Below are 288358 nucleotides of genomic sequence, written 5' to 3'. Positions count from 1 at the left end.
CTGCATTAACTTACATTTTTGTACACTTCGAGCTAGCTTCATTCATCACAACTCGAAATTTTGTCTAAGTCATCTTGTATCCTCCTTCAGTCACTCATTGACGATACCTTCCTGTACACCACAGCATCATCAGCAATATCTAGGAATCTGTTCCGAATGCGTGTAATTTCGTTAACAGCCTTGAGTGGGTCTCTGTATCAAATGCTTTTCGGAAATCTAGAAGTATGACATCAGGCTGTTCCCTTCACCCATAGTTCGCAGGATACAGTGCAAGAGAGGGGCAAGCTGAGTTTCGCACTAGCAATGCTTTTTAAAATCATGCTGATTCGTGGACACAAGTTTCACGCTCTTAAGGAAATTAACTTGTATTATATTCGAACTGAGAACATGTTCAAGAATTCTGCAGCAGACCAATGTTAGGAATATTGGTCTGCAGTTCTGCGGGTCTATTCTTTAACAATTCTTATACAGAGAAGTCACTTGTACTTTTTTCCACTGGCTTGTGATTTGCACTGGGTGAGAGATTCTCGATAATTGCAAGCTAAGTAAGGCGCCAATGCTATGGAGTACTCTTTGTAAAACTGAATTTGGATTCCACCCGGTCCTGGCGACTTACTTGCTTTCAACTCTTTCAGTTGTTTCTCTGCGCTTGGGACCCTTATTACTAGTCCGCCGCACAGGAGTCTGTACTGTGGTCGAACGACGGCATTTTGTACCTCGTCATCGATGATATCTGCTAGCAAATCGACTGGAGCACCAGAGTTGCGCTCTACATAGTACTGACTTGGAATTTGCTCTGGCATACTTTTGCGCCGCAGAAAGATGCACTGGGCGAAAGCAAATTTTTTACAGTTTTCTCCAACCACTGCCTAGCCACGGCACGGCAAGACAGGCTCGAGCCCAGACGCAGGACGGCCGACACTACAATATCGTAACACGCAACAGAGACCATTGCCAAAGGAATGGACTGCCAATTCAGCAAGGTAACATCACTGCGAAGGGAACATAACGTCTTGCTGCCAGCGCCTCAAGGCGCTGTGACTACACATAAATCTGCTCACATTGCAAAAAAGCATGAGGCTGAAGGGCTGAAAGCCACTGTTGGGACGCTCGGTGGAGACCGCTGTCGAACGAAAACGAGGCCAAATTTTGTCATCCTTCCCATAGGCGAAGTAAGCCAGCATTGAAGCACGACCTTTGATGTGCCTTCTACCTTTCGCCATATGCCTACTACCTGCGAGAGTGCACCAGCCTGGTCCACCAGACGTATCTGCTGTGAGGTGCCAATTTCTCATCTGCTGATGTGAAGACTTGGAGCCTTCTACCAGCGGCTCCCTGAGGCCGAGTTAATGGTGCTCGATGCACTGTAACCCTGTCGCTGTAGTAGAAAGGCGTCCTCTGGTGAAGAAGAAACACCGGAATTCTGCGCTACCATCACCGTCCCTTGGAGGGCTGGTGCAAGCTGATGGGGCCCCAGCTTGGCAGCTCGCCGAGTGTCGGATAGTCAAAAGCGTCGTCGAGCTGACGGGTGTCGATGCCACTGGAGCAACGCCTGCAGCCAACTGGGTGTGTTGCCCTGGAGGGCTCCTCTCTGCTGTGTGTGCTGCCCTGACATTAAGACGGCCTCGACAGACATGTGTTCTTCTCGGCGCGCTGCTTCCGCAGCCTTCCTCGCTGCTGCCGCGAGGAAGACTGTTCAGCTGTTTCTTTAGTGACCACGGTGCCAGACAGGTGCTCGCCACTGGACTCCATGCTTGGTCATTCTGAATTTGCAAGGGTCACAGCTAACCAAACCTTTAACCACTAAATTCCCATATTTAGTATAAATGGTAGGCGCTGAGTTCGTGGAAATTCAGATAAAAAGCTTTTTGTGCCTTGGCGTGTGCAACTGGGTCGGTTGTAAGAAATTTCATATGCAGGCTTGTGTTGCTTTCTCACCTTTCTGGCCCTATAAAATCTGTCTTTAGCATTAGAAACCAAATAGAAAAATTTTTGTTAAATCAAGCTAGCCAAATTTTCCCTACTTTTGTCATTTATTGCATACCACAGTCGTCTTATTGGATATTTCGAGTTTTAACACTCGAATGTTGGCCATAATTTAATGTCTTGGAGATAGCGTACGGGCCAAATTTCTGTCTCCAGCTTCTATCTACTTTTGGTAACACAGAAAAAATCGACTTAATAACGCACCATTAAGAAATTATCCGAATGGAACGGAAATCGGTAGATGTGATGTACATGTACAGACAAACAACTGAGGTTTTGCTCAAGAGAATGTTTGACAAACTCAGTTCGAAGCACGACTCAAGACAATTCCACTCCAGCAAACGAGGTTCCAGGTCGCAAGATGCCCCGGTGGGCAGTGGAATACCAACCTGACTGTCGTCCGCCATACGGCCAGACAACTAGGAGTGATGGGCTGGTGTGATATTTCATTGCATACGAGCACCGCTTTAGTTATCATCCGCGGCACCCTTACGGCACAGCAGTACGTCGGCGATATCCTATTCCCAGTTTTGTTACCCTAAACGGTAGATTGTCCTGGGTTTACATTTCAGCAAGATCTCTCCTGCTCACGACGAGAGTATCTAATGCTTGTCTTCTTGCTTGCCTACCATTGCCAGCAAAATTGCCGGGTCTCTCAGCAATTTGGAGCAATGCAGGTAGCGCCCTCCAACAGTTCGGTATTTTGACTATCTAACGCGTGAATTGGGCAGTATCAAAAACTCTGTCACACAATGGCAAGGACGGAGGTAGACCAACGCATTGCAGACTTCCCCAATTTGTGAAGCCCTTTCTTTTGAAAATATCATCCAGTTTTTCTGAAATTGTAATAACTTTTTATCTGTACATGTACATCACTGATCCGTGGCTGCCTCGTATTATGCTTTGCATCAAAACCTTGGTTGCTATTCAGTGATTGGTCTCGCGCAGTTATCGCGATTATGCTGCTATCCTCTCTTTCCACGAGTCGCAGCAGCAGCGAGTATCGATATTCGCACCCTTGTACTCTCTTTGGACTCACGCTTACAGTTTCCGGCTGTGCCGTGTGCGGATAATTGGTTGGGGACGTGGAGCAGCGAGGAAGTCTCTTTGGCGCGTGTCTGGCCGGGCCCACTGGTGGCGTCCATGCACGGTCGGAGTGCGAGGGGCTGTTCCGATTGTTACGAGGTCCGTGCCTCACCGATCACGGACACGAAATTTCAGTCTTTACTTAATCTACCAGCCAACTCCAACTGTTCACATTGTGTCATTTGAATTTCTTTGTGAGCTGCTGGGACATTCCCACGAGCGACAATGTTTGTTTTCGAGTTGGCGTAATTCTAGCCGCCCTCCTGTGGAGTTTACATTAATTTGATTTTTTTGAGTTGAAGTGCACCAGCGGAATCTTCTGCCTTGTGGCCGTTAACGTTCCGGTTACCTTCTCTGGCCGTTGACGTAAATTTAGGTTATGTATTTTCCTCGTCGCGTTGTGGCTGTCCAGCGCAGTGAGTAGTTTGACAGCTGAATGTGTAATTCGTTGTGGGCTCCGATACCTTCTGCGTTGTTCCATTGAACTCCCTGTTGTGTGCTGGTCGGGTGGAGTGCGAGTTATCCTGTTGCTTGGTCCGTTGACTGTCTGTCGGTTGGGTTGCCGTCAGATTGAGAATTTGTTGGGCCGGCTGCCTGTCTCATCTAAGCGAGCGGTAGTTTTTGAATTCCAGGCCGACCCTTGGAAACTTCTGAGCGCCGTTTGATGTGCTGCCTTTCCTTATTTGTCCTTATTGTCTGTTTTTGTATGGCTTCTAGCCAATTTTAAATTAAAGTTGTTTTGCCCTTAGAGCCTTCAGCCTAAGTTAGAGAAATGTTTTAAGATAAAGCCTTCAGCCTTTTGAATTCAAATTCCTGGTTTGACCCTTAAGTTATCGGCCTTCAGCCGATTTTAAATTAAAGTGGTTTGCCCTTGAGGCGTGAGATTGAATGGCGCATTTAGGAGGGAATTAAGTTCTAAAATTAATTATGGGCTTGCTCTGTTTTTGATATTTTCTTTACTCTTGTAATGTTTTTCAAATGAATAAAGTATTATGTTTGAGTGCAAGTGACAGCCACTCATTTCAGCCCCTTTCCACAAATTAAACTATCTGTCCTGTCCTGCGGGTATAGCAGGGGATCACAATCACAACTTCCGTCCCATTTGTATAACTGCTTCGTGATGCTTCTTTATTTTTTTCTCTTAGAGTGTTTAACGTTCATTTAACCCAAGACATAGAATGTTTCTAAACGATCCGCATAAAGATCTAGTACCTAATCAGTTCACCAATTAGGTTATGAACAGAACAGAAATCTATGTCCGGAGGCAAGTCGTTTCCATTTTATAGCAACAAACATGTAAATAATCTATTAAGCCTCCCACTTCTGCTGTCCGGAAGCGAAAATTTGGCAATCACTGTGGGGTACATGGGACGCCGATATGGTGTTGAATGCTCCATGTTTCGCTCCATCTTATAACTGGGAATTGTTGCCGCACCAGTCATTTATTTGCGTAGAAATTACCGTGAGATACAGTGAAATTATGTTGTTGTCCCACTCTAGCGGGAAGGAAATGGAACATGTAGGATGGAAACGTTTTATCTAGTCATCACTTACCGAAGCACCAAATGTTGCTCCTATTCCAGCTGAGTTTTGGAGTGTGGATCGATAGCAGTTTATTCTGCAGTCACTCCATACATTATTCTTGACACTAACATCAACTAATTAAGAGAACTGCCCCAAATTTCCCAACAGTACTGTTACGCATCAAGAAATTAAAGTTATAGGAGAGAGAAATTTTCAAAGTATGAAAAAATGGCATTGCTTACTTAGGCAGCCGCTATATGGAAACATTTCGACACAGTTTGTCTGTCACTGGAATGTGGCTCAAAATGGCTCTGAGCACTATGGGACGTAACATCTGAGGTCAACGGTCCCCTAGAACTTAGAACTACTTAAACCTAACTAACCTAAGGACATCACACAATACCCAGTCATCACGAGGCAGAGAAAATCCCTGGAATGTGGCATCGACACTTCTGTGCAACTTGAGCCAGCCACCGGGTTCAGAAGATTCTTCGTCTGCTTGTTAAGCCGCCGGCAGCCGCTGAAGATACGGGAATGAGTTGTAAACAGGGAAATAAATGAAATAATATTCCATTTCGTTTTATCGTCTCTAGCGGCGCCTCACAGCTTCGTCGGTCTTCAACCAGGCAAAACAGTAGCGGTTTCCATACCGGAAGTGGGCAACCTTTAAAGTACTTTCATTGTCTTCTTCATTTCACTTCGTCCTTCTTCCCATCCTATCCTCTTCCCCTTTCGTCCTTCCTGGCGGGAAAAAAAGCCTTCCCGGCGGGAAAAAAAGCTACCAACTTGTCCTACACATACGAAAGTAGCTTCCAACAATGGTATTTGTCTGAATTTTCGCAAAATTCCTGCTTTTACGGAAAATTTCCGTAATTAAAGCAGTGCTCCGAGTTAAAATTTGGGACAGGTTACTCATACCTAGATTTATAGATCACGGAACTATGTTCAAATGTTGGTGGATGAATTTTTCTGAACATGGATATATTCGATGGTTTAACAATTACAGGCTTCTCATCACTTCTACTTATTCGAATGTCTGAGGAAAATCTTATCTTCAAGATCGCGAGAGAGAAATTGAACGAGTAGGTTAATCAGAATACCCGGAAGGAAGAGGTCAAGATGATTTCCAAAAGAGAAAGTGACTGATGAAAAGGCGATACTTATTGCAGAGGACATGATGCCATAATTGATAGTAGAGCAAAGTGCTTTTAGACAATTTCCAGCAGGTCTTTCGTTCAATAACTGCTACCAACTACTTATCTGTTGCTGTCCCAAAACCAGTTTAATATCTAAAGGTAGTTTGCTGGGGTACACGGAGTGCATCCGTTTTACGTAAGCGGATAGATGTTATCATAATGGGCATGAACACCAAAATCATAGATGAAATTCGTGACTACAGAGAAGAAAATCATCTAAACTCACTCAACAGACGCAAGTGAGCAACATTTGCACTGGGTATACATGGACCCCTGATTGCCAGCCTTGGTTGGACATCAAGAACTGAAAGTTAATAATGACGGTAATAATAATAATAATAATAATAATAATAGTGATAATCGTAGAAAGAAAACTAATCGTGGATTCACACAATGTTTTTGGAAAAAATGTATACATTGTAACTGAGTCACAGTGCTTCATTTCTTCTTTAGAAAGTTGCAGTGCATTAGCTTATGAGATATGGCGGACGGAATCAATGACATTCGGCCTGGAAGAGGGAAGATGTCGGAATATGCTTTGTAAGGGTTTTTCACGCTTGTGTAGGCACATCTCGAATTTCCAATCTTCGTCTCATTAACAAAAAACCCAAAGAAATTAAATACGAATACACACCGAGCAGGTCTAATACAGTTCAGAGACAGAGGTTTCACACGTATTTAGCTGAATAATGGCCGATTGTGAGCAAAGGAAGGTCATCTAGCTACAAAATTAAGTTAAAACCCTACTCACAGATGTCCAAAGTTGGCTATAATTATTATATAGCCACAGAGCTTGGTGGATATTCTAGTGCGTTAATGTGGAACCGGAATACCCTGGAAAAACAATTAGTTCCAGTCTTAGCCACCAGATGCAAATCACGCGCTGTGTATGCAAGAAAGCGATACAAAAATGTTGCGGTATGCAATGGATTAAGAAATGGACGGGGATAGAATTGTTCAAAGAAGTGAGAAACGCACAATATTGACTTAATTATTCCGCAGGACGGCGGTTCAAATCCTCATCTGGCAATCCAGATTTAGGTTTACCGTGATTTCCCTTAATCGTTCCAGATAATGCCGGGATACTTCCTTTGAAAGGACATTTCCTTTCCCATCCTTGACAGCATCCGAGCTATACTGACCTCGATGTCGACGGGACGTTAAACCCAATTTTTCTTGCTTCCTTCTTTCATTTTGTTCAGTATGAGCACCGGAGGCGTTGACGAGATGTTGAGTCCGTAAAACGACGTGATCTTGTTCCGGCGGAACATGAGCAACGTGTTCCTATACACCGAACTTCAGATCAGTTCGCGCCCCTGGTAAACGCGTTCTTTTGGATATCCCCCCAGAGCCAAAAGTCACGTGGATTCGTATCAAGTGGTCTTGTATCCATCCAACTGGAAAACCCTAGGAGATAATACGTTCGTGGAATGTTACATTAAGCAGATCCATCACGAGGGGGGGGGGGGGGGGGCGACATAAGGTGTGGCCCCAATTAGCACAAAACCAGTGGTTTCCACACGGCTGCGTTCCTCCGCCGCAGGAATTACTTGCTGTACAAGGAGAGTGTAAAGGGTTAAGAAGGCTTAAGTTTTCTGTAAGAAACGCCATGGCTATTGAGAAGAAAGTCTGTGCTCTGCTGATAACGCTGTTTTATAAGAACCGCATCATCAGCCATTCCCATGGCAATTGTTGATGAAGTTGCTGTAACTATAGCCGACCGTGAATCACATACCTCTAATTCCACAGCCATTACTCGAGCGGTGTTACTGTAATTGTCTCCGTCCTGGTCAACAATTCAGAAAATATTGCGGCGTATTTTACACTTGTATCCATACAAGATTCAGATTGTTCACCACATGAAGACCGAAGATAGGCTAGAATGCCACGAGTTTGCCCTTAGTTACTAGACATGCATGGATATGGATGACATGTGGCTGGGGAATATTCTTTGGACAGACGAGGCACAGTGCTGCGAATACACAGAACAGTCGTATATGAACTTCAACACTGCCTTATGTTTTGCAGGAACGTCCACTGCACTCAGCTCAAGTGACTGTGTGTTGTGGTTTCACAAGTTCCTTCATTCTCTGTGCGTTTTCCTTCGAGGAGATGATACCTTGCGGGCCTGTGAGATGTACAGTGACAGCTGCACATTATAAACATATTGTGCAGCACACGATTCCGGCTTTGAAAGAACACAAACGTGTCCACACCACTATTTTCATGCAAGATGGGGAATCATCACATGTCGCTTGCCAATTGAAATATTTGTTTCGACCAACTTTCGGTAACGACCTCATCGTCTGTAGGCAATTTCTAGATTTGTGACATCTGGTTGCAGAGATATCTGATAGATCGTGTCTATCAGGGATGTATCCAATCTTCCTGATCCGAAGGATATCATACGATCGTTCTGATTGCACAGGACAGGCAGCGAGCAGTTGTCGAATATGCGGTGTTACGGATGTAGCATGTTGCGGAATCGGGATACCATGTTGAACATATGTTGTAGCTTATGACCATATCCTCATAAGCGTGCCAGAATCGCCGTTATCATGTTTTTGATTGCTCATCCCCTTTCCATGAAATCGCACCAAATTATCACTACTTATAGCGCCATGTGTTCAACTTGTGGCAGAAAATCGAGCTACAATTTTCGGGATACTCTTCGAGCGCACCGTTTATTGAGCATACCTACGACGTTTCAGCGTCCTGCGATGCATGCGTCCCCCACTAAAGCACTCGGAACACAGACTTTTCATTATAACCACCAGGTATGCGTCTGGTTTTTCTATTACTACAGTTCAATGTGGCTGTATTTGTGTTTATTGTTCTACATCTTATTTCTATAATTTTAAGAAATTCATGTTTCATCAGTATATTTGCTGTATTTTGTGTCGATTGCATGTGTACGTTAAAGCGAATAAATTATTTTTAGTAATCACGTGAAAAGTGCTTCTATTCAGTGTGTTTGTTTGTAATGTAGCGAATGTTAGTTGTAGAGTTTACTTGCCATTATTTTTAATTCCGTTGAGACCGGCCCTTTAAGAACACTGTGTAGAGCTCTACTCTCTAGCCTGTAGGAAATCCTCACCCAGCGACAGATATGGTCCAATAATCAATAAGCTCATGTCGAATTCCTTCTGGAAGTCAAGGAAGACGGCATGAGCTGTACTAGCTGTAGACAAAACAGAGGTCCCGTGAGGCGGTGGCGGTGTCCTCTCGGGCGTCACTGGCAGAGACATGGACTACGGAAGCCGAAAAACACTCGGAACTGGAATAGGTGCTGAATACTCGAATAGCTTCGCCACTCGGCAGCTGTGGTGCGGCTGCACGCCTGAAGACTTTTAGTTAGGCAAAACAGCGCGGCACCAGTACACAGCGGGAAGACCGGCCTGTGTGACACGGGACGCCACTGGATCAGAAACGACGCTGAGTGAGTGCTGCGGACATGGCCGAAGTAGAATATATGTTCCCTCGCGGGAGAAGTGGTTTTCATATTCCTGCGTAAAATAACAACACTACAAATTTTAAATCTGCTTGCCGTGGGAACATTCTATTTGTCAATGGTATACTCAATTACAACGAGGAGCCGCCACTACTCTGTTGCCGGTGGCTGTGGATGAGCGGTTCTAGGCGCTTCACTCCGGAACCGCGCTGCTGCTACGGTCACAGGTTCGAATCCTACCTCGGGCTTGGATATGTGTGATGTCCTTATGTTAGTTAGTTTTAAGTAGTTCTAAGTCTAGGGGACTGATGATCTCAAATGTTAAGTCCCAAAGTGCTCAGAGCACTTGCACCATTTGCTCTGTTTTGAAATGCTCTCTTGAGATAAAACATTGCGACCACCCCCTTAATAGCGTGTTAGCCCACTTTTCGAAAGCAATGCAGCAGCGATTCAGCGTGGTACTACAAGTCGAAGCTAGGTTTCCAATGGGAAGTGGTACCAGATGTCTAGCACAGATCACACAATTGCCATAATCATCTGGTTGATAGGAGTGGAGTTTATCGCCAAAAGTAACCCTAGTGTAATTACATAGGCTTCCGCGGCCACAATCAGTTGAAGTAAAAGTTCTCTGAGGATGGTGCGGGTCACAATGTAAAAAAAATTATACTGAAGAACCAATTTTCCGTGTATATTTGTTTGCCGGGAGTAGACAACATTCCATTCGAACTACTGACAGCCTTGGGAGAGCCAGTCCTGACAAAACTCTACCATCTGGTGAGCAAAATGTATGGGACAGGCGAAATACCCTCAGACTTCAAGAACAATATAATAATTCCAATCCCAAAGAAAGCAGGTGTTGACAGATGTGAAATTACCGAACTATCAGTTTAATAAGTCATGGTTGCAAAGTGCTACCACGAATTCTTTACAGACGAATGGAAAAACTGGTAGAAGCCGACCTCGGGGGAGATAAGTTTGGATTCCGTAGAAATATTGGAACTCGTGAGGCGATACAGACCCCACGACTTATCTTAGAAGCTAGATTAAGAAAAAGTAAAGCTACGTGTCTAGCATTTGTAGACTTAGAGAAAGCTCTTCACAATGTTGACTGGAATAGTCTCTTTCAAATTCTGAAGGTGGCAGGGGTAAAATACGGGGAGCGAAAGGCTATTTACAACTTGTACAGAAACGAGATGGCAGTTATAAGACTCGAGGGACATGGAAGGGAAGCAGTGGTTGGGAAGGGAGTAAGACTGGGTTGTAGCCTCTCCCCGATGTTATTCAATCTGTATATTGAGCAAGCAGTAAAGGAAACAAAAGAAAAATTCGGAGTAGGTATTAAAATCTATGGAGAACTTTGCGGTTCGCCAATGACATTGTAATTCTGTCAGAGACAGCAGAGGACTTGGAAGAGCAGTTGAACGGAATGGAAAGTGTCTTGAAAGGAGGATATGAGATGAACATCAACAAAAGCAAAACGAAGATAATGGAATGTAGTCGAATTAAGTCGGGTGATGCTGAGGGTTTTAGATTAGGAAATGAGACACTTAAAGTAGTAAAGGAGTTTTGCTGTTTGGGGAGCAAAATAATTGGCGATGGTCGAAGTAGAGAGGATATAAAATGTAGACTGGCAATTGCAAGGAAAGAGTTTCTGAAGAAGAGAAATATATTAACATCGAATATGGATTTAAGTGTCAGGAAGTCGTTTCTGAAAGTATTTGTATGGAGTGTAGCCATGCATGGAAGTGAAACATGGACAATAAATAGTCTGGACAAGAAGAGAACAGAATCTTTCGAAATGTGGTGCTACAGAAGAATGCTGAAAATTAGATAGGTGGGTCACGTAAAAAATGAGGAGGTACTGAATAGAATTGTGGAGAAGAGAAATTTGTGGCACAACTTGACTAGAAGGAGAGATCGGTTTGTAGGACATGTTCTGTGGCATCAAGGGATCACCAATTTAGTATTGAAGGGTAAAAATCGTGGAGGGAGACTAAGCAGATTCAGAAGGATGTAGGCTGCAGTACGTACTGGGAGATGAAGCAGCTTGCACAGGATAGAGTATCATGGAAAGCTGCATCAAACCAGTCTTAGGACTGAAGGCCACAACAACAGCAACAAAGTCTAGGGGACTGATGACCTCAGATGTTGAGTCCCATAGTGCTTAGAGCCATTTTTTGATTCGGTACCGTACCCAGAAAACTTCTGTCCGAAGTATGACCCATTGAGTTCAAATCAAGTGAAATACAAGGCTAAGACATCAGCTAAAGTTCACTATCAGACACCAGAAAACAGCATACCACGATTCTAACGTTGTGACGCTATCGTGCTGGATGAGCCCCTGTCGTCGGAATTAAGAGATGCAAGTGTTCCGCAAGAATTTTCACGTAGTCTATAGCTGCCATAGTACCTTTTATGACAAGTCTAATGGAAGCCCAGATGAATAATCCCAACTCCTCTCCCACTTAATACCATCCGCACTGTTCTATATTCATGGCAGACTCCATGTTTCGTTCAGCCTTCTCCTAAATGACAGCGTATACCAGACACGACTATCGACCTTTTTGTAACAAGGAATATCATTCACGTTTTCACTCTTTCGCGGTCCAATGTGGATGGTCCTGTACCCACTGCGGTCCTAATTGAAGATGTTGTTTTGTTCACAAGTGGACACGCAGAGCTCCTCTGGAGCAGTGTCCATGTTCAATGTTCAACAATGTCCCCTGAATTGTGCGCTTCGAATACCCATATGGAACCACCACCATTGTACGGTGTTATCAAATGTGCAGTAGATCACCACCGATCCCGCTTTGCAAAGCGAGCATGGCTCCGAATTACAGGTCCTGTGATGAGGCGTGCACGTCCAGTACTTTGTCGCCTGCTCCGGGTGTCACAGTCCTTCAATCACTGTCAGTAGACTCTCAAGACAGTTTCGCAGCTGATCGAGCCAAGATCTCAGGCCATAACAATCTGCCGTTTATAAAAGTCACTTACGTCAGTGGATTCTCCATTTGAGACCTATATCGTCTGTGTTCAGTTTATATGCCGTCATAATTGGATCACGCGCCGGAAATGACACCAGTCGACGTTAATTTTCGCGCTAAGCGCTGTTCATAATGTTCTGGCCCGTCATTACTTTTACAATTATTTATTGAACATTAAATATTACAAAAAATAATTTAAATATTAACGTTGGCCAGGCTTTTTACTCAGTATCAGGACTAACAGAACTATGTAGGTTTATAATCACAAATTACGTTAACAATAATAAGCTCACGAGAGGCTGCGCTTGAGCATCGGCATAACTTATTGATTTAATGGGCGAAGCCGGCTGGACCTGCAGACTGTCATAGCATATCCCCATTTATTCAGATACTTAGTTTACGATTTGCACATTGGATGAAAACGAAAAAGGCCTCGAAGATGAATAGTGGGTGCCGGCTTAGCAAACTCACTAAGTAATAGATGCAGGGATTATCTAGCTACAGATGTAGTAGAAAAATCCAGTAAGTGCCCTATTTTATTTACTTTAATAAACACACACATAGAAGACCGTATATACAGAAAATATACGTTCGAAAACCATCAATATCCGTGGGAAAATATTAAGTTATCTGGATCATGCTTTAGAAACTTGTGACTGGTAGGCAAGCTACTGGGAGTACGAAGCGAGAAACATTGTCTCCAGGAATCACTCTCGAATCCATATTCACCGATTTACAGAAGTTATAGCATTGACCATTCTGTGATAGGAGGACGCTACGTAGGCATGCAGAGCAGTTATTGGCATGAAAATGGCACTGTAATAAGCAATCACGTAGAATAATATGCACGAGGATTGATTAAGCCGAAGTCCATTCAAAAATTACCCAAAAAAAGAAAATCGTAATGTCGTAGTAAAAAAATTAAATGTCACTGTGACGACACTAAAATCAAACGGTGCCTGGTCTAAACTACATTTTTTCCACTTTTGGTTCAAGTTAACTACCGTGATGAAACATTAATTACCCTGCCTATGTGTGGACCTTACCACGACAACATAAAGAGTGACGGGAAACTTTGCTTCTCTCTTCTTAGAGCGCCCTCACAAAAGTAAGAAGCGTTCATAAACTAACAACGATCAGTGAGGAACTTGATGTATGATTACCCTATGACAAGAGAGTAGTGTGCCTTTGGTAGTCCCAGTTCCTGTAAATTTGAAATAAATTAAGAAGAAGTGCAAAAGGAGAAGTGCGTCTAAACTGCAAAGAGTCAGATGAGGCGCTGAGCTGCCACTACTTTATGTACTTGAGAGGCGACTGACTTTGCAAAACCCTCTGCCGAGATCAAAACCAAGACGACCGACCTACCACAACTTTTATTAATTTAGTAAAATTAAAATTATTCATAGATACTCGTAGTAGAAGCGACAACAAACTGCGTGGGATGGGGTGGGATAAGAGTGACAGCTACTTCCCAAATCTCAATTGGTTCTGTTGTTTCTGATTTAGTTTCCTTCGCAATTAGATAGAATCAGCTGGCAGAATTAATCTTAAAAAAGGCAGAAATTAAACTGCAGTGAATGAGTAGATCGGAACACTGGCAGACGTATTTCATTATCTGGAACATCAGAGAAACACTGTGCGCGTCAAAGCATTTATTTCCTTAGCTTTGGTGGAATGAATTGCTATGAGGATGACGAGTATGGGCCTACATCATTCTTTACTTTTTATCACTCAACACATAATCTCAGTTTTACTCTCTATTTCAACTACGCAAATTTCTGGTAGGTGAGTGAAATTGGTAATATAAGAGAATTGTACCAGGATGTAACAGTCATTCCTCGATTCTTTTAACGAGTCCAGTACCAGTGTCCTCAGTAGTTTATCCGCTCATTCTTATAACTACATAATGTAACTTCATTTGTACGTTGAACCACGCATCTCTAATTCTGGTGTTGCACGACTTAGAAGATAAAAAGTGCAAAACCATACCGGAAAGTAAAACTCATTCATTTCTTGATTTTACGATGCTGTAAGATCAATTCATTCATCCCCTCAATCACACATCAAGCTTCGTAGCATTTCCTTGTTGCAATAAAAAGTCATCTTACATAAATAATGGAAAGATAATCGCAAGTAATACTAGAAATTATCATCGTACCAGCCCATCTGAGAAAATTTGCCAAAATATAGTTTTGCTGCGGAAAATAGCATAGTACAAAAAAACATTAAAGTATACAAGAGAAATGTTTCTTACAAAGTATGTTCGTACAGTAGTTACAAGTAAGATTTAGTCATTCTCTGAACTGTACGTAAATTATTAAACAGTCAAATTATACAAATATAATTATTCATGAACTTTACAAATATCACTAGTCAAACGTGATATTACTTACAGACATTTAGAATCCTGTTACTCAGATATCAATATGAATTACAGTAACAAACGTTTGAATGAATGGAATTCCAATTAATCTCATACCAATCATAGATGAAGGGTAATTAAAGACAACATTATTGAAAAAGATGGAGAGAAAATGTTGTTACAAATGTATATCTCAAATTTAAATTGGTAATGTTGTACTTAGTCTGTTCCTGTCATAGAAACACGCAAAGAAAATTATAATCGTAACACAGATGAAAACTCTTAGATTACAAGGAAAATAAAAAAAAATCATAACAATGGTCTACATAATCGTTTTCTATGTCCCTTTCTGTCTGTATAAGAAAACTTCACAGTACTTCGCAACAGTATGTTCATACGAGGAATTTGTGCCACGAGGTCCTGTCCTGGCGGCGTACAAACGGTAGGTCAGATCATGATGACAGTCATTGTTGAAAGATTTTTGGGAATCTGGATCAGGAGTAATTGTCTGTTTTGTTGTGGTGACACCAGTACAGAGCTATTAAAGTCTGTGTATTGTTGAGACGAAAGTTGCTTCCACAACTGTCTGAGCAGTAAAATAAGTTCAAAATACATATTTGAAGAAGATTTTCGCTGATGGTCCAGTATCTATACTGTTCATTGTGCAGCACTAAGGCTCTGTGGGACATACTGGCATTGTATAGAATTGGTTCATTTATTCATTAAGACACTTATTTGCTTTGGGTTACGGTGGGATGTGTATGGCTACTGCTCTCGGTACGGTGTAAGTCTCTTATGTCTCAAGTGACGCACTAAGTCTGTCAGTAGGGGCGCTTGTGGACAGGTAGACGCTAGCCGATTGTAAGCAACACGTGGCGGAGAGATGCACAGAACTGCTGGCCAGCCTTTAATGAGGCAATGATCAGTCGTTAGTCGAACACAAGGGATCCAGAGCTTCTGCAAATAATAAATGTACGTATTGTAGTTTTGGATAGAATACAAAATATCCTAAGAAGCTAAGTGTACACGAAAAAGGACTAACACTCTATTTTATATTCATTTGTGACTCATCAGTCTTCTGACTGATCTGATGCTGCCCGCCACGAATTCATCTTCTGTGCATCTTCTTCATCTCAAACAGGTAGTTACAACGGTGTACTCAGGTATTTGTTGGATGTATTCAATCTCGGTCTTCCTGTCTACTATTAACCATCTACAGCTCCCTCTAGTGCTATGGAGCTTGTTGATTGATACCTCAACAAATTTCCTGTTATCCTACCACTTTTCTTGTCTGTATTCTCCGTATATTCCTTTCTTCACAGATTCTGCGATGAACCTCCTCCTACCTTGTCTTATCAGTCCACCCAATCTTCAAAATTCTTTTGTAGAACCTTATCTCACATGCTTCGAATCTTTGCTGTTTCAGTTTTTCCACAGTCCATGATTCACAAATATACAACGCTGTGTTCCAATCGCTAATTCTAAGAAATTTCCTCCTCACATTAAGGCCTACGTTTCATACCAGTCGACTTCTCTTGGCCAGGAATGCCCTTTTTATGTACTCTTTGCCACGTCATTGGTTATTTCACTACCAAGGTAGCAGAGTTCTTTGATTTCCTCTATTCTGTGATCAGTTATTAGGATGTTAAGTTTTTCGTAATTGTGATATCTGCTACTTTCGGATATCTGCGGTTTATGCTCAATTTGTATTCTGTAATTATTAGACTTCATATCATTAAACAGTTCCTGTTATTCATCTTCACTTTCACTGAAGACACCAATGTCATCACCAATCCATATCACTGATATCTTCTAACCCTAAATTCTAATCCTACTTTAGAACCTTTCTCTTCTTCCCCTCATTGCTTCTTCGATGTACAAACTGAATAATAAGGGCGAAAGTCTTCATCCCTTTCTTACATCATTTTAACACCAACGGTTCGGTCTTGGTCTTCCAGACTTATTGTTCCTTCTTGGTTCTCGTACAGATTGTTTATTATCCGTCATCCCTACAGTTTACACTTATTTTTCCCAGAATTTCGGACGTTCGGCACTATTTTAAACTGTCGAATGCTTTTTCTATTTGGAACAGTCGTATGTACGTGTCTAGAGTTCTCTTCATTCTTGCTTTCACCATCAAGCGCAATGTTACGACTGGCTCCGGTGTCTTTACTTTTCCTAAAGGCATATTCATCATCATGAAACAGATCCTTAGTTTTCTTTTCCATCCGTCTGACTGCAACTTGTATGCATGAGCTGTTAAGCTGATTGTGTGATAGTTCTCGCACTTACCTGCCCTAGCTATCTCTTAAATTGTGTGGATGCAAGTCTCACAGATTCCACACGGGAAACTGAATAGGCTTTTGGTCTCCACGTCGCCCAAGGTTTTAGAAAATCTAATGAAACGTTATCGATCCCTTAGGCACTAATCTATCTTAAGTCTTCTCAAACCCTTTTACAATCTAATACTGGATCTCACATCTCTTGCAAATGCACTCTAACATCTCCTGCCGGCCGGCCGAAGTGGCCGTGCGGTTAAAGGCGCTGCAGTCTGGAACCGCAAGACCGCTACGGTCGCAGGTTCGAATCCTGCCTCGGGCATGGATGTTTGTGATGTCCTTAGGTTAGTTAGGTTTAACTAGTTCTAAGTTCTAGGGGACTAATAACCTCAGCAGTTGAGTCCCATAGTGCTCAGAGCCATTTGAACCATCTCCTGCTATCACGTCATCAGACAATTCTTCACACTCACAGAGGCCTTCAGTGTACTCTTTCCATGTATCCACTCTCTCCTCAGCGGTTAACAATGGAATTCCCATTGCACTCGTAATGTTGTCATCCTTCATTTTAATTCGACGAAATGCTGTTTTGACTTTTCTTTATGCTGTGTCAGTCCTTGTACGACCACTATTTTTTCGATTTCTTCACGATCTTCCTGCAGGCCATTTCGCCCAGGCTTTCCTGTACTTGCTATAGATTTCATTCCTGATTTATAGTGCTATATTACTGTTTTCCCTGATAACTTCTGCACTTCCTTCTATCATCGACCAATTGAAATATTGGTCCTGTTACCCAAGGTTTCTGTATAGTTACCTATGTTAGTCTTTCCAACTTCTTTGATTGCTCTGTTCAGAGATGCCCACTCCTCTTTAACTGAACTGCCTACTCTAGCATTGTTTATCGCAGTATCGACGTCCTTAGCGAACTTCAAATATGTCTCTATCTTATTCAGTACTTCAATGTCCTCCTTCCTTGCACACTGATCCTTACGTAGGATTCTCTTAAACTTCGGTCCGCTTCTCCTCATTACTAATTGTGTTAAGAGTCTGTACATGTTCCTGTGTACATGCAATCCAGCTGGAACCATTCCGTGTCTCCAGGCCTTTTCCACGCATATCTCCTCCTCTTGTGATTCTTGAACAGATTATCCGTTACTATTAGCTGAAAATTATTTCAAAGTTCAATTAGTATTCTTCTACCTCAGTGCTACTTCCAAGTCAATTTCCTTCGTTCTTCTAATCTCTCTATTCCTGCTACGCCTTCCTGTACAACCCCATATCAATCACCCTAGATGATCAGATTTTCAGATGCTGTTATGTCCTGAATTACTCATTCAGTATCCTCATATACACAGTCCACTCACATAACGTGAACACCGCCTATGTTCGACGTCATAGTGCAATAATCACTCACAGATAGCGGGTGGTAGCACAATCAGTGAAGGCTATACAAAGTGTGTGAAGGGGACGCGGAAAACTGTGCAGTCGTTGTCGTAATGTAGAAACGTAGTGGTTTAACACATGTCCAGAAGAGCATGGTCATTAGCTTTAGTTTCAAGGATGGAAGCACTTCCGAAACGGCTAAGTTTTTAAATTATTGACGTGCCGCCATGGTTAAAGTAGACTGTGCATCATGAAATGTCGCTGTCCATAACCAGCGCCGAGAAAATCTTGTGCACCACAGGCCGTAGATTACAGGACTGAATGACAGTTGCCGGGACGCATACAGGCCTATGTATGGGCAACTGTTGAGCAACTGACCACCCAAATGAATTAAAGAGCTACCAGCAGTGTCACCTCAACGACCTTTCAGCGAATGTTGCTGTGTACTGGCCTCTGCAGCAGGTGCCATGTTCATGTGAGTGGCGGCAGGTTGCTTTTCAGATGAATCCCATGTCATGCTTCATGGCCGTTGGCGTGTTTGGTTCTGTAACAATCGACAGAAGGTTCCAGGCCGAAGGAGAGAGGGTTAGGGTCTGGGGATGTTTTGTGGAATTCCCTGGGTGATATCTTTCTGGAAGGCAGAATGGTTCAGAAAGGTTCAGCAGAAGAACGCCTTTGTCCTTGGGAACCATATCTATCCCTATACGGAGTCTGTTCTTTCCTTAGCACCATGGCATCTTCCAGCAGGACAATGAAATGTGTCACGAGCTCACAGTGTACGTGTGTGGCTCAAAGAGAAGCAGGATAAGTTTACCGTACTGCCGCAGCCACCAAACTGCCCAGATTACAGCATAATCGAAAACCTGTGGGACCACCTCGATTGGGTAGTTCGCGTCATGGATCCTCAACCGAGAACCCTAGCGGAATTGGCCACATCACTGGAGTTGGCATGGCTCCACATCTCTGTCAGTACCTTCTGGAACCTCAGTGACTCTCTTCCTGCACTTTCACGCTCAAAAAGGTTTTAGTATAGCTCTTGGCAGGTGGTCATATTAATGTGACTGGACTGCGTAATTTCCTTTCTCTCACTCTCCGCCCATAACGATCCTTAGTCCCTTTATACCATTTTCCGCTGCTGTAAATATTATTTTATATTCATCAAACTGGATACCCTTTCCACTCCATTTGACTGATCCACACTCTATCAATCCTGAGCCTTAGTATTTTCCTTTCCAGATTTTCTAGCTTCTATAACATGTTCAAACTTCTTACATTCCTCGCATCGCCTCGTAGGATATCACTCTTTTGTTCGTTGTTGTATCTCTTTCTCATTGTAACCTAGACCTTCGCAGTCACCTCCTGGAGATCCACATGGACAATAAATCTGGAGTCTTTGGCCAATGGAGAGGTCGTCTTGACACCTTTTTATTTACAGGCAACGTGCCCTTTGTGTACACGTTATGTGTCATTAATGCAGTATTTTCATTTGTTTGCTACATTCTCATGCCACTCCTCTTTGCTGACTCACCCGCCTTTCAGAGGTCGTATTCCGCCCTAAAAGAGGACAAAAATGGGGTTTCAACCCCTATCCGCTCCTCCGCCTTCTTTGAGAAGGTCGTTGCTGGAACGGCGGTGCCATCTTACGCCGAATGGCTTCAGCTGTCTTTGCTGATGATTTTTATTCAAAATTTAAGGAGTTTCTCATTTCAAATCCAAGACTCAGGACGTTTTAATTACTAGTCAAAAACACCACCCGTGTTTACTATTATCACGAGAATGAATAATCTTCTCACGAAATCCTCGCTTTTTCAACTGTGCAAATCTTTACTATGAACCTCATCACAAAATATATTAAATCTGTTATACTTCTGTTACGAAGGAATATGCTTATTGACTACGGCATTAACTGAACTAAGGGAATCTACTGAACTGAATATTGGATCAGTATAGACACAAAAGAAATCGTACAACCCAACAGAAAGTTTATCATACTCTCTCCACCAGTTATGAATCTCCAACACTTTAAAGTTAAGCAAAAGTCACAAGTTTGTGACCAATATTTTCTTTGAGTTTTCGCCTTATATCCTTCTAGAACTATACAAAATGTACCTTCTCATCCCTTTCCGTGTCCTTCCGTGATATAACTGAAGCGTTTTCTCTTACCTTCCTGAGCTGACATGTTTGATGGATCCTTCCTTAGACAGTCAACATTGTCCTTCAAACTGTTTTAATGATAAGCAGACGTGGAGGTAGCTTAAACAAGAAAACCTAAATGTTACCCTAGTAACATTTACCTTTGCTAAAATTTAAGGCCGAAGACAAGTTCTGTTTGCTCGTAGGTGTCTAAAATCTTTTGTTCTTTGGTGCAGGATTTCTCTTCTCTTCATTTCATGAGAAGTACTCGGCTTCATCACCGTTTACTCATTCTGAGTTTTTTTTTAAATTAAAGAAGTCAGCTCATAAGTTACGGGGTCCATCACTTCACATTAATACTTTTTCTTCACTTCAACAAAAGCCACTTATCACCTTATCAAAGTTGCCATGTGTATCTTGGACACTGACTATAAATCTTTAATCACGCAGAAACTCATTCCACTTCACCGCCTGAAAGAAAATTCACCGAACACAACGCAGATGCAGACAAACTCATTTTCTATCTACAAATCCACCACTACAACCCAAGGGAAAGAAGAGAATATGGTGGGCACAATTCCGAATGTTTTCATAGAACATTTGTGCGTTCTGGGAGGGATGCCTGTGGGGACTTAGCTTGGCGACATCGTTTTATTCCTTGTTTCAGCAAGTTTATTATTTTTTCATGTGGCGTACCCGTCAATGTATGAGAGTACAGGTCTGAAAATCTGAATTAACCAAAGCCTGTTTTATTCCTCAGCGTTTTACCAGTTAATTCACATAGTCTTAAGTTATTTTTTATTTAAAAATGCTTTTTAATCCATTTTACTCTACATTGTAGATTATCGTAACCAAATTGAGTGATCTTTATTCAAAGCTTTAAATTTGTTAATTTTACGAAACCTTACAAGCCAATTATTCAACATTGAAGTTAAATTTCTTGCCGAGATACGTGGATCCATGGAAGCAAACCAGTGTGCGCTATTTTAAACTTTAATTACTATTTTATTGATATGTTCAACGTGGATTGTTTCCTTTTACCTATTTATTTATTATATTGGAAGATAGTTGGTATTGCCAGTGTTTCCGGCAGTTTGGATATCATTGCGAATGTTTGGGGCTTAAGACTCACCAAAACTATTGCCCTGGTTGTAACGTAAAATTGTTGTATATAGTTCAATGAATTTCCTTCTGAATGGTATAGTATTGCTAGCTGCTGCAGGAACTTGGCGGCGGGTCGCAGAGAGCGCCGAATTCCTGTTGGGTGCATCACTCGCCTATTATAAAAGCTTTGGCTAATCCTCTCAGCAAATTATGTTTTAATTGTATGTCTCTTTGCGGTTATTTGTGTTTTAATTCAATTAAAGCAGTCCTGGCCTGAGTAAATAACTTTTTCTTTCATGTGAATGCTATTTATTTGGTCGCATGGCTCATCCACTCCCAGCTGCTCGCTCACTTGTTTTCATTTAGGTAACTGCTTACTCCTTCACTACGTACACCAAGCTAACATGAATTTCGGAGTGACAAACAATAATTCTAATTCAGCTTCATGCACTTTCAATTGAACTCGGTACTCACTTCAGTGAAAAGCTGCTAGCGTCTTTCCACACCAAGACATGCCATTTTTTCTCGGCACCACAAATTTATTTTTACCACGAAGGTACCTTCCACTCAAAATCAATCCTCCATCGATACCACATGTCACACAAATGATTGATGCTACTGGCTGGTAATAGTCCCAGATAAAATCAAGTACTTAGCTGTTGCCACGGACTTTGTGGTTAGAGACAACGTCATCTGAATGGTCACCTCTGTTCTAAAAAATTATTATTGATCATCTTGTGGTGTAGCAGCTCTTGTTATGTCCGCGCTTACTATGAAAACAGGACGAGGAATTCCGCCTTATGCAAGACATCGTAACAATTTCATTTTACCCAGACATGTTTCAGCACTTTTTGTGCTGTCCTCAGTATGTTATTTTATTTTCTTACTTACATGAAGCTGATGGGTATTTATGTTGATAGCTGGTCTGCTACACAATCAACAACTTGCCGCGGCTTTGGTGTTGTAGTGTTTTCTCATATGTTTTGGCGAGGTGAATACATTTATTTGCCGGCTGGGGTGGCCGAGCGGTTCTAGGCGCTACAGTCTGAAACCGCCCGACCGCTACGGTTGCAGGTTTGAATCCTGCCTCGGGCATGGATGTATGTGATGTCCTTAGGTTAGTTAGGTTTAAATAGTTCTAAGTTCTAGGGGACTAATGACCTCAGAAGTTAAGTCCCATAGTGCTCAGAGCCATTTGAACCAATACATTGATTTATGTGACTTATGGTCGTTTGACAACGCACTTTCCACGAAATTTCAAACGTTTCAACCCCCGAATGTCCTAATCCGAAAACCAAGTATCTGATGTACGCTATTCCCTTATAATTAGTGAGATATCTGGAGGAAAATAAAGCGAAAATCTGTTTCACCAATCATTAATAATACTTACGACAGGCGAATTATCTCAAATTTCAAGAATAGTGTAGTAATTCCAATTCTAAAGATGGAAAATGCTAACAAATCCGAATATTACTAACTCAGCATTTATCTAGTCATGGTTGCAAATTTCTGACCCGCAAGACAGTAATCATCTTGCGGCGTAAAAGACAGAGCAAAGAAAGATGAAGTTACTTTTAGGGCATTTGTCGTTCTAGAGAGAACTTTCGACAATGTTGACTGTACTTCACTGAAGTTTTGAAGACAGTAGGTGTAAGACACAGGATGTATGACACTATTTATAGCTTTTACCATAACCAGGCTGCAATGATAAGAGTCGAGGGCCACGAAAGAAAGCGGTAGTTGAGAAGGCAGTGAGGCAGGGTTGGAGCCTATCCTGAGCAAGCACGAAACTCAAGAAATTTGAGAGGAAATTATGTATACATAAAAAAAATAAAAAGGTTTGTTGTTGTCAGTGATATCGTAACTATGCCATGTAATCTAATTAAACAAGGTGATGCTGAGGGGATCAGATTAAAACATCAGACACTAAAATTAGTGGGAAAATTTTGCTATTTGGCCAAAGTACCGAGTGCATGAAGTGCATGAAAAGCATTTTCGAATAAGAGAAATTTATTAACACGGAATACAAATTTACGTTTTGTTTGGTGTATGGCAGTGTACAGAAGTGAAACGTGGACGATAAACAGTTACAACAAGAAAGACATTTTTTGCACAGTTTGTGTAAGAGGAAGGATCGTTCGATAGGGCATATCCTTAGACATCAAGAAATGTAGATATTTATATGTTGTAGGACCACAACAATACAGATATTAAACGTTTTGTGTCTTTCGGTAGTGGATCGTTGTGCGAATCGAGTCGCTGTTATGTACAACAATTTGCGGGCAGCTTCACTTGTTGACAATGGTTGCTGCATGATCGTTCGAGATAGTATGCCAGCATGAGGGCGTATGCAAGCAGAATTTTGCTGAGAAAGAGGTATCCATTTATTTAAAATGACTCTCCCACTCACATACACAAATACTCATTCTCTCTCTCTCTCTCTCTTCCCCCCCCCTCTCTCTCTCTCGCACACAGACACACACACACACACACACACACACACACACACACTCACAGGCACGCACAAAAAAACGCATTCTGTAAATCATATTAGTCGAGTAAAACTTTCCTTGAGGATATAATAAAGACTTCGCTCGTGCTTGGTGTGCAGGATATCTCTACACAGTGACAGAGTTCGGACACAAAGTAGCGCTGAGCTCGGGGCAATCAGGAGGGGACGGGTTCTGAGGGGCGAGACGTCCAGCCAAGTTTGCGGGCTGCCAGCGGCGGCTTATACGGCCATTAGGCGGTTCCTCATTGTTAGGGCCGTACATTAGCAGAGTCCACCCTCTGACCACAAGTTGGCCCTCGCGTCCGGCCGCAAATGACGTTACGCCGAATTTGGAGCACTTAGACCAGTGGCTGAGGCGACAGCGCAGCCGCGGCCGCCCTCGCGTGTTCCGGTCATTACGCAGACGCTGTGCGCTGTCGTCTTGCCGGAACGTCGGCTAACTGACAAACTTCACGTGGCTTTGCGTCCAGTTAAACGGCGACTTACGTGAGAGATTTATCCCGTTTTCTGTTTCTCAACTGTATAATACTTGCTAATGATACAAACACCTGCACTACACAAGTCACATTACGCTTTGTGACAGACGTTAAGTTTCGTATTGCAGTGTTTTACTCCCTCCCCTGTTCTATTTGTGAATGGCGCTTGGCTATGACAGTCAAATACCACTGAATTACTCGTCATGCTCACGAGGCTCATGCGCCAAGAGCTAATATGAGGGGCATTCAGTAAGTAACGTCACACATTTTTTCTGAAAGCAGACTGGTTTTATTCAGGATGCCAATACACCATATAATTCCCCATTCTTTTGGCTAAAATTCCTATCTTTTAACATAAGCTCTGTTCAATGCAACGGCCTTATATCTCCACAATGGGACGGCCTACATGTCCACATGGAACCGCTCTACTGAGCGACGTCGGAGTCAATGTCTTGCTGCACCAATAACGTCCCCATCATCCACGTACCGCTTCCTGCAGAATGCATACCTCACTGCGGCAAATAGACGGAAGGGGGAAGGTGTGAGACTGTAGGTGGAAGAATAGTCCATTGTAGTTCCATGAGCTCCTCTAGGGTGTGCAGGAATGACTGAGAGCTTGTATTGTCATGGAGAAGTTTCTTCGTTGCTCTTGACGGGCATCTGTTAGGAGTCTTTGATTACACCAAGTGGTAGACGAGTGTGTCAGCACTAACAACAGTGACGTCCAGTTGTGCAGCAAGGTGTCCGATTGTTACCCATCGATCACCTCGAATGAGAGTGTCTGCACGTTCCGAGTTTGTAGGAGTCACAGCCGTGCGCGGCCGGTCGCGGAAGATCGGACAGGTTTGAGCGACCTTTCAGCGATGATGACAGACGAGGCGCCTTTGTTAGTGCCGTGTCTCCCACAGACATTCTGCGGGCACCCATGAATATTGCGCTGCCCTTGTTTCTCGTCAAATGAGCTCAATGACAGCGCTCTGCCTCGAACACACCTTCACTACAGTCGCCATTTTGAAGGCTACTTCACGACACTATAGGGGCTGAAACGAAAATATTCCACGATGTTCCACAACAAATTATGAATTATTTCAACAGAAATTGTCCAAGAAAGCAAAGTGTTGCGTTACTTATTGAACGCTCCTCGTATGTTGCCCTACTCTTATGGGGACGTATAGTCAGTCTTCCGACCTGTGCCCGTGGTCTAGGGGTAGCGTCTTTGATTTTTAATCAAAACGTCTTCGGTTCCGGGTTCAATCCCCGCCACTGCCTAAAATTTGATAAATAATCAGCATAAGAAGTCAGCCTCATTCTGCCAACGGCCTTGTCAAAGAGGGCGGAGGAGCGGATAGAGGTTCAGGGCACTCTCTTGTCCTAGGGGTGGGAAATTGCCCCTAAAGGCGGAAGAATCAGCAATGATCAACGACATGAGGATGCAGAAGGCAATGGAAACCACTCATAAAGACACGTAACGTGTATCCACAAGACATGTGGCCTGTAATTGAAGAAGTGTCATGATGATCTCTCCACTGGCAAAAGATTCCGGAATAGTCCCACATTCGGATCTACGGGAGGGGACTGCAGAGGGGTAGGTTACCATGAGAAAAAGATTGAATAATATAACGTTCTACGAGTCGGGGAGTGGAATGTCAGAAGCTAGAACGTGGTGGGGAAACTAGAAAATCTGAAAAGGGAAATGCAAAGGCTCAATCTAGATATAGTAGGGGTCAGTGAAGTGAAGTGGAGGGAAGACACGGATTTCTGGTCAGATGAGTATCAGGTAATGTCAACAGCAGCAGAAAATTGTATAACAGGTGTAGCATTCGTTATGAATAGGAAGGTAGGGCAGAGGGTGTATTACTGTAAACAGTTCAGTGACCGGGTTGTTCTAATCAGAATCGACAGCAGACCAACACCGACAACGATAGTTCAGGTATACATGCCGACGTCGCAAGCTGAAGATGAACTGATAGAGAAAGTGTATGAGGATATTGAAATGGTAATGCAGTATGTAAAGTGGGACGAAAATGTAATAGTCATGGGCGACTGGAATGCAGTTGTAGGGGAAGGAGTAGAAGAAAAGGTTACAGGAGAATATGGGCTTGGGACAAGGAATGAAAAAGGAGAAAGACAGTTCTGTAACAAGTTTCAGCTAGTAATAGCGAATACCCAGTTCAAGAATCACAAGAGGAGGAGGTGTACTTCGAAAAGACCGGGAGATACGGGAAGATATCAATTAGATTACATTATGGTCAGACAGAGATTCTGAAATCAGATACTGGACTGTAGGGCGTGCCCAGGAGCACATACAGACTCAGATCACAATATAGTAGTGATGAAGAGCAGGCTGAAGTTCAAGACATTAGTTAGGAAGAATCAATACGCAAAGAAGTGGGATACGGAAGTACTAAGGAATGACGATATACGTTTGAAGTTCTCTAACGCTATCGATGCAGCAATAAGGAATAGCGCAGTAGGCAGTACAGTTGAATAGGAATGGACATCTCTAAAAAAGGCCATCACAGAAGTTGGGGAGGAAAACATAGGTACAAAGAAGGTAGCAGCGAAGAAACCATGGGTAACAGAAAAAATACTTCAGTTGATTGATGAAAGGAGGAAGTACTAAAATGTTCCGGGAAAATCAGGAATACAGAAGTACAAGTCGCTGAGGAATGAAATAAATAGGAAGTGCAGGGAAGCTAAGAAGAAATGGCTGCAGGAAAATTGTGAAGACATCGAAATAGATATGATTGTCGGAAGGACAGACTCAGCATACAGGAAAGTCAAAACAACCTTTGGTGACATTAAAAGCAACGGTGGTAACATTAAGAGTGCAACGGGAAATCCACTGTTAAATGCAGAGGAGAGAGCAGATAGGTGGAAAGAATACATTGAAAGCCTCTATGAGAGTGAAGATTTGTCTGATGTGATAGCAGAAGAAACAGGAATCGATTTAGAAGAAATATTGGACCAAGTATTAGAATCGGAATTTAAAAGAGCTTTGGAGGACTTACGGTCAAATAAGGCAGAAGGGATAGATAACATTCCATCAGAATTTCTAAAATCATTGGGGGAAGTGGCAACAAAACGACTATTCACGTTGGTTTGTAGAATATATGAGTCTGGCGAGATACCATCTGACTTTCGGAAAAGCATCATCCACACAATTCCGAAGACGGCAAGAGCTGACAAGTGCGAGAATTATCGCACAATCAGCTTAAAAGCTCATGCATCGAAGCTGCTTACAACAATAATATACAGAAGAATGGAAAAGAAAATTGAGAATGCGCTAGGTGACGATCAGTTCTGCTTTAGGAAAAGTAAAGGGACAAGTGAGGCAATTCTGACGTTACGGCTAATAATGGAAGCAAGGCTAAAGAAAAATCAAGACACTTTCATAGAATTTGTAGACCTGGAAAAAGCGTTCGACAGTATAAAATGGTGCAAGCTGTTAGAGATTCTGGAAAAAGTAGGGGTAAGCTATAGGGGGAGACGGGTCATATACAATATGTACAACAAAAAATGGCTCTGAGCACTATGGGACTTAACAGCTATGGTCATCAGTCCCCTAGAACTTAGAACTACTTAAACCTAACTAACCTAAGGACAGCACACAACACCCAATATGTACAACAACCAAGAGGGAATAGTAAGAGTGGACGATCAGGAACGAAGTGCTCGTATTAAGAAGGGTGTAAGACAAGGCTGTAGCCTTTCGCACCTACTCTTCAATCTGTACATCGAGGAAGCAATGATGGAAATAAAAGAAAGGTCCAGGAGTGGAATTAAAATACAAGGTGAAAGGATATCAACGATACGATTCGCTGATGACATTGCTATCCTGAGTGAAAGTGAAGAAGAATTAAATGATCTGCTGAACGGAATGAACAATCTAATGAGTACACACTATGGTTTGAGAGTAAATCGGAGAAAGTCGAAGGTAATGAGAAGTAGTAGAAATGAGAACAGCGAGAAACTTAACTTCATAGTTGATGGTCACGAAGTCAATGAAGTTAAGGAATTCTGCTACCTAGGCAGTAAAATAACCAATGACGGACGGAGCAAGGAGGACATCAAAAGCAGACTCGCAATGGAAAAAAAAGGAATTTCTGGCCAAGAGATGTCTGCTAATATCAAATACCGGCCTTAATTTGAGGAAGAAATTTCTGAGGATGTACGTCTGGAGTACAGCATTGTATGGTAGTGAAACATGGTCTGTGGGAAAACTGGAACAGAAGAGAATCGAAGCATTTGAGATGTGGTGCTATAGACGAATGTTGAAAATTAGGTGGACTGATAAGGTAAGGAATGAGGAGGTTCTACGCAGAATCTGAGAGGAAAGGAATATGTGGGAAACACTTATAAGGAGAAGGGACAGGATGATAGGACATCTGCTAAGACATGAGGGAATGACTTCCATGGTACTAGGGGGAGCTGTACATGGCAAAAACTGTAGAGGGAGACAGAGATTGGAATACGTCAAGCAAATAATTGAGGACGTAGGTTGCAAGTGCTGCTCTGAGATGAAGAGGTTAGCACAGGAAAGGAATTCGTGGCGGGCCGCATCAAACCAGTCAGTAGACTGATGACCAAAAAAAAAAAAAAAAAAGACCTGTCTCAGTCTACGTCATGTGCCCAAAAAATACGAAGAACGATCAAACATCCTGCTTATTAACTTCGTAAGAACATCTTCAGACCCAACACGTAAATATGAATATATGCTGATGGGCCGCAACACTGAAGATCTGCTTTGTGTTGGTCCACCTTTGAAAAGTAACACAGCAACGATTCTGCGTAACATGGACTCCATAAGTCCTTGGTAGGTTTTGGAAGACTTTTGGCAACTAAGTCACGCTGTTCCTGTAAATTATATGCCAGTGACTTTGGGGCTTGGAGTTGTCGCTCGATTAGTGTCCCAAGCGTCGACAGGGAAGAAATGTGGGATCGAGTAATAGAATCAGAATAAAACAACATTGGGCGACTTGAGATCAAATAAGGCAGAAGGGATGAGTAAATTTCTAAAACTGTGGCTGGAAGGGGCAATAAAACAAATATTCACGTTGCTGAGTAGAGTGTATGGGTCTGACGAGGTACCATCAGGTTTTCGAAAAAAAAACGGCATCTACACGATTCAGAAGACTGTAAGAGCCCATAAGTGGGAGAATCATCTCACAATCAGCTTAACAGTTCTAGCACTTGTAACGGAACTGAAATGATGGTGGGCTGACAGTAATTTGGAGCCCGCACGTCGGAAACGGGCGCGCTGGTGTGAGACTGCCAGGGAGTGCACCCTGATGCCATCTATTGGCGAAACTGGGAATTAGCGCTGCCTGTCAGACAATGCACTAAGCTCTCGGAGTCAAATGTATTCTTTTTCTTGGTAATTATAAGCTATTACTGTATGATTTAATGTTATAAAGCGCTAGTATTAAATTATTAAGACTGGTATGAACTCCAGGGTAATAAATATAAATATTCTTAAATACTAAATGATTTCGGTGAAAAGGTGGTAGGGGAACGCCCCCACTCTTGGTGATACGAGCGTAGCTAGAGATAGCTGGAGACACAGGGACTGAACAATGGAATGGCCTGGGGAGGGTTGACGTGATCGGACGTGCATAACTGTGCTCACGCAATAGTGATTGTGCAACCGCGAAGAGGCGAATATCGTCGCCGTTTGTGGAGTAGAACGCGACGAATGGTTGTCGAAGCCGTCTCTATGCCACTGGGGCTGATTGTAAGAGTTCCTGCGCCCAGATTTTATGGCGGACGTGCAGTAGCTTATACGAGTGCTACAGCTCGTAGTTCCAGCCGCCATTAAGGGCATGAGGCGTGAAGAGCAGCGTTAGCCACATGCATCTCACCACCAGCACCGACACGTCTACCCAAGGCAAGACTGCTTGCAATTGTTAAGTCGAACTTTGTATACATGTAAAAGGAGAATACCAGTTATCTTTTATTCAAGTGCAGAGGACATAATATAGTAATGAGTAAAATTACAAGGCATGTTGTTCATTGTAAAGTGTAGTAACCTCAAACATAGTGTAGTGAAATCAGACTGAGGCCACCATTGCCTCTTTCATTTACAATTCTTTTGGTTGTAGAATACTTTAGCGTATAAGAATGTTGAAAAGAGCAATGGTCACACCAGAATCAGTCGCCTATTTATAGTTACTTAAATTTTTCTGAGTAACCTTTCAAGTAAAGTCACTTAACTAATTCTATATCAATTGTCCAAAGAGTACTATCTAAAATCATTAAATAACTTGAAGGATAGAATTTTGTTAACCTAAGTTGCATAAATTGTCTTGGTGGTAATCACCAAGCCAACTCACAGAAATTGAGAGAGTATTTGCTTTGTAGAATCACCTAGAATGATCAGAAAGAGTAATATTCAGAATTAAGTTTAAATTCAACTCAAGCCGTTTCACTTTGAAACGAGCCAAAAAACTGATTTATTCTTTTGCTCCTTCAGAGCTGGCGACCGTAGTTATAAGTATTTTCAGGAGGATTCGACAGTAAGTCTCCTGCTCTCGTCGTGCTGATAGGATTATCCACTGCTGCTAGCAGTGGTGATTGGATACATAAGCTCACTACCAAGTTAAGTGGGTCAGGTAGGCAGTGTTACCGTGTGAACTGTAGGGCACTGTAGGCCATGGATCGAACCCGTTCAATCATCACAGCTCTTTGAGAAATAGTCCGGTGAGGAGTGTACTAATCCAATAGGTAAATACTGGCGAGTAATGGTCAAAAATGTATACGCAAGTGAATTTAGCAAGGTCCATGTAGCACCTAGTTAATGTGGTGCAATGGCGAGGGTAGGAGTGGAGTAAAAGTGAGCTGAGCTTGCGGCAGCTGTGCTGTCTTCAAAGATTAATAACGTGAATTCACTACTAACTCTTACCATTAGGGCTGAGCTATTTATGGTTAAAATACGTAGCAGTAAGCGCAAAGGCGTGACAGCTACAAGTCCGTATTGGCTTTATACATACAGAAGTAGGAAGCGGGTCATTCCGTCAGTGGAGGGGTTAAAACAACCAAGTCAGTTGAGAACATACCCCATTTACTGATGGAAAGATTCGGCGGTTCGGTCGCATGTGGCGACCGTGACAGGACTTACCAAATTTGTAGAATAATGGCTGCAATAAAAGTGTTTTATATAAACTTGTAGTTTCAAGAAAATTTTAAATTTAAAATTCTGTTGTAGACAAATATACCACAATTGGTAAGTTCAAGACGACAACCTGCAAAGCAGCAAAAGAAAGTCCTATAGTAGGAGTTAAACAAGTAATACTTGGTTTAATAAACTTTTCTATTAGGCACGAAATACAGCAGCATAAGATGGAGTCGAATAGTAACAAGCAAGACGAAAACATTACAAGGTCAGACCCAGAATTAGGGACCATAGATACTGTTGTAGGGTTTTAAAATCTTATAGATGTATCCACACCCACAAGACAGGAGGAACGGGAAGTGAAACCAAAGGTAGTGAAAAGTGAACCCAATGTATCTGTGGATGCAAGTCACAAGGGAGAGGATATGGAATTAACAAGTTTGTTAAATAGGATGATGGCGCAAATTCGAGAAGGGAATGCTAGTTTGAAAGCAGAAATGGCTAGTCATATATCCCAATTGGAGGAAAACCTATCTGGTAAAATAAAAGCCAATTTAGATATTTTGAATACGCAAAGCCAACGTATCACAGAGGTAAACAAATCAGTAAATAGCATTAGGGCTGAAATAACAAATGTTCAGAGAGAAGTCACAGAAATAGAGAAAAGATTTGATACCGAAATTCAGAGAACAGAGAAATCAGTGGAACCTTTGGTTAGTGAAAAATTAGAACCGATAATTGAAAGTAAATTACAGGTGATAGTACCAGTTGTAAAGAAAGAGATTGTTAAAGAAACGGCAGCTGATATTGAAACACTGCGCAATACCATGTTGAGTTTTGATGCATGTGTGCAGGAGCAGGAAAATACACTGCGTAATGAGATAAAATTGTTAAGTCAGCAAGTTGAGAATCAGACGTTTCTTAACTGTAGTGGTATCCCATTGGTAATGCAAAAATCGGAAATACTGAGTAGGGAGGAAAAATACGATCCTCAAAAGAAACAAGGTGGATGGCATCCAATGGATTTTATAAAAAATTGTGAACGTGTCTTACCAACAGACATGCCGGATAAAGAAAAAATTAATTTAGTAATAGACGCTTTAGCAGGTCATGCTAAACGTTGGGGATTGAATTTGGATATCGACAATTTGATGTTTACAGACTTCAAAGAACAGTTCCTTGAGAAATTCTGGAGCACACAACAGAGAGATAGATTGTGGAGAGAATTCGTTGTCGCCAGAATGCCAGAACATGGGCGTGGGCTCATGAAAGAATACTGTGAAGGATGGTTCAAGCGTTTGGAGTATCTTAAAGATCGTAGATCAGAATCGGAGATAGTGTGGGAGTTGTGGAAAAAGCTACCTGACGATTCAAAGCGTTATGTAGGAGGCACTCATCGAACATTCGATGAATTTTTAGAAAAAATCGAGAATGAAGATAGGTGGCGTGAAACTAGATAGTTTAGAGGTTTCAGAAATCAGAATGGAATAGTAAAAGGTGGTAGGAATGAACCGCAAATTAACATGATGAGAGGAAGAGGTCGAGGAGGTAACTCTCAGCGAGGGAGAGGACACTATCAGGGAAACGGGATGCATTATCAAAAACAGGAAAACTAAATACCGCGCTGGTCAAGGGCCTAGCGCGCGCGGAAAGAAAGAAATGTCCCAAATAAAGGGAAGATCGGAGTAGTCAGTACTATAGTAGGATAGTGCGTCGTTCGCCTGAAGAGCAGTTACATAAACGAAACTTTGCGATGTATAATGCAGGGATACAAACAGAGGAGAGAGAGCAGGGAGGAATTATTAAGGGAAATGAAGTAGGAAAAGAATATCGGTCGGATGTGAAGGCTCACGTGAATGAAATAAGTACAATTCGAGGTCAGAGTGACGAATTGATGATGGAAGAGTCAGAGAAGGCGTTGTTTGTCGGTAGGGATGGCAACTGTGCAGAGAGGCAGGGGCAAGGTAGGAGTGATGTGACTTATGGTAAAAGGTTCGTACGAATAGTCGACGAATCGCATCGAGAAGTAATTAAAGAGGGAAGGGTGGATAAGAAAAAGGGGCATAGTGCAGAGACGCATGCCGATTCAGAAATTACCTCGTATGCAGAATATGTACATCAGCTCAAAAGCCAGCCAGCACAATTAGAAAGATCTTCCACTCAAGTGATTAATTTGGACCCGAATATGACAGTGTTAGAGAGCCATACCAATTATGATGTGTACCTAGTGACAGCAAGAGTACATGACTGTGATGAAGATTCTTTTAAAGAAATTAGAGAAAGTGTATCTAACCAAGAGAAAGAGTGTTGTGATCCCTGTAGTACTGAAGCAAATGAGTTGAGTGAGACTGGAATTCCATTAGTAGGGTAAAATAATGCAAGTAAGAGTGACGAATGCACTATCCAACAAAGGGAAAGTAGAGAAATGGATTATAATTTGCGAGAACTATTTGAATCCGAAGAAGGTCATATTTCTAAGGAGGAGGAATTATCGTCAGAATCATCAGAAAGCATCCAGGGAGAAAAAGAAGTAGAGGAAGTTTCCAAGCACGCAACCGAGAGTTCAGGCATGACAGATTCGAATGAGAACGAGATGGCATTAAAGAGCCTAGACGAAGGACTACTGGAAAAAGTGGTGAAAGAATTTAGGATGAAAAGGAGAAAGAAACCTCCAGATGGAATGGTCAGTATAAAAACCGGAAAAATAATATGGCAAGACTTGGCGGTGGAAAAGGATTTATTATGGAAAGATAAAGAAAGTATGAAAGAGGACAATAGGATCAAACAATCCTGCCCATTAATGTATGTGGGTACGATTTATATGTATTGTTGGATACGGGTGCTCAAATAAGTGCTATTTCGCACGCATTTTTTGAGATGATCAAAGAGCAACGAGGAGTAGTCATGATGCCAGTAACAGGTGTTAATGTGATAGGGGCGACAGGGAAATGTAGTAAACCTGTTAAACATCAAGTGATGATGGAATTTAAGATAAAAAACAAGCTATTTTCGAATGCATTTTTAGTAGTTCCAGAGCTCAGTGCCGAGATCATTTTAGGCATTGACTGGTTAATAAAACAGAAAGTAATTATAGATTGTGACAAAGGGATAATAGTTTGTAAAGTTGATAGTGAGGTATTAGAAATACCATTTGAATCATCTAGAGTAATGGAAGAGAACCAGATGAGATGGGTAGAATTTAGAGACGATCATGGTTCAGGAATAGGTCAAAAATTCGATTGGTTTCTGGTGAGGCAGATAGTTGAAGATGGAAATAAGAAGACACTCCTTCGAAATGTAGTGGATAAAACGGAAGGACTATCTGATGCCCAAAGGGAGGATCTATGGCAAATTCTGAAAGAAAATCAGGAGGTATTTTCGGACAAATTGGAACGAGTGATAAATTAAGAGTACTGCATGGAGGTAGAGAAGCATGAACCTTTCTTTAAACCACCATATAATGTACCCTTGTCTAAGAAAGAGGCAGTTCAAGAAGAAATAGATAAAATGGTTTCATGTGGGGTCTTTGAACGGAGTTCTAGCCCATATAATAACCCACTGGTGATAGTAGGTAAGAAGGATGGAAGTGTACAAATAGTGATAGATGCTCGTACTCTGAATAAAGTAGTGAAGAGGGAGTTGGATCGTCCAGAGAACATAGATAATTTATTGCAGAAGTTTAATGGTGTAAAGTACATGACTAGTTTAGACCTAACTGCAGGATACTGGCAAGTCCCATTAAGTGAGGAGTCTAGGAAGTACACGGCATTTTTATTCAATGGCAAATGCTACCATTTCACAGTGGTACCATTTGGCCTAAATACTTCTGTTTCAGTGTTCATTCCGGCTGTAGACAAAATTTTTGGGAGTGAACTTAGTTCGCTAATCACGGTTTATGTAGATGATTTGTTAATTGCTACAAGGACATGGGAAGAGCACATGGAGTTATGCGACAGGGTGTTCAAAGCTTTAATTAAAGGACGAATGACCCTGAACCTGAAAAAATGCGAGTTTGTGAAGAAAGAAATAAAGTTTTTAGGTCACATAGTAACACCAGAGGGAATTGAAAAGGATCCCGATAAAGTCAAAGCAATAAGAAATTGTCTGGCTCCCAAGAATAAAAAACAACTGAAGTCGTTTATAGGACTTTGTTCCTTTTATCGTAAGTATGTGGATGATCAGGTGTTCAATAGCCCACATCTGAACAACCTACTTAAGAAGAACAATGTGTATATATGGACTGAGGAATGTGAAACAGCATTCAACCGGCTAAAAGACAATTTGGCTAAAAACATAAAGTTATGGCACCCTGACCTGTGTGAACCATCCCACATGGCAACAGATAGTTCCGATTATGGATTGGGAGTATCCATATATCAGGAGGTAATGATAGATGGGGAAAAACTCATAGACAAATATCATTTGCCAGTAGAACCATGTCTAAGTACGGAAGAAACTATACGGTTTCAGAGAAGGAGGCTTTAGCTATAGTATGGGGTTTTAGGAAATTTCAACTTTTCTTATGGGGACATAAGACTGTGGTCCATACAGACCACAAGGCTTTAATATTTTTGAAGGACTGCAGATTGTCACATAACAGGTTGACCAGATGGGCGCTGTTTTTACAACAATTTGATATAGAGATCAAGTATGTTAAACGGAAAGAACATGCAGTACCAGATGCTTTGTCGAGATTACCGGAAGGATGTGAGACACTAGAAAGTGTAAAGAATAGGGAAGATGTTTTTGAGGTGAATTACTTCAAAAAAGCGGAAGGAAGAGAAAAAATTAGGGAAATATGTCGGAATATGCGAAGATATCAAAGTGATGATGATGCACTCAAGTCGGTAAAGGTCAAGTTTGACAATCCGGACGCAACTAACATAAGGGCTTCATATAAAATACATAAAGGTGTACTGTATCTTCAAAGATTAAATAGTCTGGGGAAGTGGAGAGTATGTTGGCCGGAACAACACACTGAAGTGCTGATAGATTATGTTCACTTGGCATATGGCCATTGTGGTGCACGGAAGTGTACCGATAAGTTGGATGAATGCATTACCTTTAACAACATGGCACGAAGGGTAGCACAGAGGATAAGATCTTGTGATCTATGCCAAAAGGCGAAAGTAACAAATGCAACTAATCAACGGCCCATGCAATCAATAAAACCTGATGAAGTATTAGAAATAGTAGCAGTAGATATCTTTGGACCATTACCAAAAACCATGGGGGGTTTTGTGTACATATTTGTAGCAGTTGAACTTTTATCAAAGTATATAAAGCTATATCCCTTGAGAAAAGCTACTGCCAGAGCTGTGTATGATAAATGGTGTGTGATTATTTTGTGAAAGTAGGGAAGCCAAAGAGAATACTATCAGATAATGGTGTTCAGTTTTGCTCAAAAATGTGGAAGGATGGGATAACTGAGAAACAGGTAGAAGTGGTACATATCTCAGCTTATCACCCATCAAGCAATCCGGCAGAAAGATATATGCGTGAGATAGGTCGGTTATTTAGGACGTACTGCCATAGCAACCACAAGAAGTGGGGCATGTATGTGAGTGAATTCGAAGAAATCATGAATTCATTAACAAACGAGAGCACTGGATTTACTCCAGAAGAAATCCTGAAAAAGACGAGAAGTAAAAGTCTAGTAGAAGACCTACTAGAATTCCCAGATAGAGTTGAATTAGATTATGATTGTAAAGAGAACTTAGTAAAAGACAAGATGAGAAAACAAGCAGATGCGAGAATTCGTCGTCATGACGAAAAAGTAAGGAATCCTAAATTCAAAATAGGTGATCTCGTTCTTGTAAAAACACATGAAAAGTCATGTGAAATTAATAACGAGATCAGCAAATTTAAATATATATATAATGGACCATTTAACATAGTGTCCATACCCAATGTGAATGGTTATTATTTAGAGTACCCATTAACAGGCAAACGCCTGGGAGTAAGAAACATAGTGGATCTCAAAAGGTATGAACCACGAATTCTACCAGATTGAAAATAAATATATAAATAAATATTAAAGTAAACCAATATGTAAATAGTTTTGTTTCTTTTGTTCTATGTGAAAGGTAAACATTCACTAAAATATGTTGCAGTATTCTAATGAAACTTCTAGTTTAAGTAGAGACTAAACAGACTGGGAAAGACTGAGCTACTAAGAGGTAGAAAAGTGAGGAGGTAAAGTGAAAAGCACGGGCTATAAAGTAATAGGCGCATAACGTGTGTTTTACTTGCCTGAGATAAAAGAAGTGTATTTAAAATTTTTGTAAAAAAAAAAAAGATGTTTAAAGTGTACTGTGTTTAGAAGTAAGAAAATTGTAAAGAATATATGTAACTCATTTATGTAATGTTTAGCAGGAAAGATAGAAAGAATTGGTGTTTAATTTTAAATAAGTAATATAAGTACCAAGGTGTATCAGTAAGAAAGGGAAAACCCTTGGTAAAAAGCTTAACGAAAATTTCAGATTCATTATAGGAGAGACTTCTTATTGAATTATCACCGTTAGATACTTCAATAAGAAATGGGGCATGTGTAACGGAACTGAAATGATGGTGGGCTGACAGTAATTTGGAGCCCGCACGTTGGAAACGGGCGCGCTGGTGTGAGACTGCCAGGGAGTGCACCCTGATGCCATCTATTGGCGAAACTGGGAATTAGCGCTGCCTGTCAGACAATGCACTAAGCTCTCGGAGTCAAATGTATTCTTTTTCTTGGTAATTATAAGCTATTACTGTATGATTTAATGTTATAAAGCGCTAGTATTAAATTATTATGACTGGTATGAACTCCAGGGTAATAAATATAAATATTCTTAAATACTAAATGATTTCGGTGAAAAGGTGGTAGGGGAACGCCCCCACTCTTGGTGATACGAGCGTAGCTAGAGGTAGCTGGAGACACAGGGACTGAACAATGGAATGGCCTGGGGAGGGTTGACGTGATCGGACGTGCATAACTGTGCTCACGCAAAAGTGATTGTGCAACCGCGAAGAGGCGAATATCGTCGCCGTTTGTGGAGTAGAACGCAACGAATGGTTGTCGAAGCCGTCTCTATGCCACTGGGGCTGATTGTAAGAGTTCCTGCGCCCAGATTTTATGGCGGACGTGCAGTAGCTTATACGAGTGCTACAGCTCGTAGTTCCAGCCGCCATTAAGGGCATGAGGCGTGAAGAGCAGCATTAGCCACATGCATCTCACCACCAGCACCGACACGTCTACCCAAGGCAAGACTGCTTGCAATTGTTAAGTCGAACTTTGTATACATGTAAAAGGAGAATACCAGTTATCTTTTATTCAAGTGCAGAGAACAGAAATAGTAATGAGTAAAATTACGAGGCATGTTGTTCATTGTAAAGTGTAGTAACCTCAAACATAGTGTAGTGAAATCAGACTGAGGCCACCATTGCCTCTTTCATTTACAATTCTTTTGGTTGTAGAATACTTTAGCGTATAAGAATGTTGAAAAGAGCAATGGTCACACCAGAATCAGTCGCCTATTTATAGTTACTTAAATTTTTCTGAGTAACCTTTCAAGTAAAGTCACTTAACTAATTCTATATCAATTGTCCAAAGAGTACTATCCAAAATCATTAAATAACTTGAAGGATAGAATTTTGTTAACCTAAGTTGCATAAATTGTCTTGGTGGTAATCACCAAGCCAACTCACAGAAATTGAGAGAGTATTTGCTTTGTAGAATCACCTAGAATGATCAGAAAGAGGAATATTCAGAATTAAGTTTAAATTCAACTCAAGCCGTTTCACTTTGAAACGAGCCAAAAAACTGATTTATTCTTTTGCTCCTTCAGAGCTGGCGACCGTAGTTATAAGTATTTTCAGGAGGATTCGACGGTAAGTCTCCTGCTCTCGTCGTGCTGATAGGATTATCCACTGCTGCTAGCAGTGGTGATTGGATACATAAGCTCACTACCAAGTTAAGTGGGTCAGGTAGGCAGTGTTACCGTGTGAACTGTAGGGCACTGTAGGCCGTGGATCGAACCCGTTCAATCATCACAGCTCTTTGAGAAATAGTCCGGTTAGGAGTGTACTAATCCAATAGGTAAATACTGGCGAGTAACGGTCAAAAATGTATACGCAAGTGAATTTAGCAAGGTCCATGTAGCACCTAGTTAATGTGGTGCAATGGCGAGGGTAGGAGTGGAGTAAAAGTGAGCTGAGCTTGTGGCAGCTGTGCTGTCTTCAAAGATTAATAACGTGAATTCACTACTAACTCTTACCATTAGGGCTGAGCTATTTATGGTTAAAATACGTAGCAGTAAGCGCAAAGGCGTGACAGCTACAAGTCCGTATTGGCTTTATACATACGGAAGTAGGAAGCGGGTCATTCCGTCAGTGGAGGGGTTAAAACAATCGAGTCAGTTGAGAACATACCCCATTTACTGATGGAAAGATTCGGCGGTTCGGTCGCACACTCAAGTCGCTGACAGTAATAGTATATGCAGAAGAAAGAAAAAGAAAATTGAGGATATGTTAGATGACTATCAGTTTGGCTTTGGGGAAGATGACGGTACCAGAGAGGCAGTTCTGACGATGCGGTTGACAATGGAAGCAATAGTGAAGAAAAATCAAGACATGTTCATTGGATTTGTGGACCTGCAAAAAGCGTTCGACAATATAAAATGGAGGAAATTGTTCGAAATTCAGAGAAAAATAGGGGTAAGCTATAGGGAAAGTGCGTAATACAGAATATGTAGATGAAGGAGGAGGGAAAAATAAAAGTGAAAGACCACGAAATAAGTGTTCGGATTTAAAAGTGTGTAAGGCAGGGATGTAGCCTTTCTCCCCTGCTGTACAACCTATACATCGAAGAGGCAATGAGGGGAATAAAAGAAAGGTTCAGTTGTGGGATTAAAAATAAAGGGGGAAAGATATCAGTGTGAAGATTCGCTGATGACATTGCTATCCTCAGTGAAAGTGAAGAAGAATTACAGGATCCGTTGAATGGAATGAACAGTTTAATGTGCACGGACGAAGTTAAGGAATTCTGGTATCTAGGCAGCAAAACAAAGCATGACGGACACCGCAAGGAGGGCACAAAAAGCAGAGTAGCACTTGCTAAAAGAATAATCCTGGCCGAGATAAATCTGCTAGTATCAAAGATAGGTCTCAATCTGTATGGTAGTGAAACACGAATTGTATGAAAACCGGTACAGAAGAAAATCGAAGAATCTCAGATTTGGTACTACAGAAGGACACTGAGTGGACTTACGATGTAAGGTATGGGGAGGTTTCCCGTAGAGTCGGTGAGCCGGCCGGTGTGGCCGTGCGGTTAAAGGCGCTTCAGTCTGGAACCGCGTGACCGCTACGGTCGCAGGTTCGAATCCTGCCTCGGGCATGGATGTGTGTGATGTCCTTAGGTTAGTTAGGTTTAATTAGTTCTAAGTTCTCGGCGACTGATGACCTCAGAAGTTAAGTCGCATAGTGCTCAGAGCCCCCCAGAGTCGGTGAGGAAAATAATAGGTGGAAAATACTATCAAGAAGAAAGGAAGGGATAGTAGGACATCTGTTAAGAGATCAGGGAATAAGTTCCATAGAACTAGAAGGAGCTGAGAGGGACTGGAATACATCTACCAAATAACTGAGGACACCAAAGTAGTTTACTGTTATGCTCCTCAAACCATTACGGCACGATTCTACTGTGCTAGAAGATGCCGTCGGGGAAGACATCAGTTATGAAGGAATGCGGAAGACCCACTACAGTACTCATGTCCTAATATTCAGGTGTCCACTTTTGGCGCGGTGCTCTCGTTTAAGACCACAGGTCTCATGTAAGGCCTACCTCCACGGCACCATGAGTGTTTCGAGCAGCAGAATATAACTGGACAAGAAACTACGGGAGCAGACGTCAAGTGGATGGCGACTCTGTCACTGCACTGAAAGAAGTGTAGCTGCCTGAAGACGTCATAAAATAAAAGCCTGTCAAAAGTATAAGCAAGTAAAATAATGTGACATGTATAGAGGGAAACCTAAATTAAATGGAAAGAAATGAGATTAGTAAACAATTTATAGACAAAAGAGACTAAAAGTTAGTAGGTATACGACGAAAGAAATTAAAATTCGTAGAGAAGTTAGAGAAGGCCGTTGTCTTTGCCCTTCTCTGTGTAACATCCATTTAGACAATTCAGTCATAAGAATCATACAGCAATGGCGGAATTGTTATTTGAATGGGCTCGTCCGACTTCATTCTCCATCCTTCCCTAATTAGGTGGGACCGGTGACCTTTCTCTTTGGTCCCCTCCCCACAAACCAACCAACCAACGAAGGAAGCGTACGACAATAGGAGACAGGATAATGGAACAGATAAGATTTGCTGGTAAGAGTGGTATTACTAACAAGATAGGTGTTTCAGCTGTATGAGTTGCGGCCGGGTGAAACGTACTTTCTGGGGTAGTTAAGTGTCACTGATTGCAGTGGCGGTAGGCCCTTCTTGAGTTACTGCCTAGGTTTCGAAGTATAAAGGTACACTACTGGCCATTAAAATTGCTACACCACGAAGAGGACGTGCTACAGACGCGAAATTTAACCGAAAGGAAGAAGATGCTGTGATATGCCAATGCTTTTCAGAGCTTTCACACATGGTTGGCACCGATGGCGACACCCGCAACGTGCTCACATGAGGAAAGTTTCCAGCCGATTTCTCATACACAAACAGCAGTTCACCGGCGTTACCTGGTGAAACGTTGTTGTGATGCCTCGTGTAAGGAGGAGAAATTCGTACCATCACGTTTCTGACTTTGATGAAAGTCCGATTGTAGCCTATCGCGATCTCGGTTTATCGTATCGCGACATTGCTGCTCGCGTTGGTCGAGATCCAGCGACTGTTAGCAGAATATGGAATCGGTGGGTTCAGGAGGGTAATACGGAACGCCGTGCTGGATCCCAAAGGCCTCGTATCACTAGCAGTCGAGATGGCAGGCATCTTATCCGCATGGCTGTAGCGGATTGTGCAGCCACGTCTCGATCCCTGGTCAAGAGACGGGGACGTTTGCAAGACAACAACCATCCGCACGAACCGTTCGACGACGTTCGCAGGAGCATAGACTATGAGCTCGGACGCCGTGGCTGTGTTTGCCCTTGACGCTGCATCACTCACAGGAGCGCCTGCGATGGTGTACTCAACGATGAACCTGGGTGCACGAATGGCAAAACGTCATTTTTTCGAATGAATCCAAGTTCAGTTTATAGCATCATGTTGGTCGCATCCTTCTTTGGCGACATTGCGGTGAACGCACATTGGAAGCGTGTATTCGTCATCGCCATACTGGCTTATCACCCGGCGTGATGGTATGGGGTGCCATTGGTTACACGTCTCGGTCACCTCTTGTTCACACTGACGCCACTTTGAACAGTGGACGTTACATTTCATATGTGTTACGACCCGTGGCTCTAGCCTTCATTCGATCCCTGCGAAACCCTACATTTCAGCAGGATAATGCACGACCGCATGTTGCAGGTCCTGTACGGTCCTTTCTGGATACAGAAAATGTTCGACTGCTGCCTTGGCCAGCTCGTTCTCCAGATCTCTCACCAATTGAAAACATGTGGTCAATGGCGGTCGAGCAACTGGCTCGTCACAATACGCCAGTCACTACTCTAGATGAACTGTGGTATCGTGTTGAAGCTGCATGGGCAGCTGTACCTGTACACGCCATCCAAGCTCTGTTTTACTCAGCGCCCAGGCCTATCAAGGCCGTTCTTACGGCCAGAGGTGGTTGTTCTAGGTACTGATTTCTCAGGATCTATGTAATGTAATGTAATCACATGTCAGTTCTAGTATAATATATTTGTGGAATGAATACCCCTTTATCATCTGCATTTCTTCTTGGTATACCAATATCAATGGCCAGTAGTGTATATGAGTTGTGAACTGTATATTCTTGTTGCGCCCGACTACATCACTACAGTGGTGCGTGCTGTATGGTGCTGTTAGGTGAGACCTTTACGGTACGTTCGTTCAGGCAGTGCCCACTGCTGTTCTCTCGCAGAAGAAGCTAACCATAGTGCACTAGTGCGGTATTTACATATCTTAGATTATTCTTGCTTCGTGCCTGTTATACATTCAGGTATGTTTAATGTATAACAGCGATGTACTTATGACCGCACTGTTGGCACATTTATTCTTCTGGTTAATGGTTTTCACTGTAATAGTGTAATCTTGTTTTTCAGCCAACATGCAATACATCAATCCAATTATGACACGGACGTTTTACTAAGTGTGGGACAGTCAACTGTGTATCGTAATCTGATAGAAGGTGGAACTAACGACCTTACTTTATGAAAACAATATTTGAAATTAAGAACTGTAAGGTATTTGGAGAAATAACTTGAATGAAGGATACATTGGATGTCAATGAGAATGTCGTTGAAGAAAATGTGTTTGTGGGTCTGTTGCAATTGCGAATGGTGGAAAGTTAGTTAGGAAATATAGGACAGCACCTTGCAGTACGGATTCTTCTCAATGAAAATCAGTTAGAATAATTAATGAATCCAGGACAAATGTTTTTAAGACAAGTATACAAGAGGAGACCTGGGATGAAATTTCTAATGACACAAATGCTTACATAAAGTTTTATCTGTTCCTTGATAAATCCCTATCATTATCTGGGAATAGCTTCCCACATAAGATAATCGCAAAAGACAGTAAACGGCCGTGAGAAAAACCATGGATCACCGCAGGGAAATTTATCTGTTGGCAAGAAGAAGTAGAGATCCCACAGCAGTTCTACATTATAATAACAACACAAAATCACTAAGAAAAATTGCCTCCAAAATTGAGGTGCGTCTTACACTCGAAATTAATACAAAAATGTCCAGCGTTTGATTTAAAATTCCCTCCAGTCTTAAAATAATACCCATACATTCGATGCCGCGGGAAACCTATCCCTATCTGGCAACACTGGGTTTAACTGGCAGCACCAGTGTACCGATGCGACGAACGTGAATTGCGGCCATTCATAACCATGTTAACACTGTCTCCCTCCTGCACTGCCATCACTAACCCAGAACACCGTCTGGCCTATGATATGTCACTGCAGTCTACAATGTCAGTAAATCTGAATTGAAAGTGATTTGCGTTAATTACCGGTTTCGTTAGCAGCCGGTTTCATATTGGAAAGAAATGAAAGGTATTCATATGATGCAGTCTGTAAACTGATAGTATATGCAGACGAACGTGCAGACAGAGGAGCTGAAAGGCATTTCGACTCTCCACCAATAGAAAAAAGCATTCGCTATTGGCGGTCTAATAAACAAGAACTGAACAATATGAGGAAGTCTAAATGTGCAATTTGAGGACTGAATGCAAAATGGCCGTAGCTAGAAGACGACGTATTGAAATTGATTCAAGAACACCGTCAAAATAGCATTGTAATTAACAGAAAAAATATTCAAATAAGCTACCACTACAGTGGAACTTAACAGACTTTAAGGGTGGAGCTGGTTGGTGCGACAGATATATGAAGCATGCGAACCAAAACCAAAATGCCTCAGAAAATGACACAAGAGTATGAAGAGAAAATATTGTCTTTCCACCGCTTTATTGTTCAACACTGAAAGCAAAATATATGTAACTCAGCCAAATAGTGAATATGGACGACACTCTTCTGACATTTGATGTACTCAGTAACAAGATTGTTGCCATGAAAGGTACTAAAACTGTAGCTATAAAAACAAATGGACAAGAGAAAAATTGCACAATTTTGTTGTGCTTTCACGTTGCGCTGACGGTACTAAACTTAATGTAATGATCATTCTCAAGCGCAAAACAATGCCAAAACCTTCTGAAATCCCGCCAGTTGTTGTTGTTCAAATACACTCCTGAAAATTGAAATAAGAACACCGTGAATTCATTGTCCCAGGAAGGGGAAACTTTATTGACACATTCCTGGGGTCAGATACATCACATGATCACACTGACAGAAAAACAGGCACATAGACACAGGCAACAGAACATGCACAATGTCGGCACTAGTACAGTGATATCCACCTTTCGCAGCAATGCAGGCTGCTATTCTCCCATGGAGACGATCGTAGAGATGCTGGATGTAGTCCTGTGGAACGGCTTGCCATGCCATTTCCACCTGGCGCCTCAGTTGGACCAGCGTTCGTGCTGGGCGTGCAGACCGCGTGAGACGACGCTTCATCCAGTCCCAAACATGCTCAATGGGGGACAGATCCGGAGATCTTGCTGGCCAGGGTAGTTGACTTACACCTTCTAGAGCACGTTGGGTGGCACGGGATACATGCGGACGTGCATTGTCCTGTTGGAACAGCAAGTTCCCTTGCCGGTCTAGGAATGGTAGAACGATGGGTTCGATGACGGTTTGGATGTACCGTGCACTATTCAGTGTCCCCTCGACGATCACCAGTGGTGTACGGCCAGTGTAGGAGATCGCTCCCCACACCATGATGCCGGGTGTTGGCCCTGTGTGCCTCGGTCGTATGCAGTCCTGATTGTGGCGCTCACCTGCACGGCGCCAAACACGCATGCGACCATCGTTGGCACCTAGGCAGAAGCGACTCTCATCGCTGAAGACGACACGTCTCCATTCGTCCCTCCATTCACGCCTGTCGCGACACCACTGGAGGCGGGCTGCACGATGTTGGGGCGTGAGCGGAAGACGGCCTAACGGTGTGCGGGACCGTAGCCCAGCTTCATGGAGACGGTTGCGAATGGTCCTCGCCGATACCCCAGGAGCAACAGTGTCCCTAATTTGCTGGGAAGTGGCGGTGCGGTCCCCTACGGCACTGCGTAGGATCCTACGGCCTTGGCGTGCATCTGTGCGTCGCTGCGGTCCGGTCCCATATCGACGGGCACGTGCACCTTCCGCCGACCACTGGCGACAACATCGATGTACTGTGGAGACCTCACGCCCCACGTGTTGAGCAATTCGACGGTACGTCCACCCGGCCTCCCGCATGCCCACTATACGCCCTCGCTCAAAGTCCGTCAACTGCACATACGGTTCACGTCCACGCTGTCGCGGCATGCTACCAGTGTTAAAGACTGCGATGGAGCTCCGTATGCCACGGCAAACTGGCTGACACTGACGGCGGCGGTGCACAAATGCTGCACAGCTAGCACCGCGGTTCCTGGTGTGTCCGCTGTGCCGTGGGTGTGATCATTGCTTGTACAGCCCTCTCGCAGTGTCCGGAGCAAGTATGGTGGGTCTGACACACCGGTGTCAATGTGTTCTTTTTTCCATTTCCAGGAGTGTATATGACAAGGACGGGATGGACGAGCCTGGTATGAAATTATCGATTAACAGAGTGTGGGAGTGAAGGGAAGGTGCTTTGTTGAAGGAGTGATCTCTTCTTATGCTAGATCATTCTAGTAGTCATTTGAAAAGTTCTGTGAAATAGGAATTGGGAGAGGGAAGTACAGAGCATGCTGTTATTCTTTGATGTCTCGATAAATTAAGCATTTAAACTGTATAAGAGAAAGGACTGGAAGAAATCGATGCTGGATGAAAGCTAACGTGAATTCTAGCCGAAAGGAGCTTTAAAACGACGTACAATCAAACAAGTGTGTCAGTGGATTAACGGTTGTAATCTGGAGGAAGAGAAGACAGTATCGTTAAATCTTTCAAGAACTGCAGCATAAGTAACGCTCTCGATGACAGTGAAATTCATCTTATATATTAAGAGGAGAACGATGACATCGAACAGGAAGAAGAAGAAGAGGGTTCAGATGACGATTCTCAGTAGCTTTAAAGTTCAGTTCAGCTTTATAAACTAAGAATTTTTTTAGTATGGCTTTGAATTAATAATAAAAACGGCAAAAATGTTACATTTTAAAGTACTTAAAAATTAAAACACGTCTTATTGTCCTTAGCGTCTTATAGTCCATGCAATATAGTAAATGTGAAGAAAACTACGATAGCGGTCCCCATAGTGCAATAAAAGGAGACAAAATTGGAAATTTCTGATTAATTACTGGAACAACTAAATACTTTGTAAGTAGGCTGTTTAGGATTTTGTATTTGTAACGCCACGTAGCGCTCTGTATGAAAATCACTGGCTGTGTTGTGTGCAGTCTGTGAGTGGTTAGCATTGTTGTAATAGTCGCTATAGTAGTGTTGGGCAGCTGGCTGTTAACAGCGCGTAGCGTTGCGCAGTTGGAGGTGAGCCGCCAGCAATGGTGGATGTGGGGAGAGAAATGCCGGAGTTTTGAGAGCGGAAGATCTGGACGTGTGTCCATCAGAGACAGTAAATTTGTAAGACTGGATGTGATGAACTGATATATATATATATATATATATATATATATATATATATATATATATATATATATATATATATAATGACTTTTGAACACTATTAAGGTAAATACATTGTTTGTTCTTTATCAAAATCTTTCATTTGCTAACAATGCCTATCAGTAGTTAGTGACTTCAGTAGTTAGAATCTTTTATTTACCTGGCAGTATTGGCGCTCGCTGTATTGCAGTAGTTTGAGTAACGAGGATTTTTGTGAGGTAAGTCATTCATGAAAAGTATGGGTTATTGTCAGTCAGGGCCATTCTTTTGTAGGGATTTTTGAAAGTCAGATTGCGTTACGCTAAAAATATTGTGTGTCAGTTTAGTGTTGATCAGAATAAGTAAAAAGAGTAATGTCCGAGGACGTTCAGTTTTGCTCAGCTGTTTGAAAATCAAATAACGTAAGAGGTTTATCCGTAAGAAGCTTTTGAGACATTCTCCTGGAGAAGAATAGAATGTGTGGAAATTAGAATCGAAATAAGGCTAAAGAGTGTGTTACACAGGATGGCTCCGTAAAAAAGTAATGAAAGTAAGAGGAGGAAGATGGCTAGCACAGTGGTCGAGCAGAGAATACAGTAGAAGGAATGAGGAGTGTCATTGTGGTCTAGGGATAGTGCCTTAGACCAGCAAAAATATCCTGTGTCATGGTTTGATACCCTGCAAAAGGTCACCGACGAAGTGAAGAAATACTGCTCTCTGCTATAGTGAGGGGAAAATTAAGGGTGATGGACGAAGCAGGGAAGATATTAAGATGCTGAATCTCACAGGCAAAGAAGGTAATCCTGGGCAAAAACCGTCTACCAATCTGAAGAAATGCCATAATTTGAGGAGTACATGTGCACGTTTGGGGCTCAGCATTATGCGGTAGTGAGCCATTGACCTTGAGCAAACAGGAAGAGAAGAAAATCCAAATGTATGGTATTAGAGATATAGAAATATGTTGAGAGCAAGATGGACTAATAGGACAAGAAGTGAGGTGGTCTAGGCATAGTGTCTTAGACCAGCAAAAATGTACTGTGTCACGGTTTGAAACCCTGCAAAAGGTCACAGATGAAGTGAAAAAATACTGCTCCCTGCTATAGTGAAAGGAAAATTAAGTGTGATGGACGAAGCAAGGAAGATATAAGACGCAGAATCTCACAGGCAAAGAAGGTAATCCTGGCCAAAAACAGTCTACCAATGTGAACAACTGCCTTTTAAAAAGTATATGTATAGCAGTGCACGTTTGGCGCTCAGAATTATGTGGTAATGAGCCATTGACCTTGAGCAAACAGAAAGAGAAGAGAATCCAAGCCTATGATACTTGAGATTTATAAATATGTTAAGAGTAAGATGGACTAATAAGTCAAGAAATGAGGTGGTTGTTCACTGAATCGTCCACGAGAAGAACTCGTGGTAATCGTTGACAAGAAGAACGGACAGTATGAAAAGACGTTAAGGTAACACTCTCTGGTACTCGAGGGAGCTGTAGAACTGTAATAACTTCGGGGAAGACTGGGATTAGAGTATATCCAACAAGTGATGGAGGCCGCTGTGTGCTGGAGCTAATCTAAAATGATGAGGTTGCCACACGAAAAGAAGTTGTGGCGCGCCGCGCCAGACTAATCAAAGGACTGATAAAAGAAAGAGAAATAAATGGAATAGTGGCTGGGAAGATCAGTTCGACTGCTCCGTATTAATGTTTAAGCTCCATGCAGTCTGTGCCGTTTTTTCCTATAATCACAGCTTTCTCAATAATGAGGTGTTGCTGTACGCAAGGGTGAGCGTACGTGATGCATCGGCGCTGGAAAAGAGTAGAGCATTTCGTTTGATGCCGTGCACCACTTTAAGGATAGCGCGGCTTGTTTAATCAGTGCAGCTGCTACAGCGATTGGCCGGTGAAAGACGCGCCTGCGGAGGCGGGGGCGGCGTCTGCGTGTCCGGCGGTGGTCCTCCCCCTCAACCCCACCCCCTCCTCCCCTTCACAGCAACCATTGCTCTCTGTCTTATTTCCCCAGACACTGCCCTCTTTCAGTGCCCTCGCCGCGGCTGTGATCTCGCAGCCGCGCGCTGTCACTAGGGACACGGGAGCAAAAACAGATTTCCAATTAAACGTCAAAGGCGGCGGCGCCGTCGGTAATTAAAGTAGGATCGGTACGCCGGAATTTCATCATCCCTGGCTGAGCCGGCGTGGCCGCGCGCCACCCCGCCACTCCTCTGACGCGCCATTCACGGCGGCGCTCTGCTGACGTCACCGCCCGCCTTACTTCATAAGCGATATGATATTTCGCACGTGGCGTCCGCTCTCGAGGAGATGCATTTAGCTGCTCCGTTTTCGAGCAGTCCTACTATTCTGCGAACGCGACACTCGATGCAGTAACATCTCGTTACACATTTTTCATACAAATCACATAAATCCTCCGCACACGCCTCCGACAGCGCTCTGTATAAGATGTGAGTACGGGTTTTAAAAATACAATCCTTCTAATGAGAATAAGTAAATGGAAACATTTGGAATAAATCGTCGTTTGAAACAACTTTCATATACAAAGAGCCCTTGCAATGAAGAAGAGAGTAATTAATGATCAAATCAACATAAGGAGTACCTCATTAAGGGGGGGGGGGGGGGTAGGACGCCAAACGGGCCGACTTGTAGCAGGAGAGGCACCACAGATTTTCTTCTGTCTATACTTTCAGTGGGCAGTGGGAAAGAGATATAAACGGATTGAGTGCCAAATAGGAGAAACAAAGTTAGAACAGGTGGACGGTTTCAAGTACTTAGAATGCATATTCTCACAGGATGGCAACATAGTGAAAGAACTGCAAGCGAGGTGTAGCAAAGCTTATGCAGTGAGCGCTCAGCTACGATCTACTAAGTTATCTGTGCACCGTTCAATCTTTCGACCAACTTTGTTGTATGGGAGCGAAAGCTGAGTGGATTCAGGTTACCTTATCAATAAGGTTGAGGTTACTGATATGAAAGTAGCTAGGATGATTGCAGGTATTAGTAGATGGGAACAATGGCAGGAGGGTGTCTACAATGAGGAAATCAAAGAAAAACTAGGAATGAACTCTATTGATGTAGCAGTCAGCGAGAACAGGCTGAGATGGTGGGGGCATGTTACACGCATGGGAGAAGCAGGGTTACCCAAGAGACTCATGGGTTCAGCAGTAGAGGGTAGGAGGAATCGGGGTAGGCCAAGGGGAAGGTACCTGGATTCGGTTCAAAATGGTTCAAATGGCTCTGAGCACTATGGGACATAACATCGGTGGTCATCAGTCCCCTAGAACTTAGAACTACTTAAACCTAACTAACCTAAGGACATCACATACATCCATGCCCGAGGCAGGATTCGAACCTGCGACCGTAGCGGTCTTGCGGTTCCAGACTGCAGCGCCTTCAACCGCACGGCCACTTCGGCCGGCAATTAAATAGATTATAGAGTTTGAGACACCTGTAAGTATGGTTTGTCTGCTGTGCAAAATTCATCGAACAGTCTCTCTTACTTATGAAGAAAAGTGTACCTATAGCAACAAATGCAGCCAATAGTAAGCGAAAAAAATGATGAAATTTCACACGTAAAAAAATTATTTTGTTATGTTTTTAACTCCCGCTTCTATGAGTGTGAATCCTGAATCCTTCCTGGTCATGCTGACAAAGTTTTATGAATTTACTGTTAAAAGTATAGACAGTGGAAATTAAAATGTCCTGTGGTGCCTCTCCTGCTCCAAGTCGGCCTGTTTGACGTCCTACCCCCCCCCCCTCCCCCTTAATCATGTTAGCCACTAAAACAACAGCACACAGAAATGTGAAACATAACCAGACTAAATAATTGATGAATTTTCATTCCCTCCCCTGTCTCTCAGTCTGTCTTTATTACACTCTCTCTTACACACACACACACACACACACACACACACACACACACACACACACACACACATATACACACACACACAAACACGCAACTAACTATCCGTTCACACAGAGAACAACTCATTTACACATAACAAAATACATCCTAACATACAAAACAAATGAAAAACCACATGCACAACGTAAACAAAACACGAAAGACAGAAACACAACGGTAGTTGGCAGCACTACACACTGTAAACACACACAGGTTGATCGCACAATGAGAAGTTCAAGGAAAATTTTGTAATAACTTCGGAAATTGGACAGCTCGACAATGAGGAACGAATGAATACATCTGCAGGACCACACAGGTAGACTAACAACACTGGAAATCGTAAGGAACACCAAACGATAATTTAACCTCACGAAACTTGTGCTATAAAAGTTGTCTCTAATCTGAAAAACAACAACAAGTAATTAGGAAACGTAGCATAGCAACATATTTCCAAATAATTCATAATTTGTTGTATATATGAAAACAAACATGTATTACAGGCTATTAAACATGCTTCATTAATAAAAGAAGCGAAACGCTTAGGGCAAAAACAACTTGGCGTTCTTTTAGTTGCATAGACTGAAATACCTTCACGTTCATATAGTAGACATCAGCTTCGATTAACCATCCGGCACCCTTCATCATGAGAATGGAAAATTTGGGTAACTGTACGCAGTGGATAATCGTACGGATTCAGTATTTGACGGTCGCGGTAAACTTAACGACGATGCTGAGGCTGTTGCCCTCTATATTCAAAAGCAGACACACAAGCGAGAACAAGAGAATGTTAGTAGAGATTCGTGTTTGTTAAACGATCTGTTCGCGAAGCATACAAAAAGTACCACCGTCACACCTTAGCAAAAGATCTGGCAAAGAACACTAGAAACGTCTGGTAGTATGTAAAATCGCTAAGCGGACGTAAGGCTTCCATTCAGTCCCATGTTGACCAGTGTGGTGTGGCACTTGAAGATAGCAAAACGAAAGCCGAAGTTTTAAATTTTACATTCAAGAAATCTTTCATGCAGGAGGGCCTTACAGACATACCGTCATTTGACCATCGTACAGGCTCCCTTATGAACGACGTAGAAATATGCGAACCTGACGTAGAGACGCAACTGAAAATTTTGAAAACAAATAAATCACTAGGTCAGGATGGAAACCCAATTCGATTTTACAAAGAGTACTCTACGGAATTGGCCACTTACCTAGCTTGCATTTATCGTGAATCTCTCGCCCAATACCAAGTCCCAAGCGACTGGAAAAAAGCACTGGTGCCTACAGTGTATAAGAAAGGTAAAAGAACGGACCCGGAAAGTTACAGACCAAGATTCGTAACTTCTGTTTGCTGCAGAATCCTTGAACATACTCTCAGTTCAAATATAATAAACTCCCCTGGGGCTAAGAAGCTTATGTCCACAAATCAGCATGGTTTTAGAGACCATCGCTCGTGCGAAATTCAGCTTGCACTTTTTTCACATGATGTACTGAGAACTGTGGATGAACGGCAACAGGCGGATTCCACGTTTCTGTATTTCCGGAAAGCGTATGACACTGTGCCCCACTGCAGGCTTTTAACGGAGGTACGAGCATATGGAATAAGTTCACAGATAAGTGAGTGGCTTGAAGACTTCTTAAATAATAGAACTCAGTATGTTGTCCTCGATGGCGACTGTTCATCAGAGACAATGGTACCGTCAGGAGTGCCCCAGGGAAGTGTGATAGGTGGGCTGATTTGGCGGAAAATGTCTGCAGCAGTCGGCGGCTATTTGCTAATGATGCTGTGGTGTACGGTAAGGTGTGGAAGATGAGTGACTGGAGGAAAATACGACTTAGACAAAACTTCCAGTTGGTGTGGCGATTGGGAGATAGCCCCAAATGTGGAAAAATCTAAGTTAATGCCGATGAGTAGCAAGAACAAACCTGTTCAAATGTGTGTGAAATCTTATGGGACTTTACTGCTAAGGTCATCAGTCCCTAAGCTTACACACTACTTAACCTAAATTATCCTAAAGACAAACGCACACAACCATGCCCGAGCGAGGACTCGTACCTCCGCCGGGACCAGCGAACAAACTTGTAATGTTAGGATACAGCATTTCTAGTGTCCAGCTTGACACAGTCAAGTCGTTTAAATATCTGGGAGTAACGTTGCAAAGGGATATGAGGTGGAACGAGCGTGTGAAAACTGTGATAGGACCTCGTTTATTGAAAGAATTTTACGAAAGAGCAGTTCACCTGTATGAGACCGCATATAGGACGGGGTTGCGATCCGTTGTTGAGTACTGCTCCAGTGTTTGGGATCATTACCAGGTCGGATTCAAAAAAGTCATCGAAGAAATTAACGGGAGTGCTGCTAGATTTGTCACCGGTACGTTAAAACAAAGCGTAAGTATTATGGAGATGCTTCGGGAACCCAATGGGAATCCCTGGAGGGAAGGTGGCATTCCTTTCAGGAAATTATATTGAGAAAATTTTGTGAACCGGCGTTTGAAACTGATTGCCAAACGATTCTACTGCCGCCAAAATACATCGCGAGTATAGACGATGGAGATAAGGTACGAGAAAATAGGGATCATGCGGAAACAGATAGTCGTTTTCCCCTCGCTCTATTTGCGAATGAAGAGGAGGGAAAATGACAAGTAGCCGTACAAGGTACCCACTGCTACTCACTTTGCGGTATAGGTGTAGATGTGCGGTATAGGTGTAGATGTAGACGTAGATGCGAGTAGTTGTGTAATGCAGGGGTCAACGTCTTGTCCGTATAAGCCATTGGCTGTTTGGAGCTATCGTTTTTCCTGTGCACCAAAACCGCATTGATGCCATAGGCAGATGGGTCAGTCGCCAGAATCGGCGAAATTAAAAAAGCGAAACACCTACAGCCATCGTTACGATGTCCTTTGTAGTATGGCTACTAGCTTCGGTGTTTCAATGCATCATCTTCAGGCCTTAGCTGGTGCTAAAGGAGTTAACACCATCCGTATTCACGATGCATCAGTGGTCGACATCTACAACTGGTTTACTCAGACTATCTGAAAACTCGATGTTGGCTCTTCAGCCATCAACTATCAACTATGAGTTGATAGTTGATGATTGTGCAGCTGAAGGGTGCATTTTTATCCTTGTTATTTTAGTGTTACTACGTGCAAAAGCATAGAGGGCAATGACTAAAATGGGAAATCTAGAAGCTCCCATTCTCTATGATCTTATATTAAAATATTTAAAAACATTCGCCAGACCGTAAGACGCGAACTGTTTTGAACTAATAAGTTATCTCCATGAACTTGGTTCTTTAGTACAGAAATAATAATGACCTAAAAGCGATGAACAATATGCCGAACACTTTGAATTACCAGTATCTCTTTACTACGGTAATATGTTTTGAAACCAAGAGATTTCCTGGTCAGCTCTTTCCTTACTGCAAAAATAGCCCGCTAACGAAAAAATATGAAATTTAGAAAAGATGATTGCGATTGTGTTACCGCATATGACCGTACACGTAACTGCACTGGGGCCCGAACCGCACTATAGCCCTGCGTTCCGTGTGGACAGCGTTGGGATGAGTGATTGCTGTAGCCTGTTGTGGAGTTGTGCACCACTGCGGGCTATGGCGGGGACGGAGCCTCTCCGTCATTTCTAGGTCCCTAGTTCATTCCAATACAATACACAATGTTCGATGTGGTGACCACAAAGATCCGTACACACATTTTACCAATGAATGATAGCGTTCTTTCAACGTGATGCAGTGCGGCTTCCTCCAATTCGGGTGCACGACGTCTCCTTGGAGCACCACAGTCATGCCTGCTAAGGTGAAGGTACCCCTTTCTCGAAGCGGTTGCGTAAATGTGGCGAAAAGGGTATGCGATGGAGTCGAAAGTTGTGGATAACGATCTTGATGAAGGCGACGAGCAGTTCTTCTGTTACAGTGAGCTTCACCGTACAGAAGGATCATGTAGGTGTACTCTGCAAACGTTTATTCAACCAAGTTGCTCTAACACTCAAAGCCACGTGAATGAGGCTCAAACCAGGCCAAAGACGTAGGACAGATGACAAATAACATCAGCTAATCCGAAATAAGTACTCCCCCACCCTGGCCACCCTGTTAAGTACTTATCTCCGGACATGGGTTGCAGTTAGAAATATTGTCTACTCAGTCCCTTCTACAAGTCCTAGGAGCCAGTAAGGGTAATTTCAGAGCACCCTGTGTAGTTCCAGACACTGCATATCTTATTACTTCGAGGTGGGGGACCATGATACACATTGTTTGATCACCGAATTACAAACGACGAATTTAATCAGCACTGAAGAGTCAAAATATTGCCACCACTCATAAAATAATGCGTTGCGACCGCCAGCACAACTGCGTTGTGCTTCATCTTTGGAGCGCACTACAGCACCGAGTCTGTAAGGCAAGGGGTTTGACAAGTCCTTAGTAGGCTTCTGGAGGAACTTGGTACCAGGTGTCCCCGCACAGACCACGCACGTTTCACAAATTACAGGCCAGTGGTTTGTGGGAGAGGAGTTTGCTCTCTATAGGATACTGAATTTGTTAAAGACGTTCAGACCAGATGAATTTGGTGGCATGAGTGAGCAAGCCCCCGAGCTCAACGTTATTTGATGATGCGTGGACGCCACAGACCATGTCGTCTGCTCGCTGTTTCATCGTCTTTCAGTCACTCTGGATAGGTGGTCACGACAATAATACTCGAACAGACGAGCAGATTATCCGTTTCCTAGACTCATGCTTCCATGCGGTGCACCGTAACAACCCATCCATTGACGAACGCACCTGCGTGGTGAATTTCCTCATTTACAGCTCGTATCGCCGTTACAGTAATTCCCCATTTGTCTCCATCCTGTTAATGCTAGTAACTATGAACTCTAAAATCCGTATCTTAATACCTAAGAGCACTTCTACATCTTCGAAACCGCGAAAAAAATTTCTTCTATTTCAAGTTGTTTTCTTTCCGAATTTCGAGAGGTAATAGTATGCACCAAAACAAGAAATAAAATGTTCGGCAGACGCGTGTATCGAAATGCATATCTTCGTTACTGTGAAAGACACGACGGAACAAATGTCCACAGCTCTTAAGGTATGCTTTTCAGCTCCAATGTTTTCTTGTTTCGGTGAACACTACCTCCTCCAAATACATTGGAAAGCAAATAGCTTGTAGTAGAAGACATTTGTTTCCCGTGATCGAAAACGAAGGAGTGCTCGTACTTCTTCAGGTATGCGTTTGAGAACACATGTTTACTAGGTTTTTTTGATTCGAATGATTGTTTCAGTCATATCCATGAATATTTTTCTTGCACGTCACGTGCGCGCAACGTTGTCAGGCGGCACAAAATCTTGAGGTAGGCAGTGGTTGTACCGTTTCGACTTTCCGATCTGTATTTCCCCTCTGTTATTAAACACCACCCTTTTTCTCTCGAAACCAAATAGTTCGGCTCTAATAGTTTTACTTAAATCAGTTTCTGTTTTTCTTCATGGGTTTCAGTTACCGTGTTCTGCACTGCTTCTGTCACTTGAATTCTTTTTCGTGATCTGTTTTGAAATCCTCTGTTATGTATGGTCTCATGGTCTCTCTCTCCCCTCTCCACCTCCCTCCTCCCACTTCACCGTCTGTCTCTCTCTCTCTCTCTCTCTCTCTCTCACACACACACACACACGCACACACATACACATACACATACACACACACACGCACGCACGCACACACGCCCACATACACATTCACACACACGACACACTCAAACTACAATCCTATGTTTGTGGTACTGGATATCATTGACCATATTCGCGACTACCAATTTCCCTTTGCCGTTGCTACACGGTAGTCTCTGCCAATTACAGTACGGTCGTTACGGCACCAGTCTGACGCTGACAGTCCATCGATGCAATTGTTGCCGTAGCCAATTTGGCTGCAGTCCCAGCGCGAGGCTCGCGAATGGCTCTGCTGCCACGTGCTCCGTGCCGAGCAGCGCAGTAGGGGGCCTGTCGTGTTTCCCTAGGCTACAGCGCTTCCCAACGTATTTTATCCTTAAAACGCTTAAATGTGCTCCACCTGTTGCAGAAGCCCACATTTCCCCTCAAAACCATTGGAGGTACATCATTTAAACTATGTACATATACACGATCTGTCAAAGAAATGCCCGCATCTCGTGGTCGTGCGGTAGCGTTCTCGCTTCCCACGCCCGGGTTCCCGGGTTCGATTCCCGGCGGGGTCAGGGATTTTCTCTGCCTCGTGATGGCTGGGTGTTGTGTGCTGTCCTTAGGTTAGGTTAGGTTTAATTAGTTCTAAGTTCTAGGCGACTGATGACCTCAGCAGTTGAGTCGCATAGTGCTCAGAGCCATTTGAACCATTTTTGTCAAAGAAGTAGCCCATTGGTGTGTGGGTGAGGGTGAAAACAAACTGACTTTTTGATATGCCATTGAGGAGGGTAGGATGACAGGGACCGAGAGAGGAGGAAGGAAGAGATGGTTAGGGAGATGTGGGACAAGAAAACGGACGGAAAGAGTGGAAGGTGGGGGGGGGGGGGGGAGAACAGGAACAGGGAGGAAGGGAGGAGGAAGATGTGACTGAGAGACAGAGAAGTGGGGAAGGAGGAGGTGGACAGACAGGAGGGAAGGGGAAGATGGACGAAGAGAGGCGGAGGTTGGGATGGAAAGAAGCAAGGCGGAGGAAAGGAGGATGTAGGAACCAAGAGCGGAGGTGTAATAGGCAGGTGGAAAGCCAGGAGGTTGTGAGGTGGAAAGTGGAAAGACGATGATGAGAAGTGAGGGACACGTGAAAATGTTCGAAAGGACCTTTTGGTGTTCGTTTCTCGTACGTAGGTGAACTGGAATCCTTTAAAAGTATGAAACGCAATTTGTCTGCTATTTCAGTTGCTCATTGTGTCAATCAAGTCACGAGAATGAGTGAATATATTTGTTTATTTGTTTAGGGATCAATGATCATGCAACACTGCTCAATACCATAGTCTAATTTAACATCCTTTTTGGGGTAGCAACGCAAATTAGCGGAGAATAAGATATACATACATATGCAACACACACGGTGAAACAGAACTCCACCGAGAAACTTTCCGAGGTTTTACGGGAATATATTCTGAATATTTTTCGTATAAGAGATCCACTGTCTCCGGTGGCTCATTGCAGAACAATAACGTAATTACAGTTTATTCGGTTTCTTACCGCAATCACACTTGTGTCTATGAAAATAACGTCACAGCAGGGAAAATACCTTCACAGCAATGGTGTGGGGTGCAGTATGCAACCACAGAGTAATGCAACAAACTAAGTATTTTCATGTGGTTGCCTTCGCTTCGGGAACTGTTCGGTATTGCGTCGTCGTGTCGCTCTCCGTACTGTATTCATTGAATCCACAAGCCAGATGTTCATCGACTAACTCTTCGTCAGAAAACCTATCCGTACTGCCGTGTATCGGTGTTAACGTATAACGAACGTTGCAGAAAAAAACGAACCTTTCACAAAGTCGAGCAGTAACGAATGCACCACCTGATGCCAAACTGATTGTCATCTAAAAGTTCCCCAATTTTCTTTTCCATTCTTTTGTATATTATTCTGGCAACATCTTGGTTGAAGGCTTGTTAAGCTGATCGTGCGAAATCCTCGTACTTGTCGGCTCTTGCTATCTTTGGAAGTGTGTGGTAGATGTTTTCTCTGAAAGTCTGTTGTTATACCTCAAGTCTCATAGATTCTACACAATAAAGTGAGCAGAAGTTTTGTAGCGGCTTTCCCCACAGATTTTAGAAATTCCGATGGAACGTTATCTATTCTTTCTACCTTATTTGATCATAAGTCGTCCAATGCCCTTTTAATTTCTGATTATAACAGAGGATACCCTGTCTTTGCCCTGTCGACTCCTGTTTCTTCTATCACGTCATCACACAAGTCCTCCCCCACATAGACGCCTTCTATGTAGTGTTAGCACCTAACCCCTCTCTCATCTGCTTTTAACAAAGTAATTCTCGTTGCACTCTTAATGTTACCGACCTGCCTTTTAATTTCGCCAGTTATTTTGGTCTTTCTCTGTGATTAGTTAATCCCTCCGCACAATCAATTCTATTTCGATTTCTGAAAATTTTTCATGCACCCACCTTAACTTCGCTGCACTTCCTGTTTACTTCATTCCTAAGTGACTCGTATTTTTCTATTCCTGAATTTCTCAAAATATGTCATATACAAAGAAGGTATGTGTGTCCAATAACAACGCGCGATAGAATGACGAGACGGAAGAGTGAGAGCACTAAATACAACCTTATAAACTGGGACATTCGTATTATCCTAGATACGAATGTGCCTCTTCATCAGCAAAACTCATTACAGGCAGCCGACCATGTAACAAATAGGCAGTTCGCACTCAGTCGAATAATTTGGCCAACTACCTTTGCACAAACGCTTGTGGCTACAAATGCTACATGCAGGACACTGGGCTACATCATAACTATAGCAGGCTATATGGAGATACGGACGACTGCTTTAAGTATGTCATGATTGATACTTTAACTGGAGTTACAGGAACCGTCTCTCACCGTCGCACAGCGGGCTAGAATCCCGGAAACCTCGTGAAAATTTCAAAATCTCCTAAAGGATGGCCAAGAAATGAGGATAATGGGATTTCAGAACATTTTGATAACGATTTTTGCATTCAAATTTAAACATTCAAATGGCGTAACCAGTTTGGGGATAATAATATGGAAAAATTAATGAAGTGGGCAAAAAATGTTTTCGAAGAACATTTATCGCAAAACTGCTTCTATTGCTGTGTTAATTACAGAATATATGTATTAGTAACAAAAATTGAAAGTTTTACAAACCTTCTTTGGCCTGTGCCTTTTGTTATTCTTCTTCATTCCTTCTTCATCTTCGTTGTAATCTTTTTCAGCTTGTACCAAGAGGGCAACAGCTTCCAACAACACAGTCTTCACTTTCCTCGGAGACTGTTTCCGCAAAGGAGAAATTTAGGGATCGGTTGCTGCCAGGAATCTTCGGAACACACTTTCTCTATGTTTTTCACGAGAGAAAACTTTCGAGCAAAGCTTAGGCAATATTGCCTATTGACTTGTTTGACGATACTTCTGCATCATCCCACACCTGACCTACTGGTACAATTGTGGTAATTACAATGTTATTTTCTAATAGTTTGTTAGCAATGCGTCGAAAAAACAATTGTATACTTACGTGTGCTTATATGTTTTATTCTTATTTTAGTAAAATATTCAATTCTTTCCTCTTTGTGTGGAAAATGGTATTTTGTAACTTTAGTTTAAAAAATGGCTCAAAGACAGAGTACAGCTAGTGCTCGATTTTAAGACTTAAGGACGGAATGAAATAGAAAAGGGAATGTCTTGAAAACTAAGACTCATCTCTTTTTATTCGCGTTTTAAAATTTCCTTTCTTGCGTTCCGGTAAGAAATTGATTAACAAAAACCATTTGTTAATTAATAATTAAATAATGATATAAGTGTTTGTCATTAAGTGGGTACCTCATCAAATAGCGTCCATTTACAAAAAATTCGTCTGATTTCGCTGAACAAAGGTGTTTCATCTGAAAGACGCGGTGCTTTTCCAGCCCTGCTCGTTCGGCACCCGGTTCACAAATGAATGCTGCCTTGGACCTGAAATTCAACCTTCAGAAGAAACAGCTGGCCGTCTCTAAGAGCGGGATTCAACTATACAACATTACTCTGACCAATCAAATGAAACTTCTTAACTTCGGACTTTTTTATTTATGGTCACTTTTACGGTACTCTCGCCCACTGTGCTTCGCATTTAACGTCCGCCTGTTTCGTCAAATGTGCTTGGAAATGGTAATAACGCCCTAAACATATCGTGATTGACGGAATATTAAAGGGGCATTAAACGGCTGAAGTGGCGTCAGAATTTAATAATGTATGATACATACCAGGTTCTTCATAGATTGACATACCACATCCTTTGCCCTATTACATCTTTCCAATACATCCGAAATTCCAATTTCTACTTACAGGTAGCAGGAGCCCACATCCTACCTAGGGGTTGGACAAATACACGCCGAGAAAAGCACGCTTGAACATAAACGCAGATGTTAGCCAAACATGCGGGCTGCGCTGTTGTATTTGACCGTGAACGCCACCTCTGCAGTGCCCTAGATATGTCGCAAATCGTGGTTACAACAGTGCTCTGTGTAGTGTGAGCATTATGCCGGCGCTCAGTGAATCCTAATGTGGGCAAACTGTTGACGCTTGTGTGGTGGGTGCTCCTGTAACCAAGGTGGCCGAAGCGTTTCTTATTTCAAGCAGTACCGTTTCGAAGATTTATACCTGATACAAGAAAGGCAGAAAAATATCGATAAGTAGGGAACTGCAGGATTAGCTGGAACTTCAAAACCACTCATTAGTGATGCATATGCTTGTAAGAGGAAAACGGGCGTCTAAGCCATGAAACGCAGGCTACGGAGCACTATCATTTGATCGGATTTTTTTCACACTGTTTACAGCTTCTGGCCGAGTTTCCTTCCTAATAATAAAAAATGAGAAGTAGCAGAAGTGAGACCAGCGAGAAACTTAAAATTAAGGTCAGTGATCACGAAACAGATGACGTTAAGGAATTTTGCTACCTGGTCAGCAAAATAACCCAAAACGGTGGGAACAAGGAAGACATAAAAAGCAGATTAGCACTGGCAAAAAGGGCATTCCTGGAGAAGAGACATCTACTAGCATCAAAATAGACCTTAATTTTACGAAGAAATTTATGAGAATGTACGCAACGTAGTGAAACATGGACTCAGGGAAAATCGGAACAAAAGAGAATCGAAGTATTTGAGGTGTGGTGTTACTGAATAATGTTGAAAATTATATGGACTGATAAGGTATGCAACGAGGAGGTCCTCCGAAGAGTCTGCGAGGAAAGGAATATATAGAAAACGCTGTTAAGAAGGAAGAACAGGAGGGTAGGACAACTGTTAAGACGTCATGGAATAACTTCCATTGTACTAGAGGAAGCTGTAAAGAGTAAAAATTGTAGAGGAACACACATATTGATACACATCCAGCAATTAATTGAGGATGTGGGTTGTAAGAGGTACTCCCATATGAAAAGGTTGGCATAGGAGAGGAATTCACGGCTGGTAGCATCAAACCAGTCAGAAGACTGATGTCAAAAAAACAAAAGTCATGTTATTCCATGGACCTCGATTCTACTCTTCAAGGCGCATTACTGCCAAGGATTATGTGACCATTTTTGATGATGAGGTCCGTCCCATGGTACACTGTTTGTACACCAATGTCAGTCCTGTGTTCCAAGACTAAAGGGCCCTCTCCACACAGCTGGCAGCGTCCTGAGCCGGTTTTGGGAGCACGTGGATGAACTGTAGCACGTAAGAATATCCCCTGGCCACCATAATCATTAGATTTCAACAAAATTGAGCTTTTGTAGTATGCTTTAGTGAGAAGGGTGCGTGATCGCTATCCATCTCCATATTCTTAATTGAACTCTCCAAAAGTTTGGAGAAAGAATGGTATAAGATTCCCTTGAAAACAATTTTAGTGATGCCGATGTGTTGTAGTTTTCATGTTTCTGTATCTTTGTCCACTCGCTGTGTCTTGCTCATATTAATCAGAATACAAATAATATCACAGCCATCCTGACAAACGTCATTATCTTCCTTGTACAGTCTTATATGTACTTTGTAATTTGCACACCCCAGTGGCTGAAGAGCGCCAATCAGGCTGCTGCCAGTCCGTCTCTGTTAGGTGAAATGTAAATAACTGTTAAAAATTGTGGTTTAAAAAAGTCCTATGTTAGTCAAGATTCCAAGTACGATCTTTTGTTGGTAACTAGTTTCTGCTAAATAAATTAGCCATCTTCAAATCATAAAAAAAATTCTTTTGTGTATATCAAAAATTGGCGGGACACATCGTAATACATTTGCTTAAGCTGCGTTGCTTACTATACAACCCATATTTACGATGTTGTGTGTCATGTGTGATAACGGAATGAAACGTTCTCTATGTGTGCATAGTGAGAATATGAATGACATATTATGGTATTTTAAAGACATAGCATCAGAATAAAATATTGAAAGTATTAGTCCTTACCTTGTGAGCAACTATTTAAAGTGGTAGGTTCATTAACTGAGGTTTCTATTGAGTTTTGTTTTTGCAATTTGTATTTATTCTTATAATGATTTAAATACACTGAAGAGCCAAAGAAACTGGTACACCTGCCTAATATTGTGTAGCTTGCGAGCTGGCAGAAGTGTCGCAACACGAAGTGGCATGGACTCGACTAAAATCTGAAGTAGTGCTGGATGGAACTGACACCATGAATCCTCCAGGGCTGTCCATGAATGCTTAAGAGTACGAACGGATGGAGATCTCTTCTGAACAGCACGTTGCAAGGCATCCCAGATATTCTCAATAATGTTCATGTCTGGGGAGTTTGGTGACCATCGGAAGTGTTTAAACTCAGAAGAGTGTTCCTGGAGCCACTCTGTAGTAATTCTGGACTTGTGGGGTGTCGCATTGTCCTGCTGGAATTGCCCAAGTCCGTCGGAATGCACAATGGACATGAATGGATACAGGTTATCAGACAGGATGCTTACGTATGTGTCACGTGTCAGAGTCATCTCTAGACGTATCAGGAGTCCCATATCACTCCAACTGCGCACACCCCACACCATTACAGAGCCCCACACCATTACAGAGCCTTCACTGACTTCAACAGTCCCTTCTGACATCCAGGGTCCATCGATTTACGAGGTTGTCTTCATACCCGTACACGTCTATCCGCTCGATACAATTTGGAAAAAGAGACTCGTCCGACCAGGGATCTGGTTTCTAGTCATCAGCAGTCCAATGGTGGTGTTGACAGGTCCAGGCCAGGCATAATGCTTTGTGTCGTGCAGTCATCAAGGGTACACGTGCGGACCTTCGGCTCCGAAAGCCCACATCGATGATGTTTCGTTGAATGGTTCGCACGATGACACTTGTTGATGGCCCAGCACTGAAATCTGCAGCAATTTGCAGAACGGTTGCACCTCTGTCACTTTTAACGATTCTCTGCAGTTGTCGTTCGTCCGTTCTTGCAGGAGCTTTCTCAGGCAGCAGCGAAATCGGAGATTTGATGTTTTATCGGATTACCGGAGTACTGGAAAGTCCCCACTTCACCGCCACCTCTGAAATGCTGCCACCAGCCGGGGTGGCCGAGCGGTTCTAGGTGCTACAGTCTGGAACCACGCGACCGATACGGTTGCGGGTTCGAATTCTGCCCCGGGCATGGATGTGTGTGATGTCCTTTGGTTGGTTAGGTTTAAGTAGTTTTAAGTTCTAGGGGACTGATGACCTTAGAAGTTAGGTCCCATAGTGCTCATAGCCATTTGAACGTTTTTTTTTTTTTTTTAGGTGCTGCCCCATTAGTCGTGCGCCGACTATAACAGCCACTGTAGCAGCAGTAACCGATCTGACAGCAGCACCAGACACTTGTTATCCTATATAGGTGTTGCTTACCGCAGTGCCGTAGTCTGACTGTTTTCATATCTTTGTATTTGAATGCGCTTGCCTACGCCAGTTTCTTAGGAGCTTCATTGTATAGTTACATACTATTTTGGAATGGATTGAAAAATCAGGCAAACAGTTGCAAATAAAGGTTTGTTATCCTTTTACCATGATTTCTAAAAACACCCTCTTCAGAGTTATTGGTCTTATTACATCACATGATGCCACAATAGGTTAGATGAAGCAGAGTGGCTCTTGTCATAAACGAAATTGATCTAATCTGTGGCATCAGGTAATACAATAACGCCAATACTTCCGAAGAAGATATTTTTACAAATATCGAAACCATTGTCAAGGGATAACAAACCTCTATTTGCAACTGGTTGGCTGATTTTTCAATTTATTCTGAATTTCATAGTTGCTGTTTCGCAGCCATGTTTAAGATTTTTAGATATTGTTTTGGTACTGATTATTTTTCTTTTAGTACAATTTTTTTAGTTTTTGGTGGAAGATCGCGCGGGTGAAGCCTGCGCCTTGAGCCGTCTTAAGGACTGGGGACGCTTGTGTGCCTGCAGAGCGGCCGCTGGTGCGACAGCGTGAGCTTTTAGGTGTGCAGCAGCGAAAGAGTAAACATCACTGGGGAAGATGGGAGGTCGCAAGTGGCCTCTCGGCGAGCAGCACCAAGGTGTTGACGTCATCGACTGTGCTGACGGCAGCTAACGATCGTTTTCTTGGGGTCGATACTGACCAGAGTGAGGAGACTTTCATAGGCAAGTGCACTTGTGAATCTTCTGGCTCCACACAATTTTGAACGTCGCGTGTGTGATCCATGACATCTCCTATTCCTTCACCCAGCGCATAATCACTGGCATCACCAATAGATGTGTGGTTCTGTGTTCTGCCAACCTGCGGGCTGTGTGTAGGGGAAAGTACTTTTGCGTCTCATTACAACTCGGGGGATAGTGTTGTGGTCGTGGCTGGTTGAATACGTAATTTATAGCTTGTGTGCACGAAAGCAGCCACTGACGGGTGCAAGTCAATGTGTGGAGCTTTTCTAAAAAAAAAAAAAAGTGGCTCTGAGCACTATGGGACTTAACTTCTGAGGTCATCAGTCCCCTAGAAATTAGAACTGCTTAAACCTAACTAACCTAAGGATATCACACACATCCATGCCCGAAGCAGGATTCGAACCTGCGACCATAGCTGTATCGCGGTTCCAGACTGTAGCGCCTAGAACCGCTCGGCCACTCCGACCCGCGAACTTTTGTCGTATTGAACTCAAGGAGCGATGATAGATGTGAATAGTTCTACTGCATTTGAAAACTGGACATACATTGTTTACATGGCACGACTCCCCCATGACTCGTTCCTTGACAGTGACAACATTTGTGACTTACAGTGGGGCGGTTGTATTTGTATTGTACCTCGTCACCGTGCCCTCCCGCCGCTTAACCGTGTTCGTTTTGTTCTCGAAACACGGCATAAAGTGTCGATTGATAGTGGTATGAGTCGCCGGCCTGTGTGGCCCCTGCGGTTCTAGGCTCTTCAGTCTGGAACCACTTGACCGCTACGGTCGCAGGTTCGAATCCTGCCTCGGGCATGGATGCGTGTGACGTTCTTAGGTTAGTTAGGTTTAAGTAGTTCTAAGTTCTAGGGGACTGATGACCTCAGATGTTGAGTCCCATAGTGCTCAGAGCCATTTGAACCAGTTTTTGGTATGAGTCTGAGGTGTTGTCCAGATAACACGAGGGATATTTCATAAATCATGCGCACTATTTCTTTTACTTACACGTTTGTTTTCTTCATTATCTCTTCACAGCCCCTAAATATAGTTTCCCTTCTTCTGTATGACAGAATCCCAACATCTCGGAAGTCCTGTTACTCCAACCAGGATAACACTTCCCTTCATCTGTAGGATGCCTCGGGTTTCGTTGGTTAAAGCTCTTCCGGAGAAAGATGGCGACTCCACGCATAGGCTTTTTCAAATTCGGCAGCAAGTCGAAGTCCGGTGGACTCATGCTCGGACTGCAGGTGGGAGCGGTAACACTTCCCATCGGCACTCACGCAGATTTTTGATAGCAACATTGCCGATATGCTGGCGAGCATTGTCATGTAGAATGAGTGGCCCAGCCTCGGTCAGCTGAGGTCGGGTTTCGTGCATTTTTCTGCCCCGGTTTCACATGAAGTTGCGATGAATCACTGCTGTGAAGTTGGAGCTTGACCAGCGTTTGGGCTTTTGCGTTTGAAACTTGGACTCGCTATAGTAAACTGCTTTTTACTTCAAAATTTTGCCATGCACCTTAAATGCCCCTCAAGTAATAACTGAAGCCGGAGCTTGACCAGCATCTGGACCAGTGGTCTGAACCTTGTATTGATTTATGAGTATTGTAAATTTTGAAACTGTGTCTTGTGTAATGTTATAAGTGACTTTTGGCTTCGCAATTTTTTTATGAATATGTTACTAGTAGATTTTAGGTTAAGAGGGTGGCTACATCGTGGAAAAGTTGTGTGTATAATTGGAGCTGGGTTGACACGCTCTTGGACTAGGAATTTTTATTATTTCTGAAGTAAAGATGATCTTAAATTGTGTATGTGTCTCCCAGTCCGGCACCGCCGGTCCCCAATGACCAGTTCAGCTACACTTTTGTTGCAGAGTATAGTTCAGGGTTGGTGGGACGTGTGTACAGTGCAATTAGAAAAACTGTGTTTTCTGAATTCTCGAAAATTTTTTATTTTTACATTTGAGATGTAGTTACGAAATAAATCTCGGGTGAACAGCCTGATGCATAGGACACAATATTTCGGCAATCGACCACATTGCCATCATCAGGTGCGCTGATGTACTGGCCGTCAGTGGACCGGCGCCAGGTATATATAGGACAATCCCCCTCCGGCTCCTCCCTCAGGCGCTTCCTATGAGTCGGTGCGGTCCGCGGTCCGCGGCCCGCGTCCGTTCTCCCGCCGTCTGGGTGCTGCGTCCTAGATCTTCTCGTTCAGGAGGTTCTGCCGGCACCGCTCTCGTTTTCTTCCCTCCTCCCCCGAAGTCGGTATACTCTGGGAAATATCCTTTATGTTCTTAATCTTGGTGATCGCGTGTTCCCACGCCTTGACTTTGGTTTGGTCGTAATCCTTGCTGTGGAGTTCCGACAGGCAATGCTCAACGATTGACGACTTACTGGACTTTTGCAATCTACTGTGCCGTTTATGTTCTCGGCATCGGTCCTCAATGGTACGAATGGTCTGACCTATGTATACACTCCCGCGTTGGCAAGGTATCTGATAAACCCGTGATTTACGTAGACCAAAGTTGTCCTTGACACTACCAAGAAGGCTCTTGGTTTTGCTTGGAGGACGGAAGATGGTTTTCACTTGGTGTTTACGTAAAATGCATCCAATTTTTCCGGATAAGGCCCCACAAAGCGGAATAATAGCCAAGGCCGCCTCCTCCAGATCTTCAGCCTCAGTTTCCGCCGGTGCTGCAGGTGTGGGATGTAGAGCCTTCCGAATTTGCCCTTCCTTGTAACCGTTCCTCCGAGACACGGTCATCAGATGGTCCAATTCTTGTTAGAGGCTGTGCCTGTCGGAGATGGTGTGAGCTCTGTGTACAAGAGTTTTAAGCACGCCATTCTTTTGTGCCGGGTGGTGGCAGCTATCCGCATGTAGGTACAAATCGGTGTGCGTCTTCTTCCTATACACGCCGTGGCCCAAAGTGCCGTCAGCTTGTCTTCTAATCAAAACATCTAGGAAAGGGAGCATCCCATCCGTTTCGATCTCCATGGTGAACTTAATATTCTCGTGTCTGGAATTGAGATGTGTGAGGAAGTCTGCCAGTTTATCTCTTCCATGTGGCCAGATAGCGAAGGTATCATCCACATATCTAAAGAAACAGATGGCTTTTAGATGAGCTGATTCGAGAGCTTCCTCCTCGAAATGTTCCATTTATATATTTGCGACAACGGGTGAGAGTGGACTCCCCTTGGCTACTCCTTCTGTCTGCTCATAGTATTCACCGCCAAATAAGAAGTAAGTTGATGTCAGAACATGTCTGAAAAGTTTGGTGGTCTCTCCGTCAAATTTCTGGCTGATGATTTCGAAGGATTCTCGTAACTGAACTTACCCGAGATTTCGTCATAAAATAAGCCTTGAGAAGTTGCAGAATCACTTTTGAGATTTAGTAATTTTGGTGGGTTTACACATTCTTGTAGACACTACATGGACTCTTTCAGTTGTTGGATGGCAGCGGGGAAGGTGCCCTGAATCACGGAGATGAAGCAAGGGTGAACTCCATCATAAACTTGAGACTAGAGGATGTGAGGCAGCTGGGAGCAAAGGCAAGTTGTGTGAGTGTGTGTGGGATGGGGGTGGGGGGCAGCAGCCTGTGCTGTAATGGTGGTAACCCTCAGTACAGACGTAGCAAGTAGCTTCCCCTCCAGCAACGGAAGTGACTTAGCTAAACAGTGACGATGTATCTATGGCAGTTTTTGAATGATTAGAGAATCAAGTAGACTAGTTGGTGGGTAGGATGCGGTAACTGAACACCAAGACGGCGGCATTGGTCTGCAGGGAGTTGCAAGAACGAATAAACGAGTCCTTAGGGCTGGTGCAAGAGATGAACAATGTAATTCATACAACAGATAACGGGTACGGGAGCATGATAACCTTGTCCTCACATGCAAGAGCTAGCGAACGTGTTAGGCGGTATTTGGGGGATGGGTTTTTGAAATGTTTTCAAAATACCCAAAAGTTTGACAGGCCTGTTGCGGGAAGCCGGAGGGTTGTCAGTCACATCTGTGCAGAGGGTTAAAAGAGAGCACTAGATTTTTCATCTGGAACTGCAAAATCGACGTGAAATACTGAAATAGGCGGTGAGCCCTATGCTGCCTGGTCGGCTAGAACAGTTGATGAGACAGGCTATGCGTAGTGGAGTTCCATTTGTTGATTTTAGGCATTCTGTCGGTTGGAATACCTTATCGGCGTTTACACGCCGAAGGTTGATTGAGGGAATTTTAGGATGCACGGTGGAGGTGAATTATTTGAGCCGGCCGGGGTGGCCGAGCGGTTCTACGCGCTACCGTCTGGAACCGCGCGACCGATACGGTCGCAGGTTCGAATCCTGCATCGGGCATGGATGTGTGTGATGTCCTTAGGTTAGTTACGTTTATGTAGTTCTAAGTTCTAGGGGACTGATGACTCAGAAGTTAAGTCCCATAGTGCTCAGAGCCATTTGAGCCATATACTTGCTACGACTTCAGAAAAGCATAGCGTGTCTCTCACAATGCACTTGAGGAGAATGTTTGATTCGGTTATTATACATGGCAGACAAAGATGTCGTGAACGTATGTTGTGTAATAAGGAATACAGCTTAAAAAGACTGTGACGATGTGTCCCGCCAGTTGTGAGGTGCACTAAAGGAAAGTTTTTATATGATCTGAAGCTGACTAAAAAATTTACGCGAAACAATGTGTCATAAGATAAATATATTTATGATCTTGACTGATAAAAGATTCTTTACTCGGTAACTTTCAATAAACACAGATCGCTTAGCTCCAGTTTGACTGTGTCAGAACAGAAAAAAAGTCATAATTTTGGGGTTTCCTCTTTTCAGAAAACTATGTTCACGAAATGAACACTATCTTCCACCATTTTTCATTTATTTGTAAATGTGTTGTTTCTAACGAGTCTCTCAAAGTTCCGTTCACAGGGTGCCCAATTACATGCACGATTTATAGTGTTTCTGCTGGATCAAATGTCAGAAAAATATATTCATTTGCGATTAATACGGTAATTACATACAAAGCTGCTTTGTTAGAAAGTCAGTTATGCAGAACACGCTTTCTAAATTATTTCCTGCTCCACCAAAAACTTGTGTTACAGTTCAATTACATATGGCACCTTTTACCATACCCGTCTATGGTTTTATGTTCTATGATGTTCCGTTAATTTCATTGCGGCCTTTCCGGTGCTCCACGTTTAGCGTAATTAATTAAAATCTGGTCAGTTGTCGCGCAAACAGAACTGGAATCGTTTTGTGACGAGTACTGGGGCTGTTAGCGGCGGGCTGTGCCGTGTTACTGCTGCCGGAAGCTCTGCGGTGACGTGTGGGGCTAGTTCCGCGTTCTGCCGGCAGGTGTCCCGTCACGCGACATAACGCTGCGGGAATTACGGCGGTCGTGTTGTCACGTACTCGGCACACGCGTGACAACATTACGTTAGCGGCCGGTCCCGTAGCTGCCCGTACAAAAGCGACCCACACGCAGCTAGGGCGCTGACTAAGCGGCTTCACGACCACGCTGCTTACGCGTACTGATTTGTTCATTTCACACCGAGTGACGAACAAATGACAGCTACCACACGGAAAACTTAGATTTTACATCTCTGGTTACTGTAAAAAGAGAGATGTGTAGGTGGGGATCACTTTCTTTCGGAAATACCATAAAGTTTAAACTGCTTTCAAACATTATAACTGAAGCCGTTAGCTGTCTCACTGAATCTGTTTTTCTTATGATTGCTCTGCTTAATGCAGACCACTTGCTTCTCAAAATCAACACCGAGGCACACTTGAGCAGACCTGCATAGAGTGCGGAAGCTGTGCGGTGCTAGGACAAACTGTTTTATATTTTTCAGTGGGATTTAAAAATATTTAGATGAGTTTGTAAGAGAGAAACGTGTTAAGTTTGAAATTTATTTCAGTGTATTTTCACCTGATCATAACTGAAACAGGGTAGTGTTCTACCAACCTACTAATAATACATCTACATGTTTAATTGCTATTGTCTTAAAAATAAAATAAAGAAGCAAGCAAAGTAATTTCATAAGATTTTTGTGAGATTTTTCTTTCATTACTAGCTTTATACCTCAGGCTTAAACCTTGTATGTGTGTTTCACATACATTGCTTACATCTCCTGCATGATCCTCTCGTTGTCCATATTCTCCTCTCATCGTCTTTCTTTCCATCTCCTTCTCCCGCCCCTCTGTCTCTGTATTCTCCTCTCCAAACTCCCTCCATCTCCTCCCCCTCTGTCCACCTACTCCTCACACCTCGTTCTGGCCATCGCCTCCTCCCCCCACTATCCACTTCCTCCTTCCTCCTCTCGCTGCTCAGCAATACCTATTTGCGTAAATATCACCTGAAACACATTTTGGTGCTACCCACACAGCATGTCAGTCATGCAGGGCAGCCTAGATGTAAGGTATTAACTAACTTTTTCACTCCCTTCCAATGTCTTACTGATTGGACCAACAAGAAAGCGAGTTAATATTGCATTGTCGCCCATTACTGAGCTACATTTAAAATTTCAAATCTCTGGCTCATCAGAAACTTAGTTTAAAATCAACTGAAAGACTTGTACCTAACAGACAAATGAACAGGAAAACAACCTGTTGAAATTTTTTTAAAAAGCTAAGCAAACACCCAAGTGGTCTGATGTCAGTGCATCTTTGTACACATACACATGTTTGCTACAACGTTTGTGTCATCAACCACCAATGGTCAGAGACTAACAGTAGCCAGGCTAGGGGAATACTATCCCATAAGGAGGCTCCTATTAGCACGACAACACAAACACTGGCGTTTGGAACGGTGCAGTTACCAGAAAGCATGGACTGCTGATGGAAGGAGTCACATTCTTTTCACTGATGGAGTGCAGTTCTGCACTTGCCTGGATGACGACCACCAACAAAATGGCTGTGACCTCGTGAGAGGTCCCATTATTTCTGTGTTTTGGAGGGCACATCAGTGTTATTCCTGATATTATTATGCAGGGAGGCATCGTTTATGATTTGAAATCATGGCTGATAGTAATTAACGAAAACGATGGCACAGCAGTATGTCATGAACCTTTTGGAACCTCCTGTCTTACCTCTCACGTGACTGTATGGTGGTGACATTTTCCAACAGGATATTGCTCATTGACATATTATATAAGGGTCTACGCACTGAGTGATGTCGAGGTTCTCCTATGGCTCCAAGAGGTCAACAGTGTCCCAGTAACAGAAACCAAGAATATCGAGGAACAGATACTATAGTTGTGGGTGGCTGACACACTGGTAATCATAAACAATACTGTTCCTTAAGTACTAAGGAGAAGAATCAATGCGTTTATCTAACTTACGCTATTCCCTAGAGTGTTCTATAGGAGAGTGGGTTGATGTCACATATCTCACCTTTTATAGTGTGATGGGGGTTTACTCGAGAGATGGACGAAATTGCTATATTATCCTACCTAACATCAGACCGGGACTTCTTTGTTTAAAACGAAAGCTACCACAGCTGTGTTCATACTACTGTAAATAACAATAAAACTGTTACATCTCCATTGGCAACCGATTGTGGTGCTTACTCCCTCATAAGGAGTTGCTTCTTCTTAGAGTGCATTTTCGTATCAGCTTTCGAAAATATTCATGTCGATTTTTCTTCGCTCTACTTCCTTGTCAGACATACCTGCATCTGCCAAAACTGATACTGCTACTAATAATGATAAACACGACGGATGTGGGAAGTGTCATTGAAGGTAAATTTCCATTTTCTGTGCGTCTTCCTCCGTCACAGCTATTACACGCCAATTACAGCTGACACTCGTGCGATTGGAGAAATGGTCTAAGACCACGAGCTTTAAATTCTCTTTGGAGAAGACCATTTGAGTAGATTTTAACCGTTCCCATTCTCTTTTTAATCTCCCTGTTTTAAAACTAGGAGACACTGTTCTCCCCTTTATGGAAAAAGTGAAATATCTCGGGCTTATTTTTGATGAGAAGCTCACATGGTTGCCACACTTAAAGGATCTAAAGGTCCGCTGTTTCAAGGCTTTAAACGTCCTTAGATGCGTCAGTCATAGATCCTGGGGCGCTGACAGGGCACGTCTGCTCCAACTTTATAAGGCCTTTGTGCGACCTCGACTGGAATACGGTTGTCAAGCTTATGGCTCCGCAAGACCTTCCTACCTCAAAATGTTGGATGTGATTCACCATGAGCGTATTAGGCTTTCAACGGGGGCTTATCGCACGTGTCCGGTTGCTAGTCTGTGTGTCGAGGCGGGAGAGCCTCCGCTGTCCTTTCGGCGTCTTCTCCTCGTGGTACGGCACGCGTACAGGACCAAGTCCACTCCTCTTTCATTGGCGTCCGACACTTTTTCCCAGCCGGCACTGGCACGTCTCTTCCGCCACCGTCCGGCGACAACAAAGCCGTTTGGCATCCGTGCAAAGGAGAGTCTCGAGTCGGTACACCTGGAGGGCATTAAGGTCCTCCACCAGGGATGGAGTAGGGGGTCTCCCTGGCGACTACAAAGGCCAAGATTACTTCTTGATCTGGCTGCTTACAGGAAGTATTGTACCCCGGACCACCTTTTTAAAATTAAACTTACTGAGATTTTAGGACGCCATTCCGATTTTACTACTGTTTACACGGATGGTTCTAAACAGGGGGATTTTATGAGCTGCTCTGCTGTGTTTCCCGATACTGTCCATCGGATAGGGCTCCCAGAGCAGTTCTCAGTTTACTATGCAGAACTGTTTGCCATTCTGCAAGCATTAGAGCATATGCGCCGACATCGTGGCACGAAATTCATCATCTGCTCCGATTCCCAAAGTGCTCTACACGCTCTTCAACAAATGTACCCAGCAGATCGGATGGTGCAAGAGGTGCAGGACGCACTCCTGCTCTTGCAACAGCAGGGTAAGGATGTGATTTTCTGCTGGGTTCCAAGGCACATAGGGATTCCTGGAAATGAACTTGCAGATGCGGCTGCCAAGGAGGCTTGCTCCATCCCACCTCCTGCTCGCTGTTCCGTCCCCCTGCAGGCCATTATGTCTTTCGTGACTCGGAAGGTCATGCGTTGGTGGGAGGCTCAGTGGCTGGACGTGAGGGATAATAAGTTGCGAGCGGTGAAGGATTCTGTCCGACCGTGGCTCACCTCCTTCCGACAACGACGCGCTGAGGAAGTAGCCCTTACACGGCTTAGAATAGGACATTGTCCTTTGACACATGGTTTTCTGTTACGTCGTGAGGAGCCACCAACGTGTCAGACATGTGGGACACAGTTGTCGATACGGCATATTTTAACTGAATGTGTTTTATATGCAGGTTTGAGGGAAGATTTCAGTTTCCCACCAGACCTATCCTCTCTTTTAACTAATAATGAGGCGAGTGTCACTAGAGTTTTACGTTTTTGTGTGATGTCTGGCCTTCTTCCCAAAATATTGGGATTGAAGTCTTAATGTGCTGTCCAGTGGTTTGGTCACCCATTATTTGTAAGTGGTCACTCAGCCACCGTTACTTATTTTTCCCTGTTTGTACTGCTATTTTATTTTTAGTTTTATCTCCCTGTTTTGATGTGCTGTGTCCAATCTTGCAATTTGAACAATACCACTTCTCTCACGATTCGGCTCTGAATTGAACTTTTGGGAACGGGCGCTGGTAACCTCGCTGTTGTGCGCCCTAAAACACTAATCATCATCATCATCATCATCATCTTGAGGGTAAATTTGTTTCTGACTTAAAAAAAGAAAATTGTAGAATCGATTAACTTTCTAGGAGACAGAACAGCAGTCTCCAGACTTCGTTCCAGGTGGCTTATAAGCAGCTTGAGTGGTGTATCTGCACTAACGATGCCTTCCTAGGACACCAGAATAGTGCAGAAGGAAGTAGTTATATCATTTTAAAGTTTGTCTGTATAGTGATTAAAGTCGGATACTTTCGGGGTGGTAGTATATCTGATGCTGAACAAATAAATTCTGCATTAGGTTATTAAGAGCGTTGCATTCCGCGTGACTGAGACTTCGGAAACTGTGTGGCTTTGACAATATAGAATTTTTAGGACCACAACTGTGTAACAATCAGAGTGTGTGTTTATGCTATACGATCATTTCTCACATGCGCGTACCTTCCTGGTAGTGACTCCAGATAGTGAAATAACGCTTTAGAACTGATGAGACTTATGAGAAATGTTTCAACCTCCATTCATCTGGAGCTCCATCATGAATAAACCACACGTTTCTCCTTCACCACTGGTTACATTACTGCAACACTTTCCTGTCTACTATACACTGATAACGGGTGTTACCTTCTTGACATACGAACATCTGGAGAGATGTAGTGTTTTTGGATGGGTGATGTGGATAAGATTGGTGTTGCAGGAGGGATTGGTCAAGGAAATGTCGGAGGGATATGTAACTCTTCGACTTGATCCTACTAATGCGAGAATACACTGCAACGCCCATCCACACTGGAAAAGATGGCCAGTCGGAATCGTAAATTCTGCACTATGATCGATGCGCTGGAAATATGTAGATAACCTAATTGCATCGGTATAAGACACTGTCTGGTATACTTTCGTGTACATGGTGAAATGGACGTACTGCACAATCATATGTCAGCATTCACAATCTAGTATATGAATCTGTAAAGTAATGGAGCGGTGACTTAGAGATGACTCAGAAACTGGACAGTATCCTGCCATGTTACTGGATGGCTTAGAAATTACGGAAGAACTGGTATAGTTTGATGTAGTTAGAGATTTAAGGATGATACAGAATTTGGGAAGCAATCTGCTGTGTCATTGGCTGGGTCTGAAATTATGGAACAAAAACTGATCGCGCTATTAACTGCAGTGTGCGTTACCATACATCGCCCGATATCGACATTGTCTTTCCCATTGTCCAACGGTATTCTGTTTATTACCGTTTAATGATTGACTAACACCACTTGGTTCAGATGGAGGGAGCCTTGATCGAACACTGGATGTCTGCTACTTGTCACTGAGGACCATGGGATTAAATGCAGAGGTCATCACCTTCAGACAATTGTTTCGAAGCATTCCTCAACGCTGCAGACTCGTTTATTTCAATATGCTGCCATGCCCTCCATATGCTTTTGTTTTTTTCACCAATATGATAACAATACCTCTTTTTATTTAGACTACCTCGCGCATGTTGTTAACGACACTTTCTGGCGGCAGTCAGCAGTAATCATCTGCAAAATGATGTACAATGCTCTTCGAAATGGAACACCAAGACATCCGCTATCCCGTCGCTGTGGAAGATGAGATTAACTGTACAGCTTATAATTTATAGAGTGCAGCAATCAGTCATCCTGTTTTAGATTTTGTTACGCAAATCCACATTTCTCAGTAATGATACAAAAACAATGTGTATAGCGGCGTCCAAAGCTTTAGTTGTACATTATTTGGATGTCTTACAGCCAAAACAACGATGTATTAAACTGCTTATGGAGGAGTGCTACAGGAATCCTCTCTTGTGGTTGATAGCTAGTAGGATATGTTCTCTTTCCAGTACAGTCGACAAAACATTATGCAAATCTCTGCAGGCAACTTCGAGCAATGGCCACATGCTGCAACGGAGCGATATGTGTATATGTAATATTCTCTATGTCAACACACAGCTGGCATTTCTTTCTTGATATATTGTAAGAGAGAGAAGTGGTAAAATTTTGTAGGAGATTCTATTACAAGGAATGGTATAATTACTTGAAGTTTGGATGTAGATAGTTCTCTCAAAACTACACCGATTTTGCTCAAAAAGTAATTTAAATCTGCAGTATCTATTTTCATAAAATCATGACTGTTATTATTATTCTTATCACAATTGAGTGTTTAAGAAATAGGTGTCACTTCGAGTCTGTCACTTCGAGTCCTGTGTTGTTTCATACTTATAGAGACTAGAACATGGCGGCAAGTTAGTGACGTGCGTTAGCTTGGCTCGCAAGGTTACATGAAATCTTTAGGTGTTTTTAAGCGGTTAGGCTAGTCTACATATACTAACGCCGTATATCTACTGCCAAGTGTCATATTTTACATCACATAGTGAGCACCAATTACACGGAATCGCACTTAAAATGGAAAATCGCCGAACAACGCGCAGTGCAGCCAACGGACAGGCCGGCGACAGCGCAGGCGTGGAGTCCACACCGGGAGCTGCGGTCGCTCCGCCGGGCACCGCAGACATCGCCGCACTCGTAAAGGCTGAGGTGAGGTGAGTGCCGAGCTGCAGGCTAAGGAGACGCTCGGGCTCGTTGTTCAAACCATCACTGATGCCGTCACTGCAGCAGCGACGGACAAAATACAGAAAACTCTGGAGGCGAATGCGACCGAGATCCGTGCACTGGACACACCGTTAAAAGCAAGTGAGGAGAAAGCACGTCTGCTTGAACAAAAATTGATCGAGAAGTCGAACGAGCTCGAACAATATCAGAGACGCAATAATCTCAGACTGTTCGGCATTCCAGAGAGCAGCAGAGAGAACACAGATGAACTAGTGATAAACCTTGTCCAAGAAAAGCTAGGTGTGCAGGTGACTCTGAGTGACATTGACAGAAGTCATAGAGTGGGTCGTAGGTCGCCAGGTTCTACAAAACCAAGACCTGTAATAATGAAATTTGTATCCTAGAGGAACAGATCTGAAATCTTCAGAGCAAAGAAGAATCTCGCGAAGTCGGGTCTGACAGAACGCGAGGATCTGACCTCTGAGATACTAAACATTTTGAAGAGCGCGATTTCGAAATTTGGGCTACAGAACGCGTGGACAAATGACGGCAGGATAATGGTTAAGACCGAAAACGGAAAGAGAACAATTTGCAGTGTTAATGAACTCGAAAGCCTGTGCTTTAGAAGGTAAATCATGTCTAATGTTGCTGCCACTAACCTGTATATTTATATTGTTTACACTGTCAACCATAACTTAACTAATGTAATATCAAATTTTTCGTTTCTCCAAATAACTATTTTTTATCTCTAATTGTTTTCTCATGTAATTTTGGTATTATTTGTATTACAAACTTTTCGTTTCCCCGCATAACTATTTTCATCTCTAATTGTTTCTCTGATGTAATTTTGTTAGTTATTACATAAGGTAGTCTCACTTCCATTGTAAGAGGTATGTGCTGCCTGCGATATGTAAGCTATAAGAGAATCTGAGACCAAAGAGCAGTGTTGACTGCAGTACGAACTGTGTAGCAGTAGCAGTAAGTTGTTGCAAGCGAGCAGTCGCCTGTCTGCTCTGGTCTGGTGTATCTTGTTGGCTGGGCCGGTCGCGGTGCAGCGATGCCGGAGCCTGTGTATTATTGTATAAGGTAAAAAGCAGCCTCGCGCATATCTAATAATGTTATGTGAAATCCCGTGTAAATCTTTTAAAAACGTCCTAATAATAATCTTCGTGATATAGAGAAATTTCTAAAAAACATTCATTTCAATTTAAATAATTTACTAATTTCTTCAATCCATGATCATTCCTATTGTTGCAAAAGAGAAATCAGTTGCTTCCTTTCATAAAATGACAAATATATCGACCAGCATTGCACAGAGCTGTCCTAGAAAAATTTTGTATAAGAGCAGATATATTCGCCGTTTTTATTGAGGTAAGAATTTTTCCTTTTTTTATTCAGAATGATCTTACATGGCCATGACGCAGCGCTGCTGTCGTCCAAATTCTACCAGGTTACTGAATTTGTTTTTTATTACGAGGTTTAGGAATTTTCCTGTTTCGAGCTTACATTAAATGGGAAAGAAATTTTGTGTGGAGGTTAAATGTGAATGAATTTCTGTAGGAAGGTTACAAATGTGAAAGGAATGAACTTTGTGGGGACGTTACACTAAAATTGGAATCATTAACCAAATAATATTTATATATTGTTTGTGGGGAGGTTACACTTAACGTGAATATTATTTACGTTAACATTTTCTGTTGAGAGGTTGCGGTGAATAATTTTACGTGGGGAGGTTACACTTGGCGACATCCGGCCAGGATCGTATTTCTTTGTGAATCTCTGAGAAGTAGTCATATATCTGCTCTTATTTACTTAAATGTAGTTTGCATCTGGCGCAACGCATTTACTAATTTGTCACTCTTTCTTTCACAGATCATCGGCAATTTGTTGCTCTTTGTTGTAATTGTGTTTTTTACATTTTTTTGCTTTGTCCTTGTTTCATTTTTGTGCTTAATTTTGATTTGTGAAAAATGCCGCGAAAAACTGTTAACAGTACATCGAGATGTGCAATGAGTGAAAAAGCTGACTCGAATAATTTGACCGATAATGCTAGCGACACTCAGTGTTATGATGATAATCCCCTAATTACAGAAAATCAGTGCGTACCGACCACTAGTAATGATTTTAATGCTAATGAGGAGCAAAGAAATTTAATAGTGTCCTCTGTTAATTTAACGACAATTGATGACGCGGCACGTTCTGTTACAATTAACGCTGCCCAGTTTAACACACCTGATTTGCAAAATTTACACAGTGAACAGATAATTGTTTCTAATGAAGGTGAACAATGTAGTCAGAATACGTCAGATTTATTTGATTCCGAGGTAGTGACCCACAGTGCACATCCGATTGGCAAACCTTTTCGAGAATCACAGAATGACCAAATGGTTACACAAAACGTGACAATTGCAGGTACGCCGTCAAACAGCACAGAGAATAGAGTACGTAATATTGGCTTGGATCAAGTTATGGCATTATTGCTACACATTAATGAAAATAACGAAAATCTCAAACAACAACTTAATGAAAATAGTGAAAATGTCAAACAACTTAATGAAAATTTCAAACAGTCGAAGAAAGAACAAGACAACAATCACAAACAACTTAGTGAAAATCTCAAACAACAAATTAATGAAAGTAATGAAAAACTAGACAACAATTCCAAACAAATTAATGAACAGAACAAACAACTTGGTGAACAGATTACAGCCGTTGCTGTGCAATGTCATGATACTAAGGAACAATTACGTGAGTAAAATTAAGGCTTGTGCTAGGAATAGTAGTGAAGAAATTAGATCTGTGGCACAAGAATTAGGTAATACACATGCAGCTACAACGAAATTACTTAAAGATGAAATTAGTGCAGTCGCTAAACAATGCTCTGAAAACGCAACACAGTTACGCGACGAGTTTAAATTAATGTCAGCAGAACTTTCACCCACACTGGACGCGAAAGTAGATGCGAAATTTGACCAACAGAACAGCCAACTTGACGAACGTTTTAATCACCATCTACAAAACAGTGAAACGCGTTACCGTAAATTTATACAGGAACAGAATAAAGTAAAGCGACAAGTTATGGAAACAATTACTGCACAGAGACAAGAAGATAAGCGTAAATGGTTTACGAAAGCAAAATCATACGTAGACAACAATATTGCTACAGTATCGGACGAAATCAAACAGTTGAACACCGAATTGCATGATGAAATCTCCGATCTTAAAACAAAAACAGACACACACACATTACACTTTCAGACAGTGACCGACAGACTTGAACAATTAGAGCTAATACAGGATCCCGATGCCATCAAAGCAGACATTAAAAAATTGAACGAAACCACACGTAAAATACAAATCAAATTAATGCTTGTGATAATACACTCCTGGAAATGGAAAAAAGAACACATTGACACCGGTGTGTCAGACCCACCATACTTGCTCCGGACACTGCGAGAGGGCTGTACAAGCAATGATCACACGCACGGCACAGCGGACACACCAGGAACCGCGGTGTTGGCCGTCGAATGGCGCTAGCTGCGCAGCATTTGTGCACCGCCGCCGTCAGTGTCAGCCAGTTTGCCGTGGCATACGGAGCTCCTTCGCAGTCTTTAACACTGGTAGCATGCCGCGACAGCGTGGACGTGAACCGTATGTGCAGTTGACGGACTTTGAGCGAGGGCGTATAGTGGGCATGCGGGAGGGCGGGTGGACGTACCGCCGAATTGCTCAACACGTGGGGCGTAAGGTCTCCACAGTACATCGATGTTGTCGCCAGTGGTCGGCGGAAGGTGCACGTGCCCATCGACCTGGGACCGGACCGCAGCGACGCACGGATGCACGCCAAGACCGTAGGATCCTACGCACTGCCGTAGGGGACCGCACCGCCACTTCCCAGCAAATTAGGGACACTGTTGCTCCTGGGGTATCGGCGAGGACCATTCGCAACCGTCTCCATGAAGCTGGGCTACGGTCCCGCACACCGTTAGGCCGTCTTCTGCTCACGCCCCAACATCGTGCAGCCCGCCTCCAGTGGTGTCGCGATAGGCGTGAATGGAGGGACGAATGGAGACGTGTCGTCTTCAGCGATGAGAGTCGCTTCTGCCTTGATGCCAATGATGGTCGTATGCGTGTTTGGCGCCGTGCAGGTGAGCGCCACGATCAGGACTGCATACGACCGAGGCACACAGGACCAACACCCGGCATCATGGTGTGGGGAGCGATCTCCTACACTGGCCGTACACCACTGGTGATCGTCGAGGGGACACTGAATAGTGCACGGTACATCCAAACCGTCATCGAACCCATAGTTCTACCATTCCTAGACCGGCAAGGGAACTTGCAGTTCCAACAGGACAATGCACGTCCGCATGTATCCCGTGCCACCCAACGTGCTCTAGAAGGTGTAAGTCAACTACCCTGGCCAGCAAGATCTCCGGATCTGTCCCCCATTGAGCATGTTTGGGACTGGATGAAGCATCGTCTCACGCGGTCTGCACGTACAGCACGAACGCTGGTCCAACTGAGGCGCCAGGTGGAAATGGCATGGCAAGCCGTTCCACAGGACTACATCCAGCATCTCTACGATCGTCTCCATGGGAGAATAGCAGCCTGCATTGCTGCAAAAGGTGGATATACACTGTACTAGTGCCGACATTGTGCATGCTCTGTTGCCTGTGTCTATGTGCCTGTGGTTCTGTCAGTGTGATCATGTGATGTATCTGACTCCAGGAATGTGTCAATAAAGTTTCCCCTTCCTGGGACAATGAATTCACGGTGTTCTTATTTCAATTTCCAGGAGTGTAAAAACGATGATCAGGTAAAAGCTCTGACTGAAAAATATGATGAATTGGCCAGTCGTATTGACGTTATCGAAAGTAATAATGACAGCAAATCAGATGATACTTCACCGATTTCGTTTAATCAAACACCTGAATTCCAAAATTTACAGCAGACAATTAGTGAGATAGGTTCGTCCAATAATACATTACGTAGAAAATATTCAACTTTACAGCAAGAGGTGACAGAGATGAAGAACGTTTCAGCCTTTAAGACATCACAGCATACGCCACTTTGCGAACATTTGTCAGACTCACAAAGCCAGTATAATCTAGGTAATTTACAGAGAGTACGTGAGTTAGATTCCGAACAGTCACAGACAAATAGATTCTCATACAATCCTGAACCTGTTCAGACATACAAAGTGATAATTTTGATTACAAGCATTTTCTATCTGTGAGAAAATTTAAAGTATTTAAAAATGACAGAACACAGATTCACCCATTGGATTGGATACAACAATTTAACTTTGCTTTTCCACCGACTTGGCCCGTAACACATAAACTTGAATTTATTTGCAGTTTTCTGGAAGGCGAACCGGCAACTCATATGACACCGATCGCGAGACAATGCTATTCGGTAGAAGAATTTCAGAATGCTTTTCTGTCAGCGTATTGGTCGAAGACGACTCAGCGCGGAATCAAGAATCAACTAATTAGTTTACCGAATTATGAGAACTCAAATTTTCCCACTGTCACCCAATTTTTTGAACACATGGTCCAACAAAACCAATACTTAAGTGAGCCATACAGTGAATCTGCACTTATCCAATTGTGTATTTCTAAATTACCACGATCATTAAGAGTATCACTTTTAACAGGACAGCAGAAAGAAAATATTTCGGCATTTAGAGGTCTGTTACAGCTTTTGGAAGTTCAGCAATCAGATTATTCCTTCATAAACAAAAATTTTTCACATCATAACCAAGGACAACCAACATACAGTAATTACGATCAGTCATGCTATTTCAATAGCAAAGGTAATAGACAGTCCAGGAATGACAATCACCAGAATTTTAATAACAGACAAAATTTTAATTATCAGTATCGTGAAATTATCAGCAACAGCGAACGCATTTTGGTAAAAATAGACGCTTTTCACCGCAACAGCATCAAAGCCAGCCGGTTAGCATACCTAACCAACAATGTAATGTACAAGGTCAACCAAGCTTTAATGTTTCGCCGCCTACGCGTATAGCGTCGGCTCCACCAAATAGCAACGCACCGCAACAAGGAAATAACTACGTACAGAAAACACATCATTTTAACTCGTACCGCAACGCGCCATATAGCAATGACTTACATGACAGACGTAAAAGTAATGAGCACAGTTTTCAGCGTACGTTTAAAAATAGTCGGTCTTACCAGCAGCAAAATCATACGCAACAACAAATTATCATGAATGAACCAGACAGTAGATATCATCCCGAACGTAATACGTCAGGAAGAAATAACAGAACAGTACAAATAGTCGAAATGCCACAGCATCCTCCCGCAAATAATAGCACGTCATATAGAATTTGACTAGATACAGTATATGTTGCATCTTCCAGCAACGCAAGCAATACTTTTGACACAGAGAATTTTATTCACAAAAATGTTATTACTTTTGACGACATCCGAGACACTCTTTTGGAGGAAAGACCAGTTATTCAAAAAACCATTTCCCACCCTGTCATTGAAGTATAGATTGGATCATCCAAATTTTCAGCAGTAATCGATTCTGGATCACCTATGTCAGTTATAAATGAGGAAACTTTCAACGAATGTAACAAAGAGAATACCTATCCTACATTACCATTAGGCAAAACTAAAGTAAAAGGTGCAGTGTCTGGTAAAGGAGTAGATGTAAAATTACAGATACACTTATCATTTTGTATTGCAGATCATACGTTTCACTCAAATTTTTGGATCGTTCCCTTATTGACAACAGACGTTATTTTAGGTACGAATTTTCTGGTACAACACGACTCAATTATTGACTTTCAAAATTCGTATTTAATGTTAAAGGATGAAAATGTACAACTGGTATTAGAATTTCAGCACTCTTTATCTGCAGAAGAACAGACAATTAATCGTACAGAGGTCATTTCCGCATCACGTAACATAGACTGTCGTTCCACATTCTTCACAGATACGTACGTACACAACTATAATACTCCAGACGAAGCCGACTATGACGTTATACAGATGATTTCTGATAAAGTTAAACAGAACAGTGCAAATACAGACGACGAATGCACGCAACTACACAAAATTCTTTTACAGCAAGCTCCAGTTTTTGACAACATCCCTGGTACCATGTCCGGTTTGATGTATGAATTTAAAGTTAAACAGCACGACACATTTAATGCCAAACATTATCCTATTCCGTATATTCATAGAGAGCATGTTAAGAAAGAATTGCAAGATATGCTCGACCAAGGAATTATTGAACCGGCAGTTAGTCCGTACATAAACCCGCTCCATATTGTTAAGAAAAAGGATGGTTCACTTCGCCTCGTACTTGATTCGCGTCACATTAATGACATTATTATTAATGAAACAGAACGCCCACAGACACTAGAAGAACTTCTACAGAAATTTCATGGTACTGCTATTTATTCCACATTAGATATGAAATCGGGATTTTGGCAAATTCAGCTCCATCCGAACTGTAGAAAGTACACAGCTTTTCTCTGTTTTGGTGACTGTTACCAGTTTTGCAAATTACCGTTCGGTTTAACAACTTCTTCAGCAGCATTTATTCGCGGTGTGAATACTATACTTCCGACAGAACTTAAAGACAGAATCACAACGTATGTAGACGACATTCTTATTGCAGAAGCTAACTGGTCTGAACACAATCTGAGTCTTGAACAACTGTTACGAACTCTTCGTGCACAAGGATTCAAAGTTCATCTCAGTAAATCGCACTTTGGGAAAACTTCTATAAAATATCTTGGACATGTAATTTCAGCAGAAGGCATTGCGCTTGACCCGGAAAAACTTCAATCTTTACGTGACATTACTGTTCCTACGACGACGAAAAACTACGCAGCTTTTTGGGTTTAATTAACTTTTTTCGTAAATTTATTCATTACTCTGCTTTAGACACCCCTAGATTATGTCAGTTGACGGGTAAAAACACTATTTGGTCCTGGGATAGCCAAGCACATTCTGGATTTGTGAATCTGAAAGAAGCTTTGTTGAATGCACCACTTTTATCACATCCAGATCTTACTAGAAATTTTTCCATTGCCACCGACAGTTCTAATACCGCTTTAGGCGTACACATTTTTCAGGAAATTGAAGAAGATGGTACTACGGTAATTAAAATCATCGCCTTTGCGAGTCGCATTCTGTCACCTGCTGAACGCAATTATTCTGTCACAGAACTTGAAACATTATGTGTTGTATGGGCATTTATGAGATTTCGGCGTTTTCTTTATGGAAGACATACGACCGTTTACACAGATCATAGAGCTATACAGATTTTACTTTCCGCAAAATTTACACACGACAGATTAAGCAGATGGAAACTTTATTTACAGGAAATTAATTTTACAATTGTTCACATTCTCGGTACACAAAATATTGTAGCAGACGCACTATCCCGTTCTCTCAGAAACAATCAGCAAGACATCGCAACCAACTTCTGCAAAGCAAATTTCAGTGTCATGTATATTCAACAAGTTGCATTTGAAAATTTCATTTCGTCGTCATTACGAGACATAGCACAAGAGCAGAGCAAAGACAACGTATGGAAAGAAATGAAAAACCTTTGACAACATAGGAATTTACCATTACAAACCATTACACTGTACGCAATAATATTCTGTTTCGCCGCCCTCACCCTGACAGCAACACTTGGTTACTATACATTCCTGACGAACTTGTTAACAAATTAATTTGGTATACTCATTTAAGTTACGCACACTACGGAGCCAGAAAATGTTTTCTTATACTGAGACAGAACTGTTACTTTGCCAACATGGAGAAACGTATTCGACGAGTTTTAGCGTCATGTAAAATCTCCCAGAAAGCTAAGTCAGATACGATTTCACATATTCCTCCATTACATCCCATTGTACCTGTTAAATTGAGACACATGGCCGCTGTAGACATTTTTGGTCCGATTCCCAGATCTAATAGAGGTTTTTGCTACATCTTTGTCGCTGTTGAACTCCCTTCAAAATTTGTTACTTTCACTCCGTTACGCAAAGCTACTGCTAAATCTGTTTCGAAAGCATTTGTAAGACATTTTCTATTTCATGTAGGGCATGTATTGAAAGTAATTTCCGACAATAGATCACAGTTTCGATCTGCTGTATGGACACGTATGTTAGGAGCTAGAAACATTTCTCCGATCTATGTATCCAGGTACCATGCTTCTTCGAACCCTTGTGAACGACTAATGAAAGAAATTGGTAAACTGTGTAGAATATACTGCCATAAAAAACATATTGATTGGGATACACACATACTGTCATTCCAGGATGTAATTAACTCCATACCAAATGAATCTACTATGCTATCTCCGACTGTTATAATGAAAAATGTTGAACCACCTAACAAAATTAAAGAATTAGTATCCTTTCCTACATCTAATCGACTACGACACCATGAAGTAATTGACATTGCGCTGAACAACATCAAACGTGCCGCAGAGCGCCGGAGAAAACAGCAAAAACAGGTTTGTACACACCGTGACTTTCACATTGGACAGAAGATATTAGTACGTACACACTATTTATCCAACAAAGGAAAAAGTAGATGCAGTAAATTTGAGCTTCTATATGCAGGTCCATATCGAATTCGCAGCATTCCTCACCCCAATGTAGTACACGTCGAAACTCTGAGAACCAGAAAAAGTAAAGGCAATCACCATGTCTCCAATATTAAACTCTTTATTGAATGAACATACTTTATGATTTATCACACTGTAATGCCATTTCCTGTTTTTTATATGACCAATGATGCAATTATGCTTATGTGACTATTTACTGACGATTATAGTATTTTTTCTTGGCAAGTGCCCGGCAAGTTAAGGCGAGCAGGTCGCTTTTCTTGTCGTTACACATCAGACCGTGCACATTTTCCATTTTTCATGTATGTATAATTGTTTTCCTGTTTGTTTATACGCACTATGTAATTTTAAGATGTAACAAACACCAGTTGACTTTGACACTTTGTCTTATCTTATCTCAACATCTTGACTATTTTACTTTTTTTTTTTTTTTGCTACTACATTATGATACTCTGTGCACATTTTTTTTGCACTTGAAAACTGTCTATGTTTTTGACATAATACGCTTTCTGTCATGCTATGCTGTATGCTTAATTATATCACTAGAAACCAGTTTTTATTTAATCGGTATATGATTTAAATGCAAGACATTAATCGTTGTTCATCATTTTCAGAAAGCAATAACGTGTAAAAGAAATAAATTAAACAAACCACAGTGGATTACTACGAAATGGGAATTTCACCTTCGGAATGAGCGAAAGAAGATGCAATACCTCGTCATGAAGAGTAAATGGATCAGAATTAACAAGCATTAACAAGAATATACTATACACATCGTATGATAGCAGCCTCAACTAATTTTTTCTTTCAGAATACGAGGCGATTGATGCAGGCTGTCAGACAGAACTACACATCTTAGTTTTAGTGATGAAATATGCTAGAAATAAGAAACTCTATACTATGAATAGTTATATGAAGTAAATGGTAATATGAATAATGGATAATGAAGTGTCTTTTTGCAAATGATAATGAATGGTGATGAATAGTTATATGAAGAATATGCTAATATGAATAATGAAGTTTTTCTTTGCACATGAGAATAATGATGAAGTTTATATATTTACTATTAGTTAAGAGATGCTATGTAGTTATTTAAGTATTTGTTGCAGTTCGTTTTGACAGTAGGTCTTATATCGCATGGTATAATGACTGAATGTTTTGGAAAGGACAGCTAGAGTACATACACATTGAGTACACGTTTCATTACCTGTTAATTCGAAGTTCACTACCTTTCAGCATAATATGCGTTTCTTCTTTCAGCTTAATAATCCATTTTGTATTTTTTCTAGGAGAAGCTATTCATGACATTAATGTGCTATAAGCAGTTAATTATTAAACCTGTTCTGGTACTTTTTTACCCATTTTTGTGTGTCACTCATGAATGTGATCACATATACTCTACTTGTTTCATAACCTTGCTACAGCTGACTCATGACGAATGACGTTACCTATCCTCATTTGTAGCAATAAGTCAAAAGCAAATAATTTCATGCCCCAGCAATTAATTATCGATCCCAACGCAATGCATTGCTATCGCAAAAAAATGTATTACCAGTCCCAAATAATGCTACCAGTTTAAGAGAGTGCTGAGTAATAATGAATGATGTTTTCTAACCACAGACCTTGAGTAATAGTTACAGTATGTTACATTTTCACTATGTCCTATGTCACTTGAATGATGAGTTCTGAGTAATGTTTTCTAACCACAGACCTTGAGTAATAGTTACAGTGTGTTACATTTTCACTATGTCCTATGTCACTTGAATGATGAGTTCTGAGTAATAGTGAATGATATTGTATAATAATGCATACATGCTATGCCAATAATTTCTGTAAATAATATTTTTGTTATACTCTATACATGCTATGCCAATAATTAACTCTCTTTTTGAATGATGACTTCTGATGGTTTGTCACTGGCCAAAGAGTGCCAATAATTATTTTAAATGTGTCATATGTCACTTGAATGATGAAAAACGTTTTGTAATATTCAATACTGGCTATACTTTTAGTAACTGGCCAATGAATGCCACTGTTTCTTATACTTTAAATTTGTATTATGTTACCTACATGCTATTATATATGAATACCAGTAGCTTGATGCTACACTCGTTAGCTCCTGTTTTGAATGATGACTTCTGATGGTTTGTAACTAGCCAATGAGCGCCAATAATTATTTTAAATATGTCATATGTCACTTGAATGATGAAAAATGTTTTGTAATGTTCAATACTTGCTATACGTTTAGTAACTGGCCAATGAATGCCACTGTTTCTTATATTTTAAATTTGCATTATGTTACCTACATGCTATTACATATGAATACCAGTAGCTTGATGCTACACTCGTTAGCTCCTGTTTGGAATGATGACTTCTGATGGTTTGTAACTGGCCAATGAGTGCCAATAATTATTTTAAATATGTCATATGTCACTTGAATGATGAAAAATGTTTTGTAATGTCCAATACTTGCTATACGTTTAGTAACTGGCCAATGAGTGCGAATGATTACTATAACTAGGTGAATTATGTTAATACTATGTCATTCGTTAGCTTCTGTTTTGAATGATGACTTCTGATGATTTGTAACTGGCCCATGAGTGCCAATGATTACTATAACTAGATGAATTATGTAAATGGTACGCCATTAATAATGTATAAAAATGGTTTGTAACTGGCCAATGAGTGCCAATGTTCACTGTAATCAGATGATTTATGAACATTATTCTGTAATACTTCATACATAGTACAGAAGTGTTCAGTAACTAGGCAATGAGTGCCAACAATTAGTCAAATCGGTTGATAGGTTAGTGTAATTCTCTATGATGACTAGCATGAGACTTAATGTCCTTCACCTTCTGACCTAATTACCAGAAATTACTGCAATATACGTTTGTCCCGTCTATCCTTATGATCATGGAGCACTATATTTGGTTTCTGCACTCATTCTACGTTGGTGAATGAGTGTGGTGTTGACACATAATGGTGTCCACCACCTTGAACAACAGAGATGTTATTATGGTTCCACTGTTTGGTGTACCTAATGTACTACCAAAATGATAACATGGAATATTAATACGACATTTCAGTGTCTTGGCGACACTGATTAATACTTCAGGGAAGGGAACTTCTAATTGTCTCACTTGGTGTTGTGCTCCTGTAGAAAGATATGGACTTTCAGTGCAGCTACGTGCAACCCAATGTGCTACAACCATGATGCAATCCTTCCCTTTCCTGTCCTAGTTCTAGTAAAATGGTAATAGAAAAATACTACAGTGCGTATACATTTTATGTCATTTGTTAATATGATTTGTACTCATTGCGTATACATTTTGTCATTGCTTGGTATGTTCTGTACTCAGTGCATTTCATGTTATGCACTTATGTATATGTATATACTCTGTGACTGTAAACTTAGTTAATTAAAAAAAATTGCATATATATTAGGTGATTTCTTGATATGTTCTGTACTCAGTGCATGTGCACTCTATTTCATTTTACGTTCTGTAATTATATATATGAATATACTCTGTGACTGTCAACTTAGTTAATTAACTAGATTTTACAAAAATTTCTTGCTTATGGCCAGTCCAATTGACTCACCATCGCTGCCAAATTCCCCCCCCCCCCCCCCCCAGTGGAGGGTTATGTAAGAGGTAAGAGGTATGTGCTGCCTGCGATATGTAAGCTATAAGAGAATCTGAGACCAAAGAGCAGTGTTGACTGCAGTAGGAACTGTGTAGCAGTAGCAGTAAGTTGTTGCTAGCGAGCAGTCGCCTGTCTGCGCTTGTCAGTCTAGTCTGGTGTATCTTGTTGGCTGGGCCGGTCGCCGTGCAGCGATGCCGGAGCCTTAGTATTATTGTATAAGGTAAAAAGCAGCCTCGCGCATATCTAGTAATGTTATGTGAAGTCCCATGTAAATCTTTTAAAAACGTCCTAATAATAATCTTCGTGATATAAAGTAATTTCTAAAAAACATTCATTTCGATTTAAATAATTTATAATTTCGTCAATCCATGATCATTCCTATTGTTGCTAAAGAGAAATCAGTTGCTTGCTTTCATAAAATGACAAATCTATCGACCAGCATTGCACAGAGCTGTCCCGGAAGAATTTTATATAAGAGCAGATATATTCGCCGTTTTCATTGAGGTAAGAATTTTCCTTTCTTTTTTATTCAGAATGATCTTACAGGGCCATGACGCAGCGCTGCTGTTGTCCAATTTCTACCAGGTTACTGAATTTATTTTTTATTACGAGGTTTAGGAATTTTTCTGTTTCGAGCTTGCATTAAATGGGAAACCAATTTTGTGTTGGAGGTTAAATGTGAATAATTTTACGTGGGGAGGTTACACCATCTTTAATTAGGAACCCACCATCATACTTTAGTTGTTATCCTCATAAGTGCAATTAATATCACACTCTACCGTTACGTGCTGTGTTTAGCGAAATTCCTTCCCCAGCCAGCCCACAGCTACTTCCAGGACCATTGCAGACCTCGCTGACCTTGGCCGCAGATCCCGTTGCTTCCCCGGGGACCCCCCCCCCCTCCCTTCCGATTTCTCTGCATAGAATAGGGAGGACACTCCCTCACCCCTCCACCCCCCTCCCTCCTTCACACACCTTCCGCATTCCTCATGACAGACCCTCTTGTCACCGCTAACCACGACCCGCAAACATCTGTTGGCAGCCTCCTTGAGCAATCAACACCCGAACGCGCCAAGCTGCGTATTGCACATACAAATGTCCAATCTCTGCCAGCTCACTTCGACGAGTTCAAATATTTATTTCAGACTACTGATATAGACGTAATACTTTTGTCAGAGACTTGGCTCAAACCGAGTATTCCTACAAATTCCGAAAACCTAGATGGCTATATCTTTCTCAGGCATGACAGAGAGGGGGTGGAGTAGGGGCTTACATACGCTCTGATTTGTCACCTACTGTACTACACACATCCGACAACAATGTAGATAAACAAGAGGAATATATGTGAATCTGTAGGTTTTGGCGGTGCAAAGACTGTTCCATTAAGTTTCGGGTGTGCAGCCGCAAGCAATCTCCTTCTTATTATAATATTTCGGCTGTATAACGTTCAGCCATCTTCAGAGTGAGCCGCAAGACTGCCGCTCCAGTGCTCGCTTCGTCCCTTTATACTGTTGTACCGCGCGACTGCGCATGCGGCCACAGATGCAAATGCGCCAGAGACGTCGGTCGGCGGCAGAGACGTGCATAATGCGCGAGTTGTATCTATGACTCCGCAGTTGATCTGTGTTGGCATATCGATATATCATTGTGAGCTGCACTGTGACGAAGTCTTTGCGAGTTTATTATAGCAAGTGCCGGATTCCACGATTTATCAAGATTGAAACCACTATCTCTATTAATTAAATTCGTCGTCAAGCAAATTCCAATTGCCTCCTTCACTATTGAGTCCCAAAAGGTTGATGTAGTTGCCAAAATTTCGACGTTGTCGTACAACATACTGTGACCATTACCAATACAGTGCTCTGCCACTGCCGACTTGTTAGGTTGTAAAAGTCGTGTGTACCTCCGGTGTTCTGTACATCTTTCTTGGACAGTACGAATTGTTTGTCCGTTGTAAGAAAGGCCACGTTCACATGGAATTTTGTGAACTACAGATTTTCGGAGCAGCAAATCATCTTTGTCGGAGCCCACGAGTGCAGCTGTCTTGGGTGGAGGACGAAAAAGCACTTTTACTTTGTGTCTGCAGAGAATGCGTCTTATTTTTGATGAGAGGCTACCCACATAGTGCAGGAAGGCCATCGATTTAAAGGTTTCTTCATCTTCTTCTGATTTGTTTGTGGCCTCTTTCGGTTTCATCTTCAGTGCCCTCAGTATTTGTTGTGGAGAGTACCAATTGTCTTCACATTACCTACAACCACAATTGAACCGAAAAAGAAATTTGCTTCATGGGGATGAACGACTGTACCAAAAACAAAAATATATATATCTACAACACGTCACTTGCAATACTGTCAAGAAAGCCACAATGCGGATCAATGAGCATCTACTGGACATGATGGCATCACTATCCAGATGGTAAAACTAATTATTGATCAACTACTGCCCTCTATAACAGACATTTTCAACGACTCATTAATCACAAGTGTTTTCCCTGAGGCCTGAAAACTGGGACACATTAAGCCACAGCTATAAAAGGATCGCCACAGCACCCTCTGATTACCGCTCCATCTGCCTTCATCCTGCACTATCAAAGGCCTTAGAATATATAGTCCATGATCAGCTCACCAACTACCTAACTACTACTGCTAGACGAATACCAATCAGATTTCCGTGAACAACGAAGCACAGCATCCGCACTGATAAATGTGACAGGTGACCTGAAACTTGCCATGGACAGACAAGGAGCGACTATCATTTGCTTCTTAGATTTCAGAAAAGCATTTGATACTGTCGACTTCGACATCCTACTACCCAAACTTAGCGGTCTAAATTTCTCACCAAGTCCAGTGCAATGGTTTGTCTCATACAAGACGTCTCAACAGCAACGCTTCCTGTCCGGTAATATAAAATCACAATGGCGGCAGGTAGTGTCAGGAGTTCCCCAAGGCTCAGTGTTAGATCCTATACTCTTCTCTCTGTATGTCAATGATGTGTCATCGGTTTTGACCTATTGCAAATATCATGTGTATGCTGATGACCTTCAGTTGTATCTAAGTGCGAAACCAAGCAATCTTAAGAAAGCTATTGAAAATTTCAATATTGACCTCGATGCATTATCAAAATGGGCACAGGAGATAGGACTAAAACTAAACCCATCTAAAACCCAAGCGGTACTTGTTGGTCACTCTAAGCTCATTAGCCCAAAACATCGGGAATCCGTACCACCTCTTATCCTAAATGGAACAAATATTAACTTCTCTCCCTCAGCAAAGTGTTTGGGAGCAATAATAGACGAAAATCTAAATTGGACGGAGCACGTAACTGCAGTGTGCAAAAAAGTATCAGCATCCCTTCATGTCCTACAAAAGTATAAAAAACTCTTCCCTTTCGATCTGAAAAAGAAATTAGTACAAACGCTTATACTCCCAATCATTGACTACAGCGATATTATCCTACAAGGCCTCTCTCAGGAAAATTCGCGACGTCTGGAACTGATCATGAATGCCTGCGTCCGATATATCTGTGACGTTCGACTTTTTGATCACATTTCACCAGCATATGCAAAATTGTCCTGGCTGCGTGCAGACCAACGCAGAGATTTCCATACACTCTGTCTCATCTACTTCCTTATAAATGTACACTGTCCCTCATATCTCTCCTCGTCCTTAACGCTTATGTCGGAAATACATGACAGAAACACACGCTCCCATCATAATTAAATCCTCTCTTTTCCACTGCATCGCTCAGTCACCTTCTCCAAGTCCTTTACAGTAGCGGGAACCCGACTTTGGAATAACCTCTCTCGTTATGTTAGAGATCTCAAAAACATGTCCGGCTTCAAAAAACAGCTAATGACGTATCTACTTAAGCAACAGTAATGCCTATCTCTGTACATGAATGCACTTCACCTCATTACGTCCCTCTTTCCCTCTCCTTCAATCTCCCTTCCCCAAAACTCGCTATACTAGTAAACATCTACTTTACGCACCAAGATATTAATGTACATCTGCACAAATCTTCATTACTATTGTCAATTTTCCTCATGTTTATCATTATTATTGGATTTTTTCTGTTATTATTATTGCTTTAATCATAATTTGTATGTATAGCACCTGTTGTAAAAATACTGCCAGCATTTACTTCATTAGGTCTTAGTCATTACTCTTTATTCATATTGTCATTAGAGTCTTATTTAAACTATGGTCGTGATGTAACTCTGATGTGAAATGCTGCATGTGTGGAACACTGGTCCGATGTAAGAGAGGGCCTGATGGTCCTAATTGATCAGGTTAAATAAATAAATAAAATAATCTGTAATCATAAAGTAGACACCACTCAAATATAGCTCATTGTGGAATCTAGAAATGACAGTGTTTTTCTGCCGACTTGAGCAGATTGCGTGAAACAGGCTATGGTGACCAAACTGCTTACAAAACTAGAATGCAAGAATCTGATGCATTATAGAAACTTTGCAGACATGCCAATAGAGGGGAACTATGGAGAAAAAATGTCAAATGTAAGCAGGCAGACAGTAATTGGTTTCGATGTAATGGAAGAGAGGGAGAGATGTAGTGAAATCTTTTAGGAGGTTCTGTTCCGAAACAAGTTCACATGATTTGTTTCGTAGACGCCAGTGTGATATAGCATCGTATTCGTAAAACAGGACCTGCCATTGAGTACAAAACAGCAACATCCTCTTGAATTATAGCTTTTTGTGGTCGAACGTAAACTGACTGTCTTTTTTCCCGATATGTGACCAAATGGCTTGAAATGTTGTGTTCTGTAATGTTATTTCACGTGTCTGAAATGTTTGGAATTCACAGTCACTGATCTGAAAGTGAGAGACACTTTCACAGCTCACGTAATTTGTCCATCAGGCTGGAAGACATTGCTTAACACATAACACTTTCTTTGGAATTGAAACTAGCTTTTTCTTTACTCTGATGTTGGTTTCGAAATAACGAGGACATTCTGCAGTGATCAGTAATTTTTGCAGCAAAATAGTGGAAGTTCTTTTTCCCAATTATATGCAGTCTGGTCATCTGTAACCAGCTGCGGTGAACTTCATTGGATGTTGCAAAGTAACGAGATGCAAATTGCATCCTGCAGTCGAGCTCAAAAACTACAAGCCCACCAATTTTGCTCATAAAACTAAAAGAAAATGGGCACCTATCTTCGAGGAAAGAAGACATTTATTGTCATCGACATTGTGTTACCCTTTTTAAAAAATGTTTGATTATACAAGACGCATTGATGTTAAATACAATTGTTAGAGTCCAGTGTTTCCCCCCCTCAGAATGGCGTCCGCTTGTTGGCAGGGCTACTAGCGTGGTGGGCAAGTTCCAAAGGAGGTCACAGCAGTGCTTTTAGACAAACAACCTGCAGTCAGGAAAGCCTTCATTTATCTCAGTTTTGTTCTGAGGTAGGCCGGCGTCGCACTTCATTTTATGTGTAGCTTTAGACAGCGTCGATAAAGCTAAGCGCTCAGCCACATGCTTGTCAGGGACGCATTGTACTGAAGATTTTGCAATCAGATTGGTGGGAGGCTGCTCTGGGGTCTGCGGTTGCTTTAGGTGGAGGGTTTCCTTTTCTCCAAGCAGCAGACGATTGAAAAAGCGATCTGGAGAGGTCTGGAATTTCGTTGTTATTCCAGCGGGGAGGGGGGGGGGGGGGGGAGGGAGCGAGGTGTCACGTCTTTCTGAAAAATATGTTTAACAGATTAAATGTAGCGTCTTTTTCTTGTCGTTTGTCTATCTGTGACTTATTTCCTCAGACTGCAGTAAATTTATTATTTCCACCGGAAGGAACTCTCTATGGACCACCACAGGAAAATAGATTAGGCCTTCCTCTCCCGTATCTGGGCAGCTTCCATGTGTTGGGGGTGAACATGGGCTTTCTGTCTATAAGGACCAGGCTTCGAGTCCCAGAAAGGGCACCACTATTTCATATTTCCCGCCAGTTCCCGGGGGGGGGGGGGGGATGTGGAACGTGTTCACAGTCCTGGGACAAAAAAATTCCCATCAAAGCTCGAAATTCATGACAAAATTCAAATTTCCCGCCAATAGCGTAGGTGAGGACGGTGGAGAGGAGGGGCAGGCTTGGGGAAGGTTACGAAGACCCAAGTGTCCGCTGAGGGAAACACATGACATAGTTCGGGGTGGGGTGTGGGGTTGGCAGGAGTGCCAACACCGTGTTACTAGAGGAGGCCGAAATGCACGCGTTTAGCACATGCAGGCTGGCGTGAATAGGGAAGAACTATACTGTCGTGAGGTCTGGAACATGACAATGAATGAGAATTCAGAAAGTGGAGTAATTAGTTTCATACTTAACTTTAATCCATTAATGATGAACGTCGCTCTTGACGGTACGTGAGTCACAATATTATCTATTCAGAATAGTAACTGAATATGGCGCCTTGCTAGGCCGTAGCAAATGACGTAGCTGAAGGCTATGCTAAACTATCGTCTCGGCAATTGAGAGCGTAAGTAGACATTGAACCATCGCTAGCAAAGTCGGCTGTACAACTGAGGCGAGTGCTAGTGAGTCTTTCTAGACTAGACCTGCCGTGTAGCGGCGCTCGGTCTGCAATCACTGATAGTGGCGACACGCGGGTCCGACGTATACTAACGGACCGCGGCCGATTTAAAGGCTACCACCTAGCAAGTGTGTTGTCTGGCGGTGACACCACATGGGGTGAGGGTAATTAATTGATCAATTTCATTAATTTGCATATAAATTTGATATCAATTTGACATTAAAATTGTACCAGAACGCCATCTCCCTACTACTAGCGTCGTCTCCCATTTCTACCTTACTGAACAGTATCACTTACGTGTGGGTGCTCCTATATTTTTAAACTGAGAGGAGAAAGATTATTAGCAGTGTGTTACATCTGGCAGTCACAGTAATATTTCAACACTATGTCACACAATCTGAACTGTATTTCATATCTAAATTGTTTTCCATATTAACTATATAGTTATTACTGGTTTAACTGATGCAGTAAGGCAATTATGATATATTTACGCTCTCGACCTATGTTTCCAGGCAGACCAACCTCTTATTGTCTGCTTGAAAGCGTACTCATCATCTGCTTGATTGTATGTGTGTGTGTGTGTGTGTGTGTGTGTGTGTGTGTGTGTGTGTGTGTGTGTGTGTGCGTGTCTTTGGCCTTGGGTTAAGTTTCTCTGAATGGGGGGTCAGCTTAGCCAACCTTTGTGCGAAAGTAATGGAAGCCATTATGGGTTAGAGAGACACCGGCAACCGATGATCCATCGCTTTGGTAAGGTTGGCACAGGTAGAACACGCGTACTGTCTGTGCCAGCTTCAGATCTACCGCAGGAAAGTGGTGAGGAAGCCAAAACTTTCAATGCCCTGGGAATCATAGGAGAGCTAACCCCTACTTTTATTCCTTATGGTTATTAATTTTGTGAAGGTGTTCAAAATGGTTCAAATGGCTCTGAGCACTATTGGACTAAACTTTTGAGGTCATCAGTCCCCTAGAACGTAGAACTACTTAAACCTAACTAACCTAAGGGCATCACACACATCCATCTCCGAGACAGGATTCAAACCTGCGACCTTAGCGGTCGCGCGGTTCCAGACTGTAGCGCCTAGAACCACTCGGCCACTCCGGCCGGCCTGTGAAGGTGAAAGTTCAGCTTAACTGAGTCTCTAATTCATCTCTTATTAGGTTTCAGATATTGTAGACCAACTCGTAATACCTTGCATATATAGGCGTTGACAGTAATTAGCTTATTCAGGAAGTTATATGGGTGTTTCTTTGTGGTCTGTAACTCTGGCAGAGAGGTGCATGAGTCCACGCGAATGTAGGGTGCGATTAATTTTCTGAACCACACGTGATATTGGTTACAAACACTCCACCTCTTCTTAACATTCCAGTGGTCGTATTAAAATACCACTGTGGTGGAGATTTGAGTGAGTTTTATTGTGCGTGGTTTGCGTAGCCACTACAACGTGTCTTTTCTCGAGATTATGTTCACGTCATTCTGCGTTCACTAATGAATCAGTTTCCGTTGTTAAATAAATGCTCGTGCCCTTTAGTTCGTACTCACGTTCTATCTTTGTCGCGATTGTGTAGTCAATCGGCGTTTCTTTGCAGCGGATACCCACGTGGCTACTACTAATTTACGATGGCTCCCACCTCAGGAGTTATTATCAGCAGAAAATCGTTGCTGTTCATTGTTTCTTAATTGTAATTTCTGAAATGGGCTGTGATCGATTCTCAAAGATCTCGAACCACGCTCGAGGTCGCGTTACCCTGCCGCCTCACTAGGAAGCAATAGAGTCGCGAGTCTCCGGAAACAAAGGAGTACGCACCGCTCGGCTAAGTGGTCTCTGCCAGCAGTGCTCCAGGTGAATCCAGATGAGTGGTGTCTGCATGCCGAGTCTGCTGTTGTCAGTGGACGGAAGATCCTGCGGGAGCTGTGTGGTGCCGCTCTGGCAGTTGGATGCATTCAGTCGTTCATCGGTCGACATAGTCCACCTTGCAGTGAAATAACCGTGGTAGCCATAGTGGTTGGTTGCCAGATGCGGCCTCTTAATGGAGATGTTGCACACCTGCGAGCAGAAACACCCCACATTAGTCGCCTGCCGCGGATGCTTTCCGAGAGATATTTGCTGAAGGAAAACAGAGCAGCAGATCAGTGCCTGGCGAGCGTCACGTTAGCATGCAAATAGTTTTTCACTATCATTACGACAAATGGCTCAATTGCGCTCTGAGCTTTCGGGTGTGTGTCTGGGCTCTGCAGTTCTTGATTTTGACTGGCGCTAATCCTTTTGTCGCTTTAAGAAATTTTTGTTTCAAAATTAGAAGTTAGACTGTTTAAAATTCATTATGTGTTTGTTGAGACAATACCCTTTATATGTTCTCGTTTTGTTTACCCACTTATTTTAGTGGCTGGCCGTTGTGGCCGAGCGGCTCTAGGCGCTTCAGTCTGGAACCGCGCAACCGCTACGGTCGCAGGTTCGAATCCTGCCTCGGGCATGGATGTGTGTGATGTCCTTCGGTTTAAGTAGTTCTAAGTTCTAGGGGACTGATGACCTCAAATGTTAAGTCCCACAGTGGTCAGAGCCATTTGAAACATTTATTTTAGTGCCATTATATTTACTGTAGTTCATTTTGAATTTAAATACTTATGGATCCTGCAAAAAGTTATGAAAGATAACAGACAGCTTTTAATGTCTTGTGTGTCTCTATCAGTTGATTTTATTCAGCCGAAACTGAGGTAACACAAACTGCAAGCTTTAAAATTCCACTTTAACGCAAAGTGAACTGTCAATTAAAAGTTTTTGCTTGGCGCTCCTTGGCATAACCTTGTAGTGAATATTAAGTTTTATTACTAGTTCTTAAAATCATCCAATTTAATTTGATTTTTGCTCCAAGATTGGTCGCATAAGTTTGAAACATGTTTGCTTTTATTATGTTCAATGATTATTTGCCAATGTACGTTTGTAATTTTTTAATATATGCGAGTTCTAGACTTTGCCTGTTCGCGAAGTGTGTTCATGTATTCCTTGAAGGCAGCGTTCAGCAAGGTCAAAGAGGCTGTTTGGAGGTTATACTACTCGTTTCGTGCCAACGTCACTATAATCTGAAAACTTGGAAAACTATTCAGACTATTACTTTTTGGCAATTTAGTGTTGAATAAATATATATAATTTACGGGTATTTCTTTGGGTTTGCGTGTACACTCCTTCCACGATATTACTGTGGTTCTCCGCAGAACCGGCGAGGAAAGGAATATATTGAAAGCACTGACTAGAAGAAGGGACCGAATCATAGGACATGTGTTAAGACATCAGAAAATAGCTTCCATAGCACTAGAGGGAGTTGTGGAGGGCAAGAACTGTAGAGGAAGACAAAGATTTGCATGCATCCAGTAAATAATTGAGGATTCACATTGCATGTGCTACTCTTAGATGAGAAGGTTGGCACAAGAGAGGAATTCGTGGTGGCCCACATCAAACCAGTCAGAAGGCTGATGAATCAAAACAAAAGTAGTTGTCTGAATACTTAACAATCGAACCCAGTATCTCTATAGTCCATTTCAGATTGTGGTTCTTTCATGGCTTTGTAAATAACTTCTTTCTGTGAGGTGAATTGTTAGCCTGAATGTGCGAGTGTTTAACCCACTTATCCCACTCTTCTTCCAGTTCTCATATCTCAAATGGCGCTGTCGGTCATGCAATATTTCGTGCGTTATTCAAGCGATTTACGAGGTTTCATTTCAAACACTCCACGGTAGATTAAGATTCATAGCACGACGGTTGATCGTGTTTTATCTAGAAAATCTTAACCTGAGAATAAATGTGTAAAAAACGATATTCTTGATGATAATAACTCACCCGCAATTTATCCAGTTCTTATCGAGCCTCTTCGAGACCAACTTACATCAAATATGGTTCTATCAGTTTATTTTTAAAAGCATCGCCCAAACGGATTTTCTTCTAGAATTAATTCTGAAATTCTGAGTGTCCATGAAGAAATGACTGTTTTCTCCAATTGAGACCTATTTACTAATCAACTCTTATCTTCGATTTCGTTGAAGTTAATGTACAATAAAGTGATAGGATTCATTCAGGTGGTGACCCCGTAAAATCTGTTGGAAAACGCGGCTATTCCATGCCGCAGGATCTGTTTGCTACGCGTTATCAAACAGCCAAGTCCGCCTGTCTACACAGCAGTAGAAGTATAGTTAATAAAGCAACAGCTAAGTTGCAGAATGAAAATGAGGAACCTCTTTTTTGCCTAATTGAGGTCATCGTCGAGTCTACAGGCGGTGTTACACGGTAACAGCAAATGGTTCAAATGGCTCTGAGCACTATGGGACTCAACTGCTGTGGTCATAAGTCCCCTAGAACTTAGAACTACTTAAACCTAACTAACCTAAGGACAGCACACAACACCCAGCCATCACGAGGCAGAGAAAATCCCTGACCCCGCCGGGAATCGAACCCGGGAACCCGGGCGTGGGAAGCGAGAACGCTACCGCACGACCACGAGATGCGGGCACGGTAACAGCAGAAGGTGCTCAAATTTTTGTCCAGGGTTTATACGAAGGCGTTGTGAAATTGCGCTTCTACAAACGGAGGCTCGATTAAGTGCAAGAAAATATACTACAAGGTAATTAAAGTCTAGAGACACAACTACCAATTTTATTCACTGTTATCAGTGAGCTGCCAACATGGGTTGAAATTAAAGTAGTACCTATTTTGATACACATCGCTTGCCAGTAGGCTGATTGAAACGTCCTGCTAGATTAAAACTGCGTGTCGGACCGAGATCCGAACTTGGGTTGCTGAGTTGGTAGAGCACGTGGTCGCGAAAGGCAAAGGCCCCGAGATGGAGTCTCGACATGGCACCCAGTTTTAATCTGCCAAGAAGTTTCAAATCGGCGCACGCACCACCTGCATAATGAAAAACTCGTTCTTTCTCTTAGATTCTTTGAAGATGATGCTGTCGTTTGTCGTCTAGTGAAGTTGTCAGAAGATCAAAACTATAATAAAACGGTTTACACAAGACATCTGTATGTTCTGAAAATTGGCGGTGAACCCTAACTAATGAAAAGTTAGAGTTATTCCACACGAATACGAAAAAGAATCCTTTAAATTTAAATTAGACGATAAACCACACAAATCTAAAGGCTGCCACATTAGCTAAATACCTAAGGATTATAATTTCAAACAACTTATTGTAACGATCACATATATAATTTTGCAGAGAAGGCGATAATCAATGACTGCGTTTTATCGCTAGAACACTTACATGATTCAATAGATCTCCTATAGAGAGTGCATACAATTCGCTTTTCAGTCCTCTGTTAGACTACTGCTGTGTGGTAAGGGATCCTTAGCAGATAGTATTGACAGAGAACATCGAAAAAACTCAAAGAAGGTTAGCTCTGCTTTTATTACAGTAAGACAGAGAAGAGAAACGCATGGGAATGGTACGCGAATTAGTGTGGTAGTCATTAAAACAATGCTGGTTTTCGCTGCGGCGAGATCTTTTCACAAAATTTCAAAAAGTGTGTTAAATCTTATGGGACTTAACTACTAAGGTCATCAGTCCCTAAGCTTACACACTACTTAACCTAAATTATCCTAAGGACAAACACACATACCCATAACCGAGGGAGGACTCGAACCTCCGCCGGGAACAGCCGCACAGCACAAAATTTCAATTACAAACTTTCTCCTCTATATGTGAAAATATTCTGTTACGCGCACCTACTTAAGGAAAAATAATCATCGTAATAAAATAAGAGGAAACACAGCTCACTCGGAAAGATTAAAGTGTTCGTTATTCTCGCCCACTGTTTGATCTTTCCCTGGTCTAGTAACATCTCTTTGTTAGCTTGCTTGATGTTGGTGAAGAACTCTTTTTTAATTTTTTATTTTTTATTATTATTTATTTTGTGGCCTTCATTGGACCACTGTAGTCAAAAATACAAAGTTCTCAACAAGTTGTTACACATGGATACAATTTGGTTCGACGATAACTTAATATATTTAGGTAATATAATTATTAGAGGCTATTCTTATATGAAAGGTGTTTTGCTCTTCTGTCTGCCCAATATTTCTTCATTCTTTCAGATATTTTCTTTCTTTCTTCATCTGAGACAACTCTTCCTGTACTCCTTTTATTGATTTTCATTTGTAGTCTGGTTTGCGGGTCTTGCAGTATTTTGGTTTTCTTGTTTTTTAGGTCATCTACTGTAATTTGAAGTTCTTTTATATCTTCCTTAATTTCTGTGATCCATTTAATGTCGCTCTTGCTATTCCACAATTTTCGTATTATTTCTTTACTAATTCTGTTTTCTGGAGTTCTCATCAGATGTCCAAAGAATGAGATGCGTTGCTTCCTGATTGTGCTCATGACTGGTTCTATTTTCTTATATACTGTTTCATTTGATGCTATTCTCCAATGTCCATTTATTTTATACTGTTTATTTATACAGGTCCTAATTATTCTTCTTTCTATTTTTAGTATTCTGTCAATTTCTGCTGTATTAGTTGGTTTTGAAGATAGTTTCAGCTGCATATGTTATTTCTGGTTGTGTAACTGTTTTATAGTGTTTTAATTTTGCATCTATAGATAGGTTTTTTTTGTTGTATGTAGTTTTGGTAATGTAATTTGCATAGTTCAGTTTTTTTAATTCTATTTTGCCATGGTGGCTTCTCATTTAGATTGTATGTTATTATTTCGCCTAAATATTTAAATTTATCAACAATTTTGATTTCCTGTTCTCCTATTGTAATTTTGTTTGCAAGTGGTGGATCAGTTAGCATAATCTCCGTTTTTTCAAATGATATTCTAAGGCCTACTTTCTCTGCTATTTCTTGTAGTGATTTCACTTGTTGCCTGGCTGCTTGAACGGTGTTGGCTAGGAGAGCAAGATCATCAGCGAATCCCAAGCAGTTTAAGCTAATATCATCTTTTGCACTTCCAACTCTTATCCTCTTTGGATTGTCCTTGTACCATTCTCTCATTATGTATTCCAGTGCACAGTTGAAAAGTAATGGTGATAGGCAGTCACCTTGTCTTAAGCCTGTTTTTATGAGGAATGGTTCCGAAATTTCTCCTCTAAACTTCACTTTTGATTTGGTGTTAGTTAGAGTGAGTTGTATTATTTTAATTAGGTTTGGATGGAGTCCTGGATTTCTTAAAATTTTTAATACTGACGGTCTGTGGAGACAGTCATATGCCTTCTTAAAATCTACAAATGTTATTGCCAGAGGTTTGTTCCGTTTCTTGTAGTATGCCATAATCAATTTTAAACTAATTATCTGCTCTGCACAGCTTCTCAATGGTCTGAAACCTCCCTGATATTCCCTAACTCCTGTTCTAATTGCTCCTTGATTCTTTCATATAGGATCTTGGATAGAATTTTATATGTGCAATCTAGGAGAGAGATGCCTCTGCAGTTGTCTGGGTTGCTCTTATCTCCCTTTTTGTGTAGTGGGTGGATGATAGCTGTGGTCCAGTGTTCGAGAAATTGTTCTGTTACCCAAATTTTTGTTAGAGCCATGTGTAAGGAGGTCTTGACTGTGTCACTTGCATATTTCCACATTTCAACAAAAACCTGATCTTCTCCACATGCCTTATAATTTTTTTGTTCTTTAAGAATTTCTTCTACTTCTTGGAAAGTTGGAGGGTCTAGTTTGTTAGTTTTGGTTTTTATTGGGGTATTTATGTTGATTTGTAAGGGTTCTTTGGGTTCCTCGCAATTCAGAAGTTTGTAAAATGATTTTGCCATGATTTCTGCATTTTCCTTGTTACTGTGTGTCATTCTTCCATCTTCATCTTTCAGTATTAGTGTAGGGGCCTCATATTGTTGTAGTTGTTTCCCAAAGATTTTGTAGTAGTTCCTGGAGTTGGTTTTATGATAATTACCTTCTGTAGACTTTATAATATTTTTACGAAATCCTCTTTTGATTCTTCTAATATTTTGAGTGAATTTTTTTCTTTCATTTTTTAGGTTGATGGCGTTTTCTTCGGTTTTATGTGTTTGAAACTTTAACCATGCTTGGTGTCTATCTTCATGGAATTTGTCACATTCTGATGTCCACCATGCATGTTTCCTTCGTGGATTCAAGGGAGCTAGATTCTCTGCTTCTTTTTTAAGATTAGGCACTAGTTGTTCTAGATCATCTGTTAATTTGATGGTTTGTGTTATTTGTTGGTACTTATTATTTTTAATTAGCTGATGTGGGTCAAACCTCCTTTTTATTTTATTAGTTTTTCCAGTCCTCTTCTTTAACGGTGTGAATTTGATTTTAATTTTAACCATATAATGGTCTGAGCCTGTGTCTACTCCTCTCAGTACTTTAACATTGTAGATCTCCTTACGAAAATTTTTGTCCATACAGACATGGTCTAGCTGCCACTCGCCCTTCCTCCAGTCTGGACGTTTCCATGTTTTAAGTTTACTTGGCTTACTCTTAAAGTATGTTGGTTTAGATATAAGGTTGTGTTCTCTGCAGAGTTCTACAAGACTTTGACCGTTTTTGTTTGTAAATTTATCTGGACTCCATTTTCCAATTATATCTTTATATTTCCTTTCTTTTCCCAACTGAGCATTGAAATCTCCCAATAAGATTTTTACATTCTTTTTATTTACTCAATTCACAGTTTGTTCTAGAAGGTCCCAAAATTTATCTACCTCTTCCTTTATTTTTGTTAGACAATTTTTTTCATTTGTTGGGGCATGAGCATTTATTATTGTATAGGTTTTATTCATTGTTTTAAAGCTTAGAGTCGCAATTCTTGGTGATACTGCTTGCCAATCCGTTACTGAATCTATCATTTTTATGTTTACTAAAAACCCTGTTCCAAAATGGGGACATTGTTTCATTGCCCTCGGTCCTGGTTTCCCATTATAAATTCTGTATCCTTATGATTCGAATGGGTCCTCTGTGGTGTTTCTCATTTCTTGGATCCCTGTTATTAAAATTTTTTGTTTATTGAGTTCATCTGTGAGTTCCTTGAGTTTTCCGGTCTGAAGTAGTGAGTTTATGTTGTGTGTTGCTATATAATTAATTGCTCATGTTTCATCTTCTTTTTGTGTTTTAGTGCGCATTTGGATGGTTGCAAACGCTCCGATTCGTTGCTGTCTTCTAGTTGACTACCCACCGAATCCGATGTAGCCTTTTCCTGCCTTTTTGAGCAGGACGGTGGAATTTTTTTTCTAAAAGACCTTTCCATTTTTGACTGTCGAAGGTTGTCAACCTTAGTTGGAGCAAGCTCCGATTTACAACTCCGGTTGTTAACCGCAGAGGGTGTGTTTGGTCCGCGAGAGCTATTTTGTTTCACTCAAGTCCGCCAGTAAAGCGGTGAGGACTTCCCTATCCGCCACCTGGGACGCGCCACGTAGGAGTATCACCTCTCCTCCTACTATGACAGCATAGTAGGTTCGTGGAATTTTTTATTTTATTAATACTTTCACAAGTTGCAACCAAACGGCACTCGTAATAGCATTCAATGTTGTTGTTGTTGTGGTCTTCAGTCCTGAGACTGGTTTGATGCAGCTCTCCATGCTACTCTATCCTGTGCAAGCTTCTTCATCTCCCAGTACCTACTGCAACCTACATCCTTCTGAATCTGCTTAGTGTATTGATCTCTTGGTCTCCCTCTACGATTTTTACCCTCCACGGTGCCCTCCAATGCTAAATTTGTGTGTGAGTGTAGTAAATTAATTGTGTTATATTTCAGAATATGGGCCCAGGAAATGACTTGGGGGGGGGGGGGGGGGGCTCTGCAGACACCATGGGACTCTGGCATAAAAAAGGGGGGTGATACGCGATTACAAGAACTCAGCAAGAGAGTTCTCACAGCCTCTATCACCTCAATTCTCCAACTTCCTACCTACACATGGTGCCCCTGTTATGCCGAGCAACTCAGCAGAAGGATGGGGAACCAGCCCCAGCGGGAAACTGAATCGGTGAGCAGATAGGAGTTGGAGGACAGTGGAAGGCAACGGGAAACCACCACTGAACTATCCCAAGAAAACGCCATGGCTTCGCTCAGCTCAAAATGTTCCGGAGTTTCAAGTTCCCCGATCGGATCTCTGGGGGAACCAGGTTGCGAGGAGCATCACTAAGAGTATGATGGTGCAAAGAAAAGCACTGCATACGAACATGGAATGTAAGATCCATGTATCAAGGAAAACTAGACATAGTGGAAAGAGAAATGGAGGAAATTAACATCCAGATAATGGGAGTAAGTGAAATGAGGTGGACTGGCATGGGAGAATTTACTTCGGATGGCAATATGGTGTATTATTCTGGGCACGATAACAACAGAATTAATGGAGTAGCCTTCATAGTTAGTGTTAAAGTGAGAAAAACTGTAATGGGATGCAAATTTTCGGCAAAAATGTAGCAAAAAATTTCCCAACTTGTAGATACGACCTTAACTCTATACCCTCCGACTACACTGTAGGGGTGCAAAACAGATTTGATGTATTAGAGCTGGAGGACAAAAGCTCACAAGAGATGTGGACAGAAGCAGCTAATACTGTCAAGGAGGCCGCAGAGAAACACATTCCGAAGAAAAGGAACAGCAAGAAGGCTAGATGGGTATCAGTTGAGGCACTGCAAGTTGCAGAAGAATGAAGGAAAGCAAAAATCAAGGGAGATAGATCAGCTATGTTTGAATTAAATAAAGATTTTCAGAAATTAGGTAGAAGAGATAAAAATATATTCTTTAATGAACTGTACAAGAAAGTTGATGATAGTAAAGGGATGCGGAAGACAAGAAATCTTTATAAGAAAATTAGAGAAATTAAAGGAAAATCCCAGGAAAAAATTGAAATGATAAAAGATAGAAACGGGAAAGATCTCAGTGAAGCAGGGAATGTTAAGGAAAGATGGGCAGAATATGTAGAAGAGCTATACAGGAAAGAACTGCATAATGACAGGGCTCCTACTGCAGATGTTAATGATAATTTAGAACTAGAGCCAGATATTTTGGACAGCAAAATCCACTGGGTCCTTGAAAATGTGGCTGATAACTAAACTAGTGGACATGATGACATACCAGCAGAATTGTTTAAAGTACTGGAAAGGAAGCAGTGAAAGTGCTGTACTCAATATGTCAAAAAATAAGGATCACACAGCAGTGGACAGAAGACTGGAAAAGATCAGTATTCATCCCCATTACAAAGAAGAGAAGTTCTAAAAAATGCTCAGATTACCGAACAATCGTACTTATCTCACTTGATAGCAAAGTTATGTTGAAAATCTTACAAAATAGACTTCAACAATATCTAGAGCGAGAGCTACCAGAAGAACAAGCTGGATTTAGGAAAGGAAGAGGAACTAGATATGACAATCACCGTAACTCATTATCATGGCAGCTGTTTACACCACAAAGGACGCACCCTTTAGGCAAAGATGTAATGTTGGCTAACAGTATCAACTTCGACATGATCATTTTTTGGGGTCTACCCGAGTATCAGAGCTACACGTCACTAATATGTACGATTACAACTGACGAAATTTTTCTCTGTATTAGAGATGTATGTTTCAACTTTTAAATAACCCCATCATATGCATAACGCAGAAGTTGAAGACGTGTACAGTCTTCATAGCAAACTTTTGATCGTGAAGTTGTACACCATTTTACTCAAAATAAATTATGTATCTTTACTGTCAACTGACTGAAAAATGCTAGACGTGACCTATTGCCATATAATCTACAGCCAGCCGTAAAAACAGCTCTGGTATGAGGTACATCTTAGCAAGCAGCGCTCCTAGCTACTAATTGAACTTTCATTAATGCTGGCAGCACTCGATGATAAAACCCTATCTTATGAACGTAGAAATTGGTGTACTTCTCTTTCTTTTGGTCTGATGATGATTTAATTACCGAAAATGGTTTGTTGTTGTTGTTGTTGTGGTCTTCAGTCCTGAGACTGGTTTGATGCAGCTCTCCATGCTACTCTATCCTGTGCAAGCTTCTTCATCTCCCAGTACCTACTGCAACCTACATCCTTCTGAATCTGCTTAGTGTATTGATCTCTTGGTCTCCCTCTACGATTTTTACCCTCCACGCTGCCCTCCAATGCTAAATTTGTGATCCCTTGATGCCTCAAAACATGTCCTACCAACCGATCCCTTCCTCTAGTCAAGTTGTGCCACAAACCTCTTCTCCCCAATCCTATTCAATACCTCCTCATTAGTTACATGATCTACCCACCTTATCTTCAGCATTCTTCTGTAGCACCACATTTCGAAAGCTTCTATTCTCTTCTTGTCCAAACTGGTTATCGTCCATGTTTCACTTCCATACATGGCTACACTCCATACAAATACTTTCAGAAACGACTTTCTGACACTTAAATCTATACTCGATGTTAACAAATTTCTCTTCTTCAGAAACGCTTTCCTTGCCATTGCCAGTCTACATTTTATATCCTCTCTACTTCGACCATCATCAGTTATTTTACTCCCTAAATAGCAAAACTCCTTTACTACTTTAAGTGTCTCATTTCCTAATCTAATTCCCTCAGCATTTAATTTGACTACATTCCATTATCCTCGTTTTACTTTTGTTGATGTTCATCTTATATCCTCCTTTCAAGACACTATCCATTCCGTTCAACTGCTCTTCCAAGTCCTTTGCTGTCTCTAACAGAATTACAATGTCATCGGCGAACCTCAAAGTTTTTACTTCTTCTCCATGAATTTTAATACCTACTCCGAATTTTTCTTTTGTTTCCTTTACTGCTTGCTCAATATACAGATTGAATAACATCGGGGAGAGGCTACAACCCTGTCTCACTCCTTTCCCAACCACTGCTTCCCTTTCATGTCCCTCGACTCTTATAACTGCCATCTGGTTTCTGTACAAATTGTAAATAGCCTTTCGCTCCCTGTATTTTACCCCTGCCATCTTCAGAATTTGAAACGTTGTCAAAAGCTTTCTCTAAGTCTACATATGCTAGAAACGTAGGTTTGCCTTTCCTTAATCTTTCTTCTAAGAAAAGTCGTAAGGTTAGTATTGCCTCACGTGTTCCAACATTTCTACGGAAACCAAACTGATCTTCCCCGAGGTCCGCTTCTACCGGTTTTTCCATTCGTCTGTAAAGAATTCGCGTTAGTATTTTGCAGCTGTGACTTATTAAACTGATAGTTCGGTAATTTTCACATCTGTCAACACCTGCTTTCTTTGGGATTGGAATTATTATATTCTTCTTGAAGTCTGTGGGTATTTCGCCTGTCTCATACATCTTGCTCACCAGATGGTAGAGTTTTGTCATGACTGGCTCTCCCAAGGCCATCAGTAGTTCTAATGGAATGTTGTCTACTCCCGGGGCCTTGTTTCGACTCAGGTCTTTCAGTGCTCTGTCAAACTCTTCACGCAGTATCTTATCTCCTATTTCATCTTCATCTACATCCTCTTCCATTTCCATAATATTGTCCTCTAGTACATCGTCCTTGTATAAACCCCTTATATACTCCTTCCACCTTTCTGCCTTCCCTTCTTTGCTGAGAACTGGGTTGTCATCTGAGCTCTTGATATTCATACAAGTGGTTCTCTTCTCTCCAAAGGTCTCTTTAATTTTCCTGTAGGCAGTATCTATCTTACCCCTAGTGAGACAAGCCTCTACATCCTTACATTTGTCCTCTAGCCATCCCTGCTTAGCCATTTTGCACTTCCTGACGATCTCTTTTTTGAGACGTTTGTATTCCTTTTTGCCGGCTTCATTTACTGCATTTTTATATTTTCTCCTTTCATCAAAATGGTTACCAGTGAATAAAATTGATAGTGCTGGCCCTCGAATTTTAATTACTTCGTATGGTATAACATTGTTCCCTATTTAACTTACAATGTGTCAAAATTTATAAAACTGAGAGTAAACATAGACAGTATTAAACGTGTGCTTGTGGGTGTCACTGCAGTCGAAAGAGATATTCGATATTTGTAAGTGCTATTGTATGGTGTCTCTAAAACACACGTACAGTAATAATTAACTTTGGCATTAAACTGCCGTGATTAAGGGTGACTTCTTCACTGAGTGAATAAAACCCTAACGGGTAATATAATTAGGCTATCTGATTCGCCTCCAGGTGTGACTCGATACAAACACGCATATATAGCGCAACAGACATTCCTTAGCATTTGAAATGCTTTACTATTCTTAACTGTGCAAGTTTATCATCTCTGAATCTAATTTGTGGTAGTATAAGCGTAACCCACATTACCTCTTGTAGGAAAGACATGCGTATATTGTGGTTTCAGCTATACGTACAAGACATAATTGTCGTAACTGCTGATACAGGCTGGCCGTTGTGGCCGAGCGGTTCTAGGCGCTTCAGTCGGGAACCGCGCGACTGCTACGGTCGCAGGTTCGAATCCTGCCTCGGGCATAGATGTGTGTGATGTGCTTAGGTTAGTTAGGTTTGAGTAGTTCTAAGTTCTAGGGGACCGATGACCTCAGATGTTAAGTCCCATAGTGCTGAGAGCCATTTGAACCATTTTTTTTCTTTTTTTTTGCTAATACGGTGTTCCTACAAAACGTTGTACTAATGTGGTGAACAACTACTGGCCCGGAATTCAGGAGCCAATCTTACTTCTGGAATAGATATACTTACTGACCGTACAATTATTACTGCATGAGAAATGCTTATCATTACACTAACGAGTGAGCTGAAGGCATAAGATCATTGATCTTACAATTTTTGTGCAAGACATTAGGGCAACGACTAATAGGTTCTTAGTACCATATCATGAAAGTATACTTTATTTCATTAAACTGACAAAATGAACGAAATATAAATAGAGAAATTAATTTTCTTTTAAATACTGATTATTAGCTTGCAGTGAATACAAAGGTTTTACATTGGACAACAAGGTTAACATTACGTAGTACGCAGGCCACTATCTACATCTATGTCTACAGAGATACTCCGTAATCGACCGTACGGTGCGTGGCGGAGGCTACCCTGTACCCCTGTACCACTACTAGTCATTTCCTTCCCTGTGCTACTAGCAAAAGAGAGCGATGGAAAAAAGACCGTATGAGGCCTAATTTCTCGTATCTTATCTTCATGGTCCTCACGCGCAGTGTACGACGGTGGCAGTAGAATACCTCACCAGTCAGCTTCAAGTGCCGGTTCCTTAAATTTTATCAATAGCGTTTCTAGAAATGAATGTCGCCTTCCTTCTAGGGATTCACATTTGAATTCCTGAAGCATCTCGGTAACACTTGTGTTGTTCGAACCGACCGGTAACAAATCTAACAGCCCTCCTCTGAATTTTTTCGACGTCTTCCTTGAATCCGACCTGCTATAGATCCAAATCACTCGAGCAGTACTACAAAACACGTCTCAGCGGCATCCTATATGCGATCTCCTTTTTAGATCAAATAATCCTTCCTAAAATTATCCCAATAAACCGAACTTCCCTATCACAGTTCTCACAAGCTCGTTTCATCTCATACCACTTTGCAACGATATGCCCGAATATTTAAACGACTTCACTGAGTCAAGCAGGACTAGCAGTACTGTATCAGAATATTACAGGTTTGATCTTCCTAATCATCCGCTTTTAAGTTACATTTTTTAACATCTAGGGCTATCTGCCATTCATCATACCAACTGGAAATTTTATCTAAATCGTCTTGTATCTTCCTACAGTCACTCACCTTCGAAACCTTACCGTCCACCGCGGCATCATCAGTAAACCACCGCAGACTGCTGCCCACCCCGTCCGCCAAATCATTTATACACTCCTGGAAATGGAAAAAAGAACACATTGACACCGGTGTGTCAGACCCACCATAATTGCTCCGGACACTGCGAGAGGGCTGTACAAGCAATGATCACACGCACGGCACAGCGGACACACCAGGAACCGCGGTGTTGGCCGTCGAATGGCGCTAGCTGCGCAGCATTTGTGCACCGCCGCCGTCAGTGTCAGCCAGTTTGCCGTGGCATACGGAGCTCCATCGCAGTCTTTAACACTGGTAGCATGCCGCGACAACGTGGACGTGAACCGTATGTGCAGTTGACGGACTTTGAGCGAGGGCGTATAGTGGGCATGCGGGAGGCCGGGTGGACATACCGCCGAATTGCTCAGCACGTGGGGCGTGAAGTCTCCACAGTACATCGATGTTGTCGCCAGTGGTCGGCGGAAGCTGCACGTGCCCGTCGACCTGGGACCGGACCGCAGCGACGCACGGATGCACGCCAAGACCGTAGGATCCTACACAGTGCCGTAGGGGACCGCACCGCCACTTCCCAGCAAATTAGGGACACTGTTGCTCCTGGGGTATCGGCAAGGACCATTCGCAACCGTCTCCATGAAGCTGAGCTACGGTCCCGCACACCGTTAGGCCGTCTTCCGCTCACGCCCCAACATCGTGCAGCCCGCCTCCAGTGGTGTCGCGACAGGCGTGAATGGAGGGACGAATGGAGACGTGTCGTCTTCAGCGATGAGAGTCGCTTCTGCCTTGGTGCCAATGATGGTCGTATGCGTGTTTGGCGCCGTGCAGGTGAGCGCCACAATCAGGACTGCATACGACCGAGGCACACAGGGCCAACACCCGGCATCATGGTGTGGGGAGCGATCTCCTACACTGGCCGTACACCACTGGTGATCGTCGAAGGGACACTGAATAGTGCACGGTACATCCAAACCGTCATCGAACCCATCGTTCTACCATTCCTAGACCGGCAAGGGAACTTGCTGTTCCAACAGGACAATGCACGTCCGCATGTATCCCGTGCCACCCAACGTGCTCTAGAAGGTGTAAGTCAACTACCCTGGCCAGCAAGATCTCCGGATCTGTCCCCCATTGAGCATGTTTGGGACTGGATGAAGCGTCGTCTCACGCGGTCTGCACGTCCAGCACGAACGCTGGTCCAACTGAGGCGCCAGGTGGAAATGGCATGGCAGGCCGTTCCACAGGACTACATCCAGCATCTCTACGATCGTCTCCATGGGAGAATAGCAGCCTGCATTGCTGCAACAGGTGGATATACACTGTACTAGTGCCGACATTGTGCATGCTCTGTTGCCTGTGTCTATGTGCCTGTGGTTCTGTCAGTGTGATCATGTGATGTATCTGACCCCAGGAATGTGTCAATAAAGTTTCCCCTTCCTGGGACAATGAATTCACCCGGCCTCCCGCATGCCCACTATACGCCCTCGCTCAAAGTCCGTCAACTGCACATACGGTTCACGTCCACGCAGTCGCGGCATGCTACCAGTGTTAAAGACTGCGATGGAGCTCCGTATGCTACGGCAAACTGGCTGACACTGACGGCGGCGGTGCACAAATGCTGCGCAGCTAGCGCCATTCGACGGCCAACACCGCGGTTCCTGGTGTGTCCGCTGTGCCGTGCGTGTGATCATTGCTTGTACAGCCCTCTCGCAGTGTCCGGAGTAAGTATGGTGGGTCTGACACACCGGTGTCAATGTGTTCTTTTTTCCATTCCCAGGAGTGTATATTTGTTTAAAGTCAGTATATTTTTTATTTGCAGTGCTACATTTACACGATCATTATTTCGGCTTTAAGGTGCCATTATCATGTGTTTTAATGTGATAAAACAAAGCAGTAGGCTTTTACCAGAAATATTGACCCATAGTAAATGTGTCTAATAGTGTATTTTAAATACGACAGTATGTCATCTTGGCACTGTATAACATTAAAACACTTGATAATGGCACCTTAAAGCCGAAATCATGATCGTGTAAATGTAACACTGTAAATAAGAAACAGTCTACTGGCGGTACTGACTTTAAAGAAATGGCGGTATGTTTATAAGATTCTCCTGTGTCAACGATTTCGTGGATGTAAAACTTAAAGCTTCGGCTTTAGTTTAGCTACCTTCAACTGCCACATTAAACTGGTCAACAAGGGACTGAGTGCAAGCTTTAGACACGTCTAGCGATTTTTCATAAGATCAGAATTTCCTCAGGTTCCCTGCCAGATCTTTGGATAAGGTGTGACGGTGGTAGCTAACGTAAGCTTCGCACATAGATCTTGTCACAGACGCATGAATCTCTATTTACCTTCACTTGTCGTCATTTGCGCGTTCCCTTTTGAACCGAGATGCAACAGCCTACGCTTCCTCAGCATCCTCCGAATTTAGTTGTTAAACCATGGTGGGTTTTTCCACCTTTCATCCACTTACTAGGCTCATAATTCAACAGAACACGAGTCAAATTCTGCTTAAACTTTGTCCATAATTTTTCTATATCCATGTAACTGGAACTAAGTGATACCAGTTCACCATCTAAGTAAGATACTAACAACTGTTTATGTGCTCTGTATAGCAGAAACACTGTCCTAGCCTTCTTGACTGCTTTATTAACTTTCGTAATCATACTCTTCTGAAATCTGGAGGAGTAAAACTGAACCAGGAGTTGTATAATCTTGTTTTCAACACGTACGAGCAGGGTAAAATTCCTACAGACCTTAAGAAAAGCATTATGATCCCCATTCCAAAGAAGGCAAATGCTACAAGATGTGAAAATTATAGGACGCTCAGCCTAGTTACTCACGCCTCTAAAATATTAACCTCAATTATCCTAAAACGCATAGAACAAAAAGTCGAAGCTACACTCTCCGAAAACCAGTTTGGATTCCGGAAAGATAGAGGAACCAGAGAAGCAATATTTGCACTAAAACTAATAATAGAGAAACGACTAGATAAGAACCTGAAAACATACATAGCTTTCGTAGATGTAGAGAAAGCCTTTGAAAATGTTAAATGGGATAAGATGTTTGAGGTACTCAAAAAAGTAGGAATAGACCATAAAGGTAGAAAAATGATATGGAACCTGTACAAAAACGAGACAGCAGTTATCCGTGGACGGACAAAACAAGAAGAGGTGCAGATACGGAAACAATGTTGCGCACTATCCCCTGTTATCTTTAACGTATACATTGAAGAGGCGCTGAAAAAAGTAAGGGAAAATTTACAGATAGGTGTAGTAATTAATGGCCAACGAATATATATGATAAGATATGCCGATGATATAGCTGTCCTGGCTGAAAGTGAAGAAGATCTTGTAGTCCTACTGAATAGAATGGATAAAATTATGGGTGAAGAATACAATAAGAGAATTAATAAAGCAAAAACAAAAGTAATGGCATGCGACAAAGAAGATCAAGTGAAAGTCCAAGTTCATGTAGGCAATGAACAGCTTGAACAAGTTGATAAATTTACTTATCTGGGCAGTAATATTAGCAGGGATGGGAGGAGCAAGGCAGAAGTGAGAAGTAGAATAGCTCAAGCAAAGGCTGCGTTTAACAAGAAGAAAAACATATTAACATCTAAGAGCCTTGAAATCAGGAAAAGATTTTTGAAATCATATGTGTGGAGTGTGGCATGATATGGGTGTGAAACATGGACTCTCGGGACAGGGAAGACCATAAGCTAAATTCTTTTGAAATGTGGTGCTATAGACGCATGCTCAAAATAAAATGGATCCACAAGGTCACAAACGAAGTGGTTCTGGAAAGAGCAGGTGAGAAGAGAAGCTTCTGGAGTTTCATTGTTAAAAGAAGAGTGAAATTTACAGGCCATCTATTAAGACATAAAGGACTCCTGAACACAATCATAGAGGGATATGTCGAGGGAAAAAGACCAAGAGGAAGACCACGACTGAGGTACATGGATCAAATCGTGAAAGATGTGGGATGTAACACCTATAAAGAAATGAAGAGAAAAGCTGAAAGACGCAGAGAATGGATACAAGCTGCCATTGTAGCTGTTGCAAACCAATCCTTGGATTGACCATTACAGAAGGAGAAGAATCATAGTTGCTATAACACCCTTATGATCGCTAATAGCCATTTCTATACTAATATTGTCGAGAAGGTCCGGCCTATTTGTAGCTACAAGGTCCAAGATATTTCCATTGAGTGTGATCTGCCGAGCTAGCTACTCCAGACAGCTCTCAGGAAACGCTTTCAGAAGTGTTTTCCATTACCGTCTGCCCGTAACCCTCGCAATGAATCCATAGACATCCCAGTCTATACTCCGTAGGTTAAAGTCAGCTCCAACTAGTATTGCATGATCTGGGTATTTACACGCTATTCACACTAGAGTTTCTTTGAATTACTCTACAACTATCACAGCAGAATCGGATGAGATGTAAGAACGTCCTACAATTCACTTAGTTTCGCCTACACCTGTTATAAACAACCAGACAACTTCACTGTCACACACAACTTCGACCTCATTAGAGATGCAACTGCAATGAACACTCCTTCTCCTGTCATACAAACTGCAAAACTCCTTTAGTGAAAAACTAGCTTGATAAACTGTGTTTCGAACAAATGCTGTAGATAAATTGGACGGAATATGCTCCACATAACCGTAACCGCAAAAACCACATTGCTGTTCATTCTGCGTACCCTCAGATGACAAAAGTCAAGGGATGCCTCCTAATATTGTGACAGACCTACTTTTGCACAGGTAGTGCAGCAACTCGATGTGGCCTGGGGTCAACAATTCGTTGGAAGTCCACTGCGTAAATTATGAGCCATGCAGCAAATGTGTTGGCGGTGCAGGATTTTGTGCACGAACTGATAGCTTGGTTGCTCTGAGTACTATGGGACTTAACATCTGAGGTCATCAGTCCCCTAGAACTTAGAACTGCTTAAACCTAACTAACCTAAGGACATCACACACAGAGGCCGGATTCGAACCTGCATCCCTAGCGTACATGAACTGACCTCTCAATTATGTTCCAAAGATGTTCGATGAGATTCATGTCGGGCGATCTGGGTGGTCCAGTCGGTTCGCTCGAACGCCCTTAAAGTTCTTAAACATAGTCGCGAACAACTGAGCCCCGGTGAAAAGTCCATCGGTTTTTTGGGAACAAGAAGTCCATGAAGGATTGACAATGGTCTCCAAGAAGCCCACACAGCCATTTACAGTCAAAGGCTGATTCAGTTGGACCATAGGACCCTGTCCATCCCACGTAAACACAGCCCATAACATTATGAAGACACCAGTGCCTTGTTGACATCTTGGGTCCATGGTTTCGTGGAGTCTGTTGTGCCGTATTCAAATCCTACTATCAGTCCATCTATTCTTACCAACTGCAGTCGGGACTCATCTGACTCCCCCCGCCCTCCCCCCCCCCCCCTCCCCCCCCGCCGACAGAGGTTCGAGTCATCCCCCGGGCATAGGTGTGTGTGTGCGTAGTTTAAGTTAGATTAAGCATTGCGTAAGCTTAGGGACCGATGACCTCAGCAGTTTGGTCCCATAAGACCTTACCACAAATTTCCAACTCATCTGACCAGGCCATGGTTTCCACTAGGGTCAAACCGATATTGTGACGAGCGCAGCGGGACGCTAAGGGCGTCGTCGTGCGCTAGCAATGGCACTCGCGTCGATCGTCTATCATAGCCCATTAACCCCAAATTTCACCACACTGTCGTAACTGATACGTTCGTCGAAAGTCCCACATTGATTTCAGCTGTTATTTAAGGCCTTGTTGTTTGTCTGTTAGCACTGACAACTCTACGCAAACGCCACTGAACTCTGATGTTAAGAGAAATCCATCGGCTAATGCTTTTACCTTAGTGAAAGTAATTGGTATTTTGGCACACTCGTTACACTGTAGAGCTCTGAATATTGAATTCCTCAACGATTTCCGAAATGAAATGCCCCATGCGTCTTCCTTCAACTATGATCCCTTGTGGAAAGTCCGCACGGCTACAGTCACATCGGGAACCGTTTCACATGAATCGCATGAGAGCACGTGGCAGCCCCACCAGTGCACTGCCCTTCCTTGACTTGTGTACGCCATACTGTTGCCATCAGTATAAGTACATGTCACTACCTCATGACTTTTGACACCTCAGTTTATCTTAGTCGGTAATCTACTTCAAGATATCGATCTCCATCTTTCTCAGAATAGCTCAACATAATATAATTCAATGCAGCGGGGCTCAAAAGCAGCCCATACCAGACACAAACAGAAGAACACCTTCGCCCTGTAACAGCTCGAACAGAATAGGTACGAAGAAGAAGGCGTCGAACTTGGGTCTCAGTGTCCTCAATCTTTGCTGGCTGTGGCCGTTCTCGCCTCAAAGATCTTACGCGAGATAATGTAGCATAGCAGACGCAACAGTTAAAGTATGGAAAAATCGATTTCTGGGCTCTGATATGAATCCGAAGATAGTTCGCGAGCAGTAATCACGTAAGAACGTAATACATGGAATGCAGAAATGTGCAACAGACGACTTTCACACTGGACCTAGATAGTTCCCGTGGACGGGTCGACAGGAGGCGCTTGGAATTCAATGAGCGCGGCAGCCCGTGGGCGATGAGCAGGCAGGGCAGCGAGGCGGCGGCTACTGCGTGGGCGGCGGTGATGTATGTGCTGGTGCTGCGCCCGCGGGAGCCCACACTGTTCTCTTCTCGGAAGTCGGGGTGGCACGCCGGATCGCGTGGGCCGCATCATGAGGATGAGTCGCACCCGAATGCGAATCATGCCGCCACTTCTATGACAACTTCTTTCAGCAACAGTTCCGGGTATTAAATTACTTCCACATCAGTGCACTTTATCTTTCGAATGCTTTCTGCTATGTGAAATATGGTGATGCCCATTTATAGCTTTAGTCGTAGCTTTACCCGACACGTGTCGTAGTTACTCCCACATCCGCTGCACCAGAATCGTACTTTTTATTTGTACCTCATAACACATTCTTTTCCCCGCATTATTCTGAGAAACAGAAATCATTACCTTCGCCTAGATCAGCGGCTTCAATCTTTCTATACTGGCGAACCCCTTCTACAACAATCTGAGTTGGGTGAACCGCTAACTTTTAAATATATATGCACTAGGCATGCATAAAATTTCATTCCAAGGAAAAGGTTTAATAACCTGAAATTAACTTAATCCTTAACGGTTAAAACCTAATGTTACTCTAGTTACGGCTTGAAAGTTTCACAACATGTAGGCCTTATTGCTATAATAAGCATAAGTTTAGTATTAATTACTCAACTTTTCCTTGGAGTTCAATGAGAAGGTTGCGCCTGCTTTCCATGGCACAGAACTTTGAGGTCAAGAAACACAAAAGTTAAATAAAGTCACGGATTACTTTCAGCACAAAGCCTGTTTTTGTATTTGTTTTGTAAACAGGCACATGAACGAAATGACTTTTCGGCCAAATATTTGGACGAATAAGGTAATAAAGCCTCTCTCGTTTTATTCGCTAACATTGGAAACTCCGTTAAACTTAAGCAAAAACCAATTAATGAGAGATTTGTAAATTTTCTGTAACTGAAATTCATTGAAAATTTCAAGATGTTGATCTTTTCCATTTACGCTTAATGTGGATTGTTAAACTGTTGACCTTCGAAGGAATTGCGAATCCAGATGTTATTATTGGCACAGCAGGGAAGGTTTGTCCAAGACCCTTCAAAGGTTCTTTAACCACGTTCTTGATATTTTCTTCCAACGAATGATGATTTTCCACCAGGAAGCCGTGAAGGGTATAAAAGTACTCGTTTGGTTATTACTGAACCACGTTTCCCAGAAACTGTTGTTATAATTACCATGACAATGCCGCAGTCACTAAGGAAACAGTAATAGGCCTGAAGTCGAAACCCGCCATTATGGAAAAGAGTTTTCACGAACCCCATGGGGGTTCGCGAACCACAGGTTGGGAAACGATACTTTTGATGATTAAGCTTATTTTTTGTTTCATGCAGCAAAAATTCTTGGATAGTGTGATACAGTTAATCGTGGTACACACAGTGAAAACTCCAGCTTCCTATGAGGATTTGCAGAAGGCACACTGTGGAGCCAAAACTTATGAACACTGCCCACCGCAATACCGAATGCCAACTGAAAAATTTCCGAGCACCTGAAGAAGTAGAGAAAGAATATGTACTGAGGATCCTAAACACTGTATTGTGCGCTTCGTAGTCTGTGTATTCACCTATGGAACGCAACATAAAAGAAATGGTTCAAATGGCTCTGAGCACTATGGGACTCAACTGCTGAGGTCATTAGTCCCCTAGAACTTAGAACTAGTTAAACCTAACCAACCTAAGGACATCACACACATCCATGCCCGAGGCAGGATTCGAACCTGCGACCGTAGCGGTCTCGCAGTTCCAGACTGCAGCGCTTATAACCGCAAGGCCACTTCGGCCGGCGAGCGCAACATAGCAGTGACTTTTCGTGGTATGCATTCGAAAAGTCCTTGGACGTGACATTCAGTAGTGCCCAAGATGTGTTTGTGGTCATCAACGCGAGTTCGCTATTATTCTCCCAAAATATCTGTAGCACGACATGACAACCGTTCTGCTGGAAGATGCCGTCGCCGCCGGGGATAAGTTGCCAGGTCTCCCATTCTTATAGGTTGCGACGTCTCCCATTTTTCCCGAGTCTTCACGTACGAGGGGCGTCAGTAAGCGAAGCAACACATTTTTTCTCGACTATTTTCAGCCGATAAAATGCCGAATTTTTTGTGCCACGTAATGGAATATTCCCACATCAGCCTCTATAGTTTCATGAAGTTCCGATTGGTGGCAGCGCTATGCGTCGCCGTCAAAATGGCGTCTGCAATGAAATTGCGGTCCAAACAGAGAGATGTCACTGATTTTCTTTTGGCGGTAAACCACAGCATCACAGATATTTATAAACGCTTGTAGAATATCTACGAATGCCTGGCAATAACCAAAAGCACGGTGAGTTGTTGTGCATGGCGTCATCATGGCAACAACTTCAATTCTTCGTCATCCACCTACAGCCACGGGAAGTACTACATGGAGGATGGAGAGGCTATTGATATAGCAAGACGTTGGCTCCGACCTCGTTCAGTGGAATGGTACCTGCAAAGGCATACAGACCCTCCCAGAATAGTGGCTTAAGGCATTTACATCAGAGATTATATTGAATAATAGGGTTTTGTACCCAAAAGAGTGCAGAATAATATCGCGTGTTGGAATCCCGAATAAAACCAACCTGCTTTCAGAAAAAATATGTGTGGCATTACTTATTGAACACCTAGTAACTTGACCCTTTTTTTCAGTCTCCCGTCTCACGTATTTTTCCCGTATTTCATTGTAATATAATACTAATACTCAAAGTGAGGAATCAGTCTGTGCATTGGGATCATAGATTTTGTGATGAAGTAATAGTGAACATACCATGCAGCGCATTGGTGTTACTGCCTACATTAAGCTTCGCCAGTGGCAGTGCCATGCTATCATCACGGTCGCAGATGAAGACATTGCTGACAGCGCCATTCGAGTGACACCACACTCACCCCCTCTTTGTGCTGTCAGCGATGTCAGACATCTATTGTTTCACGTGAAATGTAACTGGACGCCTTCACCAAGTTGTTCCTGATGTACTGTGGCGACGTCCTCAATAAAGATGTTAGTTAAACAAATCTGCTGTCGGTCTGATGTCTCATTCCAGTGTCCATGAATCATCTAACACAGGTATCAGATTATTGACATTACCTTCTTGCAGAAACATCCGAACCTTACAGCGTCACCTGGAAGCCTACCTAATATACGCCGCGGTATATTCAACTGACATGAATGTAATGTAGACCTAGAAAGTAATGCCTATAATATTATGAGTCATTTTGTCGAGTCTGATAATGTTTTGTCATAAATACTGTAAATATTTTCCATTAATCTCAGAGATAAGGAATACGATCTTTCAACACGTTCCATGAAAGCATGAGACTTCAAGTGTAATATACAGGGTGTTACAAAAAGGTAAGGCCGAACTTTCAGGAAACATTCCTCATACACAAATACAGAAAAGATGTTATGTGGACATGTGTCCGGAAACGCTTAATTTCCATGTTACAGCTCATTTTAGTTTCTTCCACCTACGCTCAATGGAGCACGTTATTATGATTTCATACGGGATACTCTAGCTGTGCTGCTAGAACATGTGCCTTTACAAGTACGACACAACATGTGGTTCATGCACGATGGAGCTCCCGCACATTTCAGTCGATGTGTTCGTACGCTTCTCAACAACAGATTCGGTGACCGATGGATTGGTAGAGGCGGACCAATTCCATGGCCTCCACGCTCTCCTGACCTCGACCCTCTTGACTTTCATTTATGGGGGCATTTGAAAGCTCTTGTCTATGCAGCCCCGGTACCAAATGTAGAGACTCTTCGTGCTCGTATTTTGGACGGCTATGATACAATACGCCTTTCTCCAGGGCTGCATCAGCGCATCAGGAATTCCATGCGACGGATGGTGGATGCATGTATCCTCGCTAACGGAGGACATTTTGAACATTTCCTGTAACAAAGTCTTTGAAGTCACGCTGGTACGTTCTGTTGCTGTGTGTTTCCATTCCATGATTAATGTGATTTGAAGAGAAGTAATAAAATGAGCTCTAACATAGAAAGTAAGCGTTTCCAGACATATGTCCACATAACATATTTTCTTTCTTTGTGTGAGAGGAATGTTTCCTGAAAGTTTGGCCGTACCTTTTTGTAACACCCTGTATATACACAAGACACATGTTGTCGCCCCTGTTTTTTCTCTGTTCTTCGCCTGTTTGTTCACTCTCGCCTGTGGGTCAATGTGTGTATAACTCGCTGTCTGTACATTTGTATGAGCTTTAAAGTTACAATATACCGTTAATTGAAAGTGAAAGTGAAATTTATTTAAAGATAATAATATTGTTGTAGACTGCCCATCTGGCTTCTACTGTTTCTGTGGCGCTGAGTCCACCATTACGTGTACTAAATAATATTTCAGTGTTTGCGAGCTTCAGTCGTAAATGAGAAGTGCTTTTATGAATTTTTACAGTCATTTTTCAATATTAAAGTTAGTTAATATTTTTGATTTCAAAACTTATTCTGAGATTTTACACCGCAAGGCTTAGGAGAGGCTTCACCTCTGGTGTTAATTCAAAGGATTAAAAACTCAATTCTTAAAGAGATAAAGTTAAAGAAATTCTTTGCAATTATTTCAATAACACGCAGGTGTTTGTACCATTCCATCTTTCTGTGTAACGTTAGATTAATTTTCTGAGAAAAGAAACCATTTAATGCTCTATATTATCGCTGGGTTAGTTGCAGGTTACGTTACGTTGTCATTTGTTGAAAGAGAGCATAACATTTCCATTAGTAATAAATAACTTTTTGCCTACGTTTTGAAAATATGTCACGCTACGTATGTGTAAGACGTATTTACTCGCGCTCAAAATACACGTGGCGTTTCAAAAACAATACTCAAGAGTTTAAACTGCTACGTTACATTATCATTGCTGTAGGTTGTGACCGACGCCTGCGCGAGTATTTCAAACCACACGTAGCAATCTGCATTGACTTATACAGAATAACTAAATTAATTCTGCACCACAACAATTACGCAGAAAGGAGGTAATGCTATAACCTACAGCCTACAGTACAGTGAGTCCAAAAAATTTGCTTGTATTTTTGTGATGGAGAAGAGGTTTGATGATCATGCATTTTGTAAAGTAGATTTTATTGTGAGTAGAGAAAATAGAACCCGTTTTAGTAGTAATGGAAGTCACGATTGGTTAGTGCCTCTTAGATGTGCATAGTGTAACCTTGGGAGTCACTCAGCGTATATACAGAATCAGTTCCAGTTAAATGTTATACATGTAATCGTTGGGGGCATCTTGCTAGGCAATGCCAGGGCCGGAGATGGCACATGATTAGACGTAAGAATTAAGTTACTGTATTAACTTAATGTATTTCCAGTCTTGTGAGTGTTAGTTCTCACAATCAAGGTCAAAGCTTCGACAGAACCAGAAACGCAAGGGGTGTCAGCGCTGGAAGCAGTACGAATATTGTTAGAAAAGACAGCACAGTTAATGCAGGATAATACAGAACTACGTGGGTTGGTTGAATTGCGATCATAACAACGGGGTGTAGAGTTCACATTCGCAGGTTAATTGCTTCTTTTTCTGGTAAAACAACTGAAGATATAAAGGTCTCCATGGGAGACCTTGGAAATCTGGCTGAGATGCAAGATTGGTTGGTCTGATATGGATAATTGGGGGCTGAAAAACTGAGACAAACAGGGGAAGCCTAAACTTATGTTGGGTATACTGAAGCTCTTAAGGGAACCGCCACATTCGAAGAATATTAAGAAGGGTTTAGTTAGAAATATATGAATCTAAATAGTGCCAAGTATTATAGGGAACAATAAGCAGTAATAACTAAGAGAAATAAGGAAACCGTGGAATAATTTGCAGACAGGATAAGCAAAATTAATGGAAGTGCCTCTGAATTAGGGCAGGATGCTGCAGTCAATGAAAGTATTTTGTAAGAAGCTGAGCAGAGGACTTTCGATTTCGTTCTAAGAGGGTTGCATGCGGAAATGTCAAGAAGTGTACTGACAGGGGGTCTGACAGATTTGCGCTCACAAGTGCGGTTAGCTGTAGAGAGTAAGGAGATCGACATGTCCATTGGGATGCAGCGTACAAGGACAACGTTTGCAGCCAATATAAATGTTTCAGATGTGGACCAAAGGGGCACGTAAGGAGGAAGTGTCGCCAACACTAGGGTGATGTGAATAAAGTAAGGGGAAGTAATAGTTTTAGAAGTAGATGATCGGAGAAGAATAAGGTGTTAAACGCCAATGCGAACCCGAGGTCCACCTAGAGTCATTCCCAGTAAGATTGGATGTAATGAAATGGTCTGCAAAGGCAGGCTGCGTGATAAGAGGAATTACAGGAAATATGGGCTACAGGATGTTATAGGTCACAGGGGTGCATGTGTAGGTCACCAGTAGTGATCTGGTGAAATATAAGCAATGGAATCCACCACGGCACAGATTGCGTTGAGTGGGGGATAAAGATGTCACACAATTAGGATTGGTGGACATGCAGTGCAATTCAAACACTGTGTGGAGATTGTGCCACTTGTGAGTGAGGGCTACAACTTGATTCTAGGATTAGAGTTCTTATATCAGCATTGTGCCGTAATCGTACTTCCGCAACACGGAGTGGAACATGACTCGAAAATGTTTCAGTTAGGTGAAGCCATTGCCAGTGTAGCGATATCACGAGGGAAGTCTGTCCCAAAAGATGAATCTATTAAAGCACGAACGATGGCACTCACACTTGAGTCACACAATTGTGTTCCTAAGGATACTGGGAAAGCACTTTGGTGACTGCTGAGTCTAGCTTCCTGGTACGAATTTTGTATGCGGTAGAACCGTTAAAAGAGAATGAAGTGTTAGAACAGGCGGTTGCTTTTTTAAAAGAGGCATTGTATGCATACAGTAAATAAAGGGTGAAAATAAGGTACCTATTTTCAAAGGCATAGGATTGACAAAGGGGTTGTTAATCGCTGACTGAATATCCTAGAGGCAGAAGAATGGTACACCATCGGTGTCAGTGATGGACAATCGTTGGACGACAATGCAAACTGCATTACGAGGAGGAGTGAACTACCTACAGGGAAGCCATAGGGAATGGATGGAAATATTACTATTGGAATTTAGGGATTTATTTTTTCGAAAAGGGCCCTTACCAGGTACACATATTACACAGCACTGCATACCAACGGGAAATGAATCACCACCCCACCGCAAACCGTATATAATACCTATGTACATGCAGCCAATTTTGAAGAAATTTATCGATCAACAACTGAAAAAAGCAATAGTACGTGGCTGACGGAGTAGTCAACATACAAAAAAAAAGAAAAAAAAACCAACTGATGGAGGACGAAAATATAGGTTTTGTTGTGGCAACAGACATTTAAATGCGAAAATCGTAATGGACGCCTGCCCTTTGTTAAACGTCGCAGAAACCTTGGATCGTTTAGGGAAAGACAAATATTTTTCAACAATGGATTTGAAGAGCGGCTTTCATCAGACAGGGGTTGCACCGCAGGATCGACACTAAACAGCGTTTTCGGCAACCTGGAGACACTATCAATTCAGAAGGATGCCATTGGGATTAAAAATGCACCTGCAACGTTTCAGATATCATTGGAAGGAATACTCAGAGGTTTAAAACCACGGCAATGCTTAGTGTATCTCAATGACGTAATTGCCTATGTGAGTGATGTTAAACAGCACATTAAGCGATTAAGAGAAGTATTAGTAAGGTTAAAAGCAGTGAAGCTAACATTAAGTACAGAAAAACGTAATTTTGTGATGGAAGAGGTAGTATACCTAGGTCATACCATAAATTACAATGAGTCTACGACAGACTCAAGATTAATTAGAGCTGCACTTGAATTTCCTAGACCAGAATCTGTAAAGGAGTTGCAATCATTCTTAGGATTCGCGAACTATTACCGCCGTTTCGTACAATGATTCGAGGATATTGCCAAACAATTGACACAATTGTTAAAAAAAGGTACTAAATTTGTGTCGTCAGAAGAGTCCCAATGTGCATTTGAGGAGATAAAAGAATCTTTAACATCGAATCCGATTTTGGTATTTCCGGATTTTGATAGAAAATTTGTTTTATCGTACGATGCATCAAACCATGCATTTGGCAGTGTGTCGTCACAAGAGGAAAAAGGCATAGAACATCTAGTAGCTTACGCATCAAGACATCTAAATTCTGCAGAAGGAATGTATTCCACAATGGGGAAAAAGATGTTAAGGATGATACATGGAACCATACATTTCAGATGTTATCTGTACATTAAAATGTTTAGAGTAATAACAGATCATGCGCCATTAATGGGTTGTTGGGGTTAAAGGAGCCTTCTGGTAGGTTGACGAGATGATCAATAAGACTGAGTGAATCCGATTTCGAGCTTACACATAAACCTGGGCAGAAGCACAGAAATGCGAATGGCTTAAGCAGAGCCGGCCGCTATGACCGAGCAGTTCTAGGCGCTTCAGTCAGGAACCGCGCTGCTGCTACAGTAGCACGTTCGAATCCTGCCTAGGGCGTGGATGTGTGTTATGTACTTAGATTAGTTAGGTTTAAGAAGTTCTCAGTGTAGGGGACTGATGGCCTCAGATGTTAAATCCCAGAGTGCTTAGGGCCATTTGGACCATTTTGAGCTTAAGCAGAAAAGTAGCAGTGTTACATACAGAGGATAGTGAGCATAAGGAATGGCAAATTTCACAGAGAGTGGATGACGAATGTAAGGAGTATTTCAAGCAGCTACGGTTATGTATATAGGCTGGGCTGCTATGCCGAGATACGAAGGTACACCGCAGGTAGAGGTACCAGCGAAGCTAACCAACAGTATGCTACAAGAAGCTCATGATCATATATTAGCGGGTCTAGGAGGTTGCAGATCTACCAACAGAAGAGTAGCAGAAAGGTATTAGTGGAGAAATAGGTAGAAGGACGTAAACCAGTATCTACGGAATTCGATACAGTGTGCTCAGGGAGTGGATTTATGTCGAACAAGAGTACCATTTCAGAGGTTACCTGAAGAATTAGCACCTTTGGAATTTGTGATTGATGTATAAGATCTATTAAATAAAATACCTGCAGGGAATAAGTACATTCAACTGGAGATTATTTTTGCAGAGAGACAGAAATGGTAGCGATGCCAAACCAGCAGGCAGCAACAGTAGCACAAGCACTTGTGAATTATTGGACACTGAAATTTGGAGTGCCTGAAACAATAGTAACAGACCAGGCAACGAACTTCATGTCAGATCTATTCAAGGAATTGTGTATCTTACTGGACGTGAAGTTAAGGACGAGCCCTCGTCATCCACAAGCCAATGGAAAAACTGCAAGACGCCATAGGACAATCGGGAAGATACTACGCTGATTCACATCAAACCGACTGGGATATCTATTTGAAGTACATCGTCTCCGCCTACAACTCAAAACAGCATACAAAACAGTATTATCGCCATATGAAGCAGTATATGGTCGTCGAAAGCCATCACTGTTGCCCGTATTGTAAATGAAGAAAGGGAAACTGGAGAGTCTATTAAGCAATTTGCCAGAGGGATTAGGGAAATTTGGAATAGAGTACGGATGGCAAATACATGAGCACTGGAGAAAAAGGAAGAAGCAGTGGGCCATACTGCAAGAATGTACTAAGTTTGCCAGTGGGTAATGCTATCAACCTCGTATGTGTTTAAGGGAAAGACAAAGTATCAGGAGCCATACCAAGTGGTACAGACCACACCGGCAGTAAGTGGTAAGATTTAGTTGCCGACTAGAACGATAGTAGGGCATATAGGGCTTTTGGAACATTTTCAAGTTAGTCTGGAAGTTATATCAGGTATAGGAGATGCAAGCGAGAAAGGATGAGTAAGCAGAAAGGTATGGGAAGATAAATAAGGCGTTGTGAATGAAACGGTAACGCGGAACTCATATGGATTAAGGCCTAGGAGACAGTCATTTATTATTTTTTGAGGTTAATTAAATATTTAGTGTAATTAATAGAAGCAGTTGCAGTGAAGCAGTAAATTTTAGGGCAAGAAATATATTACGTATTTCTGCTGTGAGTGAGGCGCAGGGAAGGCGAGGTGATGCGGTTCGTAAGGTGACTACTGATCTTCGTCTGCGTGGAAGGGTTACGGAAGCAGCACCTGGAATGGGGAGTGCTTTTCGCCAAGCAGACGTAGTGATCACCAGTCATCGTTGGGTGGTGCAGATGGTATTCAACGCATGGCAGATGCATAACAAGGTGAGAAGATTGGAAACAACATTCGACCATTTCCCTCAGGGAATGCAAAAGACAAGGGATACCCCAAAGGAACTGCCAGGGTATGCGAGAGAGCACATGGGGCATATGCAAATTAAGGAATGAGTGACCCAGGTACCGGGGGTTATTCCACATACGCCAAGGCTCATGAAAATAATATTTTGCGCTGCTAACGAGGGAGACATTCGAAGTGTGAACGAAGAGGTTAAGCAGTTGGCGAAAGGGCACAAAGCCATGAGTGATTGACACACTACGCGTGTTGCAAGTTTAGAGAAGGACATACTGAATAACACACTACTACTATGTCAGCTGACTGGAGAAGTAGTACTGTATGCAAGAGCTGTAGAAGAGACAATTAATCAGGCAACTGTAAACTGAAGTAGGAATCCTATATAGGGAAGTGTAATTATTGTCAGTCTACTGACTGGTTTGATGCGCCCCGCCACGAATTCCTTTCCTGTGCTAACCTCTTCATCTCAGAGTAGCACTTGCAACATTCGTCCTCAATTATTTGCTTGACGTATTCCAATCTCTGTCTTCCTCTACAGTTTTTGCCCTCTACAGCTCCCTCTAGTACCATGGAAGTCATTCCCTCATGTCTTAGCAGATGTCCTATCATCCTGTCCCTTCTCCTTATCAGTGTTTTCCACATATTCCTTTCCTCTCCGATTCTGCGTAGAACCTCCTCATTTCTTACATTATCAGTCCACCTAATTTTCAACATTCGTCTATAGCACCACATCTCAAATGCTTCGATTCTCTTCTGTTCCGGTTTTCCCACAGTCCACGTTTCACTACCATACAATGCTGTACTCCAGACGTACATCCTCAGAAATTTCTTCCTCAAATTAAGGCCGGTATTTGATATTAGTAGACTTCTCTTTGCCAGAAATGCCTTTTTTGCCATAGCGAGTCTGCTTTTGATGTCCTCCTTGCTCCGTCCGTCATTGGTTATTTTACTGCCTAGGTAGCAGAACTACTTAACTTCATTGACTTCGTGACCATCAATCCTCATGTTAAGTTTCTCGCTGTTCTCATTTCTACTACTTCTCATTACCTTCGTCTTTCTCCGATTTACTCTCAAACCATACTGTGTACTCATTAGGCTGTTCATTCCTTTCAACAGATCTTTTAATTCTTCTTGACATTCACTCAGGATAGCAATGTCATCAGCGAATCGTATCATTGATATCCTTTCACCTTGTAATTTTTTTCCACTCCTGAACCTTTCTTTTATTTCCATCATTGCTTCCTCGATGTACAGATTAAATAGTAGGGGTGAAAGGCTACAGCCTTGTCTTACACCCTTCTTAATACGAGCACTTCGTTCTTGATCGTCCGCTCTTATTATTCCCTCTTGGTTGTTGTACATATTGTATATGACCCGTCTCTCCCTATAGCTTACCCCTACTTTTTTCAGAATCTTGAACAGCTTGCACCATTTTATATTGTCGAACGCTTTTTCCAGGTCGACAAATCCTATGAAAGTGTCTTGATTTTTCTTTAGCGTTGCTTCCATTATTAGCCGTAACGTCAGAGTTGCCTCTCTCGTCCCTTTACTTTTCCTAAAACCAAACTGAACGTCGCCTAGCGCATTCTCAATTTTCTTTTCCATTCTTCTGTATATTATTCTTGTAAGCAGCTTCGATGCATGAGCTGTTAAGCTGATTGTGCGATAATTAGTGGTGACAAAATGGTGGCAATCGGCAGAAGATACTGTTTGTTAAGCACAATGGAAAGTAACAGAACTACAGGAGGCTGTAGAGCAGGCTATAAGAGGTCATACAGGGGTAAACTTTTTGTCTCCAGAGCACTTTAGAGGCTCTAGGAGAAGTACAGAAGAAACTATCGCCGGAGTTGGAGTTGGTTTTAGAACCAGAGCATAAAAACTTACCTTTTTATTTCAAGGTAGCCACATTATCGGTGAAAACTGATGGAGCGAAAGTTTACATTTCCGTTTCTATACCTGTAGCACGGAAACAAGCATGTTATAAATAATAGATACTTCACGCGTATCCTGTCAAATGCGTGATTTAAAGATATTTGTAAGAGTAAAAACGCAACGACTACTATGAGTTGCAAAAGATAAGGGAAGATAAATAGAAATCGAGAAAGGAAAGTTACAAAAATGCAGCCTATTCGAATATGGTGATAAAAGATGGGCAGGATTCATGGGCAGTGAATGGAAATGAGCGTTTCACGTTATTGGCTGGAAGGCCCATACCGGGCCAGTCCGGCCGCCTTGGTTTAGGTCTTACTACATTCGACGACACATTGGGCGACCTCCGCGCCGGATGGGGATGAAATGATGATGAAGACAACACAACACCCAGCCCCTGGGCGGAGAAAATCCCCGACCCAACAGCGAATCTAACCCGGGCCCGTAGCACGGCAAGCCGTCACGCTGACCATTCAGCTCTCGGGCCGTACTGCTGCACAGTGAAGCTGCTAATGGACAGAAGGAGGTAAGAGAATGCAATAAAGAAGTCGCCGACCCGGAATTGTACTTTCAGCATGTCGAGCTTTCACAAGATGGTAGTAGTGGCTAGTTGTTTAGAGCAGGGGACGCTTATGTCAACAAAGTGGCTACAATTAAACGGGAGTGTTTTGTTATTAAACAGAGCAGCATTTGAGATAATGGGGCCTACTTTCTATCTGCTTGCGTCAATTAAGGGATAACTCGCCTGAATATTTCGCAGCCTCTTTTGTATTGGCCAGAGAAGCCGCAAATCTAACCTGCTTAAATCAAACTCTAGGGTCAGAACTGATGCAGTCTATAAACGTTCTTCTGAACCAAGAGGTGTGAAGAGTCTCCCTGGAAACCTCTTTGCACCTTGGAAATTTTTATTGACTATTGTCATATCAATCACCACAACGCCAGTTGTTCTGCTGAAAGTGACCCATGCTTAGGTATATAGAAAACGAATCACAGAACTTTCACACCCAACTGTACTTCAGATTCCAGTGGATTAGCTACCGTGAGCATAGAAGCAGCAGAAAGAAGATGAACGCCCAAGAATGCAGTTTAAGGATAACTGATTCATTTTAGCGTGTAAGTATGGAATAGAGAGTTAGAAGTTATTTTGCAAGAAGCCTGCTAATTAAATAAGTTCCACCATGTTTGAAGTAAGGAGCTGGGCAAGAGGTCCTATAGAAGTGTATAACATTAAGCGATAGAGTTAAGGAAACCAATGGTTAGAATAGTCCTGAAATGAAATGAAATGATCGTATGACATTGTTGGCCGGGAGGCCCCATGCGGGGAAGTTCCACAGCCTTATTTGCAAGTCCTTTTTAGTTGACGCCACTGCGGCGACTTGCGAGCCAATGATGATGAAAATCATGATGAAGGACACACAACATACAGTCACCACGAGGCAGAGAAAATCCACGGCCCCGCCGGGAATCGAACCCAGGACACCGTGCGCGGGAAGCGAGAACGCTACCGCAAGACCACGAGGTTCGGACAGAATAGTTCTGAAAAGGCGAAACACTAGGGCCAGTTGCTAGGAACTTTGGTGTAAAGGATAATCTAGTTTTGTCGACCATTAGGACCAGGTCTTCATAAACAGGAGGGCAATGTAGTGTATCGACCATATTTGGTCAAAAAGTACACCAGAGGGGAAGAGAGTTGCAACAGAGACAGCTAGGCAAGGGTGTTATGCACTGCACTGCGAAGCAAAACACGCCAGACACATGTTGCGAAGCAGAGCCAATTGGGCACAATATAGCAACAGTTGCAATATGCTAGCAGGATGGAAGGCTTTCCTCATCTGCCACCATGGAAGTGTGTAGAGCACGTGCCGCAAGTCTTAAAGAAACATAGTCTGTAGCGTTTGAGCACTCAGTCATTTGTGTACTAAAATTTTTTCGTCTCAATATCACAGCCTACACAATGGACCCATGACACCTGGAGCGATATCCTGGAATGCAGTACTGGGACCACAGTTTGGCCATAGGATGGGGCAGCATGCCCTGAGTCGTGATACCAACCACCACCGGAGCAGAGGGCATCTGCTTGCTGGAGGGTGGTCACTCATTAGGAGTGAGTTTTCTTTTGTGACGTGTATACAATACAAGTGGAGAAGTAGAATCATAAGCAGATTTACCAAAGTCTTTATTAGCAAGTTCAAACATATGGTAAGTACGATGGGCAAATACATCTCTATCATTAAAACTTTCAAGGCCAGGTACACTAGAAACTCCGCTACCTCGTCTCACTATGGCTATAGTGAACCATCCATTTCCATGTGAGAATGTGTCATTTATGTCCAAGCTGAAATTAAGAGAACATCCAAGAAAAAAAGAAGTTCCATCGATGAGGGCGTGAGCTGCCATGTGATTATCACAGTTGCAGCAAGAGATGTTCCTGACAGTGGCATTAGAGTGATGCCACGAACAGTCCCACTCTTTGCGCCGTCAACAACGCCCGGTATCAATTGTTTCGTATGAGAGGCAACTGGGCACCTACACCAAGCAGTTTCTGATGTACTATGGCCAAGGGCAAGAATAAAGAAATTAATTAAACAAATCTACTGTCGTCCTGACATCTCTTTTCACTCTCCATAGGTGACAATCCGTGGGTTATCCGACAACATGATCAGTTTTCTACACCGATTTCTTGTCGCTGGTGCCCTTATCTCAGCTGACATACTCTATGTGATCAAACGTATCCGGACAAACCAAAAACATACGTTTTTCACATTAAGTGCATAGTGCTCAACCTAATGCCAGGTACTCCATATCAACGACCTCAGTAGTCATTTAACATCATTAGAGAGCAGAATGGGGCATTCCACGGCACTCACGGATTTCAAACATGGGTAGGTGATTGCGTGTGACTTCTGTCATACGTCTGTACGCGACATTTCCACACTCTTAAACAGCCCTAGGTCCACTGTATCGGACGTGATGGTGAAGTGGAAACGTGAAGACACACGTGAAGCACAGAAGCGTACAGGCCGACTTCGTCTGTTGACTGACAGAGACCGCCAACAGTTGAAAAGTGTCGTAGTGTGTAATAGGCAGACATCTACCCAGACCATCACACACGACTTTCAAACAACATCAGAATCCACTGCAAGTACACTACTGGCCATTACAATTGCTACACCAAGTAGAAATTCATATGACAAACGGGTATTCTTTGGACACATATATTATACTAGAACTGACATCTGATTACATTTTCACGCAATTTTGGTGCATAGATCCTGAGGAAACAGTACCCAGAACAAACACCTCTGGCCGTAATAACGGCCTTGATACGCCTTGGCATCGAGTCAAACAGAACTTCGATGGCGTGTACAGGTGCAGCTGCCCATGCATCTTCAACACGGTACCACAATTCATCAAGAGTAGTGACTGGCGTATTGTGACGAGCCAGTTGCTCGGCCATCATTGACGAGACGTTTTCAGTTGGTGAGAGATCTGGAGAATCTGTGTCCAGGGCAGCAGTCGAACATTTCCTGTATCCAGAAAGGCCTGTACAGGACCTGCAACATGCGGTCGTGCATTATCCTGCTGAAATGTAGGATTTCGCAGCGATCGAATGAAGGGTAGAGCCACGGGTCGTAACACATCTGAAATGTAACGTCCACTGTTCAAAGTGCCGTCAATGCCAACAAGAGGTGACTGTGACGTGTAACCAATGGAACCCCATACCATCACGCCGGGTGATACGCCAGTATGGCGATGACGAATACACGCTTCCAATGTGCGTTCACTGTGATGTCGCCAAACACAGATGCGACCATCATGATGCTGTAAACAGAATCTGGATTCATCCAAAAATTGACGTTTTTGCCATTCGTGCTCTCAGGTTCGTCGTTGAGTACACCATCGCTGGCGCTCCTGTCTGTGATGCAGCGTCGAGGGTAGCCGCAGCCATGGTCTCCGAGCTGATAGTCCATGCTGCTGCAAACGTCGTCGAACTGTTCATGCAGATGGTTGTTGTCTTTCAAACGTCCCCATCTGTTGACTCAGGGATGGAGACGTAGCTGCACGATCCGTTACAGCCACGCGGATAAGATGCCCGTCATCTCGACTGCTAGTAATATGAGGCCGTTGGGATCCAGCGATTCCATATTCTGCTAACAGTTATTGGATCTCGACCAACGCAAGCAGCAATGTCACTATACGATAAACCGCAATCGCGATAGGCTACAACCCGACCTTTATCAAAGTCGGAAACGTGATGCTACGCATTTCTTCTCCATACACGAGACATCACAACAACGTTTCACCAGGCAACGCCGGTGAACTAGTGTTTGCGTGTGAGAAGTCGGTTGGAAACTTTCCTCATGTGAGCACGTTGTAGGCGTCGCCACCAGCGCCAGTCTTGTGTAAATGCTCTGAAAAGCTAATCATTTGCATTTCGCAGCATCTTCTTCCTGTCGGTTAAATTTCGCGTCTGTAGCACGTCATCTACGAGGTGTAGCAATTTTAATGGCCACTCGAATTTCACGGTCGTGTGGCTGCTCATAAACCACACATCACGCCGTTTAATGCCAAACGACGCCTTGCTTGGTGTAAGGAGTGTAAACATTGGGCGATTGAACTGTGTAAAAACTTGTGTGGAGTGACCAATATCGGTACACAATGTGGCGACCCGACGACTGGATGTGAATATGGCGAATGCCGGGTGAACGTCATCTGCCAGTGTGTGTAACGCCAACAGTAAAATTCGGAGGCGGTGGCGTTATGGTCTGGTCGTGTTTTTCATGAGGGGGCTTGCACCTTTTGTTGTTTTACTTGGCACAATCAAAGCACAGGCCTACATTGATGTTTTAATCATCTTCTTGCTTCCCACTATTGAAGAGCAGTTCAGGGATGGCGATTGCATCTTACAACACAATCAAACTCCTGTTCATAATGCAGCGCCTGTGGCGGAGTGGTTACACGACAAAAACATCCCTGTAATGGTCCGGCCTACACAGAGTCCTGACCTGAGTTGTATCGAACACCTTTGGAATGTTTTGGAAAGCCGATTTCTTGCCAGGCCTCACCGACCGACATCGATACCTCTCCTCTGTGTGGAACTACGTGAAGAATTGGCTGCCATTCCCCAAGAAACCTTCCAACACCGGATCGAACGTATGTTTGCGAGAATGGAAGCTGTCATCAAGGCTAAATGTGGGCCACCACCATACTGAATTCCAGCATTACATATGGAGGCTACCACGAACTAAGTCCTTTGCAGCCAGGTGTCGGGATACTTTTGACCACATAGTGTATCAAATACATATCATCATTCCTTAACTGTAATATCATACGTGGTATCTCTTAACCTTTGCATAACATCAAATCTTTCTCCATTTCGTTTTCCACTCCTGTCAAACAACTCTGTATTCGGCGTTTCTATCCAGTACCACTATATTTAGGAGGGTATTGGAGCTTTATCTGTTGTCATGGATGTAGCTTCTGTCTTGGCATGTCTCAGCAGTGTTCCTTCTGTCTTAAAGTGAACCAATATCTCTGTCACATTGTAAACCAGTCATGGTCTTTTCGTCTCCGTATATTTTTGATTTCATCTTGAAACGAAACGTAACTACTTGTTTCTTTTCATTGAAGCCCATGGGCTATTTGGATTTGAATTTGATACTGTGTAGAGATAATTTCGTAATGACAGAATGTCTAGCTTCCATGAGGTTGTGGAAAGGCAAAGAGTGTTGTTTTGTTTCAGTTATCACACTTCCCTTTTCCTTTTATCCTTCCTCACATGTGACAGTACGAATCACGGTGCGCTTGTACTAGTAGCAGTAAAACTAACCAAAGATACAATGAGAGTGATGGTTTGGAAAGATGAAACTGTAGGGAAGACTGGGCAATAAAACCCGCAGACGTTAAAGGCAGCGAGCATCGATAGCTAGAGAGGGAGTCGGTGACTCAGCCAATTGCAGACTTCTTGCTCGGGGCAGAGAGCGTTGGGTGTGGGGTACGCCAGTGTTCCAGGTCGGCAGAGAGTTAAGCTGCCTGCATGCTCTGAGTCACAATGGAAAGGAAAGTGTCCGGTAAATGAGCCACAGAATCGTTAAACTTACGAGCAATGTGTGCTTTACAGTCAGTGCCGATAGGAACCCATGCTAACATGACTATTTAGGTAATTTTGTGCTAATTAGCTGGTGGTGAGATAGGAACTTAGGTTCGTGAGATGGAGTACTGGCCATCAGTTTGGTACTCGGTTAAGTCAATAATTAATAATTAAAGGTCCTTCAACGTAGAGCTCAAGTGAAATGGTGCGTTCGCTTGCGTGATCTGTAATGCAGTAAATTTTAGATTTCGGCGAACTTCTTTGTGTTGGGTACTGGGGTAGAGGTTTGAGTCACATGGTGTCAATGAACAGTGCGTTCGGGAATTAGGTATGAAACAGATGAGTAGCTAGCAGAAACAGCTGTGATTTCAGGCTCAATGTGATCTAATATTCGGTATTTTGTGCCGTTTACTTTGTACTTAAATTATGCGAGCGCACTTCGCGCCACATCCGTTAGTGGTTTTGAGTTGACTCAAATCCTCCAGTGTGTTTATTTGTATAAGTTTAGGTGTTGTTTAAAGGCAATTACATCCACTGAGGCTGTTTAAATATTTTATAGCGTCTATCTTGCGTGATTTCTTGGTGAAGAATGGAGGTTAACGTCCGCCCCCCCCCCTCCCCCACTCTGTGCAAAGGCCTTGGCTATGAGAACATAACAGAGAAAAGAAATAGATGCGATTATGCAATTGCTGTCGTCTGTAAAATTCATAGGTAGATTTTGAGCATTTACGTTACTCTGTTCTAAGAAGCGCAATGGGCAGTAGACGCGTGTAATGTTTCCAGTAGTTTCAGTGATTCAGAATAATAATAGTGCTTGTTGAATGTAAGAATACTTTTCAATCCTCAGTGATTTGTGGTGCGTGTTGAAGTACCCGAGAGCGATCGCATAAGCAGTCAGATGCAAGTCGATAGTATAAATCACACTATAATCAAAGTTTATTTCCATTATATTAAAATAACTGAGTTTTGTCGTGCTAAATACCTTATTGAGTGCTAAAACAATTTATTAGGCGATATTCTGCTGGTTCAACTTGCTTGGTCAACCCCTGAAAATCATTTTATAATAGCAATAGCTGAAATCACAATAGCTTAGATTACAGTGCATTTTCATTCCTGTGTGATGAGTCCGAAACAGTTTCTTTCACAAGACTGGTAATCACTTTGTTTCTTTTATAGTGTGACGTCCTTACTTAAGGATCAGGAGACCCATTGACAATAGACCGAAAATAATGAACCAAGTGAATTGGACACAAGGAATGTTTTTGAGATAGATAATATACTGTAATTATACCATTATCTCCTATAATGGTCCTGATTTTAAATGAAACTCAGCCATTACCTAAGAGACGCCTCCTGAGAGTGGCATCAATCAGATGACAAGTCATAGAATTAAAGAGAAATCTGAGATCTAATTTAAAATTGTTCATTGAAGAATGAAGCAGATCAATAAATACAAAAACTTCACCACCCTTCACCACACACGCGTATGTAAAACTGCACTACATGAATAAGACTGTCTCCATAAGAAACGGAATCTAAACTGATATAAACCTAAACTAAAACCTATAAAAGTTTTGCAACGGACGACTATAATTTTAATCTGGCCCTAACAATTTCATTAGGCTTACTTGTGGCAAGGGAAACTCGGTACTGCTCGAAAGTGACGAACGTAAAACAATGCAGCGCAGCAGCAGACCAGCTACAGGGAGGAACGCTTTGTGCAGTGTACAGTGCAGTGACGTGCAACTATTCGAAGTTGATTAATCTTCGACTTAAACTACTGCGTTCCGCTTAGTGCCGTTCAGCGTCACACATAGTCAGAAAATGAAATTCGTGATGAACAATCGTAGGTATTGCATTTACTGAACGATGTAAAGGAGACTAGCACTCATAAATTATTTTGAAACTCTGATACTTTGACAACTGCAATCATCTTTACAAAAAAAAGTCTCCTTCTTATACAACAGTCCGTCTTGAAATTAACGAAAAAAACCTCTCCAAGTGCGATAAATCTGTAAATTCTAAGTGCAAGCCATATGAACTGGTTACTTTACTTAATGTTGTCTGAACGATGAAACTGACTAACTCATACCAATGAAGAAAAATCCCATTAAAGCTGTCCATTTTCCAGACAACATAATTTACGAGCGGGCAAGCGTAATAGGAGAAACCTGACCTGTAAATCTTCACACCTTTCAAATTAATTTCCAGAATTCAACATCTTCTGTGTCTTTATCTTTGTGCTCTGCAAGCCATACCGTTCAGTGGTGTGATCGAAACCTGACTCACTCACCTCACTTATTTCCCATGGAATGCTACATGCAACGATAATGCTGCTGACAACCAAAGATCACATTGCTTGTCCTCAAAACCTCAAAATCTCTGTGGCATAACATATCCGCTATTGAAGGCTACTGTTTGGAAAAAGTGCAGAGCATAAATAAGAAATATGACTCATCGAATGAAAATAGAGCTCACATCACTTCCACTGCATACCAAAAATATACTGTAAACCTTACAACACATGCTAAAACAGTACAAAGGTACACAGAACTACAATCAAGCTGGCGAGAGAGTTCTGAACGAGGGGAGCCGGTCAAGGTGATTAATAACTAGATTCGGGTGAGACCTACCACGTGACTGGCGCTATTGGCTTGCGGTCGTAATGCGAGACACTTTCGTTCGCCAAGTGAAAGTAACTGCGTGTGTATGCGAGTGGCATTGCTGTGTTTTATTTAAGGTGATGATCAGCTACACTGCTACGAACTTCAAGGCGGTAAATGCAATTAGCAATATGCGTCCAGGATGGTGACGAAGCTGCAGCTTCTGGTCTGACTCGGAGCTCAAACTGAATGAAGCAGGATGTGGCATAGGGCAGAACTTTTACGGCTTTGCTATCGCCTTACTTCCGTAGATTTCGAAAAAAAACCTGTTTACAACATGTGGGAAGACACGGTCAAATGTCTGCATGATGAAACACAGAAGATGACAACGACCTTTTGTACCGTTGTTTCGTGTTTCTGTGCCATCTAATAATGAACATATATATTTATAAAATACGTCAGAGTTCTTTCTGCCGTAACAGCTTCGAAATTAAGTCTGAAACGCACAAATGGCTATTGGCAACAGGGTATAACGTAGGGTAATCCACTGATCCACATGAAGATGAGGGTGTAAGCCCTCGAAAGGCGTCCTTGTTCAAAATGGTTCAAATGGCTCTGAGCACTATGGGACTTAACATCTGAGGTCATCAGTCTCCTAGAACTTAGAACTACTTAAACCTAACTAACCTAAGCACATCACACACATCCATGCCCGAGGCAGGATTCGAACCTCGACCGTAGAAGTCGCGCGATTCCAGACTAGAGCACCTAGAACTGCTCTGCCACCGCGGCCGGCACGCGTCCTGGGGTTAAAGAAAAGTTACTGGCACAGATAATTGTTTTAATTTATCCTATAAGGCAGGTGTGTCTCAGAAAGATAAATTTGTTACCATCGTATATAAATTGCCAAGTCTAACGAATCCTTTCTGAAGATATTTTCGGGTAGGTGTCTTTGAAAGGAAGTAAAACGTGGAAAATAAACAGTCCTGACAAAAAGAGGAGATTCTGAAACGTGGTGCTATAAAGGAAGCTTCTTCTTATTCTGCTCAGCCTTGAAGTTGGTAGGCTCACTCATAGTTCCTCATTTCTCTTGATGCTTTCGTATTTTCTGGCAGCTTTAAGCTATGAACGTCGGTAGTTTCCCCTGTCTTCTTTTCTCCATCATCCCTCTAATTAGTGAAATGGGATGAATGGCGAATTTTGCGGCTAACTAAGCTTTTCATCTTAACATTGACTTAAATAGACTCCTTGTGTCTCCTGTTCTTGTGAGAAATTGTTGTTTTGTGACTCTATGTCAGCTATGGTATCTTGAAAATTCTCCTCGAACACCATATCTCTTCCTTTCCACCTTCCCCGCATCCAAGATTTTATTCTATACACGCCTATGTTCGAAATGTTTCTCTGTAAGAAGCATTTCCTGGTAGAAACTGCTAGATGTCAGTTTTCTTTTCCGGGTAACTAACACTTTGGCCTAAGCTATTCTGAATTCTGAGGGTCATGGGATTCTTATGTTAACTATAGTTTGCGATACCATTCTCGGTTAAACGAAGATTGCGATGTTATGTCTTCTATCGGCAATGTTCAGTCTAACTGCACTTATGAAGTACAGGCTTCATCTCTATTGTACTAGCACGTTATACTAAAGCATTTTCGAAAATATTAAGAGTGGGATCCTGCCCACTCGTCCAATATAGAGAGTCTACGAAGCTGTTTTCTCGGATAGCCAAACAACATCCAAGCAAATCTTATTAATGAAGTTTATTATAGTAAACTGAATTGACAATACTTAACTTTGCCTTTTCACAAACAGGTGTCACAAGCAATTGGCGACATGCAAATAATCAGTGTCCTTTGATATACAATTTCTCTGCAAGCAATTAATACAGATCACAAGTAACGTTTGGTTTTCTGGTTCTCTTCTAGTGCGACACTTCTAGTGCGGCCGAGGCTAGCTGGAGCGGCGCTTACATTCTCTTCGTATAGGTGGCGCTCCTGTCGTGGTATCGTCCCAGTCAGCGTTCTATTGGCTGACGTCGTCTCACTGGCTTCTCTGATGTAACGTGACGTGCCGGCGCTTGGTGTTGTGCCAGAACACTATACGTTTCCAAATTATATCGAAGCGTTACTTGTATTTTTCAGTATGAAAGTTTTTCCCATTAAGAATTAATTACTCTATACGTTTCACTTTATGTGAGTTACAACAAATGCCGCCTGGATCGAATATTTTTCCAAGCGTGATTTACGTAATATATCGTGGAAATTTTGATATTCATTAAACAGAAAGCTGTTGTTATATTCCAAACATATACTTAAATTTCTCATATATGAGTCAGTATTTTGCCAAAGTTAAATACATATTACCTTTTACACGTGGCATGTTTTAAAATTATTGAATTTATTTTGTTAACCATCTAAATATCTTTTACTACAACTGCATTTCTCAGAATTTTACAGTCGTAATAAACAGAATTTCACTTAAATTTTACTGTATTCCTAAAAGCGGAAATTGTACCACTTATTGATTTGACGCAAAGCAGATTCTTGAAGCTTTTGGAATATATCGAGAAGAAATAGTAGTATCTGGGGCAACTGAGAGATTTATACTATATAGATTAATAAATGATGATGCTGATCCCCCATGATATATAAAACATGTGTGAACATTGTTTGCAAAAGCAACTAGGAAAGCATGTAAGATTTAAAAGAACACAAAATATCGAAGACTGGCGATGTGTTACTGAAGCTGGAAACTTCAGTGCGAGATACAGTGAAACTCTGTCTTGAAAGCTGACAGAAAATTCAAAGACATTATGATCGTACATAAAGTACACCAACAGAAAGACTCAATCAATACCTTCACTATGTGATACCAATGGTAACCTTACAGATGACAGTCCAATAAAACGGAGTTACTGAACACAGATTTCCGAAATTCCTTCACCAAAGAAGACGAAGTATACATTCAAGAATTCGAATCTAGAACAACTGTCAACATGAGCAGATTGTAGCGAAACAGCTTGAGCACTTAATAAAGGCAAATCTTCCGGTGGAGAAAGCATACCAGTAAGGTTCTTTCCGGAGTACGCTGAAATAAAACTTAGTAATTATATACAACCGCTCGGTCGACGAAAAATCCGTACCAAAAGATTGGAAACTTGCACACGCCAGACCAATACTCATGGAAGGAAATAAGGGTAATCCCCTGAATTACAGACCTATATCACTAACGTCGATTTGCAGTAGTATTTTGGAACGCATACTGGGTTAGAATATTATGAATTATCTCGAAGCTAACTTTTCATTTACGCACGGTCAAAATAGATTCAGAGAATGTCTTTCTTCTGAAACACAACTAGCTCTTTATTCACACAAAGTATTGCGTGCTATCCACGGGGAATCTCAAAATGATTTCATATTTCTAGGTTTCCAGAAGGTTTTTACCATCGTTACACAAGAGATTTCTAATTAAATTGCTTGCCTATGGAGTATTTCAGTTGTGGGACTGGATCCGTGATTTTTTCTCAGAAAGGCTACAGTATGTCGTGATCGAACGGAAATCATCGAACAAGACAGAAGTGAAATCCGACGTTCCCCAAGGTACTGTTACAGGCATTCCGCTATTCCAAAATCTACACAAACGATTTAGGAGATAATCGGAGCAGCCCTCTTAGACTGTTTGCAGGTAAGACTTATTTACCGCCTAGGAAAGCCGTCAAAAGATCCAAAAACAATTAAGAAATGACTTAAACATCATACCTGAATGATCCGAAAATAGGCAATTGCCTCTAAAGGATCAAAAGTGTGAGGTCATCCGCACGATTTAAAAAAGAAATTCTTTAAATTTCTATTACACGATAAATAACACAAAGCTAAAGGCTGATGACTCAACTAAATGCCTGGGAATTACAATTAGGCACAACTTAAATTGGAACGAAAATATAGATAATGTTGTGTGGAGGGTAAATCAACCGCGTATAATAGCAGGACACTTAGATCCAATAGGTCTATTAGAGAGATTGCCTACACTACGCTTGCTCGAACTCTGCTAGTGTGCTGTATGGGATCCTTACCAGATGAGGTTAACGGCCGACGTCGGAAAAGTTTAAAGAAGGACAGCTCGTTTTGTATTATCGTGAAATAGGAGCGAGAGTGTCACTCAAAAGATATAAAATTTGGGGTGGACATCATTAAAACAAAAGCGTTTTTCTTTGGGCAAGATCTTTTCATGAAATTTCAGTCAGCAACTTTCTGCTCGGAATGTGAAAATATTTTAGTGTAGCTAGTCGGTCTAGGGAGAAATGATCATCGTAATAAAATAAGAGAAGGGAAGATTTAAGTGTTCACCTTTCCCACGCGTTGTGAAAGAGTTCAACGGCAGGGAAATAGTCGGAAGGTACTTCGAAGAACCTTCTGCCAGGCACTTTAGCGTGAATTGCAGAACAGTCATATAGATGTAGATGAAGCGTACCAAAGCAGTCACTTCAGTTCAGATGCTTCTTGTTAGCAGTCAGCTTTTGTCGGTCAAACTGCTTGTATACTGCGCATATAGAACGTCATCTGTTTATGATGAGTTTACTTTTTTGCTAAAACTGTTTGTTTGTTTTGCTATGTTAACCTGATGTTTGTTATCAATACTGTGATGATAAATCATCCAAATAAACGATGTTATCTGGCTGTGTTTTCATCTGACCAATCAGGGTCTCAATGTTAACCTTAAGCTCCGCCTACAAAAATTCTGTCTATCCAATGAGAAACGTTATACTTTTCGTGGTGGGGCAATGTTTTTAAAGTTTGCAACGAAACAGAGACGAGAAAAAGTCTCGCGCTAAAACTTGCAGCTGGTGTGGTCCTTTTAGTGTTATCGTAAGATCTATACTGTTCTTTTGGAGGGCTCTATCTTTTAACATGGGCTGGGGGGTGATCCTGACGTAACAGAGACGCGAAAAAGTCTCACGCTAAAACTTGCGGCTGGGGTGGCCCTTTTAGTGTTATCGTAAGATCTATACTGTTCTTCTGGAGGGCTCTACATTTTAACATGGGCTGGGGGTGGTCCTAGCGGTTAACTGGCGACGTGGGTGTCCGTCCCTTATCGTAGGGCCTTCCAGCTTAACACGGTTCTGCTCTCGGCGTCTGTTCTCGTTTCTCCCCTCGGAACTGCGTCTGTCTCACGGTGGGAAGGTATGACATGCATTTAGGCATTCTTGTGTTAGTCTGTGGTATTCCATTTGCTCACTCGTTACTCGTATTGCATTGGTTAATTTAATGTCGCGATTTATTCGGAGCTATGTGACATACTACTGGATTTACTTATCATGTCAGGGTTTTCATGGAAGGTGTTGGATTTGCCTGACACCTTACAAATGCATGAATGAGGAATTAGTAGGCTATCCCAAGAAGTAGTTATGATGATTAGGTCGGGTATCTAAGGAAGAAATACTGAATCGAACTGTGGAGAAGATAAATTTGTGGAACAACTTGATTAAAAGATTAGAATTGATTGACAGGACATATCCTGATGCATCAAGATATCGTAAAGTCGGTAACGGTGGGAACTGAAAAGGAGGCGGACTGGGAGGGTGTGGAGGTGGAGAGGAAACAATAACGTCTCTAAACGTCTGGTACAAATAAAAATACATGTTCTTCATTCCAGTACAACCTTTCGCTGAATTCAGCTGAATTTCCAGACCGTCAGAGAGTGTGTCCACGGAACAATTCGGTAATTCCGCAAGGAATCTGGTGGTGGGTCGCTGCGCACAGAGAGGGGAATGCCCGGCATGCAGAGGCGAGCAGGCGACTCCCACCCCCGCGGCTGCGTCGCCGCGACTTGGCTGTTCCCGCATAGCTGCGTGGCGCGGTTAAGCTGCATAAAGGAATAACCTGCTGAGAGCGAGTGACACTTTAATGCACCTTAATTACTTCTAACAGGATTAGCGTGCACCGAGCGGCGGTAAACCTCTCCAGCCGGCATCCGTTGCCGTCTTCAGAACAAAAGACCTCCTGCGTTTCTTTCGTTCTAAATGCTGCGGAAGTAAGACCACTCCTGGAAACTCCTGTTTCAAAAAAAATTGTGCAGCTCTCTGTTTTTGTTCTGCTCGCGACGGGCGTAAAAAGTAAATTGTGTGGCTTCATAAATGCCGTCTCTGTCTGTGGCAACTCAGGCGGTACAATGCGATTTCGAATTCAACTAACTGGGCAAGAAGTGGTATGAGGATAACAAATGCCCTTAAGTCAGTTTATGAACACGCAGCCTTAGCCTCAAAATTCAGCTAGAACTGAAACATGGGTGTGGGCTTCCTATTACACCGTTTCACACATAATCCTTCGGGCATGGAAGGGAAATAGCTCCAAAGTATAAATCTAGGCGATAACTGTAAAGCAATTAGTAATACTCAATGAACTTGAGGTGCTGTTAGCTAATTCAGACGGGCAAATACAAGAAAGTATAGAAAAGTTACTAAAATGCTTCAGTGTGAAAACTTCGGCCCATAAAACGATATCCGTGGATAATACCCAATCACAGTAAAATACAGAAATAAAATTTTCTGGCTGTACTGTACCTATTTATTCACGGTAGCCATTTCGGCCTGTTCGCTCTTTCTCAAATGGCAGATCACTATGAAGTGATTCTGTGCAGTGCCGTTCCTTTTAAAATGATACTCTCCAGTGTAAACTACTTTTTTCATATTGCATATGGATAATAAGACCTCATAGTCTATAAGAGAACGTAACACTTTATGAAATAAATGCTTTCGAATTGACATAATCTGCGCACTTATCTTTCACTGTGCCTTCACCAGGTGTGACACTTGCCGTGCTTTTTAACTAGCCTTCAGAGTTTGTACTCTATATAGCCATCTAAAAAACAGGTTTACATTAGACACTTAATTTTACGGAGAAAATACATAAATACTTATTTACAAAATTGCAAGCTCAGTTTTAATTCACAGAAAATTTTTGACAAACAGCATGATAAGTAAATTAGACAGTCTTTTGCAATCAATTTACACCGTTTTTTAAATGTAATCTTAAACGATACAGAAAAATGAAAATATGAATACTATAAAAAATTACGTATTTTCAGTTATAGTCTTAAGGAAATTAAAATCACTTTATTAAACCGAATGTCTTTAACAAACAAAGTCTTTCACAATCCGATTTGGGACACGAAAACAAAATGTGATTTACAAAAGCGTCTGACTCGGAATCACACTCAGTTGAAGAAGAATTATAAATGTTGATTCTATGTACTGGAAAAGAGAGCATGGCTAACGCGGAGTCGGATGATAATGGAAATTGTCGATCAGTCCAAAAGAGACCACAAGAACCACGGACTTGTAGAAAGTCTAGGCTGTAATGGCACACAATAGCCACCTTCCTTTTCGTGTGACACTTTCTACGTCTATAGTCATTTATGTTTTACGAGTCCGTAACCTGACGTAAGTAGTTTGTAAACCGTAATTTTATTCGAGTACAGTTCCTATAGAAGCAGCTTGCTTCACTAAAACGCTAACTTCCTCATTATAGAGCATTCCAAAGCTGGAGTGGTCTACCCCCTCCGTTTCCTGTGAAAATATGTCTGAGAAACATATACAGTATACAAGAAAAACGAAAACCCCCACCGATAAACTTTCAGAGGTGGTTCATGGATGCGTTCTGATTATTCTGGTATAAGGCCCACAGCCCCTAGTAGCTTGTTACAGGGTTCTTGCGTTTTATTAGGTTTCTCGCTCACTGTTAGCTTCATATCTCTGCTGCAACGAAAATAGTACTCAACACTGCAAATGTAGTCGGTATGAGATGTGCGTCTTTCTTCAGAACAATGTTGTTTCCATTCATTCACGGTAGTTGCTGTTGGCAACGATAATGCCCACTTTACTCATAGCCTTTCGTATAGTAGTGGACAACGTCCCGTTATATGACAGCCCAGTTTCTCCGGCACCGAAAGCCAAATACCGGAGGCGCACCCTTGACCGGCAGTTGGCCTGGAAGTAGCATGCCGACGACATCTCGAAGAAGCTGTTTATCCCTTGCTGAACGAAAGTTTCACATTGTCGCTGCAGTGTTGCCTTCAAATATACAGAGCGTCCACCCGAACTGCCGTACACTATGCTTACCCATTGCGAGGGACAGACAGCAACATACATATACCGCAATTGCCACGCCTCCAGAATAAAGCGCTTCGGCACATTTTCCAAGTACCGTGCAGTTTCCCGGATTGTCACCTCCACGAGGCAGCGAAGGAGCCAACTGTACTCCCGTGTTTTCACGAACACGCTGCGAAGCTGTATCAGAAGACGCAATCATCACCAGACGTCCTCATACACAGGTTAGGATGGCGTAATGAAGTAGCTGACCGCCTTAAGCGAATCCATGACAACTGCGCTCAGTGAGATTTGGGCCCAGCCGTAAATCTTTGAAATCTGCGCCCAGTACCTGTTTCCTTTGTGACACTGCTTATCAGCGCCTGGACCGTCGTAAATACTCTAAACCACCTGCTCTCCAGACAGAGCTGACCTTCGCCCAGATACACCTCTTCTACCACAGTAGCCGACTGTCTGAACAAACAACCTTATTACTGGTCCAGCTGTCGTGGAGTTGACATCGCGCGAATTGTGTACTTCTGTCACAGTAGTTCCAATATGGAAGTCTCGTCGACCATTCAGACTGACATTTACGCAGTGGTATAGCTAGATAGTTGGTACCTGGAGCAGACTTTTGTTGTCTCAACCCCCATGCCAATTGCCAACCTCATAAAAGTATAAAATACAACATTTGTGTGTAGGGTTTTTTTCCTAAGCGTGAGTAAGTAACCAAAGAATAACGTTAACTACTTCACAAACAGTTACTATGGGTGATAACGAATAAGTAAAACGCATTAAAAAAGACAAACAGTTTAACTGATTATTGAGGAAGAAGAATAAGTAACCGACGGTCTCCTTAGTGACAGATGACCAGCACGTAGCTTAAAATTTCTTCCTTCTTTTTCGGCTACAAATTTTGAGAGCGCCCCATGGATATCGATATCTCTAGCTATACCTTTTTTTATTGACTAACTGCTAAATGAGACAGCCGTGCCTGACTCATAGTGGACCCAATATAATTCGTAATTAATCTGACTTAAAAAAAAAAGAAAAACATTTACACAACGCAACCGAAACACAAATCGTAGCGCCAAACGAAAGTTGGGAACAGTATAGGAGAAAAAAGTTCTTAGTCGTGAAATTTGTGCAAGGATACCGTCTTCAGGAATCTCATGATATTTTTGGTGTAATCGTGGGAAATTTCGTTTCTGCATTTTTAACCAAATTTGAATCTGAAACAGCATCTCATGTACGTTCCATGGTTTTACAACGTGTATAGCATTCTTGTAGAAAGCTGTCGATGCACTGTTAACAATGACCTCCTCAGTTCGCAGCGGTCTGTATAGTACGTGTTACGCCGTCAGCAAGGCAGCCCCTGCGGGCCGGCAACACATCTAACACCACACAGGACCAAGGTTGTCTATGCCCATGGCGTAAGTAATGGTAAACATCGCCTGTTTTGGAAACAGATATTCCGCGTACTGCTTCCTGGAGAGGGAGTTGGCCTGCAGGAAGTATACTTCACCAACATCTGATTGGCTGGCCAATACTATTTAAAGGCTAGAACCAGAACCGGAAATCACTTTACGCCGAATACCGTACGTCTTCGCTATCGGAATAGAACTTAGAATTAGGTGTATGTGTGTTACCACGGACTCTCGTGGGAAACTTAGAAGTTATCTTCTGTTGCCACTAGTAGGAAATTCTGACTGGCTTCGTAATTGTGACTATTCGTTGTTATTCAGTCAGTTCCATGTAGGCTCACGTAAATAAAAGTTGTGTTGTAAAAACTTTCAGATTGTCAGTTACAACAGTATGGCTTCCAAATGCAAGCTCGGAGACTTCTAGGCAGCGTCCCTTATCTGCCCACCGGGTAAGGGGCATAGAACCCCTTTCTCGACCCTTTCCGGGCGCAGATTTCAATGGGCGATAATGTCAGTGGGCGCAGTTTTCAGTTACCCCGCCCCCTAACAGTCCCGTGGCCCTGCTTAGCATGAAATAGGTCCATGTGAGCTTACTATTACTATTCGTATGTCTTTAAGGCACTCCTACAAGTCCATACTACTTACCATCGTAGATCAGATATCACAAGAAATACCTTCGGGTAATATACTGCATCATACGACCAATAGGAGCAACCTGAAAGTCTCTTCGGGTTTGCTGCCGGATCCTAAAATCAACTTGACTCGATATTTCGGCGATCCAACTGTTGGCCATCTTCAGGAAATGCTGCTTCTGCTGATGAGTCCCGCTGAGAACTGACGCAAGATTGCAATTCGACGTCCTATGTAGGCCACCGTTCAGTACACGGCGCACGCGCCGCCCATCACGGTTTCTGCCTTACAAAACAGGGAGGTGGCGCCACCCTTAGTGAAACACTCCTGGCAACGATATCTCGCAATCAAGGCCGCACCGAAGAACGTTCAGTTTTGATGCGAGATAATACAGGATTCCACGTTTTGCTAAGAGGAAAGCCATTGTCTCTGTTGATTAAATTATCAGCCAACTTAATTTCAGTCGCCTCTTTATAGACACTATTCCAAAAACCGGAAATGTTGGCAATCACAACAGTTTCCTCAAATTTCATTTTCTGTCCCTCATTTAGGCAGGTTCCCAATTATACGTCCACCTTAGTCGTAGTGTAGTACACTCTAAGCCAAAAAATCGAAGCAACACGAATTAATTATCCTAATGGGACGGGAATCGGTACATGCGATGTATATGAACAGACAAACACATGATTGCAATTTCAGGTAAATCGGATGATTTACTCAGGAGAAGGGGCTTCACAAAGTGAGAGTTGCTGGATGATCTCCTAAGGGATATCATGTTAAATTCTGTTCTGAGGTGGCTGGAAGACACTGCCGATAATGTCCAAACGCTCTCCATTGGGTAGAGATTCGGCCAAGTTGCTGACCAAGATAGAGTTTCGCAAGCACAAAGACAAGGACAAACTCTCGCCACGTGTGGGCTGGCATTTTCTTGCTAAAATGTAAGGTGACTATATCTTGTCACGAAGGAAAACAAAACGGGGCGTAGAATATCGTTGATATACCGTTGTGCTGTAAGAGTGCCGCGGATGGGAACCAAAGGGATGCTGCTAACAAAATAAATGGCACTCCAGATCGTTGCATCTCGTTGTCGGACCGAATGGTGGGCGATAGCTTGGTATGCAATTGCGTCTCCAGACAAATCTTCGACCTGAAATCTCATTGAAATAGCTTCGAACTGAGCCCGAACGACCGGCGAAGACGTGTGTGGAGCTACTCTCGACAGCGGTGGAATACCGGCCGCACTGTCGCCTGCCATACGGCACTACAACCAGGAGTGATGGCCTGGGGTGCTATTTCATTTCATAAATAGTTGGTTGTCATCCGCGGCACCCTTAAATCACAGCGATACGATCGTTGATATTCTACGTCCCGTTCTTTGCCCTTCATGGCAAACTATGTCGGGCTTACATTTCAGCAAGGTAATGCTCTCCCTCACACGCGACCGTTTGTACTTTTTGCCTTCGTGTTTACCAAACCATACCTTGGCCAGTAAGGTCGCTCGATCTCTCTTTATTGAGAACGTATGGAGGATTATGGGCAGCGCCCAACAATCAGCCAGAGAATTTGCCCTTCTGACGTGCAAGTTTGACAAACATTGCACGATATTCCTGAGAATGTCGGCCAACAACCCCATTAGTCAATGACAAGACGAATAACTGCTTGTGTAAGGGCCAAAGGTGGACCAACGAATTATATATTCCGTAACGAAAACATGAAGCCATAGTTTGTGACTGGCTTCTGTCCATGTTAACCGATCAATTGTACGCATGAAAAAATTTCGGTTCGTTGACAGCCACTTCTAGGAACAGCATACGAACCCATTTTCTGTGCTATGCATCTAAACAACATTGACTGTAGCATAACCTGCGATGATTCGTCCACGAGACTCAGAGGGCCATAGACACGGGTTCACAGGTAGATGCCGTGTTTCTTAGATTCCGCAAGGCGTTCGATACAGTTCCCCACAGTCGTTTAATGAACAAAGTAAGAGCATATGGACTATCAGATCAATTGTGTGATTGGATTGAAGAGATGACAGAACGCAGCATGTCATTCTCAATGGAGAGAAGTCTTCCGAAGTGAGAGTGATTTCAGGTGTGCCGCAGGGGAGTGTCGTAGGACCGTTGCTATTAACAATATACATAAATGACCTTGTGGATGACATCGGAAGTTCACTGAGGCATTTTTCGGATGATGCTGTGGTATATCGAGAGGTTGTAACGATGGAAAATTGTACTGAAATGCAGGAGGATCTGCAGCGAATTGACGCATGGTGCAGGGAATGGTAATTGAATCTCTATGTAGACAAGTGTAATGTGCTACGAATACATAGAAAGAAAGATCCCTTCTCATTTAGCTACAATATAGCAGGTCAGCAACTGGAAGCAGTTAATTCCATAAACTATCTGGGAGTACGCATTAGGAGTGATTTAAAATGGAATGATCATATAAAGTTGACCGTCGGTAGAGCAGATGCCAGATTGAGATTCATTGGAAGAATCCTAAGGAAATGCAATCCGAAAACAAAGGAAGTATGTTACAGTACGCTTGTTCTCCAGCTGCTTGAATACTGCTCAGCAGTGTGGGATCCGTACCAGATAGGGTTGATAGAAGATATAGAGAAGATGCAACGGAGAGCAGCGCGCTTCGTTACAGGATCATTTAGTAATCGCGAAAGCGTTACGGAGATGATAGATAAACTCCAGTGGGAGACTCTGCAGGAGAGACGTTCGGTACGGGCTTTTGTTAAAGTTTCGAGAACATACATTCACCGAGGGGTCAAGCAGTATATTGCTCCCTCCTACGTATATCTCACGGAGAGACCATGAGGATAAATTTACAGAGATTAGAGCCCACACAGAGGCATACCGACAATCCTTCTTTCCACGAACAATACGAGACTGGAATAGAAGGGAGAACAGATAGAGGTACTCAAGGTACCCTCCGCCACACACCGTCAGATGGCTTGCGGAGTATGGATGTAGATGTAGATGTAGAATACATGCACCGTTTCGTTGAAGAGAGAGTTTCGTGTTACAGCAACGTCTCTCGAATTATAACGTGAATACGTGCCGAGAAGTACAAGTAATCAGCCCTACCTCATTCCTGTAGAAGAGACAACAAAGTTGTTGATCAATTAGCAAAGCGTAGCACATCGCAGGGAATACCTTCCTTCGGACGTCTAACGTATACAAACTCCGAAACCACTGACACTAAATGGGTATTTAATGTTGGCACTAATTCTGGGAAGTCTCTTAGTCAACGAAAAGGGAAACTTTGCACAGATTCAACATAGCATCTCCAAAAGACCACGTTGTTCAGAGTTATTATTTTCACAAAGACCTACAACATCAATCGTAATATTGCGGAATAGACATGGGTGTTAACCTGCGCACATTTACAGAATCAACGCTTCAACCTCCGCAGATTTTGAAGACCACCTCTCCGACGTAGCAGATCTAAAACACATTCTGCTTGGCTAGGAGCTTTAGTCCGCCGTACTGTGTAAGGAAATCATCACAACTGTCACGTACCTTGCACGACAGCTAAACGCCCATACCCTCATCACAAAGATACTTTCAAGAGACGGAAAATGACATTCAAATTCTGAGATGTGAAGACAAAGAGCCACAGCTACCCCAATACTTGTAGGAATCCGTATGCGTTAATCAATAACTGGAGCCATAAGCAAAAGAAGCCGTCCGTAGTCATTTTATAACTGGTTGGTTTTGGACAGTGTTAATCTCTTGTCCAATTAATTATTATATACCTTAAAGAAAAGGATATGTGTTTAGAAATTTTAATATGTGAAGATACAGAGCCACAGCAATGACAAAAGTTGTTTGAAACCAAAGGCTTGGAAACAAAAAGGAAACACCTGCAATCGTTTTATAACTGATTAGCTTAACGCCTACTGCTTCGCTCGCGCAGACTGAATGGTCTGCATTTTTTGTTTTTTCTTTAATCTAATTCTTATGTTGTTCGCACATGGCCTAAATTTTTCATGCTAATTAAGACCATAGAAGCATGGTATGTTCCGATTGTACTTCTTACCAAAAAGCGATTGTGGAAGCTTTAGTCAAGCTTTTTGTTAATCGTACTTTTCACAGAAGCTTTCATTCCCTAACACATATTTTTTATATCTAACCGCTAAGTGGAATACCCATTTTCATGTATCTAGCCTTTTTATCCCCTTTTTCAGCCCCATTGGGGCTGAAGTTCCAAAAAAAACAAAAAACAGCAGACCATGTAGTTTTGTATTTATAACAGAGGAACCAAATACAAATTTTTGTAGATTTAGTTATGAAAATGCTTTTATAATGAAACAATTTTATGAAATTTTTCGACACTTGTTTCACTCTCTTAGCAAGTTGAATTTCCAAAATACAATGAAATGTATTTTTTATTCCTAACGAAGAAGTCAAATACCCGTTTTCATAGGTGTAACTTTAAAAGTGGTTTAGTAGTTCTTTAGTAATTTCTTTTTGAAAAAGCTTTCAGTCACAATTTTACCCCCTTGTTGTTTGAATTTATAAAACTGCTGAAACATGTAACTTTTTTTGTTTCCGCCCGAGAAACCAAACACAAATTTTTGTAGTTCTAGCTTCAAAACTGTCTTAATAGCGACATTTTTAAAAAAGCGTTTCATCACTTATTTCACCCCCTTTGGAATGGAATTTCGAACAATCCCCTCTTAAACAATGCCTGCATTATAAGATACACACTCTCACCAAATCTCAAGGTTATATTCTGAACGGTTTCGGCTGGGCGATGATAAGTCTGGTCCTATTTCAATCCCTTAGTGTTTGAGTTTGGAAAACCAGTGATTTCGTAGTTTTCAGTGTGTAACTCAAAAACTAAATACAAATTATCATAGAATTAGCTTAAAACTTGCTAGCGTAATGAAATATTTATTACGAACTTTTATGTGGTATTTCACCCGCAATTGGGGTTGAATTTACAAAAGTTGTGAAAATTGTATTTCTTTATTTCTAACCGAGGTGCCAAATTCAAATTTTCGTAGATTTAAATTTAAAATTATTTCATAATCAGACATTTCAACTCTGATTTCACCCAATTAGGGGCTGGATTTCATGACACACTGGAACATATAGTAAAATAACTGTTTTCATACAAGTAAGTTTATAAATCCCTTAGCAATTTTTAACACGACTTATTTAAAAAATCTTTCACTTACTATTTCAACCCTATAGGGCTTAAATTTCCAAAAACGATTAAACAAATATTTCTTTATTTCTGATCGAGAAACCAAAGACTAATATTCGTAGATCTAGCTGCAAAATTGCCTTAATAGCGATATCTTATCAAAAACCTTTCATCCGCTACTTCACTGCCTCGGGAGTGGAATTTCGAAAAATTCCTTTCTAAGGATCGCCTATAATATAAGATCAACACCCTCTCTAAATGTCAAGTATCTATACTTAGGTGTTTTGGCTGGTCGATGATGAGTCAGTCAGACAGGAAATTGCCTTTTGTATATTCAGATTATTTGTGTATCGTGTTAATACCTTGTGCGATTAATTCCATACCTCCAGTGATGAACCATATAAAAGTTTAATTAGCGAAAAATGATTGCCAGTTATTAACATGCTCAGGAGAAAAAAAGAAAATTTACGTGTTTATTTTATTTGTAGTGATAATATGTAACTAAAAAACAGTGAGATTTATCGAATATTCTTTATTAACGTAATATATTTTACGTAATTGTCATACAAAGGGTGATTACATGATGATGTTACAGAGTTGCAGGAATGCTGGAGAAGGGTAAATGTAGTAATCTGAGTAAAGGGACCCTGTTCCGTAAACGAAGGATTGGAAGTGTAAGCGAAAATCCCGTCAGATAGAATTCCCTGTTGATGTACTAGTAACTCCAAACGTAACTTGATGTCAGAGAGGGAAGATCTAAGTCCTCGGTACAGTAATAACGAATTTCACTTATCGGCACAAGTTTCACAAGCCGTTACATTTACAAGGATTGTTCAGAACGGTAAACCCAAGCGTCAGTGCAGCATGGCACCGTAGCACAAAGCTCTGTCGTACCCCTTTTAATATCCCCGGTGTTGAATGAACAGTGTCTAAGGCAGCAGTAATTCTTGCCAGTTGGTCCTGTGCTGTCTCGACCGACATCTCTTACACAACTTCTCACGTGGCCCGACAAAGTAAGATCAGTTGGGGTTAGAAACAAGACCTCCTCTACCTATACAGTTTTCAGGCCATGTCTAATCGAGGAGTTCACGAAGCCTCAGTCCAAAGTGACGTGGGGCTGTAGGAACCGCATCCATTCTCAAAAAAAAGTGCGATATGTTCCAGGGACCCTAAAATAATAGCAACAAAAGTACTTGTGCATATATCCACTGTTAGAGGTATAAGGACATTTTTCACTTACAACTTTAGACTAGATCGTTTCCCGACCAGGATCTCTTACCTCAAATTAATATACGGGTGGTCAGAAACAGTCTGACTAGCCTGTAAGGATGTTGCAGGGTAGGTTGTTCTGCGAAATAATTGTTAAGAAAAGAACTTTGGTACTACGTTGCGCCGCTTCTGAGTTAAATAGCCTTGAAGTTAGCCGATCAGGCCACTGCGCGCAAATTCAAGCGGCCCGCAAGAGAAGAGTCGCCAAACGTATTTTTCTTTTGGTTTCCTAAAATCAAAAAAGAAAATGATTAAGAAAATGGACATGGGACGGAAGAAAGGGTCGAAACAGAGCTAAAGTTTGAGCAGTCTCTTGTACTCTCATCTACACCATGAGTACAAATGGTTCAAATGGCTCTGAGCATTATGCGACTTAACTTCTGAGGTCATCAGTTGCCTAGAACTCAGAACTAATTAAACCTAACTAACCTAAGGACATCACACACATCCATGCCCAAGGCAGGATTCGAACCTGCGACCGTAGTGGTCGCTTGGCTCCAGACTGCAGCGCCTAGAACCACACGGCCACTCTGGCCGGCACCATGAGTACAACTGATACAAATTGTGTATTTATCGATTCACTTGAATTTGCGAGTGCAACTGCCTGATTGGCTTACTTCAATGCTAATTAACTCGGTAACGGAGCAACATATAGAAGTTTCTTGCTAACAATTATTTCTCAGGACAACCTATCCTGCAAAATCCTTATTAGCTTTTCAGAATGTTTCTGACAGCCCGCATTTACTCTTTTCCATCATTCCTGAAGGTTTGTAACAGCATCAGAGAATCACATTGTATTCAACAGCTAGGCAGCTAGAAGCCAAATTCGATAAAAAGTAATCTGTAAAATGCGCTAACGACTTCCAGTGCAGCTGCATTCTGAGAGCTCCGCACTTTCTCTGAAACCTCGGCTGCTTGTGCGCCATTAAGTTTTCTCGGAGCCCTTGCACTCCGATGAACACACTAGTGAGTCACTTTCTCGGAAAGAAGTATAAACGCACAGACAGGGCCGGATTAAGGCAGAGTCGCACAAGTGGTCCGCTTGCTGCGCAAATCTGAGAAGAACACCAGAAGGTCACGAAGCACAAAAATTTGTATGGAGGATAAATCACAATTAGTAGTGAAAAATGACGCGGGTGAAAGCATACGAGCCGGCTGGAGGGGCTGAGCGATTCTAGGCGCTTCAGTCTGGAACCCCGCGGCCGCTACGGTCGCAGGTTCGAATCCTGCCTAGGGCATGGATGTGTGTGATGTCCTTAGGTTAGTTAGGTTTAAGTAGTTCTAAGTTCTAGGGGACTGATGACCTCAGAAGTTAAATCCCATAGTACTCAGAGCCATTTGAACCATTTGAAAGCATACGATAAGAGAAGCGAAGACATGCAGGTAAACATGGAGCCGCAAACGAGCCGTTAGCGATTTAATTACAAATGCGTAGTTATGAACAGCCACTGATATTAGCGTCGAACGTATCCCTAGTTATCATAAATGTATTTGAAATACAAGCATTTTAATTTAGTTTCCATCGAACTCGGCTCAAATGTCACACAAGAATTAACGCTAGCGAAAAATACATTGCTACATTAGCACGTTACATGGTGCAGTTGGCAGGAAAGTTATCTTCCATGTACCGTACAACTTAATCAGTTAAACAGTCTTCTATTTTTAACATGTCAACCCTCCTGCCCCCCCCCCCCCCCCAAAACATTTCCCTCTCCTCTCTTCATTCTAAGCAACCACCGTCACTTTCAACATTTTCTTCTTTCACTATCCCTTCCACTTCTGCCAATACGAAACAAGGTTTCACAAGTGTTAAACTAATCAGTATACTTCTTAGTGCTTTCTTTATTTTTATTATTATTACAGCAAATTATTAGTTTTGTTAATAATGTGAATTATTACTATTGATTTTGTTATGAATTAATTAATTAATATCATTTCTCATTCCTCCATTATTAGTCATCTTTATTAGCGTTACTACTGCTATTACCATTGCTTATTGTTATAAGCAAAAGAAATGGTTATTATTGTGATTGTTTATATGTTTCTTGCATGTTTTGCTCCTGGTGAGAAGTAAGAGAGGACTTTAAGGCCGCAATCTAATCAAGCTAATTACGCAATAAGTAAATGAATAAATATAAGCTCCAGTGATTGCTTCCGTATTCCTGTCTCAATTTTTCTGATGGAAAAAATAGTGTGCAAAACACAGAATTAATAATCCTGTCATCAAACCCAGAAATACTACAAATTTAATGTTGTCATTTTTTTTATAAGATTTTTATTAAGCTAGAACAATGCAACAGATTTCTGTTTTTACTAAATCTTTTAAAAATCTCAGAAATTACCTTAGGTCAAAAGGAATTGTTTCTTCTTTTAATATTTGACCCTAGAATAAGATCGATTTATTTCTGTGACGGGTATCCATGTAGTACATATGTTAAAAGAGAAAACAACCGATCTCCACGATCAATAGATTTTGGTTTAGTTTTAAATGTCTTACCAAGAGCCAATGGGAAAGCAAGTGATATCTGAGACAACTGCGCTGGGCGCCAGGTAAAATAGAAATAAGCGTTTGGCGTCATTGGCCGGGAGGCCCCTTGCGGGGCAGGTCCGGCCGTCTTGATGCAGGTCTTATTACATTCGACACCACACTGGGCGACCTGTACGCCGGATGGGGAGGAAGTGATGGTGAAGAGTACACAACATCCGGTGCCTGAGCGGAGAAAATCCCCGACCCAGCCGGGAATCGAACCCGGGCCCGTAGGACGACAATCCGTCACGCTGATCACTCAGCTATAGGGGCGGAATGGGCGCCACGTGATGTACCCTACGTGGAAAAATGTTCTCGAACTTGTCCTCTCTACATGAGACGCCTTTACTGATCTCTTATAATAACGAACCATCTTGTGATACATAAGGTCACTGTCGGTACTTCCGGCGGTATTGTTTGTCTATTTCTGCTTTACCGTTGCTAAAGACGAAGCCAGAAAGAGCTCACAGTTTCTTTGTATTTTACAGCGAACCACCACTGACGGTATTGCCCTTGCAAGGATTTATCACCTTCATGATTGGTTCTTTCCATACGCACTGATTACCAGTGTAAATAAGCCCGAGTTACGACCACTACTATATGTGTGGAGTGAGCAACGGTCATTCATTAGAACCCGTGAGCAGTCTTCCTCCTCCCAAAGCGCGTGGCTTTTTTTCAGTATAACAAACAGCTCGCATAATTTTGTTGGGCTCGGTCGCTGCTGCCCCTTCGCGTCCGATTTCCGCTTTCAGGGCCACCGAAAGCACATCCGCCGATCAACTAGAAAAATAAACACGCTTACTCGTTTTACCTTCGATTCGCCACACTAAATAACGTTTGACGGGAATCTGATCACTTTCTAACCCTGGACGTTGCTGTTTTTACTAAAGTCAGCTAACAGAAGAAATGTAGCTTCCTAAACAGCCGCTCTGTCTGCAGAATGTAACGTACTTAACAATGTATTCTTACTTGGAATGTCACCAGCGCCGAAATGTCAACTAACGTCGGAGAAAATTACACATCATTACACCACATATGCAATCCAACAAATATAATTATCAGTAATGCCTCTATTGCAAGAACCCAGCGAAAAAAAATTCTACGAACATGGAATTAAAGTTTTCTCGACCGTTTTGTAATTAGGTACCCTCAGTTATTGTACTAAACTACAATGAGATGGTATGTCGATCGTTCTACCGCTTGGAGAGTAAAGTGTTCTTAAACAAAACTAGAATTAGGGGAAGAATGATAGTGACTGTACTTTCAAAACACTGGCACAATTTTCAAATTAGGTTTTGATGTTTCCCTGACTTGAAAAAATCGTGCAAGTCCCTACAGTGCGCTTTATTCTATGGAATCATTTCGGGTACGGAACTGACAATAGTTATCTGCAAGTGAAATGCCATACAGACATATTCATTTCGGAACTACACATCATACTAGTATATCAAGATTTTCACTCTCGATGATTTCCTAACTTTACAACAAAACTAGAATTAGGGGAGGAATGATAGTGACTGTACTTTCAAAACACTGGCACAATTTTCAAATTACGTTTTGATGTTTCCCTGACTTGAAAAAATCGTGCAACTCCCTACAGTGCGCTTTATGTAAGGGTATTCTATGGAATCATTTCGGGTACGGAACTGACAATAGTTATCGGCAAGTGAAATGCCACACAGACATATTCATTCCGGAACTACACATCATACTAGTATATCAAGATTTTCACTCTCGATGACTTCCTAACTTTACAACACGAGATAAGTTGCTTTTGAACAGTCCCTCCAGCCATATGTCTGCGTCACCTGTCGACCCATCGATCTCTCTGTCTTGGCAGCTTCCCGTCCACGTGGGATTGTGCAGCGTGTGACGTCATCGGAGCTCCCCATAGTTAGTCTTGCATATCTTTAAATTTATTTTAAACCTTGCTTTCTGTCTGGAACACGCTAAAACATTTATTTTCAACTTTTCTTGATCTAGGGAAAATTATTATTTCTTTTGTGTTGGATTTAAGACATAGAAAATGAAATGATTTTCTGATCACATTTAAATTTCAGCATACACTTTTGGTGGTGGACCCTTCAGCCAATCAAGATCGTGCCTGTGCTCTAGCGCCGGCAGAGGTGGCCGAGCGGTTCTAGGCGCTACAGTCTCGAACCACGCGACCGCTACGGTCGCAGGTTCGAATCCTGCCTCGGGCATGGATGTGTGTGATGTCCTTAGGTTTAAGTAGTTAGGGGCTGATGACCTTAGAAGTTAAGTCCCATAGTGCTCAGAGCCATTTGAACCATTTTTTTGAACCTGTGCTCTAGCCTGCAGCATGGGTTATCATGACCATATAAGGGTATCAGAAAGTCTCGAAATTTCGGGTGACTGTTGACGCAGCATTGCCCCTTATTGCCCTTGTCTTCCATTATACTTCACCAGTCATGACAACATTACACGCAGGCATAGTGAACAGTACAGTGTGCATGGAAAACTGCACTTCTACCTCCTGTCCACAAACAGGTTAATATAACGAAGGTACAAAGTTGTAGGCCTATATAGCTGAAGTCTCTTTGTTACAGAATCATAATATTTATTTCGCTCTAAATAATAATATATGCCCCACCATCACTCATGACAGATATAAACGCTGTGGAGGGGTATTTGTAAAGAGGGCAGACTAAACTGTGCTTCCTGAAGTAAGACCGCTTCCAGAGGTAAGATAGTACACCAAGCACACCTCCAAACTGGAACCGGTAAGGAGGATGTCCTCATCAGCAAAAACAAATCTTGCATTCCACGCTTCAGAGCATGGAAATTTAAATTCCTTATTCGGGTAGGAAGGTTAGACAATTTAAAAACAAATTGAAGTTAGGTATGGTTTGAATTCGTGAAGTGCAATGGTAGGAAGAACACAATGGCTGGTCAGGTGAGTACTGGGTTATGAACACAAAGTGGAATAGCGGGCCTTCAGGAGTAGGTTTCACAATGAATAAGAAAATGGGAGTAACCTACTATAAAGGCACAGTTGTCGCATTATCATAGCCAAGACAGAAACAAATGCGAGCTCCACCACAGCTGTACAAGGTTAAATGGCAACTGTCTCTGCAGACGAAGAGAATAAAAGAAAGATCATAAGAAATCTTTCACATATTTCAGAGAGACGGAAATTCAGTGGTGTATGTGTGTGTGTGTGTATTGCATTGGGGGCCTAGAAAAGACGGAGAGGCTTCGTCCAGCCGTAGCCTTCAATAGTTCACAACCCCACAACTGGCCACAGCAGTTCACCCACCCCACCGCCGCCCCACACCGAACACAGGGTTACTGGTCGGTTCGGCCCCCAGTGGACCTCCCGGAACGTAATATACTATACGAGTGTACCGCAAATGTTTGCGTGGTAGAGTAAGTATGGTGTATATGTACGTGGAGACAGTGTTTGCGCGGCAATCGCCTACATAGTGTAACTGAGGAGGAATAGAGGGATCCAGCCCGCATTCGCCGAGGGAGATGGAAAAATTCCTTAAAAACCATCCACAGGTTGGCCGGCACATACGAGCTCGACACTAATCCGCCGGACGGATTCGCGCCGGGGACCAGCATGCTTTCCCGCTCGGGAAGCAGCGCGTTAGACCATGCGGCTAGCTGGGCGGGCAAAATTCAGTGGTAATGAGGAACTGGAAACATAGTACGAAAATTTTCACTGGGGAAAGGAATGAAAGAGGAAGCCGCCTAGTAGAACTTTGCGCAGAGCATAATGTAATCATTACTAATGCTTGGTTTAGGAATCATGAAAGATACTTGCGCCCGCATCTCGTGGTCGTGCGGTAGCGTTCTCGCTTCCCACGCCCGGGTTCCCGGGTTCGATTCCCGGCGGGGTCAGGGATTTTCTCTGCCTCGTGATGGCTGGGTGTTGTGTGCTGTCCTTAGGTTAGTTAGGTTTAAGTAGTTCTAAGTTCTAGGGGACTGATGACCATAGAAGTTAAGTCCCATAGTGCTCAGAGCCAAAGATACTTGCATACATGGAAAAATTTCAGATTTGTTAGGTGATGGTATGAGAGATATTTCTGAATCTCATTTTAATCTGTAACATATTTCCACGGGCAGATGTGGACGCTGAACTAAAATTATTGGTAACGGACTGCAGATTAAAAATGAAGAAATTGAAAAAGTTAGGAAATTAAGCAGCTGCGGCTTGGATAAATGGAAAGTACCACAGGTTGTTGATGGTCTCTGAGTGAGTATTACGCAACGATTAATTGGAAAACGGGAAAGGAATACAATAGAAATAACATATTGGGTAACATATTGAGACGAAATAGTGAAGGCAGCAGAGGGTCAAATAGGTAAAATGGTAAGACCTGGTAGAAATCTACAGGAGGTATTGAATTTAACTGACGAAAGGAGAAAGTATACTTAAAATTTGCAGTAAACAAAACAGGCAAAAAGGAATACAGAAATCTAAAAATGAGGTGGTAAGAAAGTACAAAGTGGCTATGGGGGAATGCTCAGAGAGCAAATGCGAATCTGTAGAAGCAAGCATAACGTTGGGAAAGATGCCGCCTAAGGAAGAATTAAGGAGATCTTTAGGAGAAAAGACAAGCATCTGCATGAAAATCAGGAGTTTGGATAAAAATCCAGTACCAAGCGCGAAGCGAGAGCCGGTAAGTGGAATATATAGAGAGGCTATCAGAGGGAACGGCACTTGAAGGAAATAATATTGGAAGGAAAGAAGAAATAGATGAGTCAATCCATATTTCCAGAACAATTAGAACACTGAAACATCTTAGTCGAAATAAGGCCCCTGGAGTAGACGAAATTCCCTCAGAATTAACGATATCACTAGGAGAGTCAGCCAAGGGAAAACTACTCCACGCAGCGTGTAAGGTATATGAGACAGGTGGAATACCCTCAGATTTCATGAAGAATTTAATGATTCCATTTCCAAACTGACTTGCTTCAATACACAGACCGATCAGCTTAATAAGATATAGGTGAAAAATATTAACACGACTTATTTGCTGAAGAATAAAAAAACTGATGGAAGCCGTCCTTGGAGAAGTTAAGTTTGTTTTCAGCGGCGCTGTAGAAATGCATGAGGCAGTACTGACTTTACGACTTATCATAGAATATAGGTTAAAGAAAAGCAGGTCTACTTTTGTAACATTTTTAGATTTAGCAAAAGCTTTTGGTAATATTGGCTAGTACTACACTCACTAAAATTCTGAAGGGTGCGAAAGATTATTTCAAGCTGTACAGAAACAATACTGCATTTGTTAAGAGACGAAGGACATGAGAGGCAATGGATGACTGAGATGGAAGCGAGACATGGTTGCAGCCTCTCCTCTGAGTTGTTCAATTTGTACATTAAACGAACAATAAAGACAGCCAAGGAGAAATTTGGAAGGAGAGTCAAAGTTCATGGAGCAGATATAAAACATTGAGGTTTGGCTATGACATATTAAGTCTGAGTCAACAGAGGACTTTAAGAACAGTTGAATGGAACAGATAATGTGTTGAACAGAGGTTGAAAGTAAAAGGAGAGTAATGTAACGTAGTAGAATTAAATTGGGTGTTGCCTTTCAAATTATAATAGGAAATGAGAATTTTGCATTTGGGTGGAAAAATAACTAACGTGGCCGATGTGCTGAAGACTGACCAATGCAAGGAAAACTTTTATAAAAGAGAGGGATTTGATAATCTGCACTAATAATAAATGTTTAAAACTCATGTCCGTGTGAACGGACTTCTCCAAAACTACTAGTGAGGTTTTCATGTGGTTTTCGCAAGTGACTTAAGTATAGCTTACGATCCTGTACAGGCTTTAGTTAATCGAAATATGCTCATGGAACAGAAACATGTCGTGATTTAAAGTTTTACTGAAACTGTCTTGTTTGTCTCTTGTGTTTTTAAACACGCTGACCTCCAAAACTGCTAGACGAATTTTCATGGGAGCTTCGCAAGTAACTTCAGTGTAACTTGGGGCGCCGTATAAAATTTATTTCATCCAAATCAGATCACAAAAAAATTATATAGTGAGTTAAGGTTTTATTTAAAACTATCGCATCTGTCTTTCTATGTTTAATCACACTAATCTCCAAAACTACTGGGCGAATTTTTAAGGTGTTTTCATTGGTAACTAGAACGTATCTTGGGACATCGTATTTTTATTTAATTTATTTATTTATTTAACCTGATCTGATTAGGGCCATCAGACCCTTTCTTACTTCGGACTAGAATTCCACACATACAGTAGATTTTTTACACTATAGTTTCTTAAGAAATAACAATTTTAATAAACCAGATAGTGTTAAAATGATTTGACTTTCTGAAGTGGCAACGTGAGTAAAAGTATGCAGTATTTGTATTGCAGTTATTGCTGGCCACTAATAGTGATAATAATAGTAGTAATAATAATAATAATAATAAAATTATTATTATTATCATCATCTTGACAATAATGATTGTGCCAGATATAAAGATAATTCATAGGTGTACAAGACAGATGTTTCTGACGTAGCGAGTTCTGGAGAAACGAAATTTACGGATGCTGCAGTAGCTAAAAATACTGAAACAAGGAGAAGATCTGGCTGGAAAGAAGGACGTAAAATGGTAACGAGTGCATACAGGGTCAGTGATAATCCTTATTGTTGCTTTAGTAGAGGTGTCATAAGCTGTCTTTTGAATATGGACATGTCATTCAGTTTTCTAATATTATGCTGGAGGCTATTCCAGAGTCGAGTTTCTGCCAATGAGAAGGGCTTCGTGAAAGTGGCTGAACGATGGAGTGGTAGAGAAAGGATTTTTTCCTGATTGGAACCGGTGTTTCTGCCATGTTGTTCAGATAACAGGTGGAGAAGAGAGATGAAGTAGGGTGTTCGTGGATACGACAGTTGAGAAGACAGAGACTATGGAAGTCTCTGCACTTGTCTGCACGCAATCAGCATAGCTGTGCTTATGATGGTGCAATATGACCAAAGAGTCGAACATCAGAGATATAACGATTAAAGGCGTTCATAACCAGTTCTAGGCGCCATGAGCTTTCCTGAGAAAGGCCTTGCATATTAACGTAGCTGTAAGCAATAATAAAATGGCTTTGAGTGAGCACTATGGGACTTAACTTCTGAGGCCATCAGTCCCCTAGAAATTAGAAATACTTAAACCTAACTAACCTAAGCACATCACACATATTCATTCTCGAGGCAGGATTCGAAACTGCGACCGTAGCGGTCGCGCGGTTCCAGACTGAAGCTACTAGAACCTCTCGGCCACTCCGGCCGGTTCAATAATAGGAAATATGTTTACACAGGTTTCTTTTCCAGGACAAGAGGGAACAGCTTTTAATATATTTGAAGGGCGCGCACGTATGCTAATGCCTTGTACAATGTAGCTACGTGCTCAGTCAAATTTAGATTTTCATCTATTATTACATCTAGACTCTTTGCGGAAGGAAAGAATTTGATATTTGTACCATTTATGGTTAAAGATGGTGGATGTTCCCGGTGTTTAGCGGTAATGAGCCCAGAATGACCGACCAGCAAGGCTCGAGTTTTGGATGGGTTGAGCTCTATTCTTACATCCAGCTCCCGTTTTAATAGTTCACATAGGTCGCTATTGAGATTCTGGATAGCTGTCTTCAGGTTTATTGGTTTTGCACTTGAATATAAGAGGAAGTCAGCAACGTACATGCGGTATTGTTAGTAGGACAAAACTGGTGATACATCGTTTATGTACAATGAGAAGAATACTGAACCCTGGGCAACGCCTGATACCACCTGCCTTCATTCTGACTTCACGGTGCCGGAAATCACGTATTGCTGGCGAGACACCAGGTATGAGCGAAACCACAGTACTGCTTTCGGCGAGAAATTAAGGCTGCTATGTTTGGCAAGTAATACGTAGCGCATTATCATTGCTTCTTGTGCGTCCATTGCGAGCTTCAGGTTATCTGTTATCTTTATTAAGCAGAAATTGTGCTGAGATGTTTACGGAAACCTGATTGTTATTCGTCTAGTAGGTTGTTTGTGGTAAGGTACTTCGTTCGCTGGTCGTGGACTATAAATTCTAAAGCCCTGCACAGTGCAGGAAGAATTCAAACAGTAATCAGATCGTACTGTAGCAACGTTGTTTTCAGGCAGTGGTTTAAATATTCCCCGTTTCCACGCCGCAGGGAAACACTTGTGGTTAAGAAGACGCTTGAAGGCAACTTTAATAGTGGGTTAGAAGCGAGCCAACAATAAGTGTCCTCATTTGGACTGTGGTGCCATCACGTCCATTAGATGCTGAACTAATACGCAGGATAGTTTTTTGGCGATATCGCAAGAAAATTACATAGAAATTTTCGTGGCTAGAGTTGTTTACTTCCAGTAAGTAATCAATGAGCTCTGTATCGCTTATGGTTCAATTGCGACTGTAGATAATGTGAAGTACTGTTCAGTTATTTGCCTGGGGCTATGGGTCAACTGCAGTCTTTTTTTTTTTTTTTTTTTTTTTGCCTATAGCAAGACCAGGAAGGTTTTTCCATAAGACAGCTGATCTATTTCCTTTGTCGGTTAATGTATGGGCATGCCCGAGTTTTGCTTTTCTCACGGCCTGACTGACTCCGTTCCGCTTCTGATTGTAAACAATACGATTTACAGGCGTGAGGCGTAACTTGTAAGCCACATGTGCAGCATCTCTGAGATTCGTGAGTTGTTTAGTTCTACTTAGCCTGGCGTGCAGGTTTTCTTCATAACTTACCGGTCTTTAGGGAAGCATATTCTTCGTGTAGTTGAGTAAGTTTGTTAGTAAATCCATGAAGTTCCTCGTTTATGCCCGACATGGAAATAGAAGACGTCCCCCAAGGTATTTCTTGCACATCGGTTGCAATTTCAGATAAATTATTGCGTTTGAAGTCTCAATACGGAGACAGCTGCGGTTTTTTTCTGGGACGTTCTAGTGATTACGTTATGAAAATTTTGTCATGGGCAGACACGTCAGATGCAAATATTTGATAGGTAAGAATTACTCCGTTTGGCGATTTCGTTGGAAATATAACTATGAGAGTGTGCCTACTGCTCGTATGATGGGTAAGAGCAAGCAAAATGAGCGACACGTTTGAAAAAGAAAACATGTGCATAAATTTCGCACTGGGAGTATTGTAGAAAATTAATGTGTTCACCTGCAGTATCTACATGCCCGTATGTGGACTTGAGAGTTGAATGAGCAGTTTTGAAGCAACTAAACCCACCTACCGCAGAAGGTTTGTAGAGGACACAAATCAGGCACTTTGATTTAAGGAACATATATTTCATTTGTTTTTTTTTCATTATTATTGGATGTGTGTAGCACAGTAGGCGATAAATCAGAGCGTATGTATGAATGTGCTTTGTTTAATTAAAATCGGATAGCGGAGAAAAATGATATCGTAAGTGAAAATTTTATCCACACTGATGTTATGAAAGCTGAAGTAATTCTGTTACCTTTTCGCGACTAGCCTCCTGAACTTATTTCGATAAAATTTGGTACGGAGATACCTTGAACCCCAAAGAAGAACACTGGATACTTAAGAAAGTGTTTAATACAAGATACTTCTTGATTTTAAGAATGTTACACGAATTAGGGAAAAGCTATTTACTCTTTGACATTTTGTCTTCATAATCTTTTTGAAAATGCTTTTATTGGTTGATATGTGCTTCTACATAGAATTCAACGTAGTGAATACAATGCTTACCTAATGTTCAATGTGTTTAATTCATTCTTCCACACTTTATTGCATAAAGTAAATAATGTATAAAGTATAGATACTTTAGTAACAGTCCTGCCTGTGGCCTTCTGTAAGCATTGCTCGGCAGCGATGCTGCGCATGTCAACGAATAATGCATTGTGAAAGCTTGGGAGTGGGTCGAGAGGGCAGCACATCACGGGCTGTGCTCTGTGCTTATCCAAGCAGCCAGACACTCGAGGCTAGCAGGTGTTACTCCAAGTATAGTAGCTTACGTGCTCACCATCATTCATCATAACAAAACTACTGATAAGCTAGCATAGCCATGGCTATCAGCTAGTATCTAATATAAATTTAAGTGTTAACATGTCTTTTATGAGTTGCGGATGATAAGCAGTTCTTTCTGCAAAAGGGTGAATAAGTGTTTTATGAGCTGCCGATGATAAGCAGTTCTTCCTACTGAAGAGAATCAAATAATTTGTAATATTTCGCTTCAGGACAGTGCTGAAGATTGGATACGTAGATCGAATATCTATGAGGAAATACTAAAAAGTTGATTTGGGGAAAAGATATGTTCAAGGCAGAGCCTAACTAATAGAAGTGGCCGATTGCTAGGACACATTATTATACATCAGCGAATCGTCAAATAAGTTATTGATGGAAGTGTGAGGAGCAAAAATTATAGAGGGAGAGCAAATCATGAATACAGTAAACAGGACAAGTTGTGGTTGGTTATAGTAGTTATTCAGAGATGAAGACGCTTTGACATGGTAGACCTAATAAGAAGGCCAGTAAATACGAAATAGCAACGCCTATGTTATTAAGAAGTATGTTGCAATGTTGCTTCGGACATACCTACCTTCTGAAAATATGATAATATAGTCAGCTACGTTATATTTGAAGATTTTCAAAAAAAGTTATTCTTTTAACTGATTCTTTTGCAAATATCCATACATGTTTTAAAATTTTCAGTCGAAGTTAACCCAAAAATTTAAACTTTCGTAGTAGATGACACTTTGCCAACTAACACTGTTTCCAGTATTTACAGGTTCAAAGCCTTACTTACACTTCAGCATCACTTTAAAAAGTATTCGGAGGGGTATCTGTTGAGAGGCCAGACAAACGTGTGGTTCCTGAAGAGGGGCAGCAGCCTTTTCAGTAGTTGCAGGGGCAACAGTCTCCATGATTGACTGATCTGGCCTTGTAACACTAACCAAAATAGCCTTGCTGTCATGGTACTGCGAACGGCTGAAAGCAAGGGGAAACTACAGCCGTAATTTTTCCCGAGAGCATGCAGATTTACTGTATGATTAAATGATGATGGCGTCCTCTTGGGTAAAATATTCCGGAGGTAAAATAGTCCCCCATTCGGATCTCCAGGCGGGGACTACTCAAGAGGACGTTGTTATCAGGAGAACGAAAACGTGTTCTACGGATCGGAGCGTGGAATGTCAGATCCCTTAATCGGGCAGGTAGGTTAGAAAATTTAAAAAGGGAAATGGATAGGATAAAGTTAGATATAGTGGGAATTAGTGAAGTTCGGTGGCAGGAGGAACAAGACTTCTAGTCAGGTGAATACAGGGTTATGAATACAAAATCAAATGGGGGTAATGCAAGAGTAGGTTTAATAATGAATAAAAAAATAGGTGTACGGGTAAGCTACTACAAACAGCATAGTGAACGCATTATTGTGGCCAAGATAGACACGAAGCCCACGCCTACTACAGTAGTACAAGTTTATATGACAACTAGCTCTGTAGATGACGAAGAAATTGATGAAATGTATGATGAAATAAACGAAATTATTCAGGTAGTGAAGGGAAACGAAAATGTAATAGTCATGGGTGACTGTAATTCGCCAGTAGGAAAAGGGAGAGAAGGAAACATAGTAGGTGAATATGGATTGGGGGTAAGAAACGAAAGAGGAAGAAGCCTGATAGAATTTTGCGCAGAGCATAACTTAATCATAGCTAACAATTGGTTTAAGGATCATCAAAGAAGGTTGCATGCATGAAAGAACCCTGGAGATACTAAAACGTATCAGATAGATTATGTAATGGTAATACAGAGATTTAGGAACCAGGTTTTAAATTGTAAGACATTTCCAGGGGCAGATGTGGACTCTGACCACAATCTATTGGTTATGAACTGTAGATTAAAACTGAAGAAACTGCAAAAAGGTGGGAATTTAAGGAGATGGGACCTGGATAAGCTGAAAGAACCAGAGATTGTACAAAGTTTCAGGGAGAGCATAAGGGAACAATTTACAAGAATGGGGGAAAGAAATACAGTAGAAGAAGAATGGGTAGCTTTGAGGGATGAAATAGTGAAGGCAGCAGAGGATCAAATAGGTAAAAAGACGAGGGCTAGTAGAAACCCTTGAGTAACGGAAGAAGTATTGAATTTAATTGATGAAAGGAGAAAATATAAAAATGCAGTAAATGAAGCAGGCAAAATGGAATACAAACGTCTCAAAAATGATATCGACAGGAAGTGCAAAATGGCTAAGCAGGGATGGCTAGAGGACAAATGTAAGGATGTAGAGGCTTCTCTCACTAGGGGTAAGATAGATACTGCCTACAGGAAAATTAAAGAGACCTTTGGAGAAAGGAGAACCACTTGCATGAGTATCAAGAGCTTTGATGGAAACCCAGTTCTAAGCAAAGAAGGGAAAGCAGAAAGGTGGAAGGAGTATATAGAGGGTCTATACAAGGGCGATGTGCTTGAGGACAATATTATGGAAATGGAAGAGGTTGTAGATGAAGATGAAATGGGAGATAAGATACTGCGTGGAGAGTTTGACAGAGCACTGAAGGACCTGAGTCGAAACAAGGCCCCTGGGGTACACAAAATTCCATTAGAACTACTGACAACCTTGGGAGAGCCAGTCCTGACAAAACTCTACCATCTGCTGAGCAAGATGTATGAGACAGGCGAAATACCCTCAGACATCAAGAACAATATAATAATCCCAATCCCAAAGAAAGCAGGTGTTGACTGATGTGAAAATTACCGAACTATCAGTTTAATAAGTCACTGCTGCAAAATACTAATGCGAATTCTTTACAGACGAATGGAAAAACTGATAGAAGCCGATCTCGGAGAAGATCAATTTGGATTCCGTAGAAATGTTGTAACACGTGAGGCAATACTGACCCTACGACTTATCTTAGAAGCTAGATTAAGGAAAGGAAAACCTACGTTTCTAGCATTTGTAGACTTAAAGAAAGCTTTTGACAATGTTGATTGGAATACTCTCTTTCAAATTCTCAAGGTGGCAGGGATAAAATACAGAGAGCGAAAGGCTATTTACAATTTGTATAGAAACCAGATGGCAGCTATAAGAGTCGAGGGGTATGTAAGGGAAGCAGTGGTTGGGAAGGGAGTGAGACAGGTTTGTAGCCTATCCCCGATGTTATTCAATCTGTATATTGAGCAATAAAGGAAACAAAAGAAAAGTTCGGAGTAGGTATTAAAATCCACGGAGAAGAAATAAAAACTTTGAGGTTCGTCGATGACATTGTAATTGTGTCAGAGACAGCAAAGAACTTGGAAGAGCAGTTGAACGGAATGGACAGTGTCTTGAAAGGAGGGTATAAGATGAACCTCAACAAAAGCAAAACGAGGATAATGGAATGTAGTCGAATTAAGTCGGGTGATGCTGAGGGAATTAGATTAGGAAATGAGACACTTAAAGTAGTAAAGGAGTTTTGCTATTTGGGGAGCAAAAATAACTGATGATAGTCGAAGTAGAGAGGATATAAAATGTAGACTGGCAATGGCAAGGAAAGCGTTTCTGAAGAAGAGAAATTTGTTAACATCGAGCACAAATTTAAGTGTCAGAAAGTCGTTTCTGAAAGTATTTGTATGGAGTGTAGCCATGTATGGAAGTAAAACGTGGACGATAAATAGCTTAGACAAGAAGAGAATAGAAGCTTTCGAAATGTGGTGCTACAGAAGAATGCTGAAGATTAGATGGGTTGATCACGTAACTAATGAGGAGGTATTGAATAGAATTGAGGAGAAGAGTAGTTTGTCGCACAACTTGGCTAGAAGAAGAGATCGGTTGGTAGGACATGTTCTGAGACATCGAGGGATCACCAATTTAGTATTGGAGGGCAGCGTGGAGGGCAAAAATCGTAGAGGGAGACGAAGAGATGAATACACTAAACAGATTCAGAAGGATGTAGGTTGCAGTAGGTACTGGGATATGAAGAAGCTTGCACAGGATAGAGTAGCATGGAAAGCTGCATCAAACCAGTCTCAGGACTGAAGACCACAATAACAAGAATGTGCTGAAAGGTAGTTTCCGGTTCTGGAACCTACTTACTCAACAGTACGTCTTTAAAGTACATAATTTTAATATCCAGAATGAGATTTTCACTCTGCATGGGAGTGCGCGCTGATATGAAACATCCAGGCAGATTAAAACTGTGTGCCGGACCGAGACTCGAACTCGGGACCTTTGCCTTTCGCGGGCAAGTGCTCCAAGTTCGGAAGGTAGGAGGGGAGGTACTGGCAGAAGTAAAGCTGTGACGACGGGGCGTGATTCATGCTTGGGTAGCTCAGTTGGTAGAGTACTTGCCCGCGAAAGGCTAAGGTCCCGAGTTCGAGTCTCGGTCCGGTACACAGTTTTAATCTTCCAGGAAGTTTCAATTTTAATATCATTCAACACAATCAATGAAATATGATTTAAATTGCTTTTTAGGATGAGCATAAAATACCCCGTCCCCTTGATAATGCGCGGTATGGAAAATGCCTTGGTGTTGCCGGGGTTAATCCCTTCAGGCGTGCTTCCTCACGCAACGGCGAAAATGTCCGTGTCACGAAGTCAGAATCTGGTAAGAATGGTTTCAGCAACATGACAGCGGACTCCCGTCTAAGCCACTGTGTTTTAAAAATACATGAAATACAAAATACCACCAATCGGACTTTTTGTGTTCTGTCTAAGACAAGTGATTATACTGAGAACATTAAGCTGTGTCGCTTACTAGGAAGAAAGTACGTGGTGCTGCTTATACAATGACGAAAAAAGTCCCAACACTAAGAAAAAAAGAATATACAGTAATGAATTTTTTGGAATACATTTCTCTGCCTAATATGTTTAAGTGATAAGATGAGAGGTTAACGTAAGTGCGAGAAATGCCATTGCAAATGTGAAATGCTGATACATTAATACGCGGTGGCGCCGCCAGCATGTTGAATGCAAGAATGGAGGCGTCCATGCGTTGTGTCGTACGAGTACCAGATATCAGTTTGTGAGGTGGAGTTCCAGCCTGTTGCATTTGGTTGGCCAGTACAGGATCTTCTGGTTATGGATGACACTGGAGCTGTCGTCCAATGATGTCCTATACTTGCTTGACTGGAGACGGCTCTTGTGATTGCGCAGGCCAAGCCACCATGTCGGCACTATAAAGCATTCTGGGATACAACGGCGGTATGTGGGAGAGCGTTATCCTGTTCATGAAAGACAGCACAACAGCTCGAATCAGAAGATTGTCATATAAATTTCCAGTGAGCTTGTGCGGGTAATCACTTGAGTATTCCTGCTGTCATACGAAATCGCATCCCAGGACATAACCCCAAGTGTAGGTCCAGTGAGTCTAGGACACAGACAGGTTGTATGTACGTACGTATGTAAGTGTGTATTGAACTGGGGACCTAAAAAAAAAGGGAGAGGCTTCGTCCCTCCATAGCCCTCAGTGGTGCACAAACCTACAACAGGCCACAGCAGTCCACCCACCCCACCGCTGCCCCACATCGAACCCACGGTTGTTGCGCGGGTCGCCACCCAGTGGAACACCCCCTCTCCCCCCTCTCATACCAGATGAGTGCAGCCTAAAATGTTGTGGTGGTAGAGAAATTATAGTGTACACGTACGTGCGAATGTTGTTTGCGCAGCAATCACCGACTCAGTGTAACTGAGGCGGAATAAGGGGAACCAGCCCGCTTTCGCCAAAGTAGATGGAAAACCGCCTTCAAAACCACCCACAGGCTGGCCGGCACACCGGACGTCGACACTAATCCGCCAGGCAGAGTCATGCCGGGGACTGGCACGCCTTCCCACTTGGGACTTGGGAAGCAACGCGTTAAACCGCGTGGCTAGCCAGGCTGTCACAGATTCATTGCAGGCCCGCCTTCTGAGCAACACAAGGCTATCAATGGCAGCGAGGCAGTACCGCCTTTTATCAGAAAACACAACAGTCCTAGACCCTGCCCTCCAATGAGCTCTCGCTTGACACTACTGATTGGGCGTCAGTGGGGTGCACACTACAGGGCGTCTGACTCGGAGCTGTCCTCGAAGTAACCGATTTGTAACAGTTCTTTGTGTCACTGTGATGCCAACTAATGCACAAATTGAGCTACAGACGCAGTACGATACGGCAGAGCCATATGCCGAAAACGACGGTTTTCGTCCTCGGTAGCCCGGTGTGGTCGTCCAGATCCCAGTCTTTTTAGTGGGCGTACATTCCAGTGACGACCGCTACCAGCAATCAGCTTGGCAGGGGCTACATTCCTGCCAAGCCTTTCTGCAATACCGCGGAAGGAACACCCAGCTTCTCGTAGCCGTATTACAGGAACGCGATCAAACTCAGTAAGGCATCTTCGTTGTCTCAAAAGCGTTCTTGACCAACATAAACCCACTACATCCAAGCTGAAAGGTAACTAATGCTCACGGTCGACACAACTCGTATTTAAAGCAAATCTGATCCTCACAGTAGCGCAACATTTGGATAGGCGCCGTCTTTCAAATGTAGAGACACTCCTACCTACTTGTGTTTATTTCGCACAGATCCTTCTTGGTGCTGCGATCTTTTCTTCCATATTTAGCTCATCTGAAGCAAAAGGTAATGATACTTAGCTCAGGCAATCTACTCCTGAGTGGAGAAAAATTACTAGAGGTTTTTGCTGTTCTTTTTATTACTATGTATAAATGAACTTTCGGAATTCTTGCTCACTCCTAAACATGCAAAACCAAACTTGGAAAATTGTTCAAATGAATGAAATTTGTAAGGCTCAATCTTCGAAAAACAAGTGCCGGCAAAATATCCTAAAAAATATTCGAACTACTTGAAGACTATCTAGCAAAGATATCTCATTGCATCGATCTCACTATTAAAAGATGTCAGAAGCGGAGCGCCTCAAGGTAGTATGTTACGGCCTTTGCTGTGCCTCTGTTTGGGATAACGTCCGGAGCCCCACGAAACTATCCATAGAAGACGCAGATGTGTACATGGGGTGACAATGCTGGAAACTTGTAGCGTAGCTAGATGAGGCATGTAGGTGAATAGCGCCTGTTTATCATATAGGTAGGTAACCATAGCAAATGTAATCTAATGCAGATTCTGTATTATGGCACTATGTGGCAGAACCTTGCCGTGATGATCTTGTGCCCTGGCAAAACAGCAGAAGTTGACTCCTAAACCCCCTCCCTCCCGTCTCCATGTAAAACCACCTACCTGCTATTTTTTCAAGGTTCGTTTGACAAATATTGTAACACTGAAAACAGGTTTCATAAAATAGTGTACCACTCTGCCGTGACTATGTATTTACTTTTTAAAAGCAGAATTTGTTATTTTTTAATTTCCATTATTACTTTACGTACGTCAATAGACTAATAATAACTATAAAGCACATTATAAAAAAATCAAATATGTTAATTAGTCTCGATGCTGTGCAAATTAGTCAACAAATTACTTTCATTGAGTTTTTCTCTGACGGATTTCAGGATATTCAGGCTGACAACGAAAGCTGACAACGGCATGTAGAGCGATGTGTTGTTCACATGTCCCTCCATGCTCGCATTGAGTGACTCCTACTGGGTGAGGATGACACTGCGATCGGTCAGTACGGATGGGCCTGCCAAAGCCCGTTCGGACGCAGAGAGGGAGAGAGAGACACAAACACATACTTAGGCACCTTCTTTAGGTTTCCATAACTTACTTGGGCCTTCAGAGCTAACATGTCTGGGCTACTGAAGAAGTTATTCGGTGACTGCACGAATAAACTGAGCCCTTCTCCACAGAATTCTTCTGATGGGGTAGCTGCAAAAGTGAAGAAAACCGCTGGATAGTTCCCTAATCCACAACCTTTGAATGGGTACACTACCGGCTTTGGAACAGTTACAGTTCCATCATCGGCTGTAAAATATAACATCAGTTAATCATCTGAGGTCATCCTCACCCCATTATTGTCACCGTACTACAGGTTCCGTATCAAAAGAGCAGAAGGGACAAAAGTTCCATAACAGCTGTTCCCCAGTGCTGGTAGCCCGGGAACACAAACAGAAAAGCTACGTTTTCATTGTTTTTTTAGGTACCTAAGTTACCAGTGTACGTCCCTGGAAATTGGAAATTTGTGGTAAGGTCTTATGGGACCATTCTGCTGCGGTAATCGGTCCCTAAGCTTACGCACTGCTTAATCTAACTTAATCTAAGGACGACACACACACACTCATGTTTGAGGGAGGCCTCGAACCTCCAACGTGACGAATCGTCCGGGCCGTGACAAGACGCCCCTGACCACGCGGTTACCCCACGCGGCTACGGCCCTGGCTGAAGCCAACAGAGTTGAGTCAGCAAATCTGTTACTGATTGGAAGGAATTCTTTTGATGCCTCCCTTTTATTTTTTCAAGGAGCCTACTGTTGTCAAGTCTTTCATTTCAGTTCTTGCAGTGTCGGCCGGAGTGGCCGTGCGGTTATAGGCGCTGCAGTCTGGAACCGCGTGACCGCTACGGTCGCAGGTTCGAATCCTGCCTCGGGCATGTGTGTGATGTCCTTAGGTTAGTTAGGTTTAAGTAGTTCTAGGTTCTAGGGGACTGATGACCACAGTAGTTAAGTTCCATAGTGCTCAGAGCCATTTGAACCATTAGTTCTTGCAGTGCTCCGAACGAAAAATACCAATTGTCAGCATAAATAGCCATTTATTATTGAAAACAGATCTGCAGAATCTAAGTACAGCTTGCGTTCGTACTGACTTCCTTCTCTCTTTTTCATCATCCAAATCAAATCCATTAGAACCTTTTCCCTTGTATAAACATATCTTATTGGTATAACAGGTTGTAGCATCTAGCAGGCGTGCATTTTTAATTCATATTTAAGGGGTTTGTTTGGCATATATATTTGGCTTTTGATCATCCTCTGAACTGGATAACCGTTTCATCGACAGTTACGTTGGCTCCTAATGAATGATTCTGCTGACTGTTGACTACAAACATTTCGAAGATCTCTGAAATATGGTAGACTGGATCAGGTTCCATTCGGGCACCGTGGTCACTAAAACTGTCTAAACGGAGAACCAATAATAAAGCCGTAAATCGGTTTCTGGACATTGATGTCCTGATTAGTACTCGTTCGGAACCATTTTTATTTGAAGATGTCAGTGTAAATTAGCTGTGAGAAATAACCGTTCAGTTCAGATTGATTTGTTTCCATAAAAGCGGCATCGCTTGGAAATTTACCAAGCAAGTCTTCAAGTTTCCTGTTAGTCCAGGTCAAAATCATGCTCAAGACGGAATTACTAAAAATTATTTGAAATGAATCCATCGGAGAAAGAGACTCTTGTCTTGTAACTGGTGGTTTTACTCTAGGCAAATATGGAAGGTTGTGTTCCGGGCTACGAAAGTATCGAACTGATTGTGTTACTGTCTACTTATTCATTTTTTCCTTAATAAAAATTTCACTCTTTCGTTGTTGTCGCAGTGACATACTCATCAAATGGTATCCCGAATAGTCAGAGTCGTGGTCACAAGGAAAATAATCATTGTCAACATCACTAGAGGTTAACTCAGGTAATGTGTGTTTTAGTATCAGACGACATATTTTCAAATTCATTTTCAGTTTCGGTGTCGTCGCCATCTACTACAAACCATAAATTCCCAGTAGGTGCTGCTTCAGCATCAACACGGACAGAACTGCGAACTAATCGACTGTGATTCATATAAAGTTAAAAATCAAATAAACTCGTAAGAAAAAGATATAAATACATATTATGAGTCCCAGGGACTCAACACACTAGTAGGTTCAACATTCACTGTGAGTCTCAGGTATTCACTTTGACTCAAATTCTCACCAAAAGGCTCTTGCTTGTACAGGTCCTCATAGTAGCGCGTTCATCACGTCACTGTAGGAAGGCAAGAGGCCGCGCAAAATATTAGTCGTGAAAACATAACACTTGTATTGATTCAAAACTTGCAAGAGACCCACGGACACAGGTACTCAATTAAGGGTTTAGTATGCTGTGTTATAAAGAACAGATTTTATTTTTTCTTTATAAATGATAACAGAAGATGAATTATTAATTGGAAATAAAAAGAAATAGTCCATAATTGGGAGATTAGAAAGTATGCTTTCCCAGGTGTTGTGTTGGTACTATAACTTTGCCTTCCATTGCCATAGGAGCAGGAAAATACTGACTGGACAGGCAAGTAAATTACATATTATCTCCACCTGTTTCGCAAATTTCCTCCCTTGTCACATCTCGCTGCAGTCCTCATTCCGCAGAAATCAGCAAAAATCGGAAGCCTGCGGTCAAATACGACACCTGACTCAGCGGCCAGCATCTGCTCGCGGATCCCCGAGATCCTACAATGCCGCAGCCAAATAGCAACAAGAACTCCATTCTTGAGCATGAGCACTATAGGTGGTATCCATGAGAAAGCAAGCACATTGTTGTCACATGAAATCTGTTAGTGATAGGCTTTTCTCTGGCAGTTGTCGCTGCTTTGTTTCGCTATTTGAGCGGAGCAGTACTGTGGAAATGACACTGTGGCACCACATTCGTTAACAGTCGCTGGCCGAAGAAAGGCTTCCACTCGTATGCAAAAGATGGGAACTCGAGGGTAGGAGAGCTAACGCACCTTTCTCATTTAACTCTCAAGCCGTCTCTCGTTCTTGGTTTTTACTTCCGGTCAGTTTTTACGTCTTTTCTGTGTGTCTTCTTACAGCCCTGCTTCGCGATTGTTTATCACTGAACAATATTAGAGAACATTTTTCATTCTTTACGAATATCTGTTGTTACGCTCCTTCCCTTATTAGTATTTAGATGTCACAAAAACATATGCAGAATCGTTTGTATCAGTGAACGTACATCACAAGTGCGATGGCACGATGCAGTTACCAGTCTACACTTCAAGTAAAACTGAATTATCATGAATAACATCATCAGCTCCTTCTTGGCCATACAAATGCCACTCCATTTTGTTGCTGCTTTTGATGTATCATACATTCGTGGCATTCTTTGACCGCGAAAATACCGTATTGACTTCCAACTTAAAAATGGGGTAACAACTGTTTGATCGGGCTTTATGGAAAAGGAGACGCAAATGTGAGAGTGTATGAAAGTAATATTCAAACGACACAAAAAAAAAGCACTCGGTCATTTTTATCGCAAAAATGAGTGCAAAATCCTGATACATCTGAAACACTGAAAAAGTCACACAACAAATTAATGTGATCTACCATAGGATTCTACAAATGATTTGCAGATATCTTTTAAACAAAAATGATGCTTGTTCTTGATTTAATAGTACAACATACAGAGAGCCATGGAAACATATAGTACCTCCTGTCATGTCGTCTGTAGTAGTAGAAGTGACATATCAGAAGAGGAGGTCCTCTTTTACACAATATTTTGTTTCAAGAAAATTGAAGGTGCCACAGAGGTTGTCTTTTTGAGTCATTATTTGCAATATCTGTACACTGCATCTAATACGGACTCTGTTGCTTTTAATATATGTTTTATACCCCCCTGTCTCCACCGCCCCCACCCATGCCATGAGCCATGGACATTGCCGTTGGTGGGGTGGTTTGCATGTCTGAGCGTAGCCGTAGCGTAGGTGCAACCACATCGGAGGGGTATCAGTTAAGAGTCCAGACAAACGTGTGGTTCCTGAAGAGGGAACATCAGCCAAAACGGCCTTGCTGTGTTGGCACTGAAAAAGGCTGAAAGCAAGGGGAAACTACAGCCGTAATTTTTCCAGAGGGCATGCAGTTCTACTGTATCGTTAAATGACGATGGCATTCTCTTGCGTTAAACATTCCTAAGGTAGGGTAGTCCCCCTTTCGCATCTCCGGGCGGGGAATACTCAGGAGTATACCCTTATCAGGAAGAACAAAACTGGCGTTCTACGTATCGGAGTATAGAATGTCAGATCCGTCAGTCGAGTAGGTAAGTTAGAAAAGTTAATAAGGACACTTAGGTATAGTGGGAATTAATGAACTTCGGAGGCAGCAAGAACATAACTTTTGGTCAAGTGAATTGAGGGCTATAAATAAGAAATGAAATAATGGTAATGCAGGAATAGCTTTAATGATGAATAAGAAAGTAGAAATGCAGGTAAGCTACTACGAGCAGTATAATGAACGCATCATTGAAACCAAGACAGACACGAAGTTCTCATCTACCATTATTATACAATTTTATGCCAAATAGCACTGCAGATGATGATGGTTGGGTGGTTTGTGTCCGTGATGTAGGTGAGATAGAAGAAGCTATTCAGATAGTTAAGCCTGGTCAAAATTTAATTATAATGGGGGGAGTGGAATTCGATAGTAGAAAAAGGAAGAGAAGGAAGAATTGCAGGTGAATATGGACTGGGAGAAGGAATGAAAGAGGAAGCCACGTGGTAGAATTTTGCAGAGAACGTAATTAATCATGGCTAAGGCCTGTTTTAGGAATCATGAAGGAAGGTTGTATCCGTGGAAGAGACCTGGTGGCACTGGAAGGTTTTAGGTTGATTATATAACGCTAAGACAGAGTTTTCGGTAACAGACCTTAAAATGAAAGACATTTCCAAGGGGAAGGGGGTCGATTATGACCACGATTTGTTGGTTGTGCACTACAGGTGAAAACTAAAGAAATTGCAAAAAGGTACGAAATTAAGAAGATTTAATTTGGATATGTTGAAAGAACTAGAGGGTGTTGCGAGTTTCAGAGGCAGCATCGGGGAACGACTGACTACAACAGGGTAAAGGGATACGGTAGAAGACGAGTGGGAAACTTAGAGATGAAATAGTGAAAGCGGAAGAGGATCAAATACGAAAAAGGACAAGGCCGAGTAGAAATCCTCTGATAATACAGGAGATACTGAATGTAAGTGATGGAAGGAGAAAATATAAAAATGCAGCAAAGAAGCAGGCGACAGGGAATACAAGCGTGTAAGAAATGAGACTGACAGGAATGGCTAATGAGGAATGGTTAGAGGACAAATGTAGGATGTAGAAGCATATATCACTAGAAGGAAGACAGATGCGGCCTATAGGAAAATTAGACTGTTCACCTCTTCAACTTCTAGGGAAACCTAGTAAGACACTGAATCATGTGCGAACAAGGCGATTGAAATCAGGTAACCCCCCTTAGGCATGCAACCCACCTAACGTACAGGTCGCGCTGTTACAATCCGAAAGTACCAAAACTATTAGGAAAGCTACTGTAGTCAACGATACCGACGATAGTCTCTGGTTGTCCGACTGCTTAGCTGGGTAGCAACATGCTCGCCTCTCATGAAAGCGGGCCCAGGTTCGAGTCCCGTCTGGGTTGGAGATTTTCTCTGCTCGGAGACCGGGTGTTGCGTTGTCTTCATCACCATTTCGCCCTCATCACTGGCTCGTAAGTCGCCCAATGTGGCGTCCAATGAAGTAAGACTTGCACTTGGCGGCCGAACTTCCCCGAATAGGGACCTCCCGGCTAACGATGTCATAAACTCATTTCCATTTTTGTCTGTGGCGACCTACGGTATTTTACAGTTCTAGCAGAAACCAAGAGGAGAAAATGTTGAGCATATAACAATATCCTCAAAAATTCTAAGTCACGTAGATGGAGAAATGTTTTGCTTCTACTGACTTGAAACCTGTGGCTGCCTCTCGTGCTGGGTAAGACGCAGATTAACTAAACTCATATTCTTACGGCGACGCTTCAAAAAATCTAATAACTGCATGATGGCTGGGTAAATAGCTACAACTACCCTAGAATGTAATAAGTTTTGTGTGTTTCCTATAAAATTTGTTGTTGTGACACGACGCACTCCTAACCCACCAAGCCCTTTACATAAGAAATGGCAATTATAAAGCCCTGCCCTCCTTTCCCCCACTGGTAAATGTCTGCGGACGCCCGTCCACTGGGTTACAGTGTGAGTGTTTGAGATGAGCGACCGCAGGTGATGTGAACAGGGCTTCCGCACGTAGCATAGTGAGCCCTGCCCGCCTTCGGCCCGGCTCGCCTGCGGGCTCAGGTTTCCAATAAGTCGGCCGAGGTGTTTGCTCCCGTGCAGAAACCTGGGAACAAAGAAACTGATGAAGCCCCGGAGGGCCGCACGCAGCACGGGCGGCGACGCCGAGCCAGCGCCGGTATTGCGCCGCCTGTCCGCCCCACCACCGGCCCTCGCTCCCTCTCCTTACTTGCGTGTAGAGCCCCGGGCGTTTCTGAAACAGGGTTGACAGTTTGGTGCACAGCGTACTCAAGTACACTAATCCAAATCTGAAGGAGGATTAAGCTAGGTATTCGAACAGAAACTCGTCTCTGCATTTTACGTAACCAGACAGACACAAAGAAGATCTGTAGATGTATGAACACTTTGTGAATCGACCGAAACCGCTTTCTTTTGCGTTCGGTGACGTAAGCTTTGCTCACTGAGACAGCATGATGAGCAGACGCAGAAACAGAAATCCAGCACTGGACCACAAAGAATATCCTGCTATGTACACAGACACGGTTCATAGCCAAGTAGTGGTGAATAGTAAGTTGAAAGCAAAAAAGATAAAGTTAATATTATCAATAATATTCCTTATAATCTGTTAATACTATCCGTTTCTTCTGTGGTTCAAAATGGTTCAAATGGCTCTGAGCACTATGGGACTTAATATCTATGGTCATCAGTCCCTTGAACTTAGAACTACTTAAACCTGACTAACCTAAGGACATCACGCAACACCCAGTCATCACGAGGCAGAGAAAATACCTGACCCCGCCGGGAATCTAACCCGGGAAACCGGGCGCGGGAAGCGAGGACGCTACCGCACGACCACGAGCTGCGGACTCTTCTGTGGTGTTCGCTCTGTTATTCGGTCATTTGGTATTTAACTATATTTGTAAATGAAAATGATAATCTTATTTCATTACAGTTAGTAATTACTAAATAATTTTTTCTCCCGGCTAAAGATTTGGTCAAGTTGCTAAAGAACTCCAAGTTAACGTTGTGTTAATGTGTTGTCTGTAGCCGGCCGGAGTGGCCGTGCGGTTGTAGGCGCTACAGTCTGGAGCCGCGTGACCGCTCCGGTCGCAGGTTCGAATCCTGCCTCGGGCATGGATGTGTGTGATGTCCTTAGGTTAGTTAGGTTTAAGTAGTTATAAGTTCTGAGGGACTGATGACCACAGCAGTTAAGTCCGATAGTGCTCAGAGCCATTTGAACCATTTTTGTTGTTGTCTGTAAGTTGTGTAAGTGTCACTAAATCACAGTTCATAGAACAGATTCAATCAACTATTGATTATGATGGAAACAGTTATCTTCAGCAAAATGATTATTAAAACCACTGAATATCAGCCGCGCACAACACCGACGCATGTTACCTGAAACAATATTCTTCGCAACTCGTGCGTAATTAATTTCGGCTCCATACATCAGCAAGAAACGTTCGTTGTATGGATCGTGCTATGAGCACTGTTTTTAAAGAACCAATCTAATTCGAATTATTTTCATTAAAATGAGTTCGGGACCACCGGTGCACATTTATTTTTACACATTTTTATTACCTTTGGCATTTATGCCTGCAGAGTTGCGTAATTTGAATTTGCCGCTGAGGTAATTGTTACGATGGTGGCAGACAACTGATAGAGACTTCCTATTGTTAGAGCAAATTTCCTTTTAACAGGATAGGTATATGAACTAATGCCGAGCAAACTTTACTTTTCTATTGTGCACTACTTAGACTAATTTTCATCAAGCAAACCTTTTGATACCTTCATAAGTAACACAGATAAAAATGCGATAGAAATCGCTATCATCAATGGCTGCGCTCCTTGCAACGGAAAGAAATAATTATCACAGATAATGCTTATTGAGAGAGGAATTAAAGTTACAAATAATTATTCACTCATGTTTATAATAATGAACTGTATTCTCAAGTAATGATTAACAAATAATTACAATTTCTTAACAGACCTCAGTTTGATATGCGTCTTGTGTCCGCAACCTACAAAAGCCAACCAAAAAAAGGTAAAAACAAAGGAAGACAAACGCAGATCATAAAAGGAATTTACAATTATCATTTTCTTTGTATGATACACATCGATATGTCCATTTACATAGTAAAATATTATATAAATAATTAATCTTTATCATCGTTTTATTTCACTGTTTTTTCGAATATCGGATAGATAATAACTGTTAGAGGCATAATTTCCTCTCGTCGCACTGTAGCTAAAATTTGTCTCGTGGATCTTACACTTTACAAAACTGTATTCGGCTTCTTAACCCATTGTCAGGTGACAACTTAATGTCGGAACCACAGATAAAATGATGTCTGACTTACGGATGCAATAGTGGTATAGATAACGAGCGTTTAGAAGAAAGGTACTGTATTCTTTTGTTTTACTGAAGATTCGTTTCATTAAAAGATATGAAATGTAAAGTTTAATTAATTATTAGTTGCACAACTGAAACTTAATTTACTAGAAGAGGGAAAGGAAAATGTGTTTGGTCATTTAAAACTAAGATGGCATTCTGTGAACGGTTTTAACCCCTTCATCAGCACTTCTTTACGTAGCGCAGTTTTTCTGCTTCTCTTAACAGCTTGTAAAGTGTCGTAAAGTACATCGTATGATTTGTAGTCAGACAGATATGTATTATATAATATTGACAAAACCAGAAAAATAATACCAATGTACTCGATAAACGAATGGCCAGAATGTCAGCTTAATTTTAAATGACCAAAGCAGTTATTTTCCTCGTTCGTGTAAAACAAAATTTCAGTTACCCAAATGTTGAAATAAAGTAATAGTATCATCCTTATAATATTTATATTTTTTAATTTAACTTTCACTTTGTACAGTAAAAATGTAAAACTTCACTTACTTGACAGTCTGTATGTACAGTATATCACTACTATCGCCGTCGTAGGTTATTTTATCTGACACCGCGGCAATCACCTGTCATCTGACGATGATCTATGAAGCCGAAAACCTGTTTGCGATTGTGTAACTGTTATTTATACAATACCACGAAAGTGTATCCGATCTGACATTGTACGGGACGTGGCCCAGACCCGGTATACCGCATAGGATTAAGACATCCAACACAAGCGGTGGTGTACGGGGCACCTCGAATCATCTCTCTCCTAATGCCCCGCTTGTCAGGACAGGGATCAGTGGCAATATGGATAAAAAAATGAGGTAGAAAATCGGTAGGTTAGCAACCAAAGCTTCACTGTTAGAGCCGTGGAAGCACCACGGTAACCGGACAGAATGAAACTTTTTAGTACAAGATGACCCTTTCAGGGTATCAACCAGTGGGTTGTGTAGGGTGGAATGTGTGGGAGAAATGCCGTATTGTGCCAGCGATCACACTATCAAGATAAGAGGCATGCACACAAATGCATATTCCGGTATGCCGTCGATATGTGCACGATCCTGAGAACTTGTAGATGCCAGTCGCCGACGTTTCTCTTCAGTATTACTCAGGAAGAGGCGTCTGTCTACTGCTGCAGGTGTTCTACAAGATGCCAACCCTACGGCACAGGAGAATGAACACTACAGCGTAGAACACTCACCAGGTGATCTTGAAATGTTTGAAAGCCAACTAAATACACGTATTTACTGTGAACTCTGTAATATTTATTTATTTTGTCAATGAGAAAATTTGAAAATATCACGTTAAAATATGTTTTTTATGTAAACTTATTAATAGAAAGTGGCATTTCAATGGCATTATATTGTATGTAGAATAGTACCAGAACCAACTCACGCTACTTCACTCGAGTATTACCAACTCGTTTGTAATAAATTTGGTCTCATATAGTAGTTTAGGAATAATCAGAAACAGAATCAAAAGCTTGTAAGTGTGCTGCAGGATAGCTTGTACTTGGAAGAAATTTTTAAGAAAGGAATTAGATACTTTTAATTAGCGTTGAAGTTACGCAATCAAGTCGTTGCACTTGTAAATTCAAGCCAGAGACGGTGCAGTTTCTTTGGTAGCCTGAAAGCGTTCAAGAGAGCAAAACAAAAATTGGACATGGGACGGCAGTAAGGATCGAACCCGTGCCATCCACGGAGCAGTCTCTAGCGCTATCATTTACGATATGAAAAGAACTGATATTAATTGTATCTGGCGGCCGCTTGAATTTGGCCGCGCAAAGATCTCATTCGCTAACTAAAATGCCATTTAAGCCCGCCCTGCAAGCCACCCGTCGTTTGGAACCGCGAGACCGCTACGGTCAAAGATGCGAATCCTGCCTCGGGAATGTGTGTGATGTCCTTAAGTTCGTTAGGTTTAAGTAGTTCTAAGTTCTAGGGGACTGATGACCTCAGATGTTAAGTCCCATAGTGCTCAGAGCCATTTGCAGCCGCCCGATCTATCGCGTTGCTCCCGAGCGGGAAAGTGTGCCGGTGCCCGGCACGAATCAGCCCGGTGGATTAGTGGAGAGGCCCGGCGTGCCGGCCAGCCTGTGGATGGTTTTTAAGGTGGTTTTCCATCTGCCTCGACGAATGCGGGCTTGTTCCCTTATTCCGCCTCAGTTACACCACGTCGGTCATTGCTGGGCAAACACTGCCTCCACGTACGCGTAGTACACCATAATTACTCTACCACGCAAACACTGGGTTTGCACTCGTCTGGTATGAGACATTCCCCAGGGGAGGGGGAGGGGGGTCCACTTGGGGACCGGACAGCACAATAACCATGGGTTCGGTGTGGGGCGGCGGTGAGGTCGGTGGACTGCTGTGGCCTGATGTGGCGTTGCGAACCCCTGAGTGCTACGGCGGGACGAAGCCTCTCCGTCGTTTCTAGTCCCCGGTTCAATACACAATACACTCAGACAAAATGCCATTTAACTAGGAAACGGAACAACGTATCCAACTTTTTCCTTCGAAGTTACATCTCAGCACAACCTACCATGCAACACCCTTATAAGATTTTCAGACCGTTTCTGATAACCCTATTCGTTGGTAGTACGAGGTAATAAGATTTTATTGCTTTTCTTTAAATTTTATGTGAAAAGTTTTGGTGTAGGCTACACTTTATTTAATTTTATTATACACTACTGGCCTTTAAAAATGCTGCAGACCCGAAATTTGACCGACAGGAAGAAGATGCTGTGATATGCAAATGATCAGCTTTTCAGAGCATTCACACAAGGTTAGCGCCGGTGGCATTACAAAGGAAATAGGTTACAGTACACTTGTTCGCCCACTGCTTGAATACTGCTCAGCAGTGTGGGACCCGCACCAGATAGGGTTGATAGAAGAGACAGAGAAGATCCAACGGAGAGCAGCGCGCTTCGTTACAGGATCATTTAGTAATCGCGAAAGCGTTACGGAGATGGTAGATAAACTCCAGTGGAAGACTCTGCAGGAGAGACGCTCAGCAGCTCGGTACGGACTTTTGTTGAAGTTTCGAGAACATACCTTCACCGCGGAGTCAAGCAGTATATTGCTCCCTCCTACGTGTATCTCGCGGAGAGACCATGAGGATAAAATCAGAGAGATTAGAGCCCACACAGAGGCATACCGACAATCCTTCTTTCCACGAACAGTACGAGACTGGAATAGAAGGGAGAAGCGGTAGAGGTATTCAAGCTACCCTCCGCCACACACCGTCAGGTGGCTTGCAGAGTATGGATGTAGAACCGTCCAAGTTACTCTTATTACGCCCACACTGCAACTGTCGCGATAATTTCGTAACTGTATTCTACTTGTATGTGGGCAATTATGTTGAGGATGTCATGCCTAAGTTGCTATGCCTCGAACTCTGTGACAACCAACGGTGAAATGGGATGTACTACCGGTAGTCTCTTGAAGTCAATGGGAAGACACTAAGAGCTGTAGAGAAAACTGTTATCGCGCGGTGTGCGCCGCTGGGCTGCGGAGATCGGCTTTAAGCGCGGCCTGCCAAATCCAGGCGGTGGCGCAGGAGCGGGGCGCGCGGCCCGGCATTAATGAATGTTGGAAGCGATCGCGTTTTACATATGAAATTCCGGCCGGGCGCTGGGTGCTGGCGCCAGTGGCGTGCGGTCGCTGGCAGGGGTGCTGGCAGGCGAGGTGGGGCCAGGGGTGCTGGCAGGCCGCGCCGGGCCGCCCCGCGAATACTAACGAGCACATGCTTCCCGCGGGGGCGGCGCGGGCGGCGGGGAGGACATGCTTGCAGCCGGCGGCGGCTGCTGCGAAGCGCCAGGAATTCAGGAACGCGGACACAGCCTGCAGGCAGCGTGGGGCGCGCGCGAGCGAGCACACACGAGCACACACACACACACACACGTCGTGGACGGAGGAGGCCCGGTGTGCGCCGCTGAGAAGCGCGTCAGGTGAGCCAGAGTAAAACCTTCCGACTAAGACAGCCTCATTCAAGTGTATGCTCAGAATATAGCTACTTCAAAGTGTAATGGTATCTTTCTGTCCTGCGCAGTATGAACTGTGTTCATTCCTGGTAAAACAAGAATTCCACATGTCTTCTGTTTTCCAGCACAAAGAAAGGCTGATATCAGTCAAGAAAGCGTTATGCATTTTCGTCATAGAAATTAATATACACTGATGAAACGAAACATTATGACCAAGGCTTACCGCCAGGTTGTACCTCGCCTAGTTGTGCTGCAAAGACGTGACGACGTAAAAAAACTATTGTTTCTTGACCGGTTGAAGAAGTGTACCCTGTTTTCAACTAGACGGAGGCTCAAGAATCAAAATGCGGTCACAGTGCTTCATTAACAAACGACATAAACATACCGAATTAACAATATAAGTGTATCTAAGGTAGCAGTATTTTGCACCTTACTGTAATATAATAATTGTTGCAAAGACGAGTTAGATATCGGTTATTATGTTATTTATCAGGCAATCAGCCTATTGAAATTAATATAGGGAGCATCAGACGGCATAAGACGCGTATTAACTTTAAGAAATTCGCATGCTCCATGAAGTCGGGGTTCAGGTGATATTTTCACGGAGTTTGGCTGGAGCGGTCGAGCGGCACTGCTCAAAGGCAGGGCAGAGGGGTGCGGAAGTTTACAACCGACCATTACGAGTCGGCATGCGAAAGCGTCCCACTGGGGGAGACCCGCCGCCGTAGCAGGTAGGCACCCATTGCGCGCGGCCTATGAGGGGCGGCGCCTCGTAGGCGCTGGACGTTAAGCCGACGCCACTATGTCGAGGTGAGCTGGCGCCTAAGGGAGCCTTCCCACGAATCTTAACGTTTTCTGGGGCTTTCTAAGAATCGCGGTTAAGCTACTGCAATGACCTTTTCCCGCGCAAGGGCGAACAGAGACACGATTGGTGGGTTCAGTTTTGAACGGAGTTTCGGTTTGTTCCAGAACATTCTAGGAGCAGTAAGGCGCAGAATGTTTTAATTGGCTGGAAGAAGCCAGGAAATAATAGTGGGAGCGAACTGTCCTGGTCTAGAGCCACGGGATGGCCAGCTCGAAAAATAGCGTGGGGGTACTGATTTTTGCAGAGGGAACCTTTTGGAGCTGTTACTGAGAAGCGTCTTAGCTCCTGTAGCGAGCGGACGTCGTGCTTTCGGCTCTGCTGTAGGAGAGTAAATTCTTTCAGTGTGCTGTGCAGAACTATTCAGTCTTCCAGCTGCAACTGAAACTAGTATTCAGTTAGTAGTACTGTCACGTTTTACTGTTAGAGACAGGCTGATTCCGCTAACTACGGTTGATAATACTGTCTCACAGGAAGCAGACAGGAGTAGAGCAATTTCCTTGAGCCACACTTTATTAAAGACGTTACTGGATTACGCCTTTGGGCTGGTGAGTCCCGTCTTAACGAGTGCGAGACGACTGGAAAGAAAGCAGAATTAGCTTTTGAATAGGAGTTTACGAACAGGAAGCCTGTTAGCGAAAATAAATTCATTTTTGTCACAATTGAGGCTCCTCGACGACGCAGACGCCATCGGCAGCTTGCTGACCTGTCCACGATGCTGCCTTTGGTAACGCAATGGTCAGTGTCGGCATTTAATCCGATATTACGCACGCCTGTGATTACCAGAGCTGTTTTCCATCCACGCTCTTATTGAGAATTTGTTAAAAAATGGTTCAAATGGCTCTGAGGACTATGGGACTTAACATCTGTGGTCATCAGTCCCCTAGAGCTTAGAACTACTTCAACGTAACTAACCTAAGGACATCACACACATCTATGCCCAAGGCAGGACTCGAACCTGCGACCGTAGTGGTCACGCGGTTCCAGACTGAAGCGCCTAGAACCGCACGGCCACACAGGCCGGCGAGAATTTGTTAATTAGAGTATGTTTGTCTGACGTATTTTATGCCGTCTGACAAGGGGAGGAAGTAGAAAATAACAAGTACAGATTTGTTATCCGACCTTAAGAGTTAGTTTTGAAATTTAAGGGCCATTGCCATTACTAACTTAATTTTATCACTTATAAATATATGTCATTGTTCTGTTTGATGTTAGGAAGAATGTTGTTCAATAAATGTGTTCAATGCTATCCTTGTTTGTTTAGTGGTGATCAGTTCCCTGAACACTATTTAGTTATTAAATATTAATCAAAATTAATGAAGTGGTTGTTTTAATTAACAGGTTGGGTCTCATAACAGGCCTTCAGCCAGAGCCAACGACCCGATCCAGTAGGAAAAGTGAACAAGCAAAAGCATTCTCGTTAAAAAAAAAACGATATTTGGCTGACCCGCCTAGGGTCCCTAATCTTCATTGTATTGAAAGAAACCCCTTCCATGTAGACTAGATGTGGCTTGAATTCAAAGAAATATTATCGGCAGAAGTCGAGAGATTTATACCAAATAAATTAACAAACGACGGAGCTGATCCTCCGTGGTACACAATACGGATCAGAACAGTGTTTCAATAACAACGAATCATACAAGTCAAATTTTAACAGCCGCAAAATCGCCAAGATTGGCGATCTTTAACAAAAAAATGGTTCAAATGGCTCTGAGCACTATGGGACTTAACTACTGAGGTCATCAGTCCCCTAGAACTTAGAACTACTTAAACCTAACTAACCTAAGGACATCACACACATCCATGCCCGAGGCAGGGTTCGAACCTGCGACCGTAGCGGTCACGCGGTTCCAAACTGACGCGCTTAGAACCGCACGGCCACACCGGCCGGCGATCTTTTACAGAAGCTCGAAATGTAGCGCGGACTTCAATGCGAGATGCTTATAATAGTTTCTACAACGAAACTTTGTTTCGAAACGTGGCAGAAAATCCAAAGAGATTCTGGTCGTCTGTGAAGTATGTTAGCGGCAAGAAACAATCAATGCCTTCTCTGCGCGACAGCAGTGGGGATAGTATCGAAGACAATGCTGCCAGAGCAGAGTAGCTAAACACAGCCTTCTGAAGTGCCTTCACAAAGGAAGACGAAATAAATATTCCAGAATTCAAACCAAGAACACCTGCCAACATGAATAACGTAGAAGTAAATATCCTAGGAGTAATAAATAAAATGTAAATGTCGTGTGACTGGGGCCGTCCATCGGGTAGGCCGTTCGCAACGTTCAAGTCTCTCGATTGGACGCCATTTCGGCGACTTGCACGTCGATGGGGATAAGATTAGGATAACACAACATCCAGTCCCCGAGTTGAGTAAATCTCCTACCCAGCCGGGAATCGATCGAACCCAGGCTCTTAGGATTGACATCCTGTCACGCTGACAACTATTTTTTTTTTTTTTTTTTTTTTTGGTAATCTCATTTTGTTCGTTATAGTTCGTTGCAGTTGCTCGTGGCGTACTTCCACTTCCCCTAACACCCGTTGAGGTTCATTATTAATCCATTCACTCAGTTTTTTATTATATACGGCAGGTAACCGTCGGAGCAAACACGCTGGGCTACCGTGCCGGCGCCACTCAGCTACCGGGTGCGGACTTCGGAGTAATGAAGCAACTTAAATCGCCTATTAAAAGCAAGTTTTCTAGTACAGACTGTACACCAGTTAGGTTCCTTTAAGAGTATGTTGATGAATTAGCTCCATTCTTAACAATCATATACAACCGTTCACTCGACGAAAGATCCGTCCCCAAAGACTGGAAAGTTGCACAGGTCACACCAATATTCAAGAAAGGTAATAGGTGTAATGCACTAAATTAACGTCGATATGCACCATGATTTTAGAACATATATTGTGTTCGAACATTATGAGTTACCTCGAAGAAAACTGTCTATTGACACACAGTCAACATGGATTTAGAAAACATCGTTCTTGTAAAACACAACTAGCTCTTTATTCACATGAAGTCTTGAGTACTATTGACAAGGGATTTCAGATCGATTCCGTATTTCTGGATTTCCGGAAGGCTTTTGACACAGTATCACACAAGCGACTGGTAGTGAAATTGTCTGCTTATGGAATATCGTCTCGGTTATGTGACTGGATTTGTGATTTCCTGTCAGAGAGGTCACAGTCTGTAGTAATTGACGGAAAGTCATCGAGTAAAACAGAAGTGATTTCTGGCGTTCCCCAAGATAGTGTTATAGGCTCTTGCTGTTCCTTATCTATATAAACGATTTGGGAGACAATCTGAACAGCCGTCGTAGGTTGTTTGCATATGACGCTATTGTTCATCGACTAATAAAGTCATCAGAAGATCAAAACACATTGCAAAACGATTTAGAAAAGCTATCTGAATGGTGCGAAAATTGGCAGTTGACCCTAAATAACGAAAAGTGTGAGATCATCCACATGAGTGGTAAAAGTAATCCGTTAAACTTCGGTTAACGATAAATCGGTCAAATCTGAAGGCCGTAAATTCAACTAAATACCTAACAATTTTTTGTTAACATCGAGTATAGATTGAAGTGTCAGGAAGTCGTTTCTTGAAGTATTTGTATGGAGTGTAGCCATGTATAAAAGCGAAATATGGACGATAAATAGTTTGGAAAAGAAGAGAATAGAATCTTTCGAAATGTGATGCTGCAGAAGAATTCTGATGATTAGTTGGGTGGATCACATAACTAATGAGGAGGTATTGAATAGAATTGGGGGGAAGAGGAGATTGTGGCACAACTTGACACCGCCATCAGGGTGGGTAGGACATGTTCTGAGGCATCAAGGGATCACCAATTTGGTATTGGAGGGCATCGTGGAGGGTGAAAATCGTAGAGGGAGACCAAGAGATGAGTACACTAAGCAGATTCAGAAGGATATAGGTTGCAGTAGTTACTCAGAGATGAAGAGGCTTGCACAGGATAGAGTAGCGTTGACAGCTGCATCAAACCAGTGTCATGACTGAAGACCACAACAACAAACAACCTAGGAATTACCATTAAGAACAACTTAACTTTGAAGGAAGACATAGAAAATGTTGTGGGGAAAGCTAACAAAAGATTGCGTTTTATTTGGTGGACACTTACAAAATGTAACAGATCTACTAAGGAGACTGCCTATACTGCGCTTGTGCGTCCTCTTTTAGAGGGATCCTCGCCAGATAGGTCTGAGGGAGTACATCGAAAAACCTTAAAGAAGTGCAGCACGTTTTGTATTATCGCGAAGAGAGTGTCACTGAAACGATACAGGATTTGGGCTGGACATCGTTAAAAGAAAGGCGTTTGTCGTTGCGACGAAATATTTTCACGAAATTCCAATCATCAACTTTCTCCTTCGAATGTGAAAATATTTTGGTGTCACTGACCTTCAAAGGGAGAAACAATCACCACGATAAAAAAGGGAAATAAGAGCTTGTACTGAAAGATATAGGTGTTCGTTCTTACCGCGCGATATACGAGATTGCAGTAATAGGGAAGGTGGTTCGATGAACCCTCTGCCAGGCACTTAAATGTGATTTGCAGAGTATGCCTGTAGATGTGGATGAAGATTGTCGTCTCCACTAACACCGTCATCGTCGTGATCGGCAGCTCGAAACATACTGCGCACTATAGACGCAGGCTTGTGCGGGTGCATTATATGCTATAGTAGCCACTCTCGTGCGCTTGCAAGGGACCAAAGGTAGTAATCGAAGACAAGCTGACGGGTATGAACTACCTGCATCCCTTCTTGCTTGATTTCTTCCCTGATGGCGATGTCAAGCAGCATAATTGTCTGTGTCTCGGAATCAGAACAGTGCTACAGTGGTTTGAGGAATATTAGAGCGATGTGCCTGCGACCAAATTCGCCTGATGTAAATGCTATTGAACTCATCTGGGTCACTATCGAGCGCCATCACCGCGTCCGCAAAATCAGCGGCCCCCTTCTTTCCGCGATTTACAGACATCCACAAACCCACCAACAAATTTTTCAATCCCGGATAACCAGAATCAGTGACTTATTTCGTTCCAAAGAAGGAGAAACAAGCTGTCGTCGTAATGTTTTGGCTCGTCAGATTATGGGTATTTATCTGAATTTTAAATGAAGGCAGACGTTTTTAACACATGTGCGCGATTTTGAAACCAGTGAGGTTAACATAACATTAAGAAAATTAGTTTTATTTAGTTATTTTGATAATAATAAAACTAAATCTGTATAAATAAGTAGGCTGTACGTCGAAACCATTTCTAGTGTACAGCAAACGTACAGTTATACGATATGTTCGTGAAAATCTTACATTAAGTAAACTTTACTCATACATTATACAAGTTTGCTAAAAATCAGTATTCTTATGATGCTGATGAGTTACTTAATCCTGACGATCAAAATATTTTTTTATGATCATAATCTCGCAAACGTTTATATTCAGAACTTTCACTATAGACAACACTTTCGTTCTGACATTGTACCGAATTCTTCCAGTGCGGTTCTATACCATTGCAACATGTGACTCTTACACCAGTTTGCTCATTATGGCTTAGAAAAGATTTTCTGCTCTTTAGCTCTCTGAGGGTTGATTTTACAGCCAGCTGGAATCGGTGTGTGGCTAACAAGCAGGAATGACTAAGAATTCCTATTGACAGAATTCGGGCCTCGTAAGACGAAAAGCAATATTTTCTCATTTGTCTTTGACGATGTTCTCTCCTCTCTTCCTCACACCTCTTCCCGGTTTTTAATTTTGCCTTTTCTTGAAAACAAACATTCTCTTCGAGTGTACTCTCTTACAGAATGCGTATTAGATATCCACCATTGATATCCTTACTTCCATAGGTATTTTTGCTATCTCAATGAGCCACGCCTCCCCATCTTCTTGCAGCGGAAGATCTGACTGTTCAACTTTTGTAGGGAAATGGGCATTATGACAACAGAAAACAGCCCTCTTCCTATGAATGTCGTCTCTGATCTTTCCTAAATTTCTAAGGAGCTGATGGTGTCATCTCCAGGAGAAACCAGTTCCTTAGAGGGGACCTAGGATTTTCCTCAACATTTGGCTTTCTCTTACTCGCATTTCAAGATATCTCGTTATAGATTTTCCTTTTGATTTTCATTACAGTAATCTCTTCAATTTCAGTTTCTTCTCTAACCATTTTCTGTGTCATATGGGAATTAGTATTATATATTTCTCCATAGTTCGTTTGGCCAAACTAAGTTTTTGAACATAGTCGCACTGGAAGTCTGTCTCCCATTCTTAAATACCCATGTATATTGGTAATGATTCTAAAATTTGTCTTTAATACAAATTGGGAGATTAATATTGAAAGCAGTACGGTGTGACCGAGTGGTTCTAGGCGATTCAGTCTGGAACCGCGCGACCGCTACGGTCGCAGGTCCGAATCATGCCTCGAGCCTGGATGTGTGTGATGTCCTTAGGTTAGCTAGGTTTAAGTAATAAAAGTTCTAGCGGACTTATGACCTCAGAAGTCCCATAGTGTTCAGAGCCCTTTGAACCATTTTAATATTGAAAACATTCTTTCAGTGCAAATAAAGCAGGCGAGACGAATAGCTGCCAAAGTTATTTGTAGCAGAGAATTACAGTAAAAGGGTGTCAGCAAACCGAAGGTGGTTCAGGTGTCTTCAGTTAACACGTATCCCTTCTTCCTTTTCGTAAAGTTTCTAATTAAATTATTTGTTTACTGAATTTTGGGAGGTATGTTCATCCATGTATACTCATGTTTCCTTTGTATACACTGTGGTGACAAAAATCATTGAATAGTGAATTGCACATATACAGATGGCGATAGCAACGCGTACACAACGTATAAAAGGGCACTGCAATGGCGAAACTGTCGTTTCTACTCAGGTAATTCATGTGGAAAGGTGTCCGACGTGATGATGGCCGCATGACGGGAACCATCAGATTTTAAATGCGGAATGGTAGTTCGAGCTAGATGCATGGCTCTGAGAACTATGGGACTCAACTGCTGAGGTCATTAGTCCCCTAGAACTTAGAACTAGTTAAACCTAACTAACCTAAGGACATCACAAACATCCATGCCCGAGGCAGGATTCGAACCTGCGACCGTAGCGGTCTCGCGGTTCCAGACTGCAGCGCCTTTAACCGCACGGCCACTTCGGCCGGCCCTAGATGCATGGGACTCACCATATCGAAAATCGTTAGGGAATTCAGTATTCCGAGATTCACTGTGTGAAGAGCGAGCCGAGAATACAAAATTTCGGGCATTACTTCTCACCATGGACAACGCAGTAGCTAACGGCATTCACATAACGCCAGAGAACAGCGTCCTGTGCGTGGAGTTGTAAGTGCTGACACACAAGCAACATTGTGTGAAATAACCGGAGAAATCAATTTGGGGAATATGATAAACGTATCCTTTGGCGTTAATCGGCAGTGGCAGCAGACGACCGATGGAATTGCCTTTGCCAACAGCGAGACATCCAAGACATCGCCTGCTGCGCCTCTCCTGGGCTTGCGAATGCAAAACCGCGGCCTGGTCAGAAAAGTCGCTATTTAAGTTGATAAGGGCTGACCGTGGACTACGGGTAGCCTGCACGGTAGCTCAGCGTGTTGGCTGGTCTCTGTAATAATAGAAATAATTGAATAAAAGGTTCAACAACGAACTTCAACGGATGTCATGTGACGCCCGCTACGACCAAATACAACGAACAATAAAAAAAGGGTAGCGTCTTTGATTAGTAATCAAAAGGTCTTCGCTCTCGGGTTCGAACCTAGCCCGTGCTTATATTTTGATTAATAGTCAGCATTGGCGGCCGATGACTTCCGGCATACGAAGTCACACTTATTCTGCCAACGGCCTTGTCAAAGAGGGTGGAGGAGCGGACAGAGGTTCAGGGCACACTCTTGTCCTAGGGGTGGGAAACTGCCACTAAAGGTCGAAGAATCAGCAATGATCAACGGCATGAGGATGCACAATGCAATGTAAAGCATTGCATTAAATAAGAATCGTAACGTTCATCTAGAGGACATGTGGCCTGTAACTGAAACAGTGTCTTGATGATTTCTCCATTGGCAAAAGATGCCGGTATAGCCCCAATCCGATCTCAGGGAGAGGACTCCCTACGGGGGCGGGGAGTGGAAATTCGAAAGAGATTGAACAATCAACGAAAGGATAACGTTCTACGAGTTGAGGAGCGGAATGTCAGAAGCTTGAACGTGGTAGAGAAACTAGAAAATCTGTAAAGGGAAATGCAAAGGTCAGTCTAGAAATAGAAGGGTTGAGTGAAGTGAAATGGAATGAAGGCAAGGATTTAAGATGACTGTGGGGTAATATCAACAGCAGAACAAAATGGTACAAAGTGGAGTCGGATTCCTTATGGATAGGAAGGTATGGCAAAGAGTATGTTACTTTGAAACGTTCATTGATAGGGTCGTTATCATCAGAATCGACAGCAAATCAACACTGACAACGGTTGCTCACGTATACTGCCGACGTCGATAGCTGAAGATGAAGAGATACAGAAGGTATATCAGGACATCGAAAGGGTAATAGAGTTCATAAAGGGAGATGAAAATCTAGTAGTCATAGGAAACTGGAATGCAGTTGTAGGGGAAGGAAATTGGAATTTTGTGGTAAGTTCCATGGGACCAAACTGCTGAGGTCATCGGTCCCTAGGCTTACATACTACTTACTCTAACTTATACTTACACTAAGGACAACACACACACTCATCCGCAAGGGAGGACTCGAACCTCCGACAGGGGGTGTAGAGGAGGGACTAGAAGGAAATATTACAGGAGAATATGGACTTCGGACAATGGAGGAGAGAAGAGAAAGAATAATTGAGTACTGTAATAAATTTCAGCTGGTAATAGGAAATGTTCAAGAATCACAGGAGGAGATATACTTGGAAGAGCCCAGGTGATACCAGGAAGATTTCAGTAGATTATATAATAGTCAGATTCCGAAATCAGATACTGGATAGTAAGGCGTATCCAGGAACAGATATAGACTCAGATCACAATGTCGTAGTGTTGAAGAGTAGGCTGAAGTGTAAGAAATTAGTTAGGACAAATCAATACACAAAGAAGTAGGTTACGGAAGTACTAAGTATTGACGAGATACGCTTGAAGCTCTCTCAGGCTATAGATACAGCAATAAGGAATAGCTCAGTAGGCAGTAAAGTTGAAGAGGAATGGACATGTCTAAAAAGGGCCATCACAGAAGTTGGAAATAAAAACATAGGTACAAAGAAGATAACTGAGAAGTAACCATGGGTAACAGAAGATATACTTCAGTTGACCGATGAAAAGAGGAAGTACAAAAATGTTTTGGGAAACTCAGGAATACAGAAATAAAAACCGCTGAGGAATGAAATAAATAGGAAGTGCAGGGAAGCTAAGATGAAATGGCTTCATGAAAAATATGGAGAAATCAAAAACGAAATGACTGTCGGAAGGACAGACCCAGCATACAGGAAAATAAAACCACCTTCTAGAAAATTAAAAGCACGGATGGTAACATTAATAGTGCAATTGGAATTTCACTGTTAAACGCAGGAGAGAGAGCATATTGGTGGAATGGGTACATTGAAAGCCACTATGAGGGGGAATATTTGTCTGGTGTCATAGAAGATGAAGGAGTAGTCGATTTGGAAGAGGTACGTGATCCAGTATTAGAATAAGAATTTAAAAGAGCTTTGGAGAACTTAAGATCAAATAGGGCAGAAGGGATGGATATAATTTTAGAATGTATGAGTCTGGTTACACACCATCTGACTTTCGGAAAAATATCATCCACGCAATATTGAAGACTACAGGAGTTTCCAACTACGAGGACTATCGCACTAGCTGGTTAACAGCTCATGCAACCCAGTTTCTGGCAAGAACAACATACAGAAGAATGGAAAAGAAAATTGAGGGTGTGCTAGATGACGATCATTTTGCCTTTAGAAAAGGCCTTTGCGCCACAGAGACAATTATGATGTCACGGTTGATAATGGAAGCAAGACTAAAGAAAAATCAGGATACGTTCATATGACTTTTCGACCTGGAAAAAGCATTCGACATTCTAAAATGATGCAAAATGTTCCAAATTCTGAGAAAAATAGGGGTAAGCAATAGGGAGAGATGGGTAACATACAATGTGTACAAGAGCCAAGAGGGAAAAATAAGAGTGGACTACCAAGAACGAAATGCTCGGATTAAAAAGGATGTAAGGCAGGGATGTAGTCTCTCGCCCCTACTGTTCAATCTGTACATTGAAGAAGCAATCATGCAAATAAAAGAAAGATTCAGGAGTGGAATTAAGATTCAAGGTGAAAGGACATCAATGATATTATTCGATTACGATATCCTATCCTGAGTGAAAGTGAAGAAGAATTGCATAACCTGCTGAATAGAATGAACAATCTCATGAGTACAGAATATGAACTGAGATGAAATATAAGGTAGACAGAAGTAATAAGAAGTAGCAGAAATGAGAACAGCGAGAAACTTAACATCATGATTGACGGTCACGAAATAAATGAAGTTAAGGAATTCTGCTACCTATCCAGCAAAATAACCAATGACGCCGGCTGTTGTGGCCGAGCGGTATTACGCGCTTCAATCTGGAACCGCGCTGCTGCTACGGTCGCAGGTTCGGATCCTGCCTCGTCAGTGGATGTGTGTGATGTCCTTAGGTTAGTTACGTTTAAGTAGTTGTAAGTCTAGGTGACTGATGACCTCAGATGTTAAGTTCCATAGTGCCTGGAGTCATTTGAACCGTTTGAACCAACGACAGATGGAGGAAGGAGGACATCAAAAGCAGACGGGGAAAAAGGACATTCGTGGCCAAAAAATGTCTGTTAATATCAAACATAGGCCTTAGTTTGACGAAGAAAATTCTGAGAATGTACATTTGTAGCAAAGCAGTGTATGGTATTGAATTATGGACTGTGGCGAAACCGGGACACAAAAGAATCGAAGCATTTGAGATGTGGTGCTACTGACGAATTTTGAATATTAGGTGGATTGATAGGGTAAGGAATGAGAAGGTTCTGAGCAGAATCGGAGAGAAAAAGAAAATGTAGAAAACACTGACAAGGAGAAATGACAGGATGGTAGGACAGCTGTTAAGACATCAGGGAAGGTCTTCCATATTACTAGATGGAGCTGTACACTGCAAAGAACTGTAGAAGACGGCAGATATTGGAATACATCCATTAACTCGGAGATGACGAGATTATCACATGGGGCTGACGATATTCCCGATTACGATGCATTCATGCAGGTAGGTTCGAAGGATTATGGCTCGGAGGAATCCTGACAGCAACGCCACCATGTTTTCGTGCAGCCACAGGACGTCGTGTTACGACTCAAACTGTGCGCAATAGGCTGCATGATGTGTAACTTTACTCCAGACGTCTATGGCGAGGTCCATCTTTGCAACCACGACACCATGCAGCGCGGTAGAGATGGGCCCAACAACATGTCGTATGGACCGCTCTGAATTGGCATCACATTGTCTTCACCGATGAGTGTCGCATATTCCTTAAACCAGACAATCGTCGGTGACGTGTTCGGAGGCAACCCGTTCAGGCTGAACGCCTTAGACTCACTGTCCAGCGAGTTCAGCAAGGCGGAGGTTTCCTGCTGTTTTGGGAAGGCATTATGTGGGGTCGACGTACGCCACTGGTAGTCATGGAAGGCGCCAAAACAGCTGTACGATACGTGAATGCCAATCTCCGACCGAAAGTGCAACCATATCGGCAGCTTACTGGCGAGGCATTCGTATTCATGGACCACAATTCGCGCCCCCATCGGACTCATCTTATGAATGACTTTAGGTTAACGACATAGCTCGACTAGAGTGGCCAGCATGTTCTCCAGACCTGAAGCCTATCGAACATGCCTGGCATAGATTGAAAAGGGCTGTTTATGGACGACGTGACCCACCAACCACGCCGAATCGCCGTTGAGGAGTGGGACAATCTTGGCCAACAGTGCCTTGATGGGCTTGTCGATAGTATGCCACGACCAATACAGGCATGCATCAATGTAAAAGGACGTGGTACTGGGTATTAGAGGTACCGGTGTATCCAGCAATGTAGATCTCCACCTCTGAAGGTCTTGCTGTATGGTGGTAAAGGGCGGAAGTGATGTTTAAGTTGATCTCTATTCCAATTTTCTGTACAGGTTCCGGAACTCTCGGAACAGAGGTGATGAAAAACTTTTTTTGATTGTGTATAAACGACTAATTCTTGTGTAGTATTTCATCGCTTTTGATTGAACATGCTTTACAACCTGGTAGGTATGTGCTATTGTCCGTGAGTACAAAATCGAATGAAAGCCACAAAGAACTTTGAAGTATGAGCACACTTATCGTCACCTCCTCTTGCCTAGGTACACTTACCGATGCATTGAGAAGGGTAGCATAAAACTGCTATATCCTCTTCTGAGGCAGGATGGTCCAGAACTGTTGTTACTTTGATAAACATCTGGGCTAGTCTAAACATACTGTCCTTGGGACATCTGTGGGGATCCCGTTTGCCGTAATAGTATCTCAACATCACTCAGTAAGTTCCTGGAGACTTGTGCCATGTATGGACGAGTATTGCCCTGTTTAAAAATGGCATCACTGCATTGTCACAGGAGAGAGAACACCTGAGGACGGAGAACGTCCATGACGTACCATCGTGCTGTTAGTATTCCTTCAGTGTGTACCCGATGTCTGTTATACCACGACGCAGGCAGTAAAACCGCTGTGACCTCCCAAAAATTGGACGGTCGCCAACGTACTCGCCATTCAGTACATTCAGCTTAGCGTAGAACTGCGATTCGTCGGTGAACTGAATGTGATGGCATCCACCAGATGTCCATGTTTCCGGCTGTGACACCGTTACGAACTCAATCGTTTGTGCTGTGACGTTAATAACAGGCTACGCGTGGGACGGTAATACACTGTTCTCCGACAGATGGTGCGGGTTGACATTGTATTTGGGGGAATGCTCCAGGATGGCAGGAGCAAATGTGAAGGGGCCAAGATGTGCCTGAAGCACAGTAAAGCGATTCTTCGTTGTGGCGATCAGACTAGTCTTTGACGACTGGTATGTCCGCCCTTCTGTTCCCATGCAGTCCAGCATTGCGATAGTGTCACATATAATGCCCCACAAATCTGGATATTGTATAATTCGACCAGCCGACGAAATGGAGACCCATAATGACGCCTCTTTCCAATAATATGCTGACAAAACTATTTCACGTAAGTAAGCGGCATCTCCTTATCCTTCGAATTAACCTCTCAAGATCTGACATCGATAATGCCTCTTATACACCCTACCAATTCAAGTAGCAACACTTATCATGAACAACACTAATCAACTCCATGTAATAAAATGAACACCTACAGTCGTCCTTATGATGTTAGTTATTATATGGCTGCCAGTTTCGGCATTTCAGCGTACGATCTTCAGGTCTTAACTGACGCTGTGGGGGTTAACTCCAATCGCACACAAGATTCATCGGCGGCCAACATCTAAGTAAAGCTGTGGGTCGTGCTTCGGTAGCTCAGTTGGTAGAGCACTTGCCCGCGAAAGGCAAAGGTCCCGAGTTCGAGTCTCGGTCGGGCCCACAGTTTTAATCTGCCAGGAAGTTTCGTATCAGCGCACACTTCGCGGCAGAGTAAAAATCTCATTTTGGTAATAAAATGGTGTTTGAAAGGTAACTGGTGACAGCAGTTCCCATGAAATAGCACCAAGTCACGCCTATAACAGCAATCCCCACCCTGTCGGTCAGACCTGTTTAGCAAACCTCCTGGTAGGGACAGGTGTCTCCTAAGTTGAAGGAGGTCCGAGAGCGAAGTGAGGGTAATAGATGAACAACTCAAGGGAAGACAGAGGAGAAGCGGTCGCCAGTACCTACTCGGGGGTTCCCCGGCGGCTGTAACGAGACGTCATCGACATGCGGTCGGGGCCGCCTTATCGCAGGGCCGGGCTGGCAGCCAATACCACGGTCGCCGCGCCGGGCCCGGCGCAGCCAATCACACCGATCCGCTCTGCGGCCAGCGGCCAGTGACCAGAGGGCGGGCGGTAGGTCGCGCTGTCGCCGCCAGGCGCGCTGCGGGCCGCGGGCCGCCACCTGGCAGCAAGTCCCCACTGCCGCTGCTAAGCGCTTCGTCTCTGTGCCACGTGTCAAAAATGTAACGTGTAATCTTCGCTGTATGGAGCAAAGACATTCTCTGGTCAGCTTCAGTTAGTCGTCTATGATCAAAAATGGTTAATTGGCTCTGAGCGCTATGGGACTTAACTTCTGAGGTCATCAGCCCCCTAGAACTTAGAACTACTTAAACCTAACTAACCTAAGGACATCACAAACATCCATGCCCGAGGCAGGATTCGAACCTGCGACCGTAGCAGCAGCGCGATTCCGGACCAAAGCGCCTAGAACCGCTCGGCCACTCCGGCTGGCTCGTGTATGATCATTGAGCTATCTTTGGAGTGCTGCTGGGGCCGTCGAACTGTTAGGAACGCTGGTGGTTGCCGAGACCACGAGCTCGTGAAGGTTTTGAATCGGCATGAGACAGTTTCGTGATCTGCATTGTTCGAGATTTTGCGTGAGATACTTCCAGTTATTTTGGCGTAGAGGTTAGTAGGCTAGGTGTGCTCACTTCACCTGTGTGACCAAATATTTGAGAGGTTATTTGTCAAATCATTCCACGTGCAGATCTTGCAGTGTGGTGTACCATAAACTGGTAATCATGTGCGTGGCATCTCAAAGGCTCAATCCTTTTATATTTGTAAACAGGATGCTGATTCGCAGGATTCAATAATATTTTTCATCCTGGTATATTATGTATTCAGTTTTATCGTCTTCTCACTCATTATGAACAGTTTGTTTTCGCACTGGAAAACGTTTCTACGAATCTGTAATTTCATATTTTTCATTATATCAGGGATTGAAGTGACACGTTTGTTACCTATTTGCACAGAGCGCAATTTGATAGCTTTATTCAGAATTCCTGTTAAATATTTTGTCTTCCAATTTCGATAAGAGGGCTGCATGCTGTCGTAATGCCATTTTGTCAACAACTTTTTTTAAAATCTTTGTTCCGGTTATGATAATTATCTGAGTGAATATCCATATTCTCCTCTTATACACCAACTATTTCAATGTATTAATGGTGATTGACCCCCTCCCCTCCGCTCCCTTGTGCAAGAGTAATTTATACGTACCTTAAGGTGAGTTTCGGACGCTGTTTTGGAATGCAAATTGGTATGGAATAAATGCAGCTTGTTTATTCGAATAATGGTGTGATATTCTGTGGAGTGTATGGGCCTCAGATATCTCTCATTTTCAAAGGTATGTTCAGATTTTGCTTTCGAGTTACATGTTGGTATTGATTTGACGTAAGTAGTTCAGTGATAAAACTTTTAGAAACCAATTTCGATGAACACAAGGAGGAGGAAACATCCTCATAGCACTGCTTCTGGTTATCAGCTGAAAGTATTCATATTTTATGATTTTTGGGTAGGAATTTATGAGTGTTCATCCACTATTGATTTTCAGGTACCTTGGTGTGGGAACTGTTTTAGCATTAGGTATACTTACGTAGTCTAAGTGTGTGTGACGGTGTGACGATTTCTTTAATTACTTGTGGTCAGATCACATTTCCGTTGTGGTCAGGTCACATTTCAGTTGAATACAGATGCATGAACATTGACATTTTAAGGCATAGATTCGGCATTTTGTATCTTCGCATGGCTGTAGGCCAGTTTCATATCGCAACACACGACTTACAATACATAGTGCGAAAGTCATTTTTGGTCCTATTACTTTTGGATCTGTTGGCTGTTTCATGCGGCGTAATACGATTATCCACATTCTATCGTTTCATCTGAGAGTAGCACACTTTCAGTGGCTTCAATTATTTCATTCCAAAAGCCGCAGGTGCCTTGTACAGGTATTGTGCTTCGCTCTGAATAAGGTGTCGCATTTCAAGACCGACTGTCGATTGCGTGACACCTCAAGACCCGTAGGGACACTAGAACGGTTGGGGGGGGAGAGTGTTTTTTTTTTTTTTTTTAACGCATTCCTGTTACAAACTTACAGTGTAGCTGTTACCTTCTTGGCGACTGAGGAATGTATAGATGGATAGAAGGGTCACCTGGGCATTCACGGGCATTTCCCAAGAAAATGCGGTGCGTGAGACCGCAGTGGAGACGCCACTTAGTTCACATGCTCGGTGCCAGCTACAGGTGACAGGAAACTCTGTAACCATGACTGTAAAGACGGATTCACTCAGAATCAGTTCATTACTGTGTGGCACTCAAAACTGAGCCCCGCAACGACAAGATAATACCATGGGAAATCTAGCGCCTTCACAGACATTAGTGAGGGAGGTTGGAGAACAAACATACGGAACGGGAGAGTCATATACGCTGGAAGTTCTGCTGTTCTCATTATAATTATGGGTTATGTCGTTCCAATGTCATTGTGTCTGAGGCTCTCATTCTGAAAATCATGCTGTATTTAATCTAACGTCACACTGTCTTTGCGTTTTGGATACACTTCAGTCTGTTTTCTACTCAGTTCCCAACCACTGGTTGTGATTCTTGTTTCCATCCACACATCTACTAACATTTTGCAACATCCTCAGTTTCCATCCCATTTTGGATGGTTTCCTCTCCAGTCTAATAGTAGTGTTCATGGATTATCCACTACCTGACCCACACTATGAAATGAAACTTTGATCACCCTAAAGCTGCAGGCAGACGGAGATGTGGCAATAAAAGCTGAACACAGTGTGACGCCACTATGCCATTCTCTTCCGTCCTCACCTACTGCCGATTCCATCATGTGGAGCGAGGTGGCACTATCATTAGCAAAATGAACTTGCATTTGGAAGAACGACGGTACAAACCCGCGTTCGGCCATCCTGATTAAGGTTTATTGCGATTTCTCTAAATCACTTCGGGGATTCCTTTGAAAAGGGTACGGTGGCTTGTGCTCCTTGCATCATGAGTTTGTTGTCGATGGGACTTTAAACACGAATCTCCTCCTCCTCCTCCATCATACGGTGCGATAAAATTGTTTTGCCTGCTTCCATGCCCGATTATTGAGTCGTATTATGCCTTACCCTTCAGCCCTGAAAAATATATTACATGTAAAAGAATAATCGTAGCTGTAGTCACTGAAACCAGGTTGGTATGTACTCAAAGATCTCACAGGATAAGGTTAAGATTGTGGATGGCGCCGTAAACAGTTACTTTGAGTTGCACAATCAAAGACACAACTTTATTTCTGTAAGAACACTTTATTAAAAGTGGTTCACATAGATCCTCGGCTGAAGGCCACACATAACACATCGAAAAAGTAACGTTTTAGGTTCTGGATTACAAACAATTTCAGATAGAACCAATTTCAGATAGAACCAATTTCAGGGAATTTTTTTAAATAACATCAATCTTCAAATTTTAATTTAACATGACTGAAGGCCTTTATGTGAAATTTAAAAAGAACTGAATTAATACACGACCGAAGGCCTTCCACAATACTTCAAACTAAAATGAAAATCACAATCTAAAACAAACAGAACAAGTGGTGCTCAGAAGTGTTCCAATTTGGGAAGACGGCTGCAGGATTTCGCCGACTCCAAATCATGATATGTTGCTGCCAGCCCGAATGCCCCAGGGAGCAACAGCAAATGAACGAAGAGAGGTCACAATAGTTTAGGTTGCATAACTGATCACTCAACTTCAGCGTCCAGGTTCAGTGGACAACGAGCTTTGTCGCTCTCGCAGCTAGCGCCTCAAGATCCGAGCGCGCGTGCATGCTGCCACCGGTCTCGGCCTGGCCTTGCGCCGCGGATACTTCCTCGCTGCTCCGTTCCAAACGACTGACCCAATACAGCACGCAGACAGCGTTGAAATAACTGCTCAGTCAAAACTACACAAGCTACACACTAAAATACTTCCATAAACAACTCGATCAATACTAAAACCAGTCACTGTAGAACAACTAGGAGGAATCACGAACCAACACAAACAGAGAGCCCGGAAGCGGTCCGCGACCAAATACACGTCGTCCGATGAGGCGACCGACCGAACGACCAACCCAGGTCGCCCCACTGAAGTCACGTGTGCCGGCAATGTTCAGGGGAGTCATGGCTGTCCGGACCTCACTGCTGCTCCGGTTACACTGAACTCCCGACACATGACGACCCGGAAATACTATCGGTCGCTCCAAAGATAGTACGACAGTGCTCTTATCGATAAGTGCTGCTGCTGCCACTCACGGGCAGGCAAGCCAGCAACTTCGTGACGCCAGTAAATCGAGTAAGAAATGGGACGGCAGTACCACAAAGACAAGATGTCAAGCAATAAACGGCATGAACATGGAGCCACGCACGGCTCAGCCACATTGTACCCTAGTTTTCAATTTGTTACTGCACTTCGGCCCCCAAAATAAGGCTGTTCCATTTTATGTTGAATCTGCCTATCATTTTTATTACTAAATGTAAGATTTGCAACAAGGACAGAAAAATTCTGGAAATAGAGCCCAGATTTCAGGTAGAACATGATGGCCTGAAATTAGATTCAGGGCAGTTTAGTGAAGGAAAAATAATCTGGTATGCCTACATGGGTTAATGTTAATAATAAATGAGCGAAGCTGGGTCGGTTTCTAAAACTTGTATTGTCTGAAACTGAATAAAAAGTGTGACCTGAAGAGCCTCATACAGCAACTGATGAGTACAGGGCGCAACTGACTGCTGGGAATCAGATTATGGCTAGATCGGAACTGAAATGAGACCGGAAAAGAAAAATTCTTGCTACTAGGTATCAGTCATGAGAGTGGTATAGGCTAACACTTAAAGGGAAATTAGGTTCAGGGGTCACAAACGCTATGAAAACAGACGCAAGCCTTTCCCTTATCATAGAAAACGTTAAGGCATTATCAAGACACTGAATGAAGAGTGGCAGTAACGACGTCGACGTACACCTTGTAATACCGTGAAATCTACTATGAATATGTTGAGGACGAGTCCTCGTCAGCATATGATTTAAAGGAAATTTTGGTATCGAAGGTAACGAACAATCTTATCAGCTGTTTATGGATGACAGGCACATTCGTAACGTATAAAAGGCTAATATGCGAGCCACAGCAACTCGAACACGAAACATGTTTACGCATTCTGAAGAACAATCCTCACTCTATCAAGAACATATAAGGAGACAATTATTGAACTATATGAAAAAAACGTAAAGTATTTGCAAACCTTATTCAACACGTAAACACCACTACAGATATTCGGATTTAGCTTATGACATGTTCAATACACCTGCCATCATTAACGATAATGTGGCGGCAACGAATAGCGAAATTCTGCATGATCCGCTGAAGTGTCGTAAGATCGATAGTGTGGATGACCTCTTCAGTGGCTGTTTTCAGCTCAGCAATGGTTTTGCGGTTATTGCTGTACACCTTGTCTTTAATATAGCCACACAAAGAGGAGTCGCATGTGTTCAGATTCGGATAATATGGCGGCCAATCGAGGCCCATACCAGTGGCCTCTGGGTACTCCGTAGCCAGAATGTGGTCCCCAAAGTGCTCCTCCAAGACATCAGTCACACTCCTGCTTCAATAGGGTCGAGCACCGTCTTGCATGAACCACAGGGTCACTTTGTATAATGAGGATGAAGTCATCTCCCAAAACCTTCACGCACCTATCGGTAGTCACGGTGCCATCAAGAAATATAGCACCGATTATTCCGTGACTGGATACTGCACACCGCAGAGTCACCCGTTGAGACTGAAGAGACTTTTCGATCGCGAAATTCGGATTTTCAGCCCCCCCAAAAAACCAATTTTTCTTACTGGCAAACCCGTCCAAACGGGCTTCATCACTGAACCAAATCATAATGCGCATACTAATTCCCATTATGCGCCGCGGCCAAACGTGTAGTTTGAACGTCCTAACGCAAACCGTTCAGAAGTTACGAGGACTTTATTTCATGCCGGTCGGGGTGGCCGAGCGGTTCTAGGCGCTACAGTCTGGAACCGTGTGACCGCTACGGTCGCAGGTTTGAATCCTGCCTCGGGCATGGATGTGTGTGATGTCCTTCGGTTAGTTAGGTTTAACTAGTTCTAAGTTCTAGGGGATTGACGACCTCAGAAGTTAAGTTGAAAAATGTGTGTGAAATCTTATGGGACTTAACTGCTAAGGTCATCAGTCCCTAAGCTTACACACTACTTAACCTAAATTATCCTATGGACAAACAAACACACCCATGCCCGAGGGAGGACTCGAACATCCGCCGGGATCAGCCGCACAGTCCATGACTGCAGCGCCACAGGCCGCTCGGCTAATCCCGCGCGACAGAAGTCAAGTCCCGTAGGGCTCAGAGCCTTTATTTCATATAGTTCAATTATTGACACCCAGCAAAAGGCAGATAAAGAAATGTTGGACACGATAAACACCCAGAGTGACAAACAGAATAAGCTATATGTTTTACAAACGCGGCGTAGATTAAATACAAACCGACTAAAAGGATCATAGTGTGTCACAGATTGGCAAAGGACAAAGGCGTGTTCAATTTTAGTTGTTCCGCAGTCCTACAACGTCCTTCTACAAATGCTCATGGCAGCAACAAGTTGACCACCAACCAGCTCCACCATTCCAGAGCGCCGAAGTACAACAGTCTGCTCCTGCATCTGTGGACTACCCCAGTTGTGGACCGTATCGTCGCCAGAATGATTTCTTTTTCGTCCCTTCTAAGCTTATACTTGTTCATTTTGCTATATGAGGACAAATTTCAGGGAATGATCCCTGAGATGAAGTTCATTGAGACATATGTCCGGAAATTCGTCCTAATGGAAGCACAGTTACTTGGAAGTTTGGAGGTGGGGATAAAATGTGGTTCAAATGGCTCTAAGCACTATAGGACTAAACATCTGAGGTCATCAGTCCCCTAGACTGAGACCTACTTAAGCCTAACTAACCTAAGCACATTACACACATCCATGCCTGAGGCAGGATTCGAACCTGCGACTGTAGCAGCAGCGCGGTTCAGGACTGAAGGGCGGATAAAATGTCTTTGACAGGGTACCTTTCAGTGATTTAAGGGTCACATGAGAACGCCGGCCGGGGTGGCCGAGCGGTTCTAGGCGCTACAGTCTGGAACAGCGCGACCGCTACGGTCGCAGGTTCGAATCCTTTCTCGGGCATGGGTGTGAGTGATGTCCTTAGGTTAGTTAGGTTTAAGTAGTTCTAAGTTCTAGGGGGCTGATGACCTCAGAAGTTAAGTCCCATAGTGCTCACAGCAGTTTTTTTTTCACATGAGAACACGCCAGGCAAATAAGGATGTTCTGCCTGTATTAGCGTTTTATCTCCACCTTCAGGTAGGCGACGCGCTCATACGTCGGTACTAGGAGGCATCCACTTCACTGTAGTTACTCTGGTGTGCACGTGTATTCTGTAGCACAGCGGTGAAAGACAGTGGGCCAGTATGCCAGTCAGGAGCAGGTCGACACGTTCTTTGTATGAGGACAGGCAAATGACAATGGATGGGCAAAGTACCCCTTCCAACAGCAATAGCATCATAAACGGAAGGCAACGGCGTTTTGTCGGTTGTGTTAGTTAGGTTGGTTACGTGAACTAGTAACTGTGGTAGGTGGATGTGTCCGGTATGTTTACAAGCCCTGGAGGAACGAGTCCTCAATATTGTAGAATAAGAAACCGGTATCAGTACCACGCAGTTGGCTTGCTAGCATGGGGTAAGCTGGACCAATGGGTGGAACTTTTTCCACAACTACCACTACCCGTATAACAACACATGCAGACTTTACATAAGGACTTGTTTCCGCAGCGACGGTCTTGTCGCTGGTTCATCGCACAGCCACTACAGAGCTGGGATTTCTGTCATCCGTCCTACTCAAGGTTTACAATACCTTTATGAGCGGAGGAGCCGTCTATACTCACAACACCTACTTTTGGGCTACGGATGTTCCCCATGGTATGGTGGCTACGAGCCATCAGCATCGGGTGAACCCTACTGTGTTGGAGCGTGCTACTGGTGACTGCCTCGTGGTACTAATCACCCTTCCATAACGTCTCACAATTGAGGCATAGCCGCAGTTCCTGTGGGTGATCCCGGCAGAAAGACGTAACTTTAATGTTACGAAGGGTGCTGTGGCTACCGTGTCGTGGTGCTCGGGCTCAACTCTGCTGTTCCGTGCTGACGCGTTCGACGACATCTGTCCCAGTCGATGGATCGAAGGACGTGGTTCAGTTGCAAGGCCTGCCCAGTCGCCTAAACTCAACCCATATGATTTCTACCTGTGATGGACCCTTTTGTAAAGCCTCGTCGCCAGTTTTGTAAAGGCTTCGTCGCTACTGCTGTGGAGGCCGAGTTGCCATTGTTGTTATGGTAGGCGGAATTTGTGAGTTCGTGAAACGGCTTCTGGTGCAGTACACCAGTAAGAGAAATTCTCCCTGTCACTATTACACAGCTATGCCCCAAGGTCAGATAACAGAATAGGAGAACGAAGGGTCTACAACACTCCAACAAATTAGGAAAAAAGTCACACAGATGAGTTAAAAAGGCTTACTTATCTTTGTGGCTTGTTGGATAACGAACTCTGCAATACTGCTTACAATATAACAAAAAAAGGCCCTCATTGGCTTAGTGCAAATAATCTTAGGTAAACTTCACAATACGTGGCAAATTTACTTTACAACAACTGTCCACTTCTAAGAGTTCACTAAACGACGTTCCCTGTCTAAGTCCATCCTGGACAATGATCTATAACCAATTGGGAGAGAGACCATCTTCCGAGTAGGCTTCTGTCCGTTGTCGTCCGGTAATTGGTGGATTGTACTTGGCTGGCAACTGGCCGAGGAGAAGTCGATATCTTCATCTCCAGTGCCGCCCGTGCCGCATGTAGAACTCCCGCAAGTGGTGAGTCTCTACGGCACTCGCACCAGCTCGCATCTTTGCGTCTGTGGTGCTTTTGGCCCGGCCGTGTCTTGTTCCGACGAAACAGCAGAACCTGAAAGAAATCGTGTGTGCAGGAGCATCCCGGACATGCAGGCATTGGTATAAAATAACTCCCTGGCAGATTACAACTGTGTGCCGGACCAAGACTCGAACTTGGGATCTTTGCCTTTCGCGGGCAAGTGCTCTACCATCTAAGCTACCCAAGAACGACTCACGCCCCGTCCTCACAGTTTTACTTCTGCCAGTACCTCGTCTCCTACCTTCCAAACTTTACAGAAGCTCTCCTGTGAACCTTGCAGAACTAGCACTCCTGAAAGAAAGGATAATCTACGTCTACATCTACATCCATACTCCGCAAACCACCTGACGGTGTGTGGCGGAGGGTACCTTGAGTACCTCTATCGGTTCTCCCTTCTATTCCAGTCTCGTATTGTTCGTGGAAAGAAGGATTGTCGGTATGCCTCTGTGTGGGCTCTAATCTCTCTGATTTTATCCTCATGGTCTCTTCGCGAGATATACGTAGGAGGGAGCAATATACTGCTTGACTCCTCGGTGAAGGTATGTTCTCGAAACTTCAACAAAAGCCCGTACCGAGCTAGTGGGCGTCTCTCCTGCAGAGTCTTCTACTGGAGTTTATCTATCATCTCCGTAACGCCTTCGCGATTACTAAACGATCCTGTAACGAAGCGCGCTGCTCTCCGTTGGATCTTCTCTGTCTCTTCTATCAACCCTATCTGGTATGGATCCCACACTGCTGAGAAGTGTTCAAGCAGTGGGCGAACAAGCGTACTGTAACCTACTTCCTTTGTTTTCGGATTGCATTTCCTTAGGATTCTTCCAATGAATCTCAGTCTGGCATCTGCTTTACCGATGATCAACTTTATATGATCATTTCATTTTAAATCACTCCTAATGCATACTCCCAGATAATTTATGGAATTAACTGCTTCCAGTTGCTGACCTGCTATATTGTAGCTAAATGAGAAGGGATCTTTCTTTCTATGTATTCGCAGCACATTACACTTGTGTACATTGAGATTCAATTGCCATTCCCTGCACCATGCGTCAGTTCGCTGCAGATCCTCCTGCATTTCAGTACAATTTTCCATTGTTACAACCTCTCGATATACCACAGCATCATCCGTAAAAAGCCTCAGTGAACTTCCAATGTCATCCACAAGGTCATTTATGTATAATGTGAATAGCGGAGACATGGCTTAGCCACAGTTTTAATCTGCCGGGAAGTTTCATATCAGTGCACACTCCGCTGCAGAGTGAACATCTCATTATTGGTATAAAGTGTTCATGCTTCCCGGTTACAATTCAGTGGCACGACGTCTTATTTGAACGTGTGTATCAGTCGCTACTGCGTCGTGTGCGTGCACGCGTAGCGGCTGGAAAGGGGAAAAGGAGGAAAGGGGGAATCCAGAAACGGACTCGTCTCAGTATGTCGTACACTGTATTATAGTGTAAAGACGTGATGAATTAATAAATACCCTACAGCACAAATAACTTGTTTCCTACAATATGTCTGTATGGACAGTTTTTTGGGCCATATCGTCTCAGGGATTGTTTCCTGCCGTCTGCCCTATTCAGCAAAATCATCGTGTGTACTTGGCTTGCCACGTCAGAGGGGATTTTACCTGGCAGTGGACAGTGGTCTGAATAATTTGGTTCAACAATGTAATTTTTGTCATGTCTTTAATATTGTCATTTATGAGTTGTTTTTACCCTTTATTCAGTCGAAACGAGTCACTGAGTAAAGAAAGACACATTATCGGTCATATTTTCTTTTTAAACAAGGGTTTATGTCAATGAAAGTAGCAAACCGTATTGCATTGTAGACACTTCACTGTGTACGACAGTAACTATAAACGAGAAGGAAATACCAATTATCCAACAAAGCAATTATAGCGAACCTTGCTGCTCTTATTTGGCACTGTCAGCGGTTGTCATCCGTCAGTCAATGTGGGGCGTGTGAACGCAGCAGACGGCGGAATTTGTTTGGCGGTTGGGAATGGGCCACAATGCGGCGGGTTCATTATGCGTCTGGCGCTGACGTGACTGACATCCCGCATGTAATAATAAAACATCAAAGGCAGCCGACGCTCAAAACTTCCACTGTTTCCACCAAGCGCAAAATTACAGCTGTTCCTCGCAGGTGCATCGCATGTGCCTAGTGAAGGGAGCCATAGACTTGCAATGAAACGAAACCAATGTTGAGTGGTCATTTTACTTAAACATGACAACCCATCCAAAGTATTTGTATTGTACACCGTCGTTCAATTCAGAGAAATGTATTAATTTTGGCAAATAGCTTTGCACACATTGCTGTATTAAGCTCTACAACCTGACAATCATCTGAAATAGAATCACTTTTACTATTTACGGTTTAATCATCAGCGATTCAAGCGCTTTTGTGTATTGTTCGATGTCATTCCGGAACGCAAAGAACTAAGATCCCCATGTTGACACAAGGTGATCGTCAATTACGATTGTCGTCGGAACGTGATCATCGAAATTGGACAGTCGATCAATGAAGATATGTCACCTGATCGGATAAATTACGTATCTTTTTCGGTGGCCGTGTACCGAGACGACGCCATCCAGGCACGAAAAGTGCACCACGCAGCGGACCCAAGGTGTGGACGGTATTACTCTATGAGATCATTCACCTGGACTTCCATCGGACCTGTGGTAGCAACTGAAGGCACCACCACAACGTGAACATTATTGCATACAACGGTCATAATTTCATGCTTACTGAGGCGATGGCGTCTGGAAGCAAGATAATTCTCTGTACCGCATGGCCAGAATCGTGCTACGGTTGTTTGAAAAGTATCATGATGAAATCACGTTGATGCTTTGATCATGAAATTCGCCTCCTCTGAGTCCAATCTGGTACGGTATCGGGGACCACCTCCCCGCCCACAATCCACTGGTCATTAGGTCATGGGAAGAGCGTGACTTTTGTATGGAACACTGGTGCCACATACCTTCAGAAACCAGCCAAAGACCTTGATGCCTTCCCTAGTTGTGTTATCATTATATGTGTAACACGTGATTCATGTGTTCCCCAAAAAGAAACGCAAGGGAGGAGACGAAAGCCTATTTTTTAATGTTGTTTTAATTACATCTTCCATCAGTCGTAGTCAAGACAAAAGTTAACGTGCTTGACATGTGAATAAAACCAAACTTGCATTCGTTTTTAAGAAAAAGTGTCTTAAACATTCCATTGACTCCCCTGTGTGTCTGGAACAGTAACAGCAGTAATCGTTTCAAAACCATTTTGGCAACTTCGGCAATTTCGAAATTAATCTCTATTTGGTTATTCCCATGTGTACTATCAGGTTATAATATTTTGAACATGGCTGCACTACAGCAACGGTTGCAGAACAGTAGGAATAAAAGACAGCCAACCAGGTGCAGTAAATGGTAAGCAAGAGGAAACTTGAAAGAGGTAGACGTAAATCCAATAAACTTTACTTTTCCTCTCGTCGAGAACGACATCTTGAATGTTACCAGTTTCAACATTCTTATAAATCCAGATTTTTAATCTTTTACTTGCTGTCCCACGGTTCACATTCCAAGTCCATCCAATAATTATCTAATGATCTAATAATTTACGTCTACCTGTTTCAAGTTTGCTCTTGCCCTGACGATCGTTAACTGTCTAAGCTTGGTATCGGATAAGGCTATCGTATCACACAAAACAGAGTGAATATGGGTTTGCATCTCCACTGTACGCTTGCCGTCTTTATCTCGTGCTGCACACATTCTGAAAGGTTGACCGAGTAGTGATTTATTTTAAATTATGTAATTATCAGACACTGATCTAAATTTGCTATTGAAATGCTGAACTTCGGTATTTATAGCTTTGCTACATATATGACATTAAATCAAAGTATTGTACGCTCAGTGCTTATGGTACAGTATTCACAAATGCCTGAGCGACTCAACGAATCACGAGATAATATACAGGCTACAACACTTGAAAGCTTGACACTATCTTGTACTTTAATCTACGAGTCCATAAGATACCATAACACCTGTTTTCAATGCACTGATACATTCCCTTTATACTATGATATCTGCTCCGTAAGAGAACAAATGACATCTGACTGACCTTACTTCAGCTCACATAGTGGCATGCGACTTTCTTATGCGCATCGGATAATTTAGGGCGAGTTTAACATAAGCTAAACCAAAACAGAACTGAAACTGTTACTTATACAGGAGACCTCCTGCGGCTGATCGCTCTTTGTGCATCCGAAATACATCTTATTTATGTAATTCGTGGAATGCAAATTACACAGCAACTAATAAATTGGAATACGTGAAATGTACAACCATCAGCTGTACAATGGAATGACGCCAATGAAAATTTGTGCCGGACCGGGAATCGAACGAGCGGTCGCCTTGCGTAACGGATGTACGAGTACAGGATGAAGACAAGAGGTTGAAAACATATGCAAGTTTGAGTGTGCGTGAGTCGTGCTCGGATAGTCAAATGATAAGGCGACCGCTCGCAATAAGCGGGAAATCCGGGTTCTAGTGCACGGTTGTCCACTCGTACAGATCGTGGTTGTCCTTATTCACAACTGCGAATATATTTGGGTTGTCGATTGTTGTGCCGGATGTCAGCGTCGTTCTTGCACTATATTTCGGTCACGTAGCTCGTAACCTTCATCAGGTGCGACCTGAGACTGCTCCTCGAGTGGACCTGGTCCAGTATAGGCCACAGACATTAATACTGTACCAGGTCCACTCGAGGAGCAGTCTCAGGTCGCACCTGATGAAGGTTACGAGCTATGTTACCGAAATATAGTGCAAGAACGTCGCTGATATCCGGCAGAACACCCCACAACCCAAGATGTCATTAGATCGCCAGGAAGGCCTGGAGAGTTACATATTAAATTTATTTCATAACTGTAGGAATCGCCACTGTCCCTATTACTTCGGACATGCGTGCGTGTCCAAAGGAATTTTTCGCCGTAATCCGGAATATGTCAGATACTGCAGCATCGAATAAACTGAAAGGTTTTGAGCTAGTGTGATAGCAAAATATCGAAGTCTGCGTTTCTGCAACAACGAGCCTTGAAGGTCCGCTGGAACATGAACTGTCCAGGCCAGACAGAAGTTCATTCAGAAATAACAGTGTCATTGCTGCTTGAAATATAGCGAAAGCAAAACGTAGTTCGTTTAGAACGTAATTGTCATTGTTCGCATTTGAAGTTGAACAAATATCAGGTGAGTGAAAAGGTGCAAGAATATTTTATGAATGGTGAATGTATGTATACGGAAAATAAATATATATCTCACGTTCAAAATACGCATCTTTACATGACCATATACCTCCGCCATATGTTTCAAAGTGTATTAACCTGTGCCGCGGTTTGATACCTCGCGCCATGTCGCGGAAGTGGTTATCTTTGGCTAGATGGAGCGGACACGATGCCCGGTCCGTGGTGACGGCGAGAAATGCCTGGGACGTGAAGACGCTTGGAATGAAGACGGGAGACGTAGAGTAACAGTCAGCTAGATCTGTGTTCTGGTCGCGTGGGCCCGTTCCATGGATCCCGAGGCTCGTTGCCTGGTGTGTAGCCCAAACACGTGCCGCCTACTTCGGTGGTCGTTAGTAAAGGCAACATAAACGGATGAAGATGGAACTTTCCAGTCAGCAGGAAGACTTTGTTAGTCTCCTTGGGATTCTTCTGACATCTTCTTGGGGAGTAGTTCCACTACACACATTCAGGAGGGGGCCAGGCGCAACTTACCGGCTTCTTCATCCACGCCCTAAACTTTCTGCATTATGTTGGGTGATCAGTTTTGAGAACTTACCTCACTGTTAATGATTCGTGCTCACCGACTATAATTCCGTGACAATATTGTTATGTGCGTGTGTGCCTAGTTTTCTTGAGACCTTTAGCACTACGATCGCTCAGCCCCATTTCGGTATGTGCTTGCAACTATTAAATTCGTTTCTCCGAGTAATTGGTAGTAAAAATATTAACGATCAGAGCGCGATCACTGCTCAGACTTCCTACCTTGAATTGACATTAACGTTTGCGTTTCTGAAGTGTGTATAAATTTAATGTTCCTTTTTTAAAGCCCCCTGCTGACCGGAGTGTGATTTTCTGATTATTTCATCTTGTGTTTCCTTAATGCTACAGGCCTTGAAGAAATTTTGGTGGTTGTTTATTTCTTTGGTAATCAGCTTCGTAAACGTTCTTGTATACTGTAATATAAAACATTCTCGGACATTTTGCAGCTCCAGTTCTGGGTAAAACCTTGAGCTTTCGGTGATTTCCTACATCGTCTTTGTCAGGAGTAACTGAATGTAAGAAATTGCTGCTATGGCGGCCTTGCATAGCCCAAAGACGACTTCTGATTGGTCGGTAATAACGTATGATGTCGCATCGTGTCAACGTCAGTACTGGTGGCCCTACAGCTCCCGCCGTAGTGTAAACAACGCGACAAATATCTCTGACTCTTCTCTGCTTCGAGAGGTCGCTTCCATGCACCACTAAGGTTACACCCACCGTCGCGGTTAAAGATCATCTCACAAAGTCTAGTGAAATGACTGGTGGAATGGCTACGGGTTCTCCGTTGTCTCCAACAATGGCCTGTTTTGTCATGGAACATTTTGAGGAATCTGCATTAAATTCGGCTCCCCTTCGTCCATCCTCATTTTACCGTTATACTTACGACACGTTTATGGTCTGGACATACGGTGTATAACCTCTTGAGCACTTCCACTAACATATGAACATCATGCATCCTAATATCAAGTTCACCGTCGAGACAAAGAACGGTTCTATACGAATTATTTATTGGGCCCTTTTAGGATATTTGAGTGAACCATTACACTGTGTTGCCTTGTCGATTAACCATCTGTTGTGCCAACTTTCACGACTTTAAGTTCCATTAGCAATTAACTGTCATGCCTTTTCTCTATAGTATTTCCAGTCGTGTTTAAGTCTGCTAAGAATACTGGGCTAGTCCTATGTGTAAGTTAATCATCATTTGTATGATCCTGTTAGATGGCCGTATCTTTTGTGGAAGGGGGGGGGGGGCATTTACCTGTGTTTAACGCCGGCCTTTTGCTTAGTGGGTATAGTCTTGCTTAGTTTGGGAAGGCTAATTGTACCTCTTTTTTTTTTTTTTTTTTTTTTTTTTTTTTTTTTTTTTTTTTTTTTGTGGTCATCAGTCTACTGACTGGTTTGGTGCGGCCCGCCACGAATTCCTTTCCTGTGCTAACCTCTTCATCTCAGAGTAGCACTTGCAACCTACGTCCTCAATTATTTGCATGACGTATTCCAATCACTGTCTTCCTCTACAGTTTTTGCCCTCTACAGCTCCCTCTAGTACCATGGAAGTGATTCCCTCATGTCTTAGCAGATGTCCTATCATCCTGTCTCTTCTCCTTATCAGTGTTTTCCATATATTCCTTTCCTCTCCGATTCTGCGTAGAGCCTCCTCATTCCTCACCTTATCAGTCCACCTAATTTTCAACATTCGTCTATAGCTCCACATCTCAAATGTTTCGATTCTCTTCTGTTCCGGTTTTCCCACAGTCCATGTTTCACTACCATACAATGCTGTACTCCAGACGTACATCCTCAGAAATTTCTTCCTTAACTTAAGGCCGGTATTTGATATTAGTAGACTTCTCTTGGCCAGAAATGCCTTTTTTTGCCATAGCGAGTCTGCTTTTGATGTCCTCTTTGCTCCGTCCGTCATTGGTTATTTTACTGCCTAGGTAGCAGAATTCCTTAACTTCACTGACTTCGTGACCATCGATCCTGATGTTAAGTTTCTCGCTGTTCTCATTTCTATTACTTCTCGTTACCTTCGTCTTTCTCCGATTTACTCTCAAACCATACTGTGTACTCATTAGACTGTTCATTCCGTTCAGCAGATCATTTAATTCTTCTTCACTTTCACTCAGGATAGCAATGTCATCAGCGAATCGTATCATTGATATCCTTTCACCTTGTATTTTTATTCCACTCCTGAACCTTTCTTTTATTTCCATCATTGCTTCCTCGATGTACAGATTGAAGAGTAGGGGCGAAAGGCTACAGCCTTGTCTTACACCCTTCTTAATACGAGCACTTCGTTCTTGATCGTCACTCTTATTATTCCCTCTTGGTTGCTGTACATGTTGTATATGACCCGTCTCTCACTATAGCTTACCCCTACTTTTTTCAGAATCTCGAACAGCTTGCACCATTTTATATTGTCGAACGCTTTTTCCAGGTCGACAAATTCTATGAAAGTGTCTTGATTTTTCTTTAGCCTTGCTTCCATTATTAGCGGTAACGTCAGAATTGCCTCTCTCGTCCCTTTACTTTTCCTAAAGCCAAACTGATCGTCACCTAGCGCATTCTCAATTTTCTTTCCCATTCTTCTGTATATTATTCTTGTAAGCAGCTTCGATGCATGAGCTGTTAAGCTGATTGTGCGATAATTCTCGCACTTGTCAGCTCTTGCCGTCTTCGGAATTGTGTGGATGATGCTTTTCCGAAAGTCAGATGGTATGTCGCCAGACACATATATTCTACACACCAACGTGAATAGTCGTTTTGTTGCCACTTCCCTCAACGATTTTAGAAATTCTGATGGAATGTTATCTATCCCTTCTGCCTTATTTGACCGTAAGTCCTCCAAAGCTCTTTTAAATTCCGATTCTAATACTGGATCCCCTACCTCTTCTAAATCGACTCCTGTTTCTTCTACTATCACATCAGAGAAATCTTCACCCTCATAGGGGCTTTCAATGTATTCTTTCCACCTATCTGCTCTCTCCTCTGCATTTAACAGTGGAATTCCCGTTGCACTCTTAATGTTACCACCGTTGCTTTTAATGTCACCAAAGGTTGTTTTGACTTTCCCGTATGCTGAATCTATCCTTCCGACAATCATATCTTTTTCGATGTCTTCACATTTTTCATGCAGCCATTTCGTCTTAGCTTCCCTGCAGTTCCTATTTATTTCACTCCTCAGCGACTTGTATTTCTGTATTCCTTTCATCAATCAACTGAAGCATTTCTTCTGTTACCCATGGTTTCTTCGCAGCTACCTTCTTTGTACCTATGTTTTCCTTCCCAACTTCTGTGATGGCCCTTTTTAGAGATGAATTGTACCTTACTGATGTTTTAAGATAATTAGGCCTGTTACAGATCGTTGTCTTGTTGTGTGAGAAGATGTGAGGCTAAGCCATGACTATAGGTGTTAGTAGTAATTTATCACAGTAGCTCCCTTGTAAAATTTCTTAAACCAAACTGAACTCCGTCCGAATAGGTCTTGGAAGACCCATCTGTACCGACCAGCCGCCGCGTCATTCTCACACCACAGTCGGATATGGAGGGGCATGTGGTCAGCACACCGCTCTCCCGGACGTTTGTCAGTTTCCGAGACCGGAGCCGCTACTTCTCAAGCAAGTAGCTCCTGTAGTTTGCCTCACAAGGGCTGAGTGCACCCCGCTTGCCAACAGCGCGCGACAGACTGGATGGTAACCCATCCAAGAGCAAGCCCAGCCCGACAGCGCTGATCTGACGGGAACCGGTAGTACCACTGCGGCTAGGCCGTTGGTCGTAAAATTTCTTAGCCCTCTTAATTTGGTCAGTGAAATAATGCTGTATACCCGCACTTTCGGGGGCGGTTACAGCAGTGCGCCTACAGCGTGGCTCTGTAACACGTTTGGATACCCACAAGCCTAACAGTTTTTCTCTGACTTAAAATTTAAAGAAGGTTGCCAAACGTTTGGTGTCCCTAAAAGGTACCCGGATGTTGCTACTGGATCCGAAATGTCAGTAAATGTTCATGTGTCTGAAGATCTGATTGCGTTTATGTTCTAAAGAGGCCGAGTGTCTGTACTAGGGGTGTCAGTTTTTGAGTCGTCCTGAATTTTTTGGAGACGTCGGGTCATGTTATTAGACAATGCGTGGCTTTTTTATGAGCAGAGTTTGCTGTATGTGTGAATGTTTCCCTTCTTGTTAATAAGTCGTTTTGCTAGTAGTTTTCTCTAACGCAGGCATTGATGCTTAATAATTCATTATGTAAGTACTGATGTCTCTGAACAGTTTGTTTGAAAACAAAGTTAATTGTGTCTAGTAACTCACATAAAAGTAAGCACCGGAAATTGATTATTTGTTCAGACAAGTATAGAACTCTATAAATAATTTGTTTTAAATCGAGTATTAATACTACTGTGAGTTGCTGTAAAGCAGGAATTTGTGTGACTCTTCTGTTCCAAACGACTTAATGTCTTTTACGATTGTTTCAAAGGAAAGATCAACGCTCTTTATTAACTTCCTTGAATACAATGTTTAATAAATGCAATTAAAAATTGGTTTGGTCACGAATGATGTTCAGTACCCTGTTGTCCCAGTCCTTCTGATCCCAAGGCAACGAGGCACGGAAACCGCGTACGATATCTGGACATCCCTGTTAAATGTGGAGCTGTCCACTAGACCACAATAGAAGCGAACCTGCCGGCATAAAAGGAGGCTGGGAGTATTGTGCGGTCAGCAGAGATACCGTAAAAACAGACTGGGTCACGGTAAGTTGGCTAGGACAGCTCAGTGACTTCGAACGTCAACTCATTGGATGCCACCAGAGTAACTAATGCATCAGGTACATTTCAACCTTTCTATAGCTGCCCATGTCGAATATTGGTGACGTGATTGTGAATTGGAAATGCTAAGTAATAACCACAACTAAACTAACATCACATGACCGACCTCATGTTTCAATGGAGGGGGACCTACGAGTTTTACGGAGGTTGGTTGTAAGAAATTGCATGAAATCCGAAGAAAGAATCACTCGAGTATTTCAAAGTGCTACCAACAGTCCTGGTAACACAATGACTGGGCGTAGGGACAAAAAGACTATGTTGCAATAATTGAACAGCTCATAGTCCACGTACGAGTACTTCTAAAGTCAGTGCTAAGTTACACATGAGGTGGTGTAAGGAAGGACAGCACTGGATAGCGGAGTGTGAACGGCTGATTTTGAATGATGAATCAAAGCTGTACCTTGTGGCAGTCCGATGGAAGGGTGTAGATTTTCGATTGCCTGACGCACCTTACTTACCATGATTTATAACATCAATAGTGAAATGTGGAGGAGTTGACGTTACCGTATGAGGGTGTTTTTCGTGGTTAAGTTATACGGCCTTTATTGCACTTAAGTGAATGCTAAATTCGGAAGGATATGAACGTGTTCTACAGCACTGTGTATCTTTAGTGGGTAATGACTGTTTGTATAAGCAAGATACTGTACCATATAATAAGGTAATAAAGTGGCATTTATGAGAAAATGGTTTGTGAAGAATATCTTTTCTGAAATGCATTGGTCTGCCCAGAGTCTTTCTTCGTTTCTTGGGGCCATTGTCTAGCCTCACGCTGGGTAGGCCGTGTTACTATCGATCTGGCAGTTTTAGTTGCAGTGGGTGGCTGGATGCCCTTCCTGCCACCACCCTAAAACAACAGGACAGAATTAGTGTACCCAGTTGCCTGCGTCTAGTGTAAGCCATGGAATAATGCGAACGTCTTTCTCAAATGTCTGCGAGTCATGTAACTGAGGCGGTAGGTGGGGACCAGCCCAGTATTCGACTAGCGGGATGTGGAAAACCGCCTAAAAACCACATCCAGGCTGGTCGCTGGCCGGCATATCGGCCCTCATCGGTAATCTGCCGAGCGGATTCGATCGTGGGCTAGGACTCCTATCCGAGTCCAGGAAGCGGCACATTAGCGCTCTCGGCTACCCTGGTGGGTCTTTGGTCTGCCCAGAGACTCGAGCTGAATACAATGGGACACGGTTAGGACAATAGGAAACATAAACATCATACCCCAGCGTCCAACGTGACTACTCTCTCTCGATTCAGCTGTTAAAGGAATAGATATTAAAACCTATTGTTCCTAGCAGAGTTCACGTAGTTATAAAAGCGGGGGTAGACACTTCCCGTATCATTGTCACTGATAGGTGTCCAGATACATTTGACCATACACTATTCAAAAGACAAGGAAGATCATCCTGTACTCATTCGGATTAACACCCAAGATATTATTTTATGCGTCATAAAGCAGTTACATTATCAACTTTCAAATCCGGACGAGTGAATGAAAATTGGATACTAATTCCCACGTGTTCTAACGAACCTGTGAACTCTAACAAGAAACGAAACAGTGTTGCCCACGCGTAAATACGACTGCGAAGTATCACGCGCAAATAAACCTGATGTTCACTAAGCAGGATTACGCAAATGCAGAGCAAGCTAGCAGTAACCTCACCATTATCCAGGACAATGTCACTTAAACTTGGCCATTTCTTTATCAAAATGCAGTGCACCTGTATTAAACATATGCGTACAGTCTCACGGGCACCAAGCTGAAGAAGAAAATGTCACTTTGTTCGCTGCCCGTGCAATCACACGATAAACCACTCTGCCTTCCAAACTTTTCTGTTAGCTGGAGCACTTCAAAGTTGGTGACCTGCTAAGAGAAACTCATAGTCTTTACATTAAGTTACACTACCAGTCGGCTATATAACCGCACTTTCTTTAAGACAGAGAAGTGCCTGCCTAGACGTGCGGATGATGACATGGCTTGAAATGAGTCCGATAGCAGACGGACTTAACATCTTAGGTCATCAGTCCCCTAGAACTTAGAACTACTTAAACCTAACTAACCTAAGGAAATCACACACTCCCATGCCCGAGGCAGGATTCGAACCTGTGACCGTAGCAGTCCCGCGGTTCCGGACTGTAGCGCCTAGAACCGGATAGCAGACGAGGTGCCTACCGATGCGCTTGTGAATACACGATGTATAATGTGTCTGGTAGCTGAAAACCCTCACGCTGGAGTAAAGAAAATCTCATTTGCTTAAGATTTCTCAAATGGATCACAGTATTTTGTGACAGTAAGGCCACCATTATTTTACGCCTTATCAGGATTCTTCAGCGCAACTGCTTTCCGATTAAATTGCTTTAATTAATGAAACAGTAGCTTGTTATGTTGTTTGTTTCTCCATGAAGCAATTTCTATTTTGTAAGTATTCTTTCCGGATATTTTAGCTACTGAACGAAGTGGCGTCAGTAACCGCTTGACATCCACACTGCTGGCCACCAAAACTGCAACAACAAGAACGCGTTATTTAGCAAAAGTCAAATTTTCATGAAGTGTACTACGAGTTGGATTTGTACACTGAGATGATAAAAGTCATGCATAGCGATATGCATATATACAGATGGTGGTAGCATCGCGTACACAAGACAGAAGAGAGTAGTGTATTCTGTGATCCATAGTGTCAAGAATGTGCCTAGAGTACCAAATTTCAGGCATTACTTCTCACCACGGACAACACAGTGGGCGACGGCCTTCACTTAACGACGAGAGTAGCGGCATTTTCTTCGAGTTGTGTGTGCTAACAGACAAGCAACGCTGCGTGAAATATCCCCAGAAATCAATATGGGACGGCCCGTTAGGACAGTGCTGAGAAGTTTGGCGTTAATAGGATATGGCAGCAGACGACCCACGCCAGTGCCCTTGCTAACACCACGACATCGCCTCCAGCGCCTCTCCCGGCTCGTGCTCTTATCGGCTGGACCATAGACGACTGGGAAATCATGGTCTTTTCAGATGAGTCATGATTTCATTTGGTAAGAGCTGATGGTAGGGTTGGATTCTGACGCAGACACCACGGAGCCATGGACCAAACTCTCAACAGGGTACTGCAAGGTGGTGGTGGGCCCATAATGGTGTTGGGTGTCTTTACAGGGAATGGACTGGGTCCTCTGGCCCAACGGAATCGTTATGTTCACTAGTTATGGACTTCATGTTCTCAAACAACGATCAAATTTTTATGGATGAAAATACGCCATGTCACAGGACCACAATTGTTAGCGATTGGTTTGAAAAACACTCTGGACTATTCGAGCGAATGGTTTGCCCACACACATCACCCGAAATGAATCCCATCGAACATTTATGGGACATAATTGAGAGGTCAGTTTGTGTACAAAATCCTGTCCCGCGCAACGATGGTTCAAATGGCTCTGAGCACTATGGTACTCAACTGCTGTGGTCATAAGTCCCCTAGAACTTAGAACAACTTAAACCTAACTAACCTAAGGACATCACACACATCCATGCCCGAGACAGGATTCGAACCTGCGACCGTAGCGGTCGTGCGGTTCCAGACTGTAGCGCCTTTAACCGCTCGGCCACTCCGGCCGGCCCCGCGCAACGCTTTCGCAATTATGGAGGGCTATAGATGCGACATGGCTCACTATTCCTGTAGGAGACTTGCAACGACGCAACGACGAGTTGAATCCATGACATGTCGCGTTGCTGCACTACCCCGGAAAAAGGAGGTGTGGCGCGATATTAGGAAGTATTCCATGACTTTTGTGACCTGTAAATGATTAGGATTTCACCGCAACTGCCTGAAGTTAGTAGGAGTAGCGCCATGTAATTTATGTATACATGGAAATTCTAGGCCTCAGGTTTCCGGTTCGAAGTCACATTTGCATGTTGATTCTGTATGAGAATACTGTGCTATGCCTCGAGTAAGAAATAAGAAACATCTACCAGGACGTGTTGTAATTCGACACTGGCAGGATCGCAGCCTATCGAGACTGCGGTCTACCATTCCGTTATATTGTTGCTCACGTTGATTGGTATCGACTAATGTCCTGCGAAGATGCAGTCTATGGGTTCGGGAAAGGAGTAGCGCCATGTAGGATGACGACGTCTCCACGCGATTAGTACGCCGGAGGACAGACATGGGTCACACTGCCGTGCACGATCGTACTATCACGTCACATAGCTTGAGGTAGGAAATGAGCTTCTTTGCAGCAATTATAGTACCCATATAGGAAATGCGAAGACGTTTGGAGTACCACAACCTGTGACCAGAGCAATCATTGGTGGTGCTCCCCTTCAGGTGCAGCAGAGAAGGGGCGCTGATAGTGTAGTGGTCAACAACAAGACAGGTCACAGCAGAGGAATCACACTGGCTTTCCCGACGTGTGCCAGTGCTGAGTATAACATCATGAAGGACATATCTGTACATGGAGGCCCTGAGGAGAGCGAACGATGCACATTGCACTCGTCAGAGTCATACAAACGCAGCACCTGCCGTTTGAGAAGGAGGTGTTATTTGGTACGCAACACGATGACCTCTGCTTCGCGTAACTGAGAATACGAACCTCTGTTACATTTCTGACATGCTAAAGCCGGTGACTCTGTCTTATCTTCCCGGTTTCTGCAATTCAATTTTTCAACAAGATAACGCAAGACCACCTGTTGCCTGGGCTGCTTTCACCCACCTTTATAGAGAGGATGCTCGACTGTTGACCTGACCAGCAGGCTGTTGAGACCTCTCACCCACTGGAAACGTCTGGTCATCGATTAACGAGAGACTACCACACCTCTGACGGCAAGCTATTACGGTTAAGGCATCCTGGGATAGGACTTGAAGCAGCATGGAATGCTGTATCTGTCATCCAAGCTTCGTTTTACTTTAGAAGTGTATAAGCCGTTATTTCAGACAGATGTGGCAGCTATGCTGAGTTCATACATCCTATATACCCGCAAATTATCTACAAATTGAATTCTGTCCTTTTCGGCCGGCAGCGGTGACCGAGCGGTTCTAGGCGCAACAGTCTGGAACCGCGCGACCGCTACGGTCGCAGGTTCGAATCTTGTCTCGGGCATGGATGCGTGTGATGTCCTTAGGTTAGTTAGGTTTAAGTAGTTCTAAGTTATAGGGGACTGATGACCTCAGAAGTTAAGTCCCATAGTGCTCAGAGCCATTTGAACCATTTTTGACCCATGTACTTTCTGTACTACACTCAACACGTACAGTAGTTTCCTTGCTTCCTATTCTTCCTAGTGTTGCAATTATAATGGCTTAACGACGTACATTTTCCTTTGTCGTGTGGTCTGCCATCCGCACCATCTTGAAATTTCAGTTGAAGTTCTTTCGGTCTTGCTTCCATTTACTTTGCTGATAACAATGATGTCAAGTGACTGCTTGCTGTGATTTTAATTCATCTTTCATGATTATACAAGACATTTCGAAAGGATTTTTCTGCATCTCTGATGTTCCTGGCTATCCGAATACATTAATAGGACCGATTGACCAATGTGTTAATTTTTTTAAAGATATTATGGTTTCCATTGACTAAATATTTATGTTCACTATTGCAATTTCAGTCTTATGGCGACATTCAAGTGGTATGCTGCAAGAAACCGCTTTAGAATACGTCAAATCTGGAAATCGTCTGACACGTATACCTGTCATCGTATTTTCGTGTTGAGCCTTTTAACGAAGTTGTCTTATTTAACACAAATCCCACTCAATCACTCTTCTTGTACATTTTTATGTAACTACAGAAGTTATTTCCACAACGACTGTGAAGAGGCTAAACGTAGAAATGCTATGACACACTTATTTGATGATTTCATATGTGCTAATGGACAGTCTTTTGCAGTGTACCACTTGACAATGGCCGTAAGACCAGATTTGCAACAGGATCAATAAATAATTTTTACAGCGATTGGCGACTGTGATGTCTCGTAAGTAATTTTACATTACTGTGTTCCACATCCACGAGAAGTTAATCAATGTCATTATTCCTTATATTTAATTTAGCATATAGTCACAATGTTGGGAATGTAATCTTCATCATCGCTTTTCCCGATTCAAGCTGTGTGTGTTACCGTTACATAAATATGCACTCAAAATGGAAACAAAGTAATAAACTAAGAACAAAGCCATTCCGACATAAAGTCACCGGCCTAACTTTAAAAACCTCAGATTCTCTGTTACGCTTATCTATATCACTGATCGTTCACTAAAGTTGAAACGGCCGGGAACGTGAATGAGAAGTGGAGAGCTGAATTGTCTACGACAGAGGGTGGTTGGACTGATATTTATTTTTCATCCCTTATTTATTCAACTCAAATTTCATTAAAGACAGTCTTCGGATGCGACGCCAAGTTGGAACACCGATGTCCTCGGAGTGAGGTGGACGCCAGCTGTTGAGAACCTGTCCATTTCGACCAGCGGCGTCTGAGCAAGCGGCTTGAGATCACTTTCCAGCAGCACCGTCACTGGTCGACGACACTTGAAATCGCACGAGAACATTAGCTGAGCGTTGTCCTAAGGCTTCATCAGAATTGCATTAAATAAAAGTTCTCGTCTCAATACAGAAACGTGAAGGCATTGTGCACAATGATTGAAAAACGACATTCAAAATGAGCAAGTTACATAAGATTTTCGACGTGGCCAATTAGCAATAAAAGTTACTAGATGCTACTCCTAGTAGACAGAGTAACTGTCGCTCGCTAGACTATACCCACAGCTACTTAAGCTAGACCGCTCATTTATGAATTTTTCTGGGCTTAACGTCGATGAAAATTCTGCCAGTAGGCTCTTACGGTAAAATAAGACTGAAGTAATCGGCACGAACCGTATCTTAAACTAAGGTTTCAATTTAGGGTATGGACTTAGCCCCCTTATAATTAAACAGGCGCTAGTCTGATCAACATTGACAGCAAATCCAAATGTACAGCGGTCGCTTTAGTAGTTAACAGCGCTCTAGACTAATTCAACACTAAAGAATTAGAACAGTTCTCGCTGTCCGATTTGCAGACGAGAGCTCAAGAAAGTCAGTGAGAAATGTGAACAACCACGACAACGAGCGCACTTCCGTTAATCCTCACACAGCAAAGGGTCACAACTAAATAAAAACGCAGACGTCCTTAAAAAAAGCGGTACGGAGAACTATACAAATGTTCACGTAACACGAAGAAGAATCTTGTCCATAGAACCAGCCAAAACACGTGGCAGTAATCAAGCAACTAGCCGATGAACAGACGAGTAATGTCAATATCGCGAAGAGATTGCTCAAACGAAATGCAGAGCATCACAAGATGACGACGCAACTAAGCACATCGCCGGCCGAAGTGGCCGAGCGGTTCTAGGCGCTTCAGTATGGAACCGCGCGACCGCTACGGTCGCAGGTTCGAATTCTGCCTCGGGCATGAATGTGTGTGATGTCTTTAGGTTAGTTAGGTTAAAGTAGTTCTAAGTTCTAGGGGACTGATGACCTCAGATGTTAAGTCCCATTGTGCTCAGAGCCATTTGAACTAAGCCCATCCACGTTCGTCGAACAACCAAACCGTCAACACAATTATGACAAATTGCTAAAAAGCAGCAGGTTAAATTTAAGACTATCCGGAAACGGTTCTCACAAACGAAGTGTCATCGAATAACACCACAGGGTGATTATCTAACACACGGTAAAGCCTCCATTCTAAATTTAGATGCTCAAGGTTCCACTCAGTACACAAGAGAAACTTCCTAGTCGTTCCTCTCGAATTACATGTAAAACTTACTCATATTTTCTCGTCAATAAACTCATTACTCACATCGTACCAATGATAAGCGATGTCAATGTCAAACACATGTCTCAAGGACCTCAAGAGATAACAAAAAACACACTGAAGGGCCAAGGAAACTGGTATAGGCATGCATATTCAAATACCGAGATATGTAAACAGATAGAATACGCCTATATAAGCCAACAAGTAACTGGCGCAGTTGTTAGATCGGTTACTGCTGCTACACTGGCAGATTATCAAGATTTAAGTGAGTCTGAACGCGGTATTATAATCTGCATACGAGCGATGGGACACAGCATCTCCAAGGTTGCGATGAAGTGAGCATTTTCCACCATTTCACGAGAGTACAGTGAATATAAGGAATCCCGTAAAACATCAAATTTCTGACATCCCTGCGGCCGGATATAGATCCTGCAAGTAAGGGACCAAACACGGCTGAAGAGAATCGTTCACCGTGACAGAAGTGCAACCTATAACACAACTGTCAGCTACTGCTATACCATAACCTCAAAGTTGGAGGCAGTTTGTAAAATGGAACTATTTTGTGAGAGTTATTATGGTATAAAGCAACAGAGCAGTGTTACCAATGAGAGGAATTTTGTTATGTTGACCGTGATATACCTAACGGAGGTGGCGTATCGGAAGCGAAAGTCAGAAATACGTAAATATTTAAACAGTAATAAATAATATGTAACCTATCCACACTGTTTAAAGGATAAAGAAAACGGTCGCCAGCCTAATTAGGCAAGAGAATTATTGACATTCTCGTTTATGAAAATAAGTATGAGTAACTTGAACGGACAAACAGAAACTAGATTTTGCCATACGTGAGTGCAATGAACTCTGTCACCTGCATATGCTCACGTTAAAGAAAGTGCTAATAGTTATAAGATAACATGGCTATTTGCATAATGGCAACAGAAAACGATATATACTTTTGCCCTCAAGGTTTGTTCAAACTGAATGGTCTCAAAAATATTACTATCAATATTCACTGTAGAATCATAAAATAGGCATAGGTTCAATATTACTTTCCAAACATTTTCCTATCTTATAAAAAAAATTATAAGTGTAGTTCACTGCAAAATTATGAACTGGTCATAAGTAAAGTCTCTCTCCCTCTCAGCTAAATACTTTTCTAATTAGAATGAAAGTTAAATGTATTTCACTAACAAAAAATTGCTCACTGAATTTTGAATAAAGAAATTATTGTTTTCATAAATAGTGGCCTTTCTATTAATTGTTATTTATCATGAGCATAAAGGATAACCAGTGGTTCCTACTACACTATTAATATGCACTATCAATATCCAAAAGAAACAAGTGCTTAGCAAGCATGAGTATATAACTTTCCACTATTGCAGGTTTCCAATTCTACTACAGTGAGAGACAAAATTAACATATTTGTAAGATACTGACTCACCTTTTGCGATTTACAACAAGCAGCAACGTGATCATTTATTAAGCAAAACTTCATAAGCCTTAATCTGAAGAACTTTTAATTTTGAAATTGGCAACAACGTATTAATAAGCAGTTTTAATAGAAAATTTATTTTCTGCAAGCATCAGTTACTTTAGTTCACTCTCTTGCCATATTAACTTTAACTTTCTTTTTACTATGTTCAAGAGGCATTAATTAGTTAAAACACTAGGCTTTAATGTTCTTTCAATAAGGACACTCGGTAATCACTTTACTTCAAACGGAGAGGAACCTGAGAGGTGTTATGATAGGGAAAAAAATCGAGGTAGGTACATAAATTCAGTTGTAAATTACCTTATATTTGAGCACACTAACACATCCAATAAGCTGATCCTTCACTGTACATTATTATAGTGTTCCGTTACAGTGATTACGCAATGTGGTGGCAACTGCATGTTGGTAGGTGGATTCGCAGGTAGAATTGCATCTTTGTCATTTCTTGTTGGCGATGGTAGACATCAATTCCAAAATAGCTCCGGCTCTTTATCCATCCGTCCGAGGCATTGGAAAGCGCCAGGAATAGCCTCTCTCAGGACCAACACAATACACAACTTTTACATGAGCAGTTCACAGTTTGGCAGCTCGCCCCCGACTGACTCTTGGTTCCACCTTTCTGTCCATGCCAACAACAATCTGCGGGCGCTGCATGCTTCCGTTCCCTATGTAACCACAATAACTTTTAGATATGACATAACTAAGAACCCTAAGTGAAGGTCAACAGTTTACATTACAGTAACCAAACATATTAAACAATACATATCATTTGCACATATAGGTAGTTCTAAACAAAATTATTTAAATAAATTTATTTAATTTTAACGTTAACCAAAGAGACTATATGAGGAAGGCAAAAGATCATTTGCTCATATTGTGCATATTACAGAGATTACACTTCATTACAGTATCGAATTAATCGTACACTAATTACAGAAGTTCAACGATGGGATGTTGAACAAAACAGAAAGCTAAATGGATCAACAAAAGGTAAGTAGTGTCTAAGCTATGGTGTTACAAACCCTTCGGTAAATTGATGCAGATTTCAATACCGGGCCATCAACAAGTGTCAGCGTGCGAACCATTCAGCGAAACACCATCAAAAATGGTTCAAATGGCTCTGAGCACTATGGGACTTAACATCTGAGGTCATCAGTCCCCTAGAACTTAGAACTACTTAAACCTAACTTACCCAAGGCCATCACACACATCCATGCCTGAGGCAGGATTCGAACTTTCGACCGTAGCGGTCACGCGGTTCCAGACTGAAGCCCCTAGAACCGCTCGGCCACTGCGGCCAGCGAAACATCATGGATATGGGCTTTCGGAGCCGAAGACACGACACAAAGCTTTACACTTCGCCTGGGCCCGTCAACACCGACATTGGACTGTTGAAGACTGGAAATATGTTGCCTGGTCGGACGAGTCTCGTTTCAAATTGTATCGGTTTGATCCTGCATGTCGGTTGGAGACTGTTCAAGCGGGTGGAGGCTCTGTAATGGTGTGAGGCGTGTGTTTTGGAGTGATATAGGATCCCTGATACATCTAGATGCGACTCTGACAGGTGACACGTACGTAATCATCCTGTCTGATCACCTGCATCCATTCATATCAATTGTGCATTCCGACGGACTTGAGCAATTCCAGCAGGATGATGCGGCACCTCACATGTCCAGAATTGCAACAGAGTGACTCCAAGAAAATTCTTCTGCGTTGAAACACTTCCGCTGCCCACCCAGCACCCCAGACATAAACATTATTGAACATATCTGGGATGCCTTGCAACGTGCTGTTCGGAAGAGATCTCCACCACCTCGTACTGTTACGGGTTTATGGACAGTCCTGCAGGACTCATGGTGTCAGTTCCCTCCAGCACTACTTCAGATATTAATCGAGTTCATGGCATGTTCTGGTGTGCACTTCTGCGTGCTCGAGGGACCATACACGATATGAGGCAGGTGTACCAGTTTCTTTGGCTCTTCGGTGTATGAGACGTTAGACCAGGGCTTCACAACATACGTGCTCGCGGAGCAAGCTGTGAGCAGCAAGGCGCGAGCACGGAGCAGCGCGAGCACGCTACCCCCACTACCGGACCAGGGACCAGAGCGGAGAGTGGGGAGAGTCACGTGGGGCACACAACAGCTGCCGCCAGTCAATGTAAATCCGCGGCCACCTGCAGGGATATCACTCACGAATTATTACTGTGACAAATAAAACAAATAAAGGAGAATGTACACGTGCCACATGATTTTATTAGCTTAGTGTATGCCTCTACATTCGTATTAATTTGTGAACTGTTACACAATAAAAGGTGTCATTGAAGTGTGGGATTCTCTGTTATCTTGTACTTTTTGCTCTTTACAATTGCGTCTATGTTCGGAGTAATTGTTTTTGTGCATCGTAGGCGCAACGTGCAGTTTAAATTTCGATCAGACAATGCGTTTCTCAGGCGCGTCCTGTTACATTTCATTGCAGAGAACAGTTATTCACAAACATACATGGGACCGAACATTGATATTATTGTAGCCGCCAGTTTGTGCAAATGAGGAAATCTATCCTGTGGGAAGTGTCTGTAAAATTCCAAAATGTTTTTCTCGTTCTGAAATTTGTCTCTGTATTCTCTGTCACACTGCAGGTCAATAATTTCTAGTTGCAGCTCAAGACGAATCTCTTCAATATTCGCTGAATATGGGGAGGAGAACAGATCAGAATCACTGTCTAGTGCTGTCAGATCTTGAAAGCGTTGATCAAATTCTTCCTTAAGGGCAACTAAACTATGTGAATAACGTTCACAGTCTTGCATGGATGATAATTAAGCTGTTTCCAGCTGACTCACCCAAAGTGTCAATTTCATTTTAAAAGCTCGTATTCGATCTATGAAATGAGTAATTAGCAGATCTTTACCTTGTAGTGAAATGTTCAAACCATTCAGATGGCTAGTTAAATCTGCTAAGAACGCGAGATCGCATTTCCATGAAGGCTCTTTCAATTCAGGAACACACACGTTATTTATTTCCATGAACATATTTATCTCATCTAATAGGCAAAAATTCGATTCAATAATTCGCCACAACTAAGCCAGCGGACCTCGCTGTAATAAGGCAGGCTACCATACTGGCTTTCTATATCCTCAAGAAAGCTTTTAAATTGTCTGTGTTGTAACCCATGCTTCCTTATATAATTGGTTGTACGAACAACAAAACTCATCACATTTTTTAGAGTGATACTCTTTGCACATAAGTTTTCCTGGTGGATCACACAGTGAACGCCCCTTATTTCATTCGGCACGGTCAGTTTTTGCATTTTCTCCTTCAACAGCGCAACGAAACCTAATTTTTTCCCTGTCATCGCTGGTGCACCGTCTGTAGACACTGAAACTAAAGAATTCCACGACAGTCCTATATTTTCAACACTTTCTTCAACACTACTTAAAATATCACCTCCGGTTGTAGTGTTCTTCATGGCTACTACATCGAGGAGCTCCTTCCTCACCTGAAGATCTCTATTAACACCTCTAATAAATATGGAAAGCTGCGCTGTTCCAGTGATATCAACACTTTCGTTCAGAGCTAGAGAATACGCCACAAAATCTTTATAGATATTTGCAAGCTGGCTCTGGACGTCGTCTGCCATGTCCTGTATGCGACGCATAATGGTCATGTCAGATAATGGCACAATCCGAAACTGTTCAACTTGAGATGGACACAAATGTTCTGCTGCAACTACCAAACATCTTTTATTAAATCGCCATCAGTGAAGGGGCGCAAGGATTTTGCTAAAAACAAAGCAATTTTGTAGCTCACTCTGAGAGCTGCCTCAGTTGATTTTTCTTCGTCATCCAGATCTTTTTCGGATAGCTTCCTTTTAAGTTTAATAACTTCCTGTGCACGATCTGGTCCATCACATTTTCCACTTCCGTAGTCTTCCGCGTGGTACGACATATAATGTCGCTGCAAATTAAATTTCCTAAAAGAATTCAGCGTTTTGTGACATACTAAACATTTTGCAACACCATCTTTTTCTGTAAACAGATACAATTCCTCCCAATGGGGGTTGAACTGCGAAAGCATGGTGGGGGTTACACAACGGCGACTTGACATGATTCTTAACCAGCGAAGTGACTGTTAGAGCTGATCGTAGTACTTCTAACGTTACACAGTCGGCGCGAATTCAATAGGCACGCTGCGGTCCTATTCACACGTGCGCGCGCATTTCCCCTCCCTCCCCGCCCTCCATACTCCGCGACCTTGCACCTACTAGCGAGCACGTGCCTGAGCAGACGCGAGTACTCGCGCTCAAAACCGGCCAGTTGTTAAGCCCTGCATTAGACAGACAAACTAAAAGTCAATAATCTTCCATGTAAGTGGACTTCCAAGACAACAGGATGCTTATTTGCCTGAATACCGAACAAACGTCATAGCGAAACTACTCGCGATGGGGCTATCATCGATTCCCGAACACGTATACATGATAGACCAGGAACACGTACACAATCTGACAACAAACCCATTCAGACAGCAGTTTGTCGGTGTTTGCCGAAGGAAACTAACCTGTGTGGTGGGACGAAATTAAACGTCACCCATCCACCAAGTCAGCCCAGTTTGCAGGTGACTATAAGTTTAATTTAGTTTTTGTTTATGTGTTTTCTTATTATTTGTAATAAATGTGAATTATCTAAAAGTTTTGTATTTTTTTTATGTGTTTCATGTACGGAGAGATCGGCGCAACGAACGGGGACAGCATCTTCGTTGCCGCGACCAGAGAGGAAATTGCTGGCCGCTATACGTCGCGGGTCGACAGCCAAGGAGCAACAGAAGATCCTGGAACCGAGTTGTTGCGTCGTGTTTCTAAAAAATTAAAAATGAATTTTTATACTCTTTTTGCACAACAATGACGTCATAATGATCTTAATCTTATTGAGAAGTCAGTCACTGTCTGTCAACGCTCAAGTTCACATCTGTATGTGTAGGAAGCTAATAAAATAGTGTATGTTACTAAAGGTGAAACACGTGTCTTGAAGATTTATTTATGAAGAGTTATGTGAACGGATTAATAATATATTTGACAAGATTATTGATTCAGACAGCGTTGGCCGAAACTTTGAATCTAAAAAGTTTATTTAATGTGTGATTCTGATATCGATTAGATCAAGATAACGTGTGTCGATATAATTTTCTGAGGAGAAACAAACGAAATTTAAATTCGTAAAGGTTACGAAAACCAATTGGCCCAAGTGATGTAATTCTTTGCACGCGACTCAACTGATGTTTTACAGTTTCGTTCAAGAACCATTCTATGAAAATTTAAAAAGAATATAAATAATTTTTTGAAGTGAGTGTAACTGACGTAGGTGACGAAGTCTGCACATGGTCATATATCAAACGAAAACCCAAATACGTCGTTACACCACACCGTGGCGACCTTAGAAACAGGACTTGTGTGCAACTAAGGCACACAGGTACGAAACAAAACATCAAGAGTCCTTCGGAAGTCAACGCGAGTTTTCGTGGAGCCTTCACCAGCCAGCGGCGACTTCGCGGGTGTGGGCATCTGACGGAGTGCAGCCAAGCAGTACGGTCACGCGGTTGTTCCACGAGAAGTCGCATCTGTTGGGCAGCAGCTGAACGCTGCAAACCCCGACAACCTTTTTTCTCCCTAAACTAATAGGCCCAGTACGTCAGCTGCGGGGCGTTCCTCCGGCTGATATTAGAGGTGTTGCTGAGGGCTTCGCCTGTCTACGGCGGTGCCGGGCGTGGTTGCAGCCAGCGACGTTTCCGGTGTTCGACTCAGCGTCCTGCCGGTTGCGGAAACGGGGTCGCAGCATCTCAGCGGCTGCATCGACGGCTGTTACATCTGCAGCCCATAGCAGCACACTGATCATCGAGAACTACAAATTACAATATTAAGTGTCCGGTGAGTTTGTTTCAAGTTGGAAGTGGAGTGTTGTATATAGGGAGTGTGCTTTTATAGGATTGTTGATTACAAGTCTGCGTGCGTAAATGGTTAATATCTTACAATAATGTCGGGAAGTGAAATGTCAGACGAAGAGCAATCTATGTCCGATAGGAGCGTGAGATCCCTTTTTAGGGCGATCGCTAAATTGAAACAATCTAACGAAGAATCTACTGCTAGATTAAAAGAGGAATTAAAACAGGCTAACGAGGAATCTACTGCTAGATTGAAACAGGAACTAAAACAGGAATTAAGACAATCTAACGAGGAATCTACTGCTAGATTGAAACAGGAACTAAAACAGGAATTAAGACAATCTAACGAGGAATCTACTGCTAGATTGAAACAGGAACTAAAACAGGAATTAAGACAATCTAACGAGGAATCTACTGCTAGATTGAAACAGGAACTAAAACAGGAATTAAGACAATCTAACGAGGAATCTACTGCTAGATTAAAAGAGGAACTAAAACAGGAATTAAAACAGTCTAACGAAGAATCTATGGCTAGATTAAAACAGTCTAACGAGGAATCTACTGCTAGACTTAAAGGGGAGCTAATAAAATCAACAGACAGGTTGCAGGAATATCTTAATGAAACCAGTCGAGAATTAAGTGATAAAATAGAGTCTTCTAAAGTTGAAATGCAGGAAAAATTAGTAGGACTTAGTAATAAGATTGCTGATAATTGTAAAAGGTTAGAAGAACATATCCAGGAATCGCGCGAGGAAAAAGCTCGCATGCGACACGATATTACTGACTTATCCGAGAGATTAGATAGTGTCAATATCTTAGTTGTAAATGAAATACAGAAAAATAACGATATGTTACGAGATGAATTTTCTATGCAAACAGAAACTGTTCGCAGAGAATTATTGAAATCTATTAAAGAGGTCTCTACCAAACCTGTAGAGATTTCTTCAATAGATAATGTAGAATTAGAGACATTAACTCATCAAGTAGAAAAGGACCATACCGAAATCGAAAACATGAAATTTTTAATTACTGAAATATGCAGTAATCTTGAGACTGCCAAAGATAATAATATTGACGAAGGTACAGAGCGTTCACATCGTGAACACAGTGAAGAATCGATATTAGCTAATCGCGTATCCAATACAGAAATGCGGATACAGGAAATTACGAAACGGTTATCGGAATTAGATAATAACGAGAACATTTCAGGTAGCAGAGGTAATAACATAATCAGAGACAACAGTCGCATCGAATTTGCTAGCACGGACGACAACAATATGAATAAGGCAATCACGGCAAGCCAATCCGATGCAACTCCGTCTCTGCAATCTAAACAAAATCCGACTATTTCTCTCGCAGAATGTTTGGATGACATAACAACAAATTCCAATGTAGCAAGTCGATTTCCTGTATTCAAACCAGGAGGCGAACTGCACCCTATAATCTTTATAAAAGCTTTTGAAACATCATTATCTCCTAAATGGAGTAATGAAAAACGCATTCAATTTGTAATAGGACATTTAGAAGCAGAAGCTGCGGAGTGGGCAGTACTGCATAGAAATGAATTCAGGGATTGGGATGATTTTGTTAAGCAGTTTAAACAAAATTATTGGTCAAGACGAAAACAACAACACTTAACTTTAAAGTTGTTAGCCCCTCCTCCATATTCTAAACGGTGGAGAGGTTCTAGGAATTATTTTGAATGGAATTTAAACCGTGCTAAATTAATTGAAAGTCATCTAATGCGAGTCCTAAGTAGTAGGTTACCGTATTACATAAAGGAAAGAAAAATGTTATTCTACGAATTATACAAAACCTTAATAATGGGGACGAAACAGTTAACACCCGGGGTGTGTGGTTATATTTTAACGACTTGTTGTATTGGAAAGCACAGAGGGAGCACCAGAGATGGAAAATCTGCATTCCGAAAACTGTTGTGGACGAGTTAATTACTTATATTCATGAAGGTTACGGGCATTTTGGAATTCATAAATGTATTAAACATCTAATGAAGTATTATTATTTCAAAAATATGTCACGTATTGTGAGAAGTATTATTAGGGCTTGTGAAACCTGTCAAAAGGTTAAAGTTAATAACAAATCCAAGCGTTATAAATTATATGCTGTAATTCCTCGAGGTTTGTGGGATCTACTATCATTAGATTTTTTCGGCCCTCTGCCTCGGAGTTCAGGAGGATTAACATATGTGTTTGTTGTAATGGAATGTTGGTCCAAACATGTGAAACTATATACTTTGAAACGAGCGAATACAGCAAGCGTTATACGCTGCCTCACCCGAAATTACTTTGTTAACTGGGGCATTCCTAAACGACTTATGTCTGACAACGGTAGTGCCTTTATTAGTCAAAGATTTCAAGATATGATAAGACAATAGGGAATCAAACATATCTTAATTTCGAAATATCACCCTCAAAGTAATTTAGTAGAAAGAGTCATGAAAGAATTAGGACGATTATGTAGAACTTATTGTGCACATAAACATACTCGGTGGGCCAAACTAATGCCTAAATTCGAAAAGATATTAAATGAATTGCCTCACCTAACGACGGGATTATCACCTATAGAAATTTTAGGCAAACGAATTATAGGTGAGCCTTTACTAGCTGCTTTACCTTGGCCACCAGTAAATGAGATCCAACAATGTATCCCAGACGAAAAAGTTTGCGAACAGATTGTAAAAAATGCCGAACGGAGAATTAAAAGTTATAATCAACAGGCTATAGAACCCTCATTTCAGGTAGGAGATCTTGTGTTAGTACGATCTCATCCTAAAAGTTCTAAGATCGGTAAGGAATGTAGAAAATTCTTCTTGATCTTTGAAGGTCCATATGTTGTACATAAGATTGTACATCCCAAAGCATTACTTCTTATGGAACCTTCATCAGGTGTAATTAAAGGATTATATAGTGTTGATCAAATGAAACCCTTCATTCCTAAATAAGTTAATATTTAGTATATGTTACACACGGAAGAGCGTTCATAGTTTATTCATGTGAAGTTTTTCGTGATAGTTACGTGTTATTTTAAATAAATGAAACAGGAAGCTTAAACAAGTGTTCTACAATAGTCTACTGGTACTTCAAAAAGAGAAAGATAACCAAAAGGGGGATTTATATGGAGGAAACTTTGCTCTTAGGTCTAAAGGAATTTTGCGTATTTTAAAATTACTCGGATAGTAGGAACCAAAGGGGATGGTTAATAGTTTTAGGGACCATGGGCGTCCAGAGCTATATGGCTCACGAGAACATAGCAGAGTGCCTTTAATAGAGGTTTGTAATAGTGTTAATATAGAACACACCAAACGGGGCTCTCTCGCTTGTTTCTCCTAAATAAATGGCCATTACCCAACAAGGTGTCCGAAGGTAAAGAAAGCCGTGCCGAGATTCTAAAGAGAGTTTTGCTTGATTTCTTCTTGACCTCAGGCATAAATAAGGTATTAGGAAAGAGGATGACGTAAAGTAAATAGTACTATTAGTTATTGTGAGAAACTTATTAGCAATCTACATTCTTGAAAAGAATAACTCTAGTAAATAAATGAAATTGGAACTAATCTATCACAATTTGAACGCTCTGTCCTAATGTACAACGTTAAAGAACGTACTAAATTAGTATTTATTAGCAACTATTAACTGAAGAGGAGCAATCTCCCTATATTCGGTTACGAATTACCATAAGAGCACAATTAAGAGTAAATGACAAATAGTCACAACGATATCGTATTAAAAGGATTAAATCTATCTAATAGCAAGGACTCTAGGTTACGTAAAATGTGAGGAAAAAGTATTAACAGTTAAATATTGTATATTGAACAGTTTTAATTTCGGTTAAAACCTGACAAACTGAGCTTGTGGGTGGGGTATGTAGTGGGACGAAATTAAACGTCACCCATCCACCAAGTCAGCCCAGTTTGCAGGTGACTATAAGTTTAATTTAGTTTTTGTTTATGTGTTTTCTTATTATTTGTAATAAATGTGAATTATCTAAAAGTTTTGTATTTTTTTTATGTGTTTCATGTACGGAGAGATCGGCGCAACGAACGGGGACAGCATCTTCGTTGCCGCGACCAGAGAGGAAATTGCTGGCCGCTATACGTCGCGGGTCGACAGCCAAGGAGCAACAGAAGATCCTGGAACCGAGTTGTTGCGTCGTGTTTCTAAAAAATTAAAAATGAATTTTTATACTCTTTTTGTACAACAATGACGTCATAATGATCTTAATCTTATTGAGAAGTCAGTCACTGTCTGTCAACGCTCAAGTTCACATCTGTATGTGTAGGAAGCTAATAAAATAGTGTATGTTACTAAAGGTGAAACACGTGTCTTGAAGATTTATTTATGAAGAGTTATGTGAACGGATTAATAATATATTTGACAAGATTATTGATTCAGACAGCGTTGGCCGAAACTTTGAATCTAAAAAGTTTATTTAATGTGTGATTCTGATATCGATTAGATCAAGATAACGTGTGTCGATATAATTTTCTGAGGAGAAACAAACGAAATTTAAATTCGTAAAGGTTACGAAAACCAATTGGCCCAAGTGATGTAATTCTTTGCACGCGACTCAACTGATGTTTTACAGTTTCGTTCAAGAACCATTCTATGAAAATTTAAAAAGAATATAAATAATTTTTTGAAGTGAGTGTAAGTGACGTAGGTGACGAAGTCTGCACATGGTCATACATATATCAAACGAAAACCCAAATACGTCGTTACACCACACCTGGTGCTGATATAACTTAACTAAGGCCAGCCAGAAATTTCACATTTCAACATAAGTTACCAAGCAATCGACTTCCAGTCGCGTACTGCTTAGGATCTAACACAGTGCCGTATTTCATTGCACTTGGCAGAACCCATTGTGTGAATGCTACAGCAAAGATTACGGAAATTTAAGAATTTGCATTTTTCTAATGTCTTTTACCTTTTTGGGGAAAAAATTGTTCAGGGCATCAAAATCAACAAAATCTTCATCTCTCATTTTAGTTACAATAAACTTCCGATTTTCTGATGCTATTAGGTTCACTCAGTCATCCGGAATGTACATGTCTCTGTTATTTTCATTTCTTTTTGATCTCTATGTGCCCAAACTCTCAGTCACATTCATTGTAAAAGTGGCCAGGTACAAAGTAATGCGGGGTGACTCCCCCAATGGCTGTGTTTCTTACTACGTACAACCAAAATTTTGACGTCAAGTGGCTCTTGTTCTGGCCTTCACAACTATCGGCAAATGCCTCAGTGCGTTTGATGTAGCTGGGGACGGTGTTAATGTATTTTAGAAGGGAACTGATTATTTCCTGACACCCCCTGTTGATTTGCCCCTCATGCCACATGGATATGTTTCCAGTACCGTCTTTGACATTATGGACATAAGTTATATGTACACAGATGTCGCATATAACACGCTTTGGAGGTTTTAACTGCAGGCGTTGACATCATTCTTTGAAGGTCAGAACAGATTGGTGCTGTATCTTTTGCCTTGGTTTTGGTGCTTTATGCTTTTAACTCTTTTATAGCTTCCAGTGTAATTCTTCTTGCTTCACCTTGGTTTTGGTGCTTTATCCTTTTAATTCTTTTATAGCTTCAAGTGTAATTCTTTTTGTTTCATCACCAACTTTTTTTTTCTTCTGCGCCACGAAAAATTTTTATTTGGAACTTGTCGCAAGTGATACATGTATCTGTCTGAGGCCTATGAAAGCCCAAATCAAACTTTATATTGAAAATCTTTCGATCGAAGCTTTCTTTTTAAGGCACGATTCCTCTTTCCTCACACGACTCCTTGTACAGCTTGTACATAATTGGATTAAGGAACATTTTGTTGACAACTTTTGTTCTGCTGTAATGACTTGAGTACTTAGAGAAGCTTCTAATGTGTTCTTCAATAACTGCCACTCTTTCTGCTGAAACTTTGCTTGCCGATTCCGTTTTAGCTCTTTTGCTTCGCGCAGCTACCCCTGAATGGTTTTCTTTCTATTTTAGAATAATATTTCTTACTCTTCTGTTTGATACATCAAGGGTTCTCAAAAAATATCTCTGCAAACTCTGCAACCAATAAGGTTATACGTAACTGACATGTCTTTTCTACTTGCAGCTAATTCTTTTCGCCTTTTGATAGGATTCAGTCCTACAGCACTGTGTATGTAGGCCGTATGCAGTTCCATTCAGCTAGGTTCCAATGTGTCTCAAATATGACTTGCCTTTGCTCTTGTGGAATAGTTTCGTTGGGCTAATAACGGCAGTTGTGGCTGTACTCACGGACCTCCTTAGGTGCATTATATTTCGGCTTGCAGTCACGATAAGCCTTGCCGAAGTTTCGAAACTTCTTGATTTGTTCTCGCTTCCAGTGACCCGCACTCTGAACTCGTTTTCTTCCAGGTTGCGTCGGTGGTGGTATTGCATTGTCCGGTAAATCCTCGATAATTCCCCCAGCCACTTCAGCTTCTGATATTCCAGCTAAAAAGGAAAATAGAAGGATGAAAAGTGAGTTACATTTAGAGTAAGAGGTCTGGTTTAAATTAGGCAAGGAGTTACATTAGGCTAGAGTAGGGCCATGAATAACCCAAAATATGCTGGTAAAGTATGTTTTCGTTATGAATTATTCGTATCAAAGGCCTGTAAAACAAAACTAACCTCTCAGTATTGGGGTATCATTTTCATCGCCTTCACCCGTAGTTTCATCGTCATTTCTGAGGAAAAAACTGGGACCTGCATCACTATCATTCCAAGCAAAGCTAAGAAATTCAAACTAGACTAAACGAAGAGTTTTTTAAGGATTTTTTATTAAGAAAATAAACAAATATCTAGAAAGGTTACTCAGATGAATCTTCACGTTGATCACTCTTATTGAACTTTTAACTTTTGATGTTTTAAACAGTTCTATTTCAGTTTAAAAAACAATGAACTGGTTCGAAGCAATGAGAAATCATAGTATTAATGTAAACACCAAAATGCACTTTAAAAAACAACTGTTAAGTTTCAATAACACACATCAATTCGACTAAAAACATGTGACGCTAATACTCGTTACCTAACAACAACAAAATAATTTGCTCCTTTATTTTGGTGGCGCAGGTATCCAAGTGACAACTTGGAGCCCTAGCGCTCCAAATGACTAACGACTGTCATGAGTGGGTTTAGGGGCACCACGTTAGGTAGCAGCGCCTGTCAAGATATAAGCTTGGACCTCTTTACCAGTGTGCTCCCTGCCACCGTTGGATAAGCAGCTGCCAGCAGCAAGTCGTATACTCCTAGCTTACTTATTTGTTACATAGATTAATTCTTAATTTCTTTGCGTGTTTTGGGGTACTTGCATTGTTTAATTCATAAATTTCGGGCGTACTATAGTATTTGAGAATTGTAGCATCGCGCTTTAGTACCTGAATAGTGTAAATTCGCTTAGTCGTCCGTCTTTTGTTTTTGTTTTGAGCGGCCAGTGTCGGTTGGTCACAGCCAGTGTGCTCCCTGCCTCCGTTGGCTAAGCAGCTGCCAGCAGCAAGTCAAATACTCTTAGCTCGCTTACTTGTTACATAGTTCAGTTCTTAATTTCTTTGCGTGTTTTTGGGTATTTGCATTGTTTAATTCACAAATTTCGGGCGTACTATAGTATTTGAGAATTGTACCATCGCGCTTTAGTACCTGAATAGTGTAAAATCGCGTAGTCTTCTTCTGCCGCCGAGTAGTGTGTTAACAGCATTACTGCATTTACTACACAATCTTGTATTTTAATAACCGGTGAAACTTTGTGTCGAGTTGTTTGTGCTCTCTGTAGATTAGTTCAGACATTCTTTGCACAACAGTTTTTAGCATGGGTAGGGACTGTGACTGCTGTGTTCGGATGCGGGCTGAGTTGGCATCCCTTCGCTCCCAGCTTCAGGCAGTGTTGGCTTCGGTCGCACAGCTTGAGGCTGTTGCCAATGGGCATCACTGTGGGGGTCGGGATGGGGGTTTGTCGGGGACGGCCAGCTCGTCCCACGCATCCCCTGATCGGACTACGACTGTGGTTGCCCGGGATACTGCCCGCATTGAGGCTGATCCCTCACCTGTGGTAGAGTGGGAGGTCGTTTCAAGGTGTGGCAGGGGGCGAAAGACATTCCGGAGGGCTGAACGGAAAGCCTCTCCAGTTTGTCTGACGAACCGGTTTCAGGCTCTGTCTCAGGCTGATACTGATCTTCGGCCTGACATGGCTGCTTGTCCTGTTCCAGAGGTTGCCCCTCAGTCTGCAAGATCCGGGTTGTCGCAGAGGGTGGGCTTACTGGTAGTTGGGAACTCCAACGTCAGGCGTGTAATGGGGCCCCTTAGGGATATGGCAGCAAGAGAGGGGAAGAAAACCAATGTGCACTCCGTGTGCATACCGGGGGAGTCATTCCAGATGTGGAAAGTGTCCTTCCGGATGCCATGAAGGGTACAGGGTGCACCCATCTGCAGGTGGTCGCTCATGTCGGCACCAATGATGTGTGTCGCTATGGATCGGAGGAAATCCTCTCTGGCTTCCGGCGGATATCTGATTTGGTGAAGACTGTCAGTCTCCCTAGCGGGATGAAAGCAGAGCTCACCATCTGCAGCATCGTCGACAGGACTGACTGCGGACCTTTGGTACAGAGCCGAGTGGAGGGTCTGAATGAAAGGCTGAGACGGTTCAGCGACCTTGTGGGCTGCAGATTCCTCGACTTGCGCCATAGGGTGGTGGGGTTTCGGGTTCCGCTGGATAGGTCATGAGTCCACTACACACAGCAGGCGACTACGCGGGTAGCAGGGGTTGTGTAGCGTGGACTGGGCGGTTTTTTACGTTAGATGGCCTCGGGCAAGCACAGAAAGGGCAACAGCCTCAAAGGGTGCGGGGAAAAGTCAGGACATGCGGGAACCAAGCAGCAATCGGTATTGTAATTGTGAACTGTCGAAGCTGCATTGGTAAAGTACCGGAACTTCAAGCGCTGATAGAAAGCACCGAAGCAGATATCGTTATAGGTACGGAAAGCTGGCTGAAGCCAGAGATAAATTCTGCCGAAATTTTCACAAAGGCACAGACAGTGTTAAGAAAGGATAGATTGCATGCAACCGGTGGTGGCGTGTTTGTTGCTGTTTGTAGTAGTTTATCCTGTAGCGCAATAGAAGTGGATAATACCTGTGAATTATTATGGGTGGAGGTTACACTCAACAACGGAGCTAGGTTAATTATTGGCTCATTTTACCGACCTCCCGACTCAGCAGCATTAGTGGCAGAACAACTGAGAGAAAATTTGGAATACATTTCACATAAATTTTCTCGGCATGTTATAGTCTTAGGTGGCGATTTCAATTAACCAGATATAGACTGGGACCCTCAGATGTTTAGGACGGGTGGTAGGGACAGAGCATCGAGTGATATTATACTGAGTGCGCTATCCGAAAATTACCTCGAGCAATTAAACAGAGAACCGGCTCGTGGAGATAACATCTTGGACCTACTAATAACAAACAGTCCCGAACTTTTCGACTCTGTAAGCGTAGAACAGGGAATCAGTGATCATAAGGCCGTTGCAGCATCCCTGAATATGGAAGTAAATAGGAATATAAAAAAGGGAGGAAGGTTTATCTATTTATCAAGAGTAATAGAAGACAGATTTCAGACTACCTAACAGATCAAAATGAAAATTTCTATTCCGACATTGACAATGTTGAGTGTTTATGGAAGAAGTCCAAGGCAATTGTAAAATGCGTTTTAGACAGGTACGAGCCGAGTAAAATTGTGAGGGACGGGAAAAATCCACCGTGGTTCAACAACAAAGTTAGGAAACTACTGCGAATGCAAAGAGAGCTTCACTGCAAATTTAAACGCAGCCAAAACCTCTCAGGCAAACAGAAGCTAAACGACGTCAAAGTTAGCGTAAGGAGGGCTATGCGTGAAGCGTTCAGTGAATTCGAAAGTAAAATTCTATGTACCGACTTGACAGAAAATCCTAGGAAAATCTGGTCTTACGTTAAATCAGTAAGTGGATCGAAACAGAATATCCAGACACTCTGGGATGATAATGACATTGAAACAGCGGATGACACGCGTAAAGCTGAAATACTATTTTTCCAAAGCTGTTTCACAGAGGAAGACCGTACTGCAGTTCCTTCTCTAAATCCCCACACAAACGAAAAAATGGCTGACATCGAAATAAGTGTCCAAGGAATAGAAAAGCAACTGGAATCACTTAACAGAGGAAAGTCCACTGGACCTGACGGGATACCAGTTCGATTCTACACAGAGTACGCGAAAGAGCTTGCCCCGCTTCTAACAGCCGTGTACCGCAAGTCTCTGGAGGAACTGAAGGTTACAAATGATTGGAAAAGAGCTCAGGTAGCCCCCTTCTTCAAGAAGGGTCGTCGAGCAGATGCGCAAAACTGTAGACTTATATCTCTGACGTCAATCTGTTACAGAACTTTAGAACATGTTTTTTGCTCGCGTATCATATCGTTCCTGGAAAGCCAGACTCTACTCTGTAGGAATCAACATGGATTCCGGAAACAGCGATCGTGTGAGACCAGACTCCCTTTATTTGTTCATGAGACCCAGAAAATACACTCCTGGAAATTGAAATAAGAACACCGTGAATTCATTGTCCCAGGAAGGGGAAACTTTATTGACACATTCCTAAGGTCAGATACATCACATGATCACACTGACAGAACCACAGGCACATAGACACAGGCAACAGAGCATGCACAATGTCGGCACTAGTACAGTGTATATCCACCTTTCGCAGCAATGCCGGCTGCTATTCTCCCATGGAGACGATCGTAGAGATGCTGGATGTAGTCCTGTGGAACGGCTTGCCACGCCATTTCCACCTGGCGCCTCAGTTGGACCAGCGTTCGTGCTGGACGTGCAGACCGCGTGAGAAGACGCTTCATCCAGTCCCAAACATGCTCAATGGGGGACAGATCCGGAGATCTTGCTGGCCAGGGTAGTTGACTTACACCTTCTAGAGCACGTTGGGTGGCACGGGATACATGCGGACGTGCATTGTCCTGTTGGAACAGCAAGTTCCCTTGCCGGTCTAGGAATGGTAGAACGATGGGTTCGATGACGGTTTGGATGTACCGTGCACTATTCAGTGTCCCCTCGACGATCACCAGTGGTGTACGGCCAGTGTAGGAGATCGCTCCCCACACCATGATGCCGGGTGTTGGCCCTGTGTGCCTCGGTCGTATGCAGTCCTGATTGTGGCGTTCACCTGCACGGCGCCAAACACGCATACGACCATCATTGGCACCAAGGCAGAAGCGACTCTCATCGCTGAAGACGACACGTCTCCATTCGTCCCTCCATTCACGCCTGTCGCGACACCACTGGAGGCGGGCTGCACGATGTTGGGGCGTGAGCGGAAGACGGCCTAACGGTGTGCGGGACCGTAGCCCAGCTTCATGGAGACGGTTGCGAATGGTCCTCGCCAATACCCCAGGAGCAACAGTGTCCCTAATTTGCTGGGAAGTGGCGGTGCGGTCCCCTACGGCACTGTATAGGATCCTACGGTCTTGGCGTGCATCCGTGCGTTGCTGCGGTCCGGTCCCAGGTCGACGGGCACGTGCACCTTCCGCCGACCACTGGCGACAACATTGATGTACTGTGGAGACCTCACGCCCCACGTGTTGAGCAATTCGGCGGTACGTCCACCCGGCCTCCCGCATGCCCACTGTACGTCCTCGCTCAAAGTCCGTCAACTGCACATACGGTTCACGTCCACGCTGTCGCGGCATGCCACCAGTGTTAAAGACTGCGATGGAGCTCCGTATGCCACGGCAAACTGGCTGACACTGACGGCGGCGGTGCACAAATGCTGCGCAGCTAGCGCCATTCGACGGCCAACACCGCGGTTCCTGGTGTGTCCGCTGTGCCGTGCGTGTGATCATTGCTTGTACAGCCCTCTCGCAGTGTCCGGAGCAAGTATGGTGGGTCTGACACACCGGTGTCAATGTGTTCTTTTTTCCATTTCCAGGAGTGTATTATACACAGGCTCCCAGGTAGACGCCATTTTCCTTGACTTCCGGAAGGGGTTCGATACAGTTCCGCACAGTCGCCTGATAAAGTAAGTCTACGGAATATCAGACCAGCTGTGTGGCTGGATTGAAGAGTTTTTAGCAAACAGAACACAGCACGTTGTTCTCAATGGAGAGACGTCTACAGACGTTAAAGTAACCTCTGGCGTGCCACGGGGGAGTGTTATGAGACCACTGATTTTCACAAAATATATAAATGACCTAGTAGATAGTGTCGGAAGATCCATGCGGCTTTTCGCAGATGATGCAATTGATTTTCACAAAATATATAAATGACCTAGTAGATAGTGTCGGAAGATCCATGCGGCTTTTCGCGGATGATGCCATTGATTTTCACAAAATATATAAATGACCTAGAAGATAGTGTCGGAAGATCTATGCGGCTTTTCGCGGATGATGCTCTAGTATACAGAGAAGTTGCGCCATTAGAAAATTGCAGCGAAATGCAGGAAGATCTGCAGCGGATAGGCACTTGGTGCAGGGAGTGGCAACTGACCCTTAACACAGACAAATGTAATGTATTGCGAATACATAAATAGAAGGATCCTTTATTGCCTGATTATATGATAGCGGAACAAACACTGGTAGCAGAGACTTCAGTAAAATATCTGGGATTATGGTGCGGAATGATTTGAAGTGGAATGATCATATAAAATTAATTGTTGGTAAGGCGGGTACCAGGTTGAGATTCATTGGGAGACCCCTTAGAAAATGTAGTCCACCAACAAAGGACGTGGCTTACAAAACACTCGTTCGACCTATACTTGAGTATTGCACATCAGTGTGGGATCCGTACCAGGTCGGGTTGACACAGAGAAGATCCAAAGAAGAGCGGCGCGTTTCATCACAGGGTTATCTGGTAAGCGTGATAGCGTTACGGAGATGTTTAGCAAACTCAAGTGGTAGACTCTGCAAGAGAGACGCTCTGCATCGTCGTGTAGCTTGCTGTCCAGGTTTCTATTGGGTGCATTTCTGGATGAGGTTGGGTGTTGGGGTTGGGTTGTTTGGGGGAAGAGACCAGACAGCGAGGTCATCCGTCTCTGGATGAGGTATCGAATATATTGCTTCCCCCTACTTATACCTCCCGAGGAGATCACGAATGTAAAATTAGAGAGATTCGAGAGCGCTCGGAGGCTTTTCGGCAGTCGTTCTTCCCGCGAACCATACGCGACTGGAACAGGAAAGGGAAGTAATGACAGTGGCACGTAAAGTGCCCTCTGCCACACACCGTTGGGTGCCTTGCGGATTATAAATGTAGATGTAGATGTAGAAGCAGATATGATTCTCTATTATCCATTTCTACGTTTAACTCCATTACGACGAAAATGTCACTTGGACCCCTTGGCTTCTAGGTGTCACAAAAAAAAAATGGCTCTGAGCACTATGGGACTCAACTTCTGAGGTCATTAGTCCCCTAGTACTTAGAACTAGTTAAACCTAACCAACCTAAGGACATCACACACATCCATGCCCGAGGCAGGATTCGAACCTGTGACCGTAGCGGTCTCGCGGTTCCAGACTGCAGCGCCTAGTGTCACATATATTTATGATTTTTTCAAGCAAAATAAAAATTAAAATAGGTCTGATGATATAAGTTTACTCCTTACATTTTTGTCAGTTGTTATTGTTGTGGTCTTCAGTCCTGAGACTGCTTTGATGCAGATCTCCATGCTACTCTATCCTGTGCAAGCTTCTTCATCTCCCAGTACCTACTGCAGCCTACATCCTTCCGAATCTGCTTAGTGTATTCATCTCTTGGTCTCCCTCTACGATTTTTACCCTCCACGCTGCCCTCCAGTACTAAATTGGTGATCCCTTGATGCCTCAGAATATGCCCTACCAACCGAGCCCTTCTTCTAATCAAGTTGTCCCCAGTTCTATTCAATACCTCATCATTAGTTATGTCATCTACCCATCTAATCTTCAGAATTCTTCTGTAGCACCACATTTCAAAAGCTTCTATTCTCTTCTCGTCCGAACTATTTATCGTCCTTGTTTCACTTCCATACATGGCTACACTACAGACAAATACTTTCAGGAACGACGACCTGACATCTAAATCTATGCTCGATATTAACAAATTTGTCTTCTTCAGAAACGCTTTCCTTGCCATTGCCAGTCTACATTTTATATCCTCTCTACTTCGACCATCATCAGTTATTTTGCTCCCCAAATAGCAAAACTCCTTTACTACTTTAAGTGTCTCATCTCCTAATCTAATTCCCTCAGCATCACCCGAGTTAACTGGACTACATTCCATTATCCTCGTTTTGCTTTTGTTGATGTTCATCTTATATCCTCCTTTGCCCGGATCTCGTGGTCGTGTGGTAGCGTTCACGCTTCCCACGCCCGGGTTCCCGGGTTCGATTCCCGGCGGGGTCAGAGATTTTCTCTGCCTCGTGATGGCTGGGTGTTGTGTGCTGTCCTTAGGTTAGTTAGGTTTAAGTAGTTCTAAGTTCTAGGGGACTGATGACCATAGATGTTAAGTCCCATAGTGCTTAGAGCCATATCCTCCTTTCAAGACACAGTCAATTCCGTTCAACTGCTCTTCCAAGTGTTTTGCTGTCTCTTACAGATTTACAATGTCATCGGCGAACCATAAAGTTTTTATTTCTTCTCCATGGATTTTAATAACTACTCCGATTTTTTCTTTTGTTTCATTTACTGCTTGCTCAATATACGGATTGAATAACATCGGGGAGAGGCTACAACCCTGCCTCACTCCCATCCCAACTACTGCTTCCCTTTCATGTCCCTCGACTCTTATAACTGCCATCTGGTTTCTGTACAAATTGTAAATAGCCTTTCGCTCCCTGTATTTCACCCCTGCCACCTTCAGATTTTAAAAGAGAGTATTCCAGTCAACATTGTCAAAAGTTTTCTCTAAGTCTACAAATGCTAGAAACGTAGGTTTGCCTTTCCTTAATCTTGCTTCTAAGGTAAGTCGTAGGGTCAGTATTACGTGTTCCAATATTTCTGCGGAATCCAAACTGATCTTCCCCGAGGTCGGCTTCTACCAGTTTTTCCATTCGTCTGTAAAGAATTCGTGTTAGTATTTTGCAGATGTGACTTATTAAACTGATAGTTCGGTAATTTTCACATCTGTCAACACCCGCTTTCTTAGGAATTGGAATTATTATATTCCTCTTGAAGTCTGAGGGTATTTCGCCTGTCTCATACATCTTGCTCACCGGATGGTACAATTTTGTCAGTAAGTAGTCATTTTTCTATCCACTTTGTATGCTCCCTGTAACGGCGGCACCAAATGGAAGGAGCCCTTGCAGCCAGAACATTGGTCGACGAAGCTCTCATATTGGACCTGTAACAAAATTACTTTCTTTAAGGCATTTTCAATATATTGTCTATCTGAATGTAGGGGATAATTTAAAAATATTAAGTTCTAACAAAATAGTGACGTGTTGAAAACAGAATGTCAATTTCTTCCCCCAAAAACTCGAGACAAAAGCGTGCCCCGCAAACGAATTTTTGAAGAAATACCAAAACGGCTACCCATGCTGAAAAGGAATTAAATTTAGATTTTTTGCATCAAATTCCTCTCAAAATCTTAAGTACCGTTCTAAAGTTATGTAACCAAAGAGTGTGAAAAATACGGTTACGAGAAAAACTGGTATTCAGTTTTGGGTTAGATTTTTTTTTTTTCTGTAATAAAGTTTAGGGGGACGTTGATGATATTGACCAAAAATGTCAATTTTAGATTTGTTTTTTATTTGTTAGTACAACTCATGGACAGTATGTTCCCAAAGTTTCAATGTTGAAATCGCATCCGAAGTGCCTGAAAAGTAATTAAAAATGTGACACGGCCTCCCTGCCAGGCCTAGCTCAGAGCGATAACAACTGCTACATTCACAAGGAGAGGCTTCCAAATTGTATCCTGAATCTTGTCAGGCCCTCTTACAGGTGCACTTCTCAAAAAGTGTGTTCCTGGCAAAACCCAAAATCCAAATGAGTCTCTAAATTCACTTATATGAAAACGATGCCCTAAAAACAAATTTGCATCTGCTACAGTTGTCAGAATTGCAACTTATGATGCAGTTATTTGATTTAATGATGGGAATGTCGGGAAGATGAAGGTATTAGAAAGAATGGGCTTCAAGATAGGAAATTTTAGTGAAGACATCCTGAGAAAAATAGATTTACAGCGCGCCACTGCAGTCAGTTGAAGCACTGGTAAAGGAAGTGACACAGACAACAAGAAACCAGAAGAGAAGCCTTGAAAGGAAACACGACCCAGAATACAAATGAGGTGCCTTCTGAAGAAGTGACATAAGGAAAAAAGTTAGGTTGAACTTTAAATTGCGTTTCCGGAATAGCTTGTTTTTTTAAAGTTTATGTACCTTTTCCTCAGATTCTATGAATGCTAGAATTATGAAGTTTTGTACACATATTTCTGTAAACCTAATAATCGTTGTCTCAAGAGAAAATTTTGAAATTCTGATTGCAAGCTAAGATGTGGGGCAAAGTGCTTGGAATTTTGCATGAATTTGAAATTGTACTTGTGGAATTATAATTAAAAAATTATGAAAATTCTCCTATTTGACCTAATCCAAAAAAGCTCATGAAATAAGCTTACAACATATAAAGAGGTGAAACAGAGAAGACTTTTAGAAATCTTTTGAATACTTTCTCAGAAAAGGGAACATACATTATGTTTTGAAAATAAAACTTCAAACTTCATTAAAAAAGTTGAATACATATAATCAGAGGATTTTGTATATAAATGTGTTACTATCACGTAAAGCGTGGTACAGAATTTCATTGCCATATCCCCAAAACTGTGGATTTGGTGCATTTTTGAAACTGTGTGTTTTTCATCAATGTCTCCCCTTAAGCATAACTCAAGTCAGCGATCTCTGAACCGAACAGCGATCCTTCCAGATCCAAAGGAATGTCCTCCACCATCTTTTTCGTGGACAAGGCGGCTCTGCGGGCCTCTTTGGCAGATTGTGTCATCCGTGTTCTGCCCTCTCAAGACACTTCTCGCCCATCTTTGTGCAGAGGTTGTACGAGGCTGGTCCGATCTATCTCACGTTCAAGTATTTCCATAATACCTGTTATGACGTCGTTGTAGTTACACACTCCCACACTGGTCACGATGGCGGCTTTTTTTTTTCTTTTTTACAGCTGAGAATGGTTTTCGGAGACAGTTTTTCACAAATGGCATTGTAATTTGATAAGAACCGCAAGAAAGGAGACACCTCAGAGAACATTTGAAGCAAGAAAAAATCGATTTTTTGATCGTTTCAAAGAGTACTACCCCTTCTGTGGTTTACGGAGACCGTATTCTCTATGACTGGACGGAAACGTGAAGCGCCGCTCTGCCGAATGCGAGTCCAGAATCTCACCGCTGTACCGTCATGCTCGGTCCGCTGGCGTGACAAATCTTTACAGTGATTGGATGAAAGCCAGCAACAATCAGCCCGTATTTATGAACAATTTTTTCATCGAAAACCTTGATTTTTCTTCACGTCGACAAATACATTTTCAGAAGAGAACTAGGCGACTACCAGGTTCCCGTATTTTAGTATTTCAAATGGCAAAGCAAAGTTGTATTTCAGCTTTTCTCTATGTCCTCAGAGACAAAGGCCATTGAATCAATAGCTCTTTTGGTCTACTTTACTTATTCCCAAGAATTATGATCTTGGCTGAGCAACTCACAGCAAGAGATCATTATCTTCGGTCCCTGCGTTTGCAACACCGTAACAAAATACCCGTTTGTCATAAACGTAATGTGCCCTCTCCCACTAACTGTTCATACTGGTTCTGTCTGTTAAATTCATGACCTGGGGGGGGGGGGGACAAATATAACCTGTCTTATCTTGAATTTTTAATTTTACGAACATTTAAACGTTAATTTTTAAATGTTAATGTACAAAACAGAGTGTTGTGTCTATTTACATGGTGTTACCTGACTCGAGTCAAATGTTTGTAAGAAAATCTGCGAAAATCGAACTTTCATCTTCATCACTGAAATTCCCGGTCTCTTGTGGAAGTGGTCGAAGTGAGCAGAATATATAATATAAGTGACGTTGGTGTGTTGAAGATGGTATAACCATTAGCAAAAGCAACATTGAAGGTTAAGATTTGCCAGGTAATGCAACAAGTGGCATCACTCAGACAATTGCAAGAAACAATCTGTAGAGGATACCTTCCAAACAGCTTCCTGTATGGATTTGCTGATATTTACTTTCTCTGCTTCAGAGTGAAGATGAGATGAGACTTTATGCAATTATGAATGTGGAATTAGTACTTGGGCTAACGCATTATACATGAAGGTAAAAGAAGTGGAATTAGTGCAACATATTATAGGAGGAACCCAACGGAGAGATAGACCCAGAAGTTTTTATTTTGCTGGATCCGGTGAGATTCCCTCTGGCGTAATGAAGCGGCCTAGGAATTTGACTTTGGACGTCCCGATACATGATTTGGTAATGTTTAGATTAACACCACACTCTCTGAAGGTATGGAGAATTTCTCCAAACGTTATGTTGTGTTTCCTCCACATCAGCCCCGCAATCACTACATCGTCCACGTAGATGGTGATTCTTTGCTTAATAGAGCCACAAATGATTGTGTCTAGTCCCCTAATTAAAGCAGCATTCAGAACAAACGGCAACCGTTTGCATTGATAGTATTTATCGAACGCATTGAATTACGTTATTTGCCATAAGCTTGTTCTTAAATCGATCGTGTCAAAAACAGTGATGCCATGGAAATTTTGTTGCAGCTCTTCTAGCTTTTCCCGGTTTATCCATTTCCGGATCACTTATCACATTGATTTGAAGCGAATCTAGCACCACGGGAATCGTGCCGTCTTGTTTCTCAATCACAGTGATTAGATTATTGTACGTGTAGGTGGCTGGTTCGATAGTATCATCAGCCAGCATTTTCATAATCTCAAAGTAGACTTTCTGCCAGTATGGCAGTGGTATCATATAGGGAAGCACAAAAAATTTCTTGTGATCCCGGATCCGGAACACCTATTCGAAATTTATAATTGAACCTGTCTTTGGCAAGAACACATCGGCGTTCTCTCTTAACAGACTCCCCAAATCCTTCTTGTCGTTGCTGAACATGCCATCTAATGCATTGTGTTCCTCTTTCTTAATTTGTATCGCATCTTGTACTGTCTTTCTAATTCCGTATCGACGTTGTGGTCCATCTGTTCTTTCCCCATTGGTATGTAGCTCAGATTTAAACACTCTACCGGGATCTGTGTTCGTATAATGAAATCTTCAAATGACAATCAAAAAATGGTTCAAATGGCCCTGAGCACTATTCGACTTAACTTCTGAGGTCTTCAGTGGCCTAGAACTTAGAACTAATTAAACCTAACTAACCTAAGGACATCACACACATCCATGCCTGAGGCAGGATTCGAACCTGCGACCGTAGCGGTCGCTCGGTTCCAGACTGTAGCGCCTAGAACCGCACGGCCACTCCGGCCGGCATTGACAATCAGACCACGTTCTCTTTCTGCAGGATTAATTCACCTCGTCCTACATCCAGAACGGCCTGCTGTTCATTTAAGAAGTCCATTCCAAACACTGTCTCGATAGACGAGTTGGGGACGACCAGGAAGTTTGTCTCTAGCTTATGCCCTTGGCAAATAACCACCGGCCGAGTCTGAAACTGCGCTTCAGTGTGCTCCCCGTCAAGACACCTTTTATTCTTGTTTTAGTGATTTTGAGCGCAGGCCACGGCTGTTTTCAATGCATCTACTGTATGCACTCTCTGATTTGGCCGTAATGTGGTTCCCACTGTTGGCAATTCCCGTCAGCCCGACGTCACCTACGGTTACATGAATGATGGGGTAAAATCCTGTCTGCTAATCACCTCTCTTTATCTCACAGACAAATTATATGTCCTCATATCCCAGTAAGTTACTGTTGCACCTACCGATATTTGTTTGGGGCTGAAGCCGCAGCAGCCTTCTGTCAGATCATTTTTTTGCTGCGGGTTCTGTTGACGGGTTACGTGGTCTGATTTCCACTACGTTGTTATGGTGATCGCGTTGCGGACTTCACCTACCAAACCTCCATTTTTGCTTGTATGCCCTGACTTCCAGACCGGCTGCACGAAGTGGTTAGAATTTTCCATTTCCCGCCTGATGCTACTTACGTTCTCATGAAAGTTATCGCCATGCGGCCCCCGTCTGTTTCTATCAGTTCACTGAGGCCTATTATTAAATCTTCAGCGTTGATACTTATTTGTTGTTGGCCTGTTCCTATTTGCATTTTGACCGTCGTTATTTCCTCCAGATGCACCGTTGCGAAATTCGTTCATTATGTGTTTTGTGCTTCCTTGACAAAATATGGCTCTCGTAGAGCGCTTTTGAATGACTGCGTTGTGTAATTACATTTGTCAATGAGCAGTTTCTGGCACCTCAATGACAGTTTATTGAAACAGTGTCGCATTATCTCTTTAACACTGTATGAGTGATCCAGGTAAAGGTTCTTGTTGACGAGCGTCTCGAAAAACTTGCAGTAGCGCGTACTTCTCAAGCGGTAATGAGAAAATCGCAAGATAATTTCGGTCGTCTAATGTATATCTGTGCGTGGCCATTTTAACCACGAAGCGGCTGCAGCCGAGTGGTGCCGGCATGGTAGCTCAGCGTGTTTCGTCAGAGCGTTAGCTTCCCTTTCTAATAAAAAAATCTGAGCGAATGGACGAACGAACAAACTGAACGGGTGCCATCGGACGTCCGCCCTGAACAAATTCAGCGAACAATATAGACAAGCCGCTGGATCGAGTTCCGTTCATAAGTTTTTTTTTTTTAACACAGTCTTTTTCTTTACTATTTATATTACAATTGATATAATGGGAAAAATACGTGTAATCGGATGAACTTTTATTAAATTTACATTGTTATTTGGCAGTCTGCTAATTTTTTAAATCACAAATAATGTAATATTCATAACTATAGACCAGTAATCGACTAAACGCATAAAGTAATACTGAAAATGTATGCTTGTCCGTGTCTACAAAACTGTTCGTATTTAATCGAAAGAGAACGAGAAATTGCTTCTCGGAAGACGCAATTAAAATACACTCGATACTGCATAACCAATTATCAGTACCGATTTTTTAGGAAATACTGCGTTATGCATGGTTTGCTTCCAAACTATCGTCTGAAAGAGAGGTTTTTTAAAATGGTAACTAGGTTTGTTTTTCCACGGAAAATTTCAAAATGCCTTGCGTATGCGGAAACATAGCATTCATTCAATGCAGCTGGTGCCGTTTAACTTTATGTTTTCCACGTTTTTACGAAAAATACCATCCTGCAACTTGTAATGTGGAAAGCGACGATTAATTGTACATCTTTCGAAAGCAGTCTGTGCCCGTCAAAACTTGGAGGTAACAAGTCGTTTCGGGCTCCTTCCAAGTATAAGGGATTTCTCAAATCACGGACAAGAAAAGATTTTCAGTATCACTTTATGCGTTTGGTCGTTTACTAGTCGATAGTTATGAATATTACATTATTTGTGAAAATAAAAATTAGTAGACTGCCAAATGACATTGTAAGTATAATAAAAGTTCATCCGATTATATGTATTTTCCCCATTATATCAAGTGTATATAAATAAAAAAGAAAATGACTGTGTTGAAAATAAAAAAAAACCTGACGAACGGAATTCGATCCAGCGATGCAGCAGCTGAACGCCAAACACTTTTTATAAAAAAAAAGAAAAATGATCTATATTGTTCGTTGAATTTGTTAACGGCGGACGTCCGATGACACCCGTTTGGTTTGTTCGATGATCGGTTCGTTCAGTTTGATTTATTACAAAGCGTAGCTAACGCTCTGACCGTTGTTCTATATTGTTCGTTGAATTTGTTCGTGGCGGCCGTCCGATGACACTCGTTCAGGTAGTTCGTTGATCCGTTTACTCAGTTTTTTATTATAGAGAGTAGCTAAACCCTATGGCCGAACACGCTGAGCTACCGTGCCGGCACCACTCGGTTGCAACCGCTTCATGATAAAAATGGCCACGCACAGATATACGTTTGACTACCGAAATTATCTTGCGATTTTCTCATTAACGCTGAAGAAGTACGCGCTACTGCTTACTCATTTTGTTATCCTCATGGAGTACTACGAGTGTACGAAGTTTGCAGTAAATCCGCGTTCCAAACGTCGTGGCCTCCTCTTGTCAGACGCCACTGACAGCGCGCGCTCGGCCGAGCGTCCTGCCCCGTTAACCGAGCGCTCCTGCCGTAAATCGGCCTGAACCGTGGATGTGGCTCCAGGTTGGATTGCAAAATTTTGCCTTTGACATTCCGGATGACCAATGAACTTACGGTGACGTGCTGTTGCTTCTGGCTGAATTTCTACACGAGCGACACGTTCTCACATTTGTCTCATCTCCTCCGGCAGCTCATATTGCTGAGTGAGACGTGTTTGCTCGTCTTTGACTTTTAATGTTCCTTCCTGTGTCTTTTCAGCTAGTCTCTGTCCCTGCTTTTTAAGAGTAGGCATAGCCTTTTTGGTTGCGCTCACTTCGACCTTTGCCCGCGCTGCCGGATCTCGCGCGATTTTCAAGTGTTGATACACTCCTGGAAATTGAAATAAGAACACCGTGAATTCATTGTCCCAGGAAAGGGAAACTTTATTGACACATTCCTGGGGTCAGATACATCACATGATCACACTGACAGAACCACAGGCACATAGACACAGGCAACAGAGCATGCACAATGTCGGCACTAGTACAGTGTATATCCACCTTTCGCAGCAATGCAGGCTGCTATTCTCCCATGGAGACGATCGTAGAGATGATGGATGTAGTCCTGTGGAACGGCTTGCCATGCCATTTCCACCTGGCGCCTCAGTTGGACCAGCGTTCGTGAGATCGCTCCCCACACCATGATGCCGGGTGTTGGCCCTGTGTGCCTCGGTCGTATGCAGTCCTGATTGTGGCGCTCACCTGCACGGCGCCAAACACGCATACGACCATCATTGGCACCAAGGCAGAAGCGACTCTCATCGCTGAAGACGACACGTCTCCATTCGTCCCTCCATTCACGCCTGTCGCGACACCACTGGAGGCGGGCTGCACGATGTTGGGGCGTGAGCGGAAGACGGCCTAACGGTGTGCGGGACCGTAGCCCAGCTTCATGGAGACGGTTGCGAATGGTCCTCGCCGATACCCCAGGAGCAACAGTGTCCCTAATTTGCTGGGAAGTGGCGGTGCGGTCCCCTACGGCACTGCGTAGGATCCTACGGTCTTGGCGTGCATCCGTGCGTCGCTGCGGTCCGGTCCCAGGTCGACGGGCACGTGCACCTTCCGCCGACCACTGGCGACAACATCGATGTACTGTGGAGACCTCACGCCCCACGTGTTGAGCAATTCGGCGGTACGTCCACCCGGCCTCCCGCATGCCCACTATACGCCCGTCCGTCAACTGCACATACGGTTCACGTCCACGCTGTCGCGGCATGCTACCAGTGTTAAAGACTGCGATGGAGCTCCGTATGCCACGGCAAACTGGCTGACACTGACGGCGGCGGTGCACAAATGCTGCGCAGCTAGCGCCATTCGACGGCCAACACCGCGGTTCCTGGTGTGTCCGCTGCGCCGTGCGTGTGATCATTGCTTGTACAGCCCTCTCGCAGTGTCCGGAGCAAGTATGGTGGGTCTGACACACCGGTGTCAATGTGTTCTTTTTTCCATTTCCAGGAGTGTATGTGTGCGAATGCCTATGGGACCAAACTGATGAGGGCTTCGGTCCCTAGACTTACACACTACTTAAAATGAAGGAAACTAAATAATGCTTAGAACAATACACACACCCATGCCTGAGGGGAGGTGCCACGCGGTTTGTGACATGGCGCCTCAAACCGCGCGGCCATCTGCGCGGCAATATCGCGCAATTTGGGCATTTTTTCGCGCATTTCATGATACTAATATGGCTGTCCTAGCCTCACGTCTGCAATCTTCTCGCGTCTCTGCTGAAGTTTTCTTAATGTCTTCAACCTCTGCTTTTACACCCTTAACTTCATTCCTGACCTGATTTACGTTTTCGACAAACTCATCAGCCGTCCTTTCAGTTTCCTTAATTTGTTTCATTACTTCGTCCTCTCTCTTTTCCCCCTTGTCATGTCAATTCTGAATATCGCTAATTTCATTAATGAGGATATATTGTCCCTGGTCTTCTTAATAGCGTCTCTTTTCTCCTCTTTCCTGTCGTCCGTTCACTGCCTCTTTCGTAAACTGAATGAACGATTATAATTGCACACTTCCAGTACCGCATCCAGGAATAGACGCACGCGCTTCACCTGCCCTATGAAGTCTTGTCCGCGAAATCGTACTGTTACTTTCCCTCACTGTATCGCTTTCCGTCTTACAGAACCTAAGTGAACCTGTCACCTCGGCATCGTTTTCACTTTCCTTTCCTGAGTGAACTGAACCCTCATCACCGGAGCATTCCGAATTTGACGTTTTTGCCCCGTCTTCCGAGTGGTTTAAATGAATTTTTTTCCGCCATCCTATATTATTCTGCATCAACGACTGGCTCGTGTTCCATTTTGGACGACATTAGTTCGCAGTCTTTCTCACTACACACACGAGCTTTGCTTGTCCTAAGCATTCAAATCAACTGATACTTCCGCAAGCCTCTGGCTCCAATCCACTACGCGCCACAACTCTACCGTGACTTTCTTTCAAATAATGCCCACAGTTATGCCTAATCCCACGAAACAAAACCTACTCCGAAACGTCGTACACATTCCTATAAACAAATTAGCTCCACAAAAGCTTGCACAACGCTGTTAGCAACGACGCGGCATCAGACAAGAAATCACGCAGAAGTCTCTGTCAAGACACAGTGATAAACAAAAGCAGTTGACACAGACAGTACATACATTGATATAAAATGACTGCAATATACTAGAAATTTCTGATATATGACACACAATGTAGAGGAGGGGGTTTTGGCGAATCGGATATAATAAGGATATCAAAGACTTGTACAATAGACCAGGTATTTTGATGAAAATAAAGAGTAATAACGTTGGTTGGGATGTATAGAAAGTTTGGATTTAGAAGATGGAGAACCAAGGCAGCCAGCAAATAACAGTGAACGGAGATTGTTCAGACGGCCAAGGTTCTACACGGGCTGTAGCGGCAAGTAGTAAGTAAATAAGTAAGTGACGCGAAGCGATAAAACCGAGTCTAAATTAAATGTTCTGAGTGAACCATAGTCTCACTTTGAAAGAAAAAAGGAAATAAGAAAAAAAAGGAAAACTAGAGCCTGTTCCACAAGATAACGCACTACCTACCTCACAAAAGTGCCATAATTCGAAAACCTGGGCTTCACTTGCTCTCATTTCAAATGTATCTTCGAGTGATGTTAAAAGTTTTCTTTACATAAAGAAAAGTATTACCTTCTCAATAAACCTCAAATCGTGAGCTACATGTTTAATTTTTTTTTATTTATTAAATTGGTGAATTTAATCACGGCACTTTTGTTGCCTATGTCTGTGCTCACTTTCGGAACTCAAATTAACCATCAAATTAAGTAATTTAGTACGAATGCGTTCTGAATTGCTGGTGTATCGATGTATCACCACAAAAAAAAAGTTGAACTTTTATTGGAGAAAGACTGTGAACAATGGCGAATTTACGTTAACAAAGATAATGACATTTTTTTTCATCCTTTTATAAATTCAATGAGCTGATAAATCCTACAAAAGAGTTACAAACACAGATCAGAAAATAGGTGGTGCTTCTTTGGCAAAGCATTCGTTGGGGTAGAAACTACATAAATTCTCCTCTGAATAAGTCCCTTTTAAAACGCAATCTTACTTTGTTTACACGAATCCACTGGTAGGCCAAATTCTGTTCAAATGAAATCAGCTACGACCAAGTACACCACAAACTATTGTTCACCAGAGAACAGGGACCTCTGACTATCATTTAAAAACCTCATGCCAGTGCAGAATTACTTTACCCTTTCACCTTAATTAAGGCGGCAACATAAAACGGAACACTGTGGGTGAAGGACGGCGTGCTGCGGCAGATGCATCCACGAATATTTGAAAACTACGCGGAATGGCGTCTGATTATTAGAAGACGTTAATCTTCCCCATCAGAGCCGTGTAATCCAAGCAGATTTCAGTGTGAGGTGCATCCGTTCGCTGGTCTCCCCAAACCAATTTCACTCAAAGTCACGAAAAGCGTGGTGGAATCGTCGAACGTCAGACGGCCGACTCAGGACACGATATGTCCTAGATGATATGCAATTTCATTGTCGTTACAGTTGTACCCGTGGTCTAGGGGTAGCGTCTTCGATTCATAATCAAAACGTCTTCGGTTCCGGGTTCGATCCCCGCCACTGCCTAAATTTCGATAAATAATCAGCATTGGCGACCGAAGACTTCCGGCATAAGAAGTCAGCCTCATTCTGCCAACGGCATTGTCAAAGAGGGCGGAGGAGCGGATAGAGGTTCAGGCCACTCTCTTGTCCTGGGGGTGGGAAATTGCCCCTAAAGGCGGAAGAATCAGCAATGATCAACGACATGAGGATGCAGAAGGCAATGGAAACCACTGCATTAAAGACACGTAACGTGTATCCGCAGGACATGTGGCCTGTAATTTAAGAAGTGTCATGATGATCTCTCCATTGGCAAAAGATTCCGGAATAGTCCCCCATTCGGATCTCCGGGAGGGGACTGCCAAGGGGGAGGTTACCATGAGAAAAAGATTAAGTAATCAACGAAAGGATAACGTTCTACGAGTCGGGGCGTGGAATGTCAGAAGCTTGAACGTGGTAGGGAAACTAGAAAATCTGAAAAGGGAAATGGAAAGGCTCAATCTAGATATAGTAGGGGTCAGTGAAGTGAAGTGGAAGGAAGACAAGGATTTCTGGTCAGATGAGTATCGGGTAATATCAACAGCAGCAGAAAATGGTATAACAGCTGTAGGATTCGTTATGAATAGGAAGGTAGGGCAGATGGTGTGTTACTGTGAACAGTTCAGTGACTGGGTTGTTCTAATCAGAATCGACAGCAGACCAACACTGACAGCCATAGTTCAGGTATACATGCCAACGTCGCAAGCTGAAGATGAACAGATAGAGAATGTGTATGAGGATATTAAAAGGGTAATGCAGTATGTAAAGGGGGACGAAAATCTAATAGTCGTGGGCGACTGGAATGCAGTTGTAGGGGAAGGAGTAGAAGAAAAGGTTACAGGAGTACATGGGCTTGGGACAAGGAATGAAAGAGGAGAAAGACTAATTGAGTTCTGTAACAAGTTTCAGCTAGTAATAGCGAATACCCTGTTCAAGAATCACAAGAGGAGGAGGCATATTTGGAAAAGGCCAGGAGATACGGGAAGATTCCAATTAGATTACATCATGGTCAGACAGAGATTCCGAAATCAGATACTGGATTGTAAGGCGTACCCAGGAGCAGATATAGACTCAGATCACAATATAGTAGTGATGAAGAGTAGGCTAAACTTCAAGAAATTAGTCAGGAAGAATCAATACGCAAAGAAGTGGGATACGGAAGTACTAAGGAATGACGAGATACGTTTGAAGTTCTCTAACGCTATAGATACAGCAATAAGGAATACCGCAGTAGGCAGTACAGTTGAAGAGGAATAGACATCTCTAAAAAGGGCCATCACAGAAGTTGGGAAGGAAAATATAGGTACAAAGAAGGTAGCTGCGAAGAAACCATGGGTAACAGAAGAAATACTTCAGTTGATTGATGAAAGGAGGAAGTACAAACATGTTTCGGGAAAATCAGGAATACAGAAATACAAGTCGCTGAGGAATAAAACAAATAGGAAGTGCTGGGAAGATAAGACGAAATGGCTGCAGGAAAAATGTGAAGACATCGAAAAAGATATGATTGTCGGAAGGACAGGCTTAGCATACAGGAAAGTCAAAACAACCTTTGGTGACATTAAAAGCAACGGTGGTAACATTAAGATTGCAACGGGAATTCCACTGTTAAATGCAGAGGAGAGAGCAGACAGGTGGAAAGAATACATTGAAAGCCTCTATGAGGGTGAAGATTTCTCTGATGTGATAGAAGAAGAAACAGGAGTCGATTTAGAAGAGATAGGGGATCCAGTATTAGAATCGGAATTTAAAAGAGCTTTGGAGGACATCCGTTCAAATAAGGCAGAAGGGATAGATAACATTCCACCAGAATATCTAAAATCATTGGGGAAGTGGCAACAAAACGACTATTCACGTTGGTGTGTAGATTATATGACTCTGGCGACATACCATCTGACTTTCGGAAAAGCATCATCCACACAATTCCGAAGACGGCAAGTGCTGACAAGTGCGAGAATTATCGCACAATCAGCTTAACAGCTCATGCATCGAAGCTGCTTACAAGAATAATATACAGAAGAATGGAAAAGAAAATTGAGAATGCGCTAGGTGAAGATCAGTTTGGCTTTATGAAAAGTAAAGGGACGAGAGAGGCAATTCTGACGTTACGGCTAATAAGGGAAGCAAGGCTAAAGAAAAGTCAAGACACTTTCATAGGATTTGTCGACCTGGAAATAGCGTTCGACAATATAAAATGGTACAAGCTGTTCGAGATTCTGAAAAATGTAGGGGTAAGCTATAGGGGGAGACGGGTCATATACAATATGTGCAACAACCAAGAGGGAATAATAAGAGTGGACGATCAAGAACGAAGTGCTCGTATTAAGAAGGGTGTAAGACGAGGCTGTAGCCTTTTGCCCCTACTCTTCAATCTGTACATCGAGGAAGCAATGATGGAAAATAAAGAAAGGTGCAGGAGTGGAATTAAAATACAAGGTGAAAGGATATCAATGATACGATTCGCTGATGATATTGCTATCTTGAGTGAAAGTGAAGAAGAATTAAATGATCTGCTGAACGTAATGAACAGTCTAATGAGTACACAGTATGGTTTGAGAGTAAATCGGAGAAAGACGAAGGTAATGAGAAGTAAAATGAGAACAGCGAGAAACTTAACATCAGGATTGATGGTCACGAAGTCAATGAAGTTAAGGAATTCTGCTACCTAGGCATTAAAATAAGCAATGACGGATGGAGCAAGGAGGACATGAAAAGCAGACTCGCTATGGCAAAAAAGGCATTTCTGGCCGAGAGAAGTCTACTAATATCAAATACCAGCCTTAATTTGAGGAAGAAATTTCTGAGTATGTACGTCTGGAGTACAGCATCATATGGTAGTGAAGCATGGACTGTGGGAAAACCGGAACAGAAGAGAATCGAAGCATTTGAGATGTGGTGCTATAGACGAATGTTGAAAATTAGGTGGACTGATAAGGTAAGGAATGAGGAGGTTCTACGCAGAATCGGAGAGGAAAGGAATATGTGGAAAACACTGATAAGGAGAAGGGACAGGATGATGGGACATCTGCTAAGACATGAGGGAATGACTTCCATGGTACTAGAGGGAGCTGTAGAGGGCAAAAACTGTAGAGGAGGACAGAGACCGGAATACGTCAAGCAAATAATTGGGGACGTGGGTTGCAAGTGCTACTCTGAGATGAAGAGGTTATCACAGGAAAGGAATCCGTGGCGGGCCGCATCAAACCAGTCAGTAGACTGATGACAAAAAAAAAAAAGTAACAGTTGTAATCTGCCACTGGCTCTCAGTCCACCACAACTTGCAGACCACAAGTCTCACTCACTAGGTAAAGACCTGAAGTTCTCGAGCAGGAAAGGGCCAGAAGACGAAGAAGGCAAAGAATCACAATCACTTTCCACCAAACCTTGGTACGTGAGCCGAATTTGCAAAATTAAACGCCGCCTCCACTTTGCACAAACCACTCGAGCTATCCTCTACTCTTTGAATCTCCCCTGTGGACTGTTCTTCTGGCGTGGTAGCGAATCCAGATCCAGCACTGGGATTCCCACGATGAGGAAGCAAACCTCTGCTTTGCATATACTGAAAGGAGACAATCAGTGACTCAAAATCTCTCTTGCCTGAAAATGGAAGATTTTAAACTAGGTAGGCATCGTTTCCACGGTAAGCATGGACATGTTTAGGAAAAAAACGTCTTCCTAAATAGGGCACAATCCCTGATTTATGGAGAGATACAATCTTTCCACGCCGACTATTTCCAATATCTGAACGAAGGCTGTTCAGCTTCCCATATAGTCGTGCCCGTGAAACATACACGGTTTTGCTGCTCGCTAAAAGAACCTGTAGACTTCTTGGCATCAGGGGTTACAGTCTTACCTCCACTAAATACGTGCACTAGCCGCTCTGTCCGTATCGTCACAGCTCCTAACATGATAATGCTTGGACTTTTGTGATGTTTGCAGTGTTTGCACAGTAGTTCATGGAAGCCCCATAGCCTGAAGTCCTTCTTCAGGTACAATCCACAGAGCGCTGCTTCCCAGATTCACACGCACAGCCAGGTTGCTGGACATAGGATTTCTGGGCCGCAATACATCTTTCTCCTTGCTCTCTTCACTTCCACTAAGGCCTCTCGGGTACAAGGTCTCTAGAGGCTACACATACAGTTATATTAACATTCAGACCACAATTTCCCTATGTAAAAAGTCATAAACCACACGTAGCAATTTTAGTACTGGTCATCATTGAGATCATGACCTAAAGTACGAATATGAACGTGACTGACAGTGTTGTTAAAGGGTAAAGGGTGGGGTGCCATTCTCAAGGCAGCGAAGGCCAAATATGGAGCGATATACTGAACCTAAAAAACAGTTAATTTTGGCAAAACGAAAGTACATGGGAGTTAGGGAAGAGTAGGAAGACTGGGAAGAGTCCCCACGATGCGTAAAGCACTCAAGCAGATGCACTTACATCATGAAAAAGAAAGAGTATGTAACATTTTAGTAACAAAACACTTGCTGTATGATGCGGACAAACTAAAGGCACTTTTCAGATTCATCCCCTACCAATTTAGTTACTGAGATGTAAGCTGTGAAGCCACACAAAATTTGCTCTTAGGATGCCAACTCGATGAGCTACTTATCTTCTGAGGCGGAGAAGCCCCAGCTGACATTTCTGGTGAATATTTCAATAGTTAGATCAAAAGAACTAGCTGCTCTGTTGCTGCCCGCACTCGCACAAGAAATACAGCAGGTGTCGCCCAGTAGCTTTCTGCTCTCAGTTGGGCTTTTCCCACTGTTGCAACCAAGCAAGTCACTGCGACGTTAGGGACAGCGTCCTCCTGAAGCACGCAAACGTTTCCTACAGGTAGACCCCGCAGCAATACTGTGTTGTCCGTACCCTAGGAAAACGATCTGTTACGTTTGCATTCTCTTACCGGGAAGCGTGGTCTGACTTGCTAGTGGCACGCTGTGAGAAATTCCCACAGCTGAGAACCATAGCTTAATGGTGTTGCTGATGATCCGTTGCCAGAATTAATTACATGGTGCTCCTCGAAATATTCAGTTCTTGTGATCGACAGTGAATCGATGTAGGGTGCGACTGGACTACACTCTCATATACTGAGGCAATACTTTCAGCGGACTGACTATTACGTCGTTAGCATTAGCTTCTGAACCACTTACCAAAATATGTTCAATTACTCGTCAGATTACCAAAGAATTGGGTACATTTCGCCAACCGAAAAGAGAGAGAATGATTGTGTAAGCGTGAGGGGCTTTTGGAATTGGTATTTCCAGCCTTTGTTTTTCTTTCTCTATCCCTTACAGTAGAGTCCAGAACAAGAGTGCCTTTGCCTGAGGGCAAAGGAGAGGAGAGCCGCTTGGCATCCCTAGCTTTCAGAGTAAGGAAAAGATACGGTGCAGTCATGCATCTTTTTTCAATAAAATGTTTTAAATGTCGGTATTACGTATGTTTTGAAGAGAGTCGAACTGCAATTTTTGTGGCTTCTTAAAAAAGTCACCAATTTCCTTCGTTAACAATGCTCCATACCCCTGGTGCCAGGTTTGCCCCATAACCCCCCGCCCCCCTCCTCGCTCCACCCTTCTACAAACAATAGTATGGACGCCTTTGATACAGAGTCGAGAGTTTTCCCAATCACAATCCAGGCGAGCTTGTCGCACAGGCGGCTGAGCGTGTTCCAATTAGGAATATTTGTGAAGGGATTTCCAATTCTGGTAGTCACCTTAAAACCATGTGAAACAACGTCAAAACCCTGAGCAAAACCAGGAAATGGAAAATACTTTAAATTTAATTAAAGACAACATCTCCTAGCCAATTAATGAAAGCCTATAGCATGTGAAAGTATATTTATTTGTGTCCACAGAGAGTAAGATTCGTTATTAGATCGACATGTGCAGTTTTTTAAATGCCATAGTTGGCTAAAGACCAGTTTGGGAATGATGATAAAATTCTTGAATGAAATTTTCACTCTACAGCGGAGTGTGCGCTGATATGAAACTTCCTGGCAGATTAAAACTGTGCCGGACCGAGACTCGAACTCGGGACCTTTGCCTTTCGCGGGCAAGTGCTCTGTTAACTGAGCTACCCAAGCACTACTCACGCCCCGTCCTCACAGCTTTACTTCTGCCAGTACCTCGCCTCCTAACTTCCAAACTTTACAGAAGCTCTCCTGCGAACCTTGCAGGACTAGCACTCCTGAAAGAAAGGATATTGCGGAGACATGGCTTAGCCACAGCCTAGGGGATGTTTCTAGAATGAAATTTTCACTCTACAGCGGAGTTTGCGCTGATTTGAAACTTCCTGGCAGATTAAAACTGTGTCTAAACCATGTTTCCGCATTATCCTTTCTTTCAGGAGTGCTAGTTCTGCAAGGTTCACAGGAGAGCTTCTGTAAAGTTTGGAAGGTAGGAGGCGAGGTACTGACAGAAGTAAAGCTGTGATGACGGGGCCTGAGTCGCACTTGGGTAGCTCAGTAAGTAGAGGACTTGCCCACGGAAGGCAAAGTTCCCGAGTTCGAGTCTCGGTCCGGCACACAGTTTTAATCTGCCAGGAAGTTTGATGATAAAATTACTTATCTACGCTCAGTGATGAAGAAGATGTATCATTGCAGTGTCCTTACATAACAAGAAGCGGCAGTTTTAGTATGCTGCGGTTCTATTATGCCGCTTAAAAGGCAATATGATTTTCAGGGAATAAGTGAAACATTGTAATTCGCATGGATAATATATCCTAAAACAATTGCATAACGTATTTCTTCCGTCTTCTTTATGCGGATACCAAATGACTTGGGAAGGTGCGCACAGTGTCACCCGAGATCCATCTACTAATACCAGCAGCAGCGTACTCCATAAAGGGCGCTGGCACGTGCCGACGAAGAGCGCTGCCTCGAATACACTAGCGCCGCGCCATAACGCTGGGTCATAACCGATAAATAATACGTAATGGAGGAGCGCCGGGAGGCCGAAATAAAAAGTGAAAAGGGAGAGAGATTTCTTATGGGTGCCGCGGCTGTATATCACGGGCCCTTTGTGGAGCGGCGCCGCGCTGGGCTATTGACGAGCCGGCCGGCTCCAGGGAGCGCTGCGGAATTCCCGTACTGCTGGCGGCAGCTGCGCTGGACGTGCGAAACTGTCTGCCGTCACCCGTCACACGGCTGTCTCCCAGGGACCAACCAGTCAGCGAGCAAGACCGCGGCTGACGTCACTACAGGCCCACCACATCTCCTGTCTGCTTGGTACGCGTAAACAGCAGATGTTATAACGCACCACCTTCGTGACGAAGTAGCCCTTCGTTTACAAATGTGAGGTAAGTATGAGAGTTACTCAGTTACACTACTGGCCATTAAAATTGCTGCACCACGAAGATGACGTGCTATAGACGCGAAATTTAACCGACAGAAAGAAGAGGCTGTGATATGCAAATGATTAGCTTTTCAGAGCATTCACACATGGTTGGCGCCGGTGGTGACACCTAAAACGTGCTGACATGATGAAAGTTTCCAACCGATTTCTCATACACAAACAGCAGTTGACCGGCGTTGCCTAGTGAAACGTTGTTGTGCTGCCTCGTGCAGGGAGGAGAAATGCGTACCATCACGTTTCCGAATTTGAAAAACGTCGGATTGTAGCCCATCGCGATTGCGGTTTATCGTATCGTGACATTGCTGCTCGCGTTGGTAGAGATCCAATGACTGTTAGCAGAATATGGAATCGGTTGGTTGAGTAGGGTAATACGGTACGCCGTGCTGGATCCCAACGGCCTCGTATCACTAGCAGTCGAGATGACAGGCATCTTATCCGTATGGCTGTAACGGATCGTGCAGCCACGTCTCAATCCCTGAGTCAACAGACGGGGACGTTTGCAAGACAACAACCATCTCCACGAACAGTTCGATTACGTTTGTAGCAGCATGGACTATCAGCTTGGAGACCATGGCTGCGGTTACCCTTGACGCTGAATCACAGACAGAAGTACCTGCGATGCTGTACTCAACGACTAACCTGGGTGCACGAATGACAGAACGTCATTTTTTCGGATGAATCCAGGTTCTGTTTACAGCATCGTGATGGTCACATCCGTGTCAGGCGACATCGCGGTGAACGCACATTGGAAGCGTGTATTCGTCATCAACATACTGGCGTATCACCCGGCGTGATGATATGGGGTGCCATTGGTTACACGTCCCGGTCACCTCTTGTTGGCATTGACGGCAATTTGAACAGTGGACGTTACATTTCAGATGTGTTACGACCCGTGGCTCTACCCTTCATTCGATCTCTGCGAAGCCCTACATTTCAGCAGGATAATGCACGACCGCATGTTGCAGGTCCTGTACAGGCCTTTCTGGATACCGAAAATGTTCGACTGCTGCACTGGCCAGCACATTCTCCAGATCTCTCACCAATTGAAAACGTCTGGTCAATGGTGGCCGAGCAACTGACTCGTCACAATACGCCAGTCACTACTCTTGATGAACTGTGGTATAGTGTTGACGTTGCATGGGCAGCTGTACCTGTACACGCCATCCAAGCTCTGTTTGACTCAATGCCCAGGCGTATCAAGGCCGTTATTACGGCCAGAGGAGCTTGTTCTAGGTACTGATTTCTCAGGCTGTATGCACCCAAATTGCGTGAAAATGTAACCACATGTCAGTTCTAGTATAATATATCAGTCCAATGAATACCCGTTTATCATCTGCATTTCTTCTTGGTGTAGCAATTTTAATGGCCAGTAGTGTATTATCCGAAATTTAGTTACATTTTTGTTTATTTCGGCAGTACTGTCGTTTTACGTTGATGATTCATGCTTTGTTTATTTGCTATTATATATTTGCAATTTCCAAGCAGCTAGGTTAGTTTCGTTATCCCTGCCGTGCTGTTAATCATGGCTGCTCCACTGTCTATTTGCACCAAAGAAGAGCAATTTTCAGTGAGCTGTTTTTTGTGGTCGGAAGGCGTATCAGGGGCCGAAATTCATCGAAGACTTTCGGTACAGTACGGAAACAGTGTATTGCCACAACGGAGTGTCTACGAATGGATTGAAAAATACCGAAATGGTCGCACAAGTGTTACGCACGTCGAAGCAGCCGGACGACCGTTTACCGCCACAAATGAAGAAATCATTGGGCGTTCACGTGAAATGATTCTCTTAGACAGACGATTAATTATTGACGAAGTGTGTGTGTGAATGCCTATGGGACGAAACTACTGAGGTCAACGGTCCCTAGCCTTACACACTACTTAAAGTAACTTAAACTAAGAACAACACACACACCCATGCCCGAGGGAGGACTCGAACGCCCGGCGGGCGTGGCCGCCCGATTTGACGAAGTGGCAAATCGTCTGCAAATTAGTCACGGTTCTGCCTACGGAATCATCCACAAGATTTCGATTTCATAAAGTTTTTGAAAGATGGGTCCCAAAACAACTCACACAGTTTCATAAACAAACGCGCTTGGACTTCTGCACGAAACATTTGGATCGCTATGGTAACGAAGGGGACAACTTCATTAATGCTGACGAAACATGGATCCATCATTACGGGCCGGAGAGCAAGCGGCAGAGTATAGAATGGAAACTTTCAAATTCGCCTTGCAAGAAAATGTTCAACATCCAACCGTCCGCAGGAAAACTGCTGCTTATGGTTTTCTGGGACACACAAGGTCCAGTACTGGAACATTATGGGGAAAGGGGTACAACAACAAACAGTGTACGTTACAGTGAGGTGCTTACTGCCTGGTTAAAGCTTACAATTCGAAACAAACGCCGAGGATTGCTGTCAAAAGGTGTTGTGTTGTTACACGACAATGCCCGTCCGCATACTGCTGCCCACACTGCTGAAACGCTCCAGAAACTCAAATTTGAAGTACTGGATCATCCTCCATATAGTCTGAACTTGCCCCTTCTGACTATCAAATGGTTCAAATGGCTCTGAGCACTATGGGACTTAACTACTGAGGTCATCAGTCCCCTAGAACTTAGAACTACTTAAATCTAACTAACCTAAGGACATCACACACATCCATGCCCGAGGCAGGATTCGAACCTGCGACCGTAGCGGTCACGCGGTGCCAAACTGACGCGCTTAGAACCGCACGGCCGCACCGGCCGGCTCTGACTATCACATGCTTAATCTACTGAAACAATCTTATGCAAACCTGCACCTCAGGAGGTATGGAAAGTTAGTGAACTGCTTATAGATGTTGACTCTGAAATTATTGGTATATCTGAACACTTCTTAAATAAGGAGATAATTCAGAGGCTTCCTTTACCAGGATACAGGTCGGCTGGCAGCTTTTCTAGGAGCTCTTTGCGGTGCGGGGGAGTAGCCATGTATGTGAAAAACGGTATCCGATTTGAGTCAATTGATGTTTCAAAGTACTGCACTGAAAAGGTGTTTGAATGTTGTGCAGGTGTGGTTAAATTTAGTGGAGCTAAACTTCTTACAGTTGTTATTTATAGGTCCCAGACTCCGATTTCACAACATTTTTGCTTCTTGGTTCACTTTATAGGAAATACAAAAAGTTAGTTATATGTGGTGACTTCAATATTAATTGTATAAGTCATTGTGCAAGGAAAAGGATGCTGGTAGTAGAACAACCATAGACAATATTTTTGTTCATTCGTCATTACTAGAAGGGCATTCTGTTAGCAAAATGGTGAATGGCCTTTCAGATCATGATGCACAAATTTTAAGTCTAAAAGATTTTTGTGCTGCAACACATGTTAAATATAGTTGCCAACTTTTTAAGAAAGCTGATCCAGTTGCTGTAGAGACTTTTGCAAACCTTATCAAGGAACAAGAGTGGCAAGATGTTTATATTGCTGATACAGTAGACGATAAATATAATGCTTTCCTCAAGACTTTTCTCGTGCTCTTTGAAAGTTGCTTTCCGTTAGAACGTTCAAAACAGGGTACTAGCACAAGCAGGCAGCCTGGGTGGCTGACTGAAGGTATAAGAATATCTTGTAGAACAAAGTGGCAATTATATCAAAACGTTAGAAACAGTCACAATCTAAATGCAATAGCCCACTACAAACAGTATTGTAAGGTTGCTTAAGAAAGTTATTAGGAAGGCAAAAAGTATGTGGTATGCAGATAGAATAGCTAAGTCTCAGGATAAAATTAAAACCATATGGTCAGTCGTGAAGGAAGTGGCTGGTCTTCAGAGACAGGTCGAGGATATAGAATCAGTGCGTAGTGGGAATGTCTGTGTTACTGATAAGTCGCATATATGTACGGTATTTAATAATCACTTTCTGAATATAGCAGCTGAACTAAATAGAAACCTAGTCCCAACAGGGAATCATATAGCGCTCGTAGAAAAAAGTGTTCCGAGACTGTTACCTGAAATGCTCCTCCATGATACTGACAAGAGGGAGATTGAGTTAATAATTAAATCACTAAAGACCAAGAACTCTCATGGATATGACGGGGTATCTAGCAGAATACTGAAGTATTGTTACATGTATGTTAGCCAAATACTTAGCCATATCTGTAACTTTTCCTTTAGGAGTGGTCGGTTTCCTGACCGATTAAAGTACTCGGTAGTGAAGCCACTTTATAAAAAGGGAGACAGGGATAATGTTGATAATTATAGACCTATTTCTATGCCATCGATGTTTGCTAAAGTTATCGAGAGGGTTGTATATACAAGGTTACTGCAGCATTTAAATTCACATAATTTGCTGTCAAATGTACAGTTTGGTTTTAGAAATGGCTTAACAACTGAAAATGCTATAGTCTCTTTTCTCTGTGAGGTTTTGGACGGATTGAATAAATGGTTGCGAACGTTAGGTGTTTTCTTTGATTTAACAAAGGCTTTTGACTGTGTTGACCACAAAATATTACTGCAGAAGTTGGAACATTATGGAGTAAGGGGAGTAGCTTACAGTTGGTTCGCCTCTTACTTTAAGAACAGAAAGCAGAAGGTAATTCTCCGCAATATTGAGAGTGGTAATGATGTTCAGTCCCAATGGGACACTGTTAACTGGGGCGTTCCCCAAGGGTCGGTGCTGGGGCCACTGCTGTTTCTTATTTATATAAATGATATGCCTTCTAGTGTTACAGGTTATTCAAAAATATTTCTGTTTGCTGATGACACCAGCTTGGTAGTGAAGGATCTTGTGTGTAATATTGAAACAGTATCAAATAATGTAGCTCATGAAATAAGTTCGTGGCTTGTGGAAAATAATTTGATGCTAAATCACAGTAAGACTCAGTTTTTACAGTTTCTAACTCACAATTCAACAAGAACCGATATTTTGATCAGACAGAATAGGCATATTATAAGCGAGACGGAACAGTTCAAGTTCCTAGGCGTTCGGATAGATAGTAAGCTGTTGTGGAAAGCCCATGTTCAGGATCTTGTTCAAAAACTAAATGCTGCTTTATTTACCATTAGAACAGTATCTGAAATAAGTGACACTACAACACGAAAAGTAGTCTACTTCGCATATTTTCATACGCTTATGTCATATGGTATTACTTTTTGGGGTAATTCTTCTGATTCAAAAAGGGTATTTTTGGCTCAAAAACGGGCTGTTCGAGCAATGTGTGGTGTAAGTTCGAAAATCTCTTGTCGACCCCTATTCAGTAGTCTGGGAATTTTGACATTGCCCTCACAGTATACATTTTCTTTAATGTCGTTTGTTGTTAGCAATATTAGCTTATTCCCAAGAGTTAGCAGCTTTCACTCAGTTAATACTAGGCAGAAATCAAATCTGCATGTGGAATGCACTTCCTTGACTCTTGTGCAGAAGGGAGTGCAGTATTCTGCTGCATCCATTTTCAATAAGCTATCACAAGAACTCAAAAATCTTAGCAGTAGCCCAAACGCTTTTAAGTCTAAACTGAAGAGTTTCCTCATGGCTCACTCCTTCTATTCTGTCGAGGAGCTCCTGGAAGAGCCAAAAAATTAAGCAAATTCCAGTGTTACATTCTTGATTTTCTTTATTTAAGCTAACGACGTGTCGCCTGAATATGTTTCTTAGATTTCATTTTATCTGTTTCTACAATCTACAACTGAATATGTTTCTTATATTTCATTTTATCTGTTTCTACAATCGTGTCGTAATTTCATGTATTGACTCGTTCCATGACCATGGAGACTTCTCCTTAATTTGGTCCCACGGAACAATAAATAAATAAATAAAAAATAAGAGGCTGTCGATTTGCCTCGGACGAAGCATCAGAAAGCTTGCATAGCGATGGACCAGGTGTGTTGAAACGCAAGGAAACTATGTCGAAAAATAATGTTCTTGTAAGCTTCCTTCTTGAATACAATAAAATTTTATAACTATTTTGCAGATAATAATAAGAATAGTTGAAGCTATCCTCCTCTTTAGATTTGTAATCTTCCTTCGTTTCATTGCCGTTTATCCCACCCTAGTTACCTGCTTTGGTGTTCATAAGTTATAGCAATATAAAATTATGCAGAATGATTTGTGGTGTCACCGCCAGGCACCACACTTGCTAGGTGGTAGCCTTTAAATCGTCCGCGGTCCGTTAGTATACGTCGGACCCGCGTGTCGCCACTGTCAGTGATTGGAGACCGAGCGCCGCAACACGGCAGGTCTAGAGAGACTTCCTAGCACTCGTCCCAGTTGTACAGCCGACTTTGCTAGCGATGGTTCACTGACAAATTACGCTCTCATTTGCCGAGACGATAGTTAGCATAGCTTTCAGCTACGTCATTTGCTACGACCTATCAAGGCGCCATTATCAATTGCTATTTATCTTGTGATGCATGTACCGTCAGACCGATGTTCACCAATTATGGATTAAAGTTAAGTATTCCATCCGATACGTACTATTTTTGCTAGTCTCATATCCCTGACCTGTTCCAGACCTCACACCAGCCTGCGTGAGCTTAAACGCGTTACTTTCGGCTTCCTCTCATAGTGACTTGGCTGTCTTGCCAAGTCACAACATGATTCAAGAAGAAAGAAAAGATTTCAGTAGTTTATTATAGACAAACTGTGAGAGACAGAAACTCATTGGCATACCACTAGACAGAAGAAGCTTTAAAATTACATGTTCGCACATACACTGTACCATACATTCAACATGAGCACCGTGCGTTGCTCGAGAAACATCAAAGCGGTAATCCTTTTCATTCTACACAAGAATCAACAGTTCCCTGTTTATTGAATCGACATCTTATGTAATTCAATTTCTCAGATCCTGAAGAGGAGCTGCCATAGGTGGTGCAATGTGTCCGTCTTTTACTTAGTCCTATAGGAAAAACATAGCAAGGTGTCAGGTCTGGTGATCTGGAATGCGAAAAACATTGAATAAGAGCTTGTTCCCACTTCTTCCTGTCCAACGCTGTGGGATAATATAACGTCGCACCTCAGGGTGAAACTGAGACTGGCCGCCCATCATGAATAAAAATGAAAACATTGGAATCTCCGTGAAGAAGGGAAAAAACCACTTTTGTAGCATGTCCAGATATAGCATTCCTGTCACTGCTTCATAAAGTCTGTAAACAGAAATGGCACAAAACACATACAGTTTTGGTGAGTATCTTGCACTTTGGACGACGACGCCAGAAGTTTGTGACCCCCAAATTCTCACATTATGGTGGTTTACTTTGCTATTCATTCTCTTTCCCTCTAGGCTCACACACTTTGTAGATATGTAGGTAGCGCAAAACATTTTTTGAACATTTTACATGATGTTGGACAACAAACTGTATTAAAAGCTAGAATCACGAAGTTTAATGCACAGTTAGGCCTGCTGCAAAGGCTAATCGAAGAATGTTACAAATGAGTTGTTTCCCCATCCATCAAATGAATGTTTCCCTATCCGGCATTAACTCTAACTCTAGATTTTGAGCAACGAACGTAAGCATCTGGCTCCTATACGAGACTACTGACTTATATTAGTGCTGTGCCTTTTGGTGTGGAGAAACCCTTACAGCACTTATTGGAAAGGCAAGTAAGTTCCTTATAAGGAGACTAAGTATCACTGTTCTTCGGTACGTCGCAATCTGCTCTGCATTGCTCCGATGTTGAGCTCATTTAGCACCAGCATTAGTGTACCTCCGTCGACAGCTGACGTAGAAATTGCTACAACAAGAAAGCTTCTGTATGGTAAATTCTCTAATTTTAGCGTTATAGTTTTTGTCGAGATTTGTGTGGGAGAAGGAAATATTTTATTCACCTCTTCTGGGAACGTACTACCTCAGGATCCTAATAGGAAGCCTCTCCATTGTGCACGACGCGTTTTTTGCCACCTCTTCCTCTAGACTTAGTTCCTGCCATTCATCAATAATGTAAGATTGAAACCCTTATGGATCTTCTGCCCACTTCTTCAGCATAGATGTTTAAACGTGAAATTCCCCTTTCACTCTTGATGTTGGTATCTGTGGTTTTAATTTCATCTAAGTTTATTATCGATATTCTAATTACTGAACCAGTCCATGCGATGACTATTTTCATTTTGATTTCTTCACTTTTTCTTCCAGCCACATTGCCTTGTTTTTCCTGTATTTACTTTTTATTTTATTCTTAAGTGACTTAAACAAGTGTATCGCTGATCATTTTTGAACATCCTTCTTTCGTGGATTAGTTGAAATATTTCCGTTATACATTCCTTGTTGTTGTTTAAATGGTTCAAATGGCTCTGAGCACTATGGGACTTGACATCTGAGGTCATCAGTCCCCTAGAACTTAGAACTACTTAAACCTAAGGACATCACACACATCCATGCTCGAGGCAGGATTCAAACCTGCGACCGTAGCGGTCACGCGGTTCCAGACTGTTGCGCCTAGAACCTCTCGGCCAGTCCGCCCGGCTACGCCTTATAACTCAGCGTCTGATTTCAGAACGTTTGTGTAATGCTGACGTAATCCAGCTGGAAATTACTCTTTACGGAGTATATCCTTTCCTCTTATGATGTTTGTACAGTGTGTTCTCTACTACAAGCTGACGTTAATTGCTGAACTCTACTAGCCTTTCTGCTCTCTCATTTCTCCTGCCACGCCCTAAATCTCCCGCGAGGTTTGAATTCCATGCACTCCTACAGCCTTCCAGTCACCCTTGATGGTTTTTCATCTCCCTTTATATACTCAATTACACATTCAACATACTCACATACGTTATCGCTCTATGTTCTGCGAGTGGTAGGCATGTATACCTCCACCACTGTGGTTGGGTTTGTTTGCTGTCGATTCTCATGAGAAAATTATATCGCTGACATGTTCACAGGAACTCACCGTGTGTCCTACGTTCTTATTAATAACGAATCTACTCCCGTTAAATTATGTTATGCTGCTGTTGATAGTGCACAACATTACCGACTGTAAATATGTATCATTTTACCCACTATATCTAGACTGAGGCTTTGCATTTGCATTTTAAGTTTTTCTACCTCCCTATAAAACTCAAACACTCCGACAAGTACGAGGGTTGGAACTTTAATAGTGGCTACTATTTATTTACAGCACGTACGAAATAGATACGTGTTTCAAAGTTTTACTGACCTTCAGAGTAGTCACCAGCATTGTGTAAAACCCGTTGCCAGCGATGTGGAAGTCGTAGGATACTCTTAGGAGTTCCACTTGTGTTGACAGTTTGTGCAACGCGGTCTATTGCCCGAAGATTTTGTAGCAGTTCTGAAGCGAATGCTGTGAAGTGTTTCCTTCAGTTTACAAATCGAGTTGAACTCACGGGGGCTTAAGTCAGGGGAATGAAGTAGGTGGTATAGCACTTAGCAGCCCCATCAGTCAAACAAATGAGTAACAGCTTGCACTGTACATGCTTGAGCATTGTCCTGCAAAACGATGGTCAGGTCCTGCAGAAAGCGTCATCACTTCCGTCTCTGAGCTGGTCGTAGGTTGTGTTCCAAAAATGAACAGCATAGAGAAATGAGTGGTGACACTTTCTACAGGACCTGGCCATCATTTTGCAGAACAATGCTGAAGCACTTACAGTGCCAGCTGTTACTGATTTGTTTGACTGATGGGGCTGCTAAGAGCTGTACCACCTACTGCACTCCCCTGACTTAAACCCTCCTGAGTTCAGCTGGATTTCTAAACTGAAGGAAACACTTCAAGGCATTCTCTTCAGAGATACTACAAATTCGTCGGGCAATAGACGCGCCACTCGAACTGTCAACACAATTGGCACTCCTAAGAGTATCCTACGACTTCCACATCGCTGGCAACGGATTATACACAATGCTGGTGACTACTTTGAAGGTCAGTAAAACTTTATACGAGCTGTAAATGAAAAGTTGCCACTATTAAAGTTTCAACCCTCGTACAGTGCTATGCTCTCGTCGGTTATTCAGGCTTTCTCTCATGGTCACCATCCTCTTGGTTCCCTTCCCGGGCATTCGAATGGCGGACTCGTCCGAGATCTTTCGCCAATGGAGAGACAAATCTGAAACTTGTTCATTTATAGGCCACATGTCATATGAATAGACATTACGTGTGTTTAATTATGTTTCCTTTACACTCTCCATCATTGATCGGTGAGCATAGCTGATACTTCCGGCTTTTGGGGACAGTTTCCGAACTCAAGGGCAATAGGGTGCCTGGAACATCTGTCTGCTCCTCCACCCTCTTTCGGAAGGCCGTTCACGGAATGGGGTGACTCCTTGTAGCCGCATTCTGCTGATGATTATCAGTCAAAAGTTAAGCAATGGCTGCACTGTGTGATGAGACTTCAAACGTTTTGATATTGATATAACGAGGGTGATGTTATATCACTGATGATTTTTGTCAGTAACTTAAATTTGCCTGGGATCGACCCAGGAACACCAGGACGTTTCCGTTATTAAATCAAAGACGCTACCACTATATAAAAGTTCACACAGTGCAGCAAATTGCAAGCTGCGCTGCTACGCGTGTATCAGTCTAAACGTCATTACTCCTGCTACAGTGGACAAAGGCATATCTTTAATGTACTGGCCTTCTCGCAAATTTCATGAGGTAATTTACGTATGACGCCACGTATCTGAAAACTGTTAATTAAGTCTTGTGTTTCTTACACGATTAGACATCACACATCGAATTATTATTTTCGTTTCACACACTGTCATCCAATTTTTAGAACGTATTATTAAACCACTACACAAGCTACATTTTTATAGCTACAGAAAAGATGTATTCTGTTGTTCCTTCTTTAGATTCCGAAATAAATCATCTTCATGTATATCAAACACGTCAAAAAGATCGAAATCAGATTTCATTTAAAAAGGTAACACCAAACTTTATCAGAAACATATTCATTACTATATGTAGTAGTGCATTAGATCTTTCTCAGATCATTGAAACCCCCCATCATTAAACAGAAATGAATTTACAGGACTTATTTACAGTGACAAAATAGCACTGACGATGTGAATAACTCAGATTTTACGTACCACTTGTGTTATTTGCTAGTATTATGAACACACACATCAGAGTGATGTACGAAGAAATTCGTAAATGGATTAGAAGTAGTTCATCAGGATTGAATCGTGTAGGCTCCTCTTACTGTGAAATCTGTTTGATGTTAAAATTTTTGCTGCTGGTGGCAAGTTATAAGAAATGGTTGTGCTTGCATAATAGAAAATATTCTATAGCACAGCAAAAGAAACTAAAATTTTATGTTAGTTATTCTTTTCTTCTGGAGGCGTTTGCAGGAACCTAGTTGTTAGTACGACAAACAAATATGTTATTTACGACAAATTTCATTACAGGATACAATACTGGGAAGTTGAAGCTACTACCACCGGTTTTTCTAGGTTTGCTTGATGTGTTGCCGAAAGAACTGACGAAGTACGACGTTAAAGAACCAACATGTAGTCAAATGCGAAGGATAAATATGTATTGTTTCCATTCGTCTTTGATATCGTGTCTGTCTGTAACTTTCTTTTGAAAACATGTCATCACTTTGACAGCCGTGAGTATAGTTTCCACGAGAAACGTTTCTCGCAGCAACGTGTATGGCAGCGTTTCGTCATAGAGATAGAGTATTTCAGAGCACGGCACAGAAAAGAACAACAGCGGTGGTGGTTTTGCAGCGGTGGCCGATGTTTCTTTTCGTGCTTGACAAAGTGTGTCGGGCGGCTAGAAATGTGGGCATCACTTTCGCAACCGGCATCAGTCTCCTGACGCAGAGAATGAGTAAGACATAAAAAGTGATGAAGCCAGAAATCTTACAAGGTGGCTATCACGCAGAGAGAGCGAAAAACATCTCTGAACTTTCTATATTGGTCTGCTGTGAGAAGAAGCTATGAATTATTCATTGCGCGCTATTTAGAGTTTTCTGAAGTGTGTATAACGTCGATAAAAACTGTATAATACATTTTGCACTATTTGTAAGTAGTACGCAAGGTATACTACCTCCATATTTTTCAGCGATTTTCCATCGTTATTGTAAAACATTCCTTGCAACAGTTTAAATTGAGTGGTTTTAATTAACTCTTAAGAATACACCGATAAACTTTATAAATCCATTGACTGAACGTATTTGTCGACAAAAACCCAATTACTGAGGTTGGGCAAAAGTGTAGGCTTCGGAAGTGGGTCTCCCAAATCTGCTGATGTGTCATAGTAGACGTCGACCATTATGTCTGACAATATGTTTTTGAATTAAGTGCTCTTCATTTTCTTTCGTCATGGTCTGGGTTATAGGCTTGTTCTGTCTTCTAAGTAAATAGCCATCTTATTCCTGGTCTTCCTACGAATCTCGTAGCTAAAGGTACGATATTCAAGACTTGTTGCGGTAGTCTCGAACCTAGATGTTCTAGTCAGCTTTGTCGATTACACTTGATCTTCTCATTTATAGCATGTATCACAAGCTCTGTCCTTATTGTTCGTTTCTTAGTCTTTCTAGTCTCGTGCAGCCCTTGACTCCTCTTATAAATTTCATTTCTACCGCTTGGACTCTACTTTCTTGCTGTTTAGTAGTTGCCCTAGTTTCCTTTCCAAACAATAAGATAGTAGCAGCCACCCCTTTATAAAACTTGATTTTTGTGCCTTTCCGCATATTATTTTTTATTTCTGCTGTTTTTTGTCATCTTGGAATCCATTCTGGCAGGTTATAATATTTCATTGGTAATTCAGGTGCCTCACTTGCTCGATGGTTTTGTTTCCTACTGTAATCATAGCCCACAGAGGTTTTGTCCCTTTGAAATCTATCAATTTTTGTTTTTGGAAAGGATATTTTCGTACTACATTCCTTAGAAATTTTATTACGTTCATAGATGGATCTTTGTAGCAAAGTTTCATTTTCCTGTAGACTCGCGAGGTCATCTGCAAAAAGCATCATGTTAAAATATATGTCATATGATAGTCCTAAGTCTGAAGTAATTTGTTGTTTCCCTGTCTGAATCACATCGTCAGTGCATATATTAAAAAGTATGTGTGATAAGCTACGCCCTTCCCAGTCACCTTGGTTTATAGGTACGTCTTCTGATATAGCACAGTTAGTCTTTATTCTTATTTTTGTATCTCTATATAGGCTTTCTACCATGTTCATTATTTGCTGGGGATATCCTTTTTTTATATATTGCTTAAGGTTTTCCTATCTACGTGGTTGAAGACTTTCTCTAAGTCTGTAAATGCGATGTTTATTTCTTACTGAACTTTCTTTTTTTTCTATAATTTATTTAATTGGTTTAGTTGTGAGTTGGGAAGGGACAGAGATTCTACAAAGTGAAATATACTGGGTGACTAACGGTAGTCATGCAAATACTTTTAAGGGCTTTATTTGACACTCTGCAGCCCCACATAAGTACAAGGTTACTGAGCAGTTACACTGGGCTCTACCACATCACTGTTAGTTAGTTTGTTAGTTACATTATCCAAAGATTATTTAAAACGGTTCTTTTATCAGAAGGACGAGGAACGAGTTAGCTTACATATATATGTACACGATCACTGTTAACGTCAACGAACACATCATTTTATATCTATTCAAGCAAATGCACTTATACACTTTCATTCATTGCCGGCTATCAGTTTTTGAGTAGACATTTGTCAACTGAATTAAAGTCACTGTCCTGAAGAAATAATTTGAAATTAGATTTAAAACTTGCTTCGCTCCCTTTCGGACATTTTATGTTGTAGGGCGGCTGAACAGAAATTTTTATTGATGTATATTGAACTCCTCTCTGAGCCAGTGACAGCTTTACCAATGGATAATAAAGGTCATTTTCCCCTCTAGTGATGTAGTTATGTATATCACGGTTCTTCTCAAACTGTGATGTATTATTTATCACGAATTTCATTAACAAAAATATGTATTGTTACGGCATAGTTAAAATATCTAGCTCCTTGAAGAGGTACCTACATGATGTCTGTGGGAGAACACCATGTATTATTCTCACTGCTCACTTTTGTGTAATCAGTATTTTCTTCCTAAGTGCTTAGTTACCCAGAAAATTATTCCTTGCTACATTACTGAGTGGAAACAGGGATAAATATGTCAGGAGGTTAATATGCTTGTTTCCGAGATTAGCAGTTATACAAAGTGCAAAAGTAGCTCAACTTTATTGTTTCAGAAGCCAGTAATGTGCTTTTTCATGTTCAAGTTATCATTAGTACCTACACCCAAAAATTTGGAACATTCTACCCTGCTTACTATCTTCTGCTCACATGCTGCATCAGTGGTGATGAGACTATTTGTTCTACAGAACAGAATGCAGTACTTTTTCTTCAAAATTTGGGGAGAGTCAATTT

This window comes from Schistocerca serialis, chromosome 6 (assembly GCF_023864345.2).
Source record: "Schistocerca serialis cubense isolate TAMUIC-IGC-003099 chromosome 6, iqSchSeri2.2, whole genome shotgun sequence".
Classification (NCBI taxonomy): domain Eukaryota; kingdom Metazoa; phylum Arthropoda; class Insecta; order Orthoptera; family Acrididae; genus Schistocerca; species Schistocerca serialis.
The sequence above is the reverse complement of the archived record's forward strand: the minus strand, read 5'-3'. Positions refer to the sequence as shown.